At 38.7% G+C, this 288358-nt stretch overlaps 1 protein-coding gene across 1 annotated transcript; it reads right to left on the bottom strand.

The window, feature by feature from the left end:
• Positions 1-58321: 58321 nt before the first annotated feature.
• crhr1 (corticotropin releasing hormone receptor 1) lies at positions 58322-223208 on the bottom strand. Its single transcript, XM_037544992.1, has 14 exons — positions 222366-223208; positions 165758-165845; positions 132537-132587; positions 126443-126562; positions 113367-113452; positions 100971-101077; positions 85878-85998; positions 80133-80286; positions 79575-79635; positions 78364-78436; positions 77956-78041; positions 76814-76949; positions 74842-74883; positions 58322-66825 (listed from the first exon to the last, which is right to left on the bottom strand). The coding sequence occupies exons 1-14, from the start codon at positions 222387-222389 to the stop codon at positions 66685-66687; spliced, it is 1290 nt and encodes a 429-aa protein (XP_037400889.1). The 5' UTR covers positions 222390-223208; the 3' UTR covers positions 58322-66684.
• Between the last annotated feature and the right edge of the window lie 65150 nt (positions 223209-288358).

Genomic DNA, 288358 nt, shown 5'->3' with positions numbered 1-288358 from the left:
CTGATGTCTTGATTTTCAGAAATGGAAATGTATAACATTTGTCATTCAAGTTTCCTAATGACAAATGGTGGGTTTTTTAATGGATTTACTGGTGAAACCAAACTAACGGTGTTTAACGGTGGATTAAAATTCTGCAATTAATGACATCGAAAACTCTTAGTGCAGCTTTCTTTCTATTTCTATCAAATTTTTTCAATCAAATTTTTGATGTTGCTGTTGTTTGAGAGTCAGAATAATAGTTAGTTGCTTTTATCAGGGTGAGTATGTGGTGGCTATTTTTAACCTTGCATCACTGATATTTGAAATTATAAGAACTGATCAAAGATCTAAGATCATTCTTATTGTTAATCTTTATCTAAAGGCTTTGTTTAGATACACTAGAGACTAAACTTTCTCTTTTTATCACATTCAAAGCTTTTAACTTGTAATGTTGTCAACTCTGTATGTTCTAGTTAAATCTTAAGCCTCTGTGTAATAATGTAATCCATGCCTTGCCTGAATGTTGTAGGCTTGATTTCTGGACGGTTAGCTAAAATGAATGTCTCGTATTAGTATAGTGCTTTGTACAAACATGAAATTGCTCTTCATAGCATATAGCCTAAAGAGATTAGCTGCTGCTCTGTGTAATCTATCCATATTGACTGTTTTTATTGATGGTATGAAGTATTAAAGTGCATGGAGTGAACCATGGGACTTTTTAAAAAAAAATTTATGGACATTGATTTCCCCTTTTCAGCATGCATGGAAATCTTCTGGTGAACTGTCAGATTTGTTTGTTTATTTTATCTAGCTTCCATTATGGGCCACTAACTATGACCTCAGTGTGTGCAAAGCAGGAGTGACAGTTGTGGAATGAGATTACGTTTCCTTTAGTGACCTGACAGCACATCACACATCACTGCCTCGAGATAAATAAACTTTGCCCTGTCCCTTTTTTCCATTGTCATTCATACAGAGTCTCACATCTTAGGCACACAGTCATGTATCTTGACTAAAAGTTTAACCCCCTAAATGATAAAGGACTGTATGAGGGCTTGTGCTTCAGTTTCTTACTCTCACAGGCTGTTGGAAGGAGAACTTGAATGTCTGAAATGCTGACTTTCTGGAAAGTCAATGCATTGACTGATGTAATGCTATTTTATTCCAAGTTAATTTGAACCATAGTCCTCACATGGGCTTAGGAGTACTTTGCAAAACTGTTGTCGCTTATGTCTGCTGCTGCATAAAGAAATGCAATTTGAAGCTCCATTACGTATGGAGAAAGCCATACATCAGTTCCTTACAAAAACAGCGCAGAGTTCTCTGGGTCTGAGGCCTAAAGGACAATGGTGTGCTGTGGGCAGATGAGTCCACACTTCAGCTGTTTTTGGGGAAAAATGAACGTTGTGAATTTTTTTGGAAACTACAGACCCTAATCATAGCTTGTGGATACAACTGATATAACATTTCTTATTTCTGTAGACTTGCGTATTGGTAATCCATCAGACAATAGTGCATTAGAATTCACTGAACTTCTAGAGACATTGATTGGAAGCAGCATTTGGGCAGCTTTACTCACAAGCTCGGACACTTTATGGATCTGGTGATTAGTAAAGGTTTAAACACGAATCCCTCATCTTTTGTTTTATATCAATATTCTGTATCTTCTTTTAAGTCTGTGTATAAGTAAGGAAGAATGTTTAAAACAAAAATGCTTTGAATTTGGGGATAAACCACAGAAACTTTTAGCAAGGCAACTTCATAAAGCAGAATCTGACCGGACAATTCATACAGTTAAATCAGAATCTGGTATCATTCTTAACAAGGCAGTAGACATAAATAGGAGGTTTCAACAATTTTACGAGCATTTGTATACTACTAAATCCAATGCTGACCCAAAGGTAGTGGACAATTTCTTACAGGACTGCACTATCCACATTAAATCAGGATGAGCGAGATAAGCTTGGTGCTGAAATCACAATTGAGGAAATTTCAAAATCTATAATGTCTACACGGTGTGGTAGAACTTCTGGCCCTGATGGGATTTGTAACGAACTGTACAAAAAATTTGATAAATTACTTTCCCCTTACCTGCAAAGGGTTTATAAGCATGCCTGTGAGAACATGTGTCTACCCCCACAATGGATGAGGCAATACACTGATTCCTAAAAAAGGTAAAGATCCTGAGGATGTTGGGTCCTACCGACCGATTGCATTGCTAAATTCGGATCAGAAAATATTTACAAAAATTCTAGCAAACAGATTGAGTATGGTGGTGGCCCAGTTAGTACACCCTGATCAGACAGGCTTTATACCACACCGTAACTCCTCAGACAACATTAGACGCCTTTAACGTTATATACACACCTAGAGCTGCTGTTCCAGATTTTGCTGTGCTCTCACTTGTTGTAGAAAAGGTATTTGACCAAATTGAGTGGTCTTATTTGTTTGCTGTTTTGAAAAGGTTTGATCTTGGAGACTCTTTTGTATCTTGGATTAAGCTGCTATATGTCAATCCTTGTGCAAGGATCTTGACTAATAAAAAACTTTCCCCACAGTTCAAGCTGCACAGGGGTACAAGGCAAGGCTGCTGTTTATCTCCTTTACTGTTCTCCTTAGGAATAGAGCCTTTAGCTCAGTCTATCCGGGCCCATCCGGGCCCATCCGGATATTTTTGGTTATGATACTAGTAGCACGTCAAACAAAATTTCCCTGTATGCTGATGACATTCTTTTATTTATTTCAGACCCCAAAGTTAGTATTCCAAACATTTTAACCTTGATTAATTCTTTTGGGACATTTTCTGGATACAGGATAAATTGGGGCAAAAGTGAATTAATGCCAATTTATGTTAAGGATACATCCTGGCCCCATTCCTTCCGCTTTAAAACTTCTATTGACAAATTTACTTATTTAGGTATTGAGGTAACAAGGTCATACACTTCTTTGTTTGAAGCAAACTTCAACCCCTTGCTGAATAAGCTCAAAAATATCTAATTTTGGAAAACTGCCAATTTCCTTACTGGGTAGGGTCAACACTATTAAAATGACCTTTCTTCCACAACTAATGTATCTTTTGCAGAATATCCCACTGTTCTTAATAAAATCTTTTTTAAAAAAATTGGATTCCATTATAATTCCTTTCGTGTGGGATTACAAAGTGTGTAGAATCAGTAAGTATCATCTTTGTAAATCAAAATCAGAAGGAGGATTGGCCTTACCAAATTTCATACATTATTTCTCACATTGGCCGCCCAATAGTATTGTCAAACATGTTGAGAATCCATCAGTGTGCGCTAATTGGTTGAAAATGGAAAGAGAGGATTGTTTGCCCTATGCTATAGACGCTGTCATTTTATCTTCTACAGCTCATAATCCTTCTTTATGTAAAAGAAACCCTTTTATTTATGATACAACCCGTATTTGGAATAAATTAAGAAGCCACTTCAGTTTTAGGAAAATGTCTTTCTTGCTTCCAATTGCGTCAAACCCTTCCTTCATTCCGTCTACTTTGGATGGTTCATTTGGTATTTGGGAAAATCAGGGATTACGTGAGATTGGAGACTTATGTGTCTGGGACTTTTGCCTCATTTCAGCAGTTGCAGGAGAAGTATAGTATACCTGGAAATAATTTTTTAAAAAATATCTTCAGGTCAGAGATTACGTCAAATCATATTTGCCCGATTATACTGCAGCAAAATTAGATAGTCTTGATCAGTGTGTGAAAAAGGGAGTAGGAATGAACAGGGTGATTTCATATCTATATAGTATATTTCAGAGCTTTAAGTCTCCGGGCATGCAATCAATCATAAATGCATGGGAAGAAGAATTAGACATTAAAAATGTCTGAGGATGTTTGGGAAGCTAGTCTTGAACACATTCATTCTTGCTCTATTAATGCTAGGCACTGTTTGATTCAGTTTAAGATATTACATAGACTACATTATTCAAAGGTAAAGCTGCATAAACCGTTTTCAGAAAAATCACCTTTGTGTGATAAGTATAAGTCAATTGTGGCCACCCTCTCTCATAGCAATGTACTCTGTCCTAAGATTCATAAGTTTTGGGCTGATATTTTTTTTTCAGCCCTATCTGATATGTTGAAGGTACACCTGGAGCCAGACCCAGTTCTTATCATATTTGGTATATCATAAGTATTACTGGAGCTCTCCTCAGCTCAGCAGCAGTTGATTTCCTACAGTTTAATTACTGCTAAAAAAACTTGTTCTTAATTTCTGGAAACACGCAGGAGTACCATCAATTAAGCAGTGGATCACAGAAATGACAAATACAGTACAGTTGGAGAAAATTAGGTTTATGCTGATGGACAAACTTAAATTATATGACAAGATCTGGACCCCTTTAATATTATTCCTTAACCCTTATAGGGTCCTCGTTTTTTTGTTACATAAAGAGTCCTGCTGGGTCTGGTGGACCCAATGCATTTTGGGGCTTTTAATTTAACATAATCGATTATCTTATTTTAATATACTCAGCAGATGTTTACTTTATCCCAATTGCAAGTAATATAAACAACACATGGGTTAAATTTGTGGCGTTTACCTTTGTTAAATCACATTTATGAATAGAAATGCCATTCGTTTTTGGTTAATTTTTTTAATTTAAAATGTAACATAAGGACATGCATCATAAAACAGGCATAACAGAAAAAATAAAAACAAGAAATGAACAAATGAAACATGTTTTTCCAAAACTAAAATGGATTTTTTTTTTTAATTTGACCTGCTCAGGTCAGTTAAGCCCCACTGAACACATTAGCCCCATTGAATGTCGCCATTTTTATACCATCCACTATACCACACATGAAGGGCAGAGTTTCACTGTGTGTGTGTTGCATGTGTTTTTCTGTCCACCTTTCTTTGGTATATACGATACCAGGGTCGTGTCAGCCGTGTACACAAACTTTGATGACTGGACAGGCCTGTCCTCTGTTTTCAGGAGCTGGGGAGGGAGCTCAGACCTGCATTTGCGTACTGTTCCCACCATAGTCAGCTTCCGCTTTAACAGCTCTTGTCCTAGCTGGTGTGATGTGAAAAAATTGTGACATGTGATGTTGTGTCCAGAAAGTCCCTGAGCCATATCGAGGACCACTCTACTTGATTTTACTCAGGGGCTCCTCCATTGCATTTCTCTGTGTAGACCTGCAAGTTCCACACATAAGATGAAGCAGCATCACAGGCAGCCCACATCTTTATACCATACTTGGCAGGTTTAGATGGGATATACTGCCGGAAAGGGCATCAGCTGCTCATCAACTGTGACGTTGGGCCCAGGGTTGTAAAACAGGGGGAGACGGGCCACCCACTTGTCCCACACTGTTCTGATGGCAGCTAGCTTGTCTCTCTGCTGTCGAGCTGGTCTATCATCATCGGTCATCAAAACGGATGGTCCTGGAAATTATTTTGTACGTTTTCAGACGACGTTGCCCGGAAAAGTTCTCTGCCAGTTTCTTCATGCCATAGGGATTCTGTGGCCTCCCCTTTGGACCTGAAAACACCAGCAAGGATAAGAACCCCAAAGTAAGCATCCAAATCGGTTTCATCCACAAACTTCTACCTATCTCCAAAGACCCTGCTTGGCTGGTCCTGTGGCTAGCTTCTCATGGGCTGGTCCTGGGGCTAGCTGCTGGCGGGCTGGTCCTGTGGTTTGCTTGCGTTTTGGAGCTGGCTGACAGGCTGGTCCTATGGCTGGCTGCTCACATAGTCCTGGATGCTGATGGGCTGGTCCTGAGGCTCTTTTATGCTTTGGAGCTGACTGATGCTGATCCTTCTCTTCAAACTCGGTCAGACTCTGAATTTTCAGAAATGGGATCTTCATATTCCGAAACTTCTTCTGCATCACTATGAGACCCCTCTGTCTCCTCCAATATCAGCTGTAAGGCACTCTGAACAGTGAATCGCTTTGCCATCTTGATCCTTTATGGTATAGAACCACGCTGACAGAGGTATTTATAGTGTTAGATCCACAAGACTGATTCCCACGAGATAGAAGGTGAAATGTGTGGGAATGTGGGTGCTGGCAGTGATGGTGCTCTTAACTTTGCAACAATGTTGCAAACTTGTGCGGGAACAGTGGGTGCACACTGTGGGTGCTCATCCATTCACACACCCCCACACACACACAGAGAACCTACGATTTCCACACTTTCGGAGGCCCGGGTCCAGAGGACCCGAAGACCCTGTATGTAATATAAATGTGAAGGGGGTGTATATGGGGGGGGTCATTGAAAATGTTTTCTGATTTATGTTCTGTACAGAAAATGAGCCAAGGCCAGTGAATCTTAGTTTGAAAAAATAATTATTTGTAATATTTTTATTGAGCGAAAAACTGGAAACGGGTCCCACAGACCCGAAGACCCTATGAGGGTTAAAGGAGACTGAAATTAAACAAGACCCACTTTGTACATCCACATCTTATAGGCAGCATTCATGGGAGGGTGGTGGGTTGGGGATATTATTTCGCTTTTCCTGTGTTTTTGTTGAGTTGGATTATTGTTACTGCTTTCATATCATATCTCATTGCATGTGTCATTCAAGGCAATTGAATTGTGAGCAAAAAAACAAAATGCTTCTTAATAAAAATATTGAGTCAAAAAAAAAAAAGTAAGCAAGAATGTTTCAAAACTATCTGAAAAAGCATTAACTTGGAAGCTGATAACGTTTAAAATGATCTGAACTCTTAAAATGATCTGGTCTCTGATTTAAAAAGTACATTTAAAGGAAACTCTTGACACACTCGCTCCAGTGAAATAGAATGAAAATAAGCAAACTCATAAAACTCCATGCATGAGTGAGTGTATGCATGTCAGCTCAAGAGAAACTGTCATAAATCAGAGGAAAAGTAAACCACAGGTACATTTATATTCTGAAAGAGCTGCTCTCTGCGTACAACAGTGTAATGAAAATATCCAGACAGTCATACCTCTCTAGTGTAATAAACACAGTCCCTTTTTCCACCATGGATCAACTAAACCCTAATTTGTCTGCTAGGATGGAGGATGGTGCTTTATCTCCTTAAATCTGTGAAAGGTTTGCAATTCAATCTCAAAATAAAATGGACCTGATAAGACTGAGCACAGTGCAGCCAGCTGAAACAAGTTTCTATAACCTTCCTGATAAGCCACCTACATCAGTGATTATCTTTATCAATTAGCGGTAGCTTACAAATCATAAATTATAAAGCAACTACCCAAACAAACCCTAGATTGCCTTGCAAATTTCCTTCTCCTTTGCTTGAAGAGAAAATTCTAAGGAAAATTACTGAAAGTTTCCAAAACTGGAATTCACTAAAAATCTAGAGAAAATGATTTCCTAACAACCATATAAGACCTGCTAGTCCACAAACACGGGCATCATCTTTCAGAGATGATCGAACTCCACTCTTGCTTGAGGCCTGAAAAGAAATCCTGACGTGTTTCTATCCGTCCTTCCAGTGTGACAACACACTATGAGAATGAATGTGTAGCTATCAAGATGATACTGAAAAAAGGATATGCACTAGAAGCTGTAAAATAAAAATAGCTCAAAAATAAGACTTCATAGTTCCTGTGTCTTTTAGTGTATCAAATAATCACAAGCTTTCTGTATGTCTAAATCATGCAAATCTCATCAAATAGGACATCATTGAGTTGAAGAGAAATATATTTAATTTGACCTTTTTTTTTTTTTTTTTTTTTATAAACTCTTCTCCCACTGTAGATTTTGTTCCCTAGTGACCAAAGATGCTTGAAGCAACCAGCTAAGTGGCCTTTACCCTACTTTAGTTTGCTTTGTGTCCTCTATTTGTGTATAAATAGGATAGAAAATCAGCTTGTCATTGTGTTGCTGCTAGGCTTTGCCTGACACCAGTTCTGACATTTCTCCTATAGAGATTAAACTCATTATTTAAACAGTAGATGTTGATCCTGGAGCAGCATCAAGACACTTTTTGCTCAGAGCTCATGGTGAAGGTCACTGTGGCACAAAAGTCCTTTTGTATTGAGTTGCTTATTACTTAGCGTAGTGTGCCAGCAGAAATGGTGCCAGAGGAAACTAGACCTACTTCCTGGCTAATTTTAACCATAGGGACACAAGGAAGAGGATCTTTGCTTTATAATTGTGCATAAAGGTGCCTAAGTGCATCTATTAAAGTGGACCTGTATAAGCAGCATACTGTAAGAAAGGAAGGAAAAAGTAAGGAAAAAAGTTTAAAAGGGGAAAAGTTGCCTTAGACATGAAATGCAAGCAGTCTGATCCTTTAGGTTGATTAGCATGGTCAGGTCTGAAGCAATAATTTAAAATTGTGTGCATTTGTAATTAAAAAATGTATTACATGATTGCCCTCAGGTAATGGTCATTTAAAAATTGTCCCCTAAAAGTCAAATGCACAAAATAAAGCTTCTTTTGTTGTGCCACCTTTTTTTTGCATGCACTGTAGTGCAGGAATGTTGTCTTTAAATCATATGAAATGTGGTGTGCTCAATTTGACAGGGGACAAACTAATAAGCCAAAAAAAGGTCAGTTTTGATTTTAGGTTGACTTGAAATGCATAGCTCAGATCACAAGGACCCTGAAAATTTATGTTGGAAGATTGCTCATGATAAAAGAGTTTGGTATTGTATTGTCTTATTTGCTGATATTTGTGATGCTGTTGCTACGTTTAAGGTGGAATGAACGAATACTTATCTGGCTCTGAACACTTTTACCAAAGGGTGTGACGGAGGCTATATATATATATATATATATATATATATATATATATATATATATATATATATATATATATATATATATATATATATATATATATATATATATATTTTCTCTTTTGAAAACTTCATTCTTCCTGGCCATAGAGAAATCTAACTTGGACCCAGAGTTCCTAATATGGACATAACGTGAACTACAGAATTATTCATGACCACAATGGTCTTTGAAGGAAGAGCATAGAGCTCCCCTCATCTTAAGCCACTTAAATACTGATTTTCATGATTGTATCCATGTAGACTGCTTATTGTTTGAGCTTGTTATTGCATGACACATTGATAAAACTTAACTTAACTTTTTAACGTATGCTGAACAGATCAGGGGAAAAACAATTCTGTGCCATTCTAAAGGATCAGATTTGATAAACTGAACATAAATTGACCTCCTGAGACTCCATGTTGTCTTATGAGAATCATGGGCTTCACTGTGCCCTGTACGTTATTTTATTAATATAGAATTGGTCTACTCAAATATGGACGAATTGAGCTGCTGTGTAGCTTGTCAGCTCTACAAAATCTATGATTTTATGAACATTAATTTTATGTAGATTAATTTTACTCATTTTGTAGGATAATTACATACAAAAATTAGCACTGTACAATATAACATTGACATGGAAATAAGTCCATATAAAATAAAGTCTGTAGTTTGGTCCAGTGCACTCATTTAATACTTTGTCATATTTACAAGCCAGTGTAGCATTCAACATGTAGTAATCTAGTGAGGACAATTAGTCAGTATTCCAATAAATTTATACCTAATGAAAGCCAAGAAAACGAGTATTAGCCTAGTATGACCATTTGAATCATACATCATGTGTTTCTGTGCAGGCAAAGCTGATGCAACTGTCTTTTTATAACAGTGTGGAGTGTTAACTGCTGTGATGTTATTTGTAATTATATTTGTAGTTTGTAGGATGCATAGATTTCTGTATACTATAGAAATAAATAGGACATTCTAAATGGGCTGTTATTTTGAACAATAACTACATGTATAAACGACAGCTTGGGTCTAGGGACAGGCTAAGACATCACATTTTCAGGCACTCTACTGTTAACTGATCTATTATATCCATGACTTATAAGGTAGGAATAAGGGGTGGTCTCAGATCATTGAATTTGTGTGTTACAGGTGCAGAGGTTGTTGTCTTGAATGAAATTGCTGCTTGATCTTGGTCTTAATTCAGCCACTTTGGCTGTCAAACAGCTGTTTTCAGGGGTTGTTTTCTTTGAGTTGGCAGAAATCATCTCCAGGGATAAAATTACATAAATATCATTTCCGAATGAAATGCCTCTATTTTAATGTGCTTTAGTTATGTGACCACGGCTAAATGGTCATGGGAATGTACAAATCCCTTGTCCTTGACTCGTGACTGTTGTAAGCCAAAATCACATTGTGAGAAGAGGTACAGATGTTTGCACACCATGTGAAGTACCTCAGTAAGAAATGTTAGATTTCTTGGTCAAATAAGTAGCCTACTGGGGAAGTTACAATTGTAGTGGTTAAAATTATATAATCACAACTTTTGTAATAGAACAGCTTAAAAGATTGATAAAGTATATAAGTCTTTTGTTTGTTCAGATTACTCAAGCTGTTTTTTTTATGCATTTCTCTTGCTCGCTCTCATTCTTTTGTTTATTTATATATATATATATATATATATATATATATATATATATATATATATATATATATATATATATATATATATATATATATATATATGCATATTATTCATATGCAGTTGTGTTCAAAATGATTTAACCCCCACTGCAGGGGGGGTGGGTTCTTGGGTTACCACCCTGACAGGCACCCACAAGCTTTTGGACACAGCTATGCCTGACAGCTTCCACAATTGAGGTTTTGAACAGGGTTTGTACAGATTCCATGCCCCCTACCTCCCCCGGACATTATAAAAGCTCTCCCGGATGTGGGAGTTAAATTAATTCCAAACAGATCACGACAGTCGTTCCCAGCACACCCTCATTATTCGCTTGCACCTACCGGGTCTGACCATCAGTCTTCCCTGCCATCTGATCAAACTCACTACCAGATGGTGATCAGTTGACAGCTCAGCACCCCTCTTTATCCAATTGTCCAGAACATGCGGTCCCAAGTTAAATGAAACGACAACAAAGTCGATCTTTGACCTCTGACCCAAGGAGCTCTGGTACTATGTACACTTATGAACATCCTTGTGTCTGAACTTGGTGCATGTTCTGGACAATCCATGCCTAGCACAGAAGTCCAATAACAATTCACCGTTTGGGTTTAGATCAGGCAGGCTATTCTTCCCAGTCATGCCTCTCTAGGTCTCCCTGTCACTTCCAACATGAGCATTGAAGTTTCCCAGTAAGTCTGTAGACAGGACCCTTTCTAGAACCACGCCCACTCCTGGCAGAAGGCAGAATACTCCTACCTGTTGTTGTTTGGAGCAAAAGCGCACACACAACAGTCAGTTTTCCTCTCTGCAATTTTAATTCACATTGAGGCGACCCTCTCATCCACCGGGACAAACTTCAACTGCACAGCTGCTAGCCGGGGACTCGTGAGTATCCCCACACCCACCCCGGCGCCTCTCAAACTGTGCAACCCCTGAGTAGGAGAGGGACCAACCCCTATCCAGGAGTTTGGTTCCAGAGACAACAGTGTGGGTGAAGGTGAGCCCAACTACGTCTAGTTGGTACCTCCTCAAGCTCCAGCACAAGCTCCAGCCCCCTCCCCCCCAATGAGGTTACATTCCACGTACCAAGACCCAGTTTTTGCCGCAGGGGCCTAGGCCACCAAAGGACCCCCCTGAAATCTTTCACTGCTTATATAGCACTGCACTGCTCCCCCATGCTGGACCTAGCGGGTGGTGGGCCCACATGGTCAATTGTATTCTTAAAAGGTGTAACACTTTATTATAATTTGAATTTGATGGACAATTATCATACATGCCGTCTTTTGTGAAAAGATAAATATGCGTTTTTACCTTTTAAATAGTACAGCAAAAAAAAAGTTATAAGGGTTAAATATGAATGAATTTAACACATTGTATTAATTTAAGTATTTTGTTATACAAATTAAAGTGCCTTATTCAGATTGTCTTGGTATATTGCTTTTGTGATTTGCAACTAGTCATGCAACTAATGATATCTAGTTGCTTCATGTATTGATTATTTTTCTGCTTTTATTTTAGTGAGAAATTTAATGTCTCAAACCTGATTTTGAACAAGCTACTTTTTTTTCCCTTTTTTACTTTTTTTGTGGCTTTTTTATTTCCTTCCTGTATCTCAATTCTAGCCCACATTTAATCAGCTCTATTTTGATTTAAAAAAAAATCACTATTTGTTTATAAGATTGAGTGTGGCCTGTCTTCAATGCCTGGATGACCTCAGTGTCATTGGCTAAAGATTTCTGCATGAAACATTTCCTGTGTTTGACGTGACTGACATGTTCGTGAATTCAAGATTTTATCTAACACCTGCAGATTCATTGTGCTGAAAACATCCTAAGTCTAGGTGGTATTAGTCTGAACGATTTATCATTCAGCTGCTACCTCACTGAGGCATTAAGTTGTCTATATTGTAAATTGCATCAGTGAAATGTTCCTCTCCTCCATGAGACTTTCTGACCTCTTTTTTAACCGTAGAGCCAAATGGTTTTTAGGATCATATTGTGACATTCTGCATTGGTGCAATCTCATGAAACCAGTTTCTGGAAACTACACAAAAGAGTGGCTAAAAAAAAAAAAAATCTTATGTCTGTCATTCAAACACTAGTCTCGCTCCATGCTCTCATTCTTCATTCTCCAAGTGGGTGTTATTTGAGCCCCCAAAACAATTCTATTTATCTTCCTGTCACTTCAGTACCAGAAATTTGAATTTGTGCTCTGATATGTCTTTCTTTTTAAACAAAAAAGTTTAGAAGACAGTGTTCTATCCATTGAAGGCTTTTTTCTGTTCATGTTGCATTCATGCTGCTCTTTGTAACACCACTGTACAAATCTTTTGCACATGTATCTTGATTGCTGATTCACCACTTTAAGCTGAGAAGCTTTGTGTGTAGCAAGAAAATAAGGTCCTTTTTTTTTTTTTTTTTTTTTTTTTCCATTTTTTTTTTTTTTTCCCTTGTCCTAGCACCTGTTTAGGCACTCCTTATTCAACTCATCAGTTAATTGCTAGGTTTCATTGGTTCCCCAGTTTCCCACCATTGCTTTATGTGAATCTCCACAATTTTCTCAGCTTCTTTTCCTTTCCATATGTCACTAAACTCCTTTTTAACATAGTCTTCTTTCTTTTCAGTGTCACTGCTGTCTCCTTGCATCTCATTTTCCCCCAAAAATGCCTTGCTTCTGTCAGCGTTGACTCTAGCTAATTGGAGCGGAGAGCAGCCCCCTCAGCATTTTAATAATTGCCGTGACTGCCTCAGTGCCTTCTCTTTTTCGCCTGTGTTCTATAGCACAGACACACTGAGTGTAAGCCCGTCATAATTTCAGAAAAGGTACCAAAGTGTGCATTTTCAGCATTTATTTTCAGTGAGTTTTTTTTTTTACACAAATTACATGATTTCTCCTGTCTTTTTCTGTGATGGCTCAGAAACCAACACTCTCTGTAGAAAACAACCAGCCTTTTTTGTGATGGAGGAAGTTTATATCAGGATATGGGCTAATTGCTTAGGGAATTTCTGGCCTTTTTTCTGCCTTTTTTTGACTAGTCCAGCAAAATGTTTACCATCTACAGTAAAAGTAATGTTATGCTAAATTATATTCAGAATCATTTGTGTAATCCCAAGTGAAATTGTGTGAATAATTTACCATATGGGGATATCTAGAAATCACAAATGGGCACATTAACTCTAAATTAATAGCAAGAAATTTACTGGCTGGGTTCAGATGAAACATGGGTGAAAATGAGCAAGGGAATACATTTCCTAGGCAGCATGTGCTACAAATTAGCTGATCTGAATTGCTTTGAGGTGGTCTATTCCAAGTGAAATGGACAGCTGTTTTCATTCAAACAGATGAGATGAGCCTTCATTTAAAAATGTCTTCATACACAGTTATTAGATATGGCAGTGTTTTAAGAGCAAGCCTGTTGCTACTTGGTTTAATTGACTAGGATATTTTTCTGTTAGTTTCTAGTGTGATTATTGCTGTGTTGCCATTTAACTGGAGTTCTTGGTGGCTTCTGGTTCAGAGTTGAAGTCACTGCTTTCCTTGCTGACTATCAGAGAGACAGGTCAAGGTGTCGAAGAGGAAAGTAGAGAAGTACTGGGTTGTGAGAACTTCATTCAGAACAGATGAAATAGTATGAAAATACATCCAAATTTCATAATTCCAGTTCATGATGCATCTGGAATTAAAAAAATATATATACTCTGGGAATCCTGTCTTCCGCCCGAAGACTGCTGGGATATGCTCCAGCACCCCCCGCGACCCTGACGGAGAAGCGGCTTAGAAAATGGATGGATGGATATACTCTGGGAATACTGCGAATGTGAGAGCTCACCTCAAATGCCATCATCCAGAGAGCGTTAAGCGCTAATGGCAAATAAGGCTGAAGCTGACTTCCTATTCACCAGCTTCTTGTTCAGATTTTCTTGTTCCACCTTGGTACAGCAGTTACCTTCTGGTGCCTCAGGCAACAATGTTCTAGAAGCTATTTAGTGGTCACTCATAACTTCTTGTTTTACTGGGGCAATAGAGAGCTTCTTGTTTGACAAATAAGAAACTTAAAATTCAGTTTCTTGGTCAAATTTGCAGGTCTCACAAAAAATGTAGCACAAGTATAGTGACAAGGGATCGTTGACTCACATCTGATGGTTGTATTTGCATTTGAAGAATGTAATATATCACAAATTGGTTAAAATTGCAGTAATATTTTACTGTGACTTAAGTATTGTGATAATACTGTATCATGGGTTCGTTGATTTCTGTTCATATCAAGTACATAAATATACATTATGTAATTCTGAAGTGGATGTATACAGTGGAACTTTAATAAGCGAAAATGTCTCAATACACGTTTTCTTTTGCTCTGTATTACTACTGTCTTTACTGTTACTACTAGGACCTGTCTACTATTAAATGCAAGACTAGAATGTGCTAGGCTGTTGAGTCATTCAGAGTGCTATTCTAGAGAGTCAGAATTGTTAAGTGGTGCTGATGGGAACCAGCCACCTAAAGCATTTATTGCTTTTAAAAGTTGCCTCACTGAAAGCTGTTACATGAAATGGTTATGAATAAACTTTTATAAAATTATGCCAGAGACATAATAGGCAAAATAGTTCCCTTTTAATTCTTCTTTACACCTAGAAACCAGTGTACTCTGGGGTGGTGTCAGTTTGCCAAGATAATGCTTCAAGATGTCAATGTATAGAGCATAAAATAAATTGTCTCCTGTAATGTGAGATTCTGTTGTTACAAATGAATGAATTTTAAATGTTTTTTTTTTCTGTTTACAGAGAACTTTACCACTGTGGATGAAAAAATTAAGGTTAAAATACACAGCAAACACTGAACCAAAGGCTTTCCTGTGAGGCCAGGGGCTGTCAAGCTGATTACAGAAGCTTGTGTGTTTCTGCAGCTGTTTTTACTGTTCCTTTGACCTGTTGTGGTCAATACCCTCGCATGTTGCGTTTTCCACACAAGTTATTTTGCAAGTGGGTTAGGAATTGTATTTTTTTAAAAAAACAGTTAAATTTATTGTTTATTGATGTGCATCTCTCTTGTTGCATAAATAAGCAAATCCAAATTGTTTGTTCCCATTGACCACTGCTTTTATCCCCAGCTTGTGGGCCTAAATAATCTTTGCCCGCCTTTGACACATGGACTAAACCAGGTCAGAAGTTTTTCAAATGAGGACTACATGTAGTGTAAGCATTTATTGCATAAAACAAATGCTCATTGTAGAGAGCCAGGGAAAGCGATTTCCTGAACGAGGTATATGCATCCCTCGAAGATCTTGGGAAAAGGTGTTGAGGCTTTTAGCAATTATTGGCCAACCAAGCTGTATCCACTGGTGGTATTGGTACTATAGGAAAGTTCATTTTCAACCAACTAAGAATAAACAGTGGCCAAGGACAATGGTTGGAAGCCACTCACCCTTGTTAAATAAACACTGCATTATTAGGCTTACTTGGGAAAGGATTTTATTTCTGGGAGTTTACTAGTAGTTCATTGGGGAATTATGTTTAAGTTGTTCTTCACCTCATGAAGTTTTAGCTGCATCCCCTCAAATGAAAGTTTTGAAGCAATCCTTTTAGAACATAACTGCACTCACTGTTAGTAATGGAATTTTAGATATTTTTTGCTTTGCTTTTTAAGTCCAAGTCCCTGTAAGCCTCGACTTCCTCCGATGTGGAAAAGGAACTAATATACGAGTGGATAGTTGTGTAGCTGTGTTCCATGAACTGCCACAGCTGGGACACGGGTGTAAAGCTTCAGTGAAATGGTGTCAGTGGAACCCAGGTGCTGTTTGACACCAGCTGATAATGCCAATTTTCCCCTTTTGAGGGGAATCAGAGAATTTTGCCAACAGAGACAATTGCATTCAGAATAGGTCAGTGGCAGAAAGGAAGCGGTGATTTGGTTTAGAAATGGTTCAGTATGGTTCAGTGCTTAGTGAAGCTCATGTTTGCTGCTTTTCCAATCCTGTTTATTTCCATGCCTCTATTTTTTTCTTCCCCGTTATGTTTTTCTTCTTGTAGTTTTTCTGTGTTCTGATCTTGTGTGTGTGTTTTTTTTTTTTTTTGATCGCTCCTTTGATTCTCCTTGCTTTTGATGCATGTTTGAGTTTTTAAAAGGAGTTATTGCCTCTCTTATGATTGTTTTCAAATGAATGAAGTTTGAAGCTATCTGCGTCTGCTTGTAAAGGAAACATTGGCCTTGCAATTTATGCCGTTTGGACAATGGAATGGGGAAAAATGTTCTTAGACGACCCAACACAAAACACAGAGTGCTCGACCATGATGCAGCCATGCTATTGTGCAAGTGTCTCTCAACCCTAACCCCGGTGTCCATTTAGTGGTTGTTTCACTGTCTGATTGCTACATGGTGGTGTGAACCATTGTTCATGACACTGAACAAGCATTCTGAATCAGCACTGGTACTCTCCTGAAGAAGAAATTTTCACTGCAAACGGTGATATCTTGGCAAGTGGAAATCTTAATGTGTTTTTCGTTTTAGTTCCAAAATATTCTAGACATTATAGGCTGGTTTCTTTGATATGTTAATCTTAGGTTTGGAGTAAATTGCAATGCTGTAATGAACAACTACTGGAAATTATTGTAGTATTGGGTTGGGACTTTTTTGTTTTGCTGCCATGACAGATCATTATCTATCTACAGGCTGGTCACATACTTGGTGTTATTGGGTTAAATTTCACAAATTAAATCTTAAATTTAAATTGCAGCCCTTGTTGTTTGAATATGCTGTACCTTCGAACTGCAATTCATTATTGCAATATAGATCTTTCAGCCTTATTTTAGATCTGTTCTTTCACTAGCTTATATATTTGTATATAGAATTTCATATCGAACATATTACACTGCACTTTGTTTTATTGTGCACAATGCTGCTATTTGCAGTTTTGGTCAATGCAAGCAGCATTTCATTGCCTTGTACGAAGTTGAATCTGTCTTCATTTGTCTGTCTATATTCTCTTCTTTATCTATGAAATAGGGTAAACGCCCCTATTAAGCTCACCCAAATCTAAAATTTGACGTATTTAAAGCAAAAGTCATTCTGTTTAGCAGGAGATGTTAAGTTAAAATGAAATATTAATCTCTCATGTAGCAATGTTAATTTTAATGTTATTAGTTTTATAATTTATAATAGTTATTTAAGTTTAAAAGTCAAAAGTCTGAGGTGTGCTTAATGGGTACATTCTGTACCCATTAAGAACACCCCTGTTCCAATTAAGCTCACCAGAATATTGTACATTTAAAATCATTGTTAATGTAAATAATTTCAATTATTTTTTTATTTTAAATTGAATTTAGACATGGAAAGTTGTTTGATCTCACTGAAAACATATGCAAAAGTGACTTGATTATATACTGGAAAACCACAACAATAATAATATGAGAGGAAAGTGATTGTGAATGAAATATTTTTTTATTAAAATTCATGTAACCATAACCAGATGCCCTAAAAGATATAAGCCAACACACGAAAACGTTAGTACCCTTAGTACACTCACTAAAATGACCACTCGCACTCCCTTTGCTTTTAACTGTGCCTTGAACATTTTTTCAATTTCCTCAAAGTTCCTTAAGTTGAAGGGCCCAGCGCCATCTAATTGTGCCTGTTTACGCCGAAAGGCCTAGACAGATGTGAGAGGTTCCGGATCGTACCCTCTTTATATAGGCGACATGCCTCCTTCATCTTTGGATAGGAGCTGTAGTTCCGTCTTGGTTTTGTCATCTTAACTTTGTAAAAATAAGATATTGCTAATTATTTTACCTTAATTTACACAGAAAGCTGACAATGATTGTTTTTAGACCATTAATGAACTATTCAGATAGGCAGTCTATGTAAGTGAGTTTAAAGGGAGCACCCTGAGCTTAATGGGGACAGCAATACTTTCGCATTTAAAATATAATGGACTTTATTTTAACATCAGTATTGTCACAAAAATGTTCTTTACCATGTGTATATAATCATATACTGTTTGTGGTGAAGCTAGAAATACTGATTATATGTTTATACTTAAGCTTTTTTCCAATGTGCTCACATTAATGCACTCCAGTTTTTATGCTGCTGTACCCTTTAAGCTCATGTAAAAATGATACAAAATCTTTAAAAAATCCTGCAATCTACAAATATTATTTCTCATCCATTTGGAAATAAATGATGTGCTTAATAGTTAAACACAAGAAATTATCATGTGTGATTTAATATATTGGTGTCTGCAGCAATCTCATATGACTAGCATGCTAACAAGGAATTGCGGCATTTGCTAAAACCCTATAAAACTGTCTTTTGAATTTACTGTAACTTTCTCTTACATCCAAGTTCCAACTTGTGCTAGATTGTGTTAAAACCATTAATCTCTTAAATTTGTAAAAATTTGTCATACTTACCCAAATTAAAAGTTGCTGTATATTAAAATCTTCAAAATCTGAGGGGTCTCTCCTGATCACAGTTTTCATGTGGCTTTTAAAATGACCGCCGGGAAGAGGGAACATTGACAGGATGTTGTCAGAATATGCAGCAGTATGATTGGCTTTAAATTGCATGGAATATTTTAAAAAACAACTACATGTCTTGATTTAGTTATGAAGCAGGATAATAACTTTTTTTATATTAGCATAATTTGTGTTCAAAGTTGCAAGTGTGCTTAATGGGTAAGTGAGCTTAATAGGGGCGTTTACCCTACACCTTAACAGAGTCAACCTTGCCAGTTTTGCAAGCATTTTTAACAGAAGACCTGTTAAAAAAATGAATAGATAGAGAATATAATGTATTTACTTAAGATGGATGTCGTGTGGGTTTTATTTAATTTTATTGGTGTTTTAATGTTTTGAATTCTGTTGAATGACTGGCCTGGTTTAAATAAGCTTTGTGGTCATTTAGTTCCACAGTGAAATTGAAGGAGATATGGACACACTTACATGAAAAGGGTTCGTTATCAGTTTCGCTTATAAATAAATTGAGGAACTAATGTAAATGATGCAAATATCATGTGGTTAGGGGTGTTGGTGAGAGTGCCTCTTAATGCAAATCATGCTTTTACAGTGAGTAGCTTTAGTGCTTGATTTTAATTGATAAATTTCCTTTGGGATCAATAAAGTCTGTCTGTCTCTCCGTCTACCTAATTTGCAATGGTCCTAGATTTTACAGACCTGTATGTTTATGCATCTGTGAGGCATTCTGCATGAAAGTTATAAAAAAAAAACGCACTGTTATAAAAATGAAATTATATAAAGCCAACTCATTATGGAGTTAATATACCCGTGCGGGCAGCGTGATTGGTTTGATTGAAGCCATATTTATTAAAAATTAGCAATGCAGTGCTTTTGTAGAAAAGCAACAAAAGCAGTATTTTGATGTATAAACACTACAAAACATCTTTTCTCTTTTTTTTTTATGGTGTATACTATCCATACATGGTTTCACTTGAGATGCAATAAATGGGTGCAGTGTGTGTGCCTTATGTCCTTATGTTAGTCATTTCAATTGGAAACAGTTATGACTCGGTGACTAGCAGTAGATGACTGCATCAGCCGTTACAACATGGGTCCTAATGCAAGGCTTTATAATCCTGCCTGGGGTTTCATAAGCCTCTCTCAAATTCTCTCCTGACATATTAACACCCCCCACCCCCCTCCCCCCCCCCCCCCCCCCCCGGCACTAATTCAAAAGGTCACCCTCAGTGTTATCAATCCCTCAGCAATTCAATAAATCATCTCCTTTATGGCTGGTCTGTGATGTTAGGCAAGTAGTAGTACAAGTGACGCTTGGGGTAATGTGTACCAGCTTGTGTGCATACAAGAAAATTAAAAGGTCATGTAGGGTGAGTTTGCCATTATAGCACAGTTTACATTAAATTTAGGGTGAAATCTTGTGTAAATACATTACAGCAAAAATCACATTTTTATTTTTAAACATTAGATTCTCTGTATATGTATTCCCTGTATATGTATTCTTCTAAATAAAATTTAAAAAATTGTATTTCACATTGTAACTTAGTTTAAAAGGGTGCTAAATCAGGTTTCTAGCAAGTTTAACCTTGGAGTCCCTCCACGTTTTAAAGAAATACAGAATTGTACAATCGAATCTCTATGTCTGGCATATGTATTGTATGGTTAATTACAGTGGAAGGATTTTAAAATAAATGAATAAAGGTTTGACTGTATCCTTATGTGACCAGCACCACTGCACTGGAAATGTATTATACTGTATCAAGTTTTTCCTTCTTAAAAACTAATCCCAGTTCCAGATGTGAATTACAGATTTCTAGCTTCATTTCCAAATATCTTGAACTTTATTAGTCCAAGTTTGTCTGCAATATGCACTTTTCAGGACAACAGCATTCTCCCCCCCCTAAATATTAAGGAAATGCCTCAATTATCTTTGCTAATCCACCATGAGCGACAGATGTAGGGGAGAAAGGTTAGGTTGAAAATGCTAGAACATTCTCTTAAACACTTTCAGGCTCTGGCTTTATTTTCTTTTCTTTCTTTTCCCTTCCATTTTTTTCTCTTTCTTCTTTCTCTCCTTTTGTCTTTTTTGTTTTGTCTTTTCTTTTCCCTTTACTGACTCCTCTTCATTAATCTCTCCTCCTTTCACTTTACCAGCCTTTTGCTAATTGTTATTAGAGGAGCAGTTCAGGCTCCAGAGTGCAATCAAACTTGCCCCTTATCTCTGAAAGGGAGTGTATTTGAGGGCGAATGAGGGAGGAAGGTGCATTGCTGTACTAGACGGAAGTGGAGATGGAAAGAAGGGTGCATGTGACTCAGTCGATTTACCGAACAGCCTCTTGAAGACTTAATGGGGAAACAAACTAAAATGAAGTGTGCAACCACAAAAGAAAAATATTAACACAAACATGTTGCTTCTTTTCTAGTTCTTAGTTCTTTGACTGTGACTTCAGGGTCTCTTCTGTTGTGCATTAGTTTACTTTAATCTGATATTTGCAAGTGCAGTTATTAGCTTTATTCCCAAAGGGAGGCAGTTCCATAAAGAGGGGCTGTATTGTCTGTGTTGGTGTCAGCACAGCTTATAGGTATAATGTTACAAAAAGTTACAAGCACTTTTTTCCTGTTTTTGCTCAGTTTTTGGTATTCTGGTGGTCAAACAATAGTGCCTGATGTTGGTGGAGTGGCAGTGCAGGGGGCGTGTCATTTGTCATGCAGTGGTATTTTCAAACCTCCTTTGGTCCCGAATTTAGATTCTGTTGCTATCTCCTGTGAAGAAATTTGGTTTTCCAAGCCTGGAAAAGCCATGGAAAATGTTTTTAAACATGCAGTTAGTCATCTCACTGTGTGTAAAGTACTGAAGAGTCTAGATTGCAAAAAAAAAAAAAGAAATAAAAATTAGTGAGACTTAAGACTAATGTATCTGCACATGTACTAATGTTAATATGAATTTCTGTTTGCTGAGATGTAAGATGTTTTGATATTTGAACACTAGAGAAGTCAATGTATAAGAGAAAAAACACGCTGCTGCTTCTCACACCTGCGTGAGAAGCTTCACTGAGTCAAGCTAGGTTTGTACTTGACGCATTGTAAGTAGGCTACGTCAATGCCTCTGCTACTATGGAGTGTGGTCGTGTACCTGCAATTCTTTGTGACTTGCTGCTCCTTGCACATGGCCCTTCATTCAAAAGGAATGGTGTGTGTGTGTGTGTGTGTGTGTGTGTGTATATATGTATATATATATATATATATATATATATATATATATATATATATATATATTTATTATTATTATTATTATTATTATTATTATTATTATTATTATTATTATTATTTTATTTTATTTTTTTTATTATTTTTTTGTGTGTGTGTATATATAATACATTTCCTGAGTCGGTTCACCTCTTTATACTAAAGTAAGTTTTACTTACTAGCTAATATTTAAATATTAGTAAAAGGAAAGATTAAGAAAATGACGTTAATATTTCGATAATGTAGGTCACAACTTTTACATTTTTGACATGCGATACTGCCTACTGTAAAGGCCACCACACACAGTACATGCTGCCTAGAGCAAATTAATGTTACCTACAAGTCCTGATAGCCAGATCAAAATATCCTGAATATTCTTTTAAAGTTGTTTAAAGTTTTAAACTGTCCTACCTGTAGCTTTTAATAAGAGGTTGAATTTGGCTTGCTATTCACCAGCTTATTAGAATTTCTTTTCGATCCTAAGGGGCACAGCGGTTACATTCTGAGGCTTGAGACTGGTGAAGAAACTGACTTCAGCTTAGTAGTTTTAATGTTTGTAGTATTTTTATTGATGGGGCTGCCAGTAAATATGCATTACAGTAGGACATTTAAACAAGGTAGCACAGTGGTCACTGACTAAGAACTAGAAACACTTGTAGGACTCGCATCAGTCTGTGATGAGGCTAATAGACATTACATTGTCATCAGTGAGCTTAAAAATGAGTCACTGCCATGTTTTGTTGCTTTGGTGGGGCTGTGTCAGAAAAATAATGACTAGGTTTGGTGTGAGACGGCTCAGAGTGTTCAAGCAGCTGTCGAACCCAGTAGTCACGTTTTACATGCAGTCTAATAATCCTCTAATAATTCGACCCACAGCTCAATCGGAATAGAATAAGTCCATGTGAACAGTTCAATTGGAATAGTCTAGTCCGATTGATGCCATTCGGAGTACAATATCCATCCGATTGAACGAGGTGGGTAATCCTGTAAATAATCAGTTAAATAGAAGAATAGCAGCCATGTAAACACATGAATTATATGTTCAATTGGAACGTGTAAGTGTGTTTTGCACATATGCGGCTCATCAAAGCAAAAGCAGAGAACTCATAAACCAGCTCTGGCAAAAGTTTATAGCGTTCAACATGGCAGGAGCAGAAACTGGTCAGCAGAGGAGACAGTTTATTTTTGCGTGTTTTTATTTATTTATTTCTTTATTTTATTATTATTATGGCAGGAGAGCTTTCATTCCAAGCTCTTGTCCTACAGCACTTAACCACAGTGTAAGGCTACATTAACATGTGAACTTTATTTTTTTGATGTTTGGAAAAGGAACAGTGCTCCATAATAGTTGCACCCAGCATAAAGGTGTGTACACACAAACTTGCTACTTGTCACTTGAATTATCCAAACAAACAATTAAAAAATATCCATAACTGAGGGGTGAACTATTTTAGGTGGCATGTTGGCCAACTTCCACTGAAGGCACTCCACATAGTTTGCATGTACAACCCCAATTCCAATGAAGTTGGGACGTTATGTAAAATATAAATAAAAGCAGAATATGATGATTTACAAATCCTTTTCAATCTATATTCAGTTGAATACACTACAAAGACAAGATATTTAATGTTCAAACAGAACATGTCCTGGAGTGGCCTAGCCAGTCTCCAGACCTCAACCCCATAGAAAATTTGTGGAGGGAGTTGAAAGTCCATGTTGCCCAGTGACAGCCCCAAAACATCACTGCTCTAGAGGAGATCTGCATGGAGTAATGGGCCAAAATACCAGCTACAGTGTGTGCAAACCTGGTGAAGACTTACAGGAAATGTTTGACCTCTGTCATTGCCAACAAAGGTTATGTTACAAAGTATTGAGTTGAACTTTTGTTATTGACCAAATATTTATTTTCCACCATAACTTACAAATAAATTCTTTAAAAATCCTACAATGTGATTTCCTGGATTTTTTTTTCTTTTCTTATTTTGTCTCTCATTGTTGAAGTGTATCTATGATGAAAATTAGACTTCTCTCCTCTTTCTAAGTAGGAGAACGTGCACAATCAGTGGCTGACTAAATACTTTTTTGCCCCATTTTAAATGGGTTGCACATTGTTTTTTCATTTGCATTTTGCACAGCGTCCCAACTATTTTGGAAATGGGTTTGTATAACCAGGAGGAAAAAAAAAAAAAAGGTTGGATGCCAAAGTCTGTGTATGAAAGTATGTGTATGAATGCTTTTAAGAATAGACTCTCTTTAGTATGAAATGTCATGCATAAGATTTTAACTGCTACATGATTCCATCTTACTTTCAGCTGTATGAATGACAAGTCTGCTGTGAATTTTCTTTGTGTTGCTTTTGTTGAGCCACAGAGGAAACACATACTGTTGGTGCTGCCTTTTCACTCTCAAATGCTAATGTTCTGACAGTTTTTATCTAATGCATTTCCTCTTCTGTCTGTCAGGATAAAAACAGCTGTTGGATGAAGCGAGTGACCTTTTGGAAAAGGGGCAAAAAAAAAAAATAAAAATCAAACAATCTGCTGTCTTTTCAATGGCTGATATATCCAAGGGCAACTGTTGGGCCTCCAGGACCTGTGTGTCTGCTTTGCAAGAGATGATGAGAGAGGTTATTTTCTGAAGTGTAATTTTGATGTTTTATGAGCTTTTATGTATAACTACAGGTAGGCAGATGTCTTCATGAAAACTTATGTAGGGTATTTTTGGTCAAGATACATCTGTTGGTGGGGATATGCAATGTCATCATTTAAACTGTCAAAATTTATATAAATTAATAATTTTAAAAACGTGTATTAATGTTATGCTCAAGAAACTACTAAAATGCTATAAAAAATTTAATCAGAATCAAGCTTTATTGGCCAGGTATGCCACGCATACAAAGAATTTGGTTTTGGTTACAGGAGCTCACAGTGCACAGTATCAGACAGACATTCACATATAGGGAATAAGATAAAAATAAATACAAAATAAAGTTAAAAAAAAAACCCTGCATTCCTACTCAGACACACACACAGTCATACCTGTAAACCTTACATTGTGCAATGTAGGAGTCTAAAGTTAAAGTGCTGAGTGCAGCAGTAGTTATAGGGTGTATGGTGGCAGAGAAAGAGATCAATGAGGTGACTGTCAGACAGGTGGGGTAATATGGCAGGTGAAAAGACCCTAGAATGAACACTGGTTTGAGGAGCAGTTCCAGTGGATGGAGTGATGCTATATACAAGTGTATCTAGAAGTGTAGTTTGAAGCTGGAATTGTTTTGTGTGTTATTTTAACTGTTCAAGGGAGTGATGGCTTGTGAGAAGAAGCTCCTTTGTAGCCTGGATGTCCTGGTCCTCACCTGGCTGATGCACCAGCCTGAGGGAAGGAGCTGAAAGGGGTCTGTGGAGATCATCTCTGGATGCTTCCTGGTTCTGGTGACATGCAGTTCCAGCAGTGTAGGTAACTCAACCCCAATTGTCCTCTCTGCAGACCTGATGATGCACTGCAGTCTGTGGAGGTCACGCTTGGTAGCTGAGCTGCCCCACACTGTGATGGACGTGGTGATGACCGACTCTCAATAGTCAAACAATTCTTACATCGTTTTTAATAACAATTGCTTCCCCTGTTTTTGTATTTTGATATTCTTCTCTCTTCATCTTGCTCTTGTTACTGTTTGCTTTCCATATGGTATGGTAAACCATATATTTTGTTGAACCATATTTTTAACCACAGTGTCATTTAAAGATTTTTGTAGTGTTTTCAATGGGCAATATGTGAGCTTGGCACTACAGTAACCAGTTTGGCACAGATATGAATCTATACAATCCTAATAAGCCATCCAATAGGAACCTTTTTGACAACCTCGTGTTGTGGTTTTTTTTTTTTTTTTTTTTTTTTTTTTTTTTTTTTTTTTTTTTAATTTAGGGGCTCTTTGAGACTAGGCTGCATGCTTTTTAATAGTTAATATCCCATTGTTCTGTGCTCACACATAGATGTGCTGGATGTGAAACCTGTGAAATATTAAAATCACAAAACCATTAAAAAAATAATTACGCTGCTTTAAAGGTTTTCTCTTGCAGGCAAATTTATATGTATGCATATCTCATCACTGATTCCGACCCTGATCTAGCAAAGAATATTTAGGCATTACACTATACGATGCACTTTTAAGAATGTTTTATTCCACAAAGGTAATCTGTAATGAAATTAAATGAGGTGGAAACAGAACAGTTTGGGCATTATGATCTTCTGAGCTGTTTAGTCTCCAGTAGATAAACAAAAATGAGCTGCAAATGAAGGAAAGATTCAGCTAATGCAAATGGAAAAATTTGACCTTGACTGCAAGGGTGATGGGTAAAACATTGCACCAAAATTAGCAGAGCTACTCTGGACCATTAATCATGCAAGGGGAAAAAAAAAAACTTGACACACCACCACTGTAAATGTGAAAATGAATCTACCCGTTTCTGTGGACTAGAATTGCTCATTTGCTAAAAGTGAAATATTTCAGTCTTTAAGTGTTACCTCTATTGTTTAAATATTAGACTGTGAAAGCTATTTCATTCAGTTAAACTGCAGTAGTTAAAAATGGAGGGGAAGATATAAACTACTTTGTCTTTATCTTGGCATTTAAAATATTGCTATAATATACATAACTGTGTCCTTGGTGATGAAATGGTTTGCTTACAGTGACACCAGCTTAAAACAAGTCAGTATTTACATTCCTGTTTCTGTCTGAGTAAAAACCTTTTTGCAAACATCAAGCAAAGTCATACTGCTACAAACCTGATAGAACAGTCTTGGGAGATGCTCTCTACCTGATTTAATTATGTTTGGAATAACAGCTGGCTTTAGTTTCCCTGAAATGAGTAAAGACCTCCCTCCTTATTTTCACAACAGAAGCCAGCATCCATGGTGGTATGAGGGAGCATAAGTGCATATGGCATAGGTGTCTTGAACATCTGTCAAGGCAACATTAAAGTTGAATGAAATATACAGCTTTTGGCAGCATATGCATCTATCCAGACAGTAGTCGTTCAGGGAAGGCCTTGCATATTTCAGCAAGACTATGCCAAACCACATATTGCATCCATCACAGCAGCATAGCTTCACAGAAAAAGAGTTGATATAAAACTTTTGGTGCATCATGAAACAAAAAATCCATCAAAGACGACCCAGGATCATTGAGCAGCTGGAATCCTACATCAGACAAGAATGGGACAAGGTTCCCCTCCCAAAACTGCAGCAACTAGTCTCCTCACTTCCCAGACGTTTACAGACTGTTGTTAAAAGAAGGGGATGCTACACAATGGTAGACACTGCCCTATCCCAACTTTTCTGAGATGCATTGCTGCCATCATTTTCTAAAAGTTACTGTTTTTTTTCATGAAATGGTAAAATGTCTCACTTTCAACATCTGATGTGTTCTATGTGAATAAAATATGGATCAATGAGCTTTGCAAATCATTGCATTGTTATTTACATTTTACACAGCATCCCAACTTTTTTGGAATTGGGGTTGTTTGAGTTTTATTAGGGGTTGGGGTTTAATGAGTTTTATTGAAGATTTTTATTAAAACAATTCATATTATAAAAACAGAAAGTAGGTCAAAGCTGCAGCAGACCACGTGTATTTGTTTTGGGGGATAATATTATTGATTTAATCACAAGCTTTTATCTAGAAAATACCATACTAACTTTTTTTTTTTTTTATCATCCAGTTTAGATGCACTGGACTGACTTTACAGCCAGTACTGTTGCAGAAATGGAGCTAGGTGATATGGCCAAAAATATTATCACGATAAAAAAAATTTGCACGTTGAGATGTTCTTAAATTGTTGGACTATTTGCTCATGCAGTTGTTCACAAAGTGGTGAACCTCTCCCCATTCTTGTTTGTGTACGACTGAGCCTTTCAGGGATGCTCCCTTGAACTAAACAGTGTAAATAAAGTGAACTAAATACTCTAACAGTGCTTTAGTTGTCTGGACTTAATACTGCTAGAGCTTGTTAGGATGTAAGGAATAGAGTTGAGTACAATTACGCCACTTATCCCGTCACTCACAGGAGTACAGACCACCAGTCGCTCCACTATATATACCACACATATATGTATGTATACCTCCATGTTTCAGACGATGCTAAAATATATTTGGAGACTCATCTACTCGTCGCACCCTTCCTCTCTAATCATGTCGAGAAACTCAGTCCGCCCTCTCCTGGTGACAGCAGATTAGTGTCGCTTTCCTTGTAGTGAAGAACGCCTCTATTTGCTAGAATGTGAAAGTGTGGGTGGTGTATTATATCAAATTTATCAAACCTTTCTTATTGCTCTATGGAGGAGAAGTTATCACAATTAGTTTTATTGCCCAGGAAATTTTTTTTTTTTACTTTAAAAATGTACGTTAATGTAATAGTGGTGTGTGTGTGTGTGTATGTTTTTTTTTTTTTTTAGTACCCCAGTAATGAATACATAAATATGCTGAGGACGTGTATTGCTAATTTGAATGTACACAATATATTGCACTAAGGATATTTTAAAGGCTGCTCCAATTATGGCGGCTTCTGTCATTTCTGTGTATTTTTCATGTTTAGGCTAATCTTTGTGTCTTAAGTTATATTGATGTACAAAATTGATTCACAATTAAATACATAGGCTGTATAATACCTCAGTACCTGCTACATAATGGCAAGCTGCATACAGCTTGTTCGTATTCCTTTTTATTAAAAATATTGTAGGATACGATTAGAAACCTACTGTTTATTTATTTTAATCAATGTCTATTTGATTTTCAAGATGATGGAAGAAATTACAGTAATAGTCATAAACAGTTTACAGCTTAACAGCACACATTAAGACAAAACAAATACAAAAAAAAACACAAACAAAGTGTAAATAATGTTCACAATTCACTTTATTGATCTGTTACATTGCGGTCATGTCCAATTCTTTTGTAATGCTCCTCTTTAGGCTTCTTCACTAAGCAGGCTAGCTATATTTACACTATATCAAAGTACACATCATTGAATTGTCCGTCATCAGTCAGAAAGCTCCCCCTTTTCAAGAAATCTCAGGAACACCTCCCATATATCTCTGAATTAATTAATTTTACCCTTAATAAAATGTTATTTTTTTCCAGTGCAAGACGGTCATTCCTTTTATCCACTGTAATAGACCAGGGGCTTCTTCCTTTTTCCAGGATCAACCTATTACATAGTTAGCTTCAAGGAGACACAGGTTAATCAAGGAGGATTCTTTTTTTATGGATTTTAAGTTCATCTGGGAATATTTGAAAAATGCACAGTTTAGGATTAAGAGGAACATCTTTGTCAATAATCAATGACACTATATGGATTACCCTTTTCCAGAGCTGCTGTATTACAGATCATTCCCATATACAGTGGATCAGTGTACCTTTGCTCCGTTTGCATTTGGTACAGGTATCTGGAATATTTGAGTTAATTTGGTGTATTCTGAATGGCTGTAACTCGCATGAACCCACTTCTTTTACTTTCGTGCTTAGGAATGCACTAATACTTAAATATGACTTTTTGAGCACTGAAACAGTGCTTTAGTTTTGTGGATTTAATGCTGCTAGAGCTTGTTAGGATGTAAGGAAAGAGGCAAGTTCACTCTAAGCCAGTACAATTACGCTACGTATCCCATCACTCACACTTGGTCAGAGGAGTACAGATCACCGGTTGCTCCACTCAAAAGGGGAATATATAACTCCATGTTTCAGACGATGCTAAAGTATATTTGGTGGCTCATCTACTTGTCGCACCCTCCCTTTCTAATCATCAAACTTGGAAATGCGTCCTCTCCTGGCGACAGCAGAGTAGTGTTGCTTTCCTTGCAGTAAAAAAAAAAAAACGCTTTCACTAGAACGTGGAAGTGTGAGAGGGGGATCCAATTTTTTTTTTTACTTTGTATGTTAAAAATTTAATGATTAAAAAGGGACACCAATATTGAATACACATACGCTCAGGACGTGTATTGCTAATTTGAATATACACAATATATTGCAGTATTGATATTTTAAAAGTTGCTCCATGCGTGTATTAATACCCCTGGAGGACAAGCATTTTGGTGGCTTCTGTATTTTTCCTTTTTAGGCAAATTTGTGTCGTTATATTATACAAAATTGATTCAAAATTAAATACATAGGTTGTATAATACCTCAGTACCTGCTACATAACAGCAAGCTGCATACAGCTTGTTCACATTCAGAAGTGCTTTTGAGGGATATTATAGGTGATCCTGAGCTCCTCAAATGTCATCAGTTTCCTATCCTTGTAAAGATCTGACACACTGCTTATGCCTTGCCTTGACCACATCCTGAAACCTAGATCAGACTTCCCAGGATGAAAGCTGTTGTTACCAAAAATTGGACTGAAACGACAAAAATGTGATGTCTCTCCAAAGTAGCAGAGAATTTCATACTACACGTATATTGTAATTTTGAGAGAGAGGTTTTTTGTTTGTCTTTTAAGGATTGTGCCTTCAGGTGAGAAGAGAATTGGCTTTAATGGGGGATTCTTTATATCATGTGATTCAATTAGTGTCCATGCTGGCAGTGGCTCTGACATGAAATAAAACATTAAGGCTCATATTTGAGCTGCTCAGTAATACTGCTTAAAATTGGGCAACATAAGACCTCCTCTAAAAGTAGAGAATATCTCAGCCTGGGACGTTTACTGTTCCATATGAAGTGGGAGAAATTTTTTGAGAAGGTGGTGGCTGGGGAGGAATTGTCTGAAAAATATAAAAATTTAGGCAAGACAGACATTAATTATATAAATTTTTCTGATCATAGATATGGGGAGCTTGGTCCATCTGGAGATTGAATTTAATGTTGAGTTGACAACTGGGTTATAATTTGTTGTGATAAGTTTACTCATATCATTGGTTATTTTGATTCCAAGATATGTGAATCCCTCCTCAGCAGCACTAAATGGCATTAACAGAGGCAGGTGAGTTCTGTTCTTTTCCTGCAGATACGTAAACAGCAAATCGGTTCTAATCTTGTATCAAATAATACCAAAGGAGCTGATTAATTCAATGAGTGCAGGAATAGTTTACTTTAAATGGGAGAGAAATAAAACTGTCCTCTGCATGTAATAATATACACTTATATGCTCTACCTCACCAACTTCTATACCTTTTATACTAGTATGTATTTGAATAGCCATGGCCAGAGGCTCTATGGCAACAGTGAATAAAAGGGCTCACAAGGGGCAACCTTGTTGTGTGCCTCAGTGTAATCTAATTGAAGAAATCAGCCCATTAGTGAGAATTCTAACAGATGGGTTTGCATAGAGAATACAAATCCATTTTATAAATCCATCTCCTACACCCATTCTGTGGAGAACATCAAACATTATTTTCATTCGATACAATCAAAAGCTTTTTACGCATCCAATGACAGTACAGCTCTATCATCTATTTCAGTACTTATATGTACAATGTTTAATACTCGCTGAATATTGTGAAAGGCTTGCCTCCCTTGTACAAAACCGTTTTGGTCTTCATGTATAATTTTTGGTAGAAGGGATTCCAGTCTTCTTGCTAGTACTTTACACAGAATTTTTGAATCATTTTGAACATTTCCCAGGTTTGACCAACTGTTTAATTGGCGCGCAATTTAGAGTCGGGGGTAGAGTATCAGATTTGTAGGACTCAAGATAGATATCCATGAGGGGTGGAATCAATTTACTCAATCGGTATACCATCGAGCCCTGGCACTTTCCCTCCCTTCATGTTGCTAATTGTATCAGCAAGCTCTTCAGCTTCCATGCCACGTTCCAAAGAAGCATAATACACTTCATCCAATGGAGAGAATTGTTCAAATTGGTTCAATGACTATTCATTATATTGGGATTTTAGTATATGCAACTGGGGAATGAGTCTAGAAGGATCATTACTCGAATAAATTTGCTCTTCTTTGTTTATCTTCTAGTTTTTTTTTTTTTTTTTTTAACTTTATCTTATCTTTAATTTTGCAGCTTGTGTAACTTATCATATGTCCCTTTAGGAAGGCTTTAAAAGCCTCTCATCTCACAGATGCCGTTCTTTCATTTGTGTTAAGTTTAAAGTACATGTCTATCTGTGCCCCTAGGAACTTTGTAAAATCGTGGCCCCTTAGCCATGCTGTTTGAAAATGCCATAACCTTTATTGATTTTTAAGGTAATTTAATAACGTAGCTAAGCTAACCTAGCTGAAGTTAGATTCATGAAACAAACCTAAATAAACATAATTTGACATTTGTACATAATCTGATCGTCACTCTACTTTTGAGCTATAGCTACATTTGTTTGCCATCTTACTTGTTCTTTTTTTTTTTTGTTACCATCATCTCAGTGATTTTTTTTTTTTTTTTTTTTTGGGGGGGGGTTATTTTGTTATTTGGTTATGCAACAACAAAATTCTATTACTTTAACGAACACCTCTTTTGCGATCTGAACTGTTTTCTACACATATTCTTTGTAGATCACCCACAAAACACCCACTAGTCTCTAATGTTCATGTTAGTACTTTTAGTAGTTTTTGGGATCTTGATAAATCAGAGCCTGTATGTACTCTTTCCTTAGATTTTGAAATAGTATGTGAATTTTAGTCACTCTACTGATACACCTATCCCGTATGAACACTCATTGTACATCAGGTCCACTTACCAGAAAAGTGCACTTTGTACTTCTAGAAATATAGATTGTAGTCCATCAGTCCAGCGGTGTGATTTATCTCCTATTGACCCCACAGAGGATCACCACAGAACCGACATTATTTAGGTGGTGCATCATTCTTAGCACTGCACTGAGACTGTCAGTATCTAACCAGTATCTGACCACAAGATGCTGTTGGCTGGATATTGTGAGAATGGTCCACCACCCTACTAAGTGGTCTTGACCATTGATGAATGGGATATAAGGGGTTAACAAAACAATTTATTATGCAATTGCATTGACTCAGTTTACATTCTCTACCCTTTGTTTTAAGCTTAAGACATAAGACAGACACAAATTTTTAACACATAAGAATAGATTTTAAACTTTCAAATCAATTTCCTAACAAAATTTCACCCTTTTTAAATGAGTTATGAGTGAGGAGTATTGTAAATCCTAATACACCGTGTTTTTGTAATATCTGACTACTAAGTATTAATTAACTCTTGTCTACTGCAAAAGTTCATTCACTGCCTATTGACATTCATCTTTTTTAGGCCTGCTTTGTTGAGTAAGCTCAAATATCTTATGGAAAAAATTTGTCCTATTTTGACTTATGTTTATTTCATGTAGTTACTCTGCTATAGTTCTCAAAGCAATTTTGTTATGGAGCCCTGGTATTTCCCTTCATTTGTGTTATGTTCATATAAGCCAGAACTGGAGGTTAGTGTCTGGCTTGTGACAGAGAACACGCTGATACAGTGCGTTTTGTCATAGTCGTGGAACGTTTCAGTATTTTGATTCAGAGTACTCCAGATGCCACTATGATCTGCAAGCTATTTTAGAATCAGTCAAAGGCTATGCATACCACAGTTAGGTTTAATTCCTGGAATGTAATTTTTCTGAATGGTTTGAGGAGAAACAGACCCATCCACTGGTGATATCCAGATGGCTAGGAGTTGCTGTCCATTTTTATTTCCCAAAATGGCCCATTTCTGATCCTTTTTGTAGGTGCCATTTATTCACTGTCTGTAACTACAGGGAACATCAAAGTCTGTCTCTGTCTAGTCTTTGATAGATATCATGGATTTAAGTCTCCTAAGGTTTTTGAAAAGTCAGTGCTGTCAGGCTTCTTAATGTGGCTTTTAGTTTGCAGATGAGTCATGATAGGCCACTTGCAAAGCCAGAAACCATGTTGTGCTTTTGTAAAAATAATCTTGCTTTGTTTGTGGTTAACCCCTCCGTTACACATTTTGATACCATGCTGATGCTGACCCACTGCCCTTAAATTTCTCTCATATATATTGCCAATTACCAGTTTGTGTAGGAACTCAAAAGTTGTGTTTTTCTGTTCATCAGCTCTTCTGTCTAAGGCAAACGAATGAATGTTGGCAAGCCTCTGCTTGGGGAGAACCGTATGAGACTGACAACTATGCACAAAACCACTGCTCACCCAAAAACATGCTTTCCTTTTGCTTAGAAAATATTTGAGGTCAGCAAGAGAGACTGGGTGCAGCACAGAACAAAGTCTACTTTGAAGTAAAGGTGCTGGAAAAGGTGTGTGTGGTTTGAGAAAAAAACATTTTTGTTAATTGGAAGTGAAAATGTGAACACCCCTTTAAAAGTTAAGAACTCCCCATAATGTAAAAAAGTACGCTAATATTCTGTATTTTTCCTAGATATGTTTAATGCAAAAAGAATTTAGGAACTTTTATTGTTAGGTGTTTACCCTTGTTGTATTGTTTTCAGTTAATTTGTTCAGCAGTGTATTGTTTATGATGTGCATAACGTAATCTTCGCTATATAGCACTGAATACCTTTAAAAGCTAAATATTTAAGTTAATTGTAAATTATAAGGAACAGGATTTTTAACTTGGTTTAGAACATAAATTCAGCATCTCCCTGTATATTTCACTGTATAATTTCTTCTTCTGTGATAAAATGCAACAAATCCTCAAACAGTGATTTTAGTATTCAGTTACTAGCACCTCAAACAGTTAATGGAGTAGTCAAGTACCCATTTACACTCCTAATTGCCGAAGTTACTCTTAAAGTAACCCATCACACTGTTTGATGGGTACCAGTCTAGATGAGTAAGGCCTAAATTATGCTTCCTTCATGATACAGGGCAGTGATCTAACCAGTTTTGTGTAAATTTTGGCTAGCCTCGCTCTAAATCAGCAAGGAGAGAAACTAAGCCATCTAAGCCAACTACGCTAACTAAGCATGACCAGCTGTGTGCCTATGGACTCCTGACCATGATCTGATTCATAGTTGTACAGAATAGTTCTCTACAGTATTAAGTGATGGACAATACTTTGCTAAGTCAGGGGCTTATCTGAGCAAGTAGCTCATTAATTTAAGATGCAGCCTATAGGATGGAGGAAGGAGAGGGGTTATGATCATTGTCTCAAAGTGGTGCTATAGATCAAATAAATAATGGCAGCCTTTTTTGCATGTAATAACCCCTATCTCTCTGTCAATGCTGTATGACCATCTTTTTCAGATACTTTATTAATTGCTGCTTGTTGTGTATTCATAAACTCTGTTAAGGATTTCACAAAAGTATCTGGCACAGACCTATAGACACATTGAGGGGTTGAATTAAAAAGCTGTTTTTTGTGCTTCTTTGTTAAAGAGAATTTTTTAAATTTATTACATTAAACCTCAGCCTCTATTTTACAAATGTCATGATGGATTTCTACAGTTGCATGAAAGAAATGGACATCTGTGGGGCCTTTTATTTAACGTTGAATGCCAAGGACGGTTGAGATTTTACTAGCTTTTATTTAACGTTGACTGCCAAGGACGGTTGAGATTTTAATAAGTAATACATAGTTACTCATTCACTTTCAACCTGGAGTTAAGGCGCATTAGAAACTAAGTGAACCTGCTCAGTAGCTCTGAACCTTTTTTTTTTTTTCCCCCACTTTTTTAATGCTTATGTTTGTCATGGCTTCTCACTTTGTCTAATGCTATTGGGGGACATTTTTTTGTGTGCAGAGGCTGAACAGATGGCCTTGTGTTTGTCATTGAGTGCTGGCTCTTCTCCCACGCTGGCATTTATCCAAATATTGGAGCCTTCTCCAGCCCATGAATACCATCTCTTAATGGGTTCACCAGAGGAGGAGTGGAACTGCCAGTCTTCTCACTCACTGAGCACACCACCTCGTGAAGCATCATTAAAGGCTTCTATTATATGTCCAATCTTTCAGTTTCTCACATATTTATAAAGGCTTTGCTGGTCAGGTTGATGTGATTAAGTGGATGGGGAAATGAGGTAGAAGAACATGGCTGAGTAATGAGGGGTGAACACTAAGAAGTGCTGTCAGACTGGATAACATGTTAAAAGCCCTTGAGCTGAGCATTTAACCTGCATGCTGTTACTTTGTTCTTAGTACCACAGAACAAGTTTGTAAGTGAATCTACATTGGATGATGAATGAGCAGTGGCCAAGCTGAATTCCTCTGTTTGTGTGATTTAACACTTTATTTGAGCCTTCCATTTCCTCTTTGCAGTATCAAAATAACTCTAACTATTGAAAGGACATTTGTTATGCAGGTTAATGCATAAAAAATATATACCTAAGCCTAACATCTGGCTCCTGACGTCTGGATAAGGAAGTCAGCCCTGTTTAACAAAACTCTATCTAGGCATTTTCTTGTTGACTGTAGCTTTTGTAAGTACAAAGAGAAATGTAATTCCACTCGTGCTTACTTCAGCCTCACTTTGAAAAGAAAGTAGGCTCTCTTGGATTAGATTGCAATCGCTCATGAGTTCACTTGCTGCTGCAGACATTTCAGTTTTAGATGGATGATGTATAAAACTGAGCCTTGATAAATTGTTGCAAAGCCCACCACTTTGAGTCAAAAAGACAGCGTTGGAGAAGTAATCACACTCTTCTTCTTTTTCTTCAGGGAGCAATAATACTAGTCATGATACAAGGTAGTGTTGAGGATTGTCAGGCTATTCATTTGCCGCTATGCTGAATACCTCTGTGGGATTCCTGCTCCTATCCTCTCCTGACATTCTGAGATGAATACAATCACCATTAACTATACTAGCAGACATTTAGAGGACTTGACACTTATTTTGTTTGTTTCATTTGTTTGTACCTAAAATGAACCTGTTCTAGAAACTGTGTGGGACTTTTAATTATTCTTATGCTGTAATGTATAGCATTATGTGGGCCACACAGCATCGAAGAGCATTAGCTAACTGTTGTCACAAATGCTTACACATTTGACCATTTTTGCAGAGGTGGATCCATATAAATAAGATTATCAGTTAACCATGCTTGTCATAGAAAGTGTGTTCTTGACCGTTTGCCTGGCTAGTGAGTTTCTTAACCCCCTAAAATACCAGGGCAGCTGGTGGGCCCAAAGTTTTATTACACACTGAGAACTCAACCAGTTTGCATTATGTCCCTGTAATTCCTATTTATGACACATGTATGTTTATAGAGAAAGTAAGTCAGAAATGTTCACAGCATTGGTGCTGGGAACTAGACATCTTTAAAGTGTCTAAAAGCTCCCTTGAAGTAAACTAATACATTAAAAGGCTACGAATACACTGCCTGAGAGACTGTTTTGCTTTTTTCAAATATACATTCATGGCAGAGAGATACATGCAGGGCATGGTTAGGTGAAATAGTCCTCAACAAAAGCTTATTTTCTCAAATTTACTATTTTACTTGTATCCTCACTGCTTATAAAAGCTCAGAGGATGTAAAGGCTTTATTGGATAGTAAATAAAATTGCTAGTTGTGTAGTGATATGATCCCTGATTCTTATCACCAATATTAAAGATAAATCAGGCTTAGTCAATTTCTCTACAGTGGATATCACATTAAACCGCTCTAAATGACTGTCATAACAGAATATAATTGCTTCTGTGTTACCTAAAACAGAAATTCCAACATAAACTTTCAACATGAAACTCTAACATGACTGTAAAGCACTGCCAGTGGTACGATTATAAAGAGCAGTGCTCTGATGAATAATTAAATAATCAAGTTGCTTAAAACTTTGGACCTTTCAGCAACAAATCCTCTGGACCTCTGAATGTGCAAAACATGTGTCCCTGCTGTGGCAATGTGCCCTCATGAATTAAACATCATTTTCTGTCTATCTACTTCCACCTTCCAACCCAAAATGCCAATCAAGGTTTTTTGGCTGCCAGAATGATTGACTTGCATCAACATTTCTCACGACAAGACATCAGACCTCACCTACATAAACTGAGATTAGGCCAGAAGTGTACATTATTGGTACCGAAGTGACTGCAGCCACCCAAAAGTTGTTTCTGCCCTTTCTGCTGAAGCTCATTGAAGTGGACAGTGTGCCACTAGACATCTGCTTGTTTCACAGTCAGTTTCATCGATGCAACTTGGCATATATGAATCTGATATCATAGCCATTAGGCCCTGTGTTTTAGTTAATAAAATAAGCCCAGTCGCATCTGTTGTGTGCCTGTCCGGCAGGCATCAGAAGACTTTGGGCATGTTTCTTATTAGACTGTGACTTATCTTAATGCGGTGTGAAATCTCTTTCTTTTCACTCAAGTAATCTTCGGACCTTCAAAGCCAAGCCATGCACATTAGAGCTTTCACAACACTATTTAAACAGGCAGATGTTTTCATGAGATAAACCATACTTGTTATTTGCATACCAAGAAACTTATTAGATGATTAAATTTAATTCTAAATTCATGATTTGTGTCCTCAGAGAAGTCCCCCTCAGTGAGACATATAAAGGCCTGAGGTTATTACGACACAACACACAATATTGGAAGTTACACTCAGCTGGACCAGCAGGGACAATGCTAAATCACAGAGAGAAGTTGTATGCCAGGATTCCACTACTGTTGAACATTCCAGTATTGCACATGCGGCAGGCAGTAAAGTCCCCCCAAAGAGGTGCAATAGATGCAGTGAATTGGTGCACTGAGGTTCTTCAAAAGGAAAAATGGGATTAAATCAGGTACGTCAGGAACCAACACAGAATGGCAGCTCACTCCGTTAAACCGTCCATATTTTACCTTTTTATATATATAATCTCTCAGTTCTCAGCATAAGTGTATCATCTCCAGTGCTGTTGGAAATCATCCCTGGTGGTTTCTCATGAAGCTGCAGAGAGAATGCCAGGAGTGTTTGCCAAGAGTTTTGATGTCTTCACTATTATTCTGAGATGTAGAACATGGTGAAAGTGAAAATGTATTCTTAAAAAAACGTGCGTGCATAGGGGTGTCCAGACTTTTTGTTTGTGCTGTATGTGTAAATGCCCTCTGATAAGACGATCCCTTCAAAAGATAAATTAGGACTGTATGGACTGGAGAGCAAATGACATGTTTGGAAACTGGGAATGGGAACTGAAATGGGGCTGTCACAGTTTTTTTTTTTTCCTCTCGGTTTTTCTCGAGGTTTCTTCGTCTGTAAAAATGTGTTTAGTCTGAGGACCAATAACAGCCATAATTACATGACCTTTTTTCAACCTATCTTTTTTGTTTGTCTGTTTAAGACTGATGTATGTAAATGGCAGCCAATCAGAAGTCATTTATATTCAAAAAGCAGTCAGGGATGAGGCACTTTTTTATAACTTTTTTTATTACTCTTTATAACTTTAATGTGATTGGGCATGGCTAAATTGCTATAGGATAAGATATGTGATGTGACTTTAATGATCAGAGTCTAATTTACTGTGTACTAATAATGATTTAAAAGCCACATATTACACAACAGAACTAAAATTTAAAAATGATTTAGCAGTAGGAGTTAATGAGGGTGCATTTTGCTCTGGTACAACAACCGTGTTCTTCAGAAATGGATAAAGTGAAGTTTTTGATTTTAACCAAAAATATCTTGCAGTCGTTTGTGACCTTGGAGTGTATGTGATGTGTTTTCATCTGTGCTCAAAAATGTTCTTTCTTAAAGATTTAGTCTTTTTATTCGGCAGTATAGTCAACATAATTGCTCTGCTCTGTAAATGCTCTGTAAATGTAAAAGAATACAAAACCTTATGCGCAAAGGCATATGTAGCTCATCATAGGTCTTAACTCTAGTCTGTGAAGATAAATGTTGAGACATAATGCCTGTTATTCTTGGCCTGCTGTGTAGCAATATGTTTCTCATCTGGGGTGTCTTGCATCTTGGAGTCACTTTTGAAAAAAACAGCACGCACTTAACTTTTTGTAATGTGGCTGCATGCCAGTCAAGTTTTATCAATTGTTCCTAAGCTGTATTGTTTACAAGCACTGTGGGCTGTTCTGTGTGTATTGTTAGTCTCTTAATTACTTCATCTTAGGTTGTGTTTTCTGTGACCTGAATGCTTTCAGTACAATCACCAATTTTCAGGGTCATTAGTGGCTCATATATATAACAGTGGGATTCATGTGTTGGCTTTATGGAGTAGTGCACAATTTAAGCAAGCGCTTATGTTTTTGACTGCCTTAAAGTTGTTTTGTTGGTGGAAAACTTCACACATTCCATGTTATGTTTTATATTGGGACCTCTAGTACATTTTAAGGTAGAAATTCAAATGAATAAATCAGTGTTTCCCAACTTGACCCTCAAGGCCCCCCAGACGGTTCACATTTTTCACATTGTGAGTTAGGTTGGAGCAAAAAATGTGGGGCCCTGAGGACCATGTTGGGAAACACTGGTGTAAATCATGGCTAAAATGACTTCTGATTGGGGTGGGTGTGTGTGTGTGTGTGTGTTTTAAATAATGGATATATAACTATATATTGACAGTGTTCTTCATTTTACTGTCTTTCATTTTAGATGATGTAGCATCTTTTTACTGACCCTCTAATGGCCTTTCTGTGGGTAGCCCAGGGGTGTAGGTAGAGCTTTTAGAATGGGGTGTTCGGATAAGACCTAGAAATTTTACTGGGGTGGCACACTACTAGAAAAAAACAAACAAATGAAATAACGATATTGTATTAAAACATTTACATTTAAAAGTAGTGCGTTGGTTTTCCTCTGTACATAACTTTGTCCATTTTCATACTAAAAATATTACATCAGTACAACTACTGCCAAAAATAAACTGAAAGAGAAACTGTGCTGGTGTAATAGACCAGCACTGCTAAAGGATGTTTTGTTAATGATAGGTGAATGTCTTGCGCTCCATAACAGCTGTGGTGGCCAGAGGCTGACCATGCTTCATTCCAGGGTGGTACTGGCTACCCTGGAATGCTATGCCTCTGTGGTAGCATGGAAATTAAATGGAATATTCTTAATTATTGTCAAATACGTTACCAGATTAGTTTTTTCCCTTTAATTTCATTAACAGATGGACTTCAAACTGTGCAAGTCAAAGTTTTGTTGAAATGTTTTATAGTACTTCATCATTTGATTGCTTTCTGTGTTTTTTGAAAATGTGCAGTATGCAAATGCTGATGCAAATGCTGTCCTCCTGTGGCTCAATGTGGATGAGTGGGTTTTTGGGCTGATAGAGGCTTTCCGGCCAGGATGTGTACTGTTGCAATTGGCCTTATCAGCTCCTTGCTCTGAGTGGCGCCAGATGGGACTGATCCTTTTACTGTTAAGTGTTGCTGAGATATGAAGGTAAAGGTTGGGTTTTCTCAAGGATGGTAGGAGAGCTCTCATATAATATCGTGGAAGCAACAGAATTTTTCCTGGATGTGAAATCTCACGTGATGCTAGCTTAATTTAAATGTGTTTTGAAGAGTTGTCCTTATACTGGAGTACAAACATAAATGCATATGCAGGAATGCAATGCACTCATTGTGCAAAAGTGCATGATGGGTCACATGGATGTATTTATGCACATGCATGTGACCAGTCACACAATGGAACACACGCATGTGCATGTTTCAGAACTCATACTTGGTCATATAGGAGTTATAATATTAGGTAACATAATTTTTTGGTATTTACCTTGTTCCCTCAGCAATTTCTCACTTGGTGGGTAATTGACATGTAACTGTTGCCTTGATGTACAGTAAGAATTATTTTCCAGTGACTGTTTACCCATCATTTTCCTCTAAGCTCATTATCCTGACCCAAAATGACATTAACAAAGACAATATTCAATGTAAATGTTACTTCACTGTTATTTCCAGTAAATCAAACCCATTTCTATTATTATAACTAATACAACTTAAGTATATAAATTGCATATGCTGAAAGTAGACTATTAACCAAGAGGGGCCACTAGGGATTTGCAGTGCACCACAGAGAGCCAGCTGGAGAGTCCTGAAACAGGATCAAGTGTGGTTAGCATTTGTTGCCTTCACAGAGCAGTCCCTGGGAAGCAGCTGTTGGAGGTCAGTCGGTTAGGGGGTGGGGTTGGAAGTATTTCCTTGGCAGTCTTTACAGAATAACTGCTGTATTCAGTAGGAAACTGTTTATCTATAACTAGATAGATAGTGGTAATCAGTGATGCTAAATAATTATAGGGCTAGTTTGGGGAAAATATCTATTATTTCTATATTGTATTATTGAGTACATCTTAATTAAATCATTTGTATTTTTTTCTGGTTGGTCAAGAAGACCTGAGGCTTGACCCCTGAATGTAGTGTGTCAAAAAGCCAGTAGGTTGTGGTTGTGATGTCACAACAGGCGGAGGTTTTGTCCATCTTATCTAATATCAGATTACCATACTCCCCAGGCCTAGTTTCCAGTGCTGCAGACAGTCAGAGGTTTTAATTTCCACTGGACAGTTTGTGACCAGCCTGTCCCAAGGTCACAGGCAGAGAGCAGTAAATCAATCTTCTTGCCTTTGTTGTTTATGGAACATGTCAGGGCAGGAGTAAATATAGGTGCAGTTGAGAAACTGGCTATTAATAATGTACCTATTGTAGTTCAGGCCAGTGAAAGCCCTGAAATAGCTGAGGTAAAGGTGACCCCAGTAAATAATTTGTTTGTTAAAGCTCCAGTGAGCAGTGTTCTTTTTTTTGTGCAGCTTGTAGTAACTACCTATTAGCGTTATGTGTTAGTTTGTTCATCTTCGATAAAAAGTGAATAGCAGCATTTATGGAATATTTGTTTGATGCCCTTCATCAGGTCATATACTGTCAGGAACCAAACCACATCTCTTTGAGATTACGTAACTACTTGACATGGTTTAAGGCAAGTCTGTGCTGATTTAGTTTGCCGTTTGCCCTCCCTGTCTGCATGTCCTCTCTCCCTCTCTCTCTCTCTCTCTCTCTCTCTCTCTCTCTCTCTCTCTCTCTCTCTCTCTCTCTCTCTCTCTCTCTCTCTCTCTCTCTCTCTCTCTCTCTCTCTCTCTCTCTCTCTCTCTCTCTCTCTCTCTCTCTCTCTCTCTCTAAGCTGACCAATGGTACATGAGCCCAAGCACTTCTTAAACGTGAACCCCATTTACCCAGCATCAATTGCAAGCTAAATTAGTCGATTATCACTCTTCACACGTTGTCATCGGGTTGCTTGCTGATTAGATCACCCAGGCCTAGTTGCAGCTGTTACAAACCTTGTAAAACTAAAAATTGCAATGCATGTAGTGTATCGTAAAATGTTAATCTATTGTGAATATTATATTTTACCCATATTGCCCACCCCTACTATGGAGGTCCAGTCATAACTTTTCCATCTCATGTGTTTGTTTCATTGCTTTAAACTAGTGTGCTAATGTGTTCTGCGCTATCAGCCAACCAGAGACATTTCATTCACAAATCCCCCAACCCCCGCACCCCCCTAAACTAGTTGAACTAATGTAGAAGCAAACTTGCAATTTCCTAATGATGATTACCTCCTTTCCCACATTAAATGGATAATTGGTACTACCAAATAAAGCTGCTGTGTTTTGTCTTTTGTGGACAGCATCAAAAAACCTTTTTTTGTTTTTACCCTATATTATACTGTGATGTTGTTGCGACCCTTTTAGAAATGATCCCCTTTTTCCTACCAAGCATTGTGCTCATATATTTTAAAACGGTTCAAACCTTTTGTTCACTGCCTGGAGAACAATGGCAATCACACATGGGGCTGCACATATTATGGTACCTGTATGCTACTCCACAGTATGACTTTATTGGCTGGTGCATCACTTGGTGAGAGAGCGGAGAGGGACATTGCCATTGTTTCCTGCTGTGACAATGGCAGATTGCTTTTTCAGGCTGTCTGACATAGCTTGGGCTCATTTTTATGCATTTCATGGAAATGTATTCTCACTAAGGATCTTGTTTTTTTTTTTTTCAGTTAGAGAGTCTGCTATACTCCAGGGTCAATTAAAACCGGTTAATATATTTGTCTCTGTCCAGCTTTTGATTTTAATGAAGGTAGGAAGTGCCATTAATCCAAATGGATGCATTGAATAAAACATTTTTTACCTTTTATAATAACCTAAGTGGCTCTGTGTGGGTTCAATGGACCACTCGTTCATGTAGATGAATAGAGATCCAGGTCCAGTAAAGCACCCTGTGACATCAGGCTTGAATCCAACCTTTGCCATGTTCTGTTGTGCCTTGCTGTTCACACTGGCAAGAGAAATGGAAGGCCCCTCTATACTAAAGATGTCCCATGAGATTACATTGCACTGCTGAACAGTTAACGCTATTTGAATCACAGCACATTCAGAGAATTCTATGTACTTGGTAGTTAAAGAGAGAGATGCAAGCTTCAGGCCACATGTGTACATTACATTGGTGTCCTCTTCCACAGCAGTGGCATGAGAAATCTGTTGAAATATACATTGTATGTGAAAACTAGTTACTGTAGACTTAGGAAATTTTCTTCTTCTTCTTCCACAAAATCGTCTTCTTCTTCTTCCTCTTCTTTTTCTTCTTCTCCTTCTCCTCCTCCTCCTCCTCTCGGCTGCTCCCTTTAGGGGTCGCCACAGTGGATCATCTGCCTCCATCTTGCCCTATCCATTGCCTCCTCTACTTTCACACCAACCATCTCCATGTGCACCTTCACTACATCCATAAACCTTCTCTGAGGTCTACCTCTTCTCCTTCTACCCGGCAGCTCCATCTCCAACATTCTTTGCCCAATATATCCACTATTCCTCCTCAACACATGTCCAAACCATCTCAACCTGGCCTCTCTGGCTTTATCTCCAAACTGCTCCACCTTCACTGTCCCTCTGATCTGCTCATTTCTAATCTTGTCCATCCTTGTCACTCCCAACGAAAATCTCAGCATCTTCATCTCCGCCACCTCCAGCTCAGCCTCCTGTCTTTTAGACAGAGCCATAGTCTCCAAACCATACATCATAGCAGGACGCACTATTGTCTTGTAAACCTTCCCTTTCACTCTTGCTGCTATCCTTCTGTCACACATCAGCCCTGACACCCGTCTCCACCCACTCCATCCTGCCTGCACCCTCTTCTTCACCTCTTTTCTACACTGTCCATTGCTCTGGATGGTTGACCCAAGATATTTGAAGTCATCCACCTTTACGACCTCTACTCCTTGCATCTTCAGCTTTCCACCTGCCTCCCTCTCATTCACACACATGTATTCCATCTCATCTCTACTGACCTTCATTCCTCTCCTCTCCATTGCAAACCTCCACCTCTCCAGATTCTCTTCCACCTTCTCTCTACTAGGGCTGAACGATTTTGGAAAATAATCTAATTGCAATTTTTTATCTATAAATTACGATTGCGATTTAAAATGCAATTTTAAAAAAAATAAAATAGGGAAATAGGATGCTTGAAGGCAGCGAGCTTTTACATTTAAATCTTCATCAATGTAATGAACCGTTAAACTCTGGTATGGCTCCGATGTACGGCTGGACCACAGATCAGTTGTTGTGGCAAAAAACTCCACTGTTTTCAGCTCACCTGAAACTCTGTTTCGGCATTTTTTATACAGCTCAGGTATAGCAACTTGGCTAAAATATGTGCGTGAGGGCATTTGGTAGCGCATATCCAGTGTGTTTAACAAAGCCATGAAGCCGGGCTTGTTCACTATATTAACGGGCATCATGTCTTTCGCTATGAACTCCGTTACTGCCCGAGTTATTTCAGCATGCCGCTTCGAATTATATCCATAAGGAGTTACACTTTCAAACAGTTCGGTCAGTGATCCCTGTCGGCTGGTACTTGGCGTATTTGAAGATGCAGCACTGGTCGTTGGCATTTTAGCCTTGCAAATATCATATGAGGCTTTGTGGTGTTTTTTTAAATGCTGAAAAAGGTTTGTAGTGTTACAACTTTTATTATAATAGTATTGGGGATCTATCAAATATATTCAATTTCAAATATTTTCTCAAATATCCTACATGTTTATTTTGTGTAAGTGGGCCTGTATGTAATCTGTGCCTGCAGGACTCAGTACAGTATTACAGTATCACTAAACACAGTACAGTATTACAGTATCATTCATGTCATCATTCAAATTGAGACCTGTGAGACCACTGTTGAGACTAGAATAAAATGGTCACATTTGTGTGTGCAGCTGACACAAAATTTAAATTGTATTAAACATACAGTATCATTCCACCATATTCATTTGTTCTTGATCATTCATCCTGTTATTGTGGAATAAAGCAATCTTTTACCCTGAACTGGCATGTTTTTATTTATTTGCTGATATAATAAATTGTAAGTCTGATTTTACGGTAATGAGCACAGAGCAGGCAGCAGCATGAACTTTGCAGAAGTTTACCTCTTCCCTTCCCATGCTTGTTTGCTTTCTTCATTCTGAGGTAGACTTAAAACTTAAAAATAAGCTCAGCAGTTTGCTGTGTAAATCTCAGGTCCTCTGTAGATTTCCGCAAAGCTCGTACCACAGCGTGCTCACTGCTATGGAGAGGAATTTGTGCCAAATTAAAACACAATTACTACAGTGGAAAAATATGAATTGCATAGTTGTATACATGACATTACTGTTCCATAGTATCCTGAACAGTACAAGCCAAACCCTTTATTACACCGTTTTGTCTGTTGATCTCTATACTGAAAGACCAAAATGTCAGAATTGAATACTGTAAAGCTTGAAATGTAATAAAGGCATTACTATTGTTTTCCTGCGTGCAGTGCTTAACAATGTTAAATCAGTTTAATGGCTCTTCTGTTTTGCATTGTGACATGTTTTCCACATGTTACTTCTTAAATGCAGTCTTGTGTGCATTGCATTTCACTGTTTTGGTTGCAATTCAGGTAGGCAAATGCAGTTGAGGTGCAAACACTAACAAAGTTTTTGTTTTCATTTCTGCATATCACCTGAATACAGGAATTCACCTGTGGAAAAGTAATGTCATGTGAGCATTGTATTCCCCGTTTTCAGTGTTACATTTTAAAGAGGAATATTTGTTTAAAGTACTGCACGATTGAAAGCAATGTAGCTGTGCCGGTCCAGCGCTTCTAAAGCTTCTGAAATGTAGTAGCCCAGTATTGTTTGACATGGCAATGCACAGCTAAGAATTAGGGGACAGAATGGAACTTTACTCTTGGTTTAGTTTTACTGTTAATAAATGATGATAATGGTGACAGTTGTTTTGCTAGTTGTGGTTGTATGAATCCTGTTTATATTGCTTTTTATTTGTTTTTAATACAACTTAATTGACACAGCATAATTGGGGAAAAATGCAGTTAAACATGTATTCATAGCAACTTGCATTAAGAAATTGCTAATCGAGATCTTGTCAATGGTGAGTGGTACAGGAAAGCAGTGAAATCACTGCCTTTTCACCATCATCTTAAAATTAAAACAACTTTTGGCTAGCTCTTGACGGTGAATGAGGGGGATGACTTAATGATTGATCTCTATCAAAATTAATGAACGACCCTGTCCAGTGGCCATAGATGCAATATATTTACATACACTATATTGCCAAAAGTATTCACTCATCCATCCAAATAATTGAATTCAGGTGTTCCTATCACTTCCATGGCCACAGGTGTATAAAACCAAGTACCTAGGCATGCAGGCTGCTTCTACAAACATTTGTGAAAAATGGGTTGCTCTCAGGAGCTCAGTGAATTTCAGCGTGGTACCATGATAGGATGCCACCTGTGCAAGTCCAATTGTGAAATTTCCTTGCTACTAAATATTCCACAGTCAACTGTCATTGGTATTATATCAAAGTGGAAACGGTTGGTAGTGGTAAGTGGTAGACCACGTAAAATGACAGAGCAGGGACAGCGGATGCTGAGGCGCACAGTGCGCAGAGGTCGTCAACTTTCTCAGTGAGTTTGGTGTGGAAGATCTTGACTGGCCTGCACAGAGTCCTGACCTCAACCCCACAGAACACCTTTGGGATGAATTAGAGCGGAGGCTGCGAGCCAGGCCTTCTCATCCAAAATCAGTGTCTGATCTCAAAAATAAGCTTCTGGAAGAATGGTCAAAAATGCCCATGAACACTTGTGAACATTGTGAAAAACCTTGCCAGAAAGGTTGAAGCTGTTATAGCTGCAAAGGGTGGGCTGACATCATATTAAACCCTATGGATTAAGAATGGGATGTCAAGTTCACATGCGTGCGAAGGCAGACGAGAGAATACTTTTGGAAATAGTGCATGACCACTGTTACTGAATCACCAGATAACACGATTTTGACACTTTTTCTAACGTTAAACTTTGTTGCTTGTTTGTCTGTCCAGTGTGACGTGACCGCAAACTAATTAAATTACTATTAATATCAACGTCCTTAACAGGGGGTTAACAAGTTAACCAGCACCCTGCAACTATATTCCCTGACACACACACACTCAACATTCAGTACTTTGACTTAACTGCTGACATTCACATCATTACTGCACCATTTGTATTCTCTCTCTGGATGGCCTGGAGCTGTAAATCCCAGCTTTTGCTGTTTGGGCTGGTAAAGAGAACTACTTTTTTTTTTCTTCCCCTTTTTCCTGTTTGTGGGAAACACAACGTACCAGCTAGTATATCCACATAGGCACCAGCACTTTATCTGGGATTGTATTTCACCTAAAGGGGGCATGGACGTACGGATGACAGGGAAGTGATGTCTTTTGTTTTTGTGTTTTCATATTCTTTTATTATTTTTAAATTATTTTTAAAAAGAATACTGCCGACCTAAATAATAAGTATTGGTCCTGATGATGTTTGTGATGGCAAAGTCCAATGAAATGTTATTTTTGTTAAAAATATCAATAGTAGTAATAATATCCATCCACCCATCCATCATCTTCCGCTTCTCCGGGGTTCGGGTCGCGGGGGCAGCATCCTGAGCAATGAAGCCCAGACCTCCCTTTCCCCAGCCACTTCCACTAGCTCCCTGGGAGGGATTCCGAGGCGCTCCCAGGCCAGCTGGGCGATATAGTCACGCCAGCGTGTCCTGGGTCTTCCCCGGGGTCTCCTCCCCGGTGGACTTGCCTGTGACACCTCCCAAGGGAGGCGTCCAGGAGGCATCCTAACAAGATGCCCGAACCACCTCAACTGGCTCCTCTCGACGTGAAGAAGCAGCGGCTCTACTCCGAGTCCCTCCCGGATGACCGAACTTCTCACCCTATCTCTAAGGGAGAGTCCAGCCACCCTGCGGAGGAAACTCATTTCAGCCGCTTGTATTCGCGATCTCGTTCTTTCGGTCATTACCCAAAGCTCATGACCATAGGTGAGGGTGGGAACGTAGATCGACCAGTAAATCGAGAGCCTTGCCTTATGGCTCAGCTCTTTCTTTACCACAACAGACCGGTAAAGAGCCCGCATCATTGCTGACCCAGCACCAATCCGCCTGTCAATCTCCCGCTCCCTTGTACCATCACTCGTGAACAAGACCCCGAGATACTTAAACTCCTCCACTTGAGGCAAGAGCTCATCCCCGACCCAGAGAGGGCTCTCCACCCTTTCCCGCGTGAGAACCATGGCCTCGGATTTGGAGGTACTGATCCTCATCCCGGCCGCTTCACACTCGGCTGCAAACCGATCCAGTGAAAGCTGAAGTTCACGGCCTGATGTCCCCAATAGGACCACATCATCTGCAAACAGCAGCGATGTGACCCTGAGGTCACCAAACCGGACACCCTCCATCCCCTGACTGCGCCTAGAAATTCTATCCATAAAAATTATGAATAGAATCGGTGACAAAGGGCAGCCCTGACGGAGTCCAACTCTCACTGGGAAAAAGTCTGACTTACTGCCGGCCATGCGAACCAAGCTCCTGCTTTGTTTGTACAGGGCCTGAATGGCTCGTAGCAAAGAGCCATGTACCCCGTACTCCCGAAGCACCTCCCACAGAATACCCCGGGGAACACAGTCGAATGCCTTCTCCAAATCCACAAAGCACATGTGGACTGGTTGGGCAAACTCCCATGAACCCTCAAGAATCCTGGAGAGGGTAAAGAGTTGGTCCAGTGTTCCACGACCAGGGCGGAACCCGCACTGCTCCTCCTGGATCCGAGGTTCGACTATAAGCTGGACTCTCTTCTCCAGTACCCTTGCATAGACCTTACCAGGGAGGCTGAGGAGTGTGATTCCCCTGTAGTTGGAACACACCCTCCGGTCCCCCTTTTTAAAAAGAGGCACCACCACCCCAGTCTGCCAATCAAGTGGCACCACCCCCGATGTCCACGCAATGTTGAAAAGGCGTGTCAGCCAAGACAGCCCCACAACATCCAGAGCCTTGAGGAACTCGGGACGGATCTCATCCACCCCTGCAGCCCTGCCGCCAAGGAGCTTTTTAACTACCTTAGCGACTTCGGCCTCAGTAATGGACAAGCCTATTCCCGTGTCCCCAGACTCTGCCTCCTCACTGGAGAACGTGTTGGTGGGATTGAGAAGGTCCTCAAAGTATTCCTTCCACCGCCCAATGACGTCTTCAGTCGAAGTCAGCAGCACACCATCTCCACTATATACAGTGCTAGTGGCACACTGCTTTCCCCTTCTGAGTCGCCTGACGGTTTGCCAGAATCTTTTCGGAGCCGACTTAAAGTCACTTTCCAAGGCCTCACCGAACTCTTCCCACACCCGGGTTTTTGCCTTGGCAACGACTGAAGCCGCAGATCGATTGGCCTGTCGATACCTGCCAGCTGCCTCTGGTGTCCTACAGGCCAACCATGTCCGGTAGGACTCCTTCTTCAGCTTGACGGCATCTCTCACCTGGGGTGTCCACCACCGGGTTCGAGGATTACCGCCCCAACAGGCACCAACTACCTTGCGACCACAGCTACAGTCAGCCGCTTCAACAATGGAGGAGCGGAACATGGCCCATTCTGAGTCAATGTCCCCCACCTCCCCCGATATCTGGTCAAAGTTCTGACGGAGGTGTGAGTTGAAGATCAATCTGACAGGTTCTTCTGCCAGACGTTCCCAGCAAACCCTCACTATACGTTTGGGTTTGCCTGGTCTGACTGGCATCTTCCCCCACCACCTGATCCAACTCACCACCAGGTGGTGATCAGTTGACAGCTCAGCTCCTCTCTTTACCCGAGTGTCCAGTACACATGGCCGCAAGTCCGCTGACACGACTACAAAGTCAATCATTGAACTGCGGCCTAGGGTGTCCTGGTGCCATGTGCACTTATGGACATCCTTGTGTTCAAACATGGTGTTCGTTATGGACAAACTATGGTTTGCACAGAAGTCCAAAAACTGAACACCACTCGGGTTCAGATCGGAGAGGCCATTCCTCCCAATCACACCCCTCCAGGTCTTACTGTCGTTGCCCACGTGAGCGTTGAAGTCCCCCAGTAGGACAATCGAGTCTCCAGGAGGAGCACTTTCAAGCACCCCTTCCAAGGACTCTATGAAGGCTGGGTATTCTGAACTGCTGTTCGGTGCATAAGCACAGACAACAGTCAGGACCCGTTCCCCAACCCGAAGGCGTAGGGAAGCTACCCTCTCGTCCACCGGGGAAAACCCCAACATACAGGCGCCGAGTCGAGGGGCTATGAGAAAGCCCACACCTGCCCGCCGCCTCTCACCATGGGCAACTCCAGAAAAGAAAAAAGTCCAGCCCCTCTCAAGGAGATTGGACCCAGAGCCCAAGCTGTGTGTTGAGGTGAGCCCGACTATATCTAGCCGGTATCTCTCGAACTCGCGCACCAACTCAGGCTCCTTCCCCGCCAGTGAGGTAACGTTCCAAGTTCCAAACGCCAGTTTCAGCAACCGAGGATCAGAACGCCAAGGCCCACGCCTTCGGACACTGCCCGATCCACAATGCACCGCACCCCTACTACTGCCCCTCCCATCGGTGGTGGGTCGATGGGAGGGGGGACTCATGTAGCTCCTTCGGGCTGGGCCCGGCCGGGCACCATGAGTGAATGCCCGGCCACCAGACGCTCGCTGGCGAGCCCCTCCCCCAGGCCTGGCTCCAGGGTGGGGCCCCGGTAACCCTGATCCGGGCAGGGTACACAAGTCCTGCTTTGTTGTCCTCATAGGGGTGGTTATGGATCACACTTTGTCTGGCCTGTCACCTAGGACCAGTTTGCCATGGGAGACCCTACCAGGAGCTTTTGCTCCAGACAACATAGCTCCTAGGGTCCTTCAAGCACACAAACCTCTCCACCACAATAAGGTGGTGATCCATGGAGAGGGTAGTAATAATAATGTAATATAATTTAAATATTGCTGCTGTCGGAAGAAAACATTGTATCTCAATTTTTTTTTCGTTTTTCAGTTTGACATTTTAAATGCCTCTTACCCTTTACATTGTTTACACATTTCATGATGAATAGACCAAAAGAAACAGCCCAGAATTACTTGGAAAAACGTTTGATTCCATTGACATGCATTAAAAGTAAAGTAGGTTTTTTCCTTCTCCCGTGAAGTTACCAATTTGGAGATATGATGTTGTCTTCAGCAATATACTACTACTAATAACAATTATGGTTATTATTATCTATCCTTTTTTATTTATTGCTAAGGAATATGTAACAAGGTCTTCCTTGTTCACAGATAAGAGATCTGTCTGAGGTGAACAAAAACACTGAACCACAACTGGCAAGAGTGGAAATCTGATAATATATGCAGCACTGTTTTTTTCTGTGAGTACTTGTTCTGTTAGCAGGCAGCTGCAGTAATAAATCAAGAATATAGCTTGATGTTGTTGGATAGAGTGAAGAAAATGAATGATAATTGCAGACCTTGAGTGATGGTGTTTAATGTATCACTTACAACCCTTGAAGTAAAGGGCTGGTAGCAAAACAGGAATATATTGCACATACTGACACCTGGTGTATTTCAGTGAGGTCTGGAGGTGTTTTCCTTTATACACTTATCACCGCATTCTTCTGGCTACACATCTGCTTAAGTACTTAATCGACAGAAGCTGCACCTGTTTGCTAAAAGTGATGTCTACGGTAGAAATTCTCAAAAAAAAAAAAAAAAAGACATTTGCTTGAGTTTGACCTTGATTTCTGTAGAGGCACTTTTATTTCATTTTCCTCTTAGCACTGCTTTTCCAGCGATATATACCTCTTACTTAGAATAGCAAGTTAAGTGAATAAGAGCAGGATAAAAAAGAAACTTGAAGCAAACCGTGCATGAGAAAAGATGTGTGAGGAATACTTTTCCTGCTGTCCATGTGTGTGTTTAGTGCACCTCTACGATCCAAGGTCAACAGGTTCAGTCTGTGATTGTAAATACTTTTTATATAGCCACTCCAGGTCCTCTTGGAAAGGTGCAGTAGTGACTTATTGCACAACAAAGCCACAAGAAAAATATTACACCAGACTGAAAAAAATGTTATGAGTTTCCTCTGTGCCAAAAGTAATACCCAAAGTGCTTTGTGGTTTGTGTGCACCTCTTGAAGTGTGTCAGTAATTTTCCCTTAACACCGCTAAACCACTCAGACCCTGCTTACCCTCCCTTAAGGTTACTGAGTGGTATTGCCTTGAAACTTTGCACATTTTAGAACAAACAAATGCTTTTCACAGGAGCTTCAGAGTGCAGGGTTCTCTCTGGCTGCTGAGCTCCATTCTGCACACACTTTAATAATGTTTAAAACATTCATAATATCTACAACATTAAAAATAGGCCTGTCAGAGAAACTAATGTTTTTCAAATGAGTCTGGAAGTCATTGTTTGGTAAATGGAAACATGACAGGTTGATTCTAGCTGTCATTTCCAGGGTGTGAAAAACTGCCTGGATGGGAAAAAACCCTTCCAAGTAGATTATGTGTGACTGTTCTTATACCAGTAGTGTGAAGATGCAGACATTCAGTGTAATGTCAGGAGAGTGCAGAATATTTCACAATCACATACATGAGACAGTCCCTGAATTCAGGATGGATGGAAAGAGTGAGAAATGTGTGAACAGAAAATGAACAGAAACAACGTTCAATTTATGGGCACCCTATGAATGCTTTACTGCAGCTTTTCAGGGGGCAAAGGGCAACAAAACAAGCATGTTTCCACAAAGTTTACAGAGTTAAGTGACTGAACAGTCACATTTACTGAAAACAAAAGAAAAGGAGTATCCGATGCTGAATGGAGTGAAACAATGACAGTAATGTAAAGCATACGCCCAAACGCAAAGAACCCCTCAGGGCCCAAATTGTGTTTTTGAGATTTTCATTCTGGGCCTGTTAGTTCCTCTCTTAGTCATCAAAATGATTTCTTATTCTAGACGTACCTTTGTTACTTGTTTTGCTGTTTTACCCATTTTGTCTTTCTGTATAAGAACTCTTGTTGTAAGGCCTGGTGCCAAAGAGGAGGAGGGTAGGGGCCATGAAGGGACAGTGCTGCCTCCAGTAAAAAAAATTCTGCCACCTCAGATTTGCATTTCTATTTATTTCATTTCTGCAAGGTAGGCTCCCCTCAAACTACACTTACAGGAATTGTGTGGATTTTCTACCTGAGCAAGATGTTTGAACTTTTCAGTCATTGCCAGATGTGAACCCATCAGATATAGACGCATACTACTGTTCTCATTTTGAAATTTTAGTGCAATAAGAAACTGAAATGTAGCATAATATTGTCACAGAAAACTTTTTTCTTTAATGCAAGGTAATTGCTCGCCATGGTATACTGTATCATATGGCCTAATTACTTTTCACAACTGAGTATTTATTGATGTCAGCTGTATTCCATACAAGGCAAGTGGAATAAGTTTGCACTAATGCAAAGCAGGCCCGTTACCTTAATATGACCTGTTTTGCTAGCAGTTCATATGATGAAGTTGTGCTCTCTGAGTAGTTTATTTTTGTCTCCTTGTCTAATCCTGCCGTGACTCTCTATTCATGTTAACCTTTAGAAGCTTGGAGTTAGTATTTTCAACTTTATTACATAATAGCATACATAATTACATAGTTGTGCAATGAATTGTATTTACACTTTATGCTGACACGTCTGCACTTCTGAAATTTTCAATGAATATTACTTTTATTATGGTTAAAGTTATGGCTTGTGGTACGTGAATAAATGAATAATCAACCGGCGAAAGGTTAGTCAATGAAGTTGTACCTGCCAATTTTCTTCAAGCTCACATCAGATTGAATTCATTTCTGGCTATAGAACTACATGCGACACCAGTGTGTTCAATTTTTTTAAAAATCTTTAAAAAAAGATTTCTGCAGTCTTTGACTACAATTACACATTAAAGATTCTTACAATGAGTTCTTAATTGCTTCCCTGTAGTTACATTTAGCTGGTCAAAATCAGTTTGTTAATTCATGGTAATTATCGAAAATGTTTAATTTATTCAAAAGTCTTAAATGTACAGAGGATGCAACAGACCTCCAAACTTCGTGGCCTTCAGATTAGCTCAAGAACAGTGTGTAGAAAGCTTCATAAAATGGGCTTCCGTAGCTGAGCAGCTGCATCAAAGCCTTACATCATCAAGTGCAATTCAAAGTGTCGAATGCAGTGGAATAAAGTGCAGCCACTGGACTCCAGAGCAGTGGAGATGTGTTCTCTGGAGTGACAAATCACACTCTTCCATCTGGCTATCCAATCAACAAGTCTGGGTTTGGCGGCTGCCAGGAGAACGGTACTTGTCTGACTGCATTGTGTCAAGTGTAAAGTTTGGTGGAGGGGGGATTATGGTGTGGTGGTGTTTTTCAGGAGTTGGGCTCAGCCCCTTAGTTCCAATGAAAGGAACTCTTAATGCTTCAGCAGACCAGGAGATTTTGGACAATTTCATTCTCCCAACTTTGTGGGAACAGCAGTGCACAAAGCAAGATCCATAAAGACATTAATGAGCGAGTTTGGTGTGGAAGAACTTGACTGGCCTGCACAGAGTCCTGACCTCAACCCAACAGAACACCTTTGGGATGAATTAGAGTGGAGACTGTGAGCCAGACCGTCTCATCCAACATCAATGTCTGACCTCAAAAAAAGTGTGTGTATGTATGTATGTATGTATGTATGTATATGTGTGAAATCAAACTGTCTACTTAGGAAGCAACACTGATTGACAATCAATTTCACATGCTGTTGTGCAAATTGAATAGATAACAGGTGGAAATTATTGGTGATTAGCAAGACACTCAATAAAGGAGTGGTTCTGCAGGTGGGGACCACAGACCACTTCTCAGTACTTATGCTTTCTGGCTGATGTTTTGGTCACTTTTTGAACGTTGCTGGTGCTTTCACACTTGTGGTAGCATGAGACAGACTCTAAAACCCACACAAGTGGCTCAGGTAGTGCAGCTCATCCAGGATGGCACATCAATGCCAGCTGTGGCAAGAAGGTTTGCTGTGTCTGTCAGTGTAGTGTCCAGAGGCTGGAGGCGACACCAGGAGACGTGGAGGAGGCTGTAGGAGGGCAAGAATCCAGCAGCAGGACTGCTACCTCCGCCTTAGTGCAAGGAGGAACAGGAGGAGCACTGCCAGAGCCCTGCAAAATGACCTCCAGCAGGCCACAAATGTGCATGTGTCTGCACAAACCTTTAGAAACCGACTCCATGAGGATGGTATGAGGGGCCGACGTCCACAGATGGGGGTTGTGCTCACAGCCCAACACCGTGCAGGACGCTTGGCATTTGCCAGAGAACACCAGGATTGGCAAATTCGCCACTGGCGCCCTGTGCTCTTCACAGATGAAAGCAGGTTCACACTGAGCACATGTGACAGACATGACAGAGTCTGGAGACGCCGTGGAGAGCGATCTGCTGCATGCAACATCCTTCAGCATGACCGGTTTGGCAGTGAGTCAGTAATGGTGTGGGGTGGCATTTCTTTGGAGGGCCGCCCAGCCCTCCATGTGCTCGCCAGAGGTAGCCTGACTGCCATTAGGTACTGAGATGAGATCCTCAGACCCCTTGTGAGACCATATGCTGGTGCGGTTGGCCCTTGGTTCCTCCTAATGCAGGACAATGCTAGACCTCATGTGGCTGGAGTGTGTCAGCAGTTCCTACAAGATGAAGGCATTGAAGCTATGGACTGGCCCGCCCGTTCCCCAGACCTGAATCCGATTGAGCACATTTGGGACATCATGTCTCGCTCCATCCACCAACGCCATGTTGCACCACAGACTGTCCAGGAGTTGGCGGATGCTTTAGTCCAGGTCTGAGCCTCATTTTGACTTGTTTTAAGGACATTACATTACAAAGTTGGATCAGCCTGTAGTGTTTTTCCACTTTAATTTTGTGTGTGACTCCAAATCCAGGCCTCCATTGGTTAATAAATTCGATTTCCGTTGATGATTTTTGTGTGATTTTGTTGTCAGCACATTCAACTTTGTACAGAAGAAAGTATTCAGTGAGAATATTTCATTCATTCAGATCTAGGATGTGTTATTTGAGTGTTCCCTTTATTTTTTTGAGCAGTGTATATATATATATATATGTGCGTGTGTGTGTGTGTGTATGTATGTGTGTGTATATATATATATATATACACACATATACATATATATTTCCCCGTTGTGGGACTAATAAAGGACTATCTTACATATGTTAGAGTTTTTTAACGCTGTGTCCACTCACTCTCCACTCTATTAGATACTCCTGTTTTGTCAGTCCATCATGCAGATTTAAAGTCAGAGACAATAGCTCATCTGCTGCTGCACAGTTTGGGTTGGTCATTCTGTAGTCCTTCATCAGTGATCATAGGACGCTGCCCACAGGACCCTATTGGCTGGATATTTTTGGTGGGTGGATTATTCTCAGTCCAGCAGTAACACTGAGGTGTTTAATAACTCCAGCAGCACTCTGCTGTGTCTGATCCACTTCAACACATACTAACACACCATCACAACAGTGTTACTGCAATGCTGAGAATGCTAAACCACCCAAATAGTACCTGCTGTGTGAGGGCCCATGGGGGTCCTGACCACTGAAGAACAGGGTAAAAGGGGGCTAACAAAGTATGCAGAGAAACAGATGGACTACAGTCTAACTAATGAAGTGCACCTATATATATATATATATATATATATATATATTAAGTGGAGCTGATAAAATGGACAGTGAGCATAGAAACAAGGAGGGTGTCAATGTTATGCATTGTTTGTGTATATTTATAAAATATTCAGTATGTCACTCTTTTACTTTTTGCAGCTTTCATTCTTTATGGGAGCCTTGCCTTAATTTTTTCAAGAAAATCTGTATAGATTTCTTTTTTCATATCTCCAAGGTTCAGTCTTAAAAGATTTTGTTTTTAGCTTTTCACGATCCAGTGGCCATTTTGCATGGAAAAGAAACAAATGAAGGGTGTTTAGTATGATTTCAGTGCAAATACACCATACTGGTCAAGGAAGATACAGAAAACAAAAATTTAATGCATGACTCAAACACATCATAGTTCTTGAAGCCTTCAAGCATTTGGACTTTGTACAAATAATACAGGTCCTTAATTCTGTCAGCATCAAAATTATAAAACAGATGGAACAGGTAAACAAATGTAATAAACAAAATGTTCCTTAAGCACTGTAGAAGATGAAATGATCAAGATTTTTCTACAGAACCACAGAATCAAAGCAAATCACACATTTCATCTCTCCTATCTGAAGCCACACACTTTGGACCTTAGTTTGCTATATTATGAGCTCTGTCACTTGTGTGGCTGTGTGCTCTGACCTCAACCACTTTTAAATAATGTGATAAATATAGATTTCTGTGCAAAATACATTTAAATAAATATTTTTGTATGTACAGCTTCACAACATGGACGAACACAGGAAAAAAAAAACACCGTTTGTAGATACAGATGATGTGATTGAAATAGGTCCAGGCCTTGTATAACTTACTCCTGTTGAAAACATAAAGAACCAAAGAGATTAAATAAAGTGACAGCAGCTTTGCATTTTATGGAAATAAAGGTGTGAGGACAGAAGTGTTCATAATTGTACCTTGTTAGTGGACTTTACTGACACTACGATGACGAGCATTACACCGATCGAAAAAGAAATTAAAGTAGTTCTGCCAAACCTCAAGATATATAGGCTACAGGACTATGGCCAACAAATCTGATAGACACTGACCTCAGCATAAAGGAGTTCTACTTACTATGGAACATATATATTTGTATCTTTGTGTTGTCAGTTAGAACATTTAATACTAAGATGGAGAAGTTTATCCAAGCTTTCTTTCTACTGCTTGTCATGTTCCTCTTCCATTTGTATGAAGCAGTTGTTTGAACATTTTCGCTAAGCCCATTGAGTGCATCATATGTTGGTGTATTGCAGATGTTTGAGAGTACTGACGATGGCACTTTTCTTTGGAGTAGCGGTTGTCTGGTGCTGGTGTCTAGTGGCTGCCTGACCCACTTACCGAGAAAAGAGTGAGGGGGGAAAATGCTCAGACAAAGCAGCTGAGATGTAACTCCCATGCTGTGAATTTCCAAAAAATGATTGAGCTTGTCACACCTTTTAATGGAGGTATAGATTTGGCATCACTGGGCTTTAATAAGGGGGTGCTTGTATGAATATCGTACACTTCTAAGATATGAGATCTACAGTTAAATTGACTTGGAAGTTAATATCTCTTAGGTGATTGGTGTTATGCAGCCCTAAGAAAGCTTTGGTTAGAGTCTGAGCAGGATTAATAGGCCTGTATGGCTTCTGGTGAATGGTGATCTATAATAATGCTTAAATCTAATTGAGAGTTTCAGAAGGTTTATGTGTTTGATTTAGACTCAACAGCCATTTTAATTGTTGGCTTTTTGCTGCTCAATCTGAATGTGGCAGTTTGAACTGTTTTCCATTAAAAGTGCTATAAATAAAGAAAAAAATCTCATGAAGTGTATCCAGGACAGAGATGAGAGCTTTGCTTTGTGAGGCTTCAGCTCGTGATGCTGAATCAAATCCTCACATGCCCTTTAGCCACTTTCACATTTGATGCCAAACGGTTCCATTTGACAAACCAACAATAGCTCAAGCATCTCCAACAATCCCTGTCACCCTTTTCATCTGTTTGTTTGTTTATAAGACCAAGCTCTGAACTGACATACAGTTTAAACCACAGTCATAGCAATACAGCGATCAAAAATGAAAGCATACATGAGTTTTCTCTTTTAATTGGAAAAATTCTGGTTAATCCTTCATTTGCAGTGCCGGCTGACAAACAAGATGATTCTATTTTCCACATATTTCCATGTTTTTGTTTGCCAGCAATTTGGGTCACATTTTGACAAGCTATTCTGGCGATAACAAAAGGCTGCAGACACATTAAAACAAATTTGCTCTGACTACATCCCCACCCCAAAGCGGATGCGCCTTCAGTGGAAAGGCGATTGATTTCAAACGTCAATAAATTGTCTAGAACCAACATAATCACAAAGCTTGATTCTGATGATTGTAAAGGCCAGATTACATGGTGTGAAACCACCCTGCTATTATCACAAGCAGTTACTACAGAAACTTGACCAGCATATCAGTTTGCTGGTAATATTGCACTATATTGCTGGTCTGCAGTTTTATCAGTGTCTTTTAATAAAATAGCCGATAATACTCTGATAATTACTGACTTTTTTTGTCACCGTCCTGCAGAGATTTAACCTAGCAATCTCCTGGTGGTAAGGCAGAACGTCAGATGGTTGTAACATAATGACTGTTGAATATGAACAGAAAACACAATTATGGTTAAAATAATAAAAACATGTCAAATTTCCTGACCTTGAAAATAACACATTACACATTTTTATGTAAAGATTTAAAGGAAAAAGAGATTAATAGAAAACAAAGATACATGGGACGTTTCACCACCAGTGCAATGGTATTTCCATTTAAGCTTTACATTATTTAGGTTTGTTTGAATTTAAGGATGATAACCATTGAGAAAACAATCATAATCAAAATGATATCAGCCAATATAATTGGTTATTCAGTTATATTGTCTGAATTTTTAAACCCTTAAAATTGGTATTGTTGACCAAATGTACATATCAGCGGGGTCTGTAGTAATTACTACAATTTTCTACAATTCTACCTTAGTGTTGCCGGATTACACAATGAGCATGACAGGTTGCTATATTGGAGCAGGATGTTTCAGGGTCTAGGTCAATCCATCGCACTATAGACATTCTCAGCATGTTTACCTAAATTATTATTCTTATGAGAGTAGTAGCACAGCTTTATGTCCTAAGTCAGCATTCGTTCAGTGCTTTTCTTCATCTGTAATGGACACAGTTGACTGTGTGCATCACAGTAACTAGATTTAATTAGAGTTAATGTAGTCAGTTTAGAGTATTGAGCAGTAAGCAGTCACAAGCTTTGATCAATAGTGGCTCAGGTATTGCATGGACATAACATTTATGACCAGTTATGTTGGTCTGTGGAACTCAACTTAGCCCATTCCAGGAAGATTTCTGCTTGGAAGTGGTGAATCAGGCTGATGGCTTGATGCAGGGGACATATACTTCAGGGCTGCATCGATACCATTTTTTTTTTCTCCCCCCAGACCGAGTACAAGTTTGAGTACAGGTGTAGTACTCGCTGATAGTCTGATACCTTAATGAACTACATACTTCGAGTTGTAGTTGTGTGAATGAATGCAGTGTACCTTAACCGATAAATAATTAAAATCTAGCTGAATGAGTTCAATGACATGCATTAGCTAGCTGTGCTACGATAATTATCCTAAATTGAGTAGTTTGCAGTGGCAAAGAGCGGGTTTAGTTCCACTTCAGAAAAGTGCTTCTGTACAGCTGTAAGTAAAGTGTTTTGGTTTAGGTTTGGCCCTTGCTCCTCATCTGTCTAAACAGTGGTCTCTGTAGCACAGTGACAGCAGGAATCACATCTGTGGGGCTCACTTTTTGTGTTGAAGTCTTTTTGGCTGACCTGTAGTTAAGTGTCCTTTTAAGCCAGATTTACTCTGCACAATTTTAGAAATATTGCTCTTTGGTGAATCACAATGTACGAAAACGCTCGGTCCATGTTACATGAAATGTAGCCTCTCCAGACAACTTTGTCTATGGACAATTTCTCAAAAAAGCGGTTTGCTAACCAAATGGGTATTGTCGGTAGCCTATTTTACAAAGACAGTTTAAAAATCACTGTTAACGTTTATACCTCTTCACCTTTATTGGCTGCCTTTATGAGGCTGTGATTGTGTCTAAAATCATGCTGTGTGTTCCTCGTGGGAACGTGCCAAAGTGGAATGTTTTCAAGTTACCGACAGCTTTGTGTCTGACAACCATGGAGTCAGTAACTTTGTTTAAGCAGACCCTCATTCACTTCCAGCTGGTGTCATGTGTTCATTAGCAGTGTTCACTTGGCTTATTTCATGTATCAGCTGATATTAGTTGAATATGAGGATCAGTGGCTTATGAGGTCAAGTACAACTAAATGAGCACAGTATCGGGCCAATAGCTGATATATCGGTATTGATGCTTCCCAACTTCTGATTTGCAGAATTGAAAGGTTGTTGTCCTTATCAGGTATAAAGTAAGTTATGGTCAGTTCCACTGGTTTATCGTCCATTGTCTTCATTTTTGTTCAAATGGAAAGTTAACACAGCTTCATATTGCTATTTTGAACACTATTTTCATCGACTGACTCTGCTCTGTTCAATTAATTCTGCTCTTTTCTGACAAAAAAAGTAGCAAATGTGTACAATGTGTCCAAACACTGAACTGATTGTTAGTTAGCTGTATAACAATGAAATACCAGTTTTGTGGAATGGGACAGTGGCCATGAAAGTGCTAAAAGAACATTTGCTGTATTTTTACCGCTTTGTCCAACCAATTAGAAGTCTGTTAAACTTTAAGCACTTTTAGCACCACAAGTAGTGTCAAGCCTATCCTGCAAATGGCCTGAAACACATCTGATTATACTCCTTAAATCATTTGGTCTTAGTTGGTCTTCAAACAACCGATGGTGTATGCTCCTGCATTGTTGGAGTGAAAACCTACAGCCACACCATCCCTTTGTGGATAAGATTGGACATCCCTGGGATAGACTACTGAGCTGAAACTTGAAGCAGTGGTTGTTGGTTTTCCTGGAAATAGCAAGGGTTTTGTCAGGTTCAGTATGTATGCTATCCTAGTGGGAAATTCTAAAGACCTATTTGTTCATAGAGATGTCGCATAGATATGCCACTTAAGCGTTGTTTAACTATTTGTACATGTAGTACATTCATTTACAGTGCATCTCACCATGTCTTGTTTGATTGCACATTCAGAGCAGAGTAAAACTCTTTCAATGTCCTTATAATCAGGAATACAGCTTTGGTTTAAAAGCCTTGTGCCTTTGCCTTTACAGTTCTTTTACAATTGTTTAAGCTTAATGTGGAATAGGAGGGCAAACCGGTCCCTAGTGCTGGATTTACATGATGAAACTTTCATGCTGTGAGTTTCATGCAACATAATTTATGTGCAACTTGACAGTTACATGAAGCTGTTAAAAACGAAGAGGTTGAAAGCTATACATTCAGTTACTCTGATAGTCTAGCATATTAGCATCTTATTTTTAATGCGTTACATCATTCTTGCTAAACAAATTCATCTGCAGTGTGTCATTTATATTTGCACATTTGCAGCATTATCATTTTTGTATAATTTTTCCATCTGCTAATGCCCTTCCTTTTTCTTTAACTGTATGTACATATATTGTTTATCTGTGCATCTGTGATTTATTAGGCCCCACACCTTGGTCTTCTCTTTTCTAGTAATTCCATCCATTGATTCTCAAATGAGGGAATGTCAAGAGAGGAGAAAAGGAATAATGTAGCTCAGATTACAATAAGTAAAACCAGCTGGTGACAGAAATTTTAGCTCCAATAAAATAGTTTGTGCTCATGGCTCAATGAACAGACACCAACTACAGACCTTGTAAACAGTGTAACAGCAGTCAGGAGGATCTCATTTTGAGTCATCCAGTATGCTGTTTTGTTGTCCGTTACTTTGAGGAACTTGGAACTTGAAATGTTGCTTGACCTCAACATGTGCGTTGTGGCAGTTCTGATTGGCTGTTTCAAGAAACTTGTTTAATGAAGTTGAACTGCTTGCAACTGTTATGACAGAGTGTCAAATGAGATTCAGGATGCACAGTTTTTACATTTTAGGCAACTGAAGCTGCATGTAAGTGCCATCATGTGAAGCCAGCCTAAATCACTGTAGAATGCCAAATGTAGTCTGGAGCCATTTTGTACATCTCTTCTCTGCATCTTAATATAGTAAAAAAACACTGGAGAGGGTGATCCAGAAATCCACAATTAATGACTGTTCTTCTGTCTACAGTAATTGACACTTGTGCTATGTGCCCGCACAAATTGCAAGTGTTAAATATCAAATTTTTAGTTTTTATACACAATGTGATGGTTTTAAGGCTTGTTAGAGAGAAAATCTGTTTAGACTCCAGTAGTCTTGTTAAACATAACTGCCAACATACCATGTCTTTTGTCTAGCCTTGTTTCTCACTATTTTGTGTTCATCCTGTTAGCTTGCTGGTAATTTGAGAATTTGTACTGGAAGCTTGGCTGTTTGCTGAATACATTGTTTGAGCTTCTTAAAAGGGTAGGGAATGAGTCCTTCCTTTTTTGTTTTGTACAATAAGCTTTTTATTATGTTGGAGCCTGTCTCTCTGCTTTTTTGAATGTGCCTTTAGAAACCTTCACCTAACCAGGTGGAAAAGCATTTTATTGATGTCAAAGCTTCTCTCTGCTCTTGTCCCTAGGGTGCTCAAAGAGGGTGTGAAAGTCACAGGGCTGGCCTGGATAACGGAGAAGAAAGAGAGGTAGAGCTAGTGTTAAAATAAGAAAGGCCTACATATCCCAATTTGGAAAATATAGATGGCCATTTCCTCTGCAATAGGATAAATACTGGGCACCCCAATAGATTAAATAAAACTGTAATTTGATCTTTTTCGTCTTCTTCTGATTCTAATTAAATACTAATGATTTCTTGTATAACTAGGTCTGTAAAGCACTTTGAGCTGCCACTGGCATGAAAAGTTTTATTTATATGTATGTGTGTGTGTATATGTGTATATTTTCTGCTTGCTTATATAATTGGAGCTGACATATCAAGTCTCTGAAAGTGATATGCCTGTATGGTCTGCTTAGCTTTATGGATTATGCAGCAGTATGCTTTAGGTTGATGACCAAACACAGGATGTCCAAAAGATGAAACTTTGGGAACACCTCAATCATAACGAGTAAGTGATGAGTGAAAGGACTGATTTACGTGTTTGTAGACACACAACAATGGACAATGGTGCAGAACCTCTTAGTCTAGTGGGTGAGGTGTGATCTTAGAATGAGAACTTGGCAAAACTTTGGTTCTGGATTGTGGTGAGGTCCAAGCAGGAGTACACCCTGTCTAAAACCCCACCTCTGAGTTCCTGGACTTAACATCCAGTTTACAATCCTACAGAAGCACAAGCTAGCTAGTGAAATGCTTTCACTAATGCAACTGGTTTTCCATTGCAAATGGTACCGTTTACTTTGACTGCATATGTATTGGTACATGCACTACATATCTACTTGCTTAATTTGAGTTTTCTGGAGTTTATGCTTCCATCCACATTAAAATCAGTTTTACATGGTTGTCCCCAGATGTTCTCGTTATAACATCACAACTGGCTCCATAAGATTAAATATTTGTTGACTTACGTTGAAACCTCCAGCACTTACACTTAATTTGAGCTCTGTCTTTTGAAGATTATATTGCTGGTCATCTGTCACAACCTTGAATGATACATTCATGAATGCTTATGAATGAAGAACTGCACAAAAAATGATAGTCTATGTGTTAGAGTAGTTCAAACAGTCTGCGGTAATCTTTTTTTTCCAGATGGCCTAATTGAATTGTATAAACTTTTTTATACAATTTGAGGATAAGCTCATGTAACACTTCCTTGCCCAGTCTGTCTGATAACAGATTGACTAATCCTCAAAACTGAAACTGGCAGTGTTTTTGTCTACGTGTTTGTCTACAAATGTGAACATGGTCCAAATGCTAAAGGGCAGTAGTTTGTAGTCTTGTATTTGAATGGTGGTTCATATAGCTGTCGGATATATACCTATGATGACATTATATTTAGGGAGTACTCCAATAACAGCAAAAGATTTAACCCAGATGGACAACAAGTCTACCATTGATACCAGCATGGGTGGTTTGTTGGGAAAGCAACCCTTCATGCTGGCCATATAATTTGATTTAAAATCTGCAGTAATTTGACACATTTCTGCTCGAAGCTCCCACACTTCAATCCCTTGATCCAACAGGTCTGCCAGTGAAGCCGAGCCAGCAGCGAAATCCCCCACTGAGAAAATCATATACACTCAGGAAAGCAGACTAGGGGAAAAGAAAATTAAATTAAACTTTGATCATTTCTACCTGACAGACTCCACCATAATGTTTGTTTTGGAGCCTGGCATCTCTGTCCTTTATTCTGCACAGATTGAGTCCAACCCTCACATGATCAGAGAGTAGCTCTGCTCCATGTTTACTTCCACTCATCTGTCCATTCTCTTAACTGTCCTGCCAGGTGAGCCTTTAACTCTTTGTACACTGGCACCCCATTTGGAGGCATTATTTAGTTGAAGGCCTCATACCCTGTTTGGACCGCAGCTGTTCCCTGGGTTTTCTTGAGGGAGCGGAGGGCTGGCTGTAGTTACTTAGGGTTGGAGAGGTTGGGGGTGTGCAGTACAAGTAAAGATTTGGTGGTCAAGATCAGTTGAGATCAAACGGCAGATGACTGTTTGATGCTGTGGAAGCTGACCCGAGTCGGAGAGGTGGGGATCGACATGGCCCGCGCCACCCTTGCTCGAATGGAGTGCTTGTCCTGCCAGCGGTGCCAGCGCTTCCGAACTGCTGATCGTACCTGGGAACATACCGATAAACCTGTCAACAACTTTAGTTACTGCAATACTACTATATTAAAGGCATTAAAATTGCATTGAGGATGCATGATGGGACAAAATATCATTATAGCGCTCATATTGCTACTGCAACATGGGTTTAATTGTAATTTACCTGCTCTTATATTGATAGACACATTGGAAAAAATAAAATAAAATTCTAATTGGTCAGAAGGTATGTATGTATGCATTTGTAGTCTTTAGCAGTATCATAATATGACAATAACAAATGTGCAGGTCTATTTTGTATCTTTTTGGTAGCAAATGTGGAACAAGATGGAAATATATCAAAGCTTGATCCCATAATAATAAAAAGGGAGGAGAATATGAACAAAGAGATGGCTCAGAAGATGAGAAAGGAAGTGTGAAAGGAAGCTGAATTTAGTTTAAGCACCGCAACAGACAAGAGGTTGGAGAATGGTTGTGAAGTTCATTAGATGTCATTCCTTAGCTTCTCTCATCACACATGTTCCAAGTGTCTGTTGGTGGGACATTAGGGTCCACCCTTTTCTGTCAAATATGAAACAAGTATCTGCCCAGGACTTCGAGACCAAATAACTTTGAGAGGCCAATTAATGCTTAAAAGTTAGGAAAAGATCTAGTAAATGTCCTCCCATCTCCCGCTGGCTAATGGATGTTATGTCATTTTTAAAATTGGAAAAAATTAAATATACGATAAGAGGCTGTACAGCTAAGTTCTTCAATAAATGGCAACCCTTCATTTCTTACTTCAACGAATTAGAGACTTTACCTGACTTTACCTTTAACTGTGTGCTCTCTTGTTTCTTACTTTCATTTTGTTTTTTTTTTCTGTCTATTGGGCCATGTCTATGGCGTGGTGGTTGGTGGTGCTAGTCGGTCGCGGTGGGGTGCGGTGGGGTGGGAGGGGAGGGTAAAAAAAATATATATATACACAACAAAGTAACTAAAGGAAAACTGTTTCTTTTCTATTTTTTTTTTTTCTGTTGGTTTCATGTTAAGCTGAAAACAGCTGGTTCATGAGATGTTATTTTGCATGCTGGGGATGTTACAGAACTGGAAGCAACAGTTCTTGTACTTTGAAAATGATTACAGGGGTTCTGAGTGGGACATAATACCCTGCTGTAAATTTTTGTGACCATGTGTATATGTATGGGTTAGTCACTCTTCTTAAAAAGTACCTATTTGTGACTGATGGTTTTGTTGATACTCTAACTGTAAGGCTACTTACCGGCAAAACTGTACCAGCCTCTCATGTTGCCATTTTGACTGTTAACTCATTGTTATAGTCCATGGTTATGTTTCAGATATATTTGCAGTGCTTCTTTTAATAAAAAGATTAAAAAAAAAAAAAGTTAGGAAAAGAAAGTGATGATGGTTTTTAAAGAGAGAACATGGTGTACTTTTTGTGTCTTAGACTTTGCTCACAATTTTCTGTCAAAAATACAAGTGATCAGGAAAAAGAAACGCATGCTGCCATATGCTTTAATGATGCAGGAAAAATGTACAAACGGGTCTAATGGGTGTTTAATTTTGGGAGGGAGGATGACACAATGAGAGCAATTATTTATGATAAAATCTGCTTCTACAAACATTTGTGAAAGAATGAGTCGCTCTCAGGAGCTCAGTGAATTGCAGTGTGGTACCATGATGGGATGCTGCTGTGCAACAAGTCCAGTTGTGAAATTTCCTCACTACTAAATATTCCAGTCAACTGTCAGTGGTATTATAAGATAAGATAAGATGCGTTTATTATAACAAAATTGAAGTAATTTGGAATGACGGCAACTCAGCCACAAAGTAGTAGGCCATGTAAAATGACCAAGCAGGGTCAGTGGATGGTGAAGCACAGTCAATCGCTACAGACCTCCAAACTTCATGTGGCCTTCAGATTAGCTCCAGAACAGCGTAGAGAGCTTCATGGAATGAGTTTCCATGGCCGAGCAGCTGCATCCAAGCCTTACATCACCAAGCGCAATGCAAAGAATCGAATGCTGTGGTGTAAAGAGCTACCACTGGACTCTAGAGCAGTGGAGACATGTTCTCTGGAGTTACGAATCACACTTCTCCAACTGGCAATCCGATGGACAGAGTCTAGGTTTGGCAGTTGCCAGGAGAATGGTACTTGTCTGACTGCATTGTGTCAAGTATAAAGTTTGGTTGAGGGGGATTATGGTGTGGGGTTGTTTTTCAGGAGTTGGGCTCAGCCTTTTAGTTCCAGTGAAAGGAACTCTTAATGCTTCAGCAGACCAAGAGATTTTGGACAATTTAATTTGGACAATTTCAAGTCCATAGACATGGATGAGTGAGTTTGGTGTGGAAGAACTTGACTAGCCTGCACAGAGCCCTGACCTGAACCTTCAACCCGACAGAACACCTTTGGGATGAATTAGACCAGCGACTGCGAGCCAGGCCTTCTCGTCCAACATCAGTGTCTGACCTCACAAATGCGCTTCTAGAAGAATGGTCAAAAATTCCCATAAACACACTCCTAAACCTTGTGCAAAGCCTTCTCAGAAGAGTTGAAGCTGTTACAGCTGCAGAGGGTGGGCTGGCATCATATTAAACCCTATGGATTAAGAATGGTATATCACTGAAGTTCATATGCATGTGAAGACAGACAAGTGAATACTTTTGGCAATATAGTGCATGTCCAAGCCAACCTATTTGATACATCTCAATAGCACTTATTTTGTTGTCCATGTCCTAGTACACCACTCTTGATTTATTTAACTTCATGCTGTGCAAAATGTAAATAAAACAGAATACAATGTTCAAATCATGTAAACCCTTAATTTAATTGAAAATTGTACAAATACATTATATCCAATGTTCAAACTGAGAAATTTAGCTTTTTTGAAAAATATATAAAAATACCCAATGCCAAACCACCTTCTGCACATATTACAACAGCATGGCTCTGTAGTAAGTCTTTACTACAGAGCCAGTAGTAAGAGGCCTGCCTGCAGTCCTGACCTGTCACCCATTGAAAACATTTAGCTCATTATGAAATGAGAATACAACAAAGGAGAACAGTTGAGCAGATGAAATCCTATGTCAAGCAAGAATGGGAAGACATTTCTTTCAAAACTACAGCAATTAGTCTCCTCAGTTCTCAAATGCGTACTGAGCATTGTTTTAGTAGAAGTGATGCAGCATAATGATATTCTTGATATATTTTGGAAGTTTTTTGGAAATGGGAATTTTATTTCTAAGATGGTTAGATATACAGTAATCCACATGCATAAAAAGGGGAATGTCAAAATGGGGGGGAAAAAAACTTAACAGAACTGGAGTCCAAAAAGTGATCAAAAGATCTAGAGAAAATGAGACTCCTGACAACTGTGAAATACCTGATAGTCCACCAAAACTGTCACCATCAGATAAACAATACTTAAAGCTCATGTCGTTGAGAGACCAGAGGAAAAAGTGCTCTTGCTTTAGATCTGAAAAGTCCACAGGTTGTTCTACTTTGAGAAAACATGTTAGTGCTGTGTGTTTGAAAGGATGAATAGCTGTCAAGAATCAATTACTGAGAGAGGAAAATAGCAGGAAAAAGAGAAAATTCTGTTCAAGTTGGCGGTGTTCTTAGAACAATTAATCCAGACTTCAACATCATTGAGTTTGGGGTTATTGGATAGTGAGAAGCAGAAAATGCAACCAACTTCTAGGGTGGAGCTTTGGAAGTGTGAAATAATTCTCCCAAAATGAATGGAAAATGTAATATAGAAAAAGTTTATTGACGCTTCTGTGGGTATTTATTTGTAAAATAGTTGTGGCTTTTTTTCCTCTTACAGAAAACTTAATAACTTGGGCTTAAGGGCTGATTTTACTGAATACTGAATAAATGAATGTCAGTTTCTGACATTTGCACAGTTGTGTGTTGTAGATGGATCTATGTATATATGCTTTACATGAGTCCAGGTCCTGTAATTATGTAGTTCTGACATTAATTTACAACAGATTCTGACAGAGGGGCTTGAACCCTACCATTCCACAAATTAAGCTGCTAAGACTGACAGATGATGATCAATTGTAAACACAATGGTCCTGAGGCAAAAGAAAATGTGCTAATGTGATGCATTAGATTAACAGAGGGTCTGTTCAAAAAAGAGAAATTCCATATTTTTAAACATCATTTATATGTCCACATTAATAAGTAAGTCTCATGGGCACTATATAAAGGGAAAAAGGGTACTAATTATGTTTCAGGATATGCTTTTTGGATTGCATTAGTTTCCTATGGGAAGTCAAGGAAAATGTCAGCTCAATTTCCATGTGACCTTTAAATGTGTCCTCAGCTATTGAGATCATCATGGAGAATGCACCTATCTGTAAAGCCTGTTCTCTGTGGTGAAGGAGATGGGTGACAGATATGAAGGCAGTTAGATGGACATGATCTAATTCTGTTTATAGATGATGCCCTTTTCCTCTGGTTTGTGATCAGACTGGTCATTTTTCTTATAAGGTCTAGCATTATGATTTGTTCCAGAGGACTGGTCCTAGATAAGCAGAAAAAGGCCAGCTTCTGCACTGAGCTGATCTTACATGTAGAGTCAAATCATTAACATTTAATCATCTGTGATGTACGTCACATGCAGAAATGCCAGCAGATTTAGCATGAAGTCATTTGAACATTTAAAGTTAACATAAGTTTTAATGAGTTAACATAACTACATATACCTGACTGCTTCATCTGACAGTCTTTAGAGCCTGGAGCATGTTTGATTGTGTTTAAACATGTTTGAAGGGCATTGGCACAGTGAAGGTGTTTTAATCAATGAGCTGCCAATTTAAAAAAAGCTCCAGCCCTTTTAAAGGCTTCCATCTCTCCAAATCAATTTGAAGGATGTCATTATAAACATTAACCTGCCTTTGTCTTCATCTAATCTCCTAGGATGTCTTGTCTTTGAAACAGTCCACAGAGAACATTTTCCTGCCACTCAAATGCAGGAGCGCAACTTGAAATTCTCGCCACCACTTTGCTGACAGGCTTACAATCACTTTAGATGTAGGTATCATCCCGCTGGGTGTATTGCTGACACAATACTTTGTCTGCTACAAAATTTCGATATTCTGACTCAAGCACCACAAAAGCAAATAGTAGTGGCAATGTACCAGCCAGAAATGTGAGTAAACAGTCACACCCCTTGTCATTAATTACTGTAAGAAGATCAGAGGAAAGGTTCTTGCTATGCTTTGAAATTAATAATAGCATGTCATTAAGATTAATTGACCCTTATTAGTCCCACAACGGGGAAATTTCACCTCCGCATTTAACCCGTCTGTGAAGTGAAACACCACATACACTCTAGTGAGCACACACACACTAGGGGGCAGTGAGCACACTTACCCGGAGCGGTGGGCAGCCCAATCCGCAGCACCCAGGGAGCAGTTGGGGGTTAGGTGTCTTGCTCAAGCTCACCTCAGTCATGTGCTGTCGGCTCTGGGAATTGAACCGGCGACCTTCCGATCACAAGGCTGGTTCCCTAACCTCCAGCCCATGACTGCCCCAGTAGTGTCATTTAGCAGATACTTGTAGACTGGGTAGTTTATCAGGAGTATGCTACTGTGGCTTTTGTAGAATTTTCCCATTACAGTGAACAAATCATTTTCATAGATTATAATGGGTAAAAGGTCATCTAGGATCTAGCTATAGATCAGCAGAGTTTCTAACTTAATTCCTCATTGAACAGCTGGCATTAATTGAGTTGGTTTTAGATTTGGGCTGTTAATCTGTGCCTGAGTACTGGTGGCACACAAGTAATTAGCTTCTGCTGTGATTCAGGAACCTCGTATGGGAGATATTTGGGCTTTGTTTTGTTAATGATTCCCAGATAGAAAGCACAAGTGGGTATAATGCAAGTACAGGCAAAATCAGCAATGAAATGCTGATTTGACAAAGACAAACAGCTTGAATCTGGATCTTAATCAGATCTATTACTCATGCCAACTATTCTATGGGGAATTGTGCTAGAACTTGAGCTGATCCCCAGCTATTACAAGAGAGCAGTGACTGGTTAATTCGTTGGACCAGTTGAAATTCTTCTTAAGACTTTAGTTTTGTCATTACATTTTTACCGGTATTCAGTGAAGACAAAAATGCTCCTGCTGCATAGTCATGTGCAGTCTGAGGTAAAGTCGTCCAATTATTATGGGGACCAGTGATGGCCAGTTCCTTGAAGTTAGTCTTTAGACTAACATGGACACTGTATCGCTTGGAGGACTTCTGTTTTCTTTTGTACCGTCAGATGATGCTACGGTGTTGGGCCTGGCCCTCACAACAAGCCGCTTCTCATCTTGTACCCACAATTTTGAATGGCTTGTAATTTACCAGTTTCCAGGTGTGTCTTTAGTTTGTATTTGTAGATGTGTATAGGATGCACATGTGAGACAAAATGACCTGAGAAAATCACAGTAATGTTTATCCTTGTTTTTGCAGAGACTGTTCTTATAAGTGCCACCATAGGTGTATGTCTTGTTCACTTTTGATTTTCAACATTTTGTGCAGTAATATAAAAAAGTGTGATTGTTAAATATGATTCTTGAAAAGGAAAAGTGAATAAGCCTCTGTTAACCTATAAAAAATATTTTTTAAAGAGTGTTAGGTTAAAGTAAGCAGCTCTTTCAGCAATCAGCAAATCAATTTCGCGTAAATGAAAAAACAGAGAAGACCACTGATTGTACCTTTCCCTTTATTGTAAACTGCTATGAAAACCAATGGTGCTGTATATTTGTTAATACCTCAAGGTAAGTGTAAGCTCATGCTAGCTAAATATTTGCTTTATCTCTGGCACTAATTCCTCTTTTGGTACTCTTTCATAATTTTAACAAAGTCTGTAGGGAAAGAATGTTTATGGCTCAACTGAAAATACATAATTTAACAGATGACAGCATTAAATGCTGCAGTACTCATAACATATGATTTTTTTTCTTTCCAGTATAAAGTTCAGTGTTTCATTTTGATGTTATCAGATTAAAGAAATAAAAATGAAGTGCATATGTAATATGCCCTAAGATGTTCTTTATCCTACTTAAAGATATCACAGCAGTGTTTCAGTATCTGCTTTAAGTACTGAATAACTAATTTGGTGTCAGGATTAGCCCCTTCTTTGATTTTGAAGATTATGGGGAGCTTACTTTAATAATTTTATTTTATCAGTTATGTTGCTTCTTATGCTTTAGGCCTCTCTGCATATGTGGAAGTGCTGTTTGAAAAAGGCACAGTTGAAGTGGAAAACGGACTACATTTTGTTCACTGTCAGCTCAACTCAAGGTTGTTCTTGAGCTTTAGTATTGTATTGCAGCTGACAGTGTTTGAGGACGACTTGTATGCTTCATTCTATACTTCCGATACTTCTGACACTGACATCTTGTTTGCCTTGCCAGTGTGAGATGAGGGATATACTGTATGTTTTGCTTTCATTTAGTATTTCAGTTTCTGTCTCTGGTTAAGGGTCACAGATCAAGCGCATACCATCCTTTCCTCTTTACTTTGTTCAGCTGATTAGATCACATACGAAACAGTGTGGACCAAACTGTGATGAAATCAGAGACCCTTTCTCTATAACAGCTTCAGGGCTTTATAAGTCAAGGCTCCCTAAAGAATGGCGCAGTCCAAGAGAATCCACAAAGAATAGAATGGTTTATCTAATCTTAACCAGATTTTTAGCCCCTGTGCTGCATAATTTATGACAGTCCTGTTTTTTAACGGTATTGACCCTTTTTGCCATTGACTAATATTGGGTTGTTTGGGGATTTGGAGGCAATGTGATCCTATTGATTGGCCAGGTCAGGCAGAGGCAATGTGCACTGGCCAAATTACTTGGGGTTGCTTGCGCTGCACTTCAGGGTTTTGACAGGCTCTACTTGGAGTGTTTTACTGTCCTCCCTAGGATACAGGAGGAGGATAGACTTCTGTTGTTCTGAGCTGAGTGAGGCTGGTTAGAGGAAGCAAGGGCAGGGTAGGAGAGGAAAAGAGACCAAAAGAGTTTACTTACTTCACTGTTCAGGAAGCAATAAAACACAGACACAAAAAAGCCCTGGAGAGAAAGAGGGAGAAAGAAAAACATTGTAATGTTAACATGACTTTATTGCGCAATGGGCTAACAAGCATACCATGTCGCAAATCTGAAAAGATGGTAACGAGAAAAGCAGTTTTACTTCAACTGGCAAACCTTTTCTGTATTATTTAGTGTATTAGTGTTGGGTGCTGCCACCTTTTTTAATACCTTCAAAACTGTCTCCAAATATTACTGTGATGATAAAAAAAATACATGTTTAATAATTTTTTTAATGAATTGTATTAAAAATCTCAGTCACATTGTGGTCAAATTTAAGGTAATGACAACCATGTTGGTCTGCAACTATATTCTCATGTCTCCTTTTTGTCTAATGGTATTTTTTTCAAAGGAATTTTAAAACTGCTGTTTTGCTTTTTACTGAATTTAACTGCTAACTAGGAGAGAAGAACTAGTTGACATTAGCTTAGCTAGCATGATAACAGCTCTACTCACCAGTAGAATCAGTTTGATTCTGAGTAACTGAAGCATCACTGACACAAGTTTAGATGACACTGACTCATATCTAGGGGGCTGAATTAAAGCGTCTAGTGCACAATTCAGTGATTGCAGTTATCTACAATCATGCTAACTTAGAAAATACAGATTTATTGGTGTTCGAGTGACAGGCTAAATGGAACATGTTCTGTGGTGTGTGTGTGTGTGTGTGTGTGTGTGTTTAGCTGTTAGTCTTCACTGAACCACTGTCCTGCCTAGTTTTCCTCAAGTATTTTGCATGTCTTGATTTAGTAACACATTAAATGGAAAATGGAACCATAATTGTTGCAATACAGCTACAGGAACCCTTTGGCTTTGACATGGAGATTGACAGCATCTCTTAAGCTCTTAGAGGGGAGTTTTGGAGAGCATGTTGTCTATGACTGTTTTCAGGCAAATGCAGACCTAAAAAATTACTGGGCAGAATGTGTTTATTTGGCCACTTATTAGATAAACATGGAACGGAAAGTTTAGTCATTTCTGAACACAGTCACAATTTGGGGGGGAGAATAAATATAAAAATATAAACCTACCGAGTTATATATTTATATTTATGCTGGATCCTACTAATTTACTATTTAGTTGATCAGTGACCATTGTATTCTTAGTGTTGGACTTTCTTCTCCCCTAGTCACTCTTTGTTCATAGTCACTCCTAAAGTTTGATCCTTGCCCTTACCTGCTCAAAACAATGTCATGCCCCTGCTTCCATTTTTCCTTTTTTGTATCTTTCCCAAATTGCACTGTAAACAGTCCTGTACCACTCCAAAGTAAATTATTTCCTCTGGATGTGTCAATTTAACCTTTTAAGGTATATTTATGAGGATCTTTCATGAAGAGGATCATAGTGACCCATAGTGAAAAATTCTTGCTAATGCACTTATACCAAAAAAAAACTTTTGTGTAATTCCTCTGAACGCAACAAATACGTTTACATAATACAAACCACTTCTTATTCTCGTAAACTATACATGTACGCTCCTAGTTTAAGGGTTATAATTAATTAAATATTAGCATGGTTATTTCATGGTAATTTCAGGAAGCAAGTAATAAGTACATACACACACATGAGTGTGATGCCTCACCAGCGTCAACACAGTATGAGTTTCCAGGGTGGCAAAAGGCCAACTACAAATAGTTTGTGTTGCCCTGACTTTTCATGAGGGTGAAAATAATGTGTTTAACTACTGTAAGTAATTTGCTTTACTGAAATGAAACCTGGTATTCTGGACACTGATTAAATTACGCATTGAATTATGCCACCAGTGAATGTCAACTTTTGTTTAGATGTAAATTTAATTTATTCCTAGCAAAGTAGTTCTTTTTTCATGCATGCAAACCACTGACTCCACTTGTCATCAGCATGGTTTAATGCCCTTAAAGCCATCAGTCAGTTATAATTGATTGCTGCTTACCTGGAAGGACTCGAGGAAAGAGTTAAAATAGATGAAAACAATCTGGGAGATCTCATCCTCTCCAGGGTTCACAAAGAACAGCATGTAGGTGATGCCTAGCAGTGGCAGCAGCACCAGAGTGGCCTTCACTGCTTTTCTGTAGGTGGTGGGGGTTGATGCAATTAGAAATTTGTTTCAGTTCAATTAAGTTTCTGACTGGTCTGTTCAGATTTGAATGTCAGTTTAGTCAATAAAAATTAAGCTTACATTTCTGTAGAATAAAATAAGAAATGTGATTCTTGCTGTATTTTGGTTCTATTCTGTTCAGCTACAGTATTGTGCCCAGGATGATGATTGCATAAGTCTTGGGAATTGGCATACCTATTCTTATGGAATAGTACTGAAAATTAAAACAGTAAATCAGAAAGTGTTATAGTGATTTAGCACGGAGTTCTCATATTCATTTAGCTTTGGAGATGCAGGAAACACAAAGCAATAAAGGCAAAATTGGGGGATTCAGCTGTACTGTTGTTTAAGCATGTAATGGCATTCATATGCTGCAAGCATATTCAGAGCGATTACATGTATTAAAACATTGTTACATGATATTTAAAGGAACTGAAGCCTGAATATTGGATTATTTTGTATGTGATCACTGGATCTTAAAATTAGCTAGACAAATAGAAAATCATCTAAAACAAGTGAGCAAGTAAACAAAAATACCTGTGCAAAAGTGAATTTTAAAGAAAGCTTAATAGAGAAATGTTACTGTGCAACGTAATTACTGCAAATGACAGTGCCTCGTGTTGAAGTTGTCAAATGATTGTCATATTACACAGAATGATCATCAGTGGGAGAGTGAAAGATATATGTTATGTTGAACGCCACACTGGCTGCAGACAACCCTGAGACAAATTTGGTTTGAACACACTCATTACAGATGATTACAGAATGACTGACGGATACTCACACAGTAGTTCAACTCTGAAGAATGGACATGGGTATCTAGTGTTGGCATGTGCATTGCTGTTGTACTGTAAATCCTCAGTATTTGTGTGAATTCAGCTCATTTCCATTCAGTTTTATATATAATAATGTATAGTTGTATGTTGAACTGTAACATCATTGAACTAGTTTCTGCTTATCACTACTGAATGGCTCACCTGTACTGAATGGTTTCTGAAGTGGTGGAGGCCCTCAGCTTTGTCATTAGGATTCTCACAATGTTGAAAAGAAAAATGAAATTGATCTGTAGAGAGAAGAAAGCATCATAGAAAAATAGTTATTGGTGAAAGATGAGGAAATGGATATTTAAGCAGCCATTTTGAGATGACTTAACAACAAGGCAAATGTGGTGAATTTACAGATTTCACAGTAAGTGGATCTAAGTTTGGATTACCTGTTAGCAACATTTATTTGTGTAGCTCCCATAAAAGGTAAATAAGTTGAACCATTGCTTTAAGCTACAACACAAACTGTTACACAGTGGTAGTGGAAGCTGCTGTAAAATGTTTGCCAAGCTTCATGAACACCAACTTCTCAAGTGATTTTCAAAAACGACTTTGGCTTACCAGAAGGACCAGTATCATGGGGCCTTGGTAGATGTAGTCAGTATAAACACCAGCTCGCTTCCCAAACCAGCACCTAAAGTTGCACAAACACAGAAAAGGCAATGAAATTCCACACTATATATGTTATCTAAAAAGGATATCTAAAATCAGCTGAGCCATCCCAAGGTCTGATACTGAGAAACTTTTCATTCTTCAACAGCAATCAGTTAGGCAGGGCTAAATGCCCTCGTTTTTCCAGGCATTCGGAGTGGAGCTTAACAGAGGCTAAGAACAGAAATTTAGGGCAGGAGGGTGGAACTTAACCAAATCCAAGACAGACAGTAATAACTGTAAAGGAAGATGACCTTGAAAAACACTTGCATTTAAATTGAAATGTGAGGGGAGACATGGGGGTTCAAGCACAGAACAAAGAGAAAGAGTAGAGAGAGGAAGCTGTCCCTTGGGCATGGATATGGCTGCTTTCGTTAATCGTACAGTTTCTGTTTAGCGGCCTGCATAATCAAACCTCAGAAGATGAGCAGAAAATGTTTATGCAATATAGTGTTGACCTGGGCAGCTTTCGTTCTTGGAATGGTCCAAGGAACATTTGCAGGTTCCTCTAGTAACAAGCTAAACAAGGCACATGCATGTGCATGTTGGGTTTTGGTAAGAGTTTTATGTGTGGCTGTGAGCCGAGTCCCCAGTGTGGAACAGATGAAATGGTTGCCTGGCAGTAAAGACTGTGGGAAGTAAAAACTTTGAAAGGTCTTGCATGCTGACTGTCAGCTTGAATTACAGAACAGAGCTTTAAGTGCTAACAGAGTTTTGCTGATGGGGCTTCCAAATACAGTGAAATATGTGTACATCATATGAATAAAATCTGATGTCGTCTATAGTTGACAAACAGTTGATTGTTAATCTAAGGTGACTAGAATAGTACATCCACTTTGACCTCAAGCTCAACTATGTTGATAACATTAACAACACTTCAGAATAACCATGGTCAGTAATTTGTATTGCCGGGGATCATGTACTGAGTGTAATTATAGATAAACTACTAATAGACTGTGGCATAATTGGACTGCTACTGTTGGTTGGAGCAGTTTGTGTGTGTGTGTGTGTGTGTGTGTGTGTGTGTGTGTTGAGGTAGAGAGAGAGAGAGAGAGAGAGAGAGAGAGAGAGAGAGAGAGAGGTGTAGAGACGAAAAGTAATTGAGCATGAAAGGTACTTACTTTTCATTGTCGTAGTACAGCTTACCAATGGCCCATGCAACAATAATAGGAAATGGAATACCTGAGAGTAGAAAAACAAAACTAAATACCTCCCATTGTCAAAAGTAATCACATTTAACAATAAACAATGCCACTGATGTCATGAAAATACTACTACAGGGCCTAATTAATGGAACTCTTTCAAATGATCCCTAAATATAGCCTCTAGTTTTGAGTGTGAAGTGTTGAGCAGAAAATCAACAGTAATTAGTCACCCCCGCTTTTTTTTTTGTATCATATATAGAGTTCATATGATTTATTCTTTGTTTTTGGTTTGGGTAAATGCTAAAAACATTTTCATCTCTTATAGCTTTTATAATAGAAGGTAATACAAAGGTGTGTGTGTGTGTGTGTGTGTGTGTGTGTGTGTGTGTGTGTATATATGTATGTATGTATGTGTATGTATATATATATATATATATATATATATATATATATATTACACAATAGGAATGTATAAACTCATTCACTCATTTGGTTCATTAGTCAGCAATGTTGTAGGTGAATGGACACACTCACACCAGCCGATGCAAATGAACATCCACTTCCTCAGCTTATCAGTTGAGTAGGTCAGTACGATGGCTGTGTGCAGATAGCAACCCTCACCAAACATCCAGAAAAAGTTGGTCACATGAAAGTAATTATATGCTGCAGTGACCAGTCTACACCAGATCTGAGAGAAGGATAGAAAGACAATATGTTGATTCCTTTTTCTCGTTTGAGTCTTTTTGCAGTTGAGGTACAATTCCACATAAGAATAGTGCTATACTTTATAGTTTACTCATTATAATACAAACTATGGAAATAATATAGTAAAGCTTAGTTCTGCAGAGCTGTATCAACAAGCTGTGTATGAATTGTGTGCAAGTATGTAATAAATAAGTAGGAAAAGTATATGTAAAATGTGGTTCTTAGGTATTTACTCTTTATAGATTCTGAATAATAAATAGTCTTGTGCAAATGTCATAGATCATCCTTTGTCTAATTTTCAATCAAAATGGCAGTAAATACAGCAAGTTATTCATCTTTCAGTTTCAGGAGCAACAGAATTTACATAAGTTCCAACAATTTAATATGGAATTTTTTAACATTTAGCCTGTCCCCTTTTGCCTTCATTATGGCCTCCATTCTTTTTCGGAGACTTGCTTAATTTTTTTTCAGAAATCTGCAGGGATATTTTACCACACCTCCAAAATTCAGTCTTAGCAGTTGGTTGTATCTTCTGCTTTTCACGTTAGAAGTATTCCCAAACACTTCCAATGACGTTAAGGTATGGAGTCCAGTGAGGCCAGTCCATTGTTCTGAGAACACAGCACCATCTTTATTTGAATTGCAATTTTTCTTCGTTACGTTTTTCCCATTTCCTTTTCTCAGTAACAGCTTCTTGACAGCTGTACATCTTCTCAGTCTCAGTGTTGATCTGAAGTGAGAGTGGAGCTTAATTTTCTGCTCCCTTTCAAAGATGAAGGCTTTTCATCTACTATTTATCTGATGGTGACAGTCTTGGTGGTTTACCAGGTCTTGCACAGCTTCTGTTACATATACATGATTATTGTATATGTAATGTCCTCAGATATATATCCAGACAAATGAGTAACTTATACTGGAAAATAAACTGGAAATGAAATAAATGTAGAGTGTAAGTTTATCTTTGCACTGTACTGTAAATGCTTTAGCAGTCTGTCCATTTTAAGATGACCTATCTGGCATTCACACGACGAAACCTGATAACATAATGTAACGTAGAGCGATTGACCCATTACTTTTTAATGAGTTATTACTTTCATGGTCTTTTTATTTAGTTTTGGAAATGATATAAATGATAGCCATTATTCATTGTGTGAGTTTGGATGACCAAAACAAAGAGCCACAGTGACAGGTGTGTGTTTTGTTTGTCCCCCAACCCCCCCACACAGAGTGTGCGTGTGTGAGAGAGAGAAGGAGGGATGCTGATGAACACTTTAAGAGATCTACAGATGAAACTGAAGATAAATAACATTGAAGTGAGGCCAGACCTATCCAATGGAGCAGACTGTCCTGGCAGTTTCTTTAGAAATGGTGTTGCTTAGCTAATTAGAACAAAGGATTAAAATCTTAACAGAAGTATTAACCGGCTCCATCTACTGAAAAGCATTAGCTTTCTGTGCTTGTTTGTCCAGCTCACAGAAACTAAATTATGCTTGAAGCATTACTAAGGCACTGAATTCCAAACTCATCTTGACTTAATCCTGTGCTTTTACCGCAAATTGGAAGCAGACTGCAGCATTCCATATATCAGCATTCAGAGCCATTCTAAACTGAATGAAGCAAAGCAAATGTCATCCTATAAGTTAGAACCATTGGCTCTCCTCACATGGACTGTGGAATAACGATCACTAACATTTCATTGTATAAAATCCATATCTATTTTTTTCTACATAGAGATTAAGTAATTTAAGTTTTACATTACTGTACAAAAGTCAGACACCACCTTTAATGTATTTAGTTTCCACTCAAAATGCTATTAGCTACAAGTTATTCATTTTACAGGCGCTTTGAGGAGATATAGGATAATCCACTCACATTAGGATGGCAGAAATCAAAGGGGGGAAAAAAGTAAAAGAAAAAAATAAACAGGAGTTTCCAAAGATTACTGAAAGAAAGAGAAAATGGTAATCCTAGCGACCATGCAAGAGGAGAAAATCAGGCTCCACTTTTGCTTCAGATCTGAAAAAATCCACAGGTATTTTAGTTCATCCTTCCACTGCGAGAAGACAACTCAATGCTGTGTGTCTTGAAGGATGTGTAGCTGTCAAGAAACCGTTACCACGAAAAATAAATAATGAATATCATTTGTAAATCAAATAAAGAAGCTGCTTGTGTTCTTAGAACAATGGACTGGCTACCACAGAGCCCAGACCTCAACATCAGTCAGTGCATTTAGGTTTACTTGGGTTACTTCAAATTTCTTTCAAAAACTAAAATAAATTATTCCTGTAAGAATGGAAGCTATAATAAAGGCAAAGGGGGATGCCCTAAATACTGAATGTGGTATTTGATTGTTGAGACTTGTATGTAACTTTCTGTTTAATGATTTCAAGAAATGCTTGTTATTGATGGTTGTTTTGGCTGGAATTTAAATAAATTAAGAGGGTTGTCTGACTTCTACACAGTACTGCAGGCTTACTTGGTCTACCTGTGTTACAATCAAGAAAATAAACATAGACTTCGCTTCATATCTGTTTATTAATTTAATAAATGAGTGATTGCTATGAAACAAAAGAATGAAGCATTTAAAAACAAGAACACTGATTTTTTTGCCCACCCTTATGCGAAATATGTTCTGCTCTACATGCCTCCACAGGTCTTGTCTGTCTGACCTAAAACATCATAAAGCTTAAGAGTAACTAAAATGACTTTAATCATGAGGACATGAAGGCTTTTATCTGCTTCTTACAGCTCACAGGTTACCATAAAATGTCAAGAGCTCTTAGCTGCAGTTTTGTTCAAAAAGCCGTTTTGAATGGAATTTTCATGCACTGTAGTTACCTCCCGACTCTGTCTGGTAACGGTCTACAGAAGAATCCTTTTTACATGCGGTCTCCTTGAAATATAATAAACAGGCACTTCAGAGGTTTTTCTGCTTGAGGATTTGATTTCGAACATTACTTTCACTGTTTAAACATGGCTTTCAGCATGATGGCAAATTTGATGTTATTGTCACACTAATCTTACCCCTCTTGTGTTTTTATCTTCCTCTGTAGAAAGAGGAAGTTAGAAGTTTCATTGTTCACTGCTCTTCTTTTGTTTTATTTATCACTGCCTTTCATTTATCCTGTTCTGAAAAGTTCCTGAAGAGAAATATACAGTATGCATGAGGCCCTTCAATGAAAAAATGCTCAACTTGTTGGCTTGCTTTGCTGGCAGTAGATATAGTTTAGTTCCTACAGAGTTCTGGCCTGTCGGTATATGATTTGACTAAGTATATCAAACATGCCATGTATTCTATGTAGGCCACGTATTTGACCTAGGAGGGCAGAATCCTGTCCTATATTATCTCTAAGTACCACTTCTCTAAGCTGGAGATATGTGGTGTTTTTTTAAACAGCTGAAAGGGCATCCGAAACCTCACAAAAAACAATCAAATTAAAACCAGCTAAGCTGAAAGCATTCTTTTATGTTCAGTCTGTGCAAGCAGGCCAAGTTAATTGTTCTTTGATTTTTTGATATGACTGACTCTAATTCTAGTTGAAACAGTAATCAATTATCTGTTGGTCTTCAGCTCATTACTTTCATTCGATAACTATACAGATGAATGTGTGAGATGGAACAAAGAGAATGAACAAGCTTTTTGGGGTTCAAAAGTCTCACAGATCCTTTTGAGCCGCTTACGCTAAAATTACTTCCGCCCTCTCGTCTCTCACTGCTCCACGTTAAAATAAATGTTTTATTATATGTACGTAACAGCACTGTAACACTTAAAAGCTTGGAGCACTACAATGACTGATTTATTAACGAGTCACTGGGCTCTTTCTTTACTCACTAATTGATCCCAGTGGCACTCTTTTCATTGAGTGACCTTATACACATTTCTCTTTGCTGATACATTTTCTTAGGAGCTTTTTACACATCGGTGAAGTCATGACGGTTTTTGTTCTTCTTTTTTTGTCTTCAAATATTCTCCAAATAGTCTCCAAACCTCTCTAGAACTTTTCAATTTAATTCAGGCATAACAAAGTTGTTGAAATTGATAGATCGTAGGCCCTTGGGTCATGTCTCTTGGGTGTATTTTTTAGTGAAAGCACAGGGGGCTAAGTAACACTGGACTGACAGACATGTTTGGCTAAGGTTTTTAAAGACTATAGAAAGTTTGTCTTGAAGAGTTTGACCAGTCACAATCTCCAGGAAACCATCAGTAAAGTTGTTCTTTTGAGAACAAGAGACACAATGAAGTTACAGGTGAGAGGGAGGGCATATTCTGTTTAGCCTAAGCGTGTGAGTTTAATCCAAAAGACTATACTTCTACCATGTATACTCCTATATCTTTAGTCCAGTTCCAGCCTTGTTGTTTGGCTAAGGGGAAGAAAGGATTCCAATCTTGAAAAACTGCTGCTGAACATTAACAGACTTGATCTACTGCATGTACTGTTGTTTTGCATCTAATGTCACTGTCTTGACACAACTTAATATCTGTGATGCTCCTGAGTAGTGCAGTCATTTAGGCACTGGCCCAATCAGGGGGTGGCGATGCCACAACCATCCATGACCGTGGTGACATGATGGTAGCCAGTGCAGGCCTCTGTTAGCTGACATAACAGAATTAGCCATTAGTGTTCTCTTCCAAGCATGTTGAACTGACCAGTGGTGATGTTTGTGGCAGTTTAGCTGGATCAGGCCAAGCATGTTATAGCCATTGTCCTCCTAGCTTGATGACATTGGCTATATTTTGTAGTGTACGCGTCAATATCTGATATGTATACTGCATTTTGACAGCATGGGTCCGTATGGCTGTCTAAGCTGACTTAATGTTTGTTTGAGAGACTCCTGAGGGCTTGTTATTGACAGGGTGATATGTTAATTAATTTCTCACTTCTGATGAGTTTCATTAGTTGAAGTACACAGAAGCAGGGGGTAATTGACTAGCTGGGAGGCATATTGGACAGCTCCTCAGAGTTTGAGCTGTTTATTCAGGTGCATACGCCCAGACATGCATACACACACACAGGCACACACACTTCTGCTGTGCTAATTCTAATACATAAAAGTATGCTCCTAAGCCAGTTGGTATTACACCTCTGCTCAGAGACTTAGAAATGCTCTGGAGATGCAGCAAAGTGCGGCAAAGGCATACTCTCAATCCAATTAGTACAGAGACCATGTGTATGTGTGAGTCTTAGAAGGAGGCAGAGATGGAGAGCATGTAGAGTACAGTAGTGTACTTGAGAGATGAACTGTGAGTGAGTTGGTGTGTTGGTGGTGTGAATGCTTTTCATTTCTAAATCTGAAAAGCTGTGTGTGAAGAGGGAATATATATATATACCTATAGCAAATGTTGAATTGGATATTGGAGGAAAGGACAGAACCAAATCTGAAGTGATTTTGTAACAAATCTAACTGGGAATATTTCTATTGTGTGGTGCAATATAACTAAGTGAAGTAAAGCTGATAACAGCTAATTTTAGTACAAGAATAATGAGCTTGTTGCAAAGTCTTACACTTGAATGACTATTACTGTGTCCTAAAGGTTAATTGTGTGTGTTTGTGCATGCATATGTTTTCACTCACCACATTGCTCTCGTGCACCTCTGGGTTCATGGTTAGCTGCACTACAAACCAGGTGGCATTGCGGAGGATAAAGGCTGTTATCAGATTCCAATGAATGATGTTCCGCAGGCATCGAATGCTCCTGTAACATGCAGAGTGAGAAGCGTTTAGTACTGTGTGTGTGTGTCTGTGTGTGTGTTTATATATGTAGAATTTAAATGCATTAAGGAACAACTGAATGAACAATTTGTTCATCATGTACACATTTGAATCAAGAAATTTTAGTGCATTTCTTTATAGCTCTCCATAAAGGTTACTTGTGAATTTTTTGATAAGGAAGCTAGACAGACAGCACAGTATAAGGTTACATTCTGACACAGTCATCTTTAGCTGTATCTGGATGAAAGGCTAACTTGTTTTAGCATTAGCACAAACTTATACTTAGCATCACTAAACACTCGCAGGTACTCTATCTATATCTGCCGTTCATGCAAAGTGCGCTCACTTATCTGCCCTGATGGCAGATTTTCACTACAACAGTTCATGCAAAGTTGCAAAACATTTCTCTGTTTGGCTGTTTTATTGATGGCCTCACTTTAATCTTACTTTAAGTCTCACTTTGGTAGCCAGAGGGGTGGCTATGCTTCACAGAATGGTGGCTCTGGTAACTCCTTGGCTGTGCCCATGGGTTTGAACACCAAAGTTTGCAAGTGATCAGCACCAAACAGCACATTACTCAGTCACTCGTTCTGCCTCACAGCTCTAGTGTTGCAAGTTATGACAAGTTTGTGTTTTATTTTTTTCATTAAATATCATATAAACAGTGAATCACAAACCCTATTATTGTGAAAATGAATCATGGGTTCAGTGTATTGTCACACCCCTACCCAATACCTGCTTTAAGGGCCAAAAAAAAAAAAAAGTCATACTCTAAGGGCCAATTTCCCAAACCTAGCCAAGACTGAGTAAAGTTTTTTTTTTCCCCCCAAGACTAGGCTTAATACATGTCTGGGAAGCCTGGGAAAGGAAGAGAAGAGTGAAAGTTCTCACAAAAAAAAATCCTGCAAAGGGTTTTTTTCATTGTCTGCGTTCCACCACTGTTTAAACAGTGCTTGTGTATTCTTGAATCGAAACAAATTGAATTTGGTAACATTTGCATTAAATTTATTACATTTCATAAAGAAGCACAATTGAATTGATCATTGTTAGAGATTTAGCACTCCATGATTTATGGATCACTGTGTACAGCACCTTAGTGAGGGCTAACAGCTTATATGACATTTAAAAGCATTTCGCATTTTCCTTCCTTTAGTTAAGCTCTTGTAATGACCTACTGCACTTTTTGGTACCACTGTGAAAACACGGAGCAGTATAAACCAACAATGCCTTCTCCACTTTCAGTAGAAGTCTTCAGCTCATTTTTCCTTTCCTTCAGTGTCACACAATGTTCAATGCAACTTGGGCCCAGGTGTGTGTTGTAGTTTTAGGTTGGGTACAAACAGCTATTGTCCATGTGTATTGTGTGTTTGTCAGTAATAACAGCTTCCTCTAGTATCAGGTATATCCGGTGTCCATCCAAAAGTGCACTCACTGAACTCTATCGCACTTAACAATTCATTGGCGATCCGTTCAGGCACTTTGCTTTGTCACCTACAACACATCTGCCACCAAAGTAGCTGGGCTTCATGCTTGTCCATGTGGATTTTGAGATTTCTGTGCTCTGTATAGAAGAAACATGATGTCTTTGTTGGATACATAGCGATGGTTTCTGACTGAGCTTTCATCAGAGTAACAATAAAAGGCAACTGAGATGTCTAATTTTATTTGTTTGGGCTGCAGTGTTTGTATGTTACATACAAAATCTTTGATTTTTTGGCTTCATCAGAAAACTTTATCAAAGTAATTAGATGAGAAGTGTAGATTAGAGAATAGAGATTTTTCATCTTGGCATTTAAAGGTTAAACCTTAGAAGTTGTGGTTTTGTCATTGTATACGTGTATGTCAATGTGTGTACATATACAGTGCTGTGCACACTTAGAGCACACTTTTTTCACACATTTATTTTCCTGTCAAAACAATTAAGTACATTACTCTTGTTGAGAATTTATTTCTGATGATCCACTTGCGTAAGGGAGTGGAAAGTAAAAAGAAAACGCCCTGAAAAAACAGCTTTTAAAAATAGTTCGTAAATAGGACTTGTAACAACAATCAAGACGTGGTAGACCAAAAAATGGAACTAATCCTGTCACTGTGTCATTAGATAAACAGTACTTAGGCCATTCATCTGTAAGACAAATGAGAAAGTCAAGTTCTACTCTTGCTTTATATTTGGGGGAAAAAAAATTACAGGTTTTTCTGTCCATCCTTCGACTGTGAGAAGACAATGAGTCTGAAAGGAAATGTTGCTGTCCGGAAGCTCTTGCTGAGGAAAAAGGCAAAAAGGAAGAATATATTCAGGTTATTCAAAGATGGCATTCTCAGAACAGTGGACTGACCTCTGAGGGATTACTTGGATCATAAGAAAATGCAACAAATTTCTAAGGCTGAAATTTGGAGATGTGGAAAAATATCTTGGCAGACTTCTTCAAAAATCCTAAAGCAAATCTGCCTAAAAGAAAGGAGGCTGTGTTAAAGGGAACGGGTGGAGATACTGAATACAAAAAATGATATCAGTAATATTAACAGAAATTGAACTAATCCTATTATGGTGGGTTTGATGTAAGCAGGCATAAATTGTACATCTGATGCTCTTGCAAAACTTTTAGCAGATTTCCATGATGACATGTTAGTGAAAGCATTTTAAACACTTGTTGAAAATGACTATGCACCATTTCTGATACCAGCTAAGGAAAAAGGGCCAAGCAGCAGCTCTTTGTGGTGAGCTTGTTGGCGTGTTGTCAAGCTCAGAATTATCTTGTGGTTTGAGTCGGAGCACATGACACTGAATACTAATCCCTCATATTCAGATTAAGGGAGGGAGGTAGTGAACACCTACTGCAGCCAAACTGGTCTCAAGCGCTTCCTCTAAAAGGTTAGCATACTGAAGAAAAAAAAAAAGTACAACCTGAAATCAGCACTGCACACAGTACTCTTATGCGCATAAATCACAAATATTTAATCACAGGTTACGCCATGTTTTCCTGCAAATGTGTGAAAATGTGCTTGCTGTCTGACCTCTCCTTATAACCTGCACACAACTTGTGTTACCATTATAAAGTACTGACAAACATCTATACAAAAAAAAATACAAAAACACTTACACAAAGCACTTCAGAAATGTTTGATTTTGTATTGAAAAATAAATTATTTGTTTTTTTAGAACTATTTATTAGAAATGTTGATATACATTACCAGGCCTCCATTGGTTAATAAATTGATTTCCATTTTTTGATTTTTGTGTGATTTTGTTGTCGGCACATTCAACTTTGTACAGAACAAAGTATTCAATGAGAATATTTCATTCATTCAGATCTAGGATGTGTTATTTGAGTGTTCCCTTTATTTTTTTGAGCAGTGTATAACACATTTGTAGACACTGTAATGCAGAGGGCAGCACTCTGGGCCTTCTAAGCCTTTCTGATATGTCTGCAATTTTTTGTTTTAGTTGAGTGTATTTATTGCATGTCTACAAGTATTACAGTACTACTCTTGTTTCATTAAGTTTTGGCTGGAAGCAAAAGGGTTAAATTAAAATGGCCAGCAGACAAGTGGCCAGAAAAGTACTAAAATTTCATAGGGAAAATAGCAGTTAGCAATACCGTAGAGGTGGATTATTTTCTCATGTTTTGCTCAGGTTTTGACATTTATAGCTTGAACTGAAGTTGTTGCGGTTCACCACTGGTGTATTGTACACCTCAGTTACAGTTGAGAAAAAGATATGTTGAAGTGCCCATTTCTAGCCTTAGTCCTTAAAGGGTTAACAGATGAGTGGAACCAGGTGTACTTGAGCAGCAAAATAACCAAACTGTGCTGGAGACTAGCCAAATACCCCAGTATTAACTCTGCTCCAAAACACGTGCTTTTGGGTTTCCCACTACTCCCTTTTCTCTACAGCTGTCCTCCAAACACAGAATTCCTAGTAGATTTCAACACAGACCTAATTTATATCTCTGCTCACAGAAGTCAATAAAACCCAGCGGATATCTCTTCTCTTTTATGTTTGCATCTTCACTCCTTGCTCTCTTTACTTGCATGTGCGCACACAGCACTCACATGAACTGTTCACCTCTGATTCCCCAATTAACTCTCTCTGAGAGTTGAAGGAAAGAGAACCTGTTCAAGAGCATTAAGAAAAGAAGAAAAGCTGCCCAGTAGCAGGATACACACACAAACACACACACACACACACACACACACACACACACACACACACACACACACACACACACACACACACACACACACACACACACACACACACACACACACAGAGTGCCTCCAAGTACTATTCAACCCCCAAACAGATTTTGCAAATTCAACAGATTGCAAGCAAGTTACAGCCTTCAATCTTTCAACAAGAGTAGCATTTATTAATAGATGCCTGAATATTAGAAACAAAAAATATAAGTTGCTCAATTACATTATAATACATTTTAAACATCAATTATTATTCAACCCCTAGGTTTAATATAATGAGGAATAACCCTTGTTTGCAATTACAGCTATTAATCGTTTTTTAAAAGACCTGAGAGAGAGGCCGGAGAGGTTTTTGTCCATGGAAAGAATGGCCAGGCCCCATGGCTGAGAAGCAGCCCCACAGCATGATGCTGCCACCACCAATCTTGACTGTAGGGGATGGTATTCTTGGGTTAGTATGCAGTGCCATCCTCTTGCCAAACGCCCCCGGGTGTGATTAGCACCAAAGACCTCGATCTTGGTCTCATCAGAGCAGAGAACCTTGTACCAATCTGCGTCAGAGTCCTCCAAGTTATCATGAGCAAACTTTAGACGGGCCTTGACATGACACTTTGAAAGTAAAGGTACCTTACAAGCTCGCCTGGCATGGAGACCATTGCGATGGAGTACATTAATTATTTATTGAAACAAATGTCCCCACCGCCATGAGATCTTCCCAGAGCTCCCTCCTTGTTGTCCTTGGGTCAGCCTTGACCGTTTGGACAAGCCTGGCCTCGGCACAGGAGGAAACTTTGAAAGGCTGTCCAGGCCGTGGAAGGTTAACAGTAGTTCAATAAGCCTTCCAATTGTGGATGATCCTCCCAACGGTGGAGACAAGTAGGGCCCAACTCCTTGGAAAGGGTTTTTCGTCTTGCCAGCCTTGTGACCTCCACGATTTTGTCTCTGATGGCCTTGGAATGCTCCTTAGTCTTTCCCATGCTGACCATGCTGCGCTGTTCACGTGATTGGGGAGGGGCTTTTATAGTCAAGAAGGACTATAAAGGAAGGAAAAAGCACGTGAAGCTCATTGTTCTTAATACCCCGATTACTACTTAATACTTGAGGGAACCAAACAGAATGCTGCTGCTTTGAGGGGTTGAATAATAATTGACCCTCTGGTAAAATTTGCAGAATTAAAAAAAAAAATTACCAGAGGAATAACATTCTTTTTTGCTGCAGTGCATTTCACATATCCAGGCCCATCTAAAGTCCAAATTTCACAATGCTAAGTTAACTCCTAATGTGTAAACCTGCCAAATAAAGTAAATAAAATTAGGGGTGGGAATCTTTAGGCACCTCACAATTCATGACACAGTACTAGAAGTCTTAAGATTAATAATGAACAACAAGCCTACAGTTCAAATGGTTATCATATAATACATACTATATAGTACAGCTTTTGTTATGGCCAGCAAATTCCAAGGGTTAAAACCATGGAGGAATGTAATATGGTAAATCATCCTTAGAGTACCCATTTTGTAAATATGACAAAAAAATTGGGGACACAGTTACAGACTTGCTGTCATCTTAGGGCATTCATCTTAGCTTTGCTTTGGATGCTGCTCTCAGTGGGGAGACATAAAGCTCATGGAAATTTATTTATAGCAAAGAGTCTGATGTGGACAAACAAATTAAGATATCGAGGAGCATCAAAAGCTTGGCATGGAAATCTTTGATTTCTTTGGCACTGCATTTCACCACAAGATTAAACAGAAATAACAAAGTATCATTGCATAATGGAGACAGACAGAGGAAGAAAAGAGAGACAGAGACTGTGCATGTGCAGAATGAAAGTAAGGATTGAGGTGAATAAAGATATCTGCATAAATATACAGTTTATGAAGATTTTTTCAACACTTAAGTTGCATTTATTGCTGGTGCTGGTAAAAGCAAAGTGTAATTTGATATTTCATACCATTACCTCCTTGAAACGAGCACAGATATTCTGCTAATGGTCATATTCTAAATGTAATAATTAATACCAACCCTACCAACCCTAACCATCTTAATTGTGTTAATACCACATTTGGTTTTCTAGGTAGAAGACCAAATATTTAACAACTACAAATGTTTGAATTTGATAGTTATTGTTGTGGTAAAATGTAAACAAAAAGAAAACATTCTTCAGAATGCAGTTGCAGCTTGTGATTGCATATTTTGTCCCACCATGATGCCTAATAACTAAACAATGTATGAGGGCTGGAGTATGTGGCAACCATAGCAGTTGTGTTAACAGACTGAAGGTTCAGTAGACTTTATCCTCTGACAGAATGTAACTTGTGTGTGTTGGGGAACCTAACAGAAATTACACAGAAAGCAAAAAAAGAAAAAAAATTAACTAAGCTAAACCACTAAAAGCTGTGACAGTTTCATTCAGTTTAACTTGTACACGTTGTTCTCTTCTGTATTGAAAATGTTTCCCAAGGAAAATGGCAATATACATATTAACTATTATTTGCTGAGATCTGACTTAAGGATTTGTGGTGCAGTCAGACTTAGTAAAGACATGGTACACATCTTGCGTAAAACCCGGTTTAGGAGAACAAGAGCAGATAACATTAAGGGGGAGTGATAGTGGATTTAAAAAAATGCAGGCCGTTACAGCATGGGAATGCATGACTCCAATAATGGGGCTATACATAGTAAGGACTAAATGTGCTCTGGGCTTGAACACAGTGACATAGATTATAATGCTCCCTGAAGCTACTGCCCAGTCCATTTAGGAGACATTTTGGGGGAGTTGTCTGGTCCATTAGGTTCTCTATTTGGGTGAGTTGACCAGGCAATACAGGTGTTGTATTTGTGGAAAATGGCTGGTTTATTTTGGAGTAAATCCCCACATAATGAGGGCATTCTTTTGTCCTTCATATTAGTGTCATGTACATTGCCTTTATTTCTCTTGCTGCTCAAGTCAAATTGTAATAAAATATGGGTAATACTTTATTTGCAAGTTACCTACATAGGGACTTTATAACACATCTTTAAGCATTTGAATAAGGTATTCATAAAGACACTCTTGAGTATTAGCAGTCAAAGGCTTATGCCAGTAATCGCAAGATGAGTAAAGATGTTTTATGAAGGGAGTGACATAACATTGACATAAGGGCTCTTAAACGAATGTGATGGATATTTGTTTATTACACTGAAATAAAGCATATTTTCCAAATAAAGAATCCAGAACTAGTTAAAAAAGCAAAAGGAAGACTTTGGCATTTTCAGGAGGATTTTGATGCACTCATACTGAAGTGATTATGGAAATATATATGTGAAAATATACATGTACATAAAGAAATCTACTTGAATAGTAGTGGTAATACTCTTGGTACAATTTTCCTTCAGTAAAGGTTCCTTGTCTGTATTTCTATTAGAGTTAAAAAGTAGAAAATTACATTTGAATGTCCCTGTGTATCAAAAGTAAAAGTACTTGTACTTTTGCAGTTTAAATATGGAAACATAAAGAAATATGTGCAACTGATATTAGGCATTCTTACTTTCATTAGTTGGAAATGATCCTTAAAAAAATGCCAGCATCATTTTAATTTGAGGGCCCTTTTGTCAATACTTCATAAAACATCTTGTAATTCCTAACATAAGCTGTGTTAAGATATGCAAGCACTGCATGATTGCTTAGCTTGTTTCAGTGAGCTACAAGTAAGAAATAATTAAACGAAATTTAAGAGACCTCTTTTTGTTGAAGTTTGTATATCATGGGAACCAAGAATGATTAATCAAATCACTATCATGATGGGGCTATTTCTCTGCAATGCAATAACAGAAGCATGCTGACCTGTAAGGATAGCCCAGGGGATTCAAACCTGTGGCTACATTTTAATCATGTTGATGTACACTGTATGTACATGCTCTTCCTCTTGACCTGACATTGACATGTGACTCTGCCACAGCTCTAACAGTAGGAGACCTAACAAACCTGGCCTCAGATCAGCATACGTAAAGTGGTGAATTATACCAGCTCTTACTCACCGTCAAATACATCATTTTTCAGACAAAACCGAAGACTCAGATGCGTCAAGCTGAGACACCTCAAGCTCTTCTGCACAGTACAGTTATTCAAACTGACAGCCAAGCTAAGAGGACTGTTGGTTTATTTTGTGCTATAAATAAACCCCTGTCAATCAAACTCACAGGCTTTATACTGCGTGCTAAATACAGCAAGGAGATATCCATCTGGCGAGTGTGTTGTGAAACTGACGATGTAATTTGCCCTAGTGACTGCTGGAAAGCTGCTGTGTCTCATGGACTGTAATCAGGAGCACTGGATTTCACAAATGGATCTGGAGGAATGAGAGCTGACAGCTGAATTCAGATCTATCAGCCTTGTCACTACTGTTTATTAGTGGTGACTGTAAATGATAAAAGTGGCAAATTGCTGACTTATTTATATTTATTTATTTATTTAAAAAGAGAACCTCTACATCAGTGAATCCAGTTAAACGTACATAAAGGAGCATCCACTCATCTAATGGCCAATCAATGCCACTAGGCAGTTATTTCTAGTTTTTTCATTTTCTAGTTTAAAATCAGTAAATTGGTTCACAAAATAAGAGATACACATTTTCTAAACATTAAACTAACAACGCCATATGTAAAGATAAAAAAATGAACACTGCTATCCAAACAAGCTTTTGGAGCAGAGACAACAAAGAGCCAGTAAAATGTCAAATGCTTGTCAAAACAAACACTATTGCAACCAGAATACTAAACTACCTCTTTCATTATGTGGTCCAGATTTTAATATCCAGTTACCTTTTACCTTAGATACATTTTAAATGCTTAGCTAGTTCACAGTGAATAGCTGGTATCAGCAGGCTACCTGTGAATATTCAGAGTTTTTGATAGCAGTTTTTTTATGTGACTCTACTAGCTATTTTGTCCATTTTGTCTTGTCAAAATATTGTGATACAAAGTGCATATTGTGAAAGTAAACGTTGTGAGAGTCCTTGACTCCACTTAATTTTAACAAGAAAGCTCTAGAGCCAGTGTTGTGCTACCTTATCAATGTCCTATTGTAGTACACATTTTTAGATGGCTCCCTATTGGTCTTTATAAATGTATTGTTAATATCGGCTCTTCTTACAGTTTTTTCCCCCTTTTTTGCTTTTTGGGACCATTGACCAGGTTCTGTGCATGGACTCTTATTATAGCTTAAGCAATTTATCCAAACATCACCCTTCACATGCTCTGTTCCAAACCAGATTCATTAGTATTTTTGAAAAGGGTCTTAAATTAATCGCAGCTCTCAGGGTGTTATTACTGGCTGTCTTAATGGCAAAAGTAATTAGTTAAGCAAATGGGCATGATGGGTGGGTGGTTTATTCTTTTATCAAAATTTAGAATTTGTATTTCTAATTCAATCCATCCTTCAGTGTTGGGTAGAGTGAGGATGGATGCATGGTAATATGCAGGAATACATTCTCTGTGTGGCAGCCACAGCTGTTTCACTTTGCAGTAAGGAAAATATCAGCTTGCCTTTTTCTACATTTTTAGAGTACTGTTGTGTTAACATTTTGGGGAAAAATGTGGTTCAAAATATAGATGCATGTGTAGATTTATCGGTGTAAACATTTCCTAAATCCTCAATATTTCAAACACTTATGTATGTAGGCGTGTGGAGTTAGCATGTTCTCCCCGTGTCTGCGTGGGTTTCCTCCGCGTTCTCCGGTTTCCTCCCACAGTCCAAAGACATGCAGTCAGGCCAATTGGACATGCTAAATTACCCCTGGGTGTGAGTGACTGTCTGTGTCTGTCTGTCTGTCTGCCCTGCGATGGACTTGCGACCTGTCCAGGGTGTATCCTGCCTTCCGCCCGAAGACTGCTGGGATAGGCTCCAGCATCCCCCCGCGACCCTGACGGAGAAGCGGCTTAGAAAATGGATGGATGGATGTATGTAGGCATACTTTAAATATATAAATGGTATGAATATGAATAAATATATAAATGACAAATGAATGCAAAAGTGTAATAGTGCTATAAAAATACAATAGTGCTAATGTAAAACGTAATATGAGGTAAATGAAGATAAAGCTTCAGATGTGAGGAAATGAAATGGAAAGGGATAAAAATGAGAGCAGAAAAAACCTTGAAACTACTGTCTAATATCTGATTTATCCATTGTGTGCACATATTGTCCTACAAGTTTATGGATCACAGTCACACAGATGATGTCTGGGCCAACCATCTCCATGGCAGGGGGCATTCCTGATGGTGGCATAACTTAACATACTGTCAAGGAAGCGGATAAAGTTTTAAGCTCCAACTCTCAGACCATAAGCTCTCGCCAGTGGAAACCTGGGTGCTTGCCTACTGTGGTACTTTTGAAGCAAACTGTTAATGCCATTAATACCAAACTAATAATACTTTTCCAGCAAAATGCCTATATTTTAGCATCCAGTATATGTAAAACCTCAGGTGACCACACTGAGAGCTTATCCAAATAGTATGCATTACATGAAAACCAGGTAATTTTGCAACTACTCATGCTGCTATTCATGCCTTTTTATTCTATAAGATGGGCACATCTAAAAGTAATATGTTTTTTTGGTAACTGTTTTGAAACAGCAGTTTTGGCCGATGAAAACAAATAGGCTTTGGAGGGTGAACCAACCCTGGCTTAGCTGTAAATCTATGTTGTTTGGCAGTTATACGTTTGAAATGTTCACTCTGGCACTGGGGAGATCACTGAGCCAGTGCCCACAGGGTTATGTTTCAGCTGTCATCCTGCTCCAGCAGTAACTCCAGCAGTAGACAAAACTGACAATATTCCATTTTATCTATGCATCTGCTTTGGTGAACGTTAACAAGTGAGGATTTCTAATGCTAGTAATACAGAATATCTCTCAGCTGAAATACCTTTTAATGCAATAAATGAATGTTAGATTGTTACTTGGATAAAGAGTGAAAATACAGACTTACTACAGATTGTATGACAAATGTATGCTTAATGAAGCAGTGATCCAATGCTGCAAAAATACTCCTACACCTTGAAACTACTTTTTTAAGCTACATAACTACTAATGTTTATGACAAACGATTTGGCCAAGATTCAGTTCTTAAGAACTGGAGATGTCACCTGTTCTTTTTGCCTTGGTCTCTTTGACTGGGTTAAACAGCCTCGCTCAGTTCCTGCCATTGAGTAAGCACTGTGGCCTCTGTTACCGCCTGCATTAATGGGAGTACATTACACCAGCTGTCTGTTCAAAACCTCCCCACTATTACTCAGGTGTCAATGATCCAGACCATCAGCCTTTCTCCACTTGAGCGGTGTCCTTTCATGAATAATCTGAAGCAATGAGCCAGGCCGGTCTTAAGGCACAAGAAGCTCCAGGCTAGAAGATCCCCTGCTGTTGACATGATTATTGGACAGGGAATGAACAGGCCGTAAACAGGGGGCAAAATGGATGGGGTAATGTAATTGAATGGGGTAGAAGGAGAGCTTTAAGACATGGGGGCCTGGATTAGAGATCCATGCCTGCTTAATGCAGTTCCTGCAGCACTGGAGTGCTTACGGAAGGGCCTCCCGAAGCGCCTCACAGCCCAAATGGTGTGCAGATGTACCGGCAACATCCCATACTGGGGCCTGGCTGGAGAGAATGGCCCTTGTACACTCAGGACACTGCAGGGTTCTGGCACTAGGCCGAGCCTCATGCAGTGGCCATGTGCTCCGAGGTCTGCTGCCTCTCTCACCCTGCTGCCCTTTCCTACGTCAGCACAGACACAAATAGCAGTACAGAGGTCCTCCTCTTGCAGGACAACAGAAACTTGCAGAGTGATTAAATGAACCTTTATTAACTTTTAGAAAGTGACTTTTAAGGTGTGGGTAGTAAGAAGCATAATTGAGATTTAACTTGTAATTTAATTTCAAACCATTCCCAGACCTTCAGATATGCTTTCCTAATAACATTATGAAGGCTGACAATATAATGCTTAAGTGAAGCCTTCTCACTGCCCTTCACCGCTCTCACAATGTTTCTGCTGTGCTGTCAGATTTTGCGGTGGGAAAATTTTCTGTTAAATCATTGAAGCGGGCAGTATTCTAGGAAGTGTAAATGAACTTAATCAAGCAAGTATGACAGCTCCTATTGTTTAATAATTGAGGACTGACCAAACAAAAACATGTTTAACTTTGATTGCTTGCAAGTATTATGTATTATGTATCTATTTTTGAAACAAACACCTTTCTTTGAATCCTTTACAAGAAGTGTTTGTCACTGGGTCTGTGAGTAACAGACTCAGTGACACAGGAATCAGAAAACATAGCTCAAACTTTTACCAAATGGTAAAATCTCACAGCTGATTGTTTTCTTTTGGGCTACCTGGAAAGAATTATTTTGGATTGTACAAAAAAAAGCCTCATAATTCTATGCTTATTGACGTACTGTGATGTAATGCAAATAAAGATAACTGTGCATTTCCTTTATTTTTCTTGATGTCTGCAGCAGCTGCCCTGGAGACATTTCAGAAGTATTGTATTGTATCAGACTGTACTGAACTGTACTGCACATGAAGACAGTCTTTGTCCGACTCTAAACCGAGCTACATTTCATGAAATATGATACGAAATGTTGGACTTCAATACTGCCTTGTCACTGTGGGGTTGACCTGAGGTGTTGTGATGTTTGCCTTCACCATGTCGCTCACTTGTCTTAGGCCTCTTTTCACACTTGACTGCCTAAGTGAGATGGTGAATGTCATCCATTTACCCAGCTCTGCTTCCACTTGCTACATGCCTGCAAGAATGTTTCTCAATCTCCAAGCAGGCAGGCTTTGTCCCAGGTGTAGCACACACTGATTCATCTGACTGCTGCAGTCAAATGGAAAGAAATTCCAAGGCTGCATTTAATCCCACTACATGCAATATTCAGTTTAACTATTCAAGCTTGCCATTGTGAGGATCTGCACATTGAAATTACAGTTAGACTGCACAGTGTGTTACATAATCCAAGAGACATGTAGGCATTATCTTAGCCTTTACACAATACACTAACTTGGCAGGTCATTATTGCTATATTTACATAATCAAGTCAAGCTGATTTTACATCATACTGTTCAGCATACATCATACTTTTCTGTCTGCCTTTTAATAGGTAAAATCTTAATTCTTTAAATAGTATTTTGGTTAGCATACATTGGATTTAAAGAATTACGCTCTGACTTATCATACAGTAACACAAGTAGTTGTATCCTAGTGAAGGGTATTTGATTCAAAGGTGATATGTAGCTCTTGAGCCTCATGGTTCCCAGTGTTTGTGACAGCTGCTTGAGCTCTGTGTAAGCTGCACAGCCCAAAAGGATCAGGGCCTCTTAGAAACACACAGATATCCTTGGATTTGAACTCCTCTGAAACACTAACAAGCTAATTCAAAATGCTGCCCCCTCATCCCCTACATAGAGTCCCTTAGGTCAGAGATGGATATAGGATGGAGGACTGAGTGTGGAAGCACAACAGTGTGTACCGTGGACATCTGTTCCTGATGCTTATTTCATTACATCCCAGCTCTATGAGAAGTCTAGTGCCAGACAGCCTGCAACTTTATGACCTCTGTTTTCCATTTATTGCCCTCAAGCACAATCTCTCCATGATGTAACAACTTTAGGAGATTAGCTAGGGGAGGGAGAGGTTAATCGGGAAGCTGACAGGCGTTGTGGATGTCACTGTCTCCACCAGCATGTCTCACAGGCAACAATGACTAGAACTAATGCAAAAAATTTCAGGCTGGCTCATCTGAATCCGAATGAGATGCTCTGATTGGGAATCCTGGAACCAGGAACGGATATCTAGCCCAGATTAATCAAGGCAGTCTGATCCAGGGATAATCTGGCTGAGAGTACTCAAAGCAGGATTTCATTCTCTCACAACCTCTCAATCTGCAATAAAGCAGACTTAAAGAAGATTGTAGATACACAGAAACACACAGGAGCTTCACTTTGGTCGTTGATTCAAGCCAATCAAGAGTCGTGCATAATCCAGAGTCAAGTTTTACTTTCTATAGCTGTTGTTTTATCTTTGTTCAAAGCGTATTTCTGAAGAATTGTTGGAATTTCTTTCTGATCTAATCAAATCGGGCATATGAAGATGTTATTGAGAGCAACTCAACTGCTTTCTCATTAGAGTATTTTTCCATTGACCCTGCAGCGTTGTCATTTTTAAGGTGCACTGAAAGCCTGGAAAACAACTTGGACAGACCAGCCTTGGAAATGAGAGAGCTTACCATGCTTAGGCCTTAATGCCAGGGCAGCAACTATGGTGCCTCAACATATATAATTTTTAGGTTCTTGTCAGCAGCTGAAAAATCAATTGCTGTGCTGATGAGTGGCAGCATTATCCTGTTCTCTGTTTGTAGTGAGTATACTTGTCCAGAGGACTGGCAACTTGCTAGAACAATAGTGCTAAATAAAACTCTGTGTGATTTAAGCACCTTTGTGTTGAACCCAAGACTGAATCCATGACAGTAAAGCATTCTGTTAAAGTTAGAAACAATATTCCTGGAAAAGGTTCCCTGAATAGGGTAGTTCGTTCCTCCCCTTTCAACGCCATGCTTGATACATGTTTGTTCTCTAATGTTTATTCTTTAGTAACTACAAGGAGTTATAGAAGTGTGGCTAATTAAGATTTTAAGGAACACTCGTAAGCACCTATTTAAACTTGCTTGCTTTAGATCTCACAATTTTAATAATCAAGACATTAAATCTATTTTAACTCACCTGAGTCTCATGAAAAGAATGAAGGCAACCAGCAGAGCTCCCAGAGAAATGCAGTGGCCCAGGTAGTTTATGATCACTGCGATGTGGTAGTGCAGCTTGCTTTTTTTCTGAAAGAATGAGGACACAGGCAAACGCAAAAATGTATCAGGATGATTGCAGGCTTTCAGATCACAGACTTTGTAGACATAAAATAACATCTTAAAGCTTCTTAAGTCATAAAAGATAAATATCATAGATAATCATGTTGTCTATTGTTCTTTGGTGTTTTTCATAACAAAATTGACGTAAAGCTTTTGGAAGGACTAGTAATTTCATTCTGCAAGATACTCCCATTCAGTGTTGTTGTTTTTTTTTTTTTGTTTTTTTTTTCCAGAGTCTATGTGATGTTAGCTGACTAGACCAGAGCATTTGATGAAAACTGGCACATGGAATGTCAAGAACCACTGATTTCATTGGTTTAGACAAATCTCTTTCGTGCCATTAAACTTCAGAAAACATCATAAAACAAAGGAAGAAAATGCTGTTTTTTTAGAGAGAGATGTCTTTCAGTGCAAACTGCATTATCAGCCTAGAAAAAATAATGCAATCCAGTTTTATCTCGTGTACAACTTGGACTCATTTTGAAATATATACCATTACTACCTTGTCTCATACTTCCAAAAGAACTGCAATGTTAGTTATGTTAACTATTAGCTGGAGTGTTTAAATTGATAGTGTTATCTTATTATTTCCTAAACTGTTGTAATCACTGAAGCACAACACTAGCGAGATTAGCACCAACCCAACATTCACATAGATTACACCAGAGTCTCCTCTATAATCCCTCATCTAATCTGTCAATTTTCAGGATTATTACTCTAGAGTGCTGCTTTTGGATTAGAACTGTATGCCTGGCTGAGTGCTGTGGATATTTAGAAGAACATTGCAGGCCACACAAAGTCCCAAACCGGTTATAAAAAAATGTCTCTTCAATATCCAGGTCTGCCACAGTGGTGCTAATATGAGATGGGCTACAGTTGTTAAATCTTTGCTTTTGATGGAAAATGAAGCAGATGTGAAATACACCTTGACTGTCAAACCGACCCAATCTGATGATTTAGGCAGTGAGAACATATGCAAAATGAGCTGTGAGTCATGATGTTTTGAAGCTTTCAAATACTTTAGCAGTTGGATATTTTATGTCCTGTGTCTGTTGAAAGCGAAACAAATTTAATTGATGCCCATCACATGACATTGCTTTGATTGTAGGGGCCATATGCTGATCACGTAATGATCAGGCTGGTTGGTGTGCATGTACACGTGTGTGTAGTTATCATGCGGTCTGCGATCACAGGGGCCAAGAACCCCTGCCTGTGCCTTCAGGCTGTGCACTCCTGCTACACAAATCTGTCACTGATTTCCTGTGGCCCTCACAAAGTAGATCTATGAGTAGGCCCCCCACTGGTCATTGACCCCATGATACCTCCACACACACAGAGGTTATAAAGGTTCATTAGGTTCTAAAAAGTTTAGCTTGAGAGGAATGGTGTTAAAAACTACTGTGTCTGCTACTGTAAAATACAAATCTTATAGCAAATGACTGATAGAACTCTGAGGCTGTCATGTGTAGCATGAATAAAGCCTTTTAATTCTTATTAGTAGCTTGGCTGTTTCTGTAAATGCTGAGTACATTTCCAAAATTATAATTGTCTATATAGTGAATCATGCTGTCAATTTGATAATTAGAAATTTGGTTAAAAATACTAGAAGACTCCTGTCAATCAGCAACCCTAAAATACTCAAATTATTATCTCCTTTAATCATGCAGCTAGAGGCCAGGATTAAACCTGCGGCTGAGTCAGACAAGCATGATTGATGTTTTCTAGGAAGGTTTCTTCCGTATGAAATAAGAAGACTTTAAAAGAGTCCTTTTACTAATTTTTTTTTCCAGTTTCACATAGTTCCCCGTGCTCATAGAAAGATGACTGTGAATGGTGAAAACAAGTCATACCTTAATTTTTTGTATAGTCTCTCCATATGACTGAGACCCACTTTCCTTGTCAGGAAGAGGCCATTTGACTGACATGCAAAACGATCAGTCACAGCTCACTGTTTTTTGTGAAGTCTGTAAAGGGAGGTGATTTGGAAAATTCCATTGATTACATATCTTGTCTGTTGTTATTACTGATTAGCGCTTAGCTGGGAAAACCAAAACTGTTTTCCACTGCTTAGAAGTGTGAATACACATGTGTGGCTAGCAAAAATAGTTGTGGCCAAACTTGGGTGCAAAAGACATGGAACTGGAGCTGAGACTAGACTTTGTATTCTGCATTATAAGCTTTTTTTATATGCTAAAAGCTTAAATAAATTAGTTTGTTTTCCCAACAAATATTTCCACTAACCTGCTAATAGTGATTTGCCTGTTATGTTAGCGCCATGTTAATGGGGATAAATGTTCACATTTTATCACGTCTCTCTTGGTTAAACACACAGTTATGATGATTTCTTGAATGATAAATGACAAGCAGCATGTATGTATGAACTGGCAAGGAACCCTGGCCTCTCCTTTAATATTTTCTGATTAATACTGTAGTATCATGGACAAATTTCAAGGATAGTGAACGCATGGCAGGCTGAGAGATGAATATTGTGGACTTAACTGCACCCTCTCTATGCTTCCTGAGACCAACTGCACAGGCATCCAGCAGACTTCAGAGGGCCTGAGTCTAAGCCTCTTCCATCTGCTACTGGAAAGGCAGACTGTCAGGGCCTTTCATCCTACCATTGATTCTGGTACCAGTGTGGGCACACACATACTCTTGCCCTGTTTCCACTGCCTTCAACACAAACGCAAAGCTAAATCCTCACAGGAGGGTTCTTCAAAGACAGCTCTTCATAATTTATCCAGTGATAACGAATGACATATTGGAGGCAAAGGTTTACCTACCCTACTTTCCTCTCTATTGGCTTAACCACTCTACCATCAACATTTGTAGTAAGCTGCTCCTGATGCATTTTGTTTTTTTATGATGGACAGATATGAAGGAGGGGGACTGAACATTTTGGAGAAGTCACCTCATTTTAACAGCCTACTTGAAAAAACCTTATTGTTATTGGTTTTGGTTGTGTGTTTCTGGGAATTTAATTGCTATAGAACCTTTGCATTATGTGGAGGGTCTTTAAACTTTAAAAAGGCTCACCTTATTTATATTTACCAGAATGGTACTTTAAAAGCTGTTAAAAGCTCTTTAGGGAACAAAAAGCAGTTCTGTGGCATTCTGTGGTCTAAAGAAAACTTTTTGGAGCTTTTTAAGATTGTTGGTAATAGCACTAGTAAAATAGATGAATGGAACTTGAAAGTTACCTTCATTTGTTTCACAGTTAAATTAAATTAATTAAAAAGGGCTAATTTTCAATGTCTAATGACTAACCCCAAAAGACTGACCATTATGTTCGCATAATCTTCTTATATGCTGACCGCTCAGCAAGGGGTGATCGATTAATGACTGCATTTTTATTTTTACTTAACATGACAAACATCCCTGACTCTTTACCATTAAAAAAAAAAAAAAAAAAAACAAACATTGACATGTTTTGCACTCTTGACATGTTGGTATCTGCACATGTATGTAAAGATCATGACAAAACCTTTGTCTTAAGAATTTCACCTGGTATATTGGTTGATCCCACTACTACATTGCAGCACAATAGCATGAATACCGATGAGAAGTACTGTGTCCTTCCCCATGCAGTTCTCTCTGACTATACTATCTTCATTCAGGGCTGCCAGCTGTCTTACGAAAACATAGATGTTACCATTCAGCATTTTACTTCCAATTTGTGTTTCGCAATGCTAGGTCTCTTAGGACTTTTTTGGGTGGAGATATGTCTGCCTGATTTTTAACTTCCATGCTACCATCTTTACAAGTCTCTCAAACTAACGTTTTCTGTCAGTACTGGCAGGGGTCACACTTACTCCAGTGTTGCATTAGCACCATGCCACTTGTACACTCTTTAGGGAGTGACCAGACTACAGCAGCCCCATTGTCATTGCGTTCTCCTTACCCCTTTCTCAAGAGAGCATCAAATTTTTCTGTCAAAGTGCTTTTTTGTGTTTGGAGAGCTCATGGGATTGGTGAAAGGAACTTAGCACCTAGATGACCTGAGAAATAATGGGAGTAGTAAAAAAGGCATAAGAAAAGAGATAAAAATGTGAACTTCAATTGGAAGTATATTGGCAGCAGTAGTGTGAAAATGAAATGCAATTGTAGCACAATCATAATAATGTCATTCATAGACCTCTGAGTTTGTGTTGTCATTCTGCAGTTGCTGTCATGCCCATGTTAGGACCTCTGAGTCTAAGCTGAATTTTCACTGTGAGGAAATTAATTTTTTTCAGAAATTTCCAAAGTTGATATATTTTGCTGTGCGGATGTTTTCCCTCTGAACGTTACCAGATCCTCTGCATTACAAGGTCCTTAAAGAGCAAAATATAACTACTTGTACATGCAAGCAATATAATACTTTTTGGAATGTAACAGAAGGCTTACTTTCATGCAGCACCATTTTGATGGACAGGAGTCTTAGCTTGTTTGTAGGGTATATGTAGCATAATTCATATTTCAACTGCTAAACAGCCTTGGAATTCAGAGGATACATTACTATTCAAGAAGAAAAATTTTAAATATCACGGTTGGGATATTTTGGTTTTCGAAAGGGTGCAACAGAAGGTATTTTTAGAGTTTTAGTCATTTTTCACATACAGAAAATCTGCTTAGACCTAGAGTTCCTAATTCGTTCATGATACCGACTACAGAGTGACTCACAATGTCAGAGGTCTGTAGACTGAGTGGAATGAATTTATGTCAAATGAAAATCTTTTTAATACATTATCCACAAGCTGTACTGATGTATTTACCTGGGCCAACACAGTCATTTTTTTTTTTCATATCTTTTAAACGCTACTGATAGAGGGTCAGCCACCACACTCCAATCTGTTTAACTGCTGTAGGGAATAAACTCACTTGGAAATATTTGCTCTGTGCTGTGAAAGAGGAAGACAAAGAAGGAAAGGACAGAAAGAGCAGCCGGTTGGTTGGGCGTGATTTTAATGTGATAATCACTCAAGTGAGAATTGCCAAGTTATAACCTCTTTCACCAACACTCCCGATTTTGTTAAAATAGCAAGACTGGATGTGAAGGAGCACAAGCTCTGGTTTTCTTGCTGACCTGCAGGGAGCTAGTTAATTGTGTTAATTGGATGAGACGGCAATATATTCTTTTATTGTATAAAATTCCAGTTATATGCAGATAAATAGCCTGACAGCTCTATGTGCTTAGAAAGCACATCCGTTGTGCTCTATTCAACACTATAGTGATTCTTACAGGGTACTTTAACAGGGCTTGAGAAAGCTTCACTAGGGGAATAGCAGCCTTTTTTCAGTGTGAAAACTACTTGTAACGTTTTGCTTCATCCTCTCAAAACTGATTCGTTTTAGTGTCCTGAAGGTAGAATGTGAATTTCCCCGCTTGTGAATTTTCCCACTGTGGGACTAATAAAGGATTATCTTATCTTATCTGAATATCTGATTGCTTACTCAGCAGAAATCGAAGTCGCAAATGTCCTTCCACTGGAAATCAAAAGGGGGTATAATGTCTTATTGTGAGTGCCCATTTTCAAAAGCATTTACAGCAATATCCTTTTCAGAAAAGTAATAAACACGGCTGGCAAATGGTTAAAATGGTACATCACAACTTTGCATTATTTTTGTGTAGTTTACTTTACTTAAATAATTTTACCAAATTATTTATCATCCAGCCCTGCGATGGACCGCCCGATGATGTCTAGGATAGGCTCCAGTGCACTCCGCCACCCCCCGTACCCCAAACCTCCTTCAAACTGAAAGTTTTTTCTATAATGAAAGCCTCTCACTCTCGTTCATACAGATTGTGGATTCCTGTTCGTCTTAGAAGTTGGTTGGATTTTCTTTTCCTCCTGATTTAAGTAATCACAAACACATTGAGTGATGTTATCAAGGGAAACTGGAGATTTCCATTTTGCTGTTGCTTTTGGGATAGGCTCCAGCACCCCCCCCCCCCAGCGACCCTGACGGAGAAGCGGCTTAGAAAATGTGGATGGATGGATGTTGCTTTTGTTCCTGTTTGTTGCTTATTGATTTATCAACATAGTCTGATGAAGGTGCTGAGGGACCTGCTTTAAAAACATTCATAGCAATATGCATCATGTGAGAAGCTCACCATCAGCCTGAACTACTTATGGATGGTTTGATGTGTCAAATTAGGAAAATGTGTTAAAAATATTTTAAAAATTACAATTATTAATGTGGTGTAATAATTTATACAGAGAACACATTATTTAAGCATTACATATGACACCACCAAAAATTAAGCAAGTCACCATTACAGACTGTGTAGTGTCTTGAATCAAGCACACTTTTGGTCTACTAGCCACTATAGGTGCAAGTAGTATGTACACAGGGAAATGACATCAAATGCAGGGCATTATTGTTCATACCTGGATAATATACTAAATCCATCAAAACTAAAAAGGGGATGGGGAGGAGTCATCAGAAGCCATTACAGTTTGTAATGTTCAAAATATCTGATGTACAAAGAGGGAGTGCCCGTGTTAGGAGCAAAATTGGTGGTTGTATGTATGGAAGCTGTTGATGTCATTCTGTGACATGAGGTAGCCTATTGCACTGTAATTTGTCATTTGTGTTTAGTGCAAAACATTTTGTGGTTTCACCATTATTCAGAATTGTAAGCTTTTGATGGTGAAGTACATAGTGCATTGTTTGAGTTTAGTGCATAGGGCCCAAATTGAGAGACAGATCTGGAGATGTTAATCTTGATGTACTTAACTGATAAATAATACAATTAATGAGCAAATATGTGATGTTTCGTAATTACAGAAAGTAATAAACTCAGTCTTATATTGAATCACTGAAACCAGAATATATGTAATTAAATCTGCACCACCTACTTTCTGCTAGAAGCGATGTTTTCCACCTGCTGTATCTTTCCCTGGGTTCGATCTCGCGAGTGGCCTATCTCAACGGGTCCATTCCCACATTTGCCTAAACTGTGAACACCGCGGTGCAACCACATGTTCCCCAGTGTGTGTGAACTTATTAATTATTAAATCTACAGTCCTGTAGGAAACAGATGGTAGAGATAGCTGGTAGCTAGCATTCCGTCTGCTTGGCATTTTGTGTGTGTGTGTGTGTGTGTGTGTGTGTGTGTGTGTGTGTGTGTGTGTGTGTGTGTGTGTAGTAATGGTGTTGGGTGCTTTGAACGACCTTGGAGGTTGCATATCCCTCAGTGACAGTTGGTCTGGCCAGTGGCCAGTGTTGGTAAGTCTCATTGCGTGCTCTGTTGTAAAGACCACCCAGAAAGTGTTACGGCAATTAGATCTAACAAGTCTGTACATAACAGGTAAAAAGTGTGTTAATTTAGAGTGTCATGTGGTTGAATAAATGGGTTTGTTTTAAGTTTAAAAAAAAAAAATAGGAAAAAAAAGTGGAATTCTCACAAAGTATATAAAAGCTAAGTAAATAATGAAACATGATTAACAACCGGGCCATCAGATCTAACCCTAACTCTTCACAACTCTTCAGAAAACCAAATGTCTTTTCATACAAATTTGTAAACAGTCGTTTGATGAGAATAGGTCTGCATGATAGATTTATTTATAAATTTATGCACCATTATTCAAGGCCTGCATTTCTTTCTACGCCTCTAAGCATTATTGCCACCCTTTCATTTGTTTAATTTCCAATCAAAATTGCAATTAAGCATAATTCTTTCATTTTTCCAGTGTCAGGAGAGAATCTCAAAACATATATTTAACAGAACATTTAACAGAATCCACAATAATGAAACTTTATTATTTAATATGTCCAGGCTTTGCCTTTATTACAGCTTTTCAGTTTTTCAAAGAAATATTTCTTTGAAAGAGATATCAAAGAGATATTTCTTATAACTTCTAAGTTTCTAAGTTCAGTCTTAGAAGTTGTCTACATTTTCTGCTTCTCTCAATCCAAGTAATCTCAAACACATTCAGTGACTCAGGTTTGCACTCTGGCCTGGACAATCCATTGTTTTGACAACTGTAGCAGCTTCTTTATTTGATTCTTGTTGTTTGAGTATTCTCAGTAATGGCTTCATGTATTTTTATCTAATGGTGACAGTTTCAACGGTTTATCAATGCTTAGATGTCTGTTGGGTCTCATTTTCATTGTCTTTCAGTAATTTAAACATAACCTAACATAAACCAAACTTTATAAATTCATTGAAGAACATGGATTGTTCTTGATGCCTTGGGGAGATTTAAATTATTATACCCATAGACTGTGTGCAGATTGTGTATGCATATAACACATCTGTGCCTGTCAGCAGTAAAATTAGCAGATTCTGTTCATTTAGTAGTTTGAATGTATATTGGGTTGATCAGAATGAAATAGTAAATTTAAAAAATCAGTTTAAAGTATAAGCCCTATGGCACTGACAAGTCTCCATTATTCAGTGTCACTTTTTTTTAGTCATATTCAACAAAGTAGCTTTTGATTTTCAGGTGACATGATCATCTTGACAGGCTGAGCCACAGCATTGGAACCCAGTGTTCAATTTTGAGAGGAGGAAAACAGTCCTCTTGCGAATCAATTAAATGGAGATGTGACAATGTGAGATTTACTGCTTTCTTTCCCAGCACAAGGTGCATGCAACAAACAACCTGTCTCCTCAGCGCTCCACAGCGAAACTACTAAATCAAGACACCACTGTGTATTACATGACAGCTAGGGCTCGTCATGACTGCTAGCAGAAGCAATATACATACATTCTGTTTGATAATGCAAAGCATTTGAAATCATGCAATTCAGTTTGGATGTTTCAATTCTAGTGCTGTAATGCATGACGTTTGAACTGAATTGGTAACATTGCCTAGCATTTAAATTATGCCTGTCTTTGTAATGTTATTTATTTTCCCTTGGAAATGGACAGACTAAAGCTAAGAATTCAGATTGATCAGGATGTCATTCATACTGTTTGTTGTGATATTCTCTGAAATTTTGCCCCCCTTCAGTAGTTGCACTTCGAAAATATTTTAAGCTTCAGAGTTTGTCAGCAGCATTCGCTTACAACTCCAGCTTTGGAGAGCTGTAGCCCTGTATAGTTCATTGTCTTTCTTGATGCAATATCTCTTAAATTAACTAATGTATTGAATCTGGCACATCACACATAAGGGAAAACACCAAACTGTGCTCTACTGTGGTCCTTCAGGACTGAAGTAGTCCATTGTTGGCTAACACTACCTAGGTTTATTCAACTTGCACAGTCAATTCAGTAAAAGCCTTGACATTATCTTAGACAATGGGCATCATCCATTGGCTGTGCTGTTCACCAAACCAACATGTATAACTATGTGTATTAGAGGCCTAGATTGCTCATTGTTATTCTTCATATCAATGTGAAACTGTGAAGGTACTACTCCCCCTTTAGCATTTGAATGGTAATGGTATTGTCTTTATTAAAAAGTATGAGGGCACAAATGGGCAGAGAAGTATCCACATGCAAAGTCATTACGAAAACATGATGAACCTCAACAACTTACAGGCAATATCAAGTCAGAGGGAACTACAGGTTAGTGTATATTGGACACATTATGTAAAGAAATATTTTAGACTAGGTCACAAATCCTAGGCTGTTTCATACCTAGTCCAATCCAGATATTGGGTTTTGTGACATTGTGTCTTTTTTATTTAGTTTGGTTGGTTTCACAGTGCAGTGGATAAAATACACCTAATGTGTCCACGAGTGCTTGTATATTGATCAGAAAATTTTTAGGGATTCATCACTATGTTACTCTCACCTTAGCTCGCTAGCTACCTTTGAGTATTCAGACCTGTCAAAGTGGATCGAATTAAAGAAGTTAACCCTTTTGAGCGAAGTAGCTTAAATTCTTAGACTTTATTAAAGTTGCTTCACAAACTACTTTTTGCACAGAAATGTATAAGAATGTCATGTTTTATCAGTACTCTTATTAAACACATCAATAATAAGTGCTTACCTATGCAGATTGTGCTCTTAATGAGCCTGCACGCATGCTCAGAAAAAAAATGTGCATTTATCCATAAAAAAGGCTTAATAATAAAAGTTTCATGCATGTTTATATAGTAGTCAAAAACATGGGCGCACGCATCTCCAATTCTACATTCTGATGCTACAAAAAAGCTCACTGACTCTCTCCAATTGGCAGATTTAAACGATTTAAAGGGCTATCGCTATAGTCTCTACATGTATCACTAGTAAGATGTTTGGTTTTACAGCACTGAAAATTCTCATTCAGTGCAATTAAATGTATATGGGTCACACTTGGTTCCATTAGATATGCCACTGGATCTGTGGGTTATTTATGTCTCTAATATGTATCTATGCCAAAAACAGGCTTAGATGTAAATAGACACAGATCTGTAATTGTTCAGAACTGTTGGGTTGCAAGAAGTTATGACTGTTTGTGATAATGACTGTGGCCCAGCTGGTGGCTGCACAGCAAAGTAAGCATATCTTGATGTGTGGCAGCATTGGGGAATCAGGCTCCGTGGCCTGCAGTGGTGGTAAAGCAATATTATGTAACCTGCTGTTAGACTGTGTTGTGTGCTACCTCATCCGTGACAACTGGAGGCATATTTAGGCACAGCCTTAACTTCACTGCTTCAAAAGCTACAATCTCTTCTGCTGCTGCTATAAACCTCGTTTGAAGCAGGAGCTCCGTCATGCGTATTCTCTGAATTGTAGCCTGATTTTCTTGATCTACAATGTGAGAAGCAAAAAAAATTGCAAACAACCACCAACTGTCTTAAAAATGAGAAGACCGAAGCCTGAACAGTTTATATAATATCACAGTATAATGTCATATTGCAGCGACTCAGTGCCAGGTGTAACACACCCTCCTGCTGGGTGACTGTCAGCCCATGCGTTATTGTACCATACGGAAATGACTTCCTTTCTAGCAGCCTAATTCCATTGACAGTGAACGGTTTCTCACTTGGAGAGCCTCCCTGCAGACAGCCTCTCGGCATGCCTGGTAAAACGCTCACACTGAAAGCAGATAAAGAGCCTGTTCATTATTTATCTGCTCTTCCTGCCACTCCTATTACAATAGATGACAGCTGTTAAATCTTGAAGATATGCGGCCAAACTGTATTTGTATGTCTAGGACTGGCCAGTCTATCTGCTACCTAAGCTATTGTAATGGAGTGATGAAAGCTCTGTTAGCCCAGTAAGTCTAAATCTATATAGCTTAACATATAGGATGAAAGTTCAGATCAGTACATTATTATCCAAGCAAGTCTGGATTAATGTAGTTTACGATCAAAACCTAATCTTCCCAAAGTCCTGAAGTATTTTTATATAACATGTACAAAGTAATGCAAAAATGTTTATGACTTCATGTACTCATACCTGCATATCATCACTGTCCAAAAATGAAAAGTATATCTCAATTTGTTCACCTTTTTATTTTACTTTTCTTTTTCATGTGTGTTCTTTGTGGGGCAGGAGAATTGTTTGTTCCTAAATAGCTCTGTCAGAGGTCCACTGTTTTCAGGAAAAATGTGTTGAAAAAAAGCGAAAATGGCAGCTTTTATGTGAACATCTCGTATGAGCAAACCTTGGCCATCTCCATCATCATCAGACACTTCGACCTAAGTAAAGCACTCTGTAGATCACTTGGCAGTGTTCTTACAGCATTTTATAGGAGGGAGTTTTCTGCTCCAGTTAATGGACCTATACCATAAGCAATTTTATTAACCCTCAGAAGTTGAGCATTAGTACTGTTGTTTTGCTACAAAGTTTAAATAAGGAGTTATATGGTTGTTTACATATTTTATTGTATTTGTATTATATTTATGTTCTGTTTTAACATGTTTTAAACTTCTTTCATGTTCTAGACTTTTCTTCAGACATTTGTGTCGTGAAAGACAAATCATCACTGGACATTTTTTTTACCTTTGCAATGCAAAGCTGTTTTACCCATTGAAAAGGAAATAAAATGTTATAAAATCTATCCTCTTTTGTCTTGCACTTTAAAATCTGCACTTCAAAGTAATCTTTGGATCATCTTTTCAATCACCCACGTCCAAATTTTGCTTCTGTAGTTGAGCGCACAGACTATGAGGCCAACGCTGCTAACAAGCTCTAGAACACTCAGTAGTCACCCAAATCTTTTCTGTAGATACATCCTCAAAACTACTCTTAACCCACTGAAACCACAATGTTTTTGCTTGCACCAACAGTGACTTCTAGGGGTCAGTACAGTCCAGTCCAGCCACTCTGCTCTTTGTTGCACTAATGCATAATGAAAAGTGTGACATGTAAAAATGTACGTCCTCATACCTCTTCATTGAGTATTTCCTGACACTGGGAGTAGTTCCCTTTCTTTGCCCAAGTCCCATTGGTGAGGCATTCTCTGTAGACATTATCTGGAAAAGGGAAAAAAGGGAAAATTTTTGGTAGTTAGCCATTGATAGTCTGACCGCAACCATGTATGACAGTGCATTGACATCAAGGAACAAATTGATATAGTTGTCCTTTATTGACATCAAAGACTATTTGCTGTGATCTGGACAGTACTGACAAATGCAGCCTCTTCTAACACTGCAGACAGTGTTAGGGATCAAGGTTGCAGTTGCTGAAAATGGCCTGGGTTAGCTAACATCTGGCTACTTTATTACTTTGTGCCTGTATTTCATCGCTGGATACAGGATCAGTGTTACTGAAGTGATGTTGAGCTAAAACCCAGTGGCAGCTGCAAGCTAAGTTGGCATCTTGTCACTATAGCAAATTTATGCTTATGACTTGCTCCACCAGCCATTCCTCCCAGGCCACAATCAATATGCGACCCCATGATATTCTGAGCTGCTCGAGGACTAAACATCAATACTTGACCTCAGCATCTAACAGCTTAAAAATAGCTCCAAACAGAGTTAGCACGTCCATGCAAATACAGTTCAGTGTTCAGACAATGAAAATCGCAATCATCTGCCTACATCTCCTGAGAAAGTTTCTCTGATGTCTTTCTGTCTTTGATATGAGTTCTCAAGTTTCCATGGTGACTTGTGTAACTTTGCCAGTGTGGGTGGGCAAGTGCAGCAAACCGTTTGTCAGTAAGAAGCAGCAGCCCACACCTCAGAGAAACCCACAGAGGATCTGTGTTAGGAGACAGTCTAACAGTGAGGCAGTTAAAAGAGTGATGGCCATAGCGTCTTGTTCATTGTAAGGTCAGGACACTGGGCTCAGAGATCGATTGGTGTGCAGAGAAGCTGCCAGCATGGGCGCTGATCAAATCACTTTCACAGTTGGAGTCATGACTTGAGAAAAGAATATCAACAGTGTCGTTAAATAGAGCCAATAATGCCAGTGTCTCTTGTGTCAATGTTGTCAGATTTCCAGTAATTTCTTTGGCAGGAGAATTCTGAAGAATGAGACCATGTGTAAGATCTCTCTCTCTCTCCCTCCCTCCCCCCCTCCCCATCTTTCTCCCCCTCTTCTTCTCTTTATGCTACATCTCTACCTTCACCTTTTCTGTTTGTCTGTATTTCTCTCCCTCACTTTTCTTCCCCCCTTTCATTTATTTTTTCTTCTGCCTTCCCTCTCCCTTCCCCTTTTTTCTCTCCCCTTTTCTTTTTTCCCAGTTTTCTTTCTCTTTTCCCTTTCCCTCTCAACTTTTTTCTTTTCTTCCTCTTCCCCCTCTCTCAGCCCTTGTTGTTGTCTGTCTTCTCTTTCTTTTCTTTGTCTCTTCCTCTCTCTGTTCTTTATATATTTTTTTTATTGTCAAAAGTTGTTCATGTTGAGTTGGAGCATAAATCTCATGGGAGGAATTAACGTAAATATACAAGTAGATACAATATAACTGTGAGTTAAGACTGTACATTATGTTGCATGCAGCCTAGAAACATTTTGCTATATTTTAGAGCACAGAGAGCCTTATAGCTGTAGTGTGCCAGGAAACCTCACTGCTAATTGACTTAATCTCTTATAAGCAACTGCCAAAGTAATACTACAGCCACCCTGGGATTAGATCGGAGTTTAATAACAAAACTAATGACAATTTATAACAAAAGTGATGCCAATTTATATAACGGGTAAAAGTAGTATCACTTGCAGCTATAGTAAACGCCCACACATTGATGGTTGCTTGCCATTAACTACTTGTTGTGCACTCAAGCTGTCATGAGAAGAAACGGGTTTATAGCAAGCTGTCATGAGAAGCAGAGAAGGATAGAGGTTACAGTAGATGGAAAAATTCTTTAAAAAAAATGTCTGCAAAAGCAGCATTAGGAATGAACTGTGTAGTGACCCGTTGTGGCTCAATGTCATTCCAGCATAAAGTAAGCAGCAGAGGTGTGCAGATGCTGAGCTGGCTTTCTTTAGCCGTCATAAGAGCCTGCTGCAATGCTGCCTGACTGCACTCTAAGCAAAACAAGAGGTAATAAAAGAAGGCAGCAAGGGCAGAGGAAGACTGACCTGGCCTGGAGGGCGGACAGAGGTAATTTATATTGCTTAAAATTCCTTCCACATTGACATACAGTTGACCTTTGCTTAGTTAGCCTACGGTGACACAGATTTCAAAAGCAGCTTTCTTTAAAAAAAAAAAACAAACAAAAATAAAACGGGTTGATTGATCTGGAAATGCAGCTCCTTCCAGAAAGAGTGACTGGCCATGGCAGGGTCATGCCAGTTAAATGTTTGTTGTGTGAAAGTGCTCACTCGAATTGCTCAGTAGAGAAAATGGGGCAAGCAAATTTGTCCCTCATTATCTTCTTCAGCATGTTACAATTAAATGGATTAGCAGTGGACTTGTATTTCATAATGGTTTTCTCACAAGCAAGTCACTGTGGAGATCACAGTAGAAGCATTAGGCTGGTGAAGGGCCAAATGCCCCTACCTCTTTTGAGAAACTATTTTCAATAACTTCACAGTACAGTTAAATCTCTGTGTAACCCACACTTTAGAACAAAGGCAGATATGAGGCGGAATGTATATGTGAGTCATCTCCATTAGGGCTTTTCCAGTAATCAGAGCAAGTGACAAGGTTCAATGCACAGGCTGTTAGAGTAATTCCATGAATATGCATGATCACGATTTTAGAAACAAGTAGTCTAAAGCCAGGACTGAGAAGTATGAAAACTGAAACTGCTGTTTGAATTTATATATATATATATATATATATATATATATATATATATATATATATATATATATATATATATATATATATATGTACTTTTTCAGAAGGCTGTGGATGTTAACATTCGTTTCAGCCAGTCACCAGTCTAGGTTTTGGGAGGTGCATGCTTAGTGGCTCACTAAAACAGACTTAAGTACTGAATGACATGGAATATTTCAGTACTCTATAGTACTGAAGTAATTCAGTTGGTACAGTAAAAGCGCTGAATTTCAATACCCATCTGTACAGTCAACCATTGTAGCACATTATGTTCCTGGGACTTAATAAATTAATATATTTAGCTGTGTTTGTGTGTTTCTTTTTCTGAATCTGACACGTACTAGGTACTCTTACTTTGTCAAAATATTTGTGCAGTAACAGAAATCATGGTCACTTGGTTCATACCTGTTCATACTCTCAAAATGTTGGGAACAGAGAGCATGAATCATACCATTTATGACTATGAGTCTCATGAGAAGGTGACTGTTTCTTATTGAATAAATTCTTAGAGCGAGCAACAAACATGAGTGCTTGATTAAAGTGAAGCATTCAATGTCATTCCATTCTTTACTGCTCTGGTAGCTAGCAGTGAGAACACCCACTCCACATTCATCAGCAGCCTTGTCTCTCACTGCCATTTACGCATGCCCACGCACGCGTCCTCTCTTCTCACACAATCCGTACACGCACATACATACACGTTTACAGTTGGAGAGGCCCCTCATTTATTTCGAGTCATTCTGCCTGGCAATATACAGTATAATGCTTGGCTGCGAATGTTGCTATATAATCAGTCAACTAAGAGTTTCAGCCTCACTGCTCTTAACAAACTAAGCCACAACTGGGGCTGGCCCAAGCAGCATCTTACAGGCTTTGAGTATTTGTTGGTGTTTCAGAACAAGTACGTAATGCTTGTCCTCAAAATCACCTTAAAAAAAATAGCAATATTTTTTAATAATAATATTATTTATTTAACCATTATTTTAAGTGCCTTACTGCAGTTTGAAATATTTCCAGTTGGCACCAAATGATTTACCAGTCAGGCTGAAGTCTAGGTGCTTGCTTGCTTGCTATAGAAGCTGTGATTGTAGCCCTCTCATTCAAGTGCAACTTTTGAGTTAAATTAGATATTTTTTATCACCATCACAGTTTTAGCTTTAGTTTGTTTTAGTTGCTTTTATTTATTTGTTACTTTATTCGGCTAGATTGTTTTTTCTTATTATGGAAAATAGTGGTGAGAACAGCAAACAGTCCATCTAGAGCAAAGTCAAAGCTGAGCAACAGAGAATGGAGCATAGGAATTTTGAAATACAGACTCATCTGAATGTGAGGAACACCCTTGAGCCGGCTCAGCTAGTACACCAGGCTCTACTGGACCTGGAACCGAGTTCAGAGGCCATCCACAACACAGAATGGGGCTCTCTGATCATGTGGGCAGCAGCGATAATGTTCCCCTGCTCCACCACTGTGAAAACTCACCACAACAAGCAGTTTTCCTAACTTTACCATATTCCCTCACCAGATTCTAGTTGTACTGGATATCTATCACTGTATGTACATATTTGAGAATTCATGAGACTTGTCATACCACCAAATTTAGAGTTTTTTTTTTATTATTAAATCTTAATTTAAGGTGCGCCCACACATGAATTCCTCTTTGCATCTTTGGTTTTTTAGCTTCTTTTTTTATAACTGTGTGGAAAACGATGCAGTTTGGCTCTAATGTGATGTGATGCGAGTTGTTCTCAGCACTGCAGTGACACTGTTTTGGAGGTGTGGTGTATTATTGTATATTATGCAGCAGTGCTGCTGGAGTTTCTCAACACTGGTTTCACTATCCACTCTATTAAACACACACCATTTGTTTGGTCATCCTCCAGACCTTCATTGGTCACAAGGTGCTGCCCACAGAACACTCTTGACTGCATATTTTTGTTTAGTGGACTATTCTCAATGTTTATTACTTAAAAACTCCAGCACCAGTGCTGAGGGTGATTCACTGCCCAAATAGTATGTGCTCTATGGTGGTCCTGTGGGGGTTCTGACCACTGAAGAGCAAAGTATACAGACAAACAAATGGACTACAGTCTGTAATTGTAGAACTGCACAGCACCTGTATGTAGGGTGACCACCTGTCCCGCTTTATGTTGCACTGTACAGCAATTTTACCCTTTTTACCATTTTGCGTCACGCAAATTGAGCATTCTGTCCCGCTTTTTCATTCCACCCTACATAAACACTGTGGATAGGTTTACGCTTGACTTTTGTCCAATAGTTCAGAGGACAGCAATAAAAGCGGTAGTCGATAGGCTGAGTCGTATGTCAATCAAGCTGTTGACATGCGCACAAACGCCTCCTCAACATTGTTAACAATCTCAAATTTGAGAGCGCGCTGTTCTTGGTTAAGACCGGTGGATGGCGAAGCAGAGAGAGCTTTTTGCATTTTATGTAAAAGCAGTTTTTCTGTCGGGCATGGCAGAGAATATGATGTGAAGCGACACGGTGCATGTGAGTCTCACAGAAAGAGCACAACAACAAGAAACATGCAAATCCATGCAATCGTTTTTCATTAAACCAAATGACCCCCAGCTTGATAAAATTTCTTCAGCAGAAGTGACGAGCATTTATCATGCTGTACAACATGCTCATTCATATCTCTCTACTGACTGCAACAACAAATTAGCCCCAGTCATTTTTCCAGACTCTTATCAATAAGATTTTGGTTTACCTTATTTGCGCTGAAATAGTTCAACTTTGTATAGGCTAGGCCTCATATTTTGCACTAAAATTGTTAAAACGTTGTATAGGTTAGGCCTCATATTTTGTTGAACTTAAATAGGTAAGGCCTGTTATTTTTTTGTGTCTTGTATTCTAAGTTGAATTTGATAAAAAACTGAGACCATACTTTTAGTTGCATAATGCCTGGTCCTTTGGACAGTTGACTAATTTGATAGTCCCAATACAGACAAGATGTTGCAAAATTAGTGTTTTGTCTTGTATATGCCTATGCCTTAAACCGTAGCAACTTTGGGCTATCTTTTGGGTCAGGTAGTGTCTTAATCTTTTGGTCGGTGGGGTTGAAAGAATAAATGTTTCTTGGTAAATTAGATAGACATTAAATCTTAAGCTTGAAGATATTACGTCTGCCCCACATTGTCCCACTTAAACTTGGTACTTGTCCCACATTTTGTCTGCCTGGAGGTGGTCACCCTACCTGTATGATAAGTGAACCTGATGAAATAGCCAATGTACATACACCAATCAGACATAACATTATGACCACCTCCTTGTTTCTATGCTCATCGTCCATTTTATCAGCTCAACTTACTATATACTAGGAGCACTTTGTAGCTCTACAATAGATCATTCTTAGCATTGCAGTAACACTGATGTGTTGGTGGTCTGTTAGTGTGTGTTGTGCTTTAACAAGTGGATCAGACACAACAGTGCTTCTGGAGTTTTTAAACAGTGTCCACTCTCTGTCCATTCTATTAAACACTCCTCCTTGTCAGTCCACCTTGTAGATGTAAAGTCTACAATAGCTCATCTGCTGCTGTACAGTTTGTGTTGGTCATCCTCTAGTCCTTCATCAGTGGTCATAGGGCGCTGCCCACAGGACGCTGTTGACTGGATATTTTTTTGTTGAACTATTCTCAGTCCAGCAGTGACACCCGAGGTGTTTAATAACTCCAGCAGCACTGCTGTGTCTGATCCACTCATACCAGCTCAACACCCATTTACACACCACCACCACCACCACCACGTCAGTGTTACTGCAGTGCTGAGAATGATCCACCACCCAGATAGTATCTGCTCTTTGAGGGTCCATGGGGGTCCTGACCACTGAAGAACAGGGTAAAAGGGGGTAACAAAGTATGTAGAGAAACAGATGGACTACAGTCTGTAATTGGAGAACTACAAAGTGCAACTATATAGAAAGTGGAGCTGATAAAATGGACAGTGAGTGTAGAAACAAGGAGGTGATCATAATGTTATGCCTCATAGGTGTACAAGGTAATGTACTTAATGAAGTGACCACTGGTGTATGCTCAAAATCTGCATTAACAGCTACTAACACTGCACTTTAGAATAAAGTGAGGTCACTTCATTGGCCAACTCGCCCTTTGGGGGTGTGTCACTAAACTATGAGCAAGAGTTGTTGGCTAGATCTGTGCTCCGATGCAGCTTAATGTTGTTTTAAAATCATATAATTTTAAGCTGATGTAATTATCTCCAACTCCCATCCATTTTTGTCAAATATTGTAATAATCTCCTGCTAGATGTGTGCATGTAGTTTTACTGTTGGTATGACATGAGATTTCTTTTTTTTTTTAATTGATTGGTCAGCTGATTTGCAAAAGTTTGTCCTATACAAGAGCAAAGACAGCACAGTGTGCATGTTGTCATCTCTCACTACAGTTTAGCATGTTTTTATGTTTGGATAATTTACATAAAACGGAACAATTCAAATTGTTCTCTTCACAGCATACATTTCTTAGGATAATAGCCATTTAATTTTAGTTGTTGAATTTGTTTACGTTGTCAGGTACATGCACAAAACTAAAACAATGGCGTTACATAGCAATATTTAAAACTACACTGTCTAAGATTTGGGGATTTTACAGACCTGGTGGAAATTATTTTTGAAAATATTTGCATGCAACGTGCGGAAGGACAGTCTGTAACATTGGCTGTACTTCTGATCCCTTCCCTGAGCAGATGAGTTTGATGGCCGTGATTGTGATTTTTGATTTCAGCTTTAGTTTAAATAAAAGCATTTTAAATTTGTGCCAGCCATGCAAGTACCGTGTTCTTTTCATTTGTAAGTCCCAGTTTCTTAGTAACTCCTTCTGTGAAGGCCTGTTATCCAGTTAGCATTCTGTTGACCTGCCTAGCCTACTCTAGTGAGGGCAGCATATATCCAGTTACAGAGAATTTAATGTGCAAACCAGTTAAAGAGAGTCTGTTAGCAGCAACCGATGATTTTCAACTGGCAGTTCTTCATCTGGCTGTCTTTTGTGAGTGGATTTCAACAATAACTACTGGGATTTTGCAAGTAAAGACAAGATAATGAAGCCACATTTATATGTCCTTTGAAGATGTGCACTTTCTTGAGAGATTTATGCTTGTAATGTTTGTTCTTGCCAGACATTTAGCTTTACTCTGCTGTACTGACTGCTGAAAACTGCATGCTGTCTTAGAAATGCCTCAAAAACATTTAAAAACTTAAGAAGTAGGTGCACACTCTTTGACTTGGCTAAAAGAGTAATGAATGACACTTTAATTTCCTAAGCAGATACAGTGGTCACATGAAAAATAAGGTACTGCTAATACTTGTGTACTGGAATACTTTGGACCAGCCCTAGCCACAACAGATGAAAATATTTTAATGCTGTGAATCTGCAGGCTCATGGGTGTATGTGTGCGCGAGTACGTGTTTGTTTACTAATAAACTATTGCAAAATACACAGGGTCATGTTCTGGAGTTACTGTCCCATGTCTGCTTCTTAATTGCTGCTTCCTTTGTCTCGAGAGTGTGTGTGTGGTTGGGTGTGCACACTTGTGTGTGTACTCTGGCTTTACTGTCGTGCGTGCAGAATTAAATTTTCAGCTTTCACAGTGTTGTTAAGAGGTTTGCTCAGTTTTGCAGCAGGAAACAGGGAATTAGAACTTAAGCCAAAATATAGTAAACAGATATTTTTCATAATAGTTCAGACTGTCCCATGGCTGCTGATCCAGATTTCCTCACCCTGGACCTTTAACCACATCCTTGGCTTCCATTTGTGATATGCTCTCCCATAAACAAGAATCATGCATTTCTAAGAATATGACTGACAGACAGCAGCATGTTTTCTCAATAACACTGTCTTCTCTGTTCCTTTTTTTGGCTAGCAGTGTCCATTGTAATGTCACTATTTGATTAAAATGCCAGATGTTGAACATGGATTACAAAGGTAGAAGTGCCTTTTTATTCAGTTCATTATGTTCTTTTCATTAGTGGTCTTTAGTAGAAAGGGATACAAAGATGAGGGCCTTATCACTTTCCAAAACTGTAAACACTGAATATGTATCTCATTAGTCAGTTGTGGCATGCTCCCGCCCCCCTTGGCCCCAACAATGATCCTGCGAGAGCCGGCAGGAAGGCGTGGCCTGAACACCTAGCGGTGACTAACCTCGGCGAGGACGCCAGGGAGACAGCTGCAAATGTGAAGGGGCGGAGCCCAAATCAAGTTTATTTGTATAGTGCTTTTTACAACTGATGTTGTCACAAAGCAGCTTCACAGAATTCCAGAAAAGACAAAGTTTTAACAAGAATGTAAAAAACCAAGCCAGGGGTGACAGTGGCAAGAAAAGTAGCAGTAGTATTAATTGTAGTAATAGCTAGGAGTCTATAAAAACTTCACTGTAGTTTTCTGGGCAGCTAGTCCAAGGCAGGTGGCAGTAGCTGGGGCATGGGCAGCTGGTGTGAAGTGGGTAGCAGGAGAGCTCGACAGTTAAAGCCCGAGCTCCCGCCAGCTGGCCAGGTGCAGGTGGACCAGGGTCTTGATGGCCTCCTCTTCTCCTTCTCGCCGCTTTGCCTCCTCGTTACCGCCCCCAGCTGGCAACTCGGCTGCTCAGATAGCCTCGCTGCATAACAGGGGGCCCGGGCAGCGGATTTCGGGGCTCGCTCATTGCCCTCGTGCCATTTGTTTTCGGCACCGTCGCAGTCATCCTCCTCCCGCTGTCGCTCGCGCCACACAGGCCGAGTCCTGCGCACTATCCCCCACCCATTCGCGGCTCTCTCCCCGCTGTCCTCGCCAAGGTTCATCGCTGCTGGATGTTTGGGCCCCGCCTTCCTGCCGGCTCTCGTGGCCATCACCATCGGGGCCCGGGGGGCGGGCGCATGCCACATCAGTATACTACAATAGTCCAAAGTTACTTACTTGTTATTTAACATACTTTAAAGCTACCTAATGTAAAATTTTGGGATTTGGAGACCTCTCTGGTAGAAATGTATAATTGTTTAATATTGGATGTGTTTGGACCCAAGAATCTGACAATTGCTTGCATGTTGTATATTCAAGTGTATTCAAAGTGAGTGTCCTTCAATGATGTAAGTGAATCATGTACTACTGTCATCATAGCTTCATCAATACAATCATTTTCCATTTGAGAGCTAAACATTGATCCAAAGGATTTTTTTTCTCCTTTCGGTTTTGACAAAAAAAATCTTACATAGTGCACCTGTAACATTTAAAAAAAAATTTCCTTCTGTAAATTATTATATAATATAAATCATTACCATTTTTGGTTTTATTATTTGAATCTCCTATCTTGTACTTCTACTCTATCTAAACAGATGGGCAAGTGTTTAAGTGTAAGGGACAGGTTTTTTTTTTTTTTTAAATAAATGGCCTTTGGTTGTAAATGTATGAAATTGAAATTAAACTTAGTTCAACTTGGAGGTCTATTGTAAAACTTTGTAAATGAACATTTTGCTTGAAGTAATTATGGGCCATTTATTTTGGTGCATTTGTCTTGGAATGTAAATGACAACTGGTGTTTTCAAACGATGTTATGATGTCATTATATGAGATCAGTGGTATTTTTTCCCTTTTACTCATCAATTTTTTTTAGATAGTCACAAAGATAATAATAAAAAAAATATTCTTGTACTGAACGCTTTCATCTTTGAGAGAGAGGAGAAAACCTATCCATACAACCACTCAAAACTGAAGGATGTATAGCTGTCAAAAAGCCTCTACTGAGAAAAGGAAATGGATCAGAAAAAAAAAATAATAATAATTTGCGATTTGAAACAAAGAAGCTGCTGGTGTTCTCAGAACAATGTCCTGACTACTCCAAAGTCCAGACCTCAACATCACTAAATGTGCTTGGGCTTAGTAAGATGTGACTTGGATTCCTGATGCTAAAAAAAGAATAACTCAAAAACTTAATGGATGTTTTAACTGGAAGTTAAATGAATGTGTTTTCTGACTTTTATACAGTGCTGTGAATAGGCACAGTGTATTAACGTCTTGATTACAAAAGTTTTGAAATAATGAACATTATAATTAGTATTGGCAAGTAATTTCAAACCTTTGTAAAGTAGTGTAATTTAGCAGCCCCTGCCACCGCATGCATTTAAGGGTTAAGCAAGTCAGCTGGGAGTGCTGTTAAATAATTTATATAATCATGTAATTTTAGAATTCTGAAAAGATTTATACATACTGCATTCTGCCTTCCATGATAACTCTGTTAACTGCCGTGCAAAAGTTCTATAAAAGCACACTCTACCCTGGAGGTTACAACACAGAGAAAGGAGAAACACCTCTGGGGCAAACAAGCGCACAGGCTAAGAATACACAAGCAGCATTCAGCAACAGTCATTATCATAATTTGGAGCTGGAACTAAATCCCTTACTCGGCAGAGCTCCCTCAGGCTGAGGTTGGAATGGGGGAGAAGGGGGAAATGGAGAATGTGAATATTCAGCATGCCACTATGTGAAGCTAATTTAGAAAACCTACACCTCAGTCTATGGGGAATAAGGTCTCTATTTTTCTCTCCTGGGGATAACTAGCATGTCTCAGCAGTGCTGCTCTAATTAATGCCCTTTTCCTGTTTAAAACAATACTCAAGCACACACAGACGTGCACTCGCCACGCGTCCGTGTAAAGCCTTGGTACCTGGGTCTCATCTGGCAGGTCACAGATGCAGCCCAATCTGTTTCCGTCCTTATCTACCAGTGCCAGGGACACAAACATCTACAATACCATGCGTAACCGCACATAACCCAGACAAAGTAATAATTCTTCTGGCTGTTTGTCCTCTGATAACATCAAAATGTCAAAAGAAAGGTCTTTCTTTCCCCATCACTAAGCAACATACCAGCTAAAGTGGTATCTACTCGGTCATGTGACTGAGAGGCAATTATTGTTCTCCTTTGAGCATGTTGAGGTGTTTGGAAATGCAGTTACACTGATGGACGAAGATGAGATATATATATATATATATATATAATGGAAATACAGCTGCTGTCGCTGTTATGACAGTGACACTGTTATTATAGCCACAGATGAATTAAAATCACTTAAGCAGTGAAAGGTTTTTAATTTATTGTACTGTCTTGTACAGTCCTGCCTTCCACCTGATGACAGCTGGGATAGGCTCTACCACCAGCCCCCCCCGACCCTGAGGGAGAAGCAGCTTAGAAAATTGTGTGTGTGTGGTGTGTGTCTTGTACAGACTTGATAAATAGTTATTAACTACTACTTGTTTTTGTACCTGAACACTCATGAACTGTTTTTTTTTAACTTCATGCACACATATTACAAATTACATTAACATTATTGTAATAACAAATTTTCATGGGGTCAAACCACCTGACATGGTAAACTGAACCAGCCTAACCATGTTTTAAAAAATTGAAACTCAAGAATTAAAGTCCTTTGCTGTCTGTTATGCAGCATGACATTTGATGAAATCAGAAGTTACAGGCAGATGTTTTTCAATGACTATCGAAAAACATTATTTTTAGACTATTAGTTTAATAATTAGAGTAATAATTAATAGTTTAATAATTAGACTATTATTTAGAAATTCACCAGACAAAATGACCATTTTTAGTGGCTTATTTAATCTGAATATATCACTGGACGATTACACTACCTGACTTTTTTACACTTAAGGAAGCATAAATGCCTAAAATGAATTTATTTTTGATGCACTGAAAGTATTTATAAAGGAGATATTCTGATTCATGCTATGTATTTATTCAATTATTTAATAGGTAATAAAAGACTTGGACACACAAAACAAGACATTAACCCTTCCAGTAAATATTGATTTATATATAGACATACATAAATACACACACGTATGGTTGATTTTACATTATGTATCATAATTTTGGAATATGTACTGTAGATTTTTTTGTTTCCATGTCAAAACATGACAGATATTACAAAGATAAAATACTTTTTACTTTCCTATACACACCAGTAGTTATTAATCAATTTCAAATCATGATTATATCTCTTGTGTACAAAAACAAATTTAAAATTCAGTCTGCACTTCAGACAGAATTTCTCTGGTTATTTTGATAAACTATAAAGAAAAAATTAGAGAATTAATGAAATGTAGGAATATAATGAATGTAAGAAGAGACGTTCAGTGGCCGATGTACCATAGGGACACCGGGAGGTTTAGATATGTTCTTTTGAGTTATCAGTGCTAAAAAAAAAAAATCAGCATTGGACTTACTTGTGGTGTTGTAGCGGACCCCCAGGAAGGTCTCAGGACAGGGCCGTGCTACCACTTCACCTGCACTGCTCCTGGGCCAACACGTCCCGATGCCGTCTATCGATATATTACAGAACAAACCTGAGAGTGAAAAGAAATATTTAATGAGGCATTTTGAGCATTATTTATGAATGCCTTTGCCTAAAGGGAAATTTTGCCATGCTTACACTCTAAGGATGTGCTGAAGCCAAATTAGTATACAAGCTGTTGTGAATGCTTTTCTCCCAAGTACAAATGCAATTTCCCCTGATTCTGCAATGGACTAATACATAATGCAAATCATCAATGTAAACAGATTTAGCTGATAAAGTTCAGCGTATTAACAGTAATGACCCAAGGAAGCACAAACTGTAAGTGAGTTTCTTTGAGATGCTACATATTTAATTTCCCTTTGTCACTTTCTTTGTATGTTTTCACTGAAGCAGATACATCTTCATCATTTTAAGTTTCTATTCCTCACGTTTTATCATCAAAAGCGATCTTCTGTGCATGGTGAACATTAAAGAGTGTTACTTTAAGCTTCTTAATCTTCCCTCGAGTCCATGCCCCCCTGCCTAACCGAAATTTCACTTCTCTTCTGCTTTGGACGGGTCCAGCGTCCGCTGCGCTCTGCAGTGTGTGAAATGCCCTTTAGCTCAGCACAGCTGCCCATATCCGAATGTTTCCTGCGGGATCTCCAACAGGCAAGTTTCATGAGAGTTTGTTAATGCAGTAAATTAAGACTCTTGGGTCTTTAAAAAAAGAACCACATGCAGAGAATCCCTGCCAATTGGATTCAAGTTCAAATCTCAGTCCTGTTGATGTGTTGCCCCTCCCCCCTCCCCCCCTCCATGAAGAGGTATCGCACAGAGTTCTCTACAGGACACAAAAAGTACAGTATCCCCCTCTCACCCTTTTGTATGTGATGCACACTAGGGTGCCTGCATATCTGCATAGGGCTCTCCTTGATGTTTGCCATGGCTTTATCTGCTTTTTATTTCAGCTTTCATTTTTCTCTATGATTCTGCACCATTGCTTACTTAAAACATTTTTGATGATGAGATTAGTGGGAGTCGTAGGGGGTGTGTATCTTTTTTTCCTCTGTAGATCAGGGTGTACAGATTGACCCTGCAGAGATGGAGGGACATAGTTTCAGGTCTTTTGCTATACAGAGAAATGGCTAGGAGCAGACTGAAATTGTTAACTGACAAGACAGAGGAATAAAACAAATAATGGCAAATTAATGAATGTATTAGTGGCTGTGGATGAACATATTATTTGCTGCTTTATAACAGGTGCGTATGTTTATGTCGATCTGTTAAGTGGCCCAAAGGATCGTGAGGCAAAAGCTGCATGAAAATTATGGTGGCTGTTGAATCCACCTGTGTTTGCCTTGACATGCTGGTTAAGTGTCCTGATTGATTAGCTTCAGTTTATTGTGGATTGGACTCTTAATGGGGGTTCTTCACAGGAGAATGTGCTAACAGTGCCATCCAATTATCTCTGAAAAGAGTTTTCATCTGACTGTGAGTAACTGATTGCAGCTGATTTTTATTTATTTCTTTAGTTTTTGTGTAAAAGGATCTTCATTGTATTTGTCTTTTCCCAATTCTGGATATTTTCATTTAAAGCAGTGAGTATCTCATATCATATGACCTGGGTGACAGTCCAGGGGCATTCAAAGACTAGGGGCACCACACTTCTTGTATGTTTATGTTCAGTCTACACACAAATTATTTTTGGTTTTTCCAGTATGGAATTGTGCACATGTCTGAATGTCAAATGGCTGTTTGTTAGACATATTGTACACTTTGCACACAAGAGCCAATATTTTAAATCCTATGTATTGCACTGTCTAGGGAATAGGGGGCCATTTGAGATTCAGCCTCAGCTTGAAAAAAGGTAGTAGATGATGTAAATTGCATAGAAAGTAGCTTTGTTCTTGGGGTGGTAGTTTGGAAGCATACCAGTGCTATATTATTTATTTAAAAATTGTGTATTTTATCATATTTTATATTGTTGGCTGTTTTAGAAAAGCGGTAAACAAACTGAGACCTTGCATTAGTGATTTTATCATGGGTAGGAAGATTTTACTCATCTCTTGCCTAACCTGTGATAAAATCACTGTAATGCACAGCTTCCTGTGCTTTTTGCTTTATTTTGTGGCACTAAGGACTAACATTGTTGCTGGCTAATTATGAAAGAGGTCTTGTTCTCAAATGAAAAGAATCAAAGATTTACTAGGGAACTCAATGTGCCAAAAAGAGATCACCAAGGGTTTAAAAATTGAATGGAGTAATTCTTTTTACATTTTGGCTTCATAGTGCTTTGGTGATTGGAGTCAGTGGAAATGCAGTATGTGTAATTAGGAGAGTGTTAATCTGGGCCTGTAAGTCGTCATCGTATTTTGAGCATTGTGTGAACACAGCAGCTGTCCTTCACATTGTGTGATCATTTCCTGAGGAATGAACCAAGTGGAGTGGTTCACCGTTACTTGGAATACATTTTTAAAGTTAAGAATATTTTTGCTCTTCTGCTATAAGGATACCATTTTGGAGATATGTTTTAGGACAGATAAAAATAGTGCGAGTGTGAGAGAGAGGGAACCAACACCCAGCTGTTGTGAAACTTTTGCCACCGATATGGATACCGTTTGAACCATAAACCACTTGAATATATACCTTTACTTTTCATGCACTCTGGTGGGGAAATAAACATTCACTCATTAAACTAAATTAAGCTAAATACTAGCTTGTCACCAGTAGCTTGCAGTTGCCAGCTTGTTTACCCCTCACCACAATTCAAACAACCAGCAACCTAATCAAGGTTGCCAGGTAGGCAGGGTCCCAGCTTGTTATCCCAGTAAATATATATTAGTGATATATTTGATTACCTTGTAGTATTTCATTTTATTATCTAAAAGCTACCAGTATTGGTGTTTTATTTGTTGCATCTTTGTATTTGTCTCTGATACCAATAAATGCACGTAGCCATAATTTCAGCTTATTTTACCAGCCAAACGATATCAGTCAGGCCTGACACGCAGTAGGGAAGAACAGGGATTCAGTGGATTAAGTGAGTGGAAAATAAAAGATGGATTTATGAATGTGTGCATATAGAACAGGCACAGTGTTGGACAGTATGATGGTCAGTCCACCAAAATGTGCTAAATGGAGTGGGACCTTACTCTTGCTCATGCTCTTATTGTTAAGAAGATCCTCCCTTGTTGTTAGTGAAGCATATAACTGTAGAATGACACAAATTCTAGCTACTGTCCCATTCAAACAGAAGGAAGATGAAAAGCACAGTGCTCTGTGTCTGGAGGGACTTTAGATTAATTAAAGACGCACAGATCAGAGGAGACAGCCCACATAACTGAAATCTGAACTGGGCTATAAAAACATACTCCACATTCATCTGAAAAATAAAATGAAAAATAAAAAAATAAATAAATTCAGTCTTCTTTATTAATGTGAAGAGTTGAAAGTGTACGCAGCATGTTTGGAATCAGATCTGTCAAATGCCTTCAGAAACACTGATTTGTATGTAAATCAACAATGGAACTGGATGAATCTTATAAAAGAATGATGTGTTTTGAGAATGTGATGAAAGTGGGTCATTAAAGCATGAGATTCTGTGGCAAGTATCATTACTGTGAATACTAATTTTGTTTTTCAAAACATTGCAAGGACAGTCTGTACTGTTCATTTGATTTATTCATCATACATGTGCTTTAACAATGGGACATTTTAAAACCCCAGATCTTTGTGTTTCCTTTAAGGAGTTGTTTTTATGTAGTGTCATATATTTATCTATAAGGCATGCCACTGATGCTATATAGGAGCTACTAGAACTTACCCTAGAGATTTGATGCAAGGATATCATAACATCTACACTCAGACAAGCTACTTATTACATGATCTTTTTACAGAGAATCATTAGATAAGCTCAACTTCTGAAGAAAAAAAAAAAAAAGCAAAAATATGTATTTCCCATACCAGTTGTGACCTTTACATGCTACCACAGAGTTGTGACAAGATATTTTCTCAAAGACTAAAACCTTTGCACTCGCAACTTTTTAGATTCTGAGATGTGAAGCATGGCTTGTTTTCAGAATGGGAGCAGTGTTTGGGGAGTTACTCAAAAAATAATTCATAATAAATTATTAATTACTCCTCAAGCTGTATTGGGATTACATACTACTTTCTGTAAAGGGTAACTAGACTTCTTTGTTATTCCCTAAAACAGAACATTTGGACTAACTGGAAAGTACAAGGGAAAAACCCATTATTCCTTTTTAGTGCTTTATTTAGAAAGAAGTAACCAGTAAACGTAATTTGACGGATAATTAGCAAACCAGGGCTGTTCAAATAGAACAGGGGAGCACTGATTTAACCCCGTAATTACTACAAATATATATATATATATATATATATATATATATATATATATATATATATATGTTTGTAACATTGTAATGTTCAGTTTTTCTGAGTGCTCATGTTTATATATGTTAGCCCACAACAACTGGTCAGTTACAGGCCCACCCCACCAGGTTCGGAAACCTGGGTACTGAATATTTGTAGTAAAAGCCCAGGCTTACCTCGTTCATGTACAACAAATTCTTACAAACAATAGTGTTCAGAATGGTTGTAGGATAAAAATGTATCTCGCTTCATTTGGATATTTCACTAAACTCACATAGATTATCTACAGATGATCAAATTGTTAACAAACTGTTGAAATTCTCTTGATACTCTAAACTGTGGCGGGGTTAGGGTTAGGATTCTGACCAGGGTTACGGCTAGGAGTAGGGTGAGAGTTAGGTTTAGGTTTTGGGTTGAGGTTAGGGTTAGGATTAGAGCAAGGATTAGAGTTTAAGAGAATTATGGTCAGTTGAGTAGATATTTAGTTGAATGTAACTTGAAAGTTAATTAAGTATCTATAAAGCATATAAAGTGGACTATCCAAAGAAAGTGGCTAACACCATCGCCTTGCACACAGGCAAAAATGCACACACAATCACTAATGCAACCTTGCACACCTGCATGCCAGTGTGTCTGATATGAGGTGCAGAATGACTTTTTTCAATATTAAATGCAGCAGCAGTGTCTAAGCTGGAGCGAAGGGTCTGGCTGCAGGGCTGCGGATTTACACCTGCAGTTTCACTTCAGCGGTTTCAGGCCAGTGGAACTCATGCACAGTATGACAGCGTGATTGTGCCATGTAAACAAAGTCCTTATAGGAATGTCGAGCATTGAAATATACATGGGAACGCTTGCAACCAGTGGCTGGTCTTCTCATTTGTAACGTCTCTAATGTAAACAGTAACTGTTTGTGCTGTTTGTATGTGTTTGCATGCATTTTACTTTTCAGGAAAGGATACCATTGCCAATATACGAATCGGCCATTGGTAACTAGTTAAAACATAAGCCAAAACACATTACAAAACAATCAAAAACCAAAGCATTTTAGCTAGGATCCATTCAAAAACTAGTTGTAGCCTAAATCTTAATGTTACGTTTAGTTTAAGCCTGGTTAAATGTTTATTTTGTTTATTCCTGCACCTATAATACAAGTGTGAGCACATAAAACCCCCATATTAAGGTAAGTTAATTGTGCTATATGTCTACATAACCCTTTAGTTTACTCAAGCCACATAAGCTGTAATTCTTGTAATATTTGCCCTGTGAATATGTATATGCATTCAGACAAAAGTTTGTTTTGGCCTAAAGTTTAAAATATAACTTTAGCTCAGCACAAATTTATTGGACACCTACATAAAACAACTGAAATGTTAATTAGCCTAAAACTTGTTTTAGATGCATGTGCTGAATGTCACTGGCTTGAACCTGCTGGGGTGAACCTACAGCTGTGAAACTGTTGCTCTGCAGACAGATATTACAGCTGGAAGCTAGAAAATAGGCCTGTTGAAATTGTAAACTATGTAGGAGCAATCTCTAGCACGGTGTGGTGATTTCCCTGTTCAAATAAGTAGTCTAAGTGGTGCTGCCTTGCTTGCTCACATGTAATGAACTAATTAGTAGCAAAATTAGGTGATGGAGAATAAACTCACCTGTGGAATTGCTTGAGCTGGATGTCTGGTTCCACAGTATTAAACTCCGAGCTGTAAAAGAGAAACGTACATTAAAACCAACATGTCAAAAACAAAGTCTGTATACAATTAGTGCATAAAATGTCTTGTTGATTAAACTTTCTTTTTTGCGTTATTTCTGAAAGTAGTAATACATAATGGATTCATTCTGTTCCAAACACATCCATCAGTAAATTGTCAAGGTGAGGAGTGAAAACACAAAAATGTGCAATACTTAAGACTGTAATTGAGAACCACTTCAGGCCTATGATAACAGATGACAAGTTTCCTGACGAGCCCCAGAAAGGACTTCTTTCTGTTTAGAAAGCTGTCCTTTAAATTTACTTATGGGATTTGATATAAACTCTAGGTCTCGCGGAATGGAGTTGATTATCTCAATCCAATACATATGGTAAAAGGTGACATATATACACGGCTCAGTGCAAGTACAGGGCACACTCTGCAAAAGTCAGAGACCACCAGACCACCCTTCATTTTTAATAATTTCTAGTCAAATTAAGTTTTTCATTTTTCAGACATTTCTAAGATTATATAGAAGATAATACACTGGTGTATGGAAGTGGAAAGTTGAAAGAGAAAAATGAAATGAGTTTTAAAAATTGTTCAAATATATAAAGAAAATAGGTTACACATGGTTTCAACCATACAAAACCTGGTACACCACCAAAACTGTCAGGATCTGATAAACAGTACGTATAGCTTTTATCTTTGAGAGACAGGAGAAAATCAAGCTCCACATTTAAAAATATGCAAAAAAGAACACCACTTGCAAACCAAGCAAAGACCACCTCATCTTTGTTGAATGTGTTTGCATTTTTTTGCTAACAACTGAGAATGGAAGCTATAATAGAGACACATGAAATATGGAAAAAATATAATATTTAGTTATTGGGCTTCTGTGAAATGTTCAATTAAATGTTCTGATGCAGAAAAATGAATAACTTGTACTTAAATAAATTCAAGGCAGTTGGAGGAGTCTTTTGAAACGGAGAAGTAAAATCACTGTTGGGCTAAAAGAAAGACATTCCTTTAGATAGCTAATGGGTATCTGTGCTTTGGAAATGCTAGTTTGGTGAGATTCTCTGAACTGAACTGAATTGAATCAAACTGGATACAGAAATCAATATCAGATATGAACACTATTTGGAGATGTTCTGTGCACACTGTTGCCAAAACAAGAAGGCTTACTGATTTCTTGACCTTGTCACTGAAGAGGACCAGTAAGTTCAGGAAAAAAGTGATGAATTTGTGGCTCAGGCAGCGAAACCATGTCAAGAAGATTTATCCAAAACAATGTGATCCATGTTTTTTAAACATGCATGGTAAACGCTCTAAAGCGTGTATAAAGCTAGCATGCCTGGTGTTTTTCATATTCAGAAGCATCTGTAGCTCATTACAGAGGATTTACCTCTTTCCTCCCTTACCTCTTGAAGAATCACCTCCATATCTACTTCCCTCTACCAAAACTCATTCTATTTTAGGCTGGAGAGAGATCAAAGCTCTGTGAAGATGCTATCTACTGAAATGCAAGACACCAGGCACAGATTATAGCCGTGGCTGCTTTTAATAATGTTGCTGATAAGCCCGCACAGTGTGTATTCTATGAGGTGGTGTGCCCTCAAGACCATCATCTATAATCAAAGAAAAAAAGTTGATTCAGGCTTGTGGACAGCATGGTTTGCTTTTGACTTCATCAACCATTTGTCTGTGTTGGATAAGAGTCATCATTTGCTATTGTAACAACCTTGCAACTTTATAGGTAAAGAGAAAAAAAATATCTTAAATATACATTAAATACTCAACCATGATTGTGTGTGTGTGTGTGTGTATATATATATATATATATATATATATATATATATATATATATATACATACATTCAGGTGGAATTTGTTTTCCATGTGGATGTGACCGATGGGAGTGGCTACTCAATTTACACTACCCTCACTCCAGAGAATATAATATGATACATAAATTTAATTGAGCCATTGCATTGTTTATCCTAACCATATATATATATATATATATATATATATATATATATATATATATATACATACACACACACACACACACACACACACACTAAGCCACTTCTCCTTTTGGGTCGCGGGGGCTGCTGGAGCCTCCTATCACAGCGGTCATCGGGTGGAAGGCAGGATATACACCCTGGACAGGTTGCCAGTCCGTTGCAGAGCTTAAACCACATTAAATGTTAAACAAACTAAACTAAACAGGCTAATAGTGTAGCTTAACACACCACAAACGGGTTTGATTGTCTTTTTAACACCAACATGAGTGACTCTTCACTGGCTCAGATTTGAGTTTTATCCTTTGAATTTGTCAGTGAAGCATCAGTGAATTGGGATTGAGCATTTGTGTGTCAAGCTTGCTAAGCTAGCATTAACCTTTCGTGCTAACAAGGGCAGCAGTATAGCAATGCAAGAGTAGCTCAGCTAAAGGCTCCACATACAAGGTCAGATCCCTCAGATTCAAATTTTTGTCCTTTAAACATGCGGCAAAGGAGCTTCATTGATCCAGAATCAAACATGCTTTGGCATGAAGCTGTAGCATGCCAAACTACTGCTCTCTGCTACTAAGATGAATCTGAATATCATCATTGATAATTTATTGATTTTTTTTTTTGGAACATTTGACACGGTCAGATTTCTGTTTTAGTTAACAGCTAACTTTACAGTCCAGAACTGTCAAAGTTGTTAGCGCAGGTTTGTTCTGTAGCTGTGAGCTACCTTTTGCCACATCATGCTTCTGTCATTAACAAGATTTATTATATTAGACCGTAATATGTCAAAGCACATTCATTATATATGAAACTAAGCTGCTATGTAGCGTACCCACTACTTTTTGCACCCACATTTTTTATGGTATACTGAAAAGGCTATGATAACACATTTGATCCAAATAGTAATTTATATAATCAAATTACCTTGTCTAAAGCCCTATTCAGACAGGATTCGTTTTGCATGAGGAGGTAGGGTGATATAATTATCAGTAGGGTTTGATTATTACTCCTGCTTGACTGCACTATGTCAGTCATTTTTACTAACTTCAGCCTTTTTGTTCTTTGTGGCTAAAATCAGGCTGAACATCACTGTAATGTCTCATGTGTAAAACTAAGAATTTACAGAAATGCATCATTTTATTTAATGCAATGAAGTTGTTGGCTGTTTGCTGTGAATTTCCAAGTTAATGGCAATGCTAATAACAGACTGAACTCACTCAAGACAGAAAGATAAATGGTTAGGATAAACAATGCAATGGCTCAATTAAATTTATGTATTATATTTTATATTCTCTGGAGTGAGGGTAGTGTAAATTGAGTAGCCACTCCCATCGGTCACATCCACATGGAAAACAAATTCCACCTGAATAGGGCTTAATAGAAGTAAACAATGTATGTGTGTGTGTGTACATTTTTTATATATATATATATATATATATATATATATATATATATATATATATATATGTATATATATATATATACACACACACACACACACACATATACACACACACTGCTCAACCTCCCTGGGAAAGTCTATGCCAAGGTGTTGGAAAAGAGGCTTCGACCAATAGTTGAACCTCAGATTGAGGAGGAGCAATGCAGATTCCGTCCTGTGGAACAATGGATCAGCTTTTCACCCTCTCACAGATTGTTGAGGGGGCATGGGAGTTTGCCCACCCAGTCTATATGTGTTTTGTGGACTTGGAGAAGGCTTACGACAGTGTACCCAGAGATACCTTGTGGGGGGTCCTCCGAGAGTATGGGGTGCCAGGGCTACTACTCTGGGCCATTCAGTCTCTGTACTCCAGGAGTGAGAGCTGTGTTCGTATACTCGGCATTAAGTCTTTCTTTAACCCTTTCAGTGTTAGTGTTGGACTCCGCCAGGGTTGTGCCCTGTCTCCACTCTTGTTCGTGATATTCATGGACAGAGTGTCAGGGCGTAGCCGGGGTCAGGAGGGCATTATGTGTGGAGGCCAGAGGGTGGCGTCACTGCTATTTGCAGATGTTCTTTTGGCTGAATCACATGGATGCCTACAGTCCTCACTGGAATGGTTTGCTGCTGAGTGTGAAGCGGTTGGTATGTGGATCAGCACCTCTAAGTTTGAGTCCAAGGTCTTGGCCCAGAAAAGGATGGCATGCTCACTCCAGGTAAGGGGTCTTGTTCATGAGTGATGGGAAGAGGGATCATGAGATCGGCCACAGGCTGGGACAAGCGGCAGCAGTAATGCGGTCACTGTACCAGACTGTAGTGGTGAAGAGGGAAGTGAGCCATAAGGCAAAGCTCTCTGTTTACCGATTGGTCTACATCCCGACCCTCACCTATGGTCATGAGCTGTGGGTAATGACCGAAAGAACAAGATTGCAAATACAAGCGGCGGAAATGAGCTTCGTAGGGTGGTGGCGCTGCACTCTATTTGATAGAGTGAGGAGCTCAGAGTAGAGCCGGTACTACTCCACATTGAGAAGAGCCAGCTGAGGTGGTTCGGGCATCTGATCCGGATGCCAGGCACAACCTACCGGGACAAGACCCCGGGGTGCTGGAGGGATTATCTCCAAGTTGGCCTGGGAGTGGCTTGGGGTACCCGGGAATGAACTGGAGGAAGTTGCGGGGGACAGGGTCGTTTGCTCTCTCAACAACTGCTACTGCGACTATATCTGGACTGAGCGGTTAACAACAATGAAGATTAAGACTTTATATATATATATATATATATATATATATATATATATATATATATATATATATATATATAATGTGTTCATATACACACACAGTATGATAACATAAGATTAAATAGGTATTTTTTGGACCATTTCTTTTGGCCTATTCATCATCACAAAATGTGCACATAATTTAAAGACAAGCTGCTATTTTCAGTTGGTTTACAACCAAGGCTTCAATATGACCGTTTGCTTTGAGGCACACTCTGTGGATGATTCTGCTGAAGCTGCTCATTTCAGTTACTGAACAATTCCTGCGTTTAACAGGATGTCAAAAATGTGTAATATAGCTTTATTGTTGACATAGTAATTCATTTAGTGCCATAGTGTACAGCATTGCCTATAGTGCAATTTCCATGAGCAGCAGCAGCGTTATGGCTAATGCTGCTTGACAACATGACCCATTTATAAATCATTCCTTCTTGCCATGTCACTGTTGCATTTCCTCAGTACTATTTACTGTGTTGATTTGCACTGGCAGGGCTTTGCTACCCATCTCTCTGCAGCACTTTCAGTTTGCTTCTGCATTCTCCCCATAGTCTGCTGCTCACCCAGATAAAACAGGCCGGCCTATTAATCATTTACGGCACAAAAGAGATGCTCTTAGCCTAACAGACTCCATGCTGTTTGAGGTGAGGCATCAACACTACTGGCTGTCGGCTAACCCCCCACAAGTGGAGACTGTGAGAGGCTCTTTCCTCTTATCATTCATAATAGATACAAGCAATCAAATTTGCATTCACAAAAATGTTGAATGGATACATGGCATGCATGATAAATGCTGCAAGAAGTGATATCTTGTCAAGTGAATGCACTCTAAATGTAGGAAATATCTTGAATTATATTTGATTGAGAACTGTTCTGTCTAAGAATATTCATCCAATTTCTCCAGTTTGACTTATTTTTTCTCCAATGTATTTCTGTGGAGTATCCAGAAGGCTAGTCTGAGAGCCACTGTTTCACTTACTGAGTGGCTGACTCATCTGTCCTTGACTGAAACCCATTGTTGATGCACACATGCACAAATGATGCTCAGTGTAAACATATGGTGGTGCTATACATATAGCTAAATGAACACTGGTCATTGCCCTATTACTGATCTTCTACTCCTGTAGCGCTAACATGAATAAAGAAAGCAGTAAATGCATTCAAGCACATTACATTTTTTAATAATAACACTGGTACACTGGCATTTTTAATAATAACACTAGCCATCAAGAGAACTAATACATGAACACTGAATGCATCAAAATGTATTTTTTGAATTATCACTTTAAAAAGAATTTGCCAGTATGTCAGCTACCTTAAATCTTGATTTAAAAAAACTTTTTTGGTAATATTTACTAAACCCTGCGATGGACTGGCGACCTGTCCAGGGTGTATCCTGCCTTCCGCCCGATGACCGCTGGGATAGGCTCCAGCACCCCCCCCCTTCATATTTACATGTTTGTTCTTTCTATTATTATTATTATTATTATTATTATTATTATTATTATTGCTTCTACTGTTGGTGATAGTAGTACAAATAATAATAATGTCCTGTACCAGAGACACACATAACTGGATGACACACATAACTATGCAGCCAATGAGGTCCAGCAAACGAGTCCTGCCAAATTTTGTTAAAGTACATATAATGAATTTCTATACTGAAATAAGTTATGTTCTTTAAAACTAATGTCCTTTGTTTAGTGCAAAGTTTCTCTTTATGTGCAAAGTTTAATGTATTGGGGGAAGAAAAGCCAGAATGTAATTTTTATGCCGTACACATTTGAAGCGCCGTTCTCTGTGTGCTTTCTTGGTGATGGCTACTATCCAGATACAGTAGGACCATATTAGATGAGATCAGTTTGTTTTCTGTACAAAAAATATTTGTTTTCTCTAGCTGTGTACATTGTACTAAATTATTTCTGAAATGCAAAATCAGTTTATATTGGGTTGGATGTACAAGCCCTTGGTGTTTTTATTGCAAGTGGAGTTTATCCCTGTGACCATATGTGTGTTTAGTTTAGGCTTCATGGGGAGAACATAGTTCTCATAGGATATGAGAGATAAACACTCATGCTTCCCTTTCGGCTTGTGAGAGCTTCTGAACATTGGAAAGGAATTGTAGTCCACACCACATGGCCGTGAACATGAGGCGCTCCTCACTGCTGCGTTTATGGAGTTTTTCAGGATCAATTCCCCTCTGACCTAGATTTTTTCACTCTGAGGGGCTGGCTAAAGAGACTAGCTTCAACTCGGCTGATGCATTTGTTTCAAGCAATCTTTGCTAGTATTTACAGGCTTTATCAGGCATACACTTGACTGGAAGTTTACAGTGGGAAAGAATTTTTAGTAGGAGCATACAGATATGAACATTTTGTCATCAATACCAATTTCAGGTGCAAAAGAAATTGGATAACCCATTGTTTTGGCTAATATCAGATTACATGGTCAAACATTAAACAGGTTCTGATAGTAATTTATTGATTAATTGTGAGTAAACGTGACTGATGTTGTAAATGTGTGAAAGCATTGTTATTAAATTGAAGTCAGAGACCAGCCATTAAAATTTATTTCATATGCAATCAAAACACTCATTAAGTACGACTTTTTTAGCATCTTGGGGAAAAAACCCCCACATAAGCAACAAAGTTAGTCAGTCCTCAGCAACTAAATGTCATGTATAATTTTGTGTACAGCCTTACATTACAGTATTCATTCCTATCAAGTGCTTACTGACTGTTTTGAATGAATGAATGATGGTCTTTGCTTTTTGCAGGATATTATCTACAATATAAAAACCTCAGAAATAATATCTACATTATTAAAAAAAATAATATAAATTGCTTTTTTCCATTTTTTTCCCCTCTAATAGCGAGTAATCCATTTAACTTTAATTGCCAAATTAATACATTCTTTGGGCTATAAAATAAGAGTTTCTGCTACTGAGAAACTCTTATTGTATTGCAAGAATATGGACATATTCCTTGCCATTATTAATTCCTTTATTCCTTATGCTGTTTTTAAACATGACTGTTAACTAAAGGCAATACTCTAGGTGCTCTATTAGAAAAAGAGAGATTAGATCATTAAAAAGGTTAATAGAGAGCATCTCACAACATCTAAAGGCAGCAGAAGAAATGACATGCAACCTCTACACCACAGTCATGTTGTTTGGGCCATCAGATTGTGGATCAGTAGCTAGCTCCAGGAACAGATGGTCATAGTGCAGATGACTGAGCACTGATAGAGAGAGGAGATGAGGATGAGGGAGTCCACAGCACAGCTCCATCAGCCAGGATTGTAATGTGGATAGAGGGGTAAGAGCATCATGTGAAACATGTGAAGACTGGTACATTTAGCCCTTTTTTGTACAATTGTATCGTTTTTTTCAGAATGGAGAACATTTACCTCCTTTTATTACAAAAGTAAGATATGCAGAACAAAAAAAACTGCTAAACATTTCGACAAAGTATTACACTATATATAATATTATATATATATATATATATATATATATATATATATATATATATATATATATATATATTCAGTGTGTAAAGCTTATGGCATATTTTATATACTTTATTTGTTATGTTTTTTTTATTAGGTGAAACTAAAATTAGAAATTGTGCACTGATCTTTGCAGAAACAAGTCATACAATGTAAATGTTTTCTCTGTAGAGGATGCATTTTATTTTCCCTTAGAAATTCAACGAAACAGTGTGAGTGGATATAATCCTGTCACAAGCTTATATATTTTGCAATAAAGTTTTATTAAGCTACGACTCCATAGGAAGTAAACGTCGTTGCACCTTTTTGATGTATGTATATAAAGAGATTCTGTCTGAACAAAGGGTTTGATAAAAAGACTATCAGTAAATATATAAGGTTTTTCCAGTAAAGTGATAGTTAGTGATCTTCATGGCATTTTTGTATTCAAACTTTGGGCCTTCATAGGTAACTGCACCTGTAACTTGATAGTAAAAACTTACTTACTGCCAGTGAAAAGAAAAATGTCAATCATTTATTAATTTATTTTGTGAAAGACAGCAGTCTTCCTACACATGAATAAACATAGAAGAGTGTTCTAGAAATGAGCTATGTGCTGCAGGCAGATACTATGCCTGTACAAAAGACTCTTCTATGTTACGCTGTGCATTTTAGGATTTTCCCAGATCACAGCATCAGCTTTCAATTTCAAGAACTACTTTGGTCAGGCTCCCGAGAGGCGCAAGCGTCTAAGCGTTGGCCTTCATCGGGACATCATGAATTTGATCCATCCATGGCTAGGAGTCCTAGAGAGCACAGTTGGCCTTACTCTCTCTGGGTGGGTAGGATGCCCCCCTCCCACATCACTCAAAGTGATGCTAGTCAACGCAGGCGTCTGATGTAACAGATCTGGCGGTTGGCGCTTTCCTCCGAGCATGTTCAGCTGTTGAGTGATGTTGCGTGAGTGGCAGTTCTAAAAGATGCTGGGGCTGGTTTCACAGGTCTCTGAGGAAGCCTGTGTTAGCCTTCACCCTCCTAGCGTTGATAGCACTGTGTGACTGGGGGAGTCCTAACTAAGCGGGTGGAATTGGAGACGACTAAATTGGGTAAAACTTCAAATAAAGAACAAATTTGGTCTTGAGAAAAAGACACAAGTAAAATCATGTCTCAGCTGTTATTCATCAGGTGAACTGGGTTCTTTTAAACAGCCTTAGGCGAAATTGCTTCAGAGACTAAAGCAAACAGCTAAGCTAAGCAGACAAAAACCAGCTAGTAAAGTTCTTTCTTACTAGATTAATTACAATTGCTTGGCCAAACATGGCAAAACACTGTAGACAGATTTACTGAACTGTGCTTTAAGATGTTATAAATAGCTAGCCCAAACATAACTAAACACCTGCTTCAGAAAACACTTTGAGTGTAGGACATGGTTCAGTGCTTCATGTAATATCAGATTTCACCACAATTCAGACCGTGCTAAATGCAAAAATGTGACTGGAGTGTATATATACACATACAGTGTAATACTCAAGCAATAAAATCAGTCCAACCCTTTTTTTCAAAGGAGGGGATTTAAAAATAATGAGATTTTTGGCCAAAATTAGCACATTATTGAATATCATTGATTAAAATTGATTTTAACATTCCAAAATCACTGCAGCTGACTTCATAAACACATCATGATGCACTGCTGATTATGCACATTATAGCCCTCTTTACTGAGGTCTTTGCCCTGTAAAACTTGTGCATAGCATATGGAAATAACTGCAGAGCAATCATAAAAGCACAAACATAGAGGTTTAAGTGTAAAATTTATGATGCATGACAACTTTGAGTAACTTTCAGACAAGTAAGGTTTCAGAGACTCTTTTGCATTAGCAGATAATCCTTGAGTAAACACGAGCACCTCCTGACCGGCCTGCTGGTGGTGTTATTTCATGGGTTATGTAATAAGTAACTGCGGTGGTAGCTGTTTATTACATGTGCTGTGTTGAGCATCAACTTTGTCTTCTTGTGACAGGACTGTATTCAGCAGTGTGCAAAAGTCTTAGGCCATCTGAGAAAATGATGTAAAGCTATTTACATTCATGTAATGTAATGTACATGTACATTCAGTACATAAATGTTTTTGTTGGGGGGAAAAAACACTTAATATTAGAACAAATTTAAATAAACCACTCATAGTGGTTTGATGTGTCACTGTGTTAGCTTGAACAGTCCCACCAGGATCTGGTGACCTAGTTTAGTGATTGTTCTGAGCTAAACTGCATGATTTTCCAGCAGCTTTTCTCAATTATTTGTGACAATATTTGCATTTTGTTTTTTTAGGGGGGCATATTTTGCAATGGAACTTTAGGAATGTGTGATGACTGTGAGCTTCATATATTACATGCAGACAGAATAGAAAAAAATGTAATGTTTTAAATTCTCAAAGAAAAGAGTATAATATTTTCTATTGACATGATATAATGAAACTACTAAGCTCCATTTTTCTACAGTCAAATGTTCATCAAAGTTGAAGAAAAGAGGCAATATAAAGTTCTCAAACTTATTTTGGTAGAATATCCAGGAGCACTGTGTGACTGATGGAGAGGTACAAGGAAAAATAATATTCATAATTATTATTTTTTTTAAATTTACTAATATTTTACCATCAACATAGTAAATAATAGTGAATAAAATGGCTACATTTGTGTTGTAGACATCACAACCTCTGGTTCCTGTCACCAACCAGTCAAATACCCAGTTCAGATAATCAGTCCTTCTTTAAAAGGAATCAGGTGGTGGGGGGATTTAACAAGTCTATACAGTGGCTGGAATACAGCGAGAAGTCAGTAACCAAACCTTTGTCCTTTGTCCCTATGGTCTCTAACCAAAAACAAGACACAATGTTTTACTGTATATATGTTTGTATGTCTTTGTTCTAATGTTCTGTAGTGTTTTTACTGGCACACTTACTGTTAATATAAATAGTTTCAATGTTCTTGTCTGCCTAAGATGTTTGCACAGCACAATACTGTGCTGTACACCGTGAGATCAGTTGGGCATGAATGATTTCAAGAAAAAAGAAACTAATTTTGAACAAGCTTCTGATCAGCACAGGGAAACACTGCTCATAACACAGTCGTGACCGTGCTGTCAGAGAGTGAATGGATGCTAATCACTTTAGTGTTAATTGCAGTGTGAGAGCTTATGCGCACAGTTAACCACAGGTTTCTGCACGGCTTGCTGGGTTGAAACGGGTACACGTCTGCAGAGTGACATGTTATGGTACCCTTTTGGCTCACGACTGCACTGCTGTAGAGTGCTAAAAGCCATGTCACAATATGGCATAAAATATGTGTCAGTCTGTCAGGCAATGTACCAAATTGAAAGCTCTCACTATAAGGCGTGCCTTTGTTTTACTGATTGATATAAGTATTTTTCACACATTGGAAAAGAGAGTGAGCTCATTCTTGGAAGAGTGGATTTTCATGCATTTCATATTAATGTAGTGGTCATAAAGACTAAAACTGCCGTGGTTCTTTGAATTCACGTCTTTAACAAATTTGGTTCTTTCAACAACCAATCAATTGAATAGTTTCTGATGAATACAGCACTTTACAGTCCCTTAAGGTCTACATACTTATAAGAAAGGTGGAGATGTGAAACAAAGTACTAGATATTTATTTTGTTAGCATAATGGTAAGTTCTGAGACCATGAAGTTTGTTACACTGAAATAGCCAACAGATTCCATGTACTGAGGAAGAATACAGACAAATACCTCATGATTATTTTGAGCAACAAGGTGGTAACTTCAACTTAAGCCTTACTAAATTCCAATATAATGTTACATGCTTAAGCAGGAAAGTAAATTGGGAAATAAAAGTACCAAATAAGATGTTGGCAGTTGTAAAATGGTGGCAGAAAAGACTGTTTTCTGAAGTAAATGACAAAGACCCAGTCAAACTATTCAGAATCCTTGCTTTGTTGGATATCCCAGATTTAATACATACTGTGTAATTTTTATTTTTTATTTTTTTTTGCAATTTATAACTATCTGGTGCTTTTTTTAATTAATTTTTTTTATCCAAAATATTTGCACAGTACTGTTGAGTTTGTACCACCTGCTTATCCAGATAATAGCTAGAACCTGTTGGGCATTTCTGTATAATTTAGTTATGGCTGCTTTGGAACTTACTCTCGGTTAACCAAAAACAATTACATACTACTTTGGAATTTATACCGTAATACCTGGAACTGGAGCTATGGTAGAAGAAGGAATTACTAAAGAAATATTTAGTACTCCTTCGACCCCTGACCATACCTACAGGGCATACTGATTCTTTCATAAACCATCCATTGAATAGTTTCTTAGGGAGCCAAAAGTGTTTTTCTATGGCATTGCTCCAAAATATCCTTTGTAGCAGTTTTATTTTTTAAAAGTTTAATATTAATGAAAGGTTTGCAGATTTATTCTATTTTTGTATCAATATCCATGGCATTCCTAGCAAGTAAGATAATAAATTTGTGACATGCATCACTTTCTTCTGCGTTGTTTCCTTTGATGAATACATCTTCAGTGCATCCAAATAAAATTAATGTTAAGTGTAAAAATATCAGGTGTTGTGATCATCCAGCTGTATGTGCAGATTAAGTAATAAAAAGATTAATTAGTCATGTAAATTTTAAATACCATAATTAGCCATGGATTTATGTTTGGAAACCTTTAAAATCATATGTTGCAAAATATGGCAGCTTAAAAAGAATTTAACAATTTAAAATCATCTGTTTGTAAATCATGCAGCATGACTGACATACTGACATGGACTTTTATTCTGGCATACTTCTAAGAAAATGTGGGAAGGATATTCAATTATAAAGCATTCCCCAAGTGACATTCATGGTGCAATGCCAAAGTCAGCAGCCATTGAACAAAGGTTTATACAGATGTCCAAGTACAAATACTAGTTTTAAGATGTTTTCAGTAGTGGTGAATAATTTTTAAATATAATATTTTTAATTGATGTGTGGTTGTGCAACCTGACGTTTATTTGATAGTAAAACTGATGATACTGATTAAAACTGCATTTATACTATTGTTAAAGCTGTGAAACAATTTCATTGAATAGATTTTTGTAGATACAAAAATGAACATTTATATTGTTTTTCATAAGAATTTAAGCTATTATTTTAAAAGCCTTGTTTGTAATTGATGCAAGAGTATTTGACTTCGCCAGTGTTTGCAGTGTAAGCTCCTACTGGATGGAAAGAAGAGAAGAGGAATATTCATGTGAAACAGCAAGTATAAAGGAAGGAAAGAGTGAAAGCATGAAAGAAAAAAATGAAAAACCCAATGGTATTAAAGAGAGAACATATGACAGAAAAAAGAAGTAGGAGAACTAAAGCAGGCAAAAGTACAAATATAGAAAGTGGCACAGTCACTGTGCCATGGTCATGGATTCATTATTGAGACGAACTGTGCTTACTGCAAGAGCTTGTGACAAACACACTAGAGACTTATTCAACTTATCAACCTTTTATCAACTGTGACAGTATCACAAGGCTGAGTTTTCACACAAAGAGCTTTCTATGGGAGAGGACATTTTAGAGAGAGATGCTGGTATTCCTGGTAACCTAAGCAATATCCTCATTCCTGTCTCTTGAACATGTTACTGATACCGTAATACCTCAGTGATGATTGGTGTAGCATACATGTAAAAACATCAGATTATAAGTGACATCTGTTAGACGTGCATTGCAGTTACTTTCTGGAGTATAAATATATTGGAGTACTTTCAACAATATTCAATTTCAGATAAGGTTAAACGTTTTTCTGTCTTTTTAAATTTTTAATAACTTACAGAATAAGATAATCTGCACTTTTCAGAACTTCCTATTTTATTTTATTTTTTTGTGAGTTAAGAGTAACAACAACAGAGGTGCTTTATTACACCCAAAGCTGTGACTTAGATGCTCTATTGCTTTTTAGCTTCCTAATGTGAGCTAATGTTGAATCTATGTAACTTTTCAGTTTAGGGTCCCCTTAAACATGACATTTTGTAATGTATGAACAGAATCGCAGACGCTCGCAGGTAAAAGGGGAAGAGATTTATTACCGGAGGTAATCAGGAGAATCCCCAGAGGGAGAAAACATATATCCGAGTCCAATCCAAAGTCGTGACACAATTCAGTCCAGGCAGGCAGAGGTACACAAGGGCAAAACAATACACAAAACCGGGTCAGGAGTAGCAAGAAGTCGATACACAGGAAATATACTATAGTTAAACCGCTCAGTAATTGCATGGAACAATACCTCGCAAAGAGTCCAAGTAAAGTCCCAGCTTATAAAGAGAAACAGGTGCACAACATTAGAATTCCGGCGACTGTGATCGCTGACAGGTGTGGGGGAAGATCACGTGATCCTCCCTAGCATTCTGGGAAGTGGAGTCCGACTTCCCCGTTGACTGCGTGACAGTACCCCCCCCCAAAGAGTCCTGACGGACCTGACCACGGGGACGACCAGGACGACCACACCGACCACCACCAGGAACCAGGCCGGAGTCGCCAGAATGCCGGAACGACTGCGATCCTCGCATCCCAGACCCCAGACGGGCTGGCTGGGAGCAGGAGAGTCCCTTGCGTGGGCGGCCTCGTGGACGTGGGGCCGGTCTCTCCGGGTGCCGACTGTGAAAGTCCCGGATGAGACCCAGATCCAGCACATCTTTAGCCGGTACCCAAGACCTTTCCTCTGGACCATAGCCTTCCCAGTCCACGAGGTACTGCAATAGTCCACCATGCCTGCGGGAATCTAGCAGTCTCCGGACAGCATATACCGGCGTTCCTTCCATCCACTCTGGTGGAGGTGGCGTAGTATCTGGTGTCGCCTCGTCCAATGGTCCTGTAACCACTGGTTTGAGTAGAGAAACATGGAAAGAATTAGATGAACGAAACCTTGGGGGTAAGTCTAGCTTATAAGTAACGTCATTGATTCTCTTCAAGATTTTGAAAGGTCCAGTGTATTTGGGAGATAATTTTTTACAAGTCCCCTCAGGACGTCTGAAGTTCTTGGTGGATAACCACACTCGATCTCCTGGATTGTAGGTGGGTGTTGGACCCCTGTGTTTATCCGACTGTACCTTTTGCCGACGAATAGCCTCTTCTATTCTGCAGTGTGTTTGTTCCCATACCTGCTCACTCCTTTTCATCCATTCATCTACCGCCGGAACATTGGTTCGGACCCCTATCCAGGGTGCAACAGGTGGCTGGTAGCCTAGGATACACTGAAAAGGGGTTATACCGGTCGTAGAGCTAATGAGGGAGTTTTGTGCTATTTCTGCCCAGATTAAATAGCGTGACCAGTCTCTGGGATTTTCATGGCAGAAGAGCCGCAAGAACTTCCCTAGTTCCTGATTAGCTCTTTCACATTGTCCATTCGATTCGGGATGGTAACCTGAAGACAGACTGATTGAGACCCCCAAATGTTCAAAAAACGCTGCCCATACCTGAGACGTGAATTGGGATCCTCTGTCGGAGATGATATCTTCCGGAATTCCATACACCCGGAAGACCACTTGAAATAGGGCTTCTGCTGTCTGAAAGGCACTGGGAAGGGCTTTGAATGTCACAAACCTGACTCCCTTCGAGAATCTGTCAATTATCGTCATTATGGTAGTGAATGTCTGTGAGACTGGCGGCGGGTCCGGAGGCGCGGCGACTGGCGGCGGGTCCGGAGGCGCAGGCTTGCCGCGGGGTGCGGCCACGGGATCAGAAGTGCCGCGGGGTGCGGCCACGGGATCAGAAGTGCCGCGGGGTGCGGCCACGGGATCAGAAGTGCCGCGGGGTGCGGCCACGGGATCAGAAGTGCCGCGGGGTGCGGCCACGGGATCGGGCTTTCGGGCTGGGGACCTCTGCTGCAACCTGGAGGAACACACAGATACTGGACCCACTCGGCCGTTCCCAAAGCTCACTCGAGCGATAGGCAGCTCGCAGTGACGCTTGCGAACGAGCCGAGTACCAAAAAACGGGTCATCTGAATGCTCCTTCTGTCTGACCCCGTCTTGCACTGCAGGTCGCTCCTCCCTGCAGTGGCGCTCAAGACGGGCAGACCCAAGGCGCTTACCTGAGCTCTCGTCGCCCGGACACAAGGCGGGAAGGTCCTCCGCTTTCTTGTGGGACTGACGAGACGCTCGTGTTCCCTCAGCGCCAGGGGATTTGCTGTCTCCGGCTTGGTGGCGTTGGGACACTGCGAACTCGGGCTGCCTAGAAACAGCCGGAGTTTCGTCCCAACGGAACAACCACATGCCGGAGTCTCGCTTACCTGCTGCGTCCTGTGGTGGCCAGTCTTTCTGTAAGGGGGAGCGAGGAGGCGGACGCACACGCTGAGATAAGCAAGATTTATTAGGGGCAAATCCAGGGTCGTGGTCAAAACAGTCCAGGGTCAGTGAGCCGACACGTACAGATTTGGGGTATGACATAACAAAGATCAGAACCCACACAAACAAAGACCAGTTACACAGATACGAGGATACAAAGATACAAAGACTGGCAAGTCTGTTACGAAATCGACAGCGATGTGTGACCATGGCCGGTTGGGAACTGGTAGGGGTAGAAGTCGCCCCGCTGGCAGTACTTTAGGTGTCTTGCATTGGGCACAAATGGAACATGAGGCTACAAAATTATGTACATCTTTGATCATGTCCTCCCACCAATATCTATTAATAAGGAGTTGTTGGGTGCGTGTTTCACCTGGGTGCCCTGATGTTAATGACGAATGTGCCCAGGTGATAAGTGCAGTTCTGAAGGCAGGGGGTACATACAACTTCTCTGGTGGACACTGTTCAGGTATGCGAATGCTGGGGAGAGCTTTCTCAATCTCCTCGTCTATTCTCCAACGAATGGAGGATATCTTTACCTCGGGGGGAAGAATTGGGTGAGGATCCTCGTCTTGCTCATGGTTGATTTGGGTGTGAAATTTCCGGGACAATGCATCTGCCTTGGTGTTGCGACTTCCGGGTCTGTAGGTGATACTAAATTGAAAGCGAGAGAAAAACAAAGACCACCTGGCCTGTCTGGCATTGAGCCTCTTAGCTGTCCGGAGATATTCTAAATTCTTATGATCCGTAAGTACAGTGAACGGATGATTGGCGCCCTCCAGCCAATGTCGCCATTCCTCAAGAGCTAATTTGATAGCCAACAATTCTCTATCTCCTATTCCATAATTTCTTTCCGTCTGTGATAGTTTATGCGAAAAAAATGCTATGGGGTGTAGTTTAATGGGAGACCTGGTCCGTTGCGACAGAACTGCTCCCACCCCGGTTTCAGACGCATCTACTTCTACTACAAAAGGCAGCTTAGGATCAGGATGAGCCAGTATCGGGGCTTGGGTGAAAGCTTTCTTCAAGTCTTGGAAGGCTCTTTCTGCTTGAGCATTCCAATTGAGTCTCTTAGGGTTCCCTTTCAGTAATGAAGTCAATGGAGCCGCAATACCACTGAAATTTCTAACGAAGCGACGATAGAAATTAGCAAAACCCAAAAACTTCTGCAACTCTTTTACGGATGTTGGTTGTGGCCAATCTAGTACTGCCTCTACCTTATGATCGTCCATAACTATCCCCTGTTGACTAATGATATACCCCAAAAAGACAACTGAGCGCAAATGAAATTCACATTTTTCACCTTTTAGATATAAGTTATTCTGTAGTAGTCTCATAAGCACCTCTCTAACGTGATGGATATGTTTGTCAAAGGAAGGTGAATACACCAGGATGTCATCAAGATACGCGATTACAAATTTTCCCAACATGTCTCGCAGTACATCATTAACAGGGGTGCACATAACTTTTTTAGTGAGTTACTCATGTGAGTACCAGCAAATAGTGTTTGGTACTCACCTCATCCGTGATAAGTCTTAAAAGTCCTCCTCACTATCCACCGCACTGTCGCCCCCATTGTCCTCCTCAGATGATGCTGCTGCTATAGATGTACTTCCTTGCCCTTGGTTGAGCCTCCGGTTGGCTGTCTCCATCCACAGGTCAACAGCTGGCTTTGGGTTAAATGTCTCTGTGGTCTCCTTTGACAGGTGGATGTGCATATGGGCTGAGAGACGAGCATGTGACAGGCGGGATCTGTATTTGTTTTTGATTATGTTAAGATGTGAAAAACCTCTCTCACAAGCTGCACTGCTCAAAGGCAGTGCAAGAGACAGCTTAACCAGCTCTTTGATGTTGGAGTAAGCATCCGGGTTACTTGGATTATTTACTATTTGGACTAGGTCATACACAGAAGATGCTCCCAGCCGTTTTGCTGCCTGCTTTAAGCGCATCCATTCTGTCAGAGTGATGTCTTTATTGAGCTGCAAGATGGCCTCGTATTTTTGGAGAATGTTGCAAATTGTTGTGTTTCCAAAACTGTGGAGGCCTTGCATTTCCTGAGGCCAGGTTGAAGGGTCAAATACTAAGAAGTGATCACATGACTTAAGGGAGTCATATCTAGTTTCAAACTCTTCAATTAACGCACTGAGTAAGTCTGTCTTGTCTATGTCAGCCTCAGCATTAGAAACAGTCTGTGCACTATGGTCTCCAGCATCAAGCATAAGTTTGAATTGCCCAATGGCCACCATGAGTTCGTCCTTACATTCCCCTATGGTCAGCTTTTCTTTCTGAAATCTGATTGATGTGGTCTTCAAAATGTTGCCAATGTCAACCATGTGTGTTAGAAAGCATTGAAAACGCTCTGTGCAGATATGCTGCAAGTCAGGGTTATCACTTGTAGCCAATTGCATTTTAATGGCTGGCAATAGTCTTGATATTTTTAACAGTACTTCGTGCCGCCATGCAGACCACCTAATATTATGAAACTTTCCCAATTTCACAAAGGAGATCCCATTTTCTTCACATAGCTTCTGCAATGCAGCCGTTTTTTTCGCACCACCTTTCTGTAAATAAAACTGCAGCAGCCTGACCACAGACTGATTGAAGGTGTTGCAGTACGGAACCTTGCGGTCAGCTGATTTTGCGCAATTCTCCAGCGTGTGTGCAGTGCACAGAATGTGCACAAGACTGTCTCCAATCGCAACTAGTCCCTTTAGTTTTGGCACAACGCCGTTGTACACCCCGACGTTAACAGCTGCGCCGTCTGTGCACACAGCGACCAACTTTGTTCTCCAGTCGTCCAAGCATGCGTCCTGAAAAAGTTTTACAAGCCCGTCTGTTATTGCCTGTGCGGTGCGGTCGGCACCCAATTCGACCAATCCGAGAAAGTCTGACGAAAACTCTCCATTGGTGGATACTGACACAATGTACACGATTTCCTGCTCAGTTTTTGTGATGTCTTCGGACCCGTCAAAAAGCAGTCCCCAAAACTGAGCAGCCTGCAACTTTGCTCGTAGCTCCCTGCTGATGGTATGCGCTATGCTCTGCATAATCCTTGTGCCCCCTTCACGTGAATGATAAGCAGTCCCAACATTAACTCCTAGCCGCTTCAGCAACGGAATATCCTCCGCAAATGACGACATGGGACGGGTGTGTTTCGCTTTATGGAAAGCAAGGAGAAAAACGTTAAAAAGGGCTTGCCTTTGTTGATCAGTAAGCTTGTCTCGCCATCTGCTAAGTGGACGACTTGCTATGTCTTCTCGGCTAGCTTGTTTATTAGCAATGGCTTGCGCCACAGTGGCATGTTCCTTGCTCTTTTCGTGTTTGTTAAATAACGGATGATTGAAATTCTTCGACCCTTTATAAAATGCACCTGTTTTGTCTGCTAGCTGTGGATGGGCACGGCAAATCTTGCACCACATTTCTGTTCGCTCATCATTAGCCTCAAGCCACGGCACTTCTTGCAGCCACTTCTCCGAAAAAAGTCTTTTCTTCGGCTCTGGCTCCAGTTGCTGTTTCTTAGTTGGGGGCGAAACTCCAAAGAAGCTGCTTACTGTTGTCTGTTTCTTCTTAGACATGTTTGACTATAATTACCAACATTTACCGATGTACACTGGCGACTTGAGCAGTCATGTGAAATATTTCAGGAGGGATCGTCAGTATGCAAGAGCGCGGTAGTGACCCAAGTGGCAGTACGCGTTGCTAATTTTTGTCGCGCATGCGTACCTGCGTACCAGTTATGTGCATCCCTGATCATTAATGAACGCCTGGAACACAGAGGGGGCGACAGAGAGCCCGAAAGGCATAACTAAATATTCATAATGCCCCCTGGTGGTCAAAAATGCGGTTTTCCATTCATCTCCTTCCTTAATCCGAATTAAATTATACGTGCTGCGGAGATCTAATTTGGTGAAGTATTGGGCCCCTTGCAGTTGTTCCAGTGCTACCGGGACCAGGGGTAAAGGATATGGATATGCCTTGGAAATTTGATTAAGAGCCCTGTAATCAATACACGGTCTAAGCCCTCCATCCTTCTTCTTTATAAAAAAGAAACTAGAGGCTATGGGAGAGGTGGAAGGGCGAATAAAGCCCTGATCTAAGGCTTCATTAATATAACTGTCCAGGGCCTTCTGTTCCTCTTGTGTTAGGGGATATACTCTGGCTTTGGGCAGTATGGGTTCTGAAATCAAGTCTATAGCACAATCATAGGGTCTGTGGGCTGGTAATTTAGTGGCATTCTTCTTACTAAACACCTCCTTTAAATCTAGATATTCTTGTGGGATTTTGAAGGGAGACTCAGTGTCTGGGCTTTCAATAGTGGTTGATCTAATGGCGATAGATGAATTCTTAAGACAATTTTTGAAACAGTAATCCGACCATTGTGTAACAGTACGATCAGTCCAAAAAATGGTCGGGTTATGTCTTTCTAACCACGGAAGCCCAAGGATCACGTCAAAGTCAGTTTGATCTAGGATTAGGAAAGACAGCTTCTCAGAATGCAAAGCACTAGCGTGTGTTTCAATAGGGATGGTGACATGGGTGATTGGCTGAAATCCCACAGGATCTCCATCTAATGCAGTAACTTCTAATGAATTCCGGAGGTTCTTGACAGGGATGCGTAGCTTCTCCACTATCTGAGCATGTATGAAGTTCCCCTCGGCTCCAGAGTCGATTAGTGCTGAAACGACAACAACCTTGGGGTGAAGGCACAACCTAACAGGTAGCAGTACAGATTTAGAAACCAGCCCCTTCGTGGGAATACTCACCACGTTAGCACGCGGAGTGAACTCCACGTGCTTTCCTGGGGTTGGTGCCTTATTTTGAGCGGTTCTCTTGCGACAGTCTCTGATGCGGTGACCAGGTTGTCCACAAAAAAAACACAACTGCTGGGAAAAACGGTGTTGCCTCTCTTCCTCTGACAACCGGGATGATTCACATACCATGGGTTCCGGAACCTCAACGTCCCTTGGAACCCTAACAGGATGTGATATGTTTCGTGGGCCTCGTGCGCTTCCCTTCTTCCTTCTGGAGTTCATTAAATGATCTAGCTTGATGGCCAGTGATATCAGTTGATCTAAACTCAATCCATCATCCTTACTGGCAAGCTCATTGAGAACTTCCGGGTTCAGTCCGTGTCTAAACATTACTAGAAGGGCCGTCTCATTCCAACCGCTACTGGCTGCGAGTGTTCTGAATTCCAGCGCGTATTCCACTACCGAGCGTGGGCCCTGACGTAGTTGGGTTAACAGTTCTCCGCTTACTTTTCCCTCATAGGGGTGATCAAAAACTAGTTTAAACTCCTTCAAAAAACGCTCATACGTCCATCCATTGAAGGCAGGCCAGCTAGCTGTAGCCCATTCTAATGCCTTTTCTGATAATCGGGACACCACGAAAGAAATCTTAGCTTGGTCTGACCCTACTGGCGAATTGTCAAAGAAAACTGAGCATTGCAACAAAAAACCTCTGCATAGATCAGGATTGCCTGTGAATTTATCGGGTTTACTAACCGGAAACGTTGTTAGGGTCGGCGTTGTCACTGGGTTAACGGGAGCCGTCCTGAGTGTCGAATCTGTCGGCTGCATTCCCCGAAGCTGGCTGGTCATTTCCTTGATGCTGTCTACAAGCTGTACCAACTGAGCTTGCTGTACTGCTTGTTGGTTAGTTAGGGACTCCAGTGAACTCGTTACTCCTGAGAGAACCTGCTGATGATGTCCCAGAAGTTGACCCTGTTCCGTAAGTGCCCTTCGAAAAACATCCCCTTCCGCCGTCTGCATGGTAGGCGAGGTATTCTGTAATGTATGAACAGAATCGCAGACGCTCGCAGGTAAAAGGGGAAGAGATTTATTACCGGAGGTAATCAGGAGAATCCCCAGAGGGAGAAAACATATATCCGAGTCCAATCCAAAGTCGTGACACAATTCAGTCCAGGCAGGCAGAGGTACACAAGGGCAAAACAATACACAAAACCGGGTCAGGAGTAGCAAGAAGTCGATACACAGGAAATATACTATAGTTAAACCGCTCAGTAATTGCATGGAACAATACCTCGCAAAGAGTCCAAGTAAAGTCCCAGCTTATAAAGAGAGAAACAGGTGCACAACATTAGAATTCCGGCGACTGTGATCGCTGACAGGTGTGGGGGAAGATCACGTGATCCTCCCTAGCATTTTGGGAAGTGGAGTCCGACTTCCCCGTTGACTGCGTGACACATTTGTCAGGTATCTGTTAACTCTAGTAGTAACTCAAGTAGTTTTTCAGCATTTTCAGTTTTTATAGTGTTTCCTCTTACTTGAGTAAATTTCTTGGATTGAAGTGCCTTATCAGTACAGCATTAGTGCTTTTACTTAAGTAGACATTTTTGCAAGTGCTGTGTTTTACACTCTCTTAAGGTCAGTACCCCTCAATAAATTTAAACAAATAAATAAATAAACAAAAATGTGATTTAAAAAAATGCATTCAGTTCATTTGAGTCAACTAATTAAACTACTACTACTATTTAAAGAGCTCACACCTGCTAAAGATTTCACTTGCCTGCACAATTACAAAAAGTACCTTCTCAGACGAACTTAATTTTCCTTCTCCAAGGTGCTGAAAGTCCATTGTGAATTATTCTGTGACACCCACACAGAAGTAGAGACTGAGCTGCATGTGTTGGTCAGGTCGTTTATAGGTTGTTTGAAGACTGTCTAAAAATTTTAAATCCTTCCATTGCATCTCATTAAGGCTACACTGTGTGTGCCATCTGATAAGTGTGTTGTGTTATTATTATTTATGATTTAACCCTGGTTGCCTTCCAAGTCAGTTCTGCCAGGCACCTTGAGATTTGGCAGTATGTTTAGAACAAGTGCTTTCTTTTTTTCATTTTTTTTTATTATACTAATAAACTCTTGTTTCCTTGCTGAGAGTACATTGTCATAGTTGGAAGCAGACTGTGATTCACTTCAGCTGTTGCTCATTCATCGAGGCGGGTGCAAGGCTCAGGTTACTGTGAATGCTGAAAGTGTGATGGAGTAATTTTGTATGGTGACTCAAAGCCATCTTTCCTTCTCTTTCATTCTCTTTTTTTCTCCAGATGCTCTTGGCTGATTAAACTAATTAAAGTGTAGCGTTTGGCTTATTTAGTCAGATCTCCGTTTTTGGTTTTGATTGTTTTAATAACTATCAGTTGTCTTGCCGTATTTCTATTGACTGTAGCTTATTGTTTTGCTTTTCCAATTTTGCATTTACATTGACAATTTCATATTGCAAAAAACAAACTAGACCTCCTAGAAACTAGAAAAGCAGTTTCATTCCAGCAGATTAAGGCTTGCTGACATTTGATATTTACAATATTCTCAAGTTCTTCGCAGATGCAAAGGGCTGAGCAGTGCATCAGTGCAGCAAGACAGGAAAAAAAAGACTATTAAAGAAAACACAGTCGAGAACTCTACATTTGATCTTTTCAAAGGAGCCACACATTCAGATGAGAATCAATAGTAGAGCCACATTTATAGCAAATCACCAAAGGTCTACCCATTTGGGAAATCATAGGAACAAACAGCATATCCCTAAAACCATGACCAATGCAATGTGATGCATACAAAGTCTCCTATGTGGTCTTTTATACTGGGCTCAGTTTAACTTTGATTCTAATTAAGCCACTCGCCACTATAGAAGCATGTACAAAATAGTGGGGTTAGTGGGGCTTGAAGAATCCAAACCCTCACTTATCAGGGGACCAGCCGTATGTCTGGAGAAGTGAAGTTTATTCGTTTGTGCGCAGGTACCAGACATCTAGCCAGCCCATAAGACACTGGGCTGATACAATTTTATAGCAGGACCGATGCCAAGATTAGGCTCAGCCTATACATACAAGTGACATGTGAGAAAGACATGACCATGTAGGGATAAACAAAAATAGACAGAAGGATGTTCAAAATAGTCACAGTACAGGACACACAATATGGAATATAATGACATATAATGCAACGCTAAACACATTACAGAGCAGATACTACAGGCATGATGATTGGTTGGTGAGACATTGCAGTACTAAGTGACCCAATGACTGTGAAAACACAATATACGAATGAAAAGGAACAAATAACTATCCACTGTGCTTTTAAAATGAATGGTTTCTAAAAGGTTCTTGACCCAGTTGTGCCACTCTAGGAAAAATATGCTGTAATTAGTATCAAACCTTTACATTATGTGGAGGTTCTTTAATTTTTAAAAGGTTCTTCATACTCGCACATCTCATTTGCAAAAATAGTTCTCTAATAAACTTTAATGATCCATTAAAGGTTCCCTTATGAAACCAAAAGTGGATCTTTTGTACATTTTGGCATGTTTTTAAAAGCATGAACTGTGACACACCAACAGTTTCTGCATTGCAGGATGATCAAATTTATTAATGAGTAGGTATTTTGGTTTGATTGCACATTTGCCGACTACTTTAGGTGCTGTTCGTCTTGAGCTACAGCTTGGGGTGTGGGTTGTAATGGCCCATAGTGTTATGAAAAACATGGACAAATATTGGTTATCATTACTGGTAAATTGTAGATAAGGAGAAAAATATGCATGCATGCATCATGCTAAAACAAACAGCTTTTATCCTCAAGATACCTACTTATTCATATTCAAACACAAACATGCTCATAGGACCTACATCACTTTTTAAAAGAGATTTAAAACACATCTGTATTACCCAACTTATTAGTAATAATAGTATCTTGATTTATATTGCAGAAAACATTTGCTGTACTGACGGAGCCTGCAAGGTACACACTAGTCCCAAAGTGAACTCCAGATCACCCACATAGATTGTGCTTTATAGGACATTATCAGCCACAGGGAGGAAATAGCAAAAGCATCAGAGCATGTTATTGTTAAGCTCTCCACATTCCAATAAAACAACTCTTCAAGCTCTTGCCTCCGTTCTCCCTTGTATCCTGCACTCACAACATTCTCTTCACTCTGATCCAAAAATGTATTTGTAAAATATGTTAAACGTTTTTTACTGTATGTCTTGCCAGCAATCCTTTCAGATAATATGGCTTCTCTTCAACTCATTACAATCTGCCTCCAGGGTAGTTTGAACATGTTCATGACCACATTAGGTAGTAAAATGGATTACTATGTGAACTAAAACTTTGTGTGCTATTGTGTTTTCTTTATAAAAGAAGCTCCATGCTACCTTTATTGTTGGATGTTTTTGAGCGTGCACATTCAGAACATTATTTAAATTGCTGTGTTTATAATCTATTTATTTAATCAGAGTAAAAATAAAAAGACGATGTATTCCTCTTCTTAGGGCTGTATCCTGAATCCTCAAACACTAACAGACATTGATTTTGAGTTACTTGAGTGCAAGTCTGTGCACTGTGATGAGAGTTAGAGGGCCTGTATCCTACATTTATGTCTGGTTTTATGTACCAAAAATCACCATTCAATACACAGTACCATTTTTCCAATCTCTCTTTTGCCTTAGAATTAAACAAGCTGCTTTTAAGAGTGCCTTTAAGACAAATAAATGTAAATGACCTCTGTTCTGATTGGCTGCCCTGGATTATATTTAAAAATCAGCCCAGGCCAGTGCTCTTTATAACAAGCGTGAATGGGTGGGCTGAACTGCTGTAGGCTAAAATAGGTGGATATGCAAATATGTTGTATTTGTGACTTCATAGAAGCAGTAGATTCATAGCAGTTTATTTTTACAGCTTAGTTTTCACATATGGGTTGTATGGACTGGAGAGTGAATAGTACTTTTTGAAACTTTAACAGTGTTTGCATACTACAAACTCATTTATTTGAAGAAATTGTGGAAAACATAGGCTTCTATATGAGCCCTAGACATAGAAAACATCAAACTGCTTACTTAAAATGGTAGTCTATTATACAGACACCTTACATGTCAAAACAAATGTATTGACAGTTTTGGGAAAGCATGTTATTGAGATGAAAAGGCAGAATAGCCACTTTCTGCCTATGCTGTAAAGGGTTACAATTGGTAGAAATTGAAATGCAACACATTCAACCCCCTTTGGTTGATTTTGGTGTAGGTCTTTGGGAGCTGGCAGGATATGGTGTCAACAACACTTCAGTTTATAAGTGCTGTGTGATGGTCATGGTGTGGAGTGCTTGTGTGTTTCCACAGCTGTGCTGAAGATTACTGTCTGAATTCCTCCAGCCTTGTGTAATTATCTCATCATTTGGCTCAGGCCATCAGACCAAAGTACAGGTTTGGTGGCATTTTAGACACTTTAATCATAGAGTATATGTGTAACTGTATATCTACATGTGCTATGGGGTTAATCATTTAGTTATGTTTGTTGCCTCTCTAATATTTATTTATTTGTTTAAAATATAAAAATGGTATCTGTATCTGGCATTCTCTGAGGAAATGTATACAACAAAGCACACAGATATTTATGTACATTATCTGAGGATATTAGAACATTAGCATAACTTGAATCCATGTGAAATAATTTGCGGTGAGGGAGAATTTCATGTGTTCAAGTAATGCTCTGTGACAAGTGAAGAGTGAGAGCTTTTAAACACAGTCTACTTGTTTTGCAGATTAGCCTAATATTGTTTTCAGAGTTCTAATTCAAATCACAGCAAGGGTGCTTTATCATAATCGTTCTTGAATGATTTAAAAACATGCCAGAAGAAATGACGTTCAGTACGACAGCTATTGCCTATTATGGTTAGTTTCATAACCTTAGCATAGACCACGAACATTGTGTATGTGAGACAAATAAATGCGTGAATAGAAGACAAGCCTGACCTCAATCACTCTTGAACCAGATGAATTTAAAAAATCCAAAGGATGGATTGTGAAAACTCTCGTTTGCGCTTGCATAAGAGAGGCTTTGTGAAAGTTGGAGGTGATGTTAGAAGATTTCATCTCCTGCTTTCAAATGATTACATATTAAATTCTTAAATTTATATCTGACAAGGTAGGGGTATTTAAATATGGCTTACAGGATACAGTTTACCTGACAGGCATGACACAGTATGTTATGTCTGGTCATTACATACTTCCAGTACCGTGCAAAAGTCTGAGACCACCTTTTGTTTATTACATTTACAGAAAAGTCATTTAATACAAGTTATTCATTTTTCAGTGTCGAGCACAAAAACAGAGCACGTCTTTAACAGAAAGAAGCCTCAACAACTGAATATTTTTTCAATATTTAGTGTGTCCATCTGTTACCTTTATTACAATTCCATTCTTTTCAGGAAACAGTTGTCCTTTCAGTTTGTTTTTCTAAGAAAGCAGCAGAGATTCTTTTTCCACACCTCCAAAGTAGAAGGTCTCCAGGTCTTGTGCAAGAATGGAGCATGATTTTTTTCTCCTCTCTTTCAAAGATTACAGCACTGTTTCTGATGGGGACAGTTTGGTGCTCTCCCAGGTCTTGGATGTTAGGAGTCCCATTTTCTCTTTTAACCATTTTTGGACTCCAGTTTTGGAAATGCCTGTTTTTTCATTTATTTGACACACTTTGACATTCCTTCTTTTTGCAAGTGGACTATCTGATCTTCTCAGAAATATCTACTGAAAAATGAGTAACTTGTGCTTAAAAGGTGCAAGTGAAATAAATGAAAGGTGGTGTCTGACTTTTGCACAGTTTTGTACACAAACCCATGATTAAAGCCCCTGCCAACATGGTTTCAAATGTTCAAATTTTGTTTGGATAGTAAAGATATGCTGCAGAAAAAGTGCTTACCAGTGTTGTGTTAAAGTAATGTATATAAACAAATTCAACGTATTACTAGGTAAGGCTCCAGAAATTCCTGGGCTGCATAACTGTGTGTCAGAGCACAAAATGATTGACTTTGGCATCTCTCAGGCAGTGTAAACAACAGGGCTGCAGTGGTAGGGCTGAACGACACCACCAATCGGTTTGGTTCAACCCTACACTTTTGAGCTCTTCTCTGCAGGAAAATTAACCACTTCAGCATCTCTATGAATAGTGTAAAAAGTGCAAAATGGAGAACAACCTGTCAACTTAAACAGCCTAAAGGCCATTTTAGAAACCACATTTTGCAGCTTATATAGAACTCAGGCTTTCATTTTATGACTGGTATATCAGGAACAAATAGTGTCTGAGATTTGGATGCTCAGCAGCACTAACACTGTCCATAATCTGTAGCTAGCTAGCAGACTGCTACATCATTTTTCTGAAAGAGAGTTTCACAAGCTCCTATTATGTTTCGGCACATTCATGTTTGCATACAGTGGGAAAATGTCTTACTTGTCCCAGAGTGCCACACCTGTACAAAAGTAGAGGGAAAACCTGAGACTTGATGTAAGTAGGTTAGGCGACATTTAGCTATGTTTAATTTAAAAATGAACATGTTTAATGTGGGCCGCTATTTATTGCTCTCGTAAATGAAGGTGAACATTTATAGTAGGGCCCAGCAGTAACGGAGCAATGCAAACAGAAAGCAGTGTCTAGCTATGATACAAACACTGGTGTAATTCTTTATAATAAGCACCATAAACAAATCTAGAAAAGCTTAATAACTTCATTGCTGGGAGCTTTGGCTAGGAGACTGGCTAGTGAGATGTGGAAAGGAACATGAGGAGCTGATGCATGCATATTGCTAACTCTGAATGGTAGTTTGTCAGATTTGATGTCACCTGCAACAAATGTGATCCCAACCAACACCAAGAAAGAGCACTACTTTCACTTGCACTACTTCAACCCTCTATAATAATGTATACTGTGGAACTGTTTTAGAGCATATGCTTTCTCTGCAGTTTTGCTGTTATGTTGCTGTTTTATACACTCCACCCGTTTTACTGTGTCCAGAATAAACCCTAATACATTCTCAAAGTTATCAGGGCAATACTAAAACAACAAACTGTTATCATCTAGTCATAACTCTTTACATGTCTTTATCAGTGATCTCTGTGGTGCTTTAAACTTTGGCTGTGCTGAAAGCTCATGTTTGGAGCCACTATGTTCACTACATTAGTCAATGATATTGCTTACTGTGCTTCTTAATGCTATGCTTACGGAGAAAAGAAAAACAAGCAAGCAAAGCAGCCTATGAGTACATCTGAAATCTGTCCCCCATTCTGGGATGATTTAGCTTTCAGTGAACAGTTTGATTCTGTACACTCTTAAAAACAAAGGCTCCTACATGGTTCCTTGGCTTGGTACTGCAGTTCTAGGACAAGTCTTTTAATTGGTACAGGACCTTTACCGTATGTAGAATTTTTTTTTTAAAAGCTGCCCATTTACACATCTCATTTACAAAATGGTTCCCTGAAAGGTTGAAAAGCTCTTCGGGGAACCAGAAGTGTTTTTTCTGTCTTTCTATGGCATCACTCCAAAGGACCCTTTTAGGCACCTTTTATTTTTAAGAGCATACTGCAGTGAGAATATGTGCCCTTTAGTAGTCTACTGTAAAGAAGGGTGGAAGAATTCTGTGTAGCTGAACTACATTCCTCATCTGTCTTTATGCTTCATCATTTAAGGCAGACCAAAAAAAGCTTTTATCCAGCAAATGATGATATAGCTGAAAGCCAAATGAGTCTTATGCATCTTTCAAAGCGCTTGCAGAAACTGGAACAAGAGGTCATCTTCTGACTAATAAATAGGAGTCCTTGCTTGGTTATACTTTACACATAAGCACACTTGGTGTCTTGGTAAATGTTTCTAGGAAAAAACAAACAACAAAACAATCTGCTCTTTGCAGTTAACATGATTCCTCTGCATGTTTAAAGAACATGATATAACAAAGCTAAAAGAAATGTTTAGGAATGTACTTCACAAGTCAGTGGCTTAAAAGGGACATCAGCTATGTTTCTGCATATATCACGAGGAAGACATTTGGTAGATTTAACTGGTACAGAATCTATGCGAAGGTTACATGATGTGGAGGCATTCTGTAAAAAAAAAGTGTCACAATTGCACATCTTTACAAACAGTTCTTTAAAGAACGGTCGATAGCACTTTACAGTTTAACAAGTTGGAGATTGTATGGTATTATTATATTTTATTTTACTAACATTGACCAACTGACTGTTTTCATACGCAAAAATAATATAGTAATTTTGTTGTTAAATAATAAAGTTGACACATGTTTTGTTAATAGGTAACACAGCAGTGACGTGCATTTTCTGTAATTACAGCCTGTAACTGTCTGTTTATACTGTACATAACAGGCAAGAAACTAAGTAGAAATGAGTGAATTAGTATTTTACAGCATTTCAGGTTATTACTGCATGGTTTTTAGGGTAATAAGCCTAATAGTATAAAACTCAAAGAATTGGTGTGTCATGCTAATTTAGCAGACATGCTATAAGAGCTAGACATCTTATTGCTATGAATATAAAAAAAACTTTCAAAGTGGTCTAATCATTTAGTGTTAGCCTCCTTTACTATAGCAGTTACTTAAATGATTCATATAATGATCATTTTATGCGTAACGAGTTTTTTACACTTTTTTATACCAACTACGTACAACAGTTATTAACAATTTGTGAATAATTAGAAAATTAGCATGCCATTTTTAGATTTGTTTAGCTTGTTACCATTATATTACTATTTTATTTACAATTTGTTACTGCTACTGTAACTTATTTACTAACAGCTTATGTAAGTATAACTTGTTTCCATTATTTTACCATTTTATTATCAACTTAATCCTGAGAATAAAACTAATAATTACCAACAATCTTTATTTACCAAAAACTAAAAAAAAGCATGTAATGGTAGGTTAGTACAATTTGTCACTTTAATATACACTGCTCAAAAACATAAAGGGAACACTCAAATAACACATCCTAGTTCTGAATGAATGAAATATTCTCATTGAATACTTTGTTCTGTACAAAGTTGAATGTGCTGACAACAAAATCACACAAAAATCATCAATGGAAATCAAATTTATTAACCAATGGAGGCCTGGATTTGGAGTCACACACAAAATTAAAGTGGAAAAATACACTACAGGCTGATCCAACTTTGATGCAACGTCCTTAAAACAAGTCAAAATGATGCTCAGTATTGTGTGTGGCCTCCATGCGCCTGTATGGCCTCCCTACAACGCCTGGGTATGCTCCTGATGAGGTGGCGCATGGTCTCCAGAGGGATCTCCTCCCAGACCTGGACTAAAGCATCCGCCAACTCCTGGGGACAGTCTGTGGTGCGTTGATGGATGGAGCGAGACATGATGTCCCAGATGTGCTCAATCGGATTCAGGTCTGGGGAACGGGCGGGCCAGTCCATAGCTTCAATGCCTTCATCTTGCAGGAACTGCTGACACACTCCAGCCACATGAGGTCTAGCATTGTCCTGCATTAGGAGGAACCCAGGGCCAACCGCACCAGCATATGGTCTCACAAGGGGTCTGAGGATCTCATCTGGGTACCTAATGGCAGTCAGGCTTCCTCTGGCGAGCACATGGAGGGCTGTGCGGCCCTCCAAAGAAATGCCAACCCACACCATTACTGACCCACTGCCAAACCGGTCATGCTGAAGGATGTTGCAGGCAGCAGATCGCTCTCCACGGCGTCTCCAGACTCTGTCACGTCTGTCACATGTGCTCAGTGTGAACCTGCTTTCATCTGTGAAGAGCAAAGGGCGCCAGTGGCGAATTTGCCAATCCTGGTGTTCTCTGGCAAATGCCAAGCGTCCTGCACGGTGTTGGGCTGTGAGCACAACCCCCATCTGTGGACGTCGGGCCCTCATACCATCCTCATGGCGTCGGTTTCTAACCGTTTGTGCAGACACATGCACATTTGTGGCCTGCTGGAGATCATTTTGCAGAGCTCTGGCAGTGCTCCTCCTATTCCTCCTTGCACAAAGGCGGAGGTAGCGGTCCTGCTGCTGGGTTCTTGCCCTCCTACGGCCTCATCCACGTCTCCTGGTGTACTGGCCTGTCTCCTGGTAGCGCCTCCAGCCTCTGGACACTACGCTGACAGACACAGCAAACCTTCTTGCCACAGCTCACATTGATGTGCCATCCTGGATGAGCTGCACTACCTGAGCCACTTGTGTGGGTTGTAGAGTCCGTCTCACGCTACCACAAGTGTGAAAGCACCACCAACATTCAAAAGTGACCAAAACAGAAAGCATAGGTACTGAGAAGTGGTCTGTGGTCCCCACCTGCAGAACCACTACTTTATTGAGTGTGTCTTGCTAATTGCTAAATAATTTTCACCTGTTGTATATTCCATTTGCACAACAGCATGTGAAATTGATTGTCAGTGTTGCTTCCTAAGTGGACAGTTTGATTTCCCAGAAGTTTGATTTACTTGGAGTTATATTGTGTTGTTTGTGTTCCCTTTATTTTTTTGAGCAGTGTATATATAAAATATATATAAAATCCAACTTATTACCTGTAAAGTGCTACTGAACTATCTTTTCAGTAACTCTTCAGGGCACCAGTTCTTTAGGGAATCAGTTGTTTGTCCATTGCATTGCACTTTTTTTTTTTTTTTTTTTTTTTTAAAGCATCTTTGTTTTTAAGAGTATGGGCAGCTTTACATCAGGATCAAGTAGCAACAGCCTGTATCCTTATTATTACTTTTCAGGCATCACAAAAAAGCAAAGTTGGTCTTAGATCACCAGTTAAAATAAAAGCCACAAAAAGCGCACTCACCTGTGAGGTTGGTGGACATCAGGAGCAAGGCATCACACGTCAACTCGGCCATGGCCCCAGAGATTAGTGTAATCCAGATAGAAAACACCTGCATGTAGGGAAAAAGTAGGACAATGAGAGAGAGAAGGAGAGATTAGGGTGGGGGAGGTGGGATGGCATTACAAAACAAAAAAGCCAAGGTTTGGTGTACTTCTAAGGCAAACCGTGAAGCAAAGGCAAAGAGGTCAGCATCTGTTTCATTCATATTTAACGTGTCTGCCTACAAGGGCATGGATGCTGGTTTAGTGCACAGATGTGTTTATCCTCCAAAGTGCATATCACAAACAGTGAGATGCTGAGGTGAGAACCTCTCACTGAACATTTGCGTAATGTTCTGCGCTCTATTCATTTTTTGAGGTTCACATTTTGAGCGTTTTGAGAAAGTCCAAGGATGCATCAAGAGCAAACGTGTTACAGCAGGAAGGATATTAAGGATATTAAGTTTGGTTTTAAGCCTAAAGAGAAATTACGTTCCTGTGCATCAAGGTTCATGGATGCATCTTGTCCAAAGAAATTCATGATAGCCATGCTTTCAGTTAGCCTAGCTGGCTTTGGTAGGAAAGAAATGTATCTGTAAATCACAGCAGGATGCAAATAATAGTGTGTTGTATAGAATAGGTCAGATGGTTGGAGTTAAATTTTATGTAATGCACATCTGCCTTGTTGTCCTGTTGTTGCTTGTGTAGATGAGAGGAAGTGTTACTTAATAGCAACCTGCACTTAAATGCACAGAAAGTGGACTATTTGCTGTTGTTTATGGTAGTCGTCTCTACTTGGAATTGATGGAAGACTGTAGTAGAAAGTATAGGGCATCTGAGTGGGTTATGTAGTAAGAGTTCAAACACACTGAACCATTTAGAAGTCACAACGCCACCAATGATTTAAATAAATAAATATCATCTACAATGCAGATTAGTTTTTAATTGCTATGAAATTGGTTTTTGAAGTAACAGATTTTTTTTTTTATTTATAATTTGAATTTGAAAGTTTTTGTTAATACACTTTTGATTTGCATGGCATTTTTTGGACAAAAACACAAACATGAACATGTCATTACGGAGTGTAAACTGAATAAAAACGCAATTCATAATATAATAATTTTGTAATTAATTACACTTAAGTCAACATAAATAAAAACTTTTCATGTGGTACCAAGCAGTAAATTTATTAATTATTTTAGTCAAACGAATCAAAGCAAAATTGTAGTGTAGAGGAACAGCTCAAGCTCCTCAATGTGAATAAAATATCTAATTTCATGTGTTTGCTGTCATAACAAAATCTTCAAAATGGTAATTTTACAGGACCAAAGGTTCTTAACTTGTACATTAATATAAAATATTAAGTTGTTGTCCTAAGGTGTGCTGATTTACCATATTTTAATATGGCTGTAACAATAATAATAATACAAATAAATGTGCAATGTAAAAATGGCAATGATAACTGTAGACGTTCAAGGGACTAATTTACTGGAAGACATGCTGTGGAACATACTGTGCTTTGGAGGTATTTTATGTGTATTTCAGTGGCATTTTGTTTTAAGTTAGCTACCTGGTTACAGGTTGGAGAGAGCAGATAGCAAGCATTATATCCCAGAGCTGTACTGACGAGTCTACTTTACTGTAGTTACAAAAAAAAAAGTCACTCATTTCCATAATGAGAATAAAACACTTATGAACAATAAACAATTTTGCACCTCATGTTTTAGGTCTATTGACAGCTGATGGCAGGATGGAGTGGGTGGAGACGGGTGTCAGGGCTGATGTGTGACAGAAGGATAGCAGCAAGAGTGAAAGGGAAGGTTTACAAGACAGTAGTGCGTCCTGCGATGATGTATGGTTTGGAGACTGTGGCTCTGTCTAAAAGACAGGAGGCTGAGCTGGAGGTGGCGGAGATGAAGATGCTGAGATTTTCGTTGGGAGTGACAAGGCTGGACAAGATTTGAAATGAGCAGATCAGAGGGACAGTGAAGGTGGAGCAATTTGGAGATAAAGCCAGAGAGGCCAGGTTGAGATGGTTTGGACATGTGTTGAGGAGGAATAGTGGATATATTGGGCAAAGAATGTTGGAGATGGAGCTGCCGGGTAGAAGGAGAAGAGGTAGACCTCAGAGAAGGTTTATGGATGTAGTGAAGGTGGACATGGAGATGGTTGGTGTGAAAGTAGAGGAGGCAATGGATAGGGCAAGATGGAGGCAGATGATCCGCTGTGGTGACCCCTAAAGGGAGCAGCCGAAAGAAGAAGAAGACAGCTGATGGCATACTATCAACAATAAAGTATACATAAGCCTACTATGTATGGCACTAGGCATCTATGTCCAAAGCAAATGGTTGAAGTTTTTTTTCTTTTTGTTTTCTCTCCAATATTCTACAGTTCCTAACCAACTAGCTAGGTGAGTAGTCTATAGGAGCTAGTACAGCTCAGCTATGTTCCTGTCATCGAGAGAAACAGTAGAGCATGCTATTGTTCTATTTACATGTTAGTGTTAGGGAGAAAAGGTATCAAAGCGTTTTTCCATGCCTATTTGTGGGATTGGTGTAAAACAGTGGTATTACTTTAACCAATGGTGTTATGCAGCCATGTAAATGTTGGCATGGTGATAGCATCTGCTGAAAGTTTGTGATTACTTAAGGAGAATGTCTTTCATTTAATTAAGGTGGAATAGATGAGGGTGCAAGATGCAACTCTATGCTATTGAGCATGAAACCTAGAGAGAACCTGGTTTCCAAAAGGGTAGACCTAGGCCCCTCAGCACCCCCCTCCACAAACCCCCCCCCCCCCCACACACACACACACACACCTTCACCCTCTGTGATTAGTGCTACTGTGATGTGGCCTGGCACGTGGATAGTCATGTGGACTATGAAACTATCTAACAGTGGAGCAGTTTTGGCAACAGTACACGAAAAATGGGTAGACAAAAGGTACATTGCATGCTTTAATCTTTAACACTTACAACTCCCACACAGGCTTCCCTGTTACAAGACACTTACAAAACAGGAGCACAATATAGAGTCCTCTGTGCCAGTATTCCTCAGGCTCAGTGAATTGGCTCTTAGAACCATTACAAACATGAAACAATAATTAATGGAAGAGGATCCAGATTTTTTGACTGACAAAATGATTGTCCGTTAACAGCAAGTGGGTATTTAGAGCATGCTTGGAAAAGTGAGGTTTTTTTTTGAATGAATGAATGAATGAAAGGAAGAGATGAATGCAGCCATTACAAAACAAGAGAAGTGTAATTAATAAGACCTCAGGGACACAATAACTGAGCTTTTGTGTGATCTTTTCATTGAAGTGCATTTCAGTGTCATGAAAGTAACCGTGCTTAATGATTTGTGATGCAGTACAGCAGGGATGCCGTCCCTGGGATGTTGCTATCTTAATAAAGTATAGGACACTTTTATGGGTCTCTGACAGAACTTGACCCAATGCTCTTAACGTAATAAAACTCAAAAAAGCCTGGAGTCCCATAACTTGCTTCACAAGGGCAAAGTGGCATGATGAATTGACCTATCAGTGCTTCCAGGGCTCCTGAGCAATCTAGTATCAGTCCAGAGCTTTTCTCCACTGTCCTGCATGTCAGTCCCTGGCCCAATACATGATTAGAGAGTCAGCATGGCATACGCATTCTAATTTCTTAGCGTGGCCGGAATGCCGCTGGAGGTTTGTCGAGGCCTCAGGGGTTAGTGGCAATGTTTTAAATGGCAGTAAAAGCTGCCAGTAAGACATGCTCCTTTGTATGGAGCAGAAAGCTTGAGAAACAGTCACCCAGGGATGGAGCCACAGGGGAAATCTAGTGAAAATCTAGATGTATTCTGGTGGTCCTTGTAAACTCATAAAGCTTGGTCAGTTGACCTAATTACCAGTTGTTTGTATTCTGATGGTCAACTGATACATTTATTGTGTAAACCAGGGGCACCTAATTTTGTTTGAAGGTATGAGAGCTAAGGTTTTTTTTTCTTTCAACTTTAGTCTTAGTAATTACTTGTGTCATTGTAGCATGAAAATACATCTAATATGTTAAATCATTGACCAAACCTTACTTTTCTTTTGAGGAATTTCTGCTCTTTTGTTTATAGGAGGTTGAAAAGTACATGGACAAATTAATTTTATAATTTTGTTAAACTTGTTCCTTCCAGCCAGTGACTGCTGGGCTGGGCTTAGATTGTGTGTATGTGTGATATTAAACATTTTTTACAGCTAAAACAAGTTTAACATCAAACTTTTCTTTTCAGGGAACTTCAAAGAACTCTTGAGGGATATATTTGTACACTTCCAAATGTCAGTCTTAGAAATTGGTTGCATTTTCTGCTTCTTGTAATATAAAAAGTAACAGCCAAAAAGTGGTGTAGAGGTCCAGGGTTTCCTTTTCTCAGTGACTCCATAGCATTGTGTTGAATTATCTTTTCAGAGTGGAAGGATGGACAGAAATGCAGGATTTTTTTCAGATCTGAAGCAATAGCTTGATTCTCCTCTCTTTTAAAGATAAAAGATTTATATGCTGTTTATCTGATGTAGACAGTTTTGGTGGTCAGCCAAGTCTTGCATGCTTGATAAGAGTTCAATTTTCTCTGCTTTTTTTCAATAATTCTTTGAACTCTAGTTCTGGAAATTCAGTGTTTTCTGAATTGAAACTTATTTATTTGAACCCTTATAAAGAACTGTGGCTTGTTTGTGGCCTCTCCTTGAATTCCTAGAATTGCCACTTCTCTTGCCTGGGTCCTGACCTCCCTCCAGGAAAAATGGCTTTGTAGAGTGGCGTGCTGACAGCCTCTGATACCCCCCCCCCAACACAATTGGCCATGTGCTGGTGAATGAGAAAGAGGGGCAAGAGCAAAGTGCGTCCCGAATTTAGCCCCTAGTGGGTTTTACAAGCTGGCAGCATCAAACTCGACTTTCAGTTCTTTCAGTCTGAAACATGTGCTTCGAGCCTTGATCGGCTTCTGCCTGAGGCTTGTCTAGAAACTTCTTAATGTCTCATCATTTTTCTGTTGTCTCCCTTTTGGGTTCCGTGTCTCTCTGCTTCCTGCTTTGTCACTTCTTGTGTGGGTCTCTTCTCACATAACAAGCAGGGAAGTTTTGTGTATATGGATTCACGCATTTCCAGTTGCTAGGACACGCCTTGCGAGGTTTGTTTACACACAAAGTAAATTACTGGTATCTGACTTAATCTTTGACACTCAAAATGACTGACTACTGTATTTCTTCAGTTGAGCATGTGCCATCATGTCCTCCGTTATTGAAGTGACTGTTTATCTATGTGCCTGTGCCATCTGCTATGTTTCCATGCCACATTTTGTCCTAACATGGCTAGCTACATCTCTCTCAAAAAATTCCACTCTGAAAAAGCCCCCTCTGGTTTCTTTCTCCAAATGTACATATGGTGGAAATTACAGCACAGCGATTCAGATGAGAACTCTCTTAGTAAGCCCTCAGGGTTTTATATATATATATATATATATATATATATAAATATATGCTTATTATATATAAGTGCTTGAGCAAAAAAACAGTCCTGTGGGTTTGCTTTTGTGTGCGCTGCTTGGCTTCGTTCATTATACAAGTTCATTATATGGTTACTTTCGCTTGTCACAAGTTAACACATATGGTAGGTGATTACATGAAGTGCCTCTCCATCATACTGACACGGATGCAGAGTGTGTGTATGCATTAGTGTGCACACTAAACTGAGGATGTTCACTGGATAAGCAAGCCTTTTCCCTTGCTTCCTTAAATGCAGTTTTTTATTTCCTTTGCTGGGAGTGTTTAACCCTAAAGGTCAGCAATTTCTGCTGATTAATCTGCTGTTTTATGAATTCTCAATGACATTTGCTATTAGTGACCTGCAAACTAACAAACATGAAAATTGCGGTGTGCACCTCATATGACGCCCCCATTAAGTCTATACGAAGTGTATTCAAGATTATTTACCAACCTGATGTTTGAGCAATTGCTGACCCCTCTGCTGGCCTCCCTGGCAAGTCACATATGCATATTAAGCTGCATATCATCATTTGTCTGATGTTTGATTACCTCAGGTACAAGGGCTGTCACCAAATTTTCTGAATTTGATTAGATAATCGATTGTAAAAGGTAATGCTGATTTTTATAAAAAGCAGCACTCCTGCTGCTGTCTGCTACATGAGTTGCTGTGTGGACCTAATTATCAGAGGGAATTTCAGAAGGAATTTCAATTTATGTTTGAAGGGGAGTTTCATAACTTATATTGACAGTTTTCAACTCGTTTATAATAGAATGAAAATTCAGTTATGGCTTTTGCTTTTGGTGTGCCACCCTATTATCTTTAATGGCCCCATTTGGCCACAACTATGAACAATTTCTAGGGGTCCCACTGACGCAAATATTTTAGGCATGCAATATTAATCGTCATGGTGTATGTTTCCATTGCTTGTTAGCAACAACAGCCTTAAAACCCTGTATGAGAAACCTTTAGACATTAAACATTTCTCTAGCTGATCATCTACTTTCAGTGTAAGAGAAAGTTAAAATAAGATTATCACTTTAAATGGGAAACAGCAAATGGCTGCAGGTTATTAGGGGGGAGTCCATGCACTTCATGTGTACCCATGTAATAAGCATGTGTGACAGCTAATTCCCTGACCACATTAACAACCATAAACAGTATTCTGACCATCTGACCATGTGAGCTGCTGTTTATTGAGCCTGTGTTCTGTTTTCTCACCAGGAGAGTCAAGGGTTCTACTTTAGTCTTTAACAGGGGACATCTATAAACTGCAGAATGAGGAAGAGGCTGAACAATGTAAGGATGAAGGATAAATTCACAGCTCAGAAAGAGATATAGCTCTTGTGCCTTCCCAGGGGTTTTAAAATATAATGGCTGAAATTAAATGTGGAGGTGCTTTGTGCAAATACAATGGGAGATGAAAGCTCTAGTCACGGCAGCTTTAGATAAGGTATTGGTCTGGTAAACAGCTGGGGCTCAGAAATGATTAAACTGTGGGGCACATTTGGGAAATACTTGACCTGCTGAATTGGTCTACGTGCCTTTAAGTGGCCTGCTGGATCAAGTGAGACCTTTTCCTGATTTATTTCCAGATTTTATTTTAAGGATGATAAAGGTATTTGTATTGTTTCATTTTGTTTCACTTAATTAAGAGTGAGTAATTAGGAGGCAGTACCACTAAATGAGGCATTAGTTAGTGACAGTCTGCAGATAATTCATGCTGGTGGGGGGTGATCAATTTAGCAGGCCAAAGAACGCTAACAGTGCAGTATAACAAGTATTTATCACTGCAGTATAAACCCCTGTCCATTTTATATGTTTCTGCCAGGTAGAAGGAAAAAAGTTCATAATTGTTTTTCCCCTCTGTTTCTGGCAGCAGTTTGTTAATTTATATTGAAATTTTGTTAACACTTCTGAGGGCCATTATAATACCACTGAACCGCTCTTATTAATGGTCTTTTTAACAAGCCACTAGTTGATACTTAACTGGCTGCTCTTTACTACTTTATAAAACAAGAGGCAGTGTGAATTACTACCTTCTTCGGTATAAATAGTAACTAGATATCCTCCCTTCAGATTATGGGGCCAGTCTATCTTTATTTGGAGTAAACATGTGATTTATTGAGAGATTGATGAGAACAAACACACAACTCGTGCTTTGTTAAGACACTCTGAAGAAACCATGCCTATAATGAATTAGATTTTACAATATGTAAGAGTTCATAATACGTACATTTTATATGGACCCAATGCTCAGGTAAGGGTTGTGCAAAAATATGTATGATACAGAAATAAAAGTGCTCTGTGAAATGTTTTGTTCATCCTGTTTGCTATTTCATTAGGATATAATGATCATCCAGTCAGTTACCAACTGCTGGCTTGTTAGGGCTTAATAAGCACATTACAAGAGTATTATATCCCCCTATTCATCAGCAACTGAAAGTTTCACTTTTCATCCCAAGACTTCTTTTTTTGATATTGACATGTTAAAGTAAAGAGTTATTACTCATTATGAATTTATAATTGTTTCAAGAAATGCCATCTTAAATATTGAATAAATATTTTTGTCAGTAAAGTAATTTTAGTTGTTAACTATAAAACACATTCACTGCAGAGCTTTGGCTTTAATTTGAAAGTATTTGCATCCTAATCAGGTGAACAGTGTAATAATTATGACCCTTTTTATACACAGCCCACTCCTTTCTAGGGGTCCAAAAGTAGTTAGTTGCTCAGCTGTTGGGTTGGTTGTGTTATTTTCTCATTATTTTACTTCTAATAAACAAATAATATAAGGTAATATAAAGTCCAGAGAGCTTTACTGCCAGTGACGCAAGCCATCATTGGGCTGAAAAGTCAAACCAACCCCACCAGAAAGATTGAAAAACAGTAGATGTGGCCAAATCAACTTTTTTGATATATTCTTAAAAAGAATGAACATGCTGGTAAACTGAGAGGCAGCAAAGGGCCCAGAAGACCATGGGAAACAACTATGGTGGATGACAGAAAATTTCTTACCCAGTTGAATTAAAACCCCTTTACAACAGTTGACCATATCAAGAACACCTTCAAAGACACTGGCAAATGAGTCATAGTCAGCAATTGAGAGGACACTGTACCGGAGTAAATACAGAGGCTTTACTAAAAGATGTACACTTCTGAGCCTTAAAAAAACCACACACACTGTGGACTGTGGGGGGAAACCGGAGTACCCGGAGGAAGCCCACGCAGACATGGGGAGAGCATGTAAACTCCACACAGAAAGGACCCTGGTCAGCCGGCTGGGGAATCAATCCCAGGTCCAAACCCAGCGCTACCCACCACACCACTATGCCTCAAAAACAGGAAGACCAAATCTTGGTGAATTGAAGTAGGTGGTTCATTATCATTCCCTCCCAGTATTTTGAGCTTTACGAGTGAAACACCTGTAAATGCATAAGCAGTTAGGCAAAAGCACGAAAGACTAGCTGGTTTTGTCTTTTTATAAGGCTGTCACATTTGTATATTAAATCATGATGGCTGTTTTTCAGTACTAAAATAGGGTTTGCTATGGTGCAAAACATGAGTAGATCTGCCTTTAAAGCAGAGTTTAAGGCCTTTTTAGTGCTGCTCACTGTGTTCTTCTGGTTGGTTATTTTTGAGGGCAGTTGAGTCCACTTTAACACTTGACTAAAGTGTTACTTCTATTTCTGGCAGATCACACTATATTGCACATGAAGCATTTATGAGGAATAGATGAATGATTGATGACAGGCAGGAAGTATATGTGATAGGCAGCTTATGCTGCTTCCTCACTGTTTTATATTGAATGAAGTGATCTGTAATCATTAATAACTTGTCGCAACATTGTTGGCAGTGGAGATATGTAGTAATTGATGACTGACATAGCAATATGTGAACAGGAGAATAGACATTTTTCTTTGTGTTAATGTGCTAACACAGCTTCTTTACATCTGAGGACTGTCTGTTTCTCATCTGCAGTAGTTAAAAATAGAACCACCTATTCTTTCAGTGTGATCCAGATGAAAATGCTCTACTTCCTCATAATGCGGTTAGATTTTATCAGCAATATGTCATATGGTAGCGAGTGTGAACTCTTGTTATATAAGAGAAGGCAGTTAAGAGGAACAGTTCCATACAGTAGTTTTCAAGGAGTTTTAATGGAAATGACACCTTCAGCCTAAAGAAGGAAGCTGTCATTGTGCTTTAGATGCCTGAATTATGCGATAACAAAAGCGCGAGTTACTTAATTTGAACTATTTCTTACTTGTAGTTCAGTTAACCAGTCAGAGATGTCCCATCAATGATTTCATGAAATTAAGAGAAAAGTATTGAAAGTGCGGCCTGTAACCTCTGATAGAGAATATTAATGTGATTTATTACTTATCTAATTATAATTACATTAATAGATTTAACTCTAAATGCTATCAATCCATGACTTAATTACATTTTTATCAGATCAAAATTTTGTTACTATCTGTACATACTTTGATATTTTTACACTACAATGGCAGGAACTTAATGTTTGATATAAGTGCCAGGTCATTAGTGGTACCACAACCCCAAATGTGGTGGGACTAAACCAAAATAATCATCCGGGCTACCCTGTGCTATAACAGTGGTTGACTCACTGACTGGAGATGACTGGGACACTGATTACTGACTAAAATAAATTTAACACTTTGTACAGTCGCATGCAAAAATTTACATATTTGGCTGATTTTCTAAGGGAAAATAAGAACACATCGTTTACAGGGAACATGTATTGGAATATGGCATTTTTTGCCATTTTATTGCAAAATTTCACTTTGTTTGCTTTGTTTAACATATTGGAAAAGATAAAACATACAGGGTAAAATGTGCCAGAACTTTTGTGTATTGCAAAAGTTTGTGCACTGCAGTTTAAAAAAGAAAAAAGTGAACTGCTGCAGTCCGCTATTTAAACATGCAGGTGTCACTGGGAAGATCTGCCTCTTAGCTTAAATGGAGATTTTGGTTCTTTGACTGTTCATGCCGACAGGTCAGTCGTCCAGTTTGGAATTGGCAGTCTGAACTCAGTCAAAAATGGTGGGACATCACCCTAGTGCTTTGAAAAATGGCGGTCGGTCAAATGTCCACTTGCCCCTGTTGTTTCAATGGCCATTTACCAGGTCATAACAGCCCATTGATGTACAAACAACTAGGGTACAAAACGTTGCAAAATACAAAATAGTTTGGGCACCCCGATCAGGTTTTGTTGGTTTTAGGCGTACAAATAAGTGCACATTCTCTACAGAGAACACATATTTTAATGCACAACTACTGTTTTTTTTCTGAATTTCACATTTGTGGCAAAAGTGAAACATAAAACCTGGCCTGTGTAAAAGTTCTGGCACATATTTTATTTTTTGATGTCAATCTCAGCAAAGAAATAGAAATTGAATGGGAAAAAAAAAAAACATTTGTACAATACATTTGTAGAGGATGTATTACATTAATGTTGCTTAGAAAAACAAATGTAATTTGCCCAAGGGTATTAAGCAGTGAATATAACAATCTTAGACTACTATGGGCTAGTACATGTTCCACAATTGTTTGGTTATAATGAAAAATCTATGAAACGTTAATCTCTACGACCTGAGATTCTGTAAGCAAGGAAAAGACATTGACAATAAACAATGAAAACCTCTTCTGATTCCTCCAACAACACTATGATTTTTTTGAAAATGTCCAGGATCATTTTAAACTCCTCTTAACAAAATGCTTGCCTGCTTAGACTTCTGCGTGTGCTCTCTGAGAGAGTCTAGCTGAGCTAGTGAGTGGTCCTCCCTAACCTGCTTATTGTGCTTTGTCTGATGTGACTGATTAAGGAAAAGTGCATGTAGACAAAGCTCTATTGAATAAAGCATAAATGAAGAACAGCCTCTAACTCAAATCCCTTGATCCTTTCTGCTGTACTCTGAGATTGTGCAACACCTTGCTCTAACTGTGGCTCTTTAAAATATTCAAGCGCTTATTGTGTGCATTAAAATTTGATTCTGCAGCAGGTCTTTTCTGAGCAGACACGGCAAAAGCCACCACTCAGAAAGTGGAAGCATGTGTCAAGATCTGATGTCTCTGTCTCATTCTTGCTGTTTCTCGTCCTTTCTTTTGGTTGCTTCTCCTTTTGCTTCTTTCCAGCTCTCTGTCCCTTTTCTGTTGAAACCCACTGATGAACCTGCAATTTTTGCAGGAAAATCCACTAGACAATAGGCCCAGTGTTATGGAGACATTCGATTATGCTGCTGGTTCTGTGGGATTTTGACTGAGCTGGTTTAGGAGCGGATCACCAGACTTGATCTCCAGCTTCTCATTGCTGCCATGGAGAGTTCATGATGAAAGCTTCTTTGGGTTCTCTATTGTAGCTGAAAACCGCTGGCATATCCCAACTTCATGTAGAGTTTTAGAAATGAATAAAAATGACAAAGGTTTTCCAAATAGACCAACTGAAAATCAGTTGAACATTTATTCAGTCTTTTATTTAAGCATTGTTTGAAGTTCAAGGAGAACATGAAGTTCAGTCACAACCCACACACCACTCAATATGAATGCTTCAGTTTGATGTAAGTCATCTGCAGTTAATGTTCTTGCACTTTGGTGTTTGAATTGCCCTCTGGCTTTTGAGGGAAGGGTTTCTTCAAGACGTGTCCAGATTTAGTCTATTATAATGTGCGGACTGAATATGCACAGGCTCACATTATAATGTGGTACTTTTTGTTGTCCAGTGTACTTTTTCCAGTGTAAATTTAATTAGGGGTGTGGGGTGCTCTAAACTTTCACACTGCTTTTAAGTTTCAGTGTGCATGTGTCCATCTACACACAAGCCATTTACCTATATGCTCAATGACTAAAGGACCTGAATATGGGCTGAATGCATTACGTAACACAAGTAATAGTAATACAAGTAAAGCACTCACTTTAGAAATGCATTCATTGGCCATTAAGTGTAAAAGTTGAAAACTTGAATGAAAAGATGAGAATAAAATCATATAATGCATATACTGATATGATGGACTGATATGTGGCTGTTGTCATTATTTCATAAATTCAAATAATGTTTTGATATCTTCATACTTGCAGTCGGTTTGAATGGGGTGGCTGTAGTGGCCACCCAAATGCCACCCCAAGCTTTCTGCCAAATCATTGGCTTCCACCTTGCTGTGGGGCAGGTATTTGCGCCTTTAAGAGGAGAGTTGTTTCACTATCGGCGATCAGCCAAACAACTGTCCAACCTCTCTGCAACACAGTCCCACTCCTCTCGCTCGTACACATTCACATACATTTCGTCTGTCCAGTTTGCCTTTAAAGGGAGAGTGGTTTTGCTATCAGTGATCTGCAGAACAACTGTCCAACACCTCTCTAACATGTTTACAGTAAATCGGTCTCCTCAGAAGTGCAGATATCCCTGCATATACACCACTACAATAATGCCCACATGTGCTTACAGGCAGTAGCTAGAGCTATTACTGACCATCGAGCAGTAAATACCACATGCAGTAGCTATCACACTCACACATACAAAGACCAACATAGGAAAATCTAACATCTTCCTACCTTACTGCAGCTAAAATCACAGAACGGAAACACACCAGCTCTCACAGGAGAACTTCAAATATTCTGCACCTTTATTTTATGTTCAACTTCGAGCCAGAGCAGAAACACACAAGAGAAGCCAAGCTCTTTGGAGTCTGATTTGACCCAATTTTTATTTTTCATGTAAAGCAATACCATGTAGACTGGGTCTTACAAGCTTCAGCTTGAGTCTCTTTCAGAGGAGCTAAGCTCTCATTGCTGTCCCATAATTTGAATGCTGAATGTCCTGCTTTATGTATAGGTGTAATTACGTATGTTTACTATACACCTGTAGGGTCCAGTGTTTTTGCTATATTTGTTATAACTATGTTTTAAATCCATCTTATTGATTAACCTTTTTATATAGGCCTTCTCTTCAAGAACACACATTTAAGCTGTTAAATTACATGCTGTAGTGGTTGTGAAACCGAGAGCTGGTTTAGTAGCGCATCAGACATGTTTAAAAGAATTGTAGCCTTAGCCTCTGCTGTGTTGTTGAATGCAGAACAGTTTTTTCTGAACATGCCTGAACATGCATTCAGACTGTTTGTTTCCCAGCATTTTAAATGGTTTTAAATGTTTGAAACATTTGTTCAGTCATAATAACAATAATAGGTCACTCCTGTCTGGCCTAAATAATTTGAATACCAGAGTACTCATTTGTTACATTGGCACTTGATTTTATATTTAGTATTCAATAGCCTCATCCAAAATATGCTGCTGAAACTACATCATGTATGATTAGCAAAGGTCTTCATAGAACAGTGATTGTTAATATATTTAAAATGTTATAAATAAATAAATTATAGTTGATTTAGAAGGAGTTCTGACTCCTTCACATTACTGCTTAATGTAGAAATATCAGCTCTTTTTCTGCTGTTGTTTTTAAATGAAACAGTTTACAATAGGTTTAGAACTGGGCAGCACAAGCAGCAGATCTTTTTTTTTTTTTTTTTTAAATGACAAGTTTTTCACCTCGGAGTCAGAGAAGCTATGTTAGTACAGCAAAGGAGCTGCTCTGCAATTACCACACCAACAAATTTTAGTATCATTAGGTACAGTTTAGAACACATAGTGGAAGTATGTGATTTGACTGGATCTCTGTGGAGTTTTTGCTTCACTCACCCTTGAAATTTGGGGAAAAAAATATAATTACTAACAGTTAATGTTCTTTTCATTTACAAATAGACACGATGATTGCATTTAAAGGTTAGGATGATTGAGTTAAAAGGCGGAATTAACCATTTCTATCTGAATAATATGATAAATTGTGTTGTAATCAATACAGCAACCAAGAACTGGGCTATTTGATGCTCTTTAATTAGGTACATTTGTGCATGTCATTGTACAGTTTTTGAACATTTTACAAATGCATCCAAAGCAGTTCTTTCAGGGATGTTGTACAGTTGTTGCAACATTGTATACAGAGTTCTTGGTGTGTGGTCAGTTGCTGAGGTCGAGTAGGGAGACTGACGCAGCTGGAGGCTGTGCAGACTGTAAAATGGGTAATCCTGCCCTAACAATAGGCCCTAACATGCAAGAACACCACAAACATGCCCAAGCTCCTGCTGCCTCCGCTAGCTTAGCCTGCTGCTAGAAAAGCTCTGCCACAAAAAAGCTTGACTGGCAGGAGCTGACGGGCTCGGGTCTAATGCAATAACACCCACGAGTCAAGCCTGTATTCTCCCCAGGCAATACCAACACAGGGACTTCCAGCAAAGACCTTGGCATACAGGCAGCAAAAATCCTGGGGATTGGTTCTCTCTTGCTGGTCTGAGCCCTTGACAAGAGGACACATAAAGCTGTCATGATCTCTTTGAGTCATCTGACAATTCGAGTCACATCAGATTTAAGAGTGTTAGTCAAAGGCACTATCAGATGAGTTCGGGAATAGTTGAATGGGTCATTTGGATTGGGTATATATCCAAACACGTTGCTGTTGGGCTAATCCTTAGATTTCTAGCATTATTGCTTTTGTTTTGCTATAATATTCAAATGTAGTTACATGGTTATGCTATGAGTTACTTTCAGCTTAAAGCCAGTGCTTCTAACATTTTTCTCTCTGCAAAACAAGACACACAAAAAAACTTTTGTCATGATATGAATTTAATCAAATATCGTGTCTTCTACTTTGAAATGCAACTATGGTCTCCACTGAAAGTTTAAAATCTGCATGCCTGACAGAATTTCTCTGCCTGTTTCAGTGAGCTATGAGTTACAACAGTGCTACACCTTGCTTTATTAACCCTGATGATAAATTCAGCTTTAGCCCTCTGTTACACACACGCAGAGAGCAAGGTATGACACAATTTGACTTCACTTTTCGTTCATAAAATGGACCTAAATTATGCATGTGGGGTCCATTTGGATATGGAAATAATGTGTCTAAGAAACAGGATTTTTATTTTATCACTAAAGAACAAAGTAATTTTAAAATAATCAATTGGCTTTAATTTTCAAAACTGATGGCCACTAATGCTGCTTACACATTAAATACTAAATGTTACATTTCCTGAGTGAACAAAAATGGCAAGTTATCCATATTGAGTGGATGAAAAATGCTGAAAACTGTTCTAAGAGAAATCGTTTGATGTAGAAACGTGTCATCCACCAGCTGAATCATGTCAAAGTGTGACTAAGTTCAACCTTTTTTTACTGGTGTATTCACACTCTCTCCTTCTCTCCTCTCTCCTCTATTCTATTGTCATTAAAAATTTCTTTATAAAGTGAGTTTGTTGCCCTGAGGCAACAGTGAACAACACAGGGCTAAGGTCAAGAGCTCAGATATTTTTTCATTATGTATTTAAGCTGCTTTATTTTGTTAACTAACTTCTTAAGCTCAATCTCAAAGCTGGTGGCTGAGAGGCTGCTTTTGAACTCTTCAGGGATGCCATGCACAAAGGCAAGCAGCAGAGAGCAAAGGAAAATGCAGAACAAAATGAACCCACTCATCTCTTTTGGGGGGGGGGGGGGGGGGGGTTGGGGGGGGGGGGGGGGATGTGAGGGGGTGCATGATGACCAGCTGCTTCCAGAGGCCTGTGCTGCCTCTCACCCCACAGCTGTGTTCAGCCAGGGCAGTTTGCCTCAGCTCTCCTCCAGCATCCATTTATTATGGTTAGGAAAAAGCTTCAGCATCAGACAGTAGGGATTTCAGGATGTAAATTATGCTCACCTCATTCGGGTGTTGAGGCCAATTCTGTTTCAATTTAGCTATTTGTGGGGCTAAATTACATCTGGGAGACTGATTCAGTTCATTACGCGGATGGAATCGACCCTAACTCTGTTTCGTAATGTGCGATAGGCCTTGGCAGCCCATTGATATGTGCCGTGTGTCATCAGTGATGGAAAGAGCACTGAAAATTTACACAAGTAGAAACACTTTTAGATCAGAGAACAATGCTTTGTGAAACTGCTGAAGGAATTTTGATTTTCAAATATATTGGGAATTTTAGTGAATGTTTTGTTGGATGTTTTTCGTCTATGTGGTTGCATGGGAAATGTACATTGTGGATTCCTAATGCAATCAAATCCAAAACACAGTAACTGAAAACGATGGTTTGACCAGAAATCAAATTTGCACAATTTCCTCCTTACCCCAAATATAATCAACCAGCCAAGACATGTTTTGTGACTAAAGTTTGCTTCTTTGGTTTGGGACTGGAGCTACAAGGACAGTGTAGCTAATAAGCTACTAATAAGCTTCTAATAAGCTACACTAATGAAAGTTTATAGCAAACTCGGGCAACAAGATGTTGCAACTACCTTTTAACTGTGTGATGTATCTTTATCCATTTGTATATATGACAGTACATCATACAGTGTCAGAAGGATTATTTAAGATTTCTTAACAGCTTGGTAAGGTTTGAGGTAAGTATGTAGCAATTTAGGCATGTTAATGGGTGGGTATTGACTTCCATTACTTACTGTCTACATTAGCCTCATAACTTCGGTGCAAGCAGACTTCAGACACCACACATCATGGCTGATCAACTACTATTAGGATAAGAGAGAAATTGTGTTAATGGGATTTTGGCCAAACGATGGCTTTAAACGCATGTCATTTTGCATTTGTATCTTAATTCCACTTTCTGGAAGAGGATGCATTCCCCTTTGAGTCTCTGAGTTTCTTCCTCATGCTCTGTTGTTCCTACAGCTGCTGTCCTAGGTAACAAGACAGATGCCGAGTTCAGCACTGTTAGCCTATAATTAACTAGTCAATAAGATTAAGCTGAAACTTCTATGTGAGGTTAGTAAACAAAGCAGAAATTTTGAGTTATGTCAGTGAAGTATAATAAAAAGCACTTTATATAAAAAAAAAGCTAAAGGTAAACTAATATGTTAATGGAAAGATATTTTTGGTCTAAAATCAGAGGTTTTGTATTAGCTTACAGGTTTGTAGTTGATATTTTGGCATGGCAACATTTGACATTTGAAAAGCAGTGCAGTGTGCACAGTGGGCTTGTCCCCAGTGACAGTAAAAACAAATTTACTGCCAGTTTAAACATCTTTCATCAGTTGGATAAATTAATATCCTACATTAGCACCACATTTATTGTACCTAATATGGATGAAGTTGTTATAGAATCATGACCATAGGACTGCAATGATTGAAGCGGCTTATGTCATGGTGTGTATTTTAGGACTTCCTAAAACTTCAGGGTCAGGTTTCAGAAATCAGACAAAACAGCTACGGCTCTTGGCAAAAGCACTGCCTCAAAAGCGCTGCCTCAAAAACATTGGCTCAGCTCGTACAGTTGGACATAAGACAAAAATGCCTCAGGCTAAGCAGCCACAGATAAACCAACCTTAAAAAAGCTAAAGATGTCAGAATATTACAACCGCAACTCTGAGCTTCAACTTACTATCACTTTGTAAGCTCCACGTTCGCTTCATTGTTTGGAACCATCATTAAATTACTGAAATAATAAGTGTTGCTCTTCTTCTTCTTCTTCTAATTATTATTATTATTATTAACAGTAGTAGATATAGCATTGATATGAGTGTATACACCCCCCACCCCCCACATGAACTGAAAAAGAGGTTTTTGTTACTGGCACACTCTCAGTCTGCGGTATAATGCATATTAACCTGCCTCTTACACTGTTAACATTAGTACAGTGTATATACTTCATTGCACTAAAGTTTATTGTACAACTGGGACTCAGTCATTGTTTTCTTAATATGCATTCTGCATGTTTATGATGTGTAAACTGCTGGTGAAAGCTGTACAATCTGATAGACCAAGCACAACCCCCACGATCATCTTCTCCAACTCCACTGGGCTGACAATTCTGTGAAGCATCTGCTGCTGTCTGTCTGACAGGAGTGACTGATAGTGACCTTCGACTGGACCATGCAGCCACACATCACCCACACACACCCACCTTCAACCTCCTAATAACTTCTGGCAACCTGTTCCCTCAGTCAGAGGATAGGGGGATGGGAGATACAGACAGAGAGGTGGGGCGAGAGAAAAGAAAAAAAAAGAAAGAGACTGATAAAGCACCATTGGTTACGGCTGGCAGATTTGGGGGCTCCCCTCTTTTATGCCAATTACAATTAAGATAGATTAGCATACTTGTCATCTCCTTTAGACAAATGGACCCTGTGCACTGATTGAAAAGAAACATATAAGGCTGAGCACTTCAACAGACTTGCAGAAAAATTGTCCTTTTTAAGGAGGCCTGCTTCTTTAGCAGTAAGTGAACCAGTAAAGGAAAGCTGCAGAGTTTTTCAGTTGAGTCTTTCTGCCACATCTGTATTGTCTCCTCAAATACCATGGCCAATTTCAATAATTTTGGCCATGCCTCCTTAGAGAAGAACATAAATTGTTGACTCAAAACTTATAATACAAGCCATAAAATGCATTTTCTGTCTGTTTTGAATGTCCCTCAGGTTTTGCACTATTCATTTGTTTTCTTCAGTATCACTAATTGAACATATTGTTATGGAAATGTGTGTATGATTTTCAAAATGGGGGGCAAACTGTATTTTGGTCTTTATTGGTGAGCAAGTAAGTTGACTCTTGGTGTTTTTATTGTGCAGAAAGACTTCAAATGAAATTCATGACATTTCAACAAATATTATAAGGTGTAACCATTATCCCCTTACAATGCACGTTGTGTAATATGAGATACATCATATAACAACATGAAATAATATACAACTGAATTTTGCTGAAATAATGACGCAGAGGGGTATAATACTATGCTAAAGAATACTGCATAACATAACAAATAACAGATTAAACCCTAGTTTTAAGCCAGAATGCCCCTTTAAGTCTAAATTATCTGTGGTAAGCAATATATATTATAGATGTGGCAGATATGCAGTGTGCAGTATGTGACCAAACTCTGGAGTATTGCTTTAAGACTGTCTAATTCCTACATGTTGCACTCTGCACCACCTTGCCTCCACTCATTTGAAGGAGCTAAAAAAAACCCTCTTGATTCTTAGAATGAAAGTGTCACTCTAGGAGAGGTCAAGTGTGGGGTCATGTGACATCACCACTCCATTCCCCTATCTGCTGTGCATGTGAAACATATCGCTGCTGTCGGAAGAAAACCTTGTGTCTCCAATTTTTGTGATTTTTCAGTTTTTGACATAATTTCAAATGACCTGTTGCCCTTTACACTGTGTGTAAATGTCATGATGAATGGAGCAAAACAAACCGCCCAAAATGACTTGGAAAGATGTCTGGTTCCTCTGACTTGCATTAAAACTATAGTATGTTTTTTCTTTCTCCTGTAAAGTTCCAATTTTGGAGATACAAGGTTTTCTTCCGACAACAGTGATATATGGGTGAGTCAGAGACACAGGTTTGGGAAAGGGAAAACATTAAACATCTATCACAGCTTGATTTAGGCAACCCTAGAAGGCCGGGGGAGGTGACTTTTTCCCTCCAGGCAGAATATGATGCATCAGGACACCTAAGTGCAGCGTGATCCTGCCTGTAGAAGTGCGGCGGTAATGAGTGGTCTTTACAGTTCTCAGGATCTTTGGCAATGGAAGTGTCTGTGTGAGTGCGTGCGCGCGTGTGTGTGTGTGTGTTCCCAGGGGATAAAATTATATGAATGGCATTTCCCACGATATGAAAGTTAACAAAGTGCTTAATTACAATCAGGTTCATAAGTGTTTGGACAGTGGCTTGTAATTTTGCCTTTATACATCACCATAAATTATTTGAAATTGAGGAATTAAGATGTTATAGAAGTGTAGACCTTTAGCTTTAATTCAAGGCAGTTAACCAAAATATTGCTTTAACCATTTTTCACATAGTACTTCCATTTTCAAGGGCTCAGAAGTAACTGGACAAACATAAATCCTTTGCAGTTAATGGTTGCCTGAATCAAAACTCATGGAGTTCATGCTGAGTTTCTTCCCTTTGGATGCTTTGCCAGGTTTTACTGCACTTGCCTTCAGTTGCTGCCTGTTTGTGAGTCTTTCTCTGTTCAGTTTGGTCTTTCGCTAAGTGAAAACCATGCTCAAATAGGTTGAGGACTGACTTGGCCATTTAAGGACATTCTGTTTCTAAGGTTGCTTTTGCAGTATGTTTTGGCTCATTATCCATCTGCTCTGTGAGGCTCTGTCCTGTCAGTTTTTCAGCATTTGACTGAATCTTAGCAGAAAGTATAGCTCTGTACACTTTAGAATTCATCCTGCTACTTTTTAGTCCTCTCCTTCTCCATACTCTTCTCTTCCCATCATTCTAGCCCAAGTTAATCTTGGTTTCATCTGTCCACACAATCTTGTTCTAGAACGGCAAACATTTCTAGATGTTTTCCAGCAAATTGTAATATGGCCTTTTTGTTCTTGAGCATTACAAGTAGTTTGCATTTTGTGGTAAAGCCTCAGTATTTACATTCTTGAAAGCGTCTCTTAATTGTAGACTTTGACTGATACGTCAGCATCCCCTAGAATGTCCTTGACTTGACGATGTTGTGAGGGGTTTTTTCTTAAACACAGAAAAAATTGCACTGACGCCTCTTTGGACTGTGTACTGAGAGTTCCCATTAGCAGCTACTTGACTGATAATCAGTCAACTGTCCAATTATTTTCAAGCTTGTCAAAATGGAGGAACTACTTAAAGTTCCTCTAGTTCCTAAACAGTTAATGCAATATTTTTGTTAAAGCTGGATTAAAGCTAGAAGTTTACACTTGAGTCACATCTTGACTGTTTCATTTCAAATCTATTATAATGATGTACAGGCGAAATTATCTCTCACTCTTTCTCTCTGCTTTCTCCTTTGTTTTAGCTTTTGCTCCCTTCCTCTTTTTCTCTTTCTTTATTGTATCTTTGTCTTTCCTTCTTGTCTTTTATTTTGCTTTTCTTGTTTTGCTCTTCATATTTACCACTTTCTCTCCCTCTCACTTTTTGTTTTCTCCTTTTATTTCTCTCTCCACCATGTTTGTCTTCACTATTACTGTTTCTCTCTTATCTCCTCTTTCATTGTCTCTTTTACTTTTTTCTCTTTCACGGTTTCTTTTTTCTCTTCTCCTCTTTCACGGTTTCTCTTTTTTCTCTTCTCTCACTTATTTCTTCCTCTCTTCTATTACTATTCTCTCTCCTCTCTTTTCCTGTCTTCTCACCTTCTTTTCTCTTTCCTTTCCTTTCTGTCTTTTCACTCTCCCTCTTTTCTGCACCATTCTCTTCTCTCATCTTTTCTCATGATTTTCTCTACCCTTCTTTTATTTATTGCTCTCTTTGCTCTTACCGCTCTCACTTCTCTGAACCCCTATCTTTTTTGTCTCCTCTGTCCTTGCTTTCTCTCTCTCAACACTCTTTTCTTTACCCTTCCTTTTTATTTTTCTTCTTTATCCTCTCTTCTCTCTCATTGCTGTCTCTCTTTGTATATCTCACCAATCTGTTTTCTTTGCCCTTCTTTCTTTCATTTTTCTGTTCACTCTCCTTGCTCCCCTCCCCCCATCTCTCTCTCTCTCTCTCTCTCTCTGTGGGTGTATCCCTTGTGTATTTTGCAGCTCTGCACTTTAAAGGGCCTCCAACAATTCGATTTATTGGCCTGCACCAAAGTCACCTTCTTAATGCAGCATTAAAGTCACCTGCCAAAGTTAATATGGTGCAGAGAGACTCCATTTAGTTGTGATGACAGTAATTAATCTGCTATACTACCCAAAGCCATGAAAACATAAATTAGGTTGAATGCGTTGCTTCTGGTGAAAATGAGAAGAGCCATGATGACCCGAAATGTCCCTCTGACTCCGTATTTTATGCGGCACTGTCATAAGTTGTCAGTACCACCCATACAAGTGTTAGAACTACAGTGCTAAAGTGGCTCAGGTCATTTGAGAACAGAATAGAGAGTCTACTTTTAAACAAAGATTTGGGGAGGATCTTCAGGTTGCTTTTCAAATGCAAATGAAAACTAGTATCAAAGCTCATATGAGAGCAAAGCTAGTATGAGCCAGTTAATCTGCATGGCAGCTCACATGACATCTCCAGTTTTCATTATTAATGAAATGGCACAGCTGCGTTTAAAAGACCAAAATTATGATCAAATGAGATGCTGAAGCAGTAGATTCAGTGTGCCAAACATCACAGAATGCAGTTTCATCAGTCATCACAGCCTGGAATGTTCAAATTAAGAGGCCCATATCTAAGAGAGCTGAATTTTCCCTTTTTTTTCTTGTAGCATAAAGACATTGTCCAAATCTTAAAAGGTACCATTCACTCCCCTTTCCATACAGCCTATAAAGAGAAACTGGAAGATGCACAAACCAGCTCATTAAGCATTTGAAATTTTGAGATTTCATTCACGTATGCCTGCAAATTTAGTCTACAGCAGTTTAGCTCCACCCATTGCCACTGAAGTGTTTCAACCCAGACTGCTTAAGGAATTAAGCACTACACAGGGCTGGCAATCAAAAGAGAGACGTTTACATATTCTTAAAGACACAGTAACAAAAACAGCCTGTTTAATTCTAAGGGATAAAAAGTTGAAAAATCTTCAGTATAAAAATGAGTTGTGTTTGGAGCATAAACTGAGATAAATGAAAGCAGGTAAGCCACAAAAGGCTATGCACAGCCATGGTTAAGAGTTTTTGTTGTGCATGACAAAATGATAAAATACAGTAATATTCAGTAGATAATTTCCTTAATGATCATTTTAATTTATTCACAAATTTAGTATTAGTGAATACATCCTCAGCAGAAAATATACTTCTGTACAATTTAAGACACAATTATTGTTTATTTGCTGAATGTAACACATTGGAAGAAAATAAAACATAAATTGTGGCCTGTGCAAAGGTTGTCACACTTGTACTTTTTTCTACTATGTTGAGCAAATGAATGGAAAATTGCATATAAAATAAAATCCTTACTTTCCCTTAGGAAATTAAAAAAAAAAGTAATTTGACCAAAAGTGTTGAAACTTTTGCATACCGCTGTATGATCTTGGCTGATTGTTGCTATAGATATGATATAGGTCTATATCTAAAAATTAAATTTGTCCTTAAATTGAAAAGTTTTTCTAGTTTACTGGCTATTTGTTTCCTGTCACTACTGCCAGTCCACATGCATTTCATTTTACACCATTCACTTCATCCTTTTTATTTAGTTGTCACCGTATGCCAAGCTCAGACAAACAACAGTGCAAACATTAACTGTATATCACATCACAATAGCTGAGATTGGACTCATTTATTCCTTCAGTCACAGATGGCACATAGCACTGCAGAGACTGGTAATTAAGACACAGTTTGAAGAATCTCTCTTTTTATGCAACAAAACAGCGATTGCTAAAAGTAGACATAGTTTAAGTATTTTAGAAATGGTACATGGGAATACAGAGGGTGAGAATTGTCAGTTCAAGAATATTACATGATTCATTCCACAACGCTTAAAGATCAGAGCATTAGATAAAAAAAGGAACATGGAAGTGAGTGCTGGGTTCATTCCCATTTGTATGTAGTCTCTAAAGAGCCATTAGAAGCATGTACTTCTTTGCCTTAAGATTATATGATAATCTTAAGCAATTAAATGATGCATTTTTCACTGAGTCATGACTGTTGTCTTTTTGTTCCTTGTTGCACAGTGTTGTTCCTGGATCAGCAAAAACAGAAAATTTTCAAATCCCTTATTCCTGTGATGTCATAAAAACCAACACATTTACATATATCCACCTGGTCAGCTTACAACGGTAGTATAAGGAGTTTTTCAGCTTGGATTACTTGTTGAGTGAGGCACAAAACGGAACAGCAGGTCAGAACAGAGCTCATGTATATTAGATGGGGCTTTAAAGGCACATTAAAATACAAAAACAGCCTGTTTAATTGTAAAGGATAAAGTCAAGTTGGAACATGATCATGTAAAAATGAATTATGACTGTATTTAGGACCTAAAACCACACAAATGTTATAAGTGGCAGAAAAATAAAATTCAAGAAAAATGTAGGATATGGGACATTTAAGTGGTACAGTTTTAGTGTAGTGTTTAAAACCATTCCATACAGAAATAAACTAGCACAGAAGATAAAACAGTTAATTATGCTTGACACCACTGCTGCTAAATTTGCTTTCGTATTAGTGACCGTGCTTTGACTGGATGACAGCAACGTTTTACATGGAACTGGATGTGTCAGCATGCTATCATGCTTTAATTAGACAAGCTGCTAGAGTATGCATGCAGTGTAGTGAGGTTTGTGTACTGTGCTGTACTGTTGTTCACATGTTCCTGTGGTAAAAACATACCACACCAAGTCTTTTCAAACTTTCTGCATAATTAAGCAATTAAGATGTAATCAAAGTCATTCAGAGTGGTTTGATATGAAGTGCTCTGCTCTAAAGAAACTTACCAAGTCGAAATTGTTCACAGTGGTGATGACAGGAACCAGATATCTGTAGTGTTTGTCTCTAAAAGCTGTCTCGTAGAACGTTACTATAAGAAATTATTACAAGAAATGTTTACTAAAATAAAAAATCTAATTTTGCAGAAGAATGAAACATCCTTTACACTTTACCATTTTTTTTGTCATTTCTTGACATCAAAGTAAGTGAAGATAAATGTGCAGATTCAAAGCTGTCATTACAGAGTGTTAATTAAATGTACCTGTATATCACTGTATAACTCTCTATGCAAATAAATGTGGAATTACATAAGCACTTTTGATTCATATAACAACGTGAATGTACATCTAAGGATTAATGTTATGGCTAGGATAAAGTTGGACATGAAGTACTTACAACAACGAAATATAGGTCAATATAAAACTCCCATAAAGATACTAAAGCAAGCATGTGTGTCGCAGGCATCTGGCCATTTTGCATGTTTCTAGGCTAGTGTTAGTAAAAGACCACCCTTGTATGCATGGACTGTGAATCTGTGAGTTATAGGATGCGTCAAAGCGTTTAGATCAGCCGCCTCAACATCAGGACCAGCCTCACCAACCATGATAAATGATCTCCCAATAGGGACAAATTAAGCTTTGCCAACATCAAGCAGATTAAAGAATCAAAGGAGCAATTTGCTGCAAATCTTGCCAGCACAGGCTCGGACAGCAGAAATATTCCAATACGGAATGGAAGGTTTTCTTTTAATGAGCATAAATATTGGACTCTTTCTATAGTCTTAAAAATAATTTCCACAATGAGTTCTTTGGAGTATTGCTATAAAAGAATCAGGTAATGGTTTCTTTTACAGTTCCCAAGGTTCTAGGTATTAACTGGATTAGTGTGAGGTACAAACAGCAGTGCTAGGTAATTATTGTTGGTATTACAGTGATGAATAATGATGATTAGTTTCAAGACATTCTATCTAAATTACAGTGAAATGCTAAACAGGCTCTCTGTATTAAAAGGGATTTCCCCTTAATCGAGTTCTCAAAATGTCTGTTTACATCTTAACTGATTAATTATGCAAAGTCATTCAGGGGGGTTTGATGTGAAATGCTCTGTTCTAGAGAAACATTGTTTTGTGATGCTCTTGAGAAGATTTGGCCTATAGTGTATTTTTAAGCATTATTTATGTGCATTTACATGCAAGATGCTTTAAGGCAAAATAGTGTCTTAAGAAAACTTTTATTTCTTTCACATTTACCACTAATTTACAATTTTATAAATCTATTCTCTTAAATACAGTTCTTCATGATTCTTAAGTAAAGACAGCAGTCCTATATAGAACCATGAACACTCAAATAACCATGTGCATACTTAAATGGTTCTTTGCATAGTAAAGTCATGCTTCAGAATAATGGAGAATGTGTTGTATATGGTTCTATATAGTCCTTTTTTGAAAAAAAGGTTCTCCTACTGATACAATGTCAAGCTAGCAGCAACAGAAGAACCCTTTTTGGTACTATATAGAACTGTATCACCATGCAAAGAGCTATTTAAGCATGAACAATGTCCTTTGATTGTTTATGGTTGTGTTCATGACTCTATACAGGACCATTGTCTTTAGGAAGGAAACCCCTGAAGAACCATCTTTAAGAGTGTACCTTACATAAATCAGAAGACGTGTAGGTTCACTGGTGGTGAAATGGCTATAGTTTCTAGTTGTTATACATTGTTAGCCCTGGTGTCTGTCACAACCACTCTATAGTTGGTACGGTGTCTACAGCTTTCAGTACCATTTCACTTTGAAATCACTCTGAATGACATTTATTTTAACATATCACTGAATTAAGCAGGAATTTTTGAAAAATGATGGACTTGATGGAAGCTGATGAAGCCCTTAGTAACAAGAAAGAAGGGGGTAGTACAAACTTACAGTAACGTTCAATTTAATATCATACATTTAAGCAGAAAAGTACATAAAAATAGCTACAAATTAGTAAAAACAGAACAAAGATACCTGAAGACATAATTCTTAGTCATATTGTTGTACTTGACTTAATACGCCAAAAATATTCCAGTTAGATATTATTAGTCATTATGCAGATTAACAGCTAAAACATGTTACTTATTTCAGTGTCATTTTTCTTGTACCTTAACATCATGATATGCAAAATAACCATCAAATACTTTGTAGCATCTGCCACACACTTACTTGGTTAATGCATTGAACATAAGTTACTTGAAAGCTAACATTTTATTTCCCTGAAGGACCATTCAGTGGTTCCACTTAGGAACCACTATTTTAAGCACTTATGTTAGAGTGCTTAACGGGCTGTGCGATATTGACCTAAAATGTGATGTTAAAATGTGAAGCTGTCCGATATCAAGATGGTGATGTGAGAAGCGATAAATTATTATTAAAATAGTGTCTGTATGTGACACAATTACAGACTTTTTGGATGCGTGAACAGAAATCGAACCTCTCTTGTAAGCCGAAACACAAAATTACAGAGCACCATTTAGGTAGGCACACAAGATCGAAAAAAGTGTTTCTTATTTTTTTAGTTATCTAATATCACAACAAACATTTAATATCAATGCCTCTCACACTTAAAACACAGAACTAGGTGTAAACATTACTAATGCTTCACAAAATGTGACAGGCGTATAGGTCAGGATGGAGGAGTTGAGCTGTACACAGGCATGTTTTGGTCATTTAGCCTAATGTTTAAGTTACGCATTACTCCTCCACATGAGAGAGCACAGTTCAGTCCCAGAGAAAGAGTGCATAGGCTTATTACATTGTGCAGTAGTAAAATTACTTGTATGAGGTAATTTGATCTGTTTTGTCATTGCAGCTTTTAACAATATGTTTATCGTAATTTATCACGATAATTCTAAAAATATGGCTTATCATGCAACTCTTCTAACAACCCCTAGTCTTATTTTTAAAAAAACTCCAAATGGAAAAGTATCCATGCAAAGAGGTTTTCTTGACTTTATCCAGGTCAGTGTGATAGCTTGTATATCATGACTGAGTTACCCTACCCTAGGGGTATCCTAGACTTACAAATGCACTTAAAGCGAGAGGTATATTGGCAGCATAAAAGCAAGACAAAAATAGATGCATCATATAAAATGCCCACTAGATATTAATATTACACGATGGACTGAATGTGTTTGTGTCTTAGAGAGTGTGTGACATGAAGAGAAGGAATATACTTCTGACAGTTTTTCTTTTGGCATGTCGTTCATTTTACTCGTGCGTATTGGACGCGGAGCAAGGTCAAACTGACCATGAATGTAAGACAACATGAAGGTGATATACCATTGAGAAGACTAGTCAGCAGTTTTACCCTTTGCAGTTGTAACTCAACTCTTGAGAGTTCTGCTTTTCTTATTGAAGCTTTTTTAAAAATAACTTATTTTTATGTGGTCCCTTAGATGGAACAGTATTAAGTATGAGCAGTACTTTTCTTCTATATAGGGGCAAATTTAATAAAAGAGGTTCTAATTGCAGTCTACTGAGATTTTCCACTGGTGGGGTGGCTAATATGTCACGATTAACAAATGACCAGTGTCATATAAACCCTTATGACTGTTTGGTGGTTTTAATTGAACTTAAGTTCTATTCTGAGTTTGGAATTCATGTGATATTGTAACATCCCTGTTTAATTTCCTGCTTGAATGGCAATGATTTGGACCTGCATGTCTTTTTAGCTCTGTGCGGTGTATCAAACCATGACTTTGACATTTCTGAACCAGAAACCACAGTGCAAACCAGTTAACAAAGTAACTAGTAGCTTTAGTAAATCAGGCACTGGAGAGCCAAAGTTTCACAATAGTTTGGGAAAGAAAACTGTCAAATCATTATTTAGACAAAACCTGCAGTTAAGACACTTCACTGAGTGTTATATATACTCACAGGTACCAGTTTAAAACATGATTTGACTAAAGTGATTTGGGTAAGATTTTTTATTTTCTTAATCAAATTAGCGATTTTATGGTGGGCATTTGCACCATATTTTTTATGTCTCTCTGCAACAGTGATGGCCACATTCGCATGAAAAATAGTAAATCAGAAGTACTTCATTATAATAATCTCCTCTCAGTATTGTGCACTTTAATGCTTATGCTATGAGGTAAAAGGACAAGTGAGCAGTGACCATCCCTTTCAGTGTTTTTGATTGTGCTAAAAAAAAAAAATAAATAAACAGTAGTGTTTATGATGGCACAGTAAATCTGCCCCTTCGATTATCCATGCCTGTCCTTGTACAGGATTTGGGCGTTCAGTTGTTATCTGTGGAAGCTGACAGCACAAATTTGATTGTGAATGTAACCAATACAGCACTAAATGTAAACTTGCCAAGCAATCTGTTGATGCGTCTGATAATGCATGATACTCGTATCGAAAGAAGAGACCTAACCTTAACAGGCCAGACTATTTCACTGACAAACAGCTCTATAGGCTTTTACATTTTAATCTATTTTATTTTTATTTATTTTTTTAGAACTCTTTCTAGTTTCTCAGTTTTAACTGTTTATAAATTTCATAATGCACAGCTACACAATGCAGTGTTCAGAGCTATGGAAGGCAAGGATAGTGAAATGCCTCTAAATGATGTTTACTGTGATTGGCCATTTCTTTTGAAATAAATTCCTGACAATACTATTGAATTGTTCTTAATCTACAGATTTATGCAAGTTTTAGGGAGTAATGTAAAAGTAATGAGTAATTTCACAGGTTTTTGCAGGAAATGTTAAGTAATTCCATTTCAGTTTGAGGGAACTAATTAGCTATTTGTAAAGGAAAACACTGTAGCTGAGTGAAGGACAAGTCAAGGAGACTTAACTGAACCCAATCTGTAGCGTTCTACTTTAATGTGCTGTTTATTTATTTTTTTATTAATAAGCTCATCAGTATGGGGCATGTACTACCACCTAGTCTAGTTCAGTAATTAAATATTCTTCATTCGATACAAGCGGATGTTTGCCTGCATGTGGGAGACGTTTGCCTTAGGGCAGCACTCTCAGAGGCCTAGTAACATTTTACGGGAATAAAAAGGAGGCTAATGGACTCTAGTGGGCACCATATTTGCCCCACACCAAGGCAGCAGCAAGAGGCTTATTTCCCACTGTTCCTTCTCTTTTCATCTTCACAGCTAAAATTTTCAGACAGGCTTCATCTCCATGAAGCATCAGATTCTTCACCTCATGTTTTGATGGAAGTGCATGTGCGGTTGCAGCCTGAGGTGTGACTGGGATCTTATGGGGCAAAGAAAAAAAAAATTAATAAAAAATAATACTTGTTGCTTGAGTTGGTGCTCTATTATACACTACTATCAAAGTCAGAGATCACCCATCAATTATTTAATTTCTGGCCAAAACCAGAATTTATAAATACAATTTATAAATTTTCAGTGTCAAAAAAAAAGCAAAAACATATTTAACCAGTTTAGTCCTTACTTTTGCACACTCTACTGCCACTTTAACTCTTCCATCCTTTCAGTCTTAAAAACAAGATCCAGCTGTGTCCTCCCAACAAAAGCTGTCTCCAGAAGAGATACTAGCATTCCGTTCCCCTTCAAACAGGCACTAACATGCAAACAACTGCTCAAACTTACATCAGCTGCCTCATATATTTCTTTCTCATGTGCATGTAAAATGGTTAAAAAAAAAAGATCACATACAAAATTTTCCATTTGCATAGGGAAGAGGATGGTTAAAGGGAATCAAGTAAATAACAAAACAGCAGTTTCCAAAACTAGAGTTAAAAAAGATAAAAGAAAAAAATAAGGAGAAAATGGGACTCCTGACAACACAACTGCCAAAACGGTCACAATTAGATATACAATACTTTGTGAGAGAGGAGAAAATGAAGCGCTTGTGCATTTTATTTTTGTTTGCACACAGGCTTCTGTCTAATTTTGTTAAATGTTTTCAGTTTTCCTGGTGCTGAAAAATGGATGACTTGTACCTAATGGCCATTTTGACTAGAAATTACATATGAGGGTGGTCTTTTGCATAATACTGTAGATTAAAAGTGGAAGTTTTTTGATTAGGTATCATTTCTATTCATCCATGAAAATAAAATAGTAGTAGCATTATAAAGGGTCCAAGAAAATGTCTGGGTCTCTTATGCTGTGAACCTCAGTTCGATTGCTTTGCCTGCACAACTGGTTGTTACACTGCTAGGTGTATCAATTTGTGTGGATGATGATAATAGGATGTAGACTAACCCCCCGCTTTGGCCTCATCCATTCTCTTCGTATTTCCCATACATCAGGTTGAACTGGGTGAGAAAAGGGCATCAACAGGCATGGGGCTCTTGTCATTTTGGAGTGGCATTGCACAAGGAACTGCTTAACCCCACCTCTCCGGCTCTCACTTATCTGCGAGGAACAGGCTGCTCAGAGTAGTGTGCTTGGACACGCTGAGCAAAACCTCATGCAAGGTATACTGAACCAGCGCTGCTGAGATGAGTCCTCCAGTAGAGCCCTGCTGCACCTCTGTATTCCTGCCCACCCTGTCTGTCCTTGAGAGAGAGACAGTGGATAGAAAGAGAGGAAACTTTGACCAGAGGCATCTTAATGGCCTGAGAAGGCAGAAAGGTGACCTCATGGGGAATGACAGACAAAAAAAGTCAACGTTCAGTTCCTTCTTGGAAACTTTTCCTTGGCCCCAGCACCTAAATTCTGAGCACAGCGTTGACAGGCAAGGGATCAAATTTTAACAGCCCTTAAATTGTTTCCAAGGGGTCGAAGAAAGGGGAGTCAGAAGCAATTACACATTATGAGAGAACTTGGCCAGGTCTGGAGTAGCCAGAACATTTATTCCTGAGTCTCAGCTATGTGGGACGTTCTGTTCATTTCATGGTCATCACACTCCCCTCTGGAAACGCTTCTTCACACATGCTGATCAGCTCCTTCTCTGAGTTTAGTGCCTAGTAGTTGCCAAGGTAGTGTTCAGTGAACAGTAGTGCTGTAAATTACAGATGTTACCTCCTTTCTTTATGAAACAGCTGCTAAGCATTACAGTAGCTGGTACGTGGTATAGCAAGTGTCCCCATAGCTATGTTTTTCTTCTACGTTAATATTAGCATTTGCACTACATATTACCAGGTAATCCTCCTTTGGGTCCTATGGTTCCTGACTTGGGCATACATTTTAGAAGAAAACTTTATTTGGGGTAGAATCTTTATACCTGTATGCATGTATGTAATTTATTTAGACTCTCGCATTTCATTTACAATAATGCTCCATTTAAGAACCATCAACTGAAAGGTTCTCCAAGGAATCATAAATGGTTCCTCTGTGACATTGCTCCAGGCTGGAGGTCTCAGCTGAAACGATTTTTCCCAGTCCCACGCACATCTAATATCTGATGGTCTATTCACAAATACAGCATTCTGACTTGTGATTAGGCCAAAGTTTCAAGCCTGGTATACCAACCAGGAAAACTGTCTGCAGCACTGCATGTTTAACTAGTATTTCATCATTAATTACATACAAAAACACCTTTAAGTTTTTATACAGTCTTTTTTTTTATTGATTTGATTTTCATGGCTTTTTTTTACTGTGGGGAAAAAAAGCGCCTTGTCTCTTCTCTATAAATCACTGCACTTCAGTGTGGCGTCTGGGACTCTGCTGGTTTGTACCCGAAGCCTGTGTGACTACACTGACCACTTAATATGGGAACCAAAATGAAAAGGCTTTCCGTGTCGCTCACGGCGTGCAGAAGCGGTATGTGTGAATCAGGCCTATGAGAATCTGTGTGTTGTTCACCTGATTGGAGAATGACTTCATTCATTTGAACTGTTTTACTGTTACCTTGTTTACATATGATTTAGTGACCGTACTACATTTTTTGGCTATTCATTCCTTTGTGGGATTTCTCTATATGCGTGCTTCCACCGCTCCCTCCTGAAGGAGTCTGATATGTGCTCCCAGGAGCAACACTGAAAATTAGTCTTGCACAGCAAGATATTGTGTCGGGACTTGCAGAGCTCTACTCCAGGGAACATATTTAGATAACTATTTTTAAGAATGTATAGTGCTACGCAAGTGAGTACACTCTTCATTTATTTGATTTCCAGTCAGAGGATCCATCAAGTTAATAATTTTTCAGGTCATTTCTGAGGAATATTCTGAGGATAATCCACTTGCATAAGAGAAGGTAAAGTCAAGGGAAAAATAAATGTGGGGGGGTGGGGTGGAGTAAAATTAGTTTCTAAAACTGCAACCATGCAAGACTTGATAGACCACAAAAACACTCGTAGAGAGGAGAAAATCAAGCTCCACTTATGCTTCAGATCTAAAAATATCCACAGGTGTTTCTATCCATCCTTCCACTGTGAGGACACTCAACACTGAGTCTGAAAGAATGAAGAAAATTTGCAAATCAAAGAAGCTGCTGGTGTTCTCAAAACCATGGACTGACCACCCCAGAGACCGGGCCTCACCATCACTGAATGTGTTTGGGATTACTTTGATGAGAAGCACTTTCATGAGACACAGAAAATGCAACCATTGTTAAAAGGTCTTCTGTAGCTGAGAAGTTAGGGTTTCTTTAAAGTTACTAAAAGACACAAGAAAGAGATGCAGTGTGAAGCCAAAAATAAAAGGGACCACATAAATTATAGAAAAATAATACAGCCACTGTGAGCAGTGATTAAATCTGACTTTCCTTCTCCCGGGTCTGTCAAGTGAAGGATGAGATTTTGTATTCGTTCTGGCTCATTCCATTCCCAGCACGATACCAACAATACATTAGAAGCTGGACTGGGGGGTAGTGAGAGAGTGCGCGAGGGAGAACTAAAGGATTACACATACACTTGCATTGTAGCATGGTGATGAGTGGCATACGTGTTCAAACCAAGATAAGTGTTTGGGCCCTGGTAGGTTGATTCTCACTCACAGCCCTTAGAGAGAGAGAGAGAGAGAGAAAAACAATGAAACAGTGAGCTACTCGCAAGGTGCAGAGAGCATGCTGAGAAACCATCTGCTACATGTGAGCTCTGGTGCCCAGAGCTTCCACATTCACTATGCACCGCTAGGAGCTGAAGCTTAGATAAGTAGGTCGCCTAGTTCATTCTTAATGCTGCGTTCAGGACAACTGTGAGGTTGGGAACTCTGAGCAGGAAATATTCAGATTCCAAGTTCCAGCTTCAGTATATTCACTGTGTCAGCTTGGAAAGTACGCTGTTTTTTTTAGCTGCTCTAAAAGCACGTAAAGCATAAAACATTTTGCGGCATTGCTACATGTTTCTAGCAACAGTTAGTTTTTTTGTGAAAAAAAAGATATAATCAAAACCGTCTGCAGTTGTGTTTGTATTACTGTTAATAAATATCTTAAATTTGGCAGAGACAGATTATAGTTTGGCAAAGCCCCTGGGCACAAATGTGTTTGGAGACCCCCAAACTCTGAAAAAAAAAATATATATCTTTACTAAACAGTTTGTGTTTGTGTGCACTTTCAACAGTGTCAGAAGAACAGTGCAGTGTAAACACAATTATTAATTCTTAGTGAGTGTGTACTATTTGCTGCATATTTTTATTTGGCATTTTAAATAAATAATTATTTAAGCAGGGAATGAGCTAAGGGGCCTTTGTTTTATTTGTATAGTCATTTTCAAGGGCTATGTACATATTCAAAGGCTATTTGTCTGTATCTAGTCTTTGTATTTGCAGTGGACTTTCCCCCAGTCTTGGGACATATATTCTATGGGATAAATATTGCTCATGTGGGACAACAAGTAAGAAACATAACTTTTTTTTGTCACTTTTTTCCCACAATCCCCATATCATATAATCTAACACATCTTTATTAAAAGTTGAACCTCTCCCTTAAACACTATTCATAAGCAAAAATCAAGAAATAAGAAACAGGCAGCATGATCCTTCTGACCATGCTTTTCTGACCAAATGCTTAATGTGATGCTATTTAAAGGGGGACACTGCTTTTCTTAAAACACTGGATGGAGGGTGATGCATATTCATCAACATATTTTAATGAGTAATTTAACTTGTATATAAATGAAAACTATGTATTGTACCTGTTTATGTGGGGGTGGGGGGCAACTAACCATGATATATCCAGCCAAGCAGGTTACTTGTTTCCTAAAAATATAAACTTTGGATCTCATCAAGATCTGATGGGGTAGAGATGCTCTGTTGGCCAGTATATACTATTGATAACTGTAATCATTTTGATATATTTGGTATATAAATAATTAACACAATAATTCACTCATAAGCCTCCAAAGTGGCTGGTCCGGTTTACCAGTAACACCCTGTACATTTTGACAGTTTATTATTGGTGAAGTGCAACAGAGGAAAAATTGTTTACAGTAAAAACTATAAAAATAAGTTGATATTAATCAATAATAATTCAGACCCCTTCCCTGAGTGCATGAATAAGATAAATGTAAGCACGATGAAAGAGTATTGAAAGAGAACTCAATTAAAACTTGGTGAAGGACGTGTCTTCTGAGGATGGGAATAAATCATCTACTACTGCCATCATATCTTCATCAGTGTACATATTGTACATATTGCTGCTTTAACATAACTTGCTTCATACTGCTGTCATTTCACTTTCAGGATTCATTTTAATGGTTCTGGTTTTTAAAATTGAGTATACCAAGTGACAGCACAAGCACAAAACAACAAAAAGCCTTAACAATATAACACTTTATTTCCATAGGAAACTGTATAAAAACTGTTCTATTCTTCAACAAAACATACAACTGCTGTTTCACTCCACAGTCAGATTTCTTAGCCAGTCATGGAAAGGGTTAATGAATATGCATAACTGCATGTGATATTCCCTCTATAACCAGCATGTGCACTGGAAAACAGAAAGCTATATTGTAAAGTTCTACAGGTTTAATAGGCCACAAGTAATGCTAAAATGCTAACAATGAAAAATTAAAATATAACTGATTGAGATGGCATAATGAAGCAACAGTGACAGGCAGCTGAAAATTTGCACTGTAAAACCGACAGTCTCCAAATACTAACATGCAGAAGGCTAACCATTTAGCTCCGCCTACCTGCCCACAGCTCTGGCTCACCTGAGAGCTACTTGATACAAGTAGTAAAGGCAGGGTTAACCATATAGCCCCACTACAACTGTTCAGTTCTCATCTCATCAGTCCAATCTTCTGTTACGTCACACTCTGTTGGTGACTGTTAGATGATGGCCTGGTAACATGGATGCCATGGAAACTGAGGTGGCAGAGAGGTGGGGTGGTGCTGGGCTGTGTGTGGGCAAGGCTGTGAAACCCATGCCCATCAATTGAGCACCAGAAGATTAATGGCTTTTGTGTTCAGATTCTTTAGTCCAGTCTGCCTGCTTAATTCACACTGTAGTAAATCCTTGTCTGCTGTTAACCTTGACAGTTATAACAAAAGCAGGACACATTTGTGTTTGTATGTAGAAAGTTTTTTTTTTTTTTTTTAATTAATGTGATTTGAGTTTCATCAAAACTGCACAACAGTCTATTGTGGAGAGAAAAGCATCCTTAACTTTTTTGTCAAGCTGCTGATACAGAATTTCATGTGGATGTAAATGTAATACATTGCATAATGCACAATGTTATTAAATACATAATTACGCATTTATGTTTAAGTAATCTAGAACAGTGTTTAAATTGAGCCAGTTGGATTTTCCGTGTTGCAGAGTCATTGATCAGCAGGCTGGCAAATCAGAGATATGTTGTTATTACTCCTGAAGCTTATTTGCATGTTTCTAGTGTTCGGAGCTCCCAGCTGTAGTAGTGCCTCAAATTTCCCCACTACCATAACTGTGTACTTCAGTTAACCACCAATACTGGTGCCTTTTCAGTATAATGCACTGTATGTGTCTGAGTTGTACTGGATAAAGGAAGTATTGTAACGTTGTTGCTACTACTCAATGAATCCATTTCTTCCTCCCTTTCATCTCTGGCTTGTTCCTTTAAATGAAGGTTGCAGTGCATTTAAACTGCATTCTTTTTTAAGCTCGCTGAAAAGTATAAAGATGCATGTACAGGACGCACAGTCAGTTCTATAATTAGAATCTTAAACATAATAAAATATCCCATGTTATTCCCTTAAGAAGTTAAAACATGTAAAAGAATTGCACTGATGTATAAATGAAAAAAAGTAAAGAGGAGAGAGGAAAATCTAATCGCACCAAAAAAGTTACAAATGCTACACTATTACACTTTTTAACGTGTGTGTGTGTGTTTGTTGCTGGGAGTGAATTTAACATATTGGGGGAGAAAACATACCAAAAGTTCCAAAATAAATACAGCAAATAAACAGATTTATAATTATTTATTTTATTTCTGTGCATTGAACTGTACAGAGGTGTGTTATTTGTAGAGTAGTTAAAGTGCTTTTTTTCACTAATATTCACCAAAAAAAAAAAACACATTTGACCAGCGGTGCTCAATCCTTTGCATATGACTATGTAGCATATGGTTTGACGTAAGTGGTTTCAAGAGAAAGAGGTGAATGTTTTTAGGTAATATGAGACTTGTTAGGACAATTTTCCGTTGGGTATTTCAAAAATGCAACCCTTTTATTTGCATCTAAAATGCAACAATGAAATGAAAATATTCTACAATACTTGCAGAGTTAAAATGGTACAAGCATGCTAGTAATTCATTAATAAAAATTAACAAAACATTATAGGTATTTTTTATTGCACAGAAAGACTTAGAATGGTCTATAATGCCCAGAGGATTCCCTTTATTTATATATATATATATATATATATATATATATAGTGGTGTAAGCACCATACACTATACCAGTAAGAGTCCTTGGGCAAGACTCCTAACACTACCTTCGCCTTCTTGTGTAAAATGATCAAATTGTAAATCGCTCTGGATAAGAGCGTCTGCCTGGGAGTGAATTTACCATATAGGGGGAGAAAACATACCAAAAGTGCCAAAATAAATTCAGCAAATAAACAGATCTATAATTATTTATGTATATTATATTATATTATATTAATATATTCTATAATATATATAGCCTTGCGTTTGGGCAAAACCTTGTATCTCGACAACAGAAACTTCACAGGAACAGGAAAAATGTTTTTAATTTGTAGTGTTAGTTAATTTCTTCCACTTCTGTTTCTCTGTTTCCACTCTTCCTACAGCATAGAATACTTAGTTATTCTTACAGAGTTCAAGTGAATCAGTTGTGTAGGTAACTTTGAGAGGAGTGTGTGTGGCTTTGGTGATTTCATTGTGAGTTATAGAGTTGTGTGTAGGAGGGGGTGTGTGTTCACACAGTAGTAGACAGCAAATGCTTGCAGAGGATGCAGGTGAGTGAACAAGTGGGTACTGCGAGAGAGAGAGAGAGAGAGAGAGAGAGAGAGAGAAAGAGAGAGAGAGAAAGAGAGAGAGAGAGAGTGTAGTGTGTATGTGTTCAATTGAGCCTGAGTGTAGGAGGGAGGGTGTGTGTGTACTCAGTTGTAGACAGCAAATGTCTAGCAGTGGTTACAGATCTGTCTACATATTGTGGTAGTTATTGCCAGACAAACATGAATTTTATGTGTGAGAGTGAGCCATGCTGTGTGCAGAGGAATTTCTGCTCATGGTCACCTGTCACATATGTCATCACTTTTACATATTATTGTATGAAGCGTATTATATCAGTGGAAAACTGTGATTATTAGAGTGAGGCATTCAGGACCATACATGTCTGGACTCAGTCAAAAACAAAGAAAAAACACTTCTTTAATGATGATATTTTCTGCAAGCACCCCTATGAGACTTGAGTAGAGTGTTAGCTTGAAGCTGAAACAGACATTTGAAGTTTGCAAAAACATTGTAACAGACATTAAGATATAGTTTACTTTGGTTTTACAGTTACTGCCACTATTTTACTTTCTGGCAGCTGAAAGAAATATATTATTCAGGCCACCACTTGGATTAAAATTAGTGATGTATCTAGAACGTTTTTTTCTAACAACATAGATCAGACCTATTGCAAATTAAACTGTGATTAGTTGATTCCATGGTCAGTAACTATTAGTGGTTAATCTGATGCATTAGCCCTTAGCTCCTGACCAATGGGAGTTCACTTGGCTGCATCTACCAAAAAAAATTCTGATTTGATCATTTTCTAATGGCTGCTTTAAGAATTGAACCCTTTTGTTGAATATAAAAATGAAACTATACTACAGTGCTTGCAGAGTTTAAAACAGAAAACAGAAAAAACAGGTTATTTTAAATAAAAATGAAAAATTAACTAAAATTACTGGCATGTATTTCCTATTTCAGAGAAATTATTAGACCTTGTCTGAAGTAAAATGTTGATGTACCCACATTTTTTTCTCAAATAATTTTGAATTATTTGTGCTGGTCAGTTGAACGTGAATTTTAAACACAAAATAAACGGAAACTTTTACAATTATTTTGATGCATTCACACTCACACAGACGCACACACGTGTGTGGTGTGTGTGTGTCTGTCTGTCTGTCTGTATACATACACATACACATACACATGTGTGTGTGTGTATATGTATGTACGTATGTATGTACGTTTGTATGTGACAATGTCTTGCCCTTTGCCTGTGATGCAGCCAGTGCCCATAGCCATAGGCTGACCAGGCCTGACTTTGGTCCTGATCTATCCCCTGTTCTTTGGGAGGTGTTTGTCAAAAAGGAAGAGTGTTCCTGTGTTGTATGATTTTTCCACTTCAGGCTGAGATGTTGACCTTGAGGCTGTGTTGCCTGGCTACACTTTTAGCTGTGGGGCTGTTAATTGTGATAAATGGGGATGACATGGGCTGTAGAGAGAGGAGCAAGTCGATATCATTTATGCCAGAACTAGCATGGTGTAACTGGGTAATTAATAAGGATTTTAAGCCATAGGATACCTCTACTTGTCTGTACATGCCATTCAATAACTGTAATGCAGCCAACGGCAATGCGTGCGTGGGTATGAGTTTGGGTGTTTGTGGATTAAGTGTGTCACTGGGTTTGTGAGTACTGTAACTGTAGCGCTATAAACACATTGGCAGCATTATCTCTCATTAAATTAGATGTCATGAAAATGAGCTATCCAATTTACAGCAGTAATCCCAAGTGATTAATATATTAAAAACTCTGCATATGTAATACCCTGTGTTGTGGATGTATTTTCATGAATAAGCATTCCTAACAAATGGCAACACATAGAATTGGCCAAGCCAGGAGTGCCACTAGCCAGGTGGTCTTCTCCATGGGGGGTTCGTTAAATAAAAATGTAAGGGAAAAAGTATCCTGTATGTTTTTAAAGTATCAATTTGAACTACTTTTTTTTTTTACCCTCCATTGTAACCAACTATATGGAAAAAGTGCCTCACTTTTTCCCCCAAGTATTAATTTAACTTAATTATTATAAGCAGTAGTATATCCATCCATTCATCCATTCATTATCTTCCGCTTTTCCAGGGTTCAGGACGTGGGGGCAGCATCCTAAGCAATGAGGCCCAGACCTTCCTTTCCCCAGCCACTTCCACTAGCTCCCCGGGGGGGATTCTGAGGCGCTCCCAGGCCAGCTGGGCAATATAGTCACGCCAGCGTGTCCTGGGTCTTCCCCAGGTGGACTTGTGTGACACCTCCCGAGGGAGGCATCCAGGAGGCATCCTAACCAGATGCCCGAACCACCTCAGCTGGCTCCTGTTGACGTGGAGAAGCAGCGGCTCTACTCAGAGTCCCTCCCGGGTGACTGAACTTCTCACCCTATCTCTAAGGGAGAGTCCAGACACCCTGCGGAGGAAACTCATTTCGGCCACTTGTATTCGCGATCTCATTATTTCGGTCATTAGCCAAAGCTCATGACCATAGGTGAGGGTGGGAACGTAGATCGACCAGTAAATCGAGAGCCTTGCCTTATGGCTCAGCTCTTTCTTTACCACAACAGACCGGTAAAAAGCCCGCATCACTGCTGTCCCAGCACCAATCCGCCTGTCAGTCTCCCGCTCCCTTTTAACAGATACTTAAACGAGATACTTAAACTCCTCCACTTAAGGCAAGAGCTTATCCCCGACCCAGAGAGAGCTCTCCACCCTTTTCCACCTGAGAACCATGGCCTCGGATTTGGAGGTACTGATTCTCATCCTGGCCGCTTCACACTTGGCTGCAAACCGATCCAGCGAAAGCTGAAGTTCACGGCCTGATGTCCCCAATAGGACCACATCATCCGCCAAACTGGACACCTTCCATCCCCTGACTGCGCCTAGAAATTCTATCCATAAAATTATGAATAGAATCAGTGACAAAGGGAAGCCCTCACTGGGAACGAGTCTGACCTACTGCCGGCCATGCAACCCAAACTCCTGCTTTGTTTGTACAGGGCCTGAATGTCTCGTAGCAAAGAGCCATGTACCCTGTACTCCCGAAGCACCTCCCACAGAATACCCTGGGGAACACAATTGAATGCCTTGTCCAAATCCACAACGCACATGTGGACTGGTTGGGCAAACTCCCATGCACCCTCCAGAATCCTGGAGAGGGTGAAGAGTTGGTCCAGTGGTCCCGCACTGCTCCTCTTGAATCCGAGGTTCGACAATAAGCCAGACTCTCTTCTCCAGTACCCCTGCATAGACCTTACCAGGGAGGCTGAGGAGTGTGATTCCTCTGTAGTTGGAACACACCCTCCGGTCCCCCTTTTTAAAAAGAGGCACCACCACCCCAGTCTGCCAATCCAGTGGCACCGCCCTCGATGTCCAGGCAATGTTGAAAAGGCGTGTCAGCCAAGACAGCCCCACAACATCCAGAGCCTTGAGGAACTCAGGACGGATGTCATCCACCCCTGGAGCCTTGCCACCAAGGAGCTTTTAACTACCTAAGCGACTTCGGCCTCAGTAAAGGACAAGCCTATTCCCGTGTGTAACGGGGATCGAGGAGGCAGATGCATACGCTGAGATAAGCGAGATTTATTAGGGGCAAATCCAGGGTCGTGGTCAAAATGGTCCAGGGTCATAGAGCCAACACGGATAGATCGAGGGGCAGACATAACATAAACCAGAATAAACACCAACACAACAAACATCCAACAGAGACCGATACATCAAACAAAGACCAGCAAACACAAGAGGCAAACACAGGGCTTAAATGCACAGGGATAATGAGGGTCAGGTGAAAACAATCAGGGGCAGAGTAACCAAACAGGGGGCAGGACTAAAACCAAAACAAACGCACATGGACTAAACCAAAACACGAACACATGGACAGGACTGGGAGGGGCCAATCGTGAACCGTGTCCCCAGACTCTGCCTCCTCACTGGAGAACATGTCGGTGGGATTGAGAAGGTCCTCAAAGTATTCCTTACACCGTCCAATGACGTCTTCAGTTGAAGTCAGCAGCACACCATCTCCACTATATACAGTGCTGGTGGCGCACTGCTTTCCCCTTCTGAGTCTCCTGATGGTTTGTCAGAAACTTTTTTGGAGCCAACTTAGTCACTTTCCAAGGCCTCACCAAACTCCTCCCACACCCGGGTTTTTGCCTTGGCGACGACTGAAGCCGCAGATCGCTTGGCCTGTCGATACCTGCCAGCTGCCTCTGGTGTACCACAGGTCAACCAGCTTGACGGCATCTCTCACCTGGGGTGTCCACCACCGGGTTTGAGGATTACTGCCCCGACAGGCACCAACTACCTTGCGGCCACAGCTACAGTCAGCTGCTTCAACAATGGAGGAGCGGAACATGGCCCATTCTGAGTCAATGTCCCTCACCTCCCCCGATATCTGGTCAAATTTCTGACGGAGGTGTGAGTTGAAGATCAATCTGACAGGTTCTTCTGCCAGAGGTTCCCAGCAAACCCTCACGTTACGTTTGGGTTTGCCTGGTCTGACCAGCATCTTCCCCACCACCTGATCCAACTCTTTACCCGAGTGTCCAAAACACATGGCCGCAAGTCCGATGACACGACTACAAAGTCAATCATTGAACAGCCTATGGTGTCCTGGTGCTATGTGCACGTATGGACATCCTTGTGTTCAAACATGGTGTTCGTGATTGACAAATTGTAGTTTGCACAGAAGTCCAAAAACTGAACACCACTCGGGTTCAGATCAGAGAGGCCATTCCACCCAATCACACCCCTCCAGGTCTCACTGTCATTGCCCACGTGAGCGTTGAAGTCCCCCAGTAGGACAATAGTCTCCAGGAGGAGCACTTTCAAGCACCCTTCCCAAGGATTCTAAGAAGGCTGGGTACTCTGAACTGCTGTTCGGTGCATAAGCACAGACAACAGTCAGGACCTGTTCCCCAATCCGAAGGCATGGGGAAGCTACCCTCTCGTCCACCGGAGAAAACCCCAACATACAGGCGCCGAGTCGAGGGGCTATGAGAAAGCCCACACCTGCCCACCGCCTCTCACCATGGGCAACTCCAGAAAAGAATAAAGTCCAGCCCCTCTCAAGGAGATTGGACCCAGAGCCCAAGCTGTGTGTTGAGGTGAGCCCAACTATATCTAGCCAGTATCTCTCAACCTCGCACACCAACTCAGGCTCCTTCCCCGCCAGTGAGGTAACATTCCTAGTTCCAAAAGCCAGTTTCAGCAACCGAGGATCAGAACACCAAGGCCCACGCCTTCGGTAACTGCCCGATCCACAATCCAAGAGTATTATAGTGTTTAATAAACATTTTAATGTTTTAGATAAATCATGTAAACTTTGAAGCCCTGTAGAATTAGATGGGAATTATTGTGTTAGTATTGATGTTACTGCTGATCGAGACTTTGTAAAATGAGCGGCTAATTCTGTGTTCTCAAAGCATTTGTTTGATAATTCCGTTCATTTCTTAGTTGACATGCTGTATCTAGCACTGTCATACCCAAGTTAGAAATGGCTAAATTACAGCCATGCCTGCCCAATGTACAGTGTTTATGCTGCGTCAGATTTTTCTTTAGGTTCCTCTTGCATGCTTGGCTCTATTTTTTTCTTTTAGAATTATGTCAGCCTAATCTGATTTTTTTTTGTAACTCGGGCTCTTTCACAGACATTTTGGGCTGCAGGATGTCAAGCGGAAAAAGGATAACATGAATTCAACTTGATTTGTACTGCATATTGCGCTCTTATCAAGAGATGCATTGTAATCATTTGTCAGATTTAACCAAACATTTTTTAGAGTTTTCAAAAGCAGTCAAAAGCACAATTGTTGCCAACATGCAACAATTACTTACTTGTTCAATCACTACATAGTGTTGCATAGGTTATTTACAATAATAAAACTCTGAGTGAAAAATTATAAGCACCCTTATTGCTGAAATTATGGACTGGTAGAGATTATCATTGTTTTAGGAGTGAAATTGCCACCAGTGGTGGAAGTGTGAGGTGAGGTGTGACTGGTCATAATTACTGAGGAAGCGGTACTGCACCAGAGGGGGTGCCCTGGTAAATGAATCTCATAGAACCCAAGTTGACCCATAAGCTCTACTGAGCCTTATCTCGCTGAAATGGATCTTGGAGATTGGTGCAGGCTATGTAAAATACAGTCAATATGCACACCAACCAGGAGGGCACTTGTATAATCTGAGGGAAAAGGGTCAGGGGCTCATGCCCCCCTGGGGTCAGTTTCTGCCCCTAACATGCCTGTAAATATGTGGTTGGTTTTATGAAGTTGCCGGTTGTTTGAGACCATTACACTAGGCATCTGTGCTATAGTGAATAACAATATGAGCAGGAAGACTAATAATAATATCCAAAACATTTTTTGGACAGAACTTTCACTGCAAGGTCCAAAAATGTTTCTATTAATATATCCAAGGTTTGGTTGTTTGGACGTAGTGAAGTCCAAGAGAAGCAAAGTTGGGGATATAGTGCTTATACATAATTTAATATAACTCACATTAACTCCAGCTGACCACTACATAGGCAGAACTATGCCCCACACTTCATCCCCATCTTTTGCATTTCCTCAGACACCTCTTTTAGCATTAAAAAAAGACGTTTTTCAGCAAACTATCCCTTATTTTTCCAGAAAGGTTATCTAAGCTTGTGAAAAGAGAAATGTGTTATTTGAGTTTATTATTCTGGCAGTGCTGGATAGTTCATCTAGGCTTTATACAACAAATCTTGTGATTGACTGGGTAATTTTATAATCGTTAAAACACAATTAAATGGGAGCATGTTCAGTTAGAGCCAAATTAAGATTAATCACAATTAACAACAGTGAATCAGCACCATCTAAAATCTATAGCACAACACTGGCTAAACAAATTATTCAGTCCCATTGTGCAGATCAGTTCAGTGCTTTTCATTCTCCTCTTCCACAACTTTTTCTTCTTTGGAAGGCCTTATTATTTACATTACAATTGCAGTTAACTTGCCTTCCTTAAATAATTTTATTGTAAAAATGAAATGTAACACACAAATGATTGTTCTGTTAAAGGGCTCATGTTATGGAAACCCAGATTTTCCTTTAAAAAAAAAAACGCTGTTAAAACTTAATGTACCATTCACTTTCAGGTCCACATATGGACACTAAGCTGCCGTAACAGCCTGTTTGAATTCATTGTTTTTTGTGATGAATATGCTCTATGACAGTTTAGCCCTATCCATTCACACTGAGGTTATAAGGAGTGTTTCAGCCCATGCTGATTCCTGAATGAGGCAGCCAGTCAGAACAGATATCATTTCATAAAGTAGTCTTAAAGGCACAGCAACAAAAACAGCCTAATTCTAGTGGATTAAGAGAGGATTAAGAGAAATGGTAGTTTTTATTAAAATTGAGATTTATTATTTGTACATAAATCTACACAAATGGGACATCAGGGTGAAAATAAACTATGAGAAAAAATATACAGTATGTGCCCTTTAAAGTCAACATGAATGGAAATCATAAGGTATTCTGCGGCATCACATATCTCTGATCGAAAACACAGTATCAGGGAGAGTCTCTCAAAGATGGTGGGAATTAAACATGGTACTGTGAGGTAATATTATTTTCCCTGCATGCACAGTGCATATTATCATTTCACAAGCTCTGTTTTCTTAGGCTGAGTCAAATAACAAACATCTAGAACGCTTTGGTGAGAAAGAACTTAATTTATAAACACTGCTATCTCTTCATCACTGAACTTTCTTTTTTTGTTTTATCATGAGCTGTGTTTTATCATCACTGCACGTATTGTGGTCACATCAAGGCACACTTTGCGCTGTTCCTGCACTCTGGCCCTCAAACTTTACATTTACTGAAGAAAAACACACTATGGATACTGTCAAATCTAAACAGTTTAAAAGGTGACCGCAACCAGATATGGTGTCAGTACATCTTCTGAATGTTCTCAAAGGCCTATGAGGTAGACTTACAGTACAGCAGTGCACACTTACAGAAATTGGGATGGTAACATATTTCCTCAAGGCATGCTCCATTGGGACTTGCTGTGTCCTTGTTAAGGATTCTTTCTGCGTGAAGCCAAAAAATTGCAGTGATCCACTGCGTATGGACACCCTACCCTCCATAGACCTGCTGTAGCCACAAAACGGGGTCAAGTACCTCCACTTGACTTTCCCCATTAGCGCCACTCGCCTGACCGATGATGGATAATCCACTCTTGTAAATTTGCCATTGTTCTGCGGCAGGCTCGTGTTTATGGCTGTTGAGGGCATAGGTTATCATTTATCTGCACATCCTCAGCCCTCCGCACACTGGCAGAGTACTTTATCTCCAGACTAATTCACCAGTAGATCTGTTCACATTAAGCACTAACATACAATAAAATAAGACACGGTCCTGCAGTTATAAAGCATGCTTCTCTCTGCTTTGTTAACCATCTATCTGTATATCACAGAAACAAAGGAAGGAGCAGCGTGAAAAGCATGTAGGCTGCACCCTTAAAGGTTTCTAAATGATTGTGCATGATCAACTTAGTTATGTAATCTACAACTGCCTTCTACTTCTATGACTACATATGTAGTCGATAACATAATTGTTCAGATTATTTACAAGGTGTAATCTAATCAGATTAATTTTGCAGTATATTTGGCAAATTAATAATGTATTGATGTTGACAAATCATATTCTAGAAAGCAGTAATCCATAAAAAGTAACTGTAATGTGATTACTGTTTATCAAAGCTGTCAATCTGATTACAAGATTGATTTTTGTAATCAGTTTACAGAATCCACATAGTCCATTCCTATGCATGTATTCTGTCACTGAACACTGCTTATTCTTCAAGGAAAAACCTTTTAAAGCTTTGAAAGGATTTTCACACCACACACTTGCAAAATGCATTTGCACATCTTTAAAGAGCAACTATTAAAAGGTTCTTCAGGGAACCAAAAATGGTTCTTCTAAGGCTTCAATCCAAAAAAACCCATTTGGCACCTTTGTTTTCAGTAGTGTAAAAAGTGTGGAAGCCCATTTCTGCCAGGTAGAGGAGAAAGAAGTCCTATTTTTTCTCTGTTTCTAGCAGTAGTACGCCAAAATATGGACATAGCATTTCTAAATAATGACTTATATTCTGGAAATATTTACTTAACATCTCAATATTTTTTTTAAGTTTCTCAATATTGATTTAATATCTCATAGTTACTTATTTTCTCAAAGCATTTACTCAACATCAATGACTTGATCTGACTTATTTTCTGAATATTGATTTAATAGCAATCACTTATTTTCTCAAAATTTTGATTTGCTCTGTCAAAATAATTATTTTCTCAAAATGTTTGACTTTCTAAGTCAGAATTTTGACTATTGCTAATTACTTATTTTCTTGGAATTTTGAGATAGGAAAATAACTAATTTTGTGATAATAATTCAGACGAGTTTTTATTTTGTTTTAAAAAAACTACTTGTTGGGAAAAGGCTTCTATGAAGGAAAGTAAGAAATAGAGAGAGAAGAAAAAACACATTGTTGTTTCCAAATCTGTTTTTTATTTAAAGCATTGCTTTTCTGTTGTATTGCTTCTAATCCTTACTCACACACAGAGCAAAATTAGCTGAGAATTTAGAAGACAAGTTATTCAGCCTTGCTGGGGCGGGGTGAGAGAAAGGAACCTACTCGGCTAATTAATGAGACTGTGATCTGCTTTGAGGATGAATCTCTCAAAAACACTAAATCTCCAGAAAGCAGCAAATAAACTGAAGCAAATGGACAAAACTATAGAGCATCTTGATCAAACAGCACAGAGGAAGAAATGTGTCATGGGAACGGTTAAGTTCTTTTGATGAATATATGTTTGTTCTAAGCAGGATGCTGTTTTTTTTTTTTTGTGTGTTTTGTTTTTACAGGCATGGAAGTCGTGCGCTTGGGCAGAGACGTGGGAAGAAAACTGATGATGAGATGGAGACATGAGGAATGATTATGGCAGTCACCTTTCCACCTGAGCTGCTAGACCGGTAGGTACCAGCTGTTTGCGTTTTGTGAAGAACTATTGACAGGCAAATTCAATTAACCTGCTCATTTCAGTTAAACGCAAGATCATTTGGCCACAATGAACTGTAGTGTGGAGGAGATGTGCTACATATGAATTTTCCTGCCGTGTTATTTAGTTACAATAGTGGAGAAAAGCAAAGAACAGAAAGAACTGAACACACTGTAAATTAGGCAAAGGAGTGCCTTACTTTAATTCCCTTCATTCCAGTTGACCACAGTCATTCCAGTGCCTCACAGTCTTCCAGTGCTTTACTCCTCAGCAAAATCTGCTATATTAGAAGATATATAGTCACATGCCACATGTATAATCCCACTGTTTCGAAAGCAATTCCTGAAGCAGTTATTGACAGCATCCTTACTGAAAGAAAACACTTCCAAATGCTCAGTGAGCGTTCATTTCAACAGCGCCAGCTCACTAGAGACATGCACACTGTGGGTAACTCATAAAAGATCCAGATCACAGTTTTTGTACTTGAATTGGTCATTTTCTTTTACACAGAAGAACACTATCATGTACTCAGAAGGCAGTCTCCATTGCACAACCTTTTAATCATCTGCACAGGATACACAAACACACGGCATGAGTTTTGAGTGTCCATTTCTTTATCAGCAGACCCTTGGCATGCTTGTCAAAGTCTTGTGCCCACACTCTATATCCTTCCAGTGACTGTCTCATGGCTGTTCGTTTGCTAGACTTTGTAGCAAGGCTAATTAAGACCAACTTCAGAACAAACTCTTTTTGTGCCAATCTTTCAAGCCCTGTGAAATGCACCTCACAGAAAGCTCTGTGTTCTCTCCCAGCTTCCACTAATTATCCAATTAAGAAACCTGTTATTTTTAATCAACACATGGCAGCTTAAAGAGAGACTTCTGCACTGTAATTGTGCTGCTTTAGAAATTGGCTGTGTAATTTAAATGTAAAACAATGGATAGTTATGCCTCTAAAATTTGAATAACTAGACTATATTAAAACCTTATGAAATAATAACAATACTTTAAAAAAGCACAAATGGAAAAACCCTCTGTAAAATGATTCACACACACAGTCTCGGTGTACCCTCCTGAAGCCATCACGCTTTCAAACGCTCAGCTACAGTTTCAGTGCTAAATTCTCATCAGGCAGGTACCCCAAAGGAAAGAAAAATCTAAAATGAGATCTTCTTAAAGGGAGACTCAGATTCTTTACAGTGGTGGTGATGGGAACCAGGGGTTGCCATGTCTACAACACAAATATAGCCATTTTACTTTTACCAGTAAGTCTCTACAGCCAAAGAGCAATATTTGAGCAAAAAATGTTCTGCTAGTATGAGAGATGTTATTGAGTCTTGTATTAACAGTGACACCATCAGTGCTGTTGTCAGTTTAGGGATTGGAAATGTGTGAACTTTTCAAGCGTGAAAGTACAGAGAACAGCTTTAACTCTGAATGTAGCACAATCCTTCACCAGCTCTTTAGCACAGCAGACATAAACCGCCAGCATATTAAAGTTATGTTGCTTATTATTTCTCTTGTGTGCAAAGCAAGAGATACAAGTTCATTATTAGTTCCTGCTGCATTTTTGTCAACTGTAGTGTCTGAGCGATGCTTAGCAAACATGCTGCAGTTGTTTTGTTTATTGCAGCCTTTATCCCTTTGTCCACGCAAGTGAAAACCTAGGTTTGGCCCACCCACAAATTTGTTGTGCCCATCCAAAACAGCAGTCCTGGTGCTGTTGGCAATCACTGACTGTTAACAAAATACTTTGCTTGGCAGAAGAATATTTGCAGTTAGGTATTTGTTTATATTCATTTTATATTTAGATTTATTTGTTTAGTATTGGTGTGCTTATTTGTCACCATCATTTTATAAAACCAAAAAGCAAAGCAGTTTCATGCCTAACAAATCCTTATCCCACTGTAACATGTGGCCTCTCTTGGTGACCTATTGCTTTACTTAGATGGTGTATCTAATCCACATACTCCAGTGCCGTCTTTTCTCTTCCCTTCAATTTCACACAATTCTACTGACATGTCTTTGGGAATACTGTGCAATTTAGGTTTTGTTATTTTAATGAGACACAAATTGCTTTTAAAATGACATGTAAGTAAATGCTCTTGTTTTTACAGCGGGCTTTTACACTAATAGCTACCCACATTCCCCTGACATCCACAGCCGTGAATGTGTAAAGATTTAAACAAGCAGTTAAAAGCTGATAAGATAAGAGGCTACACTGGCGTGCAATCAAGCTATAATACACTGCATTATTGTGGCAGCAACCCTCAATGATTTAATGCTGAATTAGGCAACACATACTCCCACCGATAGCTACAGAAGACTGACCCTATTTGGCTATTTGCGAGTAAAAGATGGCAGCAATCTTCTAATAATTCTTCGCGGCTCAGTCCCCTCAGCGCCTCCCAACAGGAACACTGAGAAGGATTTTAGAGTAACGTTCAGATTAGTTACTCTCATACCTCCTGAAACTGTCTTTGTCTGAGTTTACTAAAGGCTATCCATATGCATAGTAAGTGCAAACACCATGAGTTACTCTTAGCAGCCTTTCTTGGGGCTGAATTATTGTACATAATGCAGCTATATCTGCTGTTTTCTTGGGGGTGGGCTATCAGTGCAGTACAGAGCTTCTGAGATCAGCATTCTGGAGTAGTAGCGAAAAAGAGCTGAGAACGAGCCGAGAGGAAGCGATTAAAGCTGGGATGAGCTTCAAGGACATGGCTGGGGTCCAGCAAGTGCTGCTTAATAAGTCATTTGACACATTTCTCCACTCTCTGGAATCCATTACGTGGGTACTACATATGCTTAACTGCATATATTGTGCAACAAAATAAAAATACATTAAGGAAAACTAGAAAACAAATGTGCTCCTAAAGTTTTGGGGCTTTTATAAAGCATTCCTGTCTGGTGAGAAATGACATTAAAAACCTGGGGGTGGGCAATATGACTAAGGCCTGTCAGATGTCAAATTTTTGTGCATTTATTTATTATATTGCTATGCCACTTTTTATTTTGTTTTCAGAAGCTTCATTTTGTAACCCTTTAAACCCCACCAGAATTTTAGAACACTGTGGAAGATGTGAGATTATTGTAAGAGGCTTATTAATCACTGTTTTAAACAAAACTTTTTGTCATTAACCAGGAGAAAATTGGCACTTGACTAATTATGGGTTAGGCTGCAGTCATGTCAGTGCCAGGTAACATTTAGTTATAGACAGAATATGGGCCTCCCTCCACTCCCACCCCTGATGCAATTTCTCAAATCGCCCTTTGCTTTGAAAGACTGGATCAAGTAAGTTTAAACAAAGACAAATAACCAAACACACACGTGTATTTGTATGGCTCTAGTGGTGTCTCCTGTACAACATTCAGGTGAGGAAGATGAGCGTGTCCTCACTCACTCGTTTACCCACAGAGCTGAGAGATGAAGACGAACAGAGATAGCGGGCTTGCTAGTTTAGTGGATTCTTGTGGATTATTTAGTGGATTTAGTGGATTACACACACACACACACAGTGTATTATGAAAATGCAGTATCCTGATTCAATAATTGAGTCAATAATTGAGTCACCCACCTGGTTGCAAGTGCTTTTAAGTGTACCACAGTGTTGCTGACCTTTGGAACGTAAAAGCTGAACGATGAAGGTCTATATCTACCATTGCTAGGGGACTGTTGTTCTTGTGCTTTGCGATGAAGTGCCACATTTGCTAGCAAAGGTTTTGTACTTCATGCTGAGAAAATTTGTGAGAAACTGTTCCTTTTTTCCCTAGCTACATCTCAACAACTTGACAGCTCCTTGCTTTTACTGACGCGAAGCATGTTGTGATAAAGCCTCTTCCCTGGGTGCTGGGAGGACGGGTGGTGTGCATCGGAGAGGATAATGAGATATTTATACCTCTCAGCACCGTTGCAGGAGAGAAAGCAAATACCTAGCCTCCCAGCGTGAATGGCTCAAGCCTGGAAATAAATAAAGGAGCAAGATACGAGGAGCGCAAGCTAGCGAGCAGCAGCCCAGGCACTGAGTCATGAGGGGATGGCCCCAGATGTGTAAACAGGTACACCTTACATCAATTAGGAAGCTGCTAGGATTTGCATGTACACTGTAAAAATGATACATGTTTATTACTAGCATTGTTGGCTGTATGAAATTTGACACAAGAAAGAAATGTGTAGAATTTACACATAAACCCACTTCTGAACATGCAAGGAAACTAACTTTGTGTTCTACAAAACAAATTAGGGTCACACTATCAAAATCACACCAATATCGGCTCATGGTTGCTTAAAAAACAAATATCGGCATTAGACAGATGTTTACATTTGACTCAAATATCATTTTATTCATTTTAGTGCAGTTACAAATAAGTGCTCTATTTCTCTGTAATGCTAAACCAAGTGGATCTAGTTCTAGTTCTTATATTTAACAAATGTTTATGCATCAGCATTTCCATGTATGCATTAAAAAAAATCTGAAATTGCCAGTGGCCCCATATCAGCACATCATTACAACAAACAACTGCTAGGAATACTACTACTTTCTGATGCCAGGCTGCTTGTTTTGGGCATACGAGTGGCATCAGTACCACCTAAGAGTCTTATTTACTGTATTATCATTGCATTTAAGCAGAAGAACTTGCTAGTGTGCGTGTTTTTGGATCTTTTGGAGTTAATGCTAGCTAGCTATTTCAACTAGCCTTGTAAATGTGAAGTAAATTTTCTTGATAATGAATATTAATAGAGAATCAAGTATCAATTTTCAAATTATGCTAAGGAATAATAGCTATCAGCTAAGTCTTTTATGTTGCTGTGTGCTTGCTCGCTACTCCTGCTAACTTCTCTTAGAACCGTTTGATGATGGTTTTATGTTTTATAGTTTGAGCTCAATACCAAAGTTGTGAACTTAGCCAGAAGCCCTCCGTCCTTCTGAGAGTCCAGCCAGCTGGGGGAAACTCAAAATGACCGCAGAGACTAGGTCTGTACTCAGAAGGTTTTTCCCGTTTATTAATCAGAATAGCAGTTTATATACACACAAATGGCATGACCATCGCGTGATCATGTGACAAGACAATAGAGAGAGGGGATTGGATGAAATAGAGTTATAGGTGGACAAGGGCCCCAAGGACTTTTATGACATCTGGGTACATGGAGCCTAAACAACAGATAGTGTTAGAACATTGCTAATCGGATATCATTGTCACTATGAGTTACAACTAACCATATGAACGGCACAAAAATGAGCTGAGGCCTCTGTATGACGCAAGCCCTAAGGCTTATGCGTACCATAGGCTTGAGCCCCATAGGTCATGATATAGTCATGAACCCAGGATTGTGCATTGATCAGGAGTATGTACTGGTACTAGGATCTAACAACTTCTAGTCACATTGTTCAGATTTCAGACTGGACTCCTGCCTCTGTGCTTTGTTGGTTGGGGGGCTGTCATGTTCGAGCGATCAGCTCATTTGGCATCCCTAGCACAGAGGTGCAGAGGTCTAGGGGGAGCGCGTGAAGCCCTCTGCACCTGACTGCTCTCTGATGAGTTAATTATATCAGCGTGCTCACTGAGCTGCACTGGATTGACTTTAATTACACAGGAGTTGTCAGTGGTTAAGCAGAGCTGAAGGGCTGAGTGGAGCTGGGTGGGCACCACTGGGACAGGTCTGAGGCTGACGCACAGTCATGCGCACACAGCCATCCATTCTAAGTGGCCAGAAGTCAAGTCTGAACTAAGGTCAGATATTGTTCGGGGATGATTTTGGGGGCTTGTGAACCATATCAGAAGACTTATGATTGACATTTGACCTCTGTTAAAATTGTAGGAGTTTCCCAAGAAGGACAGTATGCAAAAAATGCCTTCATGGTATATTCTGACAAAACAAGAACTGACACACAGATCTTGTCTGAGGGAGGGGACAGATGTTACCATGGTGTTTTTTTTTTAAGGGAAATACAGCATTGCATTTCTTCTTTGTCACAGGGGGATCGATTCATTCTGCCTTCTTCATAATCTCTGACAAAGCCACCTGTCAATCATTCCCACCCACAAAAAATGAGTGCCTTATGTTCTTCTTATCTTGCCATTTGCTGAAAGTTAGTCACACTTAAATGAGAGAGATTATATGTAAGAGTCGTGTCAATTGATTTAAAAAGCTCCTTCCTCTGCCTGATCTTTTACTATGAAAACAACCACATTGACAGACAGGCAAAGTAAAATATAAATGTCCTTAAACCTTGTTTAAAGGTGAATTTACACCCATTTAAAAAAAAATATATTTATTTCATTTTTATGTCTGCATAATTCAGTGGTTGAAATGTAACCATAGGCATTCTAAGTGGTTTGATGTGAAATAGTTAATTGTAGACAAACTTATGAACTCTAATTCCTTTACAGTGGTGGGGATAGTAACAAGGGGGCATGATGTATACAATGTAAATATAGCCATTTAATTTACTTTCCCAAATTACCAGTAAACCCCTTTATTTACCGCTCTGGAATTAAAAAAAATAGTTTTGGGCTAAAACCTTATCTTAGAACTATTGTAATGTCTCAGGCATCAATCAGTGTTTATAAATACCAACATCAAGTAAACTTTTTTGCGAGGGAGTTTTCAGAGGCATTAAACTCTTCAGATGTCTGGTTCCTGTCACCACCACTGTGTATGTTTCTCTAGAAAGGAGCATTTCACATTAAACCACCCTGAATGAGTGAAATTTTGATGAATTCTTCTTTAACTTAACTGCAGACAACCAGCAGAGGCTTCAGATAAATGTTTAATCTCACTTAGAAAAAAAAATCTGTGAGCTTTAACTTTAAAAATTTCATGTCCAGACAGGCATAAAAACTTATTTGACAATGAGATAAGTTGATAGGCCACAACACAGACTCTTGTTCCATTAATTTACTTTTTGAAATTCATTTAACTCATAATTTTAAGGCAGCCTAAACACTAAAGTTTGTTGTTTGTTGGTGTTTGAGATATCGAGGTTAATGAAGTCGACAGCAAACAAATATGTATTTAACGGTTCAAATTACATGCAGTTCACCTCTCCATTCATTATTCAGTGAAATGTGAACTTGCTGTGTTGACCAAATCCAGTTCAGCTTGTATGTGATTTAAAAGTTTCAGAGCTGCATTACTCAGCAGTGATGCCAGTGTCAAGTCCGAAGCCGTGAATGAGAAACTTTGTGTTCCCTTTGAGCACAGAGCACTCATGCGTTATTTACAGTGCTGACTGATGACAGTCATCTCTGCTCTGTGAAATTTTGTTTGTGAAGAATTGCCAAGGAGCTATAATAAGCTCAGGGCACAGATGAAGACTGGTGGGTTGATTGAGTCCAATTTGTGCCTATGTATGCCTGAGAATTCAATCGCACACCCACACGGTGCTGAGTCACACTGGCAGTCTCCCCTCAAGTCTCACCATAATCGTTAAGTAATTACCACGGACACTTTTCCTCCAAATCCCAGAGCCAAATGAGTTTTTTTTATGGGATCCCTATTTTTATGGGATAAAATATCATTCTATTAGTGGGCTAATGGGTGTTAAAGATAAGCTTGGCTTTGGTCCTGTTTTAAGGCAACTGTTCCATATTTAAATGGTCGAAGCTTATTTTAATGTCAGGCATTATTAAAAATGATCGTGATGCTCAGTTTTTACGATCCTTACCACCATAATCATTCAGCCACTTTTTAAATTCTAAATGTGAGGGGAAGTCTTGACAGAGGCTAACGTTAAGATTGTTGTTGAGCATTTGTGATGTTTTTCTTACCATAATAATTATTCAACCACTTTGCCAATTTGTCTCTAAACTCCAAAACTGGGAGGAAGACTGTGTTAATAGGAATCAGTTCATTGTTAATGATGAAGGGTAAAGAGGAAAAGGAGAGGCTTTGCGTGTATGGTGGTCCTCACCATAGAAATTTCAAAACTGATACAAAGTCTGTGTTGACAGCCCAGCTCATCGTTAATTATGAAATCTGGCAACAGTATTTATGGTGGTCGTTATCAAAATAATTACTAATGTATTTGAAAACGCTTAGCATTCATGGTGGATCCACATCATAAAAATGATCCAACCACTTCGCCATCACTTCCAAAACTGCAAAACTGAGGGAAGTCCGTACTGATAGAAGCTCATCTCATCTCAAATGTGGAGAACTTCCAAACCATGCAGACTTGTTTACTCCAGCCTGCCGCTGAACTATTGGATTAGTTCTTGGATTTTAGTACGTTTTTTGGAAAAGTTCTGCTCAAAACTTCGCGAGGCTGTTCTCAGAGGCTGCACGCGAGATTTCATAATCATTATAATGATAATAAAGGATAGCGGCTTGCCTGAGGTTGCAGGACGCGTTGCATGGTGCAGGAAGCTCCGCGCTGTGGTCACCAAAAAACGCTTCTCGGATGCTCCTGAAGGTTCTGCAGCTTTTCTCCTCGCTCCTAGTCAGTAGATCCACATTATATAGATTTCTGTATTTTTTTGTCTGTCCCAGGAAGATGGAAGTGTGCTGACAGGTCAGGAAACGCAGAGAAGTGACAGACGCATCGAAGTAGCCTTTAGCTCAGGCAGTGGCCAGTTGTGTCAGGGCTGCATCTTCATGTCCGACGCTGTTTATTGTCGTTCCGCTGGGAGTGAGGGCGTATGTCTCTGCTCTCGTGCGGTGTAAATCCGTAGCAGGTTCAGGCTGGATCTTCTCTAACGTCTCAGTGGCACTGGATCCTTAGAGAGCGCTCGTGCGGATGTATTTATGTTGAGCCAACGCGCGCGCGGCGTCTCCCCCGCGCAGAAAAACGATAAGCCGTGGATTCGAGCAGCTCGTGCGCCCTGCGGTGGGAGCTGAACTTTTCATCGAGCGCGGCCCGTCTGACCACTTGACCACACTCTCTCTCTCTCTCTCTCTCTCTCTCTCTCTCTCTCTCTCTCTCACACCCCCCTTCCTCCCTTCCAGCTTATTGGTGGTTGGGGGCTCGTTCCCCTCTATTCGCGCGCTCCAGGTGCTGCACACGTTTCATTACTGTGTGACGTGTCCGAACGAACCGGATGCGACAAAAACAAAAGTAAACGCGAGGGAAAAGTAGAGGTCATAAAGCAAATAAAGTGTGTAGCCAGCAGAGCGGATGAGCACGAGAGGCTCTGCTTTCCAGACTGACCGGATAAACAGTCTTGCGCACTGTGAGCTTGCAGCGCGAGGAAGCGCGCGCTACTGCACCTTACCGCACGCGCTGATCGCAGCACGCTCATCCAGTGCACAACAGCAATTTCAGTGCATGCACGCGCAGCACTCTCGCTATTTTAACGCAGTCCGATTGTCTTTTTTTGGAATACAGGTGTGGCTTTATCATTCAGTAATAGATCATAATCCGTAACAATCCGTCCAGTAATGTACATTCAAGTATTTTGGGACACTTTTAGAACCTCTCTCCGATACAAATGTGTTAATTCAATAGAATAAGGTCCTACAAGGACCTTATTCAAGTTTTACCTCAACCCACCCCACCCTACCCTGTACATTTATCCTTGTGAAAACAATACTTAACGTTTTGCATTTTAAAAACATTTTACCTACCTTTTGTCTCTTTTAAAGTGAAGTTTAACGATTTAGACTTATCATGACTTTATTTTTTAAATAAAAATCTTTAATTAAAAAATAATGTCCGATGTTTTTTGTCACTACAGAAACACTGAGTTTTATTCCCTGGGCGGAGCCTGATTTTAGAAGAGGAAGTGAGACTGCATGCCTCAGTACCCTAAGATATAGGTTCATTCATTTAAAAGGGATTTTAGTCTCATGTCCATGTCAGTTAAAAGTCTGAAATGTGTTGAAGGATCCATACATGTATTGTCCAAATTGTTCTTTATTAATTGTACACTGGAGATACAATGCAAATGTAGCTAACAAATAAAAGAAACATTTGTCCACCAAATGGCACAGTGTAAAATAAATGCCACAATCCATACTTATCTCATGCCAAACCACATTGAGTAATCTCAAGCAGATTGGCTTTTGTGGTTTCTGACACTGCATGACATACTGTTATCTTTTAAGTATATAAGTATTCATGAAAGTTGAGTCCCACCAAATGCACTTTAACAAATGTTCAGTTCAGTTTCTGTTTAACAAAGCGCAGCTGGCGATGACCCGTTTCATGTGTTTGCTGTATGGAGCATGTAGACTTCTTGCAGTAACTTAAAGATCTATCGAAACTCAACTACACTATGTTGCCAAAAGTATTCACTTACCCATCCAAATAATTGAATTCAGGTGTTCCAATCACTTCCATGGCCACAGGTGTATAAAACCAAGCACCTAGGCCTGCAGACTGCTTCTACAAACATTTGTGAAAGAATGGGTCGCGCTCAGGGAATTCCAGTGTGGTACCGGAATAGGACTCCACTTGTGCAACAAGTCCAGTTATGAAATTTCCCTGCTACTAAATATTCCACAGTCAACTGTCAGTGGTATTACAACAAAGTGAAAGCATTTGGGAACAACAGCAACTCAGCCACGAAGCGGTAGGCCACGTAAAATGACAGAGCGGGGTCAGCGGATGCTGAGGCACATAGTGCGCAGAGGTCGCCAACTTTCTGTACAGTCAATCATTACAGACCTCCAAACATCATGTGGCCTTCAGATTAGCTCAAGAACAGCGTAGAGAGCTTCATGGAATGAGCTTCTAAGGCTGAGCAGCTGCATCCAAGCGTTACATCACCAAACACAATGCAAAGCATTGAATGCAGTGGTGTAAAGCGCCGCCACTGGGCTCTAGAGCAGTGGAGATGTGTTCTCTGGAGTGACGAATCACACTTCTCTGTATGGCAATCCAATGGACGAGTCTGGGCTTGGCAGTTGCCAGGAGAACGGTACTTGTCTGACTGCATTGTGCCAAGTGTAAAGTTTGGTGGAGGGGGGATTAAGGTGCGGGGTTGTTTTTCAGGACTTGGGCTCAGCCCCTTAGTTCCAGTGAAAGGAACTCTTAATGCTTCAGCAGACCAAGAGATTTTGGCCGCTTTCTGTTCCAATATGACTGCGCACCAGTGCACAAAGCAAGGTCCATAAAGACATTAATGAGTGTCCTGACCTCAACCTGATAGAAAACCTTTCGGATGAACTGGAGCGGAGACTATAAGCCAGGCCTTCTCATCCAATATCAGTGTCTGACCTCACAAATGTTATTGTGGAAGAATGGTCAGAAATTCCCATAAACACATTCCTAAATCTTACAGAAATGTCTTTTTGTCTTGAATTAAAAACTGACAGTTCAAGATAAGATTTTTCACAAGTTCGTATAACGGAAGCAAATTTTTCAATAATTTAAGAATCATACTTTACAGCATCCTATCTCAAGTTAAGAAATCTTAATCGATAGAAGTTGACAATCAACTGTCATACCTGTTACCTAGCAACCGACCGTACACACATAGCTGAAACATAAATAGGTAATTAAGATAGTTAGCCAGACAGCTAACGTTAGCTGCTGTTACTGATGTACAAAAAGGTCAACTAGAACTAAAGCGCGGTAAACTGAGAGTTAAGAATAATGTTACAGCGCTTCATGCTATTAGTGTCGCCAACATTACACCCCCTAATAAACAGACACACATTCAGCTATCTCCTCATTATTCACCACCATCACTGTAATTTTGTATCTCACGAGTTTTTATAAAATATTATGACACAAAGGTAATAAGAGGTGCACATAAGGTAATAATCTCACAAGTCAAAGCAGTTTTTTTCAATGTAGATAAATGTAGCATCATTATGCTGCTTATTGTGAACAGTGCAGCCAATCACTGCATAAAACAATAGAAACAGATGGTTAAAACAGAAGTTAAGACACTGTGGAGTTGTCTGTAATACCGTTTTCTTATCTGGAAATAAGATTATAGATTTAACTGTTGTTCTGTAATGGCATCTGTCCCAACTTCAATCTTAACTTATGTTGCAATGACAACAAAGCAAATATGATATGATCTCAGAATTTTCTGTAATATGGCCCCTGGACTGGAGTGGCCAGTCCATTGTTCTGAGAACACCCGTAACTTCTTTGTTTAATTTTCAGATGTTCTTTTTTGTCGTTTTTCTTTCCTCAGTAAGGGTTCTTGAAATCTGCACATCCTTTCAGACCCATAGCATTGATAAGTCTTCTCACACTGGAAAGATGGACAAACACCTGTGGATTTTTTTTAAATCTGAGAGTGGTCAGTTCTCATGCAGACAGCATGCCTCATGCAGAGCCATTCTCAAGACTGAACGAGTGTCAGGACCACAGCAAATGTTTTAGTCAAAAAAGCACAGACTCATAAGTGCATTCCTGTTTATTTATTCATTAAAATTCACTTCTGTTCTAATGAGGGTAGGAGTGTGCTTTTTCTAAACATTAGCCAGCCAGAATTTGAAAATTAAACAAGTATTGTACACGATCACATGACATGACTCCTGTTCTACAAGCTGCTGCTTTCAGCCCTGCATTAGGAACTGACAGTCAACCTGGATAATAACATCCAGACTACAATGATTAATGAAGGGAGCACTTAAGATGATGCTTTTATACTCAGCATGGTGTATTTTTAATCTTATCAGCACATTATCAGAATGGCTACAGAGTAATGGAGTGTCTATAAAGAATACTACGGTTTTCTCTTTGGGCAATAGTTTAAGGAGCCAACACATGGAACATTGAACCTATGACATTGTGGTTATGGATTTAAAGCAGCACACTTCAAGCTGTTTTAGCCAACTCTATAAAATCTGCTGGTTCGTTTATACTGCAAATAACCAGGCAAATAATGGACATCCATAAGCAGGAAGATATCCTACTACACTCTTAATAATACAGGTTACTAAGTGGTTCTTGGCTTGAATGTATGGTCCTAGGTGAAACTTTTAATTGGTACAGAACCTTTACTTTATGTAACGTTTCTGTACCAATATATTTACTTTATGGAATGGTATCCTGGACCTGTTGCAAATTCCTGATTGCTTGTGTTTAAAAAATTCTTCATATTTCAAGTTTGCAAACATGAATCTTTAAAGAGCCACCCATTTAAAAGTTTTAAAAGGATCCTTTTTGGCCACTTTTTTTTAATTGTGTAAATGCACACCAAGAATTCATTCAGGGGCCCAAATGTTTTCATATGTGAAATGGTTTTGTGTAGAAGGTTCTGACCCTGAAGGCATTAATAAGGGCTTTTTTTCTAAGTGTATTGGAGGTCAGTATTGATTGAAAAGCCAGCTGCTCCCAGTTTAGGGTGACAACATTCTAAATCCTGGTGATATATTTCATGTGACTGTCTGACAGCCAGATTTAAACTCCTTCCTGGAGTATGGATATATGCATGAAGTGCTGAATGAGAACAGTGTTGAAAAGAGCCATTGGTCATCTTCAATCACGCTTCATGTCTTTCTACTGCTGAGCCTAAGGACTTTGAGCATGAAATCAAGGGCAATAGCAACATTCCATCGTGAGGACAAGACAAAGTATTTAGTTAGTTGTACATTTTCCAGAAAATAAGAGAGAGAGTATTGTAGGTTGTACAGATGGTACTGTATTTGTAAACCTGCTGTTCACCAGGTTTTACTATACAGCACTTAGAAGTAGTTTGGTTGAAAATGTAATTGATAAAATTATCCACTAAGCTTTAGAAAATTAGTCAGCCAAGATGTCTTTGGTATCTAAAGTTTGCTGCTTTAGTTTCACACAGGAGCAAAAAGGCTAATGTAAATAATAAGTAACTGAAGCTTATGTCCATCAATTAGCATTATGCAAACTGCATGCCTATCCATCATACTCTTGCTTCAAACTATGTAGAGTTGTTCAGTAATCGTGTACAGACTTGGTTATGTGGTTTCTGTCTATGTATGATGTTCTGTTATCTATAAAATAAATAAATAAAATAAAGTTTAAATTAAATAAAACTTTTTAAAAGCTGATATTTGTCACTAACAAAACACATGGATAAACATGCATAAATACATAATGCATAATAATGCAAAAACGCATAACATTTCCAAAATGAGCTAAAACAGTTCCATGAGTCACCATCAAGGAATTTTATCTGTACTTTGGGCCGTTATAGAGAACAGTATATTGCTTGTCTCACAATGATAACATGATAACGGTATGACTTATACCCTCCAACTTTCCAGTGTCAAACCATAAAAAGCCAAATCTGTTGGAGATTACCTAATTTGATTTGGCATGGCTCGAGTTAAGAATATGAAGTTAAGCCATCTGTTTTGCACAGTGCTAATTGGTGAGCATAAGCGTCTGTTACATTAGCATTGTGCACTGATGGTATAATGGTAATGTAGCTAACAAGTAATGGAAGCTTATGTCCACCAAATAGCATTCAGTGCACAAAACTTAGGACAATACATAGGCTCTATTGATCATTCAGTCCTTAAAATACATTGCAGACATTTAACTTGAACTTTAGACTAAAAGTCTTTTGCTCTGAATAATCCTGTACTTTAGGGTATTTACAGTCTGATTTCCTGCTCTGAAATGCAGAGGTGTGGCTAATCTTAGGCACTGCCTATGGACTAAATAAACATTGTAAAATGTAATTAAACAATTATAAGAATAGTTTTCACAAGTTGAAATTTAGGGGTAAGAGTTTGACAGCTCCCAATAGAAAGTAACCTGTAAACGACGACTTCATATTTAGCTTATTAATATTTCTGTTAATGCCTTGAGTTTTAGTCATAAACAATAAAAAATTGATTAAGCAATTAGGGGCAATACTTTTTGTTTGCTGGATGCATATCTTATTTTATCTTCTCCATTAGTCTTCATTAAACCAGCCAGCTTCATCATGTATTCATCTTCATTACACATTACAGCTCACAATCGCCCTTTTTATTTGTGTTGTAACTGCTTATTAATGTTTAATATTAATGTAAAAATATAAATTTTAAAGTGTTTAGAGGCTAATTAATAACAATTAATAAACTCATTTCAAACCATTCACTAGTTATAAACCCACTTTATAGGGGTAGTCTTATTGTAAAGTGGTGCCTATACCTTATTAAAAACTATAAACAGTAGTTGTTCTTTAATAATGTGATCTTGCATGTTTGAAGGAGCTCAAAAAGTTTCAGATAACTCCTCAGTGACATGCTCTGTCCTCTCCGCAGCCACACTAGAAATAAAAGCGAGCTATAGTACAGAAATACATCCAAGCCTGCTTTTCCATGTGCGCTATGCAGCGTAGAGCTTTCTTTAGCCATGGTGTCACTGTGATTAATGTCTTGTAAGAGTGTTCCCTAACATGCAATTCAGTAAGTTAGGAGGTGTGCATACTAACAGAAGACTGGCACACAGGCCTATTATCAAACAAACGTGAAGGAAAAGACAGGAATAAAGATGCCCCTTGACTCATTTTCATGGCCCTGTTATGACATTAGAGACTGTGTTTCTGTAACACAGCTGAGCAACCCCCCTGCTCCACCTTTCCAACCACCAGGAAGCACAGCGCAAATTGCAACACAGTTGTCTGCGAATATGCATAAAACTGTGCGGTCTTGTGCTGCATATCGTCTTGGAGATTCTTAAGTAAATGTGGACTAGTTGTCCAGAGGGAACTTGATGCAAATGCAGTCTTAGGCATTTTCCTCCTGGGAATCTGATTTTTTGGCACTATGTGCAGGATATTTGGAGCGAGCTCTCCAGAGGGGTGGCACTGAAGAACTTTGAGAGTTACAGAAAAAAACAGATCTTTAAAGAAGTTCTTGCCAAACACAAAGTTCTTATTTCAATTCTAAAGAAAGAAAAGATTTGTGTATTTTTCATTCCCAAAGCTAGCAGTAAGGTAACTTAGACTAGTAACTTAGGCATACATTTCATAGTGTGACACACATCGTATATATGAGTAAACATCTTTTTTTCCAGAGATGTTCACAAGTTGCTTCATACAGGTCTGAGTTCAGTGTTGAATTTGGGTTCAAGTCCAAGTTGAGTCAGTGGTGTGGGGGGTGGGAGAGTCATGTCTTAGGTCTCTGCAGTGTGGGACTCTAGTTTTATTAGCTGAAGGCATTGCATTGTACAAATATAAAGCCCGTTCTTAAAGGTGCAGTGTGTAAGATTTAGGGGAAATGGAAGATGTTCACTTCTGTGTACAAAACAAAGTTTTCATCTGTGTATATACCTGTAAATATGATTTGTTGTGTTTTTTTATTTTTTTGAGCCTTAGAATAAGCCTTTCGTATCTATATTGGGAGTGGATCCTCTTACAACAGAAGCTGCCGTGTTGTGCTGACATGTTTCTATAGTAGCCCTGAATGGACAAACCAAGCACTGGCTCTCGCTTTTTTCATCATTGAAGCAAGAGCTTGAATTTGAAAGAAGGAGAAGTTATTGTGGTTATTGCCAGTGCTAACCGTTTTTTGTTGTGAGAAATTTGACAACCCCAATTTTGACAATTGGAGTATTATACTTGTAGCACAACAAAAAGCAAATGAGGCTGAATCCTTGTCATGAAGGAAGCAAAAACATGAAGAAAAATGTACAGTACAAGCGACAAACAAAAAAAAATCTGACCGCCACCGTAGATTCTACCACATGCTTAGAAAGAGAGGGATTAGACACTGCACTTAAAACCAGTCAAATTTATTAAATAAAGTACATTTAATTGTAGAAAATGAAGGTTCTGAAGAACAGAACTAAGGCACTACACACAGTAAATGGTGATTAAAGGAAAGAGGCAAAATGGTTGTTTAGCAAACAGGGGAGAACAGTGCACATTTGGTATTTGTGAAATAATTCAAAAGTTGTTTATGTAATTATTATGTCCATATATAATTCAGCCAAAAATGAAGCACAGTGTTACAGTTCACCCCATGGGAACAAAGACAAAACCTCGTCTTTGTTACTGAAGTTGGCTGCAGTGCGGGTAACATTACTAACCCTGCAGGACAGAGGCTGTACTTAAGCCCAGCACTTGCTGTAAGCTTGTCTCATGCTTCAAACCAGCGCTACACTGTCAGCAACAAGATTTTGATTAAAGTAGTATAAGGTTGGAGTTTATACAAACAGCTCAGTAACTGAATAAACTTATGTTGAAAAAAAATGACTTACATGCGCTGACAAAACATTCTTTGGCACAGATCTCTTTATCACACTGACAGATGTTTTGTGGAAGACTGTGGCGCACATGCTGCCTCAAAAGTCCATGTTAAATTGCGCCTCATTTTAGGTTGTTCCCCGCTCTCCTTTATGCTAGCTAGCATCATAGCTAATATGGCTGAAGTTCTTAAAGAAAACTGTGATCTTCGGCTGGATTGTTTGTCTATGTTGTCAAAATGAACTCTTGCGCTAGCTAGTATACTTGATATCCAAGCAGCAGATTAGCTAACGGTTTTGTGTTTTTTGGCCTCGTTCCTTAATGCACAGCTTTTACTGCGTGCAGTGCTTTGTTCTTTCCATCACACTGGTTTCTCTATAATGAAAGGCTGGCTATTTGAAGTTGGATCGAACCTGACGCTAATGCTGCTGCAGGAGAACTGCATTGCATTAATGACTGTGCATCACTGAAGCAAAATTGACGAGCAGACACGTGGTTGGAAAGGAGAGGTTTTATTGATTTACAGCATTAATGATGGCGATACTAATTTGATAAGTTTTCTTCATGTTTTTTCCTCAGGCTGAACTTTCGCAAGTATTCAGTTTAGAGTACAATCGTGATTCAGTTGAGGGGGAGTCCAAGTTCTGTTGCAAGTCCGTTTTCATTCAACTCAAGTCTCTATCGCTGCATTGTGTAAAGATGCCAAAATGTTTTTTTGGGGTGACAGAACCTTTAAGGATGGGTCTTTTAAAGAACTATATCTGTAAATGAGATGTATGAGTGTGAAGACTTTCCACAGAATCATACATCCAAGCATCTTTGAAGAACCTTTTAAAGCTGTAGAAATTGAAGCCTATTACTGTGATTTGGCTGTGTATTTGATTTATGTTACACATTGCGTGTTGTATGTGCACAGTTGCATATTTAGCCAGTGTAGTTAGTGATGTAATGAATTACATTTTTAAATTCATGTTCTGTATCAAGGTTTACTTTCCACAAAACAAGACTACGTGAACAATAAGTTTTCATCAAATCATAATAAAATTGATCTAGACAACACATTTCAAGATATATACACTATGAGGGATCTAGCAGATTAAACAGATGGGAATAGACTGTGCACCCTAGCAGTGGCCACAGGCCTCTAATGTATTCATATATGTGTGTAATGTGGCATTTGGATGAAGCTTTTGTAATGGTTTGAAGGCTTCTCCCACTTGAGATGATGTTGTTCTCAGTGTCCAATATTGGTTAAACAGGATGACATTATTGAACCTCATCATCAAGTAACACCAGCCAGAGGGGTAATTCATCATGTCATGATCAGTAATATTTCTGTCCATGTTTTATAATTAGTTTTCCACCTCAATATTTATGAGTCATAGTATTAGCTGTGACACACAAGCGCACTCAGACTTAAGAATGCCATAATCCACTGAACACAGAGCTAATAACAGCCCTCTTAGATCAAAAGTAGCTGACTAAAAGCATAATTCTACAGATTTTTCTAACTTTACTGATGATTAAATTGTTCATTGGTTCAGAGTAATTTGATGACAATTGGTTTAGCGTAGGGAAACGCACATACTCAGATTTTCTTTATAGTGTTGGTGATAGGAACAAGGAGCCATAATGTCTACAACACATTGTTTTTTTTCTGTCCAGAATGACCAGTGAACCTACACTTGTCTTTTGAGTCATTTAAAATGCAACGTAATATATAGTAAAATAGTGCTGCATCAGACCAAAAAAGCTCGCTATGGGGACTTTTTGCCTTAGAGGACACTACATGTATCTCTTTGCCATAAATGTTAAATGTATTTTGATAAATATGTTTTAGTTCAAAATCTAATCTCATAACTGGTGTAAAACAGCATCTCAGTCTTCTGGGACCATTTAATGTAATAGGGCTCTGTGAGGGAGCTTTAAGAAGCCTTAAAATCTTCAGCCATCTGGTTCTTGTCACCACCGCTGTGAACAGTTCTGACTCAGTAAGTTTCTCTAGAACAGAACATTTCACAACGCACCATTTGAAATAAATGAATAATTTGGTTATGCAGAAATTTTTAAAAAGTGGAATTCGTCCTTAAAAATACTAAACATTGTTACCCAGAGTTATTTGAATGAAGCGTATCAGCAATCTTTATAGAGCCACACCCTTTATTTTTCTTTTTTCCTTTTTTTAATCTATTTATGTCTGTGTGAACATAAAAATGCCATTTTTACCGTTGTATGTGACTATTTTCTAACCTTTCTTTACCCCTTCAATCCCCAATTAAATAGGCTGTTTTACCTACTGTGCCTTTAAGACTCATGAGTGTATCTCTGTTCTGATTGGCTGCTCTGTATTGTGGCTCTGTATTGTGCAGCGTAGAATGAAATACTGTTTATGACTTACAACGTGGCTTATGTGGCTAAACTGCTGAAGAATGAGGAAGCTTGTTTTGATGACATCACAGAACCGATTAATACAAAATTATTAGTTTTGCCGGCTTGTTTTTATGTATTTTAACTTTGATGATGCTTACAAACTCATTTATTTAAAAAATACAGGCAAGTAAATTTGAATGCCCATCATATGGGGCCCCTTAAGGTGTCTTTGATCAGACTTTTTAGGATTGTTGTTGAACCAAGTGTGAGATCCTGGCTTACCAACAGTAAATGCGTCTGAGTTCAGATGCAGTATTGACTGCAGCGTGGATTACTGTGTGTATTGACCAGCATGACGGCATCAATCTTTAATGTCTGAGCTCTGCGGGGTGCACATGTTCTCTTTGGACCGCTCGGGGTGTGTGGTCCTCTCACGATGTCGCTCAACAAAAGCTCACAGCACAGTGGAATGCTATGTGTCAATGTTTGTGCTCTATATATACATTCAGAGTGACCTTTTTTTAGGTTGTTTTATGAGCTGAGTTGTGTTCGAGACCATGCCTAAAGAAAACTTGCTCTGAGGTGACGTTTATACAATGTCAGGACATGGGGTCATACATGTACACTGTATGTGTCATACACATTACTGTGCTTAAGGCACTTACGCAAGCTGTTAAAAACGGTTTATTTGGACAATAAGAGTAAAGTCACCATATACCATTAAAATACATTTAACCAAAAATAAATGCTGTAAAAAAGCAAGAATTTCCTGTTTTCAAAAAATGTCATTGAGATTATATATACAACCCCAATTTCAATGAAGTTGGGACATTGTGTAAAACATGAAGAAAAACAGAATCCGATGATTTGCAAATCCTTTTCAACCTATATTCAATTGAATACACTACAAAGACAAGATATTTAATGTTCAAACGGATAAACTTTATTGTTTTTTGCAAATATTTACTCATTTTGAATTTGATGCCTGCAACATGTTCCAAAGAAGTTGAGACAGGGGCAACAAAGTTGAGGAATGCTCAAAACACACCTGTTTGGAACATTCCACAGGAGAACAAGTTAATTGGAAACAGGTGAGTGTCATGATTGGGTATAAAGGGAGCATCCCTGAAAGGTTCAGTCGTTCACAAGCAAGGATGAGGTGAGGTTCACCACTTTGTGAACAACTGTGTGAGCAAATAGTCCAACAGTTTAAGAACAACGTTTCTCAACGTGCAACTGCAAGGAATTTAGGGATTTCATCATCTACAGTCCATAATATCATCAAAAGATTCAGAGAATCTGGAGAAATCTCTGCAAGTAAGCAGAAAGGCAGAAAACCAACATTGAATGCCCGTGACCTTCGATCCCTCAGGCGGTAAAGCATTAAAAACTGACATCATTCTGTAACGGATATTAACCACATGGGCTCAGGAACACTTCAGAAAACCACTGTCAGTGAACAGAGTTCGTCGCTCCGTCTACAAGTGCAAGTTAAAACTCTGCCATGCAAAGTGAAGCCATATATCAACAACACCCAGAAACGCCTCCAGCTTCTCTGGGCCAGAGCTCATCTGAGATGGACTGACGCAAAGTGTCCTGTGGTCTGACGAGTCCACATTTCAAATTGTTTTTGGAAATCGTGGACGTCGTGTCCTCCGGGCCAAACAGGAAAAGGACTGTCTGGATTGTTATCAGCACAAAGTTCAAAAGCCGGTTCAAAAATCTCTGATGGTATGGGGGTGTGTCAGTGTCCATGGCATGGGTAACTTGCACATCTGTGAAGGCACCATTAATGCTGAAAGGTACATACAGGTTTTGGAGCAACATCTGCTGCCATCCAAGCAACGTCTTTTTCAGGGACATCCCTGCTTATTTCAGCAAGACAATGCCAAGCCACATTCTGCACGTGTGCTTCATAGTAAAAGAGTGCAGGTACTAGACTGGCCTGCCTGCAGTCCAGATCGGTCTCCCATTGAAAATGTGTGGCACATTATGAAGCACAAAATACAACAACAGAGACCCCGGACTGTTGAGCAACTAAAGTTGTACATCAAGCAAGAATGGGAAAGAATTCCACCTACAAAGCTCCAACAATTAGTGTCCTCTGTTCCTAAACGCTTATTGAGTGTTGTTAAAAGGAAAGGTGATGTAACACAGTGGTAAACATGCCCCTGTCCCAACTTCTTTGGAACGTGGTGCAGGCATCAAATTCAAAATGAGTGAATATTTGCAATAAACAATAAAATTTATCCGTTTGAACATTAAATATCTTGTCTAGTGTATTCAATTGAATATAGGTTGAAAAGGATTTGCAAATCATTGTATTCTGTTTTTTATTTGTTTTACACAACATCCTAATGTGTGTGTGTGTATGTGTGTGTGTGTGTGTGTGTGTGTGTGTATGTATGTATGTATGTATATATATATATATATATATATATATATATATATATATATATATAATATATATATATAATAATTTTTTTCTTTTTTTTAATTTCGTATTTCTCGGTCCAGCAGTGACACTGATCCACTTGTACCAGCACAACACACACCACCACCACATCAGTGTTACTGCAGTTCTGTGAATAATCCACCACCCAAAGAGCCCCTGCTCTGTAAGGGTCCATGAGGGTCCCCCATAACTGTGAACTGTGAAGTCTAACCCTAACTTTGCCAATTACCAATTTTTTTCCATTTTAATAAAAATAAATAAAGAAATAAACACCTAGTTTTTCTCATTTTCTTTCAGTCAGGTGATTTTGTCCTGAACATGTACAAAGCATTTACACACACACAAATAGAGCAGTGCAGGGTGAACTCCTGTCAACAGGCTTTTACTAAAACATGATGCTTAATTTAGATGACCTTAGAGGTCAACCACGCTGACATGCATAGTGCAATCACAATAATTATATTATCTGATAATATTGCACTTTAATCTTTTGCTGACCGCAAAAGTGTATATAACACTTTATATACCAGATACCTGCCATGTGACTAGAAAAACACCATATGGACTGGCACTTTACACAGAGCAGTAAAGGTATCTAATAATGTTACCAATTGACCTGCCTGTGTTCTGCCCACAAATGCGCTTTCATGTAGCAGATGTTGTATGTATTATTATGTATTATTTATTTATTTATTTATTTATTTTATCCTTGTAATCAAGTTAACGTTTAACATTATCCACAAAATCAATTTGGTGGTGTAGTATTTGTCCTGGAAGCTCAATGTTCTGTAGCAACTGTAATCCAATTAGAATAATTACAAATGTTTACAAAAAATGAGCTGCAGTTTAGGACTGTTTTTATTTTTGTCTGTGTTCTGTAAAGCTTGTCCAAACTTGGAGCGGTTGCTACAAAAGATCACATTTGTGGACAGAGCATATTGGACAGGTAAATTATTATAATATCATAATTTAATCACCGTTATAACAGCAACTTGCCACATCATTGACCTTGCACTCTACCAACAAACACTTAGAGGGCAGATGGAGTAATCTCGGCACTAGCGCTTGCTTTCTGTTTCTCAGATGAGTGCAGATCAATTTGGAATGGGGAAACAAATCCATCTGGCTAAGCAGCATTGTGTTCTTTTTTGTGTGTCAGTGGAAATTGCCATTAAAGTTGCACTCAGTGACCTGTGTCCTCCCTCTGACTGAGTCCCAGACCACATTGAATTACATTTGAATAAGTTATTACAGATGTGTTTCTGTGAATTAATACATGAATCTAAACATTGCATGCTTTATATCATTAATATAGCTTGGGGTGATGTTCAGATTAGTAGGCATAATTAAGGTTAACTGCTCAGTGTGTTGGGCGGCACGATGGCATGGTGGGTAGCGCATGTTCTATCCTGTGTCTGCGTGGGTTTCCTCCAGGTTCTCCGGTTTTCTCCCACAGCCCAAAGACATGCAGTCAGGCTGTCTGTCTGTCCTGTGATGGACTGGTGACCTGTCCAGGGTATATCCTGCCTTTCACCCTGTGACGGCTGGGATAGGCTCCAGCACCCCCCTGCGATCCAGAAGGAGATGCGGCTTAGATGGTGTGTGTGTGTGTGTGTGTGTGTGTGTGCTCAGTGTGTTTTACTTAAGAATAGTTCTAAACCTTCCTTTAGCTTGCTTTAGACAAAATAACTAGCTGAGTTTTGAGTAAAGTACAAATCAAACCATCAGCATCATTCAACTTAGGTTTTGTTAAGTTGAAACTTAGTCTAACAAATGAGGTCAAAGATTAGCTGGCAGAAAAGTTCATACACCAAAAGATCTAAATGAAGGTGAACTGCTGCAGAATATACTTTAAAATACTTTACAACTCTGTGTTGAACTACAGCATTGCTAGACATCTGCTTTATTGAGTGGATCAGTCGCAGTCAACGGAGGTTTCAGGACAAATGACAATGATTTTTATCTCGTTAACATGTTAACGGACAATGCAGTGATTAGGATCAATTACTTTCCTGGCATGGTGGGGAGTGGACACCATACACACTCAAACTTTGCTTCAAAAAGTTTTACTTTTTTTATAATAGTAGTTACCAACAGAACTGCATAACCTTTATGATGAACAGTCTACTGCATGAAACATGGAGTCAACTGTTATTCCAAGAAGGAAAAAGACATCATCCTACATAACTATATAGAAAGATGTGTTATTAACAGACTATTGGAGTTAGTATGGCTTTATTTTAATTATTGAAGTAATTATTGCTTTTCTTATATATCTATGTAGCATAATATATTTTCTCTACTGGAAAAGCAATGTTTTTTAGTTTTCGTAGTCTTAATAGTTCTTGGGTCAACCATCCAGAGCAATGGACAGTGTAGAAAAGAGGTGAGGACGAGGGTGCAGGCAGGATGGAGTGGGTGGAGACGGATGTCAGGGCTGATGTGTGACAGAAGGATAGCAGCAAGAGTGAAAGGGAAGGTTTACAAGACAGTAGTGCGTCCTGCTATGATGTATGGTTTGGAGACTGTGGCTCTGTCTAAAAGACAGGAGACTGAGCTGGAGGTGGCGGAGTTGAAGATGCTGAGATTTTTGTTGGGAGTGACAAGGCTGGACGAAGATTAGAAATGAGCAGATCAGAGGGACAGTGAAGGTGGAGCAGTTTGGAGATAAAGCCAGACAGGCCAGGTTGAGATGGTTTGGACATATAGTGGATATATTGGGTAAAGAATGTTGGAGATGGAGCTGCCGGGTAGAAGGAGAAGAGGTAGACCTCAGAGAAGGTTTATGGATGTAGTTAAGGTGGACATGGAGATGGTTGGTGTGAAAGTAAAGGAGGCAATGGATAGGGCAAGATGGAGGCAGATGATCCGCTGTGGCGACCCCTAAAGGGAGCAGCTGAAAGAAGAAGTAGTAGTCTTAATAGTTCTGTACAGCATTCATTGAAACAAATTTGTAGACCCGATCCACCTTTGCAAACTTGACTGGAGCAAAACACTTTGGAGTTTTCACATTGTAGCTTGCCTGTATGAGGAGGATTGTGTAATGTTGTAACAAAGCAAAAGGGCTGGAACCTGATGAGAATTTTCATACAGCAGAGAAAGAATGGTTTCTGTGTGTGAGAGTTACTCCTTCTACCACATGCTTTGGGCTTTGTGACTTTGCAGACTGCTTACTTGCACAAAATGCCATACAGCGCTAAAGGAAAAGAAGAAAACAAACGCATTATAGGTCCCCTTCAACAAAATCCAAATTCGATTGTTTGTGGCAATGTCACAAAGGACATTTATTGTATTTTTAGTTTGGTAGGTTTAGGAAACATTTTAATAGTAATAGTTTTTTTATTTATAAATGATTGTCCCTCTAAGATAGATAACCTGACCTTCCTTGCATCCATGTTTATTTGTATAGCTCTGTTGTAGTGGAAGTCAATTACAGAGGTTTTATTTGCTGCAACCTGAGAGGTATTCCTCAAACACAGTAACTGATCCCATGACCCATATCCTTCCTCTGGGGAAACCAGTCAGACAATCAGATCAAACTGTCAGTTACACTGATGCTGGGAATCAAAGAGGCCACAAATACCTGGAATTATTGTAAATAATGTTGAAAAAGTACAGGGCAGCATTCCACAGATATTTTAATGAGTTCGTGGAAGAGCACAACAGTTTGTGAGCATCAGATGCAGTCAAAGCTCTGAGTGCCATCAGACAAGCATTTCAGAAAGTCTTTCATGTAAAAGGAGAGTTGTCTTTATTAAAAAATGTCGTTCCCACTTGTTACTATGTTCTGCACCTTCGTGATTGAACTGAATAATGTAAAGAATAAAGCCAATGACTGCAGAGCTACTGACATCTGAAAACTTTTAATTCCAGTTTAATAGATGCAATATCTTATATACACTCATTAGACACAATATTTCAATCAATGATTCCATTTTGTGTAAATAGGAGTCTGATGAACTATTTTAAAGTTTAAAGAACTTCCACATTGTGCTAAGGTTCTGTACTAGCTAAAGGATTTCCTAGAAAAATACATCCAGTCCAGTCACTGTTCAGGAAAACATTAAGAATGTGCAAAATGTCATTTTACCACTTATTTTAGTGCAGATCTTTTGCACAGGCACCATTTTATATTGTGTTTTCCCCCAATATGTTTAATTTAGCAAATAAACAGTAGCGTTTTGTAAACTTTTGCAACTTTTGCTAAAGCAGTCAGTGAGTTTAGTTACAAAGCAGATAGATATATCTGGGTAGATGTGTATGTTTAGTAACTCAGGAGATCAGTTCTTGAGTGAAGGATAGCAGTTTGAAGGGCCTAATAAACTCTGATACAGTAATCATAAGGACACTCTCCCACTCTGTGTTTTGGGACTTTGAAAATATTACATGTGGTCTTACTTCCTGGGTATTAATTATTCACAGTCACCTGAGGGCGGCTGCCGATGTGGCCCAGTCAGTTAGAGTAAAGCTCAAATTCTGAATGCCACAGCATCCGGTAACCTTTTCAGACAGGGGAGGGAGGGATAGCAGCACTATTTTTGGATCCTTCTTTTCATTACTGGATATGCTAGCTTGCTCTGCGATGGTATCTATAAGTGTTCTCCATGTCACTGCTATTGTCCTGTATGGCAGCCGAAGGGTGTGTAATCCCATCCCAATTTTCCGTAAGTCAGCCATGATTGGCAGAATGCAGCCTGTGCCAGATGATCAGAGGCAATGTGCTGGTGTAATTGGAGTGCTCTTGTTTAACACAGAGATGCCTCTGTTGTTACCCCGATAACACAGAGTGCTGCACTTGACCTACGCTGATTTTATATCCGCAGACGTTGAGGCTGATTGGGTCAGTCGCCATTCTGACAAGCGTGATTTAATTTAGCTCAGGTCTCTCACTCACTCACTCACTCACTCACTCACTCACTCACTCACTCACTCACTCACTCACTCTCGCACACACGCACACACACACAAAATCTTGCTTTCTCATATTTTCTCCTACATTCTATCTCAGTTTCTCAGTCTGACTTTCTCTCTTTCTCTCTCTCTCTTCTCTCAGTAAGAGTGTCCCTCTCTCTAATTCTTATGTGTCTCGGTCTCTCAAACTCCCTCTTCTCTGGATTTGCACCCTATCTCTCCTCTCTGTGTTGCTTTCTTTTTTCTGTTTTTCTCTTGGTCTCTCTCTTTAGCCCTGTCTTTCTAGCTATTTCACCTCCTTGGTCTAGCCCTCTCTTTCTATAGCTCTCTTTCTGTCCCTAGCTTTCCTTTCATTCATTCAAGTTTATTTGTATAGCACTTTTTACAACAATGTTGTCACAAAGCAGCTTTACAGAAGTTTGAAAACATACAGTTATAACACATCTCCCAGTGAGCAAGCCAGAGGCGACGGTGGCAAGGAAAAACTCCCTCAGTCTGGAAGAAGAAACCTTGGGAGGAACCAAGACTCAGAAGGGGAGACCCATCCTCCTCTGGTCAAACAGTATTTACAATTTAAGAAGCCAAATACCAAATAAAAGCTAAGAGGATCTCTGTTTGAAGACTGGATGGTAAAGCTTTAGAAACTGCACTGGTAGAGGCAGTTTCTGACTGAGTCTCTATGAAAAGTGGGAGTGAGCTGAAACGGTCCTGTCCTATCTCAATGCTGGTACCTCTGGATGGCACAGTGATGTAACTGAGGGTGTTACAGTTGGCACAAATAAACAGGAGAGCAGGTTGGTGATGGTGAGGAGGAGGCCCTGATGGTCAGTCTTCAGCAGGATGGGAGGACAGTCATTACACCAGGAAGAGTAAAGAGACTAAATTAGTTCTGCTCAGGAGAATGACTGTAATAAATATGATTTCCCCCAGAGTGTGGCTGGTGACTCCAGCAGATGTAACTATAACAGCATAAACTAAAAGGAGAGAGCCAGGAGGTAACATAGATATGAGAGTACCCTGAGACACTGGGATCCCCCACTCCACCGTCAGCAAACCTGTGTGATTGCGTGAAGTGGTGGGTCAACAATACCAACATCTGTTTGCCATAAGCCTCTATGCCCATGAACCCCTGGATCTCCTGCCTTTATCTAAAGGGGAAGGCTAATTATCAAAAGCTAAACTAAACAAATATGTTTTCAGTCTAGACTTAAAGGTTGAGACATTAACATTAACTGGGAGATTATTCCACAATTTGGGGGCTTTGTAAGAAAAAGCTCTTCCACCCTTTGAAGTCTTCTGAATTTTAGGGACCAGTAGAAAACCAGCATCCTGGGATCTGAGTAAGCGAGGCGGTTCATAAAGGGAAATAAGATCTTGCAGGTATTCTGGTGAGAGACCATGCAGGGCTTTATATGTCAATAAGAAAATTTTATAGTCAATACGGAATTTGATAGGAAGCCAGTGTAATGATGATAAAACTGGGCTGATGTGATCAAATTTTCTGGTTTTAGTTAGTACTCGAGCTGCAGCATTCTGAACTAATTGAAGTTTATTTAGGTTCCTGTTGGAGCATCCTGACAACAACGCATTGCAGTAGTCTAGCCTTGAAGTTATAAAGGCATGTACCAAATTTTCAGCATCATGTAGGAATAACGCATTTCTTAACTTTGAAATGTTTCGGAGGTGAAGAAATGCTGTCTTTGTAATATTACCTATGTCTTGATTAAACGTTAGATCTGAATCAACCGTCACACCAAGATTTTTAGCTATTGAACCAGGTACTACAGAGAAGTCTGCAAGATTTAACATTGAATCTGAGCATTTATTCCGAGCAGCCTTTGGACCAAGAAGGAGAACTTCTGTTTTATCTGGGTTTAAAAGAAGGAAATTCTGCAGCATCTAGTTTCTTTTACACAATCTTCTATTTTATTTAATCTGGATTTATCATCTGGTTTGGCTGATATGTACAGCTGTGTATCATCAGCATAGCAATGGAAACTAATTCCATGTCTATTTATAACTAAGCCTAATGGTAACATGTATAATGTGAATAACAGAAGACCTAAAACAGAACCTTGTGGAACTCCATATTTCACTTTTGTATAATTAGATGATACATTATTTAATTGTATGAACTGAAACCGGTCAGTGAGGTAGGATGTGAACCAGGAACGCTACTCCTCTAATTTCAACCAGTCTGTCCAAGACAATAGAATGATCTATAGTGTCAAAAGCTACACTTAGATCGAGTAGTTTCCCTCTTTCTTCCTCCTGTCTCTCTCACTTTCTCACTTCCTTACTCCCCCCCTCTCTCTCTTTTGTAGCTCTCGTCTTTTTGGTCTAGCTCTTTTTTTCTGCCTCTTTCTAGCTGTCTCTCTTCTTTCTTCTCTCTTACTCTTCTTTCTCCTTTTCATCACCTTGTAACTCTTAATCTCCCTGTCTTCCTTCTTTCTCTCTTTTTGTCTCCTTTTTTCTTCTCCTTTAACTGTTTCTCTGTTTCACTTCCTCTCTCTCCTTCTCTCTGTCTCTCTCTCACTTTTCTCTCTCTGACTATCTTACTTTCTCTCTCTTGTCCCCCCCACCTCCTCTCTTTTCTAGCTCTCATCTTTTTGGTCTAGCTCTCTTTTTCTGCTTTTCTAGCTGTCTCTCTTCTTTATTCTCTCTTACTCTCTTCTTTCTTCTCTTTTACTCTCTTCTTTCTCTCTTTCATTACCTTGTAATTCTATCTCCCTGTCTTCTTTCTTTTAGCTGTTTGCCTGTCTCTCTCCTTCCCTCTGTCCCTCTCTCACTTTTTCTCTCTCTATCTTACTTTCTCTCTCTCATCTTCTCCCTCTCTCTCATACTCTGTCTTTGTGGTGCTCCTCTGTGATAATGTCAAACTAGTATTGTAGGCCATGATTTAGCACTTTCCTCTAGCACTGTGCATCCTCTGATATTATCAGTCAAAATCTCTGATGAACATGTTGAGCTTTGTTCAGCAGACTCTAGATCAGAGCCCAAATTGATGAGGGAGCAAATGCACAAGGAACAAGATGCAGAAAGGCATTCACTGTAAGATATTATATATTATGTCTGCAGATTCTGAATCTAGGTCACACAATACTCTTTGGACAAGGCAACATCAAATGTTTATAAATATTCACAAGACGCTGAAGACAGGAGTGTGTATTACTGAATATGAAATTATTGCCCCACATTAGAATACTGACATTGTGCAGCACTGAATTCCTTATAGGCTTTGTATGTGCTAAAAAGACCTCTATTTTACAGTGCAGTCATGCTTCATGCATTAATGTATTTAGTTAGTAGGAATATGTTTGTCCCAAGCAGGACCAATATGGCTAGACATGACTGTCATGACAGGACCACTGGGAGTCCAAGGGCTTGCCATCTAAGGCACACTGTCACTTCAATCTGAGCACAAACTTTTGATCTGTGATGGACTTGTGAACTTTCGTCAAACTTTATTTCACTTTCCACACTGAAGAAGAATAAGAAAAGGAGGAAAGAAGCAGAGCTAAATTGTCTGAATAGTCATGTGTGACTGGCAGTCTTTGGCTGTTGGTTGGAGAAGGAGGATTGACGCAAATCCTGAGAAGAGGATTAAAGTCTTGAATTTGAAAGGAATGCCAGCTGTTGGAAGAAGTTGCCCATTATCTCAAACAGGTCTCCGTGTCTCTTACAGTTATTAAAAGTTTGCATTTGAATATTGACGTGGGTTTAGATCAACATAAAGGCACATCTAGCACAAATAACAAAATAAATAATTAAATAGTTTGACACTGACCCAGCAAATTGAATTGAAAATGAAACCGTAAATGTAAAGTACAGTATGACAGCTTATATTTGAGGTAGTTGACTTGGCTGCTTTCTTCATCAAGTGAGGGAAAGACTGACACATTTCTTCACAACAAACCTGCAGTGAGAATAGTGGTGGCAGAAACAAATTAGTGTGAATTTTTAAATTAAAAGATGTTGAAAGGTGTAACCCAGACATTTGTAAGGGTACATTCCTATTGTTGTATTTTATAGACACTATAATGGATATTTAACATGTGTGGCTTCATCTTGGGCAGCGTTCTTGGTCTGTGCTATTATATTCTTTCACAATGTAATCTTTGGTGATCATCTTCTATTTTCCATAGAAAGCATTGTGTTTTTTTCTGTAAACTCCCCAGAATTCTCTGGTTTCTGTTTCACTTAATTCCTATATTTATATTACATTTAAAGCTATGATCACATTGAGAGTGCAGAGTGGTCAAATAACTATTTTCAGTGTTGAGTCATGTGACTGTGCCTCCAATTAAGATCCACATGGGAGCTTAAGCATTCACTCAAAATACATAATTGACACTCAACCAAATGAAGGGATATGGTTTGTTCATCTCTTTAGAAGAGTTCTAGGTATGATGACTAGTCAGTAATGCAACGTTGTTATAAACAGTCATGCAAATTGAGTGGGGGAAGGAGGGGGGGCATGTACACTATTTGAAATTATAAAAGATATTTTGGAGGTCATGGGACGGTTTTCAAGAAAAGTACATAGTTGAGTTGCAAAAGAGCATATATTAATTATTACATAGACTAGCTCTTAAATACAGTTTTCAGCACTACTGTACTTTGACTGTTGGTTGACTTGTCATAACAGTTAATAGTAGTACTTCTTTCTTCGTTTTAATGTTCATCATATTTAATTGTTATTATCGGAATGTTTTGCAAAAAACTTCATAGCATACAGATTAAGAATTTTGGTGACACAAATGAAAAACATTGCTATTGTGAAATGAAGTGTTATTGTAAACCTTCACAGTTTTACATGTGAATATTGCCTGCTCCCAGTTGTCAGACCAAATTTGTTTTGGTTACAGATTCAGCTTTATTAATCTGTAGCATAAATATAAAATGTATAATTAAATGTAAATACAAAATGTATCTTTCCTTTTGGGGAAAACCCTTCAATGACTTTGAACATTCTAGACAGCCGCCACAAAGCCTTGTTAGAGCACAGTTCAAACAAGACAATGTCAGGATAATCTTGCAGTTACCTGAAATGGCATTTAAATGTTTTTAAATTTCCTTCTTACGCCAGTCAAGTAATTTTTCAGAGTCAGAGAAAAAGCAGAAAGCATATGTTTTAACAGAAACAAAAATGAACATGTATACATGAAGGTCTCAACAACTGAATATGAAATTAGATATTTCTCTCTGGCGTTATTGCAGCTTCCATTCTTTTCAGGAGACTTGCTTTCAGTTTTCCAAATAAATCTGCAGGAATCCGCAACCCCAAAATTCAGAAGTTGCATTTTCTGCTTCTCATAATCCAGGTAATTCCAAACATATTTAGTGATGTTCGAGGTCTGGACTATGGGGTTGTCAGTCCATTGATCTGAGAACACAGGCATGTGTCTGTGTCTCACAGTGGAAGAATGGACAGAAACACCTGTAGAATTTATATATATATATATATATATATATATATATATATATATATATATATATATATATATAACTTCTGGGACAGTGACATTCCCTTTCCTTAAATGTGAATGGGTTAGCTTATATCTTATATTATCTAAAAATACAGATGGTTGATGGTTTCACTGTACTGAATTTGATTAACTCAATGGATATTTTTATGAATTGTTTATGGTTATACATCACTTTATATCCAACAAAGATCTCTCCTGCTTTCCTTTGGCCACTGCCAGATGGGTGGAAAATTGGCATGTGCTTCACTAGATGCATTCTCTGACTAGGGCACAGGTCAAATTCCAATCTCCAGTTTCCGACCCTATAATTTTTCAGAAGATACTTGTTTCCCCCCTTAATTAGGTTTTGATGTGGAAATACCATCACAACATTGAATATCTTCAGGTATGTTGTGGTTAGCGCTGTGTCATATTCATTAAATTTATGGATGTGAGTCTGTATTCCAGTTGCCTTGTTGTTTGACCTATGTTACATATTACAATTAAACAGCATGCAAATATGAATGGCAGTCATTTTACACATGGAGCATGTAGCAAAAGTGCCTGCGACCTGTGGCATGGCTTGGCTTAAGGTTGTGGCAGCTGTAAATGTCATGTCACTGTCCTTACTGTTTCCTAGGTAGAGTTTTTTTATGGTGGCCAGACCATCTGGTTTATGTTTTCCTGCAAACCTGCTTTTCTGAAATGACTCCTGGGCATTATAAACTCAGTATGCCCCAGTGTGTATTTTCCTGGACTTTTTACCTGGATTCCTAGTTTATCTAAATAGTGAAGGCTTAGAAAGCTTGTGAATATAAGGCACAAGCGCCATCAGCTGTTCCTGTGATAAGGAACACCCAATGCTTATTAGTACATTTCATTACCAAAGCTTATCCTGTTAGTTGTCATCTGTGAATTCCTCTTATTGCATCACAGGAGATATAAATATATGTAATTCTATTTAAACAGCATCATTTTAACTGTGTAACTAATCAGTAAATGAGGTGACAGCTTAATTTCTATAATTTAACCTCAAGCTATATCAATGAGTTTCCTCATATTCTATACTTAGTATTGGTCTAAGTATTGGCCTACTTCAAGTGAATGACACACAATATTAAAACCTGTAATTGTAACAATTCTACAATTATCCCCTGTAGTTCGATGTTTGGCTGAGAACTAATTACCAGATAATGCTGCGAATGACACACAGCATTCACCAAAGGCAGCTCCATAGGTTGATAGTTAGGACTTAAATTGACCAGCCACATTTAAATGAGAGATGGGTAGTTATAGTCAGGGGAAACAAGTACAGTCCCATTTCCAAAAAAACTAAAAAGCAAAAAGCCATGATATGTAGTTCATATGAAGTAAACATATTAGATGTTGAAACTGAGAACTTTTATTGTTTTTTGAAAAATATATGCCCGTTTTTGAATTGGTACCAGCAACAAGTTTTAAAAAGTTGGGACAGGGCCATGTTTACCACTGTGTTGCATTAGCTCTTCTTATAACAACTCTCTGTAAGTGTTTGGGAATTAAGGAGACAAATTGCTATAGTTTTGAAAGTGAATGTTTTCCTATTCTTGCCTGGTATAGGATTTTAACTGCTCAACAGTTTGAGATCTGTTTTTTTTTTTTTTTTAAATGCGTCAAATATTTTCAATAGGTGACGGGTCTGGACTGTAGAGATTCCTGTTTGGCACCAGGACTCTTTTACTATGGTGTCATGCTGTCATAATACGTGCAGAATGTGGTTTGGCTGGCTGAAATAAGCAAGGCCCTCCCTGAAAAAGATGTCATCTGTATGGCAGCATATCTTGGCGCTGATAACAAATCAGATGGTCCCTCTTCTTTTTATTAAATGCCTTAAAAATATGCAGCTGGAATCATATTGATTCAGTAATATGCAGTTCATGGAATCACGACTGATTGTCCCTGGAAAGATGTGACGTGCAAGATTTCTTCCAGGCTAATAATATGGAAGGCAAGACAGATGCCAAAAGCTAAAAAAAAAAAAAAAAAAAAAAGAGAAAAGTGTCAGAAATTTGGATGTGAGTATTTAGACCAATCCAAACTCTTTTGAAAGTGTGTTCTAGTAAAATTAAACAAAAGTAAAACTCATTCAGTTCATCATGTTGGAAGGCTTGCACGCATCATCCCACTAACTCCGTATCCACAGTGAAGCATGAAGGTGGGATCGTCACTGTGCGGGGCTAGCTCTATGTAGAGAGTACATTCATTTAATTTTCATTTCAGTACATTCTGGCCATTCATTTCATTAAAGGAAACATGAATGGAGTGATGTACCAGAACATAGTTGGGAAAATGAAATCTCATCAGCCATGAAAGGGCAGAAGATGGACGTTTCATCAAGATAATGACCCCAAACGCACATCTAAAATAACTCGACTTGTTCCTTAAAAAGGTAAAGGTTCCTATATGGTCTAGCCCCATCCCCTTTGCTAAAACTCATTGAAAATTTATAAAGCATTTTACAAGGCATCACCTTGTAATGTTGAGGAACAATACTTTGCCAAGAAAAATGGGCCAAAATTGAACTACAATGTTGCAAAAAGCCAATTATTTCTTTCCTTATGTCTTGAAGCTGAAATTGCCAGCAATGCTTGGCAACAAAATGTTATTTCAAGCATATCTTTATGCTTTTGATTACTTTATTTTTCATAAAAATACAAAGAGGGGCATACATTTAATATTGGAAGTATATTAAATAATTACAACAAAAGTGTATGAATATTTGTTAATAATCAAAAGCAGATCTATTTGGACAAACAGTATTTAGTGTTGAAACTACTGCGTTTGATGAACTATGAACACTTTGTTGTGGCCCAGTATGAACAGTGAAGTATTAAGTCACCCTTGAATGTTTGAGTAGATGCTCCAGTATCAGTTACAGATCTCTTATACTCTGCAAGTCTTAACCATTACTGACATGCCATAGTAAATACATCCATGTGTGTTTGTAACATACTAGTCAGTGGATATTACTAGTGGATATTGTGTTGGATATAATATACTCAAAACTCTTTTGGAAAGAAAGATTTGTCATTCTTTCTGTTGGAAAATGTTGGCATAAACCAAACAAAACAATACGCTAATAGTGAGCTGTATTACAGTCTACTTGCAGCTTTTCTGCTGTAGCATTTCTATTTGCTTTAATGGTATTTAACTGAAGCAAAATGAGAGCAAACACCTAGAGGAGAGGTTCTCAACCTTTGAAAGATATGCGCAATTCATCACCCACCCTACATCCCACATCAAACACACAGAATACACGGCTGAACATTCAAGAACTATACACATCACTCATCACACCTCTTTCACAGCACTGACCTTTTTTGGGTTTTTGTCTTTCGCTCTCTTTGCATGTGCTCTTAACCTTCCCACATAACAGCTGTTACGTGTGAAGTGATGATGTTTTGTTTGTAGAATTGTGGAGGCCAGCTGAACATGAACCTACCTATTATTTTTCTCTGATTTCTCTCATTCCAGAATGAATAGAAGTTTGTTCTTTATACATGCAGTATACACTGGAGGCTTTAATGCAAATTTTCACTGTTTACTCAACAGGACATAATTTTTGTACATCTGACAAGACAAAACATAGTATTGAAACAAAGGTGATAATGTATTTGTTGTTGGGTTAAACAATATGGCAAAAACAAATCACAGTGCTTTGAGACATGATATGCATGATCATATTAGTTTTTCCTAGGTTTGATGAGTTGGAACAGACAAAAAAAACAATGTTACCACAAATAGGAACTTCAGTTAAACAAGGTTAATTGTACACTCTTTTTAACAAGACATGCTGTTGGTATATTAATATTAATTTAAGCATATTGTGGATATTGTTAATAGTAAAACAACACTGACTAATCCTAAAAATTGCATCCACGCATATAGCACATTGGTCTGCCTTCAATGACATACCGACAACTCTGCGTCATAAAACTGTCATATGATGTGGAAACAACTTGAGATTAATGAATCAGCCTCAGTGCGTGAAAAGTGCCAGCCAGTAACAGTAGTAGCATTCAGCAGGTTGTGAGCCAATAGCTATGCTCGTTGGCGGAGTTTGAGATTAAGCAGTGAGTGAGTACTTGCCTGAATCTTTGTAGTGTTAAAGTTATGACTGGAAAGTGTAAAATGTAAAATAAACAAAAGATTGTGTAGTTTTATTATTTTTCTGAAGTATTAAGTGTAACAGATTTAAACATAATAGATTTAAAAGCTATATTCCTGCAGTGTATGAGATGCTTTTGTGTGAGCTGTGTCTTGTATTTTTTATGTTGTCAGTACTATAAAATAAAACAATGAATAAATCTTTAAATGGAACATGGAATAGTTATAGCATTTGTTTGTACCAGTGTGCATGTTAAACAAGTACATTCATGTTTGTGCTTGATTGCCATGCACAAACTGGTTTTAATTTTCCAGTTTTAGTCTCATTATTGTTACTGTAGAAGATTGTTAATAGTTTTGGTTGCTCAAGCATTTTTTAGGCTGTTAAACTATTACGCTCAAATTTACACACACATTCTTACCAGACGTAAGTTTGATTATACCGATACACCAGAGATGATGAATGAAGATAATAAAACCACTGTTAAAATTTATATGCTTTTATTTTACAAGCAGATTTCACATTTACAGCTTTGATCTACATAGGCCACTGTTACATTTAATTCAAGCGAGGTTTGTTGGGGAACCAAATGTGGTTCAGCTATACCATCACTCTAAACTTCCGACACCTTTATTTTTTTAGAATGCAAGGTTGTGCTGTCCGACTGTCACCATGAATGTGTTGAATGTTTAGCAGGGATGGATTGCTGACTGCACACTAAACTAGAGGACTACAATTGCCATGAAAACCTAGGTAAAAAAAATTCTTTGGACACTGTTTACTTTACAATGCCCTGCAAGTACCCCTCCATCATGTACCCCTCCACCATGAATGGAATAAAATAAATAGATAAACAGTACGTTTTAGGCCAAAACTTTATCACAAAAGTATTGTAAGGCAATGTCTTGAGCATCAGGCAGTGTATTTCTGTAATAATTTACAGTGAGGGGATTTTACAAGTGGATGTCTGGTTCCCATCACCACTACTGTGAACAATTCTACAATTCTGACTAACTTGGGCTTCACAAAAAGTGTCAAATGTGACAAATATCCATCACTCTAGTTTAAGCTCCCTTATGCAATGTCATTTACTCCATAAGAGTCATCTTGCAATTATTGGCATAAATTGTGCATATACCCTGCTTTATAAATGCATTATTCAATGCTTATTTGTGTGTTTTAAAGATACTTTATTTTAAGCCTAAGTACATCTTACATTAATAGTTATTTAGACTCATATTTTGTATATTTTTTGTTAAGTGTTATTGTTAGTAATGTGGAAGGAGGGCCTCCAAATATTTTCATGCAAAAGACCTTGCAAGACCATGATCCATCTCTGATGATTAGATCTTGTGTTATACTCACACAAGCAAACAGTATTTAAAACTACACAGATGAACTCAAGTTGAAGTCATTGCTTCATTGCCTTCTCTTTCAAACTGGCCCATGTTTAGAAACTCCATTTGGGTCAGAAAAATCATGTTTCATGGTTTTCCATTGAAAGACAAGTTCTGCATATGAGTTGCATTATAAATTTGAACTGTTTGAAGTCAGTGACTCAGACGTCATTGGTGTCACACAGCATTTTAATGAAGCCTTACCAACATAGTGAGTCAAAAGAAGCTGGTTTAGGCATGCTAATGAATGCTAGCTCACTGAAAGTCTGAAATAACAATGCTTGTAAAAATACCTATCATGCCTATGAGAGCTTAGGGATCAGTTTGGTACACATAGACAAAGCCTATTTCCAGCCTGATGTGTCATTTTTAAAGGCAGTCATCATCTATAAAAGTAGTTTTTAACCATGAATTACATAGCCTCGTTGGTTTGAATTCCAGAGGAAACACACATTAGATTAACCCATTAATAATCACACCGGAAACGTTACATTTGGTCTGCTGCATATTCCCTGATCTTGCCTGAGTTGAAGGAGAATGATGAAGAAATTTATGTTAAATCAGACCAGTACTAATCCTTTTGTGCCAGCTTTTGTTGCACTGTATGTATAAAAATGTGCCGTTATTGTACTGTCGTATGCAACAGTATAAACACCCCCAGTGAAGATAAGCAATTTGTTAATTGAGGGTTTTTCTGCTCGGTTTAGTGCTCAGTTTCTGTTGCTTTGTTGAGTTTACCATATTGGAAAAAATCTAAAATCTATTTTACAATATACCATAACTTCTGCATAGACCACCTTTTTATTTTTGTTCTAATATGTTAAATCCAGCAAATCAACAGTATAAGTAAAAATGAACAGTAAAAATGTATTGAAATATGTAGAAGTATATTCTTTGTAAAAGATGTTGACATTTTTACTTAGAAAATCAACAAAACATGACATTTTTACCAGAGTGCCCAAACTTTTGCATACAAATGTACATTCTTAAACACGGAGTTATTTTTAAGTTATAGGAGAGATGAATAAAACCTGGAACTGCTCCTGTTTTCTGGTCATTTAAGAAGTTAACCTTTAGAAAACTAGTGTTACTGCTATCATTTTGCTATATTATTGAAATGTAATTACACAATAGCAACACATGAGTTGGTTACATAGTGAATTACACTCACATTGATTTACATTCTAAATGAACACTTCTGTGTTTTTCTGTGTGTTTCAGTGTCAGGATATTAGCTGTAAAGGGATTGTAAAGATTAAGCAATAGAACACGAGAGGGGAGCGTTATCACAAATAACATCAGAGATTCAGTCACAGGCCAGAGTGGAAAGCGAATGACTTAGATTACAGCTATGATTTTATTTGTGATAACACAGGACCTTGAGTGTTCTATTGTTTTCATACAAGTCATGCAAAATTAATAAAAGAGTAAAGCAAATAAGCCCTGAAATTAATCAAACAAGCTTTTACATGGTCTCTTTTCCCAAAAATGTAGTGTGGTAAAATTGGTTTTGCATTGGATATTTAACTTTCTCCCCTTGATATTTCTTGAAATAAACATCCAGAAATGGTCAAACCTACGTTTTCTCACTACTGAAAAGATAGAGACCAAACTACATCCAAATACATTCCGTATTTCAGTATGTATATCATCGGTGCTTTAGTAATTAAGAGACTGTCTAAACAGTGCATGATATGTTTCCCGTGTATTTAGCTGACAAAAGGCAACATCACATAAAATCACTTGTAATAGAATAGCTTCCTTTAACTTACTACAAATCCCAGTTAAAGGAAGCTGCTCTTGTTACTACAAATGATTTGATTTGATTTTGCATTCTGTTCTCTAAACATATTAGAAATAAAACTTGGAGACTGTTACTGATATAGCCATAAAACTGTTGCAATATCTGGTTTTGCTAAGCTTTTTCAGCACTTCAGTACTTGCCAGATTAACCTGAATGTAGTTTTGTTTCCATCTGTAAAGCATTTCACAGCCCATCTTGTTTCTGGCTAATTCCAGTTTGTTTAGCTGTTCTGCTGTCGCAGCTGCTGACTGAAATGCTTGCTTATGCGCAACGACAGCTTCAAAATTTGATGCAGTCCAAACAAGAGCAGCAGCAAAGTGGAAAGCTCCAGTTCTCCTTGAGAGCCCAAACTATAACAAGAATGCATGAGCTGTACTTATGAGAGTGACATGCTACAATCACTGAGGAGTTGGAGCCATTGACTGTGTATGTGATATATACTGTGTGATATTGGTGGGAACATTGTCGCTTTCACTGGACATCAGTGATGAAAAATCCCAAACCTTGTTTCCTCTACCCTGTTGAAAATGCTACTTTGGAGTTGTGCTGCTGTACATGGATACTTGTCATCTGAGAATGAGAATGATTTCTCAGTGTAACCTCTTAAAATGGCTGAGAAGAGGAATTACAGGTAATCAAAAGAAATCAGAACAAAATGCTATCAGCAAATAAGTCTTGTTTTCAAAATTCACGTCAGCTCAGCTTCCTTTCTGTTGTCTGAGTTTGACAGAGCTAATGGTTAAATTGTGTTGGGAGTAACAGAACGCACAGTGTCGGGATGATTACAGCAAAAGGCTGCAGAAACTTTTGAAAATAAGGTGTTATTTAAAGAGCTGCTAGACTAGAGGAACTGTCAAAGAAGAATACAACAAATGATCCAAAACAAAGAATAATAAAAAAAAGAAGGTATTGGCAAAAACAAACAAAACAAACAAACCTCTTTAAAATGTACAAGGAATACCAAATTGTCTATACTGGTTGGACATGTACTATTTATGCCCCTGTCAATACAGTTACAATACAAGTAGAGTGCAAAATAGCCCGCTTTTCAGTAATTGTTTTTGTGATGTCACAAAACCCAGTGCGTTTACATATTCCCACCCACACTGAAGTTATAAGGAGCATTTTGTGCTTTCTGAACAAGGCACAATAAAAGGCAGCCAATCACAACATTGACCATTACATACATAAAAAAAATAATGACTGCATTAATAAAATAATTTTTAAAAAGTACAAGGGAAAAAAAATACATCTTTATTTAAAACTGCACTGTGAAAGAGTTTTTCATTAATATTGAAAAGAAGCATGGTTAAATATAAGGTAGTACACTGCTGCTCACTCTGTAAAGTCCTGAAATAAAAATTTGAACAGTTGGTCAAATTTTGCAGGAGCTTTTTGGAGCATGTCATACATCTTTACGTAGTATCGTCACACTCAAAGTCAAAAAGAAGATTCAGCTCGTAAATCTTTAGGTCTCAAATGCAGAATCAACATTGCGCTGATGAAGATATGACAACAGTAGATAATTTGCACACCTTCTCAGAAAATTCATCCCTCATCATCCTTTAACTGAGTTCTTTCTGTCAACTAGAGTCCTCACAAGAACCAGAAAATTAGACCATATTAGCCCAGTTTTATCAACCCTGCACTGGTTACCAGATAAATTTCGCATTGATTATAAAATTCTGTTACTGACCTATAAAGCTCTAAACGGGCTTGCCCCTCAGTACCTGAGTGAACTTCTCTGCTGCTATGAAACATCACGCCTACATAGATCACAAGGTGTTGGCTAACTGCTGGCACCTAGAGTTAATAAAGTTACATCAGAGGGGAGAGCTTTCTCATACAAAGACCCCAAGGTTTGGAATAACCTTCCTGTTAATGTTCGAGACTCAGACACAGCCTCAGTCTTTAAGTCTAGGCTAAAAACTTACTTGTACAGTCAAGCCTTTGGTGATTAGTCCTCCCTGTCAGGTCTAGACCTGCTGGAGTCTCTGCTGCTCTGTTATACTGTAATCTGTGATCAGTCACTCTTTACAGAACTGACTGAGTTTTTCTTTCCTTTCTTTGCTGAGCTGAATAGCTGCCCATCTTGTGTGTCTGATGCTGTTGCCTCTTCTGCCTTGATCGGGTGCCACTGCTCACCAGCCTTCTGGACCGGCTTGACCACCACTGAGCTTCTTGATTTACAATGCTGTGCAATCCTCACCCTCAGATGCTGCTGCTTCATAATCATAAATTAATCAGTTTTTTCCCACTTTGTACTATAAAACTTTATACTAATAATGTTTGCTGTCCGGTGTCGACCAGAGGAGGATGGGTTCCCCTTCTGAGTCTTGGTTCCTCTCAAGGTTTATTCCTCTTTAGGGAGTTTTTCCTTGCCACCGTCACCGCTGGCTTGCCCATGGGGGCTTGGACCCGGATTTTCTTTTTTCTTTTCTTTCTGTAATACTGCTTGTTCTGTGAAGCTGCTTTGTGACAACATCTGTTGTAAAAAGTGCTATATGAATCAATTTTGCTTGTTTGCTTGCTTACAATAAGCATTGATTTTAGTATTAGTACACCAATAGTGAGAGTGCTCGTATTTTTGCATTCCTTTGTAATTAAAGGTTTTTATTAGAAATGTTTACTTTGACAGCGTGTACTTGAACTGGACTCAAGTTTGTGCAAAGCTTCTGATCAGTAGATCTGATACACCTGAGTTTAAACACAAGCTTCAGTGGAAGAGAGGAAAAATCTGACTTTTTGGACATGATCAACATCACATTTTGATAGTGATCGCAGAATCTTAATCATTTCTTTTTAATTTTACTTGTCAGGTTTGTTGTTTACTTCTAGGATTAAGTGAAAATATCACAATTTTTACTGTGATTTCAGACTTTTGGACCCCACTGTTTACAGCATCCTAGCTCCAGCCATTGCTGTTGTTGACCTAGTTAGCTTGTCTATTTTAAAGATTTAATTTTTAGAGCTTGTCTATTACAGAGAATTTCTCGCATTACGTTGTCTTATTGTTCTCTGACCTCTGAACATGGTTGCTACAATCAGCTCTGGACATGCTCAAATAAAACGAAACAGCCTCAGGCATTTGTTACACCTTTTTCACTCCAGTATGACACTTGAATGGAGAGTTAACATCATGTGTAACTGAGATTTCCTAATCCTTGAGATTACATCACTCTTTGTGGTTTTAATCAGGAAACAGAATCTGCAGTGAGCACATTTTCAAAAGAAGGCTTCTTCCCCTTCATGCTGTAATGCTTACAGTATAATGGACGGGACTGTGTGAAGAAGTGTCACTCGTCAACGGTGAATATTCTTTCCCCGCCTTCAGGCTTCCTCACACCGACCGTGATCTTAATATGACACTTGACAAATCTCAGCTATCAGACAGTGAGAGCATCTGCCTTCATACTCAATCTGGTTGGAAGGTGGTGAAAAATGGCAATATCCTCCCTTTGATTGCCATTCCATACTTTACAGCCCTCTGCACATTCTGACTCTGACAGATAAAATACATAACTTGCCATATTTTTGTTGTTTGTGCTTGTGGTACACTTGTGATAAATGTAGCTTATTTGTTTGAGGAACCAAAATGACTGGCTTCATCAGAAGACGAGCACAACAACATTAATTCAAGCAAATTAATCTCATTAGTTTCTGGAAAATGAGAGTTTTACAAACATAAAACAAAACAAACATAAAAACATAAGTGCCCAAAATGAAGCTTCCTAAAATGCTTATTGCAAATGTCCTTTGTTAATCAGAGCAGAGCTTTGTGACCGTTGTTTGTTAATGTGTTAAAATAGTTTTCCTGATACGGTTTAGTACTTAATTCACATTATTTGCAGTGAACTGAGTCAAATAACTTTGTTTCTCAGACGCTCACAAACCTGTTTGTTAATTACTATTTGGCAACTGTTTACAATGGATCTATGGCTAATCTTGTGAAGTAAATCATATCTTTGAAAGCCTCTTGTTGACCTTCACGGGTCCACAAACGCAACTGTGTAGAAAAGTTGATGCATCTATACATGTTTCTCTATCTTTGTGATAGTACAGCACAGAAATACAGTTGCAGGTCTGTCTATTCCATCTATTCGCAAGATTATACGTCACTCACATCCAGAGTTATGAGGCTGTGTGTCATCTGCCTCTAACTGTGCATAATTGGATTTGTGTGTCCATCTACATTTTGTGTGAAACTCACCAATGGACACTCAGGAAATCACTAAAGACTGACCCATCATGCCAGAAACCCTTCATTGTTCATTCAGTCCACATCGAAGACACATGTGAAATGGCGTGAAAAAATTTGCTGTAGAAGAGCTGCTGTAAAATTTGCTGCAGCAGGTTTGGAAAGTAGAGATGAAGATAACAACGTTTTGATATGAACCATATGGGTATCATGTTATATGCAGGTGCTTTTAAAAGGAGAATTTGGGAAGCAAAAATAACAAAAAAATGTATTTAATGAAGGCCTATGTGCTGAATCATCTACCCTGTAGTTATTTTTCACCTTGAAAAAATGAAGATGCACGATTTCCTTCTGACAGCGACAGTATGTAGTACTGTGCAATTGTTTTAGGCACCATAGAAAATCAGATTAGGTAGCACTTTATTTGGAAGGTGTCCTGTACATGGTCCACTGATATTTACATAAAACAGAAACTTTCTGATGATTGCTGATTATTATGAGTTAGGTCTAGGCTTAGGGTTAGATTTAATAGAATATCACATTCAACAAGTTCAGTTGCATGTAATAGACATTTAGGAGAATGCTATTTAAAGACAGACTGAGCATCTTCAAAGCGTCTACAGCAGACCATCAAAGTAAAGTGTTACCAATTTAAAAATTATGTAGTTGGTCAGTGTTTATTTGTTTAGAAAAAGACTAATATTAGAAGAAATATAGGTAACATTAATACAATATGATTGATTTTATGTTACAGTTGGGTCCAAAAGTCTGAAACCATCAGTGAAAAAAGTGGAGCTTTGAGTTTTTCAGTTTAATGTGAGTGTTTAATGTAAAAAAAAATAAAATAAAATAATAATAATAAGAAAAGTCAAAACACTGTTTATTTTCTACATTTCTCTCTCACTCCATATCAACATTCTACACAATCCTTAAATGTCATACAGAAAAACCACTTATTTATAGTTATTAATATGCTTCCTAATGATTTTAAATGCAAAGTACTCCTTCAGAAAAAAAAACTAACTAAAAACAATATCTTAAGTATAAAAGATACGCGAAAAAAATCCTTGTGCTTAGACCATCCTAGCTGGTCACCAAAACCATATGTTGTAATATCCTAAAGAAATCTGGGGGTGCTGCACATGGATAGTTCATACTTTTCATCTTCTGGCCAGATGTGCTAACTTTCTTTCTTTCTTTTAATATTTGTAAGCATATGAATACAAGTGAAATAACTGTATGAGAGAAGCACAGATGTTCTATTCTTGCCTGTGGAAGTAACTAAACTGGATATGCATGTATGTGCACTTGCTTTTTATTGCAGAATCTTATTAATAGAGGCTGACATCTCTGGTGAATGGGTTTCTCTGTATGGAAAAATGCTCACTGTAATTTTGAAAGACGCCCCAGAGAGTGACTGTTAAAGACAAGACAGAAATATGTGCAGGAAGAACCATCAAGAGCACTCCACATCATGTTGCACTGTCCAGCAGGCCTGCATGTGGGAAAATTGCATACCATTTAAAAGGCATCAGAATCCTGCTGGAGAAGAAAACAGCCATTTGCAAGTGTGACTATACTACTCTCACTAGGGGTTCGGCTCTTCAACTGTGTCAGTGGAGCCCTATTTTTGGCAGCAGAAGTCAGTGCCCCCATAAGCAAAGCAAATTATGTATGTAATTTATGTGTCCCTAGATGCGTTATAGTTGTGTGTGCTATAAATTCCAGGGAAAATGCAATAGAAAACTGATATAGTGAGTTATCTGGTAACACTTATCAATCAAAATTTAATGCATTGCATTAAATTGAGTGAGTAGATATTGTAATAATTTGTGTGGTGTGATCATGAATTAAGTTACATTATTAAAAGATGGTGTATAATAGCCTTCCATGTATATGCACAGGTATAACATGTAAAATGGCTTTGCATTTAATTAGCTGTTTTACATGTTTTCAATCTTACTAGCTTTACTATAGGGTCCAGAAGTCTACATGACGCCTACACAAGTTTGGCATGACAACTTACACAAACCCTTCTTAAGTAATTGTATTGGCTGCTTCTGGGAATGCATCAAAGGTCATTAAAGCTGACAAAAGCAGTCTTTATGTCACCTATGTCAGGCGACATTGATTTGTCGTGACACTGGGTTGTTTCATGATACTTTTTTGGATAAAATTTCATAGCATTTCATTGTATTACAACTGACTTTGTAGCTTAGTAAACAGCATTATGGCAGTATATATCACAGCCAGAATGCTGATTATATGACAGAGCTTAAATCTTATAAATGATAAAATGAAACCCACTTTAACCACAGAAAATGATCACTTTTCTTGAACCAGCATTATTTGCAAAGCTCTCATGTTATCATTATTGTGCTATAAAATTTGTCATTTCACCCTGGAAAATGTTATGACAACATAACAAAACTGATGAAAGTGTTTGTCTTAAATGTGACAGTCATGACAGGCAGCATGCTACAAGTGATATTACATTGGCTAAATAACTTAAATTAGCATCCTATCAACATTTCTCACTGCCTGTTTACTTGGCATCTCTTCATCCTCCTTACCTCAGTTTTTCATACCTTGGTTCTCTGCTGTTCTTTTTGTTGCTGTCCATTTTTGCATAATTCATGTATAAAAATTATGAAGAGAGTACTAAACTTAATGGAGCTCTGTCTGTTGTGTTAGCAGCACCACATCATTGTGCTTAATTTGATCATTATTCAAGGCTGATGTTGGAATTACCATTCCACCTTAAGTATTGCTGCATCATTGATGGTGGAACAGGAAACCAGAATAAGAAGCAAACTTCAGCGTTGTCTTACTCTCTGTCCACTGTAAGAGTTAGTCATCAACCCAGGGCTGTAAAGCATGAAGTGAAGGGCACTGAATTTACTACATGTACATACTTGTATGTAGCATTTATAGCTTGTCTGAGTGTTCTTGTGTCTTTGTGTGAGTTTATACATTAGCTCTCAGTAACCGGCCTAAAACACTGGCCCACTGGAGATTCTTCTGACTCTCCTGATTATCCACTCTGGCATTGGTCACTTGACAGTGATGTTATGAGATGCAAAGGACGCCTGCTGGAATATGCATTCATAAATGATTATGTAGGTGTCTTTCAATCATTCTGAAGGTTTATGTAAGTGTCATGTAGCCCTGCAGTACCTTTATGCTATCTGTCTATTTAAATACTTTTTGGCAGAAACCAAAATGTGTTCCTGTATTCAGCAATAAACTGCCAAAAACACATCACAGTAGTCTTATGCAGCCACATAGGCCATTCAGTCAGTGTCGGTTATTAAATGTATGCATTTGTTTCCTAAGCCAAACATGATAGGACCCAGGTCAAAAGTGCAACACACACTCACTGTGATAGTCGAAAAAGGCACTTTATTAACCCCTTAAAATACCAGGCTTATTACATTGTAAGGCTTATTGTTTAGTAACTAAAGGGACTTCAGTGCAAACTGGCTCAGCTATTCTTAGGTTATAGAAGTGTGTAATAAAACTTTGGCCCAGCTGGTGGTCCGTGGCCATTTAAAGGATTAAGCTATATGTCACGATTGGCCCCTCCCAGTCCTGTCCATGTGCGTTTTTGTTTTGGTTTTGTCCAGCCCCTTGTTTTGTAACTCTGCCCCTGATTGTTTCCACCTGTCCCTCGTCTTCCTGGTGTGTACTTAAGCCCTGTGTTTGCCCTTTGTGTTTGCTGGTCTTTGTCCTTGCCCTGTTTGAATCTTTGTTAGCTGTGTTGGGTGTTTTTGTTCTGTTCAGTTGTAGTTTGTCGGTCATGTCTGTACCTGAATCTCTCCGTGTTGGCTATATGAACCTGGAATGTTACGACCCTGATTTTTGATTTGCCCTCAATAAAAGTTGCTTACCTCCGCACATGCGTCCGCTACCTCGCTCCACATTACACTATACTTTGTATGGCATTCTAAAGAGTAATTTTTTTTTTCAGATTTTTTTTTTTAACTTGCCTCCAGCAGAATCCAAGGTCAGTCATTTTCCCTTTTCCATTTTACAGGTTAAAGGTTATAGCCAAGGAACTGTCATGAGTTTCTTTCTTGTCTGTATTGGAATCCCTGGGTACCTTTACTGTGAATGTGCAGCCTAACGTCCCGGGGCATGTGTTGAAGTGCTGTACAGACCAACTCTCTGAGGTACTGACAGACATCTTCAACTCCTCTTTAATCCAGGCAGTTGTCCCCACCTGCCTGAAGACCGCCACCATCATCCCAGTCCCTAAGAGCTCCACAATGACAGGACTGAATGACTATCGGCCAGTAGCCCCCACCCCGATAGTCACAAAGTGCTTTGAAAGATCCACATCAAAGCCAGCATTGACGTCACTGGCGATCCACACCAGTACGCGTACCGGAAAAACCGATCCACAGAGGACGCCATCTCCTCTGTGGTCCACACTGCCCATACCCACCTGGAGAGTAAGGATTCTTACGTCTCTATGCTCTTTGTGGATTTCACATCTGCTTTTAATACCATGATTCCCCAGACCCTGGCTTACAAACTCCATACACTTGGACTGAGCACCTCTCTCTGTAATTGGGTCCTGGACTTCCTGACTAACAGGCCGCAGTCTGTGAGGATCCACAACATCTCCTCCTCCACCATCATCCTCAGCACCGGCTCCCCTCAGGGCTGTGTGCTGAGCCCCCTCCTGTTTACACTGCTCACATATGACTGCTTAGCTGGCCATCCAGGCTGTCATATTGTAAAGTTTGCAGACGACACAGCAGTGGTTGTATGCATCACAAATAGTGATGAGTCTGGTTATAGGCAGGAGGTGGAACACCTGGAAAGTTGGTGCAGTGAGAACAATCTCTGCATCATTATGAAGAAAACAAAGGAGATGATTGTGGATTTCAGCAGGGGCAACACCACCCCTCCCCTCCCCCTACACATCGGAGGATCTGCAGTGGAAGTGGTCTCCAGATATAGGTACTTGGGGTACACCTAAGTAACAGTCTTACCTGGAGTAATAACACTTCCAGCCTGATAAGGAAGGCACATCAGCGCCTCTACTTCCTCAGATGGTTGAGGCGTGCTGGAGTCGGGAGCTCAGTCCTCACCTAATTTTACAGATGTGTGGTGGAGAGCATTCTGTGCTCCAGCATCACCGTGTGGCACGGAAGCTGCTCTGTGGCAGAAAGAAAAGCTCTGCAGAGCGTGGTGAAGGCTGCACAGGGGACTGTTGGAGTCAGCCTTCCCACCACCATGGACATTTACACCTCCAGATGCAGGAAAAGGGTCACTGGCATCATGAAGAACCCCACTCATCTAGCACACACACTTTTTGTCCCGCTCCCCTCAGGTAGGAGGTTGCAGAGCATTGAGTAAAACAACCAGACTGAGAAACAGCTTCTTCCCTGAAGCAGTAAGACTCTTAAATTCCAATTAGACATCACTGCAATGGCACTTCATGTCCACTTATTTATCTCTGCTGCTGTACTGAATCAGTGCCTCTACTATGTCATCCCTACACGTGTCACTTTATACATGTCACTTTATACGTTATCAGTATTAAGATGTACACTTTCTACCTCGTACTCATGCTGCTGTGTTTCATGCTGCTGTTATTTACACCTTACTATTTATTGTTTATTGTTACTTTTGGGAGTTAACTGGGACCTTGAGTACACTATTTCTTTCCACGTCATGTACCATGTGTGATGCGAATGACAAAGTCTAATCTTATCTCTTATCTATCTGTGCTGTGAGAGACCAACTAACATATCTGACAGCCTTCACCATGTTTGTACAGCATAGAGCATTCACACGGTGCTGACACATAATACAAACGTCAAGATGTAGAGTCACAGAGGAGGCAGGTAAAGTCTTTCTACTCTTCTACAACATTCTACTGTAAGACTCTTTTTGTAAAAAGCCTGGGATTTTAAGGGCTTAGTAGTTTGACATTTCTTTTGTATGACCTTTAGGAAGTCCTGTTCAACCCCTTCACTGTCCGCTGTTCATTGCAAAAGGAAGGGGAAAATCTAATTTAAAAATGAGCCAAAAAACAGAAATTTCCAAAATTGGAGTTCTTAAGATATCAAGAAAATGGGGCTTCTAACAACCATGACCACAGGTGTTTGTTCATCCTCAGTGCTATGGGTCTGAAAGGATATGTAACTGTCAAGAAGCTGTGAGAAAGGATGATGATGATTTTAAAAAATGCAAATCAGCCAATAAGCTGCTGCCATTTTCAGAACAATGGACTGACCACCCCACGGTCCAGACCTCAACATTATTGAATGTATTCGAGAATGCTTAGCTAATGAGTGGCAGAGAATATACCAAGTTCACTTCAGTGTTGTCTGAATATTTTTATTGAGTTTCTTTGATCTCTGTTGTGTGACTGGCGCAGATAAGCTGATAGGATTTATAACCACATAGGATTTATATTATTAACATATATTCCTATGTTATGTGATCTGACTGTGTAGCTCTGTGTGTCTGCCCTGCAATGGATTGATGACCTGTTCAGGGTGTGTCCTGCCTTCTGCCCACTGACCGCTGGGATAGGCTCCAGCACCCTACATGACCCAGAAGAGTAAGCGGCTTAGATAGTGTGAGTGTGTGTGCGTGTGCGCGCTTCCCTCTTGCAACACACATCTGTATACTTAATTGGAGTTGTCGGGGGACTTTTTCAGCCATGCTAGACTTGCATACTTGGGCTGAAGACTAGCATGTTGTTGATTGGACAGTGTTGATGAGTGAAACGTCATTCTCTACTTTAAGCTCTTCAGTTCTCATTGTTGTGCCCATATGTTCTCTTTGTGAGATCACATCTGGCTTTTAAAAACTAAATGATTTAAAGCCAAAACTTTGTTAGCTTACTAGCTTTGCTGCCACAGCTAGCTGAACATTAGGAAAGTTGGCTGTGCAGATGTAGTGTGAGTACTTTTGCAATAGGTAATTTCTCATCTCCTGTTACAATCAGTAACAGGAATATTTATGACTTGGTAATTAGGGGCTTTTAAGAAGCATAATAACTGTAGGTATTTATTTGGGCGTAATATATCACAGGATTATATAGAAGCACCACAAGAGAGTAGTCCTAAGGATCTGGGCCAACACATCTATTATTACTGTTCTGCATCTAATGAATAATTTGCTCATGAGCAATAATAAACCCCATATTTCTAAAAATGAAACTTACATCCCCACAGTGCCTCATTTGCTTACTGTAGACATAATTGCTTGCATTTTTTTCACTTCCTAATGAAAACAAAACGAAACACCACCATTGTTGTTTCCATCTCCTGATGTAGGTCAATGCCATCAAAAGTTAGTATTTTTAGGCTTGGGGTCTAATTATGTTCATGAGACCCTTTCATGAAGGACTTACTATTTTCTGGAGATCACAATGGTGAACATTATGTTTGCTTCCTTTATTATTGTTTGTTGTTTTATGTTGTGTGAATCATTTAACATTTAAATGAGACTTCTGTTTTGTAGAAGGGACAAGATAATTTACATTTGATTGTTTACTTGATGAGGTGTTTCATAGTGTTGAGATTTCCTCCGCTTTTGATCTCTCCCTCTCCTACCAGGATGCATTGTGCTCATTCAAAAGCTATTTGGAATTGATTAACATTTGAAGAATGGTTTTGTCATGCTCTGTGACAAGGCCATTCTGGACGGGTGTGACATTTTATTTTTTTCCTCTGGAACCATGACAGTGGATCCTCCTTGGTTGTCCATGGATGGTTCAACATGACCTCACTGCTGATTATAATGCTAGTTTATCAAATTCAATTTAGGTGACCTCTCCAAGCCTCATCACTGGAACCAATAATGGCAGCGCTGACACTCAGCTCAGCCGACTTGAATAATGAAATAGTCATCCTTTCAGAATGCTTCGGTGGCTGTATCTTACATTATGATACCACACTGTGAAGCAAACAGACATTCTTCTACTCAGCTTAGCGCTCTTTCAAATAGAACCTCCTGCCTAAAGATAAGAGGCTAAATAGTACTTATTGAATCCAGTGACTCTATTTGACACTGCTGTTGACGAGGGATGCCTCAGCCACTGCTGTGCATTATCAGGCCTGGTGCATAATAAGGAGCATTTTTGAAATGCATATATTGATCATTTCTCCATCTCTTTTGGTTGTGCGTAAAGATAATTGAGCTCCTGCACTAAGACAGCTTGAGGCAGGTTATAACTCAGACACTGTATAATGCAACTGCAATGATACCATCAGCCAACAATCAATCAATCAATCAACCTTTATATAGTCTCGGAGAACATTGAGGGTGCCCCTTATTTACAATGTTGACGAGTTAGCCATGCAATATTTATGACAAAATCTGTCTCCCACGGACCCCATAGTAGTTGTAAAATGGCTTTGCCATGTCTGCAAGTTTTAGCTCTGAAATGCTATTATGTCCGAAACAATTATAAAATTGCTCATTTATTAATGTACACCATATGGTTTAAATCATTAAATTACGGTATTTTATTCAGTCACATTGGCACAGGTGTACAAAATAAAGCACCTAGCCGTGCAGTCTGCCTTTTTAAGTGTATGTGAAAGTATGAATCGTTCCAAAGAGCTCACTGAATTAGTGTGGTACTCTAATAGGATTTCACCACTGCAACAAGTCAGTTTGTGAAATTTCTTCCCTCCTAGATATTCCATGATCAACTGCAAGTGATATTATTGAAAAGTGGAAGCATTTAGAAACCACAGCAACTCTGCCACAAAGTGGTAGACCACAAAAAGTTACAGAGTGGGGTTGCCGAGTGCTGAGAGACACAGTTCATAAAAGTCACCAACGCTCTGCTGACTCAATAACTGCAGAGTTTTAAACCTCCTCTAGCTCCTTCATCCTGCCACTGGACTCTGGAGTAGTGGAAACACATTCTTTGAAGCGATGAATCACTCTGTCTGGAAGTCTGTTGGACGGGTCTGTGTTTGGGGAATGCTAGGAGAACGTTACCTGCCTTACTGTGCGTTGTGCCAGCTATAAAAGTTTGGTAGCAGAGGGATAATGCTATGGTGTAGTTTTTCAGGGGTTGGCCGTAGGACCCTTAATTCCAGTGAGGGGGAATCTTAATTCTTTAGCAAACCAAGACATTTTGGAAAATGGTATGCTTTTTCTAACTTTGTGGGAACAATTCTTTTCTATTCTAGCCTGACTGAGTGCCTGTGCAAAAGGTCCATAAAGGCATAGTTGGGTGTGGAAGAACTTGACTGGCCCACACAGATCCCTGACCTTAAACCCATTGAACACCTTTTGGATGAGCTGGAATGAGATTGCGAGCCAGGCCCTCTCACCCAGTGTCTGAACGTCACAAATGCTGTTTTGACTGAATGGGCAAACATTCCACAGACACACTCCGAAACTGTGTAGAAAGCTTCCCAGAACAGTGGAAGCTGTTTCAGTTCCACAGTTGACTTACAGCTGTTGTAAAATACTTAATATACGCATATCTATGCATCCCTCACAACAACTGATTTTTGTATTAAAGTATCAAGTCACAAAAATGGTTGTGTTGTTAATTGAACAATCTTCAACTCTGTCAATATAATTGAACTGAAAGGCTACATGTGTGGACCACTGAGTGAAGTTGGGTAAAGTAAGAACCTGGTTCTCTTTAAACTGAGAGGCTAACAACTTATGTTCCTAAGTAGAACCAGGTTGATCAGCTAGCTAACAGGCTAACCAACTCCTCCATTAACCCCTAAATCCCAGGCTTACTACATACTAAACACGCTATTATTTAGTAACTACAAGGACTTCAGTGCAAACTGGCTGAGCTATTCTCAGGTTATAGAAGCAAGAAAGAAACTCTGTGTTGCAAGAAAGTAACAAGGCACTTGGGACTGTGTATTATAGTCACAATTTAAGGAGTTAATATAATTTCTGGGGTGACTTAAGGGGTTAATATAATTTACTGGGCCATATAAGGGGTTAATATTTAAGGCTTTGTATTAAAGTCTTTGCTGTGTGATGGAATGTCTGCAATATAAAAGACTAAGGAGTATATCACTTGAATGTCTTACATACTTCAAATGTTCATGTTTTAGTCAGATCTGCCTTAGTAGCAGTAAACCCAGGATGAATCTCACATATCTCTTTACTTCCTGTATAATGTGCTATGTAAGTTGTGAAATTATGGCATTCAAATTGTGGAACTGTGCACACATAGATGTATTCAAATGGAAAAAGAATTAGCATTGATTTAAAGATGTTTTTTTCCTAGTTATTGGACAGAGTTTTTTGATATTCACTGTTTAGCGTGATTTTACCAAATTTACAGTTTCCAACCTGTCTGCTTTGAATGAACTATTATAGTGTGGATCAGCTCAGTAATATAACATTTTAAACTGGAATCTGTGAAAGAAAGTAACAAGGGACTTCACGCTGCGTATGAATGATGTTCCTCCAGCTGTGCCTAAGAACACCTTAACCCTGTGCAATTACTGTAACGACCTGTTGCCGCTTTTCCAATTCCTCTTTTCTATTGTTTGTGGCTTATCGCATCTTTTCACTCTGTTTTATTCTATTCTGTTCTGATGTTGCAGATATTTTCACAAAAGAAAACCTCAACTTCTGAGATGTATTTTTTTCCACATTTTTCCTTTCATTACTTTCCCCCCTGCACAGAAAATCATATCTGGCATTGTTTCCTTTACTCATCTTTGCACCCTAAAGTGCAGAAAAGTGCACCATTCTTCATGGGAAATAATAAGATTCTCTCCAGCACATGGCCTGATGAGTCATTCACAGCTCCACTTCTGCATACCCTGAGAAATAATAAAGAACAAAGGATGGAAATGGATATCAGCTGAGCATCATTGTGTAAGGAGGAAGACAAATGCACAATAACATCCTCAAGAATAGACTCTCATTTTCTGCTTTTCTGTAGTTTTAAGCTCTAAACCAGAGAATTATTTTGTGGTTCTCTGTTAGCATCCAGATGAGTCCTGATGCTAATGTTTTCTCTATAGGAAGAATGAATGGTGTTTTTAATAATCACCTCCAACACACTGTGTATTTAGCTGATGAGTTCCAAAGCTAATACATTTTGTCCCGTCTACATTTTTCCCTCAAATATCATGGTCACTTAAACAAGTTTGTTATGTAGTCAGGAATCAAATAAAGTCAGTTTTTTCCGTATCAGGGGCTTTATTACACAAACATCGTAACTCTGAAATCTTAATGGCTTAGTCTTCATGACAACTTCAGTTAGCACTCAATTTAGGACACACGTGTTTACAGTAACTGTTTTTAAGTTCATAATCTTTTAACTAACTCCAGATAAGAAAACAGTATTACAGAAACATGCTAATTAGATTCAATATTCGAAATAATGTTCTAACTTTAGGACAATGCTAGGGATGTCCTGATTTTTGTTTTATCTGCTCATTTCTATTACTTTTTTAGGCAACTGTGACAGCAGTGTTCAGTCTAACTCTAACTGACATTATGCTTGTCCATATTGCAAAGTGATGGTTTAACTTCAGAGATGTTTTTGTTTTCTTATTCTGTTAAAAATCTGACACTGCAAACATGAACTTCATTGTCTTACTACCTTTGTGTTAATGTTTATAAAAAAAACTTATCAGATGAAATATTTCACTGATGATGGTGAATAATGAGAGGACAGAGCTGAATGTGTGGGCTGTATATTGGCAGGAATAACATTAGTGTTGCTGGCTAAAGCTTTATGAAATAGACACTGAAACCAGGAGTGGTGGCACTTTGATAAACAGCAAGCGGTGCTTTCACAGTAATTCTAACATCCAGTTTATTACACTTCAGTATTGTTTTTATCTTTTTACATTAGTAACAGTAACAGTTTAGCTAACTCACTTACATTTCAGATTTTGATTGTGCTTACATTTCAGCTGTGCACATGTGGTTGGTTGCTATGTAATAGATATGACAGTAGAGTGGTGACTGAGTAGGCTAACATTACCTACCCTAGATCTTAGATAAGATACTGAAAGATAAGGTTTTCATCTGTGCTGTGAATTTGTGAAGGACCTTATCTTGACCTGTCAGGGCATTAAATGATGAAAACTGCTGTCTGCCTTTAAGCACAATTAATTTAGTAATGTCAGTTAAATGTGCAGTAGTGTTAGGTGGCTTGTAGAATGTTCTATAACAATCAACCGCTTAATATCTACGTATTTCAGAGAATCTAGTGACACTTTAGAAAAATGCACATCAGACTAAACATATTAGCTTCACAACATCTTTGTTTACAACAGGGTGTGATTGAGGTGATTTTTGAAAATGACATTCATTCCAAGTATTGATGAACAACTTGGACCCGAAGTCTATATTTGGACATGTCACCACCCACAAGATGACACACAACCTCAGAGGCCCTTGGCTCTAAACTAAATCACCATCTAATTGAATCTCTGCTTTTGTGCCCGGTCTGCCAATGCTGGACTGGTATTTTTCTGAAATCCTCAGCGGATTGTAGTTCATTTCCTACTCTTGTCCTGCACCTCTCAGCCAGGCCGTATCCCTGCTCCTCTCATTCCTTCTTCAATTTGGCTGCTCTCTACATGATTTATATCTAATCCACCACTGAGGTGTTAGTAGTAGCAGACCGCATATTTCTTCTTCAGTCCCCTGTTAGATAAAACTCTTTCTGTAAAGCACTGCTACTGATTAAACCTGTGGCCCAGTATAGACTTGATTATTTCATTATGCTGTTCTGCATACTCACTTCAGAGGTGGGTGGTCCATTACATTTAATCATTTAATCTTGATGAAAGTTTGATAGATTTGTACTTTGCTGTGTATTTTTAAAATAGTATAACTTCAGACAGATTCAGTTGCACACAAAATGTTTAAAGCATTAAAGCTAGGATGACGAAACTTTCTCATACTCATATTTAGTGCAACATCTGCTGGTTAATGATTTAACCCAGAGCATGATGATTGTTCTGTGAGGCCAAAAGCTATAGTTATGGACCTTAGTGTAACACTTGATGCTGGTTTATCATCTGATTCCCATACAAATAACTTTTAAACTTTAAAACTGTATTTATTTATTTTGTGCAATGTAACAAAATTACACATGCTATCCTTACAGGAGGAATACCTTTATAATGTCTACACTGGATTATTGCAGTGTGTTTTTAGGTGGTTGTCCTGTGGTTTATTTAAAAAAAAAAAAGCCAGTTCAAAATGCTAGAGTCTTACATTTCCTATTGATTAAAAAGCCCTTCTAATAACATACTGCTATAAATGGCTTAGCTCCAGGATACCTTACAGACCTTTTGAACTGTTATAGACCATCCCATTGCCCTTCATTCAACTAAAGGCAGGTTTATTGTTACTCGCTGGGGTTATTCATTCTTAAGCCGGTGGTAGATGTTTTTCCTGTGGAATATTGATCCAGAGAATATCAGGAATGAAGGCTCAGTAAATATCTCCAAATCTACACTATAGACTTAGTATTTAATATTGTGGCTATGAGAAAAAAGTCAAACAGATGCATACTGATAGATGTTGGATGTATGTGAGTTTCATGGCAGTTCTGTAAATTGCTTAGTACTGAAGTTATTGTTTTCTGACAGGGGATCATGGACCACAACCCAATGCACAATTCACATCTATATTATATGTATCACCCTTTACACAGCTTTAATATAGCACAGTTTTGAAGCCCATATATAACTCTCAATGTTTGGTTAGTTTTGGTTAGCTTTTAAGCAATATAGCCTTGTGATGCATATGGTTCCTATGGCATTTTTTAAAAAAATGACTTGCCCCTACACATCACACAAATATGGTTATAATAATAAATTGTGTATTAGTCCAGTTGCCCCTTCCTGTTAAAGTAGTCGCTTCTTGGTCATGTTAAGGGGCAAAACTCACCACACTGGCTTGTAAAACTAGGTTGTGTCCTCTTGTTTACTACTTCTATACTTTTACTCAAGTTATTTGTACTTTTCTTTGAAAGGTCATTGAAGTCACACTTCAACTTGGGTATGAGTTTAGGCTACTTCTTTCTAGCTTACTGCTGGATATCTTATCATATGACATGTTCCAACATCAGAATTGGAAGTAACCTGCAGTGGTATTGGAATGTAATGTAATCGCCCTACTTTTCTACTACCCTTTGTTTCACATCACAATTTAGATACTGAACTTTGCACACTGACCTAATTCTCATAGGATATCTTAAAATATCAGAACTGATTTAAGATTAAATTAACTTAGTTCTTTTCCTCAATTCTTTACTTTCTTCATCCATAAACTAACCCTGGAAAACCATGCCAGCAGCTGAAATGCTGTGAATGTATTCAGTGTTATATATGATCTAATTTTAAAATGTTTGATAAATAATATTAAATTGTTTGTTACTTTTATACTTTAGTGCTGTTCATATTTAACAAATCTACAGTATGTCTTCCCCTGTTGGCGGTGCGAGATGCTGTGTGACACTAATAGGCAAGAATATGAATAATTTACATTGTACACATGCGTACACATCTGCATAACTGATACGTTCTGCTAGATGTGCTAGATGCTGTGGCTGGTCTTTCTGCCCTCGTTCACTTGGCAGAACTAAAGCAGTATGGATAAATACTGTGGAACATACAATGGCCTATGAATAAAACAGAGGCTCGGAATGGATAGAATGAAAGAATGAAACTGTAGCATTGGAAACAGTTTGCGCAGTGGAATATTTGATTATGCAAATCCTGATATAAAGCATCTGTGACATCATACTTCAGCTAGAGCATAGTTGTTCTGTATCCATTCACAATCCATTCAGTCTCAACATCACTTTTCCACATGACCATATTCACATGTAAGTAAGGCATTAAAGATCTATCCTCAAGAACACTAACTGACAGAAAAGCCCAGTCCTTCATTTTTACTGTTTGATATTTTTTTGTTTACTACTTATTGTTTACTTATGGTACACCCCCCCCTCCCCCGGCCAAACTAAAAGGTCATCACAAAATTGAAGAGAAAATTTGGTTAAATATCCAAATTTAACACTGATTTTGGGTTTTAGTTTTTTGATTCTCTTAAGTGGCATGGATCTTTTTTTAAACACATGTACACAAAATCACATACGTACACATACACCGTTCATTCATTCAACCTAAAAAAATACTTTATGTAGTAACAAGGAATTGAATTAGTTCCATTCAGCTCAAAAATTACTTTCATTAAAAGTATCCTTTATTCAAGTTATTTATTGAGGTTGAAAAAAAACTTGTTACCACATGACGTGATTTTTGTTAGGCTGAATTGATGAGCCATTACAGTGTACTTCAGTCAGTCAAGATCTCAATGTGGGAAAAGCTGTTAAAAAAAAAAGCACTAATACACTACTCACAAAAAGTTGGGTATATTTGGCTTTCGGGTGAAATTTATGGAAACCAAAGTTCACACTACAGTGATATATCATAAAAGTAGAGCATTAAAGTAGAAGCATGCAATGGTGATTTCCTCATGTCAAACAATTTATTGAAACAAAAGCCAACAACAGTGGTGGGTATACCCCAACAAAAATGTCAATGTCTCAATAAATTGTCCTGTGCCCTTGAGCATCAATGTCAGCTTGATAACGACGTCTCGTGCTGTTCACAAGTCGACTCATTGTCTGCTGAGGCATGGTGTCCCACTCTTCTTGAAGGGCGGCCCTCAGGTCATTGAGGTTCTGGGGTACAGAGTTACAAGCCTCCACACAGCAACTCATCTAGTCCCATAGGTTTTCTATGGGATTCAGGTCTGGAGAAACACTTGGGTGCCTCTCACCTCCCTTAAATGTTCCTGGAGTTGTGTGGTAGTCATCATCCGGTTCCACAGGGCACTGTTCACAATGAAGCGGTCATCAGTGTGGGATGTGGCAGAAGGCTGTCCACTTCTATGCCTTTCTGTGACTCTTCCAGTCTCTCTGTATCTCTGTTGCAACCTGCTGATGACACTCTAAGCACAGTGGCTACTTCTGTCTGAGAACATCCTGTTTGAAGCCTCGCAATGGCGAGGTACTGTTGATTAATTGTTAGGTGTTAGCTTGGTCTTATGATGTCAAAATGTGAACTGCATGATGAGGAGGACTGTTTAAATACCAGTTCTATTTGAACCAGGAAATTTATTGGTCGATTCGTGGATCAAACACCTGTTGTGAATTTTGCCGTTAAGCTCCTTGTTAGAGAACAGCAAGTTGTGCAAGAAGTACTGAAACATTGAACAGTTGGACATGTGCATTCAAAAGTTTAGAGAAGGTCACATTAAGTTCACCTGTAAAGGTTAGAGTGCATTTTAGGTTCATCCAATATCAACATCAAATATCCCTAAGTTTTTGTGAGTAGTGTATATTGACTATGCTGAATTTGTGTTCTTTATGTTACTTGGTGAACATCCCTTTTATGAGTTTTACACCCAACACCCCAGTTTTACACCCCGCCCCCCCACCCCCCCCCCCCCCAACAAAAAAAAAATTTCTAAACATTGTAAACAAAGTTTTTATGCTTGGAGAAGGTGGAAATTTTGGTTTATGAATAAAAAAGAAGTGCAAAACTGGTGATGGATTTTTAACACTATGGCCCGTGAAAGTGGTTTGCTTTGGTAACGTTTGTAGGGGTTCTTGTTTTTAATGACTTTTTGGAAATGTGCTTGGAATTTGCAAAATGTTTAAATGGCAGCTGTTTTCAGCTTTATCTGTGAAGTGTATTTTTCTGGTTATGGAAGACATTTCTTACCTGATGTAGTACCATTTTTCTTCTCATAATGGACAGTGCTGGTGAACTCCCGTCTTTAATCATATATCAGATGAATTACATCAAATTTTACTAAACTTACACGTTCAGAGTGATTTCTCGCTATACAAACTGCACTGCATAGGTCCGGTAATGAGGGGGTATATCGCCTCTTGAATTTTCACTTTATCAATCCACTGATTGTAATGTCATATTACTACTGGTGCTGACAGATTTCACATTTGACCTGTAATGTCACTGATGTTTTTATGAATCTTTTTATGTGCCTTATGAACTGACCACGCAGTTGAAAGTGCAATCTGCCTGGACATTATATAGGCCTACCTGTATTTTATGTGTGTAAAACCCATTCCTAAGTTAAATCCATGTGGATTTTAAGAAATGTAAACAAGAAAATAATAAGTGAAGTTTTTCCTTTTTATTATTTCATGACAGTGCAGAAGCAGCATACACACAAACTGTGATTTTCACCACCATCATCTTCTTACCACTTCCTCTTTTCATCATCTTCATTATAATGCTCCTCCTCTCCTTCTTGGTCTTCATCATAATCTTCATTATCCTCCTCTCCCTTTTTTCTGCTTCATCTTCAACCTCCTTCTTTTTTCATCATAATCTTCTCCTTCTTCTTTAGCTGTACATTTTTACTCTGTGATTGTAGGGTTATAATATGTGGAAAAAGTAGTATCAGAATTCACTCTACAGTATGAGTGTAGCAGGCATAAACCGAGGTCTAGTTGCCCTCCAAAGGTCATTTATTTCAGAGCCTTTTTTCAGTTCAATAGCTGAAGAACCTTGGGTTCACCATTTATTCCTCTCTTCTCTTGCACTCTCTTTATAATTGTAGCATTTGATTAGCTGGCCTAGCTCTCAAAGAGCCAGTGAAGTGGAACCGACCCTCATTCACAGACACACACAAAAAGCCAGTCTCTTCTCAATTTTTTTTCCCAACATTTCTCTCAGACAGGTGGGTCTTCATGTTCTTAGAGTGGCTCCTGTATGAAAAGCATCTAACCAGCCACTTGTCACCAGAGGTCATTTCTTCTCTCTTTCTTCCCCCGTCACACTTGACTGAGCTCATCCTCTTCACAACAGCCTGCTTCTCGTTATAGATGCTGCAAATATTACCAGAAAGCACACTTTTCTAAACTTCTTCTATTTCAGACTTGACCATGTCCAATTAATGATCAAAATGCAAACATGGCACCGAAGAAGAAGACGCCAGTTTTTATTCCTGGATATGTTTTGAGATGTGTATTGCTCATTGTATTGGAATAATGGCACATTGTGTGTGTTGTGTTGGGACAAGTAGACTAACAAAATATTGGAATAAGTAAAATCAATGGGATCCAAGTTTGATTTAGTTTTGAGTGTGATGCACATGGTAACTCCATGGAATATGGACAAATCAGCAAGACCACCTGTGTCCCATGATAACTTGATGCATTGCCTTTTGCGAGCAAGACCGTTCTGCGCACTTCAGTCATTTAATATTGCATGCGCACTTAGAACCCATCATTAACCCATAAATGTCTTTTAATGCATTTAATGTGATTTTTTTATAATTTCGCATCCATGCAAGTGTTTTTATATTCTCATTCTTGTGCAAATGTTAGAACACACCTGTGAATTCATGTCTTTTATCACATCCTTTACAGAAAACTAAAACATGACATTTTTATGCAGATTCTAGTGGCCAATATTTATTAATTTGCTGAGTTTATTACATTGACAAAAAAGACAAAATGTAGAATGTGTCATAGCTTCTTTACAGGCCACATTTTATGATTTTCTCCCCCCTGATATGTTAAGGTCAGCAGGGAAATATAAATATAAAATGTGCAGAAGTGCTTGTCTGTATGGAAGGTATTTTCATGTAAATCAATAAAACATGCAATGTGACTTTTGCAAGAGTAGTAATAACAATGTTTAAACATTATTCTAACATGGATTGAACCACTTTAAGCTACTCACCAAAAGATAATTTTAAATACTTTATTTAGTGATTCAAGGGTTTTGGGAGCATTAAGAAGCTGATAGAGAATTGATGTGGTAAACAATATACTGTAATTATCCATGATATTTTTGGCCAAGTTATCTGCCTTGTGTTTACACTTTTGAAATATGCTCAGCTTTGTTTGTCATCCATGAACACATCTTTCATGGCCAACATTTTGGTCTTTTATTCTTTGTGTCCTATGACTTGAAATCTGAGAAGCTGTAGAGGACTAGCTTCATATCAGTCAAGTAGACACCTATTCAAGGTCATAGGTGGAATAGAATAATCTTATTAAAACCTTATCCTTTACATTTTAGATCTCAAACACTGTATAGAGTGTGGATCTGTGCTCTACAGTGCTGTAAGGTACTGTACAGACTAAATTTGCCATTTTTTTGCATTTTTGTTTTTTAGGGTCAAATCACGCAAGTGTGTAGGACCCTGTTGTTTTTGTTAGTTTTTCTTATTAGGGTCCAAGCATGCAGTGCATAGGACCCTATAGTATTTGCTCAGATTTTTCTTCTTTTTATTATTATTCTTTTTCTCCTGAAAAACATGTTGTGGAGAAGAGACCGTAAGTCCTAGAGACACCAAATTGGTGGGTATGTGTAGTTTGTGTGCATCTCATCAGACAATAAAAATGACCCCGATTGGCCAAAGGGGGGCGCTATAGAGCAACAAAACACGTTTTGCTTCATATTTCCTACATCATGATGTGTAGAGACAAAAATGATTTTGGTCAAGCCACACAACTTTGCCATTTGGACCATTTAGCTCTGCCCACTTAGATTTTTTGCTAATTTGCATAATATGCAAAACATACTTTTGCGAACTAGTCCTACGATTTTCACTCAATCCTCATGGTTCTATAGTCAAAAACTTCAGGAGAGTCTGTTCCTCAATAATTATCAAAAAATCTTGACTTTTCTAAACAATATGGCTGCCATATGCTAATTACCCGTTCTGGCGAGTTCATAGGTCATTTAAAACTGTAACTCGAGAATGCTTCAGCAAAAAACATTGAAACATGAAAGGCATATTCATGACATGATTTTGTGGAAGCCTTTCAGTTTTGGTGCACATATGTCAGGGCGGGGCAATTGCCAATTAACTGTTTCTCAGCAGCTGTGCATCTGATTGAGCTGAAACTTGGCAAGTAGCATCTACTAGACAGACTATAAGTGAATCTCTAAGGACAATTTCACACATTAAAATGTACAGCCGCCATCAGCCAATCAGCTATTAGCAGGCTTTTGACAGGCTTAACATTGACCAATCATCGTGAAACTTGAATGGTGTCTCTATGTAACCACTTTCTAACAACCAGTGAAGTTTCAACAGATTTGCTCACTGGGGGGCTTTATTCATAAAAATAAATACATTTATACATGTTATTACAATACTATTACTATTTTTGATGCAAACAATGTATGAATCTTATACCATACATTGCATCAAACAATTTTACCATTGCATGTTTACTACAAAAATGCACAGTTTTTTGGTAATTTGCCTGTTTGAAAACCATGCTTTTCAAACTAGTCTCTGGGTTTTGACGCAAACATCTCGAAATTGGTCTCAAAATACTCTCTCGCCTCTGTAGGGACATATTTATCAAAAAAAAATCTTGACTTTTTCATTCAACATGGTTTTGGTCAATCAATTCATCACTGCGGCCATGGCATTGCTAGCTTGATTTGATATAACTCATCAGTCTTTGGTCATATTATCTCAAAACTCTGAGTACTTGTATATATTGAGACTCAGACAAGATATCCAAAATTTGGCCCAGATATGACCTTTAGGGGGCACATCAGCTGTCATTAACCCTAAAAATCATTAAAAATGCTATTACAATGTTATGACAAAGTCTACAGATAAACACATGGTGCCATTTGATTCAGTTCACTGATCTGAATAACTTTGTATTTACATGTTCTATCATAAACTGGACTCCTTCTCTGGTACTTTGAATTTTTCATTTAAAGACTACAACTTAGGGGGGCGCCAGGGAGCACGTAATGGAGTAGACGCGTTTTAGCTGGGGGCTCCAGGCCAAGCTGATTTAACTCAGTTTTTCTACTACTTATTTTGGAAATTTGAGTGTTCCTTAGTTTCCGAACTCTACTAGCACAGTTTGACATCGACACAGTGACAATTTGGTTTGAAATGGCTCCGAAATCGGCCAAAAGCTCAAAGGATACGGAGAATCGTCAACCGGCCTCAACTGCTTCTCCCACACGTGGCATGTCGGAATCCGGCGAAACAGTCGCCGATTCTCCTCCAACGTGGGCTAAGAACTTGACAACGTCTGTCCAAGGTGGGCTCGATAATATCTCCTCTCGGCTAAGCAACATGGAGCAAACCCTGGCGGCGGTCCGGACGGAGCTGAAAGATTTTAAAGAAGCACTGAGTTCGCTCGGCGAAACTGTCTCGGCTCATGACTCACGAATTGATGCACTAGAGACAGCGCTGAAGGGGCTAGAGAGAGCCAACGCCACCATGCAGTTGAAAATAGACGATCTGGAAGGCCGATCCAGACGAAACAACATACGAATAATTGGAATTCCAGAAGGAACGGAGGGAACGCGCCCCACGGATTTTGTGGCGGGTTTGCTGCCCAAACTTTTGGGTGAAGAAAACTTCAAACTGCCCTTACTGGTGGACCGAGCGCATAGATCGCTCCGTCCTCGCCCGGCTGAGGGTGCCAAGCCTCGACCGTTCATTGCACGGATTCATCTATTTCAAGTTAAGGAAAAGATCTTGCAGCTCCGGAGATCCCATGGTCCTCTTCAATTTCAAGGACATAAAGTGCTCATTTTTCCGGACTACACCAGCTCCGTTATGGAGAAAAGGAAGCAATTCACGGAGGTGTTGCAAGAGCTCAGGAACTTGAAAATAACTCACTTTCTTCGGTATCCTGCGAGGCTTCACGTCGAGGTTGATGGTCATTCACGGAGCTTTTCTGAACTGGCAGAAGCGAAGGCATTTGTGAGTTCTGTCTCGAAGACCAACAAGGATGAGTGAAGGGTGAGCTTATTTAGTCTTTTGACCTACAAAGAGGTAAAAGCGGAACATTACCTAAAAATTTGTTCAAAACTACTTGTTATCGTTCGGCTTAGATGTGAACTGTGTCATATTGTTTTATTACTATTTTTAAAACTGCCGTGTTTACGGCAGTCGTTATTTTTTTCATTTTACTATACTCTTTATTTTGATTCTTCACTGTTAATATTTATCCTTCTTGTACAATAAGATGCGTGCAGTTGCATTATAAATATTAGAGTGTCCGTGGATATTGTTGAATATAAGTTTGTATTGGAACAGAATAATATTTTATGTTAATTTATTCCCTTTTTTAAGTATTTAGAGACATGTGTGATCCAACTTCTCTTTTTGTGTTATGTGATTTGCTTGGTTCTGGGGCCCCTGACAGCCGTTGCTGCAGGTTTGCGTAGTAGAGGTAGTTACTCTATAGCTGTTGGCCTACCTAAACTTATGGGATTATTTAGACATTCCCGGGGTGGGAATAGGTCTATTTGTGGGTTTGGGACAGAGGGGTGGGTTTTTTTCTTTTTTAGTTGTATGTTTCTATTTTTTTCTCTAGTTGTCAGTCTTCCTTTTCTTGCAGTTTCTTTGGTCTCTTCAGACAAGCTTACTCCTGTGCACTATGAGTCAGATGTCATCTAGGATTAATACTTGTACTTCTGGCATCACCTTAGCCTCATGGAATGTTAGAGGAATGGGTCATCCAATCAAAAGGGGTCGGGTTTTCTCGCATCTGAAGATGTTGAAAGCTGATATAATTTTTTTACAAGAAACGCATATTAGTCCCACCCAGCAATCTACGTTTAGAGCACGTTGGATATCCCAGGTATTCCAGGCCTCATTTTCTTCAAAAGCTAGGGGTGTGGCTATTCTTTTTAAAAAAAATATCCCATTTCATCTTGAGAAGATGATAGCAGATCCACAGGGCCGATACATTATTGTATCTGGCCATATTAATTCATTTCCTCTCACACTGATTAATATCTATGGCCCTAATTTTGATTGTCCTGATTTTTTTCGTAAAATCTTTGGTCTGATCCCACTTGCCTTGAGTGAGAATATTATTATGGGAGGTGATTTCAACTGCTATTTAGATCCATATCTGGATAGACTCTCTACTAAGACTCCACCCACGTTGGCCACAGTACAAACTCTTAATAATCTACTCAAAGCAGGGAACATGGTGGATATCTGGAGGCTATGTCATCCAACTGGCAGGGACTATTCATATTACTCACATGTACATAAGTCTTATACAAGGATTGATTACTTCCTTGTGTCTTCTGAGTTGGTATCCAAAGTTTGCAATGTTAAATATCATAATATATTAATATCCGATCACAGCCCAATTACATGTGAGCTTCAGAACATTGTCTCCAAACCAGCGTATGCATGGCAGTTTAATTCTAATCTTTTATCAGATCCTGCCTTTGTCAATTATATGAAGGTAAAGTTCGCAGAATTCGCAGAATTTAACGACACAGCAGATGTATCAGACTCCACTCTCTGGGAAACGCTCAAAGTTGTTGTCCGTGGCTATATTTTGGCATTCGAATCCTCAAAGAAAAAAGAAATGAATCGGAGACTTGTTGAAATTGAGAATATGCTAAAAATAACAGAACAGAAATATAAGTCTTCCCTTTCAATTTCAGATTATAATAAAATTTTACAACTTAGGTATGAATATAATACTATTCTCAGACAGAGAGTTGAGCACCTTTTACTTAAACTTAAGAGGAAACAATTTGAGTTGGGAGACAAACCAGAGGGACTTTTGGCAAGGCAGCTTAGAGGAATTCGTGCGAAACAAGCCATTCATAGGATTCAGTCAAGATCAGGGGATTTAATTACGGATCATAAGGAGATCAACAATAGATTTAGAGATTTTTACACAGAATTGTACTCTGCCAAATTCTCGGCTTCAGAATCTGAACTGGACTCTTTCTTTAAAGATCTTGCCTTGCCGAGACTATCTGACTCAGCTAGAGAGTCACTGGATTCCCCTGTTACTCAGTCTGAGATCCTTGAGGCCATTAAAAGCTTTCCTTCTGGTAAAGCAGCTGGGCCAGATGGTTTTGGCTGTGAATTCTATAAATTTTTTTCTTCCAAGCTCTGCCCGTTTCTGCGGAGAATGTATGACGAATCTATTGTAAACAAACAATTCCCTGATTCCTTATATCATGCCAACATATGTCTTTTGCTGAAAAAGGGGAAGGATGATACAGACCCCGCCTCATATAGACCCATTGCCCTGCTCAATTTTGATCAAAAAATAATATCTAAGATAATGGCCAATCGATTAGCTAAACACATATCAGAGATCATTCACCCTGATCAGACAGGGTTTATTCCTGGTAGATTTTCCTTTTGTAATGTGCGTTTGCTTCTTAATGCCATGCGTGTGGCACAAAAAAGCAATTCCACTGCGGCTGTTGTTTCACTTGATGCACAAAAAGCCTTTGACCAAGTGGAATGGCCCTATATGCTTTATGCATTGAGGAAATTTGGATTTGGGGACTTTTTTATTGATTTGGTTAAGGCCATATATTTGCATCCATCATCTTCCATTTTAACCAATGCTGACCGTTCAACTCCTTTTTCACTTCAGCGTGGTGTTCGACAAGGGGATCCCCTCTCCCCACTTCTTTTCAATATTGCATTAGAGCCTCTTGCAGTGGGAATACGGAAACATCCAGACATTCGTGGTATTAAAATGGGAGATCTGGAGGCTCTAGTCATTCTTTATGCAGATGATCTGCTTCTGTGCATCTCAGATCCTGTATCTTCTATCCCCTCTCTCCTGGAATATCTAAAACTATTTGGTCAGCTGTCAGGATACACAATTAACTGGAATAAAAGCGAATTGATGCCACTCTCTCAAAATTTTGATCCAAATCTTTTGGCCTCCTTTCCCTTTAAGGTGGCCAGGGAACATTTAACTTATCTTGGGCTTCAGATTTCCTGGGATCCAAAAACAATATTTAGGTTAAACTTTCAAGCTGCGTTAGAAAAGTTAAGAACAGACGTTGAAAGGTGGAAATTGCTCCCCTTGTCTTTGATTGGTAGAATAAATGCAGTTAAAATGATTACACTCCCAAGAATTTTATATATTTTTCAAAATCTTCCTATTTTCCTCCCAAACTCTTTTTTTCAACAACTGGATGCAATTGTCTCATCCTTTGTCTGGGCTCAGAAGACCCCACGTATTTCCAAAATGCATCTACAGAAAGCTTCAGTCGATGGTGGACTAGGCCTGCCCAACTTTAAACACTATTACTGGGCTGCAAACGCCAGAGCAATTTCCTTTTGGCAACTGGGATCACGTGAGGGACTCATTTTGAATTCTACACCACTGTGGGTTAAATATGAGGCCGGATCAGTTACAAAGACATCCTTACCGGTCTTTCTGTTTTCTAAGGTGTCACCTAGCAATACTTTAATAAATAACAATTTCATTATTAAAAACTCACTTAAGATCTTAAACCAGATCAAACGCTTCACTAATGCACCACTAACTTCAGTCTATACCCCAATTATGTGTAACCATTTCTTTCTACCTGCTAAGATGGATAAAGCCTTTTCTGTTTTCGAAAGCAAAGGACTAAGAACTATAGAGGACTTGTATGTAGATGGGACCTTTATTTCATTTAATCAATTCAAAGATAAATTTAACCTTTCGCATATACATTTTTTCCGTTATTTACAGCTTCGGCATTACGTAAGACAAAATATTTCTCATTTTGAATCAAAGCCAAGCGATCACACATTATTTGGTTTTTTACACACAGACCCCACATCTAAACAATTGATTTCACATTTTATCACAGTTTTGAGATCTACTCCAGACACAACTAAATTTAGAGAGGCCTGGGCGAGAGAGATTGGTAGCGAAATTACAGAAGAGGTGTGGGTGGAGAGCCTGTCTCGGGTATTATGCTGCTCTGTAAATTCTCGATACAGGCTGATTCAGTTTAAAGTGCTTCACCGGCTGCATTACTCCAGGACCAAATTACATAAGATTTTTGAATCCATCTCACCTCTCTGTGAAAGATGCAAAATTGAGGAGGGCTCTTTGACTCATATGTTTATAACCTGCCCTGTGTTGCAGACCTTTTGGTCAAGAATTTTTGATTGGCTTTCCAAAATCCTTGAAATAAAATTAGACTTTGATCCCATAATCGTAATATGCGGGTGTTCTGCATTATCATCCACCTTCCCTTACAAGATACAACAGGTGGTGATGGCTGCTATGATTGTGGCCAAGAAGCTGCTCCTTTTAAATTGGAAATCGCCTTCAGCTCCATCGTTCAAACATTGGCTAGCTGAGATGCTCAATTTTGCCTCTATGGAGCATTTATGTAGCCGTCGACCAAGTGCACAGAAGTACATTAACCATATTTGGAATCCAATAATCAGTTATTTTAAGTAAATGTAAGACCACAAATGTAAGTAAATGTAAGAAAATGTAAGACCCCTTTTTTTTTTTTTTTTTTTTTTTTTTTTTTTTTTTTTCCTCTTTCTCTTCTTCAATGCTGCTATTGTACATGCTACTGTCACTGTTGTTGTTATTTTTACTATTATTATCATATCATTCTGTTGGTATTATTATTTTTATTTATTTATTTTTTTAATGTGCTTGATAGGAGGGGGTTGGGTTAGATTGTCTGATATGTACACTCTTTTTGTTAGTTTGAACTGATTATACAACCAAAATAAGCTAAAATAAAGTATTCAAAAAAAAAAAAGACTACAACTTATTATACCAAGGTCAAAAGGTCAATCTGAACAAAACTCAGTGGACATCTTTGATGAAGGTCCCTGATCAATTTTAATAACATGCGGAGACCTTGGGTCCAATTGTGACCCACTTTCACTGAGCCCCTCTGTCAAAAGGGCCCTTTAGAAGTGCATTGGGTCTCATTATGTCATGTTTAACAAAGGCTTAACATGGAGAAACAAAATACTTTGCGAACACAACTAAGACAGAAAATTGTACCATTACTTGTGTATTTTTGACATCTATGTTGATAATCTCTTGCATGTTCTATAAACCTTTGTAGATCAGTAAATTGAAATGTAATCATACATTAGGTTTAAAGCCCACTGCACATTGTTCATGACAAATGAAGGCCTGTCAATAAAACTTCTTTTCAGCCTCTCTGCCTAGAAGGCCCAAACTACATTAGACCTTATTAGACCTATTTAGCTCAAAGATGAGAAACATCTTTGAGAAACATCAAAGAAACATGAGAGCTTCTTGTGCTTATGAGTGCTTAGACCCGCTCATCGCCACTTGCGGGCTATATTTTCTATTCTTTTTCTCCGATAAAACGAATCACCCAGGCCAAACCGTAAGTCCTACAGACATGAAACTTGGTCAATAGGTAGTAGTCCCTCCCACTACTCAGGCGCGTGACATGAGCCTAATCGGCCTAAAGGTGGCGCTATTGCGCAACACAACGTGTTTGGCCCTTTAACTCCTCCCCCAGATTTTTGACAGACAAGACACATTTTTTTCCTGAGTCTATAGGTCCAACAAAACAACTGTATTTTGGACCATTAAGCTCCGCTTGCAAAAAAAAATTGTTTTGTGAACTAGTCCTACAATTTTCACCTGATCCTCATGTTTTTGGTGTCAAAAATTCAGCATAGCCTACAGCTTAGTAATTATCCAGTACATTTTCAATTTTCTAAACAAAATGGCTGTCATATGCAAATGAATCATTCTGAAAAAATCTAAATAATTCTTATTTAATTGAAAAATCTAGAACTCAAGAATCCTTCACCCCCAAAATTTGAAACTTGACAGGCTTATTCCTAAATGGACTCTGAGGTAGCCTATCAATTTTGTGCACATAATATTCCTAAATAGCTCTTTCTCAGCATCCATATGTCCTATCAAGTTGAAACTTTGGAATTACCATCTACTAGCATCTACTCTATCTTTATCTCTATCTAATCTTTAAGGACACTTTGATATATTGAAATGTATGGCCACCATCAGCCAATAAGTTTTCAGCAGCCATTTGACAGGCTTACCATTGGTCAATCCTCATTATACTTGACAGCTATCTCTATCTCACCACCTTCTAACAACCTATGAAGTTTCAAAACATTGGGCCACTAGGGGGTGCTATTACAGAAAATCAAGTATATCATGTACAGATTTTCATTTTTGGTCAAATAACTTAGATGACCTCATGCAGTGCAGGGTTCCAAACCATTTTGTCATTACAAGTGTATTAAAAATGCATAGTTTTTTTTTCAATCATTAATTGCTTGAAATTAGTCCCCAATTAGCCCCCACCCTTCCCAAATATTGGGTCCCCAAATGTTCAAAAGCTGCCCTGTTCTGAGACGAGATTCATTTCACGACAGTAAATAGTTTTTGGGGTTTTTTTTCCCCTTCAGCCGCTCTCTGGAAGTGACGCACTGTTAGGGCATGAAATATATATGAATATGTTCATCTGTAACATATACAGAAGTTGGTAATGAATAATTCAAAATAGAGAAACAACTTTAGTTTAGTGCATAGTTACTGAACTGGATCTAAATGTTGTTGCTTGCTTAGATTTAGAAAAACATGGCAGCAACTTCAAACTTTCCACCACTGACAACAATGGTAACTGAGCAGACTGGAGTATGTCTTATAAGAAGGACAATAGCAGGTTCCCACAAATGCACAAAGCTCCAGGATCACTGGGCTTTCATAATTAATGAAGTCATGCATAAAGCCAATTTTTTCCACTTGGTGCTAAAGAGAATGGTCCTCGAGGCAGGTGGTGTGATGGGTATGGCAGAGACATCTATATAAGGACACTGTAGATCCATGAGGAGGTCATGTATTTTAAAGGGAACATGCAGAGTAGTGCAAATATACTATGATGAAACTGAACTAACCACATTTTAGGAGTAATATAAGTCTAATATGTTAAAATGAGATTTCAAGTTAATGCAATTTTAAAAGCTGTAGTAGTCAAACATTGAAGCTGGAGTATATGGTATTAAACTCAGTGTTGCAAAGTGAATGTGCACCACCATTAGCTTGGTGCTAATATGAAACTACAAATCCTATAAAGAGTGAATCCTAAAGCTACCTGAAATTAACATTTATCATAGCAGTGGTATTCAGACAGTTATAAAGAAAATGATACTTACATAGTAAGAGTTTCTGTATTAAATTCTCCTATTATAAAAAGTCTGTAAACTGACTTGAATATCCCATGCTTTGTTTGTTGTTGGTGTAGGCTGTGGTAGATAAGCTGGCATGCTAATAGATAAGTAGGTTGTAGTTAACTAAATTTACCACTTGTTAAGTATACACTTGTTGCATTTACTCTGGATCTATACGAATACTCTAGTGATGTCTCTTTTGCTGTATTATCACAAAATTCTTCCAATATTATTAGTATACCATAAAGTGTTTGATACAGTATAAGCTGCCTGTACTGTAAATGTCTTCTCAACACAGGATTCTGTTCAAAGCTTTAAAACATATGCAGTACATCACTTTAGAAATTACAGAAATTCTTTTCAGAGTATGTATGAGGGAGATTTGTGTTTTCCAAAGTACATTCATCATGTCTTTAGCTTTTTTAGGGGGAATACCTCCTATTTGTGCCTGAATTTGGCAGAAAAGGCTTAGAACATTTGGCCCTAAATTTATTCAATTCAGTTCAGTTCAATTCAGTTCAACTTTATTGTCATTATACAATATAGGGTAGTACAGTATAACAAAACACTATTGGGCTACTTTTCCAGTGCAGTAATGAAGACGCGTATTAAACAGTGCAAAGACAAAGACAGTAAAAGACAGACAAAATGTGCATAGTCAGTCGGTACAAGTGTCGAACGTAGACAAGATGTGCATAGGCAAGTGTTATAGGTGTATTGGACATATAGACAGTTAGTGCATAGTCAGATATTCAAGTGTATCAGGTATATAGACAGAAATGTACATGGTGAATTGCAGTACAGTACAGTAAATGCAGAAGTACTATTGGTAAAAAGATGTAAACAGTGATCTGTATATAAAGTGTACAGGGCAGATACAGAGTAGCAGCATAATGTTCAGGTAACATCTTAAAAAAACAGTAACAGTGTAAATATATAAATATACTAGAATTAAGGCTTAGCCAGAGATGAAGTGCACAGCATACAGTCCTCTGATCTAGTGGAGATCTAGTGGCTGATCATTAACAGACTGTAGTGTTGTTGGTGTGACCAGTTTGACAGCTCGGGGATAGAAACTGTTCTTGAACCTGGTGGTTCTGGCTTGGATGTTCCGGTACCTCTTTCCGGATGGCAGAGAATGGAACAAGGGGTGGCTGGGATGTGTGGGGTCCAAGGATATGTTGGTGGCTTTCCTCTCACATCGCTTGTCATATATGTCCTCTATGGGTGGGAGCAATTAAGCGGCCTTGCAGCAAAAACAAACAATTTCTCTGAATTTATGCAAGCCTGAGGTGAATATAAGGTCACAGCTAATATCTTTCTTAGCAGATAAGATTTACCGTTGTGTGGGTGCATGATGGAAGGTGGTGTGTTTTAATTTCTATTCTACATTTAAAAATTTTTCACATGAATTATGTTTGTATTTTCTTATTTGTAAAGCATTTTGAATGACCACAGTGTATGAAAGGCGAGGCATTAAACTTGCCTTACTTCTCACAACATATATAACCCCAAAAACATTGGGATGTTGAGGACTGGAGTCT

Source organism: Pygocentrus nattereri, chromosome 14, assembly GCF_015220715.1.
Source record: "Pygocentrus nattereri isolate fPygNat1 chromosome 14, fPygNat1.pri, whole genome shotgun sequence".
NCBI lineage: Eukaryota > Metazoa > Chordata > Actinopteri > Characiformes > Serrasalmidae > Pygocentrus > Pygocentrus nattereri.
Note: the sequence above shows the minus strand (reverse complement) of the source record. Positions and strands in the feature narration are given on the sequence as shown.

Coding starts and splice junctions, on each gene's coding strand:
- crhr1 (XM_037544992.1), bottom strand. CDS start 222,389: ATGCAACGCGTCCTGCAACCTCAG. Junction 165,846..222,365: donor AACGCGTCCTGCAACCTCAG/GCAAGCCGCTAT, acceptor CCCTACATGCAG/GTGTTTTCTATCTGGATTAC. Junction 132,588..165,757: donor GATGTCCACCAACCTCACAG/GTGAGTGCGCTT, acceptor TCTCTTTTACAG/CTCGGAGTTTAATACTGTGG.